Below are 211,680 nucleotides of genomic sequence, written 5' to 3'. Positions count from 1 at the left end.
GCTGCAATCCGTTAATCAACTTATTTTAATAAACTTTCATTTTAACCAATCTGTACAATATAACTAGTACATCTGTATGGCAGAGTATGTTAATACAATATTACTAGTACATCTGTATGGCAGAGTACGTTAATACAGTATAACTAGTAAGCCTACATCTGTATGGTAGAGCATGTTAATACAATATAACTAGTGTAACTAGTACATTTGCATGGTAGATTAAATTAATGCAATATAACTAGTACATCTGTATGGTAGAGTATGTTAATACAACATAACTAGTAGTCAACATCTGTATAACTACCACATCTGTATGGAAAAGTAGGCCCATGTTAATACATAACATGTAACATAATATAATATAATGAAGTACATAATAATCTGCAGTGGTTGGAGGTGGTCTCCCAGCTCTTCTACTGAGACATTAAGACCCTTGTGTTGGGTAGGACACCACCTACTGGTTGACAGTACTGCCTGAAGCTCATAAGCACATATATCTCCTTTGGACGAGATCCCTTGATTGTGGGGTAAAAACATGGTCTCTCATTATGGAGGAGACCCGGGTACCTGGATATGGTAGGATATAATTAGCCTTGGTCCTGGATCATCAAGACTATCATAGATGTATTTTATAGGTAACAGGATAGGTGGGCACCAAAACATTCTGGGCACTAGGGACAACAGGCACCTTGGACGAGTGGGCACTAGGGACATATGGGCACCTGGAAGAGTGGGCACTTAGGGGTGGAGACGACTGGGCACTAGGAAGAGTGCATGCGGGCACCAGGATAACTGGGCAGGAGAGAGTGGGCATTTGATCGAGTCTGACTTTTACTTTCGAATCAGTATGCAAAGAATCAAATCAGTCAGAAGAATCGATCAAATATATCTTTGATAGTAGCCTAGTTTTGATCCAAGGCTATAGGATAGAATCAAGTTACGAATTGCAGCTTTAGCCGGGGTTTACAGTGCATCACTGTGGGGGCCAGGGGTGTGTGCATCCATCAACCATAGGCATCAACACGCATCACCAATCACCATCATCCATCCGTCACTGCTGGCGTTGGCTGGGTGCAAACGGGAAGCGCACTGGTATCGGAGGATGCTGCCAGCGTTGCCATGTCCGCTTATTATAAGCGACTTTGGGCTTGTTTTTCTGGTAAGTTGCTTGTAAATATTGGTTTGTTTCTAAAGTGTAGTTGCGTATTTTGGGCTTGTTCTCTAATGTTGTTTAAACCAGTGGTTCTCAAGGACCCCCAAATTAGTAGCCTATGTATTTGTTCGCGGACCCCCATCTGAAAATATTTTATGACAGGACCCCCCCCCCCCCCCTACAAGATTTGTCTTGTTAAAATGTTTAAATGATAAATAAAAAATACATAAAATGGGGTAGGGGGGGGGGGGGGGGGCGGAATAGCAGATCTACAAGTCGCATCGCGACCCATTGTGAGCTTGTAGATTGGCTATTTTCAAATAGCCAACGTATTATGTTTAAAAGGGCGAAGGCCGGGGCCGGGCTCGCTTGGATCTTTTTGGGTTTGTTTTCATAGACCCGGTTGCTTGGTTCTCTCGCGAAACCTGGCAACGCTGGATGCTGCTGCTGATGCTGCTGCTGCTGTGCCGCTGTCACTGTAAACAAAAACACCCTGCGTGTAACCTGGGTGCAGGTGTTCGACTGACTGACAGCACCCTAGGGTGATCTGATCTACCGATGGGTTGCGGAGGGAGCCGGGCTGACACGATCATCGAGCCTCGGTACCACCATGAGAGCTGGACCAGGGAGACCGAGTCGACGTGGCTCACCAACACCGACGTAGAGAGCACTCTGCCCGGTATCATAAACAGTAAGAGATGGAGCTCACGTATTAGGCTAACAGCCGGGGTCTTTAACGTTTTCCAGGCCAAGGCAAGGACCCCCATAGCTGAGAGAGAGATGAACCCCCTCTTCTGCATTGTATAAAATTGTGTTTCAATTTTTTTTTTTCTGCTCTTTTCCCCCTCTACACCTACCTGTATACCTCTTTGCCAAAAATAGCCAATCTACAAGCTCACAACATTGTAGATCTGCTATTTTTGGTTCTTTAAGTTCTTGTCAGAAAAGGGCTGCTATAGGGTTCAAGTGGTTGATGTAAAAATCATATCACACAAAGATTTAGTGGCCCCCCTGTGGTAACTCTAAGGACCCCCTAGGGGTCCCTGACCCCCTGTTGAAGACCCCTGAACTACAGCGGTTGAATGAAACACGATATAATAATAAAACACATGCAATCATCAGCCGGATAAAGGACAGTCATGTCATGTCATGTGTCTATATATATCGAGGCTGACACACATACGTAGGCTGTGAAATGCCATATTTGTCATAGTCAGGCTCTCAGGTGACATATGCATCATCCAAGGTATCTAGGCTAATAACTGGTGTCACCGCTCAGTCACGCAATTAACCACTTTTACTGGTGTCCCTATTTTGGGCATGTCATAATGTCAATATAGACCTTTTTTTTTCTTTATTAAATTACAAATTTAAATTACAAATGTCCATGCAGTGCAAAAGCAAAATAGCAGATCTTCAAGCTCACAACAATGTGTGGCATGGTGACTTGTTGTGAGTGTGCAGATTTTATTATTCTTATTTGTTTTTCTTTTCTTTTTTTAAATAGAGTCACTGTCCCAGCAGTGTAGTAGGCCTACAAGAGATGCCTAAATCTATTAGGTCTCTAACCAGACCATATTGGTTTTGACTTGATGTTTCACAAATCAGGCTGTTACTGTAACAGCTCTCTATCTACTATTCAACACTAAAAGGTAAAGGTCTGGAGAGCTGTCTGAAAGAGAAGAGGATGGTGAACACAGGCACCCAGTGTGGGAAGCAGAGCCTCACCCTCACCACCACCATCACCACCGCCACCGGATGTAACCACCAGAGAAGACCCAGGCGTTCCTGTAATGATGTATGTAACCAGTGGTGGAAGAAATACTCTGAATTCTTTACAGTTTTTAGGATGATTTCACCCATTTTCAACCTTCATATAATTGGTCTTCACTAATGCTCATGATAATATGGTACTGTTTTTTTCTACACGGTCTGTGTCTCACAGTTCAGAAACCTGCCTACCAGTGACATCATCGTTAGGCAGATTTTTTTTTTAAAACAAGATTACAAAAAATATTTTTTATTTTTTATTAACGCAAGAACAATGGCTTCTATCATAGCATGCTAACTTTCCAGGAATAGAACTCTGCAGTTTCTATTAGCTTCCCCATCGATGATGTCACAGGCGGGTTTCTGAACTGTCAACTGACAGCTCTCCTTTGAGACACAGACCAAGTAGACAAAAATGTTAAAAAAAGTAAAAGTACAAAAGTATTGGGATAAAAATATACGTAAAGCAAAGTAAAAGTATTCACATTTTTCAAAATCTTTCAGAAATAGCAGATCTACAAGCAAGCTCACAATGCAATGCGACGTGTTGTGAGCTTGTAGATTGGCTATTTCCGAATAGCTGAAGTGTTGACAGTTTAGAAACCTGCCTACCAGTGATCATCGGTTGTAACTTGGTGGATTTGGTCACTTCAAATAAGAAAGAAATGTACTGTATATTTGTATTAATGCAGGAACAGCATGCTAACTGTCCAGGAAGAGAAAGGCTGTAGTTTTAATAGCCCTGGGGGTTATTAGCTGTTTCTCAAGCTTTACTTTGGCTGGCTCGATTCAAACCGTCACTTCCATAACAAGCAAACAAACAATCATTTCAGTGACTCAGAAATAAGCAAATATTTTCTTTATTTAACCTCCTACAGTACTTCTCTAGAGTATTTCAGTGACACACTTATTATTAGGAAGAAAATAAATATTGTATCATGGCCAAAATATGCCATATTTAATATCTGCTATGTGTTACAAAATAGTGGAAATAGACGATCTACAAGCTCACAACGCGTCGCCTCGTGACGTGTTGTGAGCTTGTAGATTTTTCCACTATTTTTGAAAATGTTTCAAAATGTATGAACCTTTCTCAACATGGAAACGATTATGACGATTATGTAAAATAATTGTGATTATCTCAAATGTTTGCGATTAGGCGATTATGTAGTAATTGTGAAAGGCCTACTTGTTATAGTCCATATTCACACGGTGGCCATTTTGGAATTTAACATTGCGTTGCTGTGGCAACTGGGGTGGCAACTGGGGTGGCATTTCATTGACTTAATGGCAATATGGCCGCCGTGTGAATATGGTCTATAGGACCCTGCAGGCTGTCTCTCTGCCTAGCTTGTCGGTGTTTCAATCACGTAGCGTTCATGAATCCTACTTGTTCTATTTTCACAGCAGAGCACCCGGGACTCCAGACGGAGAGCGTCGAAGGAGACCACTTCTAAGGACTCGCCACCAGTCGACGTCAACGCCGCCGGAGATGCCGAACCCGGAAAGGAATGCGACGAAAGATGAAGAAGAGATTCTGTGAGGAGGAGTAGGATGAGGAAGGATGAAGATGTGTGGGTGGGCTCAGCAGGCGGTTCAGGCGGAATGTGAGATAATGGCTCACACAGAAGTGACTCTGGCGACCTTGGGTAGCATATGCACCTGCATCATCAGCCTCACCTTCACCCAAAGACCTTTGGGATGATGCTTGCATCTCATGTTTGTGCAAAATGCATGTGTGTAGAACAGGGAATGGTTCACAGACAGTGGAGGCAGGGGGCGTATCTGTGTTTACAGGGTCCCATGTTTCCCAGTTCAATATTCTGTTAAAGCACCAATTCACCCATTTTCAACCTATCTTCGTATGATTAATGCTCACTAATGCTCATTATAAGATGCCACCATTTATGTCTACTCTGTCTGTGTCTCAGAGGAGCGCTGTGGACAGTTCAGAAACGTGCCATTGACATCAGCGGTAGTAGGCAGGTTTGGTCATTTCAAACAAGATTTCAAAACTTTTTTCTTTCTTTTTTTAATGCAAGAACAATGGCTTCATTTTCAGCATGCGGGTGCCCGCTCTCCTTGTGGCTCACTTTGGGTGCACCTTACAAAACATAGGACCCTGGGAAAATAGTATCCTGGACACATAGGACCCCAGGAACATAGGACCTTGAGAACATAGGACCTTGAGAACATAGGACCGTGGGAACATAGGACCCCGGGAACATAGGACCCCGAGAACATAGGACCCTGGAAACATAGGACCCTGGAAACATAGGTCCTTGGGAACATAAGACCCTGAAACATAGCACCCTGGGAACATATAGGGATAACCCTGTGGAGGCACTGTGCTGACATGGTGCAGGTGGGGAATGCATCCATTCAGTGAACCATGAGAACCTCTACACACAACAATTTCAAATCAGCACATCACATTGTGTTCTCTGTGTGTGTGGGACCTTCCTCAAGCATTTGCTTCGATCCTGTGCACGAGAGTATATGCCATGGTTTCCTTTGACTGGAACGGAGAGGGTTGGGAGAGAAAAAAAAAGCTGACCTTCTCAGATCTTAGTAAACGCCGTTTGTAATTCCAGATAAACCTGAAGTGCTGTCCTGAAAGCAAAGTGCAGGGAAAATTGTAACTTGAAGGCAGAGGGCTATTTTTACATGGGCCTTTGCAAGGTATCAAAACAAGCCCGCCCGCATGTGCCTACGCACCATTTAGTTTGTAACCACTTTAAAAAATATTCAAACGTTTTCACTTTTTTTGCAAAAATAGCAGATCTACCAGCTCAGCTTGTAGATCAGCTATTCAAGCTATTTCTGCGCGACACTGTCGTGCGTCAAAGTATAAAATAACGCTTCAGCGGTTAAACTGTTTTCACTTCGTTGGCAAGCCTAACTTCGTAAAGCTGCAATCCGTAACTTTCATGTCCTACTAGGGATTCAAACCTGTATGTCCAGCGCCAGCGCCAACATTTCTACTGTTGAGCTAATACAGAAAGTCTGTTTGGGCAAAGGATGAATTGCATTTTGTGCTTTAGTTTATGCAGTACCATTGTGTTAAGTTAACCAGTAGATGTCAGACAGACAGACAGACAGACCCGGGGGGGAAATTCATTTGTATTATTCTACCATACAGGGTTAAGATAAGATTGTATTCACACAAAGAAAGTGATGGATTGCAGCTTTAATTGTGTGCTCTTGCTTGTCTTTATTGTTGTACATTTTAGACCATTTGCGTTTGTGTTGTAAGGTGTGGTACACGTGTAGCCTTATAGTCTATAATGTTTTGCTTGTGAAAATGAGTCTCAAATCAAGACCAGGCCAGAATCAGTATGTTATTTTCAAAATGTAATATGTGACTTTACTTTCAATTAAAAGTTATGTTATGCAACAATGTTACTTTCTGTGCCAAGTAGCCTAAAGCTTTACTTTCATAAAATACTCATATGATGCACAAAGTAGTGGGCATTATATTACATGGAGTAGAGAAGAATGGCACCATCATGTTTGCCTAATTGTCAATGTCATCATGATGAAACCTGGAGGACACACAAACAATATAATAATTATAATGATTGTAAAACTTAAATTAAAATCTTAATTGGGTATATGGCTTTAAAGCACTTCTAGGGTTTAACATCAGGCTTTTGTGTGCACCCGGCACACAGACTGTTTTTAAATTGCTTGATTCAATATTTAGATATTTGATATTAATTTGATCAGACACGCTCCTCCTATAAAAGCTCATTGAACTTCAGACTCCATTTGAACTATAGCTTAGACTAATTTAAAACACACATCCCTGGTTCTGGTGACTGATAGTATCCTAATGCGTGTGGGCGCTGTTTTTTTCTATTCCTTTTTTTTTATTATTGCGAAAAAATGAAATAAATGAAAAAAGTACACGTAATTGAAAGAAACATGGCCTCCTCACACATTAGATGGACAACATCAGCCACAGGAACCAGGGACGTGTGTTTTCAGAGAATAACATGGTTAGAGTTTGAAGTTCAATGGGGTGGGGATGTCTGACCAAATGAATATAAAATATCTAATTATTGAATCAATCAACTTATAAACTGTCTATGGTGCATACAAAATGCAGAGTACGTAGATGTTAAAATGACCCCAGCTGTGTTTTAAAGTGGACCCCCCCCCCCCCGTGAATGGCAGACAAACGACATTGTCAGTCTGCATGAATTTGTTTGGAGCTTAAAGAATTTAACAGAGTTTCTGAAAGTAATGCATTACTTGACATATAACTGTAACAATATTACCCAATTTGTAATCAACATGAGTTTTGCTAACTGTTACTCATATCATGATGTTATGGATTATTTACAGTAGCCTATAATGCTTTATCTCCAACACTGCGCAGGATGACAATTGATCCCATAGTCAACCACTGTCTTGATTTGATTTGATTTGATTTATTTTGAAAAGCAAAACCACATGGTTACAGCAGTTCGAGGATTACACAAAAAAGTCCTGAGATGTCAATAAGTTTAAAATACATTACAATACAAAGCACATGACAATAACATACAGTACATACACACAAACAAAGTGCTCCCCTATCTTTCCCCCAGAGTATGTGAGTTCAGTAAAATGACATAATGTGGAAAAGGTATTTTCTGGAAATCATATAGCTAAATTTAGGGGGCGGCCATAGCTGAGTGGTTAGTGAGCCCGCCTAGGGAACCAGCTGGCCCTGGTTGCCCCAGGTTCGATTCCAGGCTATCCCAGCATATGTGCCGATGATATGAAATTTGTCCCTGAGCAAGACTCTTAACCCCAATTGCTCACAGGTTCTCATTGGAAACAAGACCGCAAGGACTTTCATGAACGACCTGTTAAAAGGAATTATCCTTATCCTTATATCCAGAATGGGTAACCCACAAGGAGTTCCCTTATTTGTCCAGCAGGTGGCACTGGAAGCTAACCCAGGTCTCTTCATGCAGGGAGCCTGTATTGCAGTGTTGTTATTGATTACCTCCACTAAAACAAGACAGCCATTCATCAAATGGAGGATGCTCAGCTTTCTCCTAGAGAGACTAATGGAAAGACCATTTGGTAGTCATGTCTTTTAAGTAAATGGAAATGTCTGAGTGACAGACAGCACAAAACTCAGAAACAGCCAGTGGTGAAAAAAGTACTCAAATGTGTTATTTAAGCAAAAGTATCAATATGGCAATGTAGAAATGTAGACATACTCTGTTACAAGTTAAAGTCTTCAAATGTATAAACATCTTTTGAAAATAGCAGATCTACATCGCAACAATTGCCTTTTGAAATGGTAAGGTGTGCACAATGTTCTTTCATTAGTTTTAGTCCATACAAGATGCCAATAAATGCATTGACAAATACTTCTACTAGGGCCTACAGTTGAAGTGAAGAGAAAATGCAGGGCCCCTCACATTATGTATTTTAAGTGGCTCCCTTAGCAACAGTTAATTGCATTCACCTTTTGTGTTCAGTGAACACAAAAGGACAGTTCTTGCAGCTTTCTTATTTTTTGAGTCATAAATGGTTTTAATCTACAGCCTAACTTCAATGTCAAATACAATGAAAGAGGGTTTGGAATGACTACATTTGGTTTTTGAAATTTAGCTAGAATGAATAACCTGAATTATCCTCGTGATGAATGGATGTGTTTTGGAAACACGGCAGGCACTCAGACCAGGCGGAACACTTTGGTTGGTTGTTGTGGCATGAGGTAATTATTTTCCCTATAAGTTGCATTCGACATGTTTTGAAATCTACAGTGGCTGTTGCAGCCTGCAGGCATATCTCTCTTTGCATAATCAACAAAACAATAGTAACCTAATAATGAAGGTGACGATAATAAGAATAAGAAGAATAAAATACATATTATTATTATTATTATTATTATGATTCTTATTATACGTATGGTAATTAATATTCAACCCCGCTGAGGTTCACATACCCCGATCTAAACTAATTTCAAACAATATTAAGCTATAATAAACCCATATCACTGTATATAATGCTCAATATGATAAAACCAAGTTTAATTTATGGGAGGAGGAAACGCTGCCTTGTAAATACGGTTGTGGCAAAAAAAACGTACCCTACGCATGCGGGTTCATAATGAACAGCTGGTGGTGTGCAGCAATTAGTGAGCTGATGACATCCAGGCTAGACAGTAGACAACACGCGAGAGAAACAACCTTCATCCTCTCACTACCGCTGGAGCTTTAATCACGATTGAATATATTTTTTCTTTGAATCCCCCACCCTCGTACAGCTTCATACAGTTTAATTTATTTTCTTTCCTGGCGCGGTTTGGGATGGCCAAGCGACCAGGGACCGTTTCTCCAACAACCGCCATCCAGGACTTCGGCGTGGATTTGAATTCGTCCGCGGACATCGCGATGGATCATCGTCACTGTACGGACGGAGGAACCGCGACCGGAGCCGATCCTCCGGACCTGTGCCTGGAGGAGATCCTGTCGTTGTACAGTCAGCCCATCAACGAGGAGCAGGCGTGGGCCGTGTGTTACCAGTGCTGCCGGAGTCTGCAGCACAGACACCGGAGGACCACCACCAGCAGCAACAAGACCCCCGCTGCGCACAGTGCGCAGGGCTCTGTTATTGTTGACCATCAACACGAGGCGATACGGAAAATCGAAGGACCCGAGGACGTGAGGATCCGCAGAGACGGGACCTTGATGGTACACCACCAGGACGACACAGGTAAACGCCTGAATCAACCGAACCGAACCGAACCGGGTCGGTTTATGTTTATTGGTGCGTTTGGTGGTTCCGATCGGTGTCTGCGTAGCCGCTGCGTAATTTGCGTAATGTGCGCAGTTGGCAGTGTTGCTATGTCGGTTTATTATAAGCGACTTAAGGCTTCTTTTTATGTAAAGTTCATTGTAAAAATTTAAACCAGTACGTGGTTCTCAAATATTTTCATGTGGACCTCCAAATTAATTGATGTATTTGTCCTTTAACCCATCTGAAAATGTTTTGTGCCAGGGACTCTCATATACCAAATTTGTGTTAGAATGTTTCAAATGTTTCACTTTTTCTACAAGATTTATTTTGAAAATAGCTGAATATAGATTTAAATTGCTCATGTGGCTTCTTTTGGGCTTGTTTTCATAGACCTGGTTGCTTATTTCTCTCACACAATCTGGCAACACTGGCAGTTGGACGCTGAGCGCCGCAGTCAGTCAATGAATGAGATGCGTGTTATGAAGGTGTCCCTTGTTGTAGAAAGTCGTTCTAGAAGCTGGCAAATGCGTTGACAGCTTGTAGATGTATATGCTCTTTTCGGCAGGCGACACCGTTGTGCGATGGGGTATAGGCCTATAGCTTTATTCACAGACCAATGGATGGATCAGCCATCATTCCCGATTCCCCATCAATACAGTGGCCATATTGTGTTTGTCTACCCCTCTAAGCCATGTGGTGGATGTGTTTACTACTATTAATTTTTCACATAAAGCCTACTACAGTACTACTGCTACACAGCGTAAAATGGTTGGGACTTGGGGCGACAAATCAGATATTTTTTTGTATAGCTACAGGGAATTAATTAGGGATATCGCATTGGCTATATTTGTGTTTGAACGGCTGAAGGTACAGTGGTCAGTTGGCCATTGTAAACGGTAAACCATGTGAGTAATTCAAACTGTAGGGAGTTGGCTATTGTAAACAGTAAACCATGTTAGTGATTCAAACTGTATAGGATCAGTTGGCCATTGTAAACATGACTGCAGGGCACCTTGCTATCGAAACAAAAGGATACTCCTCCCAACATCCAGGTTGCAGGCATCCAATGAGTAGACTTGCAATCATATGCTAGCTGCTAACGTGACAGGACAGGTGGTATTTGATTGTTATCATGTATTGAAAATTTGATGTAAATCTAATACACTGGAAATTGGCTAATGCTTATGCCTAAGGTTCAAAACACACTGGGGAACAACATGATTATTCCACCCTTCCTCCTCCTATGGGAAACACAGACTCCATACAATGGTGGAGGATTCTGTTTTGCAACAATAAAATAGGCCTATATAAAACGTGGGATGTGAGTTTTCCCTGCTTGCTCGGAGCCCTGTGGCTGTGAGCTCTCCTACGCCTATTATCACTTAAAATATACCTAATCTTGATTTTTAAAGTTGCCACTTTAAGACTAGAACCAGTAGGTCTATTGCTTTGGGTGCGAGAGGTGTAAAGAACACGTGTTTAACTCTGTATTGTACGCCCTACCTCTCAAACAGCTTTGGAATTGCATCAATGCGTAAGTGATAAAGGTGTGTCTGTGTGGACGTAAAGTGGTGACATTATCCTCAGGCACTGGGGTTGACATTGTCTCTGGTCCTGCTCCTGCAGAGAACGTATTCGCTACCTAACTCTCCCTCATTCTAATTCCCCCTTCACTGAGATTTTCTTGTCCTTAGTCAGCTGTTGAACCCAATAAGAGGAGCAGTTAGGTTTGTCTTGTTTGTAAACAAACCTAAACCCAAGAATATTCTCTCCTGTGTTCCAGTGCAGCACTGAAGTTATGTATCTACTATCTAGCTTACTTTTCCATATAACTGTTACAAACCCTTGACATTAAATTCCCATTTCTGACCATGCCAGAAACTGAACAAATTCCACCAGTACATGGCATCCACAACTTTGAGCGGTTTGACTCCAGCACTTGGAAATTAAAAGTCTGTGCCGCTACCGCTACCCTGGCCAGTTTCCGAGGTATTTTGAGACTGCTCTGTCCCTGTCCTGATTCTCATTAGGGCCGGCGATGAGAAAGACGTGAGGCCCATTAGGCGGATGCCTGCAAACTAGCTGTCCGTCTACAACTCTCAGTAGCTAGGAGGCTCGTTCAGGATGTTGGCAGGACTAAATCGGTGCTTATGTAACCGAGAGGAGCTCTATAGGCAACAGGCCAGGAGCTGCCAGCCATGGACTGGACAGTGCCCAGACAGCCACTATACTTAAGCAGTGCTGACTGAATACTGCACAGTAGCTGCACCAACGTCTGCCTAATTTAGCCTATATGATTATTACAAGCCCTTTTGCACTACACTGTTGTGGGTTAGCTGTCGAAGAGTGTAAATTGATCTTTACTCTTTGATTTTGATGCCCTCTTTGCGATGCCCTCTTTGCGATACTGCTGTGGGATGACATTTATATTGGGCGGCCATAACTGAATAGGAGGGTCCGTCTGGGAAACGGAAGGTCCCTGGTTTGCCCCTGGTCTGTGTTGGAAGTGTCCCTGAGCAAAGCGCTTGACCTCTAACTGCTCCCTGATTGCTGTATTAATGGCACTTGCCCATAATGCCCACTGCTCCCCTTATAGTTAGGAGGGGACGGGTTAAATGCAGAGGACAAATTTCACCTCGTGCCAAAAAATACGGTTAACCTATGGCCGCTGGTGCTGAAAAAAGTACGGACCTTCAACTGACAGGCCCTCAGAGATACGGCAGAGATCTTAAATTTAGGATGTTCTGTTGAAGTGAGGTCACAGGTCACTTTCTAATGTGGTTTACTGGGACCATGGTCAGTTCAGCCAATCACAGCCGTATGCTGTTTAACAGAGGGAACTGGGGCATAAAACCTCAGTGACAGATGCAAATTATGCCCACCGCCCCATGCTGTAGTCAAATAATTGTTTGGGGGGGATTTTATTTATATATACACACACACACACACCAATCGCTCCCGCTGTCCCTCAGTGGGTGGCATAGCATGAACACATGATGTTGATGTGTACTTACTTAGTAATGACACCCAGGATGTTATGGGATTCATACTCAGTTGATTTCTTCTGCTCAATTAATGAGCCATTCAGTCAGTGCTTCTGTAGACATAATGTAGTACATCTAAACAGATTCATGCACATTTGGTTACATAAAATCTAAAAAGATTCAATCTTAAATGGTAGAAACCCCCGCCAAAAAAAAGTTACTTGCAAATAAATAACATTATGCACATTTAGCTATTCGAAAGACCTTGCATAAGCTATTCAGAGTTGATGCTGTGCACGGCTCTGAATATGCTGTGATTTTTATGTAGCCTGGCTGACTGGCTGTAGGAGAGACGGCGTCATGGTGTAAGCACCTCTCCCCGTCTGGGGCTAACAGTAGACTTAGTGTTTCCAAGATGAGCAGTGGTGCGTTGCTGTTTGTGGGTTTTTTTCCCCTTTCAGCAAGTCATTCAAGACAGCCGAGATACAGAACTGAGCTACACTGGGGCAGGAGTACTGAACTTTTTCCCTTTTCAACATTGCCTTTACACAGTAAAATCCTCAGTGATCATTTAATTCAGAGACGGACTGTACAAATGGAACCACATGGACCCTTAGTGTTCATTTGATTTAATGAGAGTTTGATTAAACGTTTGTCGATTTATTGATCGTAAGAATGTCCTGTTGTGAAATGAACTCTATTCAGAGCACCTGTGGCCAAAGTCCTCTGTTCTATATTGCTGACTGTGTCTGTACCTTCACCTCTGACGTGTCATGTTCAGCAGCAAATGGAAAGATGTAGTCATGAGGCTGACATTTGTTACATTTCATATTATAGAATTATGTGCATCTGTTTTGTTGCATCCGTTTTGCTGAACTCACAATATGCCTTTTCTGAATATTGTGAGTAGAGTAGATTTTTAACCACATTAACACTGACCTTATTTTTGGGCATAATTATAGGGGAAAATTGTCAACATAAAAAAATCTAAATGTTTGAAAATAGCAAATCACCCCATTCCATTTTGCACTTTTTCTTCTTTTCTCATCAATGGGGACCACATTTACCCCGGCATTGCTATTTTGGGACATTTTCAAAAATTTGGAAAAATCGGCAAGAATAGCAGATCTTGAAGCTCTTGCATGACAAAATAATATAGGACTCCAGTAAAGTCCAGAATGGTAACACTGTAGTCAGTAGTCACCACAATAAATCGATGCAGGACATTCAATGTTGTTTACATTGATTTACTGCATGATTCAAGGTTCAGGTAGGCTCCTCTGATTTGACCTTTGCATTTAATGAGGCGTTACCATGGAAACTGAAAGCAGAGATGGTTTGATGGAGATTTGATTGGTCCCTATAACCATGGCCATCTAGCCTCCCCAACCCCAGGGGCCCTGCACTCAATTTATGCACAGGGCTTTGTTCACAGAACAATGCATTGTCTTCAGAGGTAGGAACTCAAAAGTAATTGTAATGGTATGTATGTGTATTTTGATTTGATCCATCACAGACTGTGCTTAATGGAATTAAAAACGTACTGTAATTGGACAATGGATTAAACAGTTATTGAAATTCTTTATCAGGAATTACCCATTGAGATGTCTCATCCTGTTTTCAAGGCTGTCTTCAAAGACGATCATACAATATAAAGACAACTAGGCTAAGCATTTAACAAAAAACAAAACATTAACCAGACAATAGAGGAAAAAAACGAAACGACTAATGTCAAGAAAAAATAAACCGAAAAAAAAAACAGGAAATTGGGAGTCCAAGCAAAGTGCACAAATATCAATGTCTGTGGACATTGTTAAACAGTACATATAATTAAGTATATTGTTTATAGTTATCCAATGGATATAGAATTATATTCATTTTGTCACCTGCTGTCTGGCCACCTCCATTCCTGGCTAGCCCTTCAGATCTGGTGTTCAATATTTCATGCTTGTCAACACTGTGAGGTTAGCCCTGAGGCAGTGGTGTGTGTATGTATGGGGGGCTTGTGCACAGTTTGCACACAATCAGTTCTCTTCATGAATGTATACATGTCTACAAATGATTCACAGTCTGTTTGCTTTATTTATGGTTGAATGTATTGCTGCATGCATGCATGTTAACAAACCTGCTTGAATAATGAATATCCATTTAATCCTACAATTTATAATGAGTGCTCCGTCTTGTCATTGCAGATAAATACCGAGCAGCTCACACATCGTTACAGGTGAGTTCTACATCCTAAAAGTGTTTGTCTCCTTAGTCCACATTCACAATTTCAAATGGAAATACTTTTTTTGAAGTCTATTTTAAATGGAAATACTCAATACTCATAAGGGCATACTTTTCATAAAACACTTTAAAAAAATTACGCTTCTGATTGATACTAGCCAATTTTAATCTCAAGTGTAGTTGTTTGCTGGTTTCAAACCGGCTAAATGTCAGGCATTTACTTTTGTTTGGAAAGTTGTAGTAAATAACTTTTTCATTGGCTTAGATTTGTCTACTTTGAAGATCTGTTTGAAGTAGTGCTCTTTACTAATTTTAGTATGGGTTAGCAGCAGTAGCAAAGTTGGCTGATGTTTTTCTATGCTGGCCACTAAGCTTCATACTCTAATTTAGGATTTTTGTGTGCAACTATATTCAGCTATTAAGAACTTTGGTTTCCCTTGTGAAGGGGAAAATATCCTTGATTGACACTGATGGAATGCATTCTGAGCTTTTTTTTCCACCTGCTGATGCCATAGATGTTTACTGTATCTAAAAGCCTGCAATTATGCCCTATGGTTTGTTAAATCCAGAAAAGGCCATTTCACATTCTATTTCTAGCGCTAGGCCCACGTTCTTAAACCATTAGTCTGAACCAGCAGTGTTCATACCACAAAGAGGTGGGCGTACCAAATGACTGCAATGGTGATTCAACTTTGGTATGACTTACTTCTTAAGCCCGGCCTATATACTTCGTTGTATGATTAGCGAAAATAGCCAATCTACAAGCTCACAACGTGTTGTGGTGGTGGCTTGTAGATCTGCTATTTAGGATTTTTTTAAAATCTACAATTACATGGTTATTCTGGAGGGTGGAACAATGCACGTCAAGGCAAAATAAAAACATTGTATTGAGCTATGGTGTGTGTATATATAATGTCTAATAACAGACATTAGTGCACAATGTCATAAAGGCCTTGGTGGTTTTCCAATAAATGCCTCTGCCTCTCCCTGAACCTAATAACAGGTTCAGGTATCAGGTGACAGGTGTCATTATTATGAAATGCTGTTTTCAGCCCAGTGTCTGTATGGACAGAAATATACCCAATAACGCCACATAACGTCAGAGTTGTAAATAAGATGGCACAGATGGGACGAGGCAGACTGCAGAAGTCTAGCTGCCTCTAGAGCATAGCAGTGGCAGCCATTTTGTGGTTCCACAGATGGAAAGCCCATTAATTTCTTTTCCTGAAAATATTTATATTTATTTTAAGCCTGGAATCCTTTTCTTTTGCAGTTTTCAAATATTTTTGAGACAGAATCCTATGTTTTATGCTCATGATTCACCAGGAGCCTGGATGACTTGGTTCCAGGATTAAAGTAATTAATATAAATATTTTAAATGTATTTCCTCGAATTGATTGTCATAGACGACGATGCCACGTGAAGTCTGAGATCCACATTGGAGCCACGCTGTGGATCCTGAGATCCATAATGATTCGATTTTTCTTGTTTACTTGAAAATAAAACGTGTCTAGTTCTACAGCTAATTCAGATGTACTGTAAACGTGCCACTGTCTCAGCTGACTCGTCAGAGCGATGAGCCACAGCTATCCCCTGAGCCTGTATACAAGTGAGTGGGTTTGTGACGCGTCCTTCTGTTCTGGTGACGGCAACATTGTGTTGCCGTTTCGCGGTCGTTTAACTTTAACTCCCTAGTACTCCATGCTGAAAAGTACTTAAAAATGTTAATGCATCATCTTAATACCTCCACTCGTCTGTTTTTAGCTGCCATCTCTCTGTCACGAGCTCGACACGGTTGAGAGAGCAGAATAAACGTGGAGGTGTGACCGCTACAGTTGCTCAGCCGGTTAAGGGACAACTTTGTTTTTTTACAACAAGGGTTATTTTATTAGTTTGTAATGATAATAATTAAAAGATGATTGTTAAAAAAAATTATGTATTGCTTTCTATCGTTATAGTGATTTTTAACTGGGGGGGCGGGGGCATTCGGTCCATTGGTAAATAGTCATGAACGCAGCCTCCGATTACTGTGAAACTTTGTACGCACAACCCTACTAGGCCAAGGAAGAAATGCCACCCTACATTTTTTAAATCGGCCTCATGGTGGCGCTATGACAGGCAGATTCATGTTTTGGCCTATACAGTTCAAACGTTATACTCACTGAGCTTATAGCTTGTAATCTGACTTGACAATGCTGTTTTTGACATTGTTTGAAAATCTTTGAGATGTTTTGCCTATTAAGACATGCACAAAATAGTGGCTTTGTAATCTCTCAATATAAGGACTACAGCAGAAAGTGTCTATAGGGCAGGATTTCAGTTGTACGTGTGGTACATCCCCCTGCAAGTCTTTTTTTTTGTCCAATCACAACACGGTCTTCATGCCCTGAGAATGTAAACGGTTTTGCACAGCAACGTAACTTTCTTGGGTGGTACATCCTATACGTCCCTTTAGCATTTTCAGTAACGGTTCTTGCCTAGCGTAGGGTGAAAGTGGTTAATGCTCTGACCTCCACAATGTCGAATCTGGCTTAGTATCTGTGAGATGGGTCATTGCCCCCGCCCCTGTTTTTCTGTATACCATGTACATAAGCTACACAGTAAGCGTAATCTCGTAGAAAGTTCCCCATCCACTCCCTCAACAGTAGCCGTGTTTACATCCGTTGATTTCGTTCATAGCCCCACCCTCTGTCGGAGATTGTGTGTGTCTGAATTGGTTCGGAATTCCTCCCGGCTCAGCTGACATGCGAATGCGATCACAGCCAACACATCCGAGACCAGAGACTATCCCACACTGTCCCATGATCAGGCCGAGGCTGGTCAGCAAGACACCAGCACACAAACACCCCTCCCTCTCCCAGCCCCCATCAATGAACACACAGACCGTCCCCACCCACCTCTTATGGTAGACTCATCCCGTGGTCACTGATTCTGATCTCTTTGACAGTATACACTATACAGTTATGGAGAAAATGAGGTGAATTGACATTTAACGCACTGACTGACATGAATGGCAGGCTATGTGTTAACACATTCCATCACTAGTGGCGCCCGTTTGGTTGTGAACAGCACAATCGTCTGCTAGTTTAACTCAGGTTTTGTAGGATTTGTCAATATTGTCTTATTTGACCAAAAGAAAAAAAGCTATATTCATCAGCCTCCCCCTGTTTTTTGTAACTGAGTGTTTTTGGAATGTCTAGTTTCTCATTTAATTTATCTAATGAATATGTTGGAGTGCTTTCAATTAATCCCTTAATTGTTGTATAAAATGAGTTGGCAAGAATGATTATAATTGATTGACTACCGGTAGTCTCATTGCCCCTGAAAGATTTCTATCCTTGTGCCTTCAATTTGTGTGGTATAGTCATTACATGGTTGAATTATTACCATGTTTCACTATTTCGAAACTGAAACATAAAATCACGCGTTTACATTATTTTTGATTAAGTTTGCACTCTGCAGCCTTATAGTCAGATCTTGCCGAATCGCCAGCCAGCCCATTTCTCTTGTAGCCTCTTTGATTTCATGCATGAGCCAATGATTGGATCAGGAAGAGCTGACCCACCTTTCTTTTGAGTGTCTGTCTTCCATTTTTCTGACACAGCACCATGACACTGGCATTGATTAGCAATGGCAATAATATCAGTGATTGCAAAGTGGTCGGTGACCTATATATATTTGATTGGTTCAGTCATGGCTCCAGTTACCTCTTCGTTGTTTGTCTGGCACCATGGAGACATGCCTCTCCCACTGTAGGCAGTGAACAGATGGGTTTAGCCTAGTTGGTCTCAAGTTGAGGATTAAGGTAAGCTTAATTGGAGCATCCTATTAGATGTTTCTTAGTTTGCCACCCATGAACAAACTGTCATGTTCCCTGTTAATCAACTTTCTTCTGGTTAAGCAATGAGCTTACGCACAAGTTACTTAACTACTTGAACTTGAGCATCCCTATTTTGGGTGTATCATAATAGGCGAACATTAGACGATAATTCAAAAATTATAGCTGATCTACAAGCTCACAATGTGTCCCATTTTGAGCTTGACCAAATACCTGTATCTATAATTGTGATCATATAGTATTGTGATGATAATATCTACAAGCTCACAATGTGTCACATTGACATTGTGAGCTTGTAGATCAAGCTATTTTTGAAGGATAAGATAATACTTTTAAGTGTTTAAAACCAGGAAAAGACGACACTTTTGCCATTTCACAATATGCAAAATCCCAGATAATATCTAGTCTCAAATCACTTTCGATATAATCAATATATTGCCCTGTATGGAAAAAACTATGCACACTATACTTTGACATAAAGACTTGGAACCTTTTGATCTGCTGCCCCTTTATAATCATAGAACTGATAACATCTGACGTTGAACGTGTACTCCGCATCTTGTTTTCCGTGGCTCACATGGTGCAGTGTGTTCAGCCTGTGTACAGTAGTTAGCAGCTGGCTGAACAGAGGCTGCATGTGTCTGCATGTGAGGCTCCTGTGTGTTGTGTATGTGGAGCGGGCTGGGCGTCTCTGTCCCCTGCGGGCTCTGAACTCTGTCTGTTCTCTCCCTCTTGAGTTTTGCTCTGTCTTGACTGTGCGCTTGATGCAGCTGCAATGTGACTAACAGTTATTGTAACTACCCACTGACTGCTGCATTGAGTGAGTAACTGGTAATAGTAACTGCTGATGCACTCAGTGTGACTGAGTAACAGGTAATGGTAACTGCTGCTACACTGAGTGAGTACCAGGAAATGGCTGCAGTGTGTGTGTGAGAGTGACGGGTAATAGTCCTGATTTCACACTTTGCCACCAAGCAGCAAGTAGACTTTCTTGTACCCAAGGAGTTACTAATAATTATATACAGTGACGGCTATACATATTCAGGCCTGTTCAGACAGCGAGGCCTATTTCAGCTATGGCAGCGTGTGTCAGCCTTTTCCCAAAGCGTTATCAGGCTTTTCCCAAGGCGAGCCCTTCTGCACGGTTTTGTACCAGTGCCTGGAGGGCATTAAGGTGGTGATCAAGTGGATGTGTGTGTTCTCTAGGCCCCAGGGCAGTAGGGTAAGGAGATTGAGTGGGTGTGTGATGTTATCAATGCACCTAACCCTATTGTTTATTTCTGTGAGGTTGGGAGACCAATTATACTGGCAGCAGTGTTGTTGGTAACCGATAACGTTAAAGTAGCAGGTGGTGGTCTGTGGAGGCACAGAGGGGGCTCACCTGGTAAGAGATGCCACATAAAGGCTATAGTCTTCCTGTGGCTGGCTTGGGTTTGAATCTGACCCCATGCTCATAACTGCATGTCATACTCTCTCTCTCTCTCCTGCCTTTACAGTCTCTCTCTCAAACAATCAACATTTAAACGCACATGACAAAAATCTTAAAGTTGTAATCCAGAACTTATTTTAACCACTTAAACCCTGTATACTTCGGTGACTGGTGTCTCGCAGGGGTCTATACGTGGACCCCTCCTTCATTCCTTCTAGTGACTAGAGGGAAACACATTGCGTTGGGACAAGTTGTGAGCTGTATATTCCTTATTATAACATGCCCAGAATAGGGACGCTAGGATTTAAAAAAATCGTTTTGATTTATTGATGGTACACAGTAGAGATAGACGGGCAACTGGGAGAGGGGGACGGAAAGTGACACGCAGCAAAGGTCGTTGGGCTCGGGACTCGAATCCACGACTCGCGGTCAGGCTGCATTAGAGCCTATATGTGGTATGCGTCCTAAGCGGCACCCCTAGACTTCAAATGGTTAATGAATAAACTGTATTAACCAATCTATACGGTATGTTAATACAATATAACTATTACATGTGCAGTGGCTGGAGGTGATCTCCCTACTCTTTAGTACATTTTAGCGTCACATTGTGAGCTTGTAGATCTGTTATTGTCTGCACGACAGCGAGCAACCAACCACAAGGGTACAGTCTAGGGCTGTTAACCTGCCTCAGAAATGAATCGAATATTGGTCTTAAAAATTGGATTATATTCTTGGATGGATGGATCCAATAAAACATATATTCTGTTTGTTTTATAACTTGATACATAGTTTTTTGTATTGTCCTTGTCAAATAAACAAAAACATTTTTTAATCGAATATATAATTTTTTTCCCCCCCCGTATTCGAATATTAATTTACCAGCCCTAGTACAGTCACACATCTGCGTCAGAAGCGTTGCAGAGGCCTCCGATGCGTCAATTTCCAATGTTGGTGTGTGGTCACTGCCAGTTTTCTGGTGTGTTGGTAATTTTTACTTGGGTTGGAGTGGTTTGCTCACTGAAAGAAAGCTATAAGCCAAATGCCTGCCAAGTGGGGTCAACCACGGCACTTCGTTCCTATTGGTTGACACCCGGTCAAAGTTCACCAGTGTTGAACTTCAGACTCATTGAAAGCATTGTTTAAAGTGCCGAAACTAGACACTCCAACCACTTGCTCTCATAGAAGTGAACGGGCGACACAATAGCCTAATGGTTAGGGTGCAACCACATGGGCGCAATGGCTCGATTGCGAGTCCCCGGTTTGTTTTCCCAGCCTGCTCTCAGCATTTCCTGTCTCTCCACTGTCACTATCAATCGAGGCTGAGAAGTGCCCCAACATATATACAAGAGTGGGTTTTGCATGTGTGACCATGACCTACATCAGGCATTATATCTTGCCTTTACTGTACTCTAATCATCGAATGATTTCTTGTCATGGACGACCCCACTTTACCATGCTTGTCTGCTAACTCACTCGACTCAAATTTCTACCCCCAACTGACACCTCTGTGTATGCCGGGAGCACAGGAAACCCGAAGCCACAACCACTGATATTTAGGACTCGGATCAATGTGTTCTATTTCTAACTGTCGCTGCAGTTGGAGAAATCTATTATTTTTTAGTTTTTCAAAGACATTGAGTGCTCCACCCTTCCTCAGATCTTACGCCAGAGATACAATCAGGATCCTAATAGTTTTGGAGTCATATAAATGGGTCTTGTGTGCAGGGCGCCAGTATTTGTTCTCGGCTGTCGGACCAGATTTGTGCTGCATGTGGAGTCATCGTGGGGGGTTTGACAATATTTTCTACTCTGCTCAGCAGGAATCAGGCTACTGTTAGATTAACTGTGGCTAACTGTTTCTGTCTCCTATGTGGACACCAGTCTGCTTATGTCACTTTTTGGAGAGTTTTTCATTTCACTGTGTATTAGCCACTTAACCACCAAGCCCTTAATACTTTTGACATGCCCAAAATAAGGGTGCCAGGTTGCAAGTGGTTAATTCACAAATTAACTCCTACAGGGTACATGATTACCAAGTAAAGATGGAACTGGAACACTGTCAAATTAAAGCTGATAAATCACATTTGATAAATGCTCTTAGTGGGGTTCTTTTGCCTTATTGGATAAATTGGTATAAGCAATTGTTTGGGTTCAGATAATGAAAGTTATTTCAGAGTTAATATACCCCCCCCCCCCCTGCCACAAAAAAAGGCAATAAACAGGGAAATTGTTTATATAAATAATAATTTGTTGCAGTCCTAGGTTTTATCTGATCTGATTTTGATATTTGCTCTTACTAATGCATGCACTGCCCAATTTAATACATGTTGAAGTGAAGAGCTCTGGTCTAAATGCATTCTTTTACCTGTCAGTCAGCCTCTAGCTTTGTGTGACAAAAACAAGGGCACAGAACGACGGTGCCGGTGGTTTTGTGATTCAGATTGACATCTGTCTCGCCCCCTCAGCCAGACTCCACTGCTGAGATGGATTGAGTGGAACACGCAGGCCAGTGCAGCCTCTTAATTGGTAACATTTCTGACCAATGGCTAAAATTAGTAGTAAATGTCTTGGTATTTACAGGCAAATAACCGTGGGAGACTGGGAGTGTTATTGGAGGCTGCACCCACTGCTTCAGTAATGGGCCTCTGCGCGCAGTATTGGTTGCATAACTCGTCTGTGTGTGTGTCTGATGGATGGCTTTGCCCTCCTGCATCCCAAAACGCTGAGAGCTGCTTATCTGTCTGTGGTCTGTGAAGTGAAAAAGCCCTGTTGTTGGGTTGAACCCAGAGGGTGACCACAGCTACTGCAGTCTGCTCCAAGTATGACGTCAACCCCGCCTGCAGTCTGTGTGTGAATACACAATACATTAGTAACAGTAGTAATGCTCTGAGCCACTCTGGTCTGTGATTCAATTGCATGGAGAGCCCAACATATTTAAATATTTTTAGAGAAGTGGTTCTAAAACAAGGATGCCCATAACTCCAATTAATAACAATAACTTGCAAATTTTGGTTCAATTTGTAAACTCAGCGTTACAGACTTGTAAAGGTCTAGTTGGAACTTCCTCAAGGAACCTTGAGGGTCCCTGGACCCCACTTTCAGTTTTAGAGATTTAATACAGATTATCACCCAGTCCTGTTTATGCACACACGCACATGTTGGTATCTACTGTAGAAGGACCTGTTAGACAACCTGTGTGCTAGTAATGAAGACAGAATTCTGCTTTGGCATGTTTCATAAGATAATGACTTTGTTCATTTTACTTGTGATCCATCTGATATACAGTAAATATAGATTATCATTCATGCTGTAGTCGCCTGAGCTTTCAAACCAAGGGCCACCTACCCAGACACGGGTACAGTCATTTCAAATAACAATGAGAATACTGCATTTGATAACACTTTCATCTCTGTAAACAAGGAACTACCCAAGTAAACAATATGGTCTAGGGCTGCTAGAGATTTTCTTAGCGATTATTCTTTTGATTATTACGGTTTTGATTATCAAAAAACTAAAAAGGTGTGTTTACATGTATATATCAACAAATCTACGCAAAATTATATATTTTTGTAATCTATTAAATCAATTAATCTGATTAACCACATAATTATGCCCTGGCCTATTTTACACTTAGCTGTACAATGTTTTCGTGCAAAAATAGCTATTTTGCTATCTTTGAAAAGTTCTTGAAGTTCTTGATTGATCGATAATTCTATTACACTCTATTATTTTATTATAATCAATTTGTTTGATTTACTGTTGCACCCCTAATATATGACATTTAGTTTTTTGCCTTTATTTGTCAGCAATAGTGGAGTGAGACGGGAAACTTGGAGAGTAGGGAAATGACGTAACAGCAAATCGTCCGGCTGGGGACTCGATAATGGTCATTTGTTGGTATGCAACTCTTCTGTCAAAGGTCACTGTTTTAGTTCCTTTGCAACCGGATAAACACTGATTACCGTGCCAGAGTTATACTTTTATCTATAGGTACATTTCTTTATCACAGACACAATCGCAGGCAAATAATGCAGAACTACTACGTACTATTGACTTTTTCCATACCAAGCCTTTATTTGCCCTGTGCCAGTGGACTGATAAAGGATAGAGAGATGATGACTCATATCGGCCATATGGCCGGCGCTAGGCCATGCTAGTTGTAGATGGCTCAGCTGTGACTCAAGCTTGCTGCAACACTTTGTGAGCTTGTAGATCTGCTATTTTTGGTAACTACTGTAAGTATAAGTCGGGCGTCATCCAGCCCTAGCTGGACTGCTTTCCTTTCTGTGCCGTTTGCGAAGAGATGAGTGCAAGGAATGATGCTCCTAATTACGCATGTATTAATTTGCCTCATGTCCTCAAAAGTCTAATTCTGCAGCTTATTGGCCCACCTGGATTCAAATGAACAGGTGTTTTTAATTTAATTTTGTAGGACAAGCAGAGGCTCTTATTTCTTGGGCAGGGTTTTGTTTTGTAAGTTGGATTTAGAACCTGAAACTTACCGTGGTTCACAAATGTGATTCGACCTCGAGTTGTGTATTTGCAAACCCCTAATGGGTAGCTTTGGCTCTAACATTCAGGCTTGAAAACGCAAGCAGACCACATTTGGGAGACGAAAGGCCGTCATATTCATCACTGCTTAACCAAGCTTGTCCTTCTGACTCCGGCTAACATGAAAAAGGTCAAACAAGATTCTCTGCAGATTCTGTAAAAAATAAAACTTGTTGTTTGTTTTTGAGTAGCCGGGGTAGGAAGTCTGGACTCTCGTGGCAAACGTAAGCCCTGCAGCTCTGCTGGCTCCGGCCGAATGATGTCATGAGTATTGAGCATAATGCTGCTTGCACAACAACTGCTGAGTATCATCATTGTATGGTGTGGCGTGAGAGAATTGCTTGGCGCCCGAGTGAATGTTACTCGATTGAAAGTCTCGCAGTAGCCAGAGCATTGGATAGATATCCAAAGTCTGGGGCACAACTATTGAAAAGTGATCAATGCATGGCAGGGGCTCTCCGGTGTCTCGCAGAGTAAAAGGCCTGGGCATACCCCATAAATAAGGCTATGGTCCTTCCCGCAGCTTGCCTGGGTTTGAATCAGATCTGAGGCCCTTGACTGCACGTCATCCCCCTCTTCTCTCCTTACTTTCTTGTGTCTGTTCACTTTCTTTATCTATCTATACATTCCACAAATCTGTCTGTCACATATCTGGAGAACGTCCAACAAATTGCCTTCACACCATTAAGTATGTGTATTGCTGATGGCCCAACGGAGTGTATGTGTAGTGTGAAGTTGGAACCAGCGTGCACCACAATTTCAGGCAAAGTAAATGCAAAGAAAAATGCGTACACCGAAAATTGGGGGGGGGGGGGATTACATAAAATGTGTGACGGACATTAATTGACCAAGCACAGACTTCTGGTACAGCTCATCCAATCAGAGGCTTCCTTGGACCTTTTTCTCCGGTAAAACCCACACGGTGGGTTGACCATGTGAGACACATAAGGGGCTGCTCTGGTTCTGAACATTCTATATTATTGCATAGAAAGAAAGGTGAATCTCCACTTCCAGTGCAAACATTACAAATGCGGGATGTCCCAAGTTTCGGCTCATGAAGAGGATTTCTCTGACATGTTTTTCCAAGAGCAAATCCTCAGCATGTGTAGATTCATTCATTTTTCCCATGACACCGAAATGACTCAGCTGGTGGCGCTTCTTTTGAAGCGTGTGGAAATGTGGGTGCCGTGTCCTCCTGTGCAAGGCAAGCTGAGGTTGGCTGAAACTGAAGTGATGGGAACACGCACGTTCATTAAAGTCGTTTATCCATTCACGCCTTGACACACACCCATCCTCTTGACACACACACGGAAACACCCAGAGACGTTGTCAGTAGAGCAGAAGGCCCATCACAGGTGCAGGTGTATCTATGCATAGCATTTCTGTCTGATCTCCCCACAGCATTTCCTGACAGCTTCACATGGATTATATTATGTGGCAATGTAATCGGCAGCAAACGCGTAAGGTGGTCTTAAAAAAGGATCCAAGGATACAAACACTAAACATTGTCATTAGTTGCTATAAAGTATTTCAGGCTGTTTGTTAAAGGATGAAACGGCAGTGGATTTTCGAGTTGTCTTGAGTCTTTGTTTACTGACTTGTGACTGGAGAGGAATGAGGCAGGAGGAGGAAGCTACGGCAAATGAGATTGTGATGCATAATTAGAAAGCCAAGTTCTGAGGTTTTCTCCATGGACTCTTATCTGTGGCACACTTGAATGTACAATATCTAGATTAAGTGTTTATGATTCTTCACAGAATAATGTTAAATAGTAAAGAATACTAAATGGAATTGCCTGTGCAGCTTATTTAGGCTAATTGTGTATGATTCTGCACAGACTATTATTAAATAAAGAATAGGAAATGTAAGTTACATTAGCTAGTTGGATTTAAAGTTCATTTCAGTAGTCATAACATTGTTGGTCTGTAAAGAATGCATAAGGATAGACAAATACTATATTAAAAGTAGCAGGCCTAATTGAAGGTAGGGTAAGTGATATTTCTTAGTTAAAATAAGTGTTAAATATCTCTATTCTGATATTAAATGCTATAGTGTTTGTTCAGTAACAGGGGTATCCCTGTTTCTCCAGCTCTTTAGTAAACAGAAAATGCATTTTCAGGTTGGAATACCATTACCAATTCTATCCAATCAGGAGAGTACGATACAGGATAAACAAGTGAAATATGGATGTAATGACACCCAGTTCTAAATTTGTCTGCTAATTTCTTGAACACTATAACATTTAAGCTGATAAATGGGTACTCTCTCCCGATGGCTGAAATTGGCAACCTATCTGAAAATGTACTTTGTTTAATAAAGAGCTATTTAACCTTTTAACAAAAACCTTTTTGTTTTAACCAAAGAAATATAACTTACCCTGCCTTTTTTTATGGTGAACAACACCATGCTATTTAGCAAGCCTAATTAATGTTGAACATCATGAAATCAATCCTGCTTGGCCATAATTATGTTCACATACAGGATTACATTCTATCATCATTTAATTAAGATGAGCAGAAGTCTGAGTGGTTCAAAATTGAAAGGGGGGAAGTTGGCACACTGCATATTATCTTGATGTATAGTATTTCGACAGAGTGGATAGTGTTTTTTTTTGTGGTGTGAGAAGCACTATGGGAGTGTGACAGAGTTGTATGAGGACACAGCGATCCTGAAAGTGCAGCGTGAGAGTGAGGGACAGAACCTTGTGCTAAACGTGAGTTTACAACCATTTTATAATGTACAGTAAGAATAAAAGTTCTCGGTCCTGGTTAATTGAACAGTTATTTATGCTTGTTACCCCCGCCTCACCATGACAAAGTGTGTCAGACACAAGGTATTTTTCTTTCTTTCTGTGAAGCTCTCAAATAACTGGCCTGGTATGAGTGACCCACTGTTGACTGACCCATTTCTTTCTAGCAGCCAGTTGAGTCAGGTTGACTTCTCTCTGACTCCATTGAGTTAAATGTCTCTTGTGAGTGCATCTCTTGTCTCTTTGGCACATGGTGTCCGAACTAGACTTGTTTGTGCCACAGCAGTCTTCCTCGTTGGCAAATTAGATTATAGTGCAAACTGCTTTAATGATAATTGTGCAGGGTGTTGTGCTGTACAGACTGCTGTTGAGGTAGTGTAGCTGGTTGTTCCCCAGGCAAAATGGCTAGTGAAGAGACATCTTGAGTAGGGCCTGACCGATGATTTTGGGGCTGATTAGGCCTGTCACATTCATTACATAATCACTTTATTTTTTTTGCAAAATACATTCCGCGTGAGAAAATTTCATTTAGAAAAATAGTGGAAATGGACGATCTACAAGCTCAAAATTGTGACGCGTTTTGAGCTTGCAGATCTACAAGCTTGGCCGATCTACAAGCTCAAAATGTGACGCGTTTTGAGCTTGCAGATCGCCTATATCCACTATTGTTTTTAAGTATAAAGTTATTAAATTATGTAAGTTATTTGTCATATCTGCCCTGTGCACCTTTTGTTTACGAAGCCTAAAAGCCAAACAGAAATTCGTTTTTTATTCATAATATTCCAATGACGACAATTAAATCGTTGATCGCTATTATTCGAGCGACGATTAATCGTCAAACATTTCGTAATTGTGACGGCCTTAGGGCTAATGCAGATATATTGTCCCATGTTCTATCCTGTATATGTGACGTGTGTAAAAGAAGTGGAACATCGGCTGATAACGAAGAATAGACCATTGGCCGATAAATCAGTATTGAGAAAAAAAACTAAATCCATACGATATTGGTTGGGCCCTACTCAGGTCTCCTTAACTACCCATTTGACAGAGGGATAATTTCATTCAGCTGTTTTTTTTACAGATGAATGCAAACTGATTATGCAAAATAATTGCGATTAGCTGAAATAATTGATCGGGTGATTATGTAATAATTGTCACAGGCCTAGTCAACATACAGTAGCAGGAGGTATCACATCATCAGGTGCAAGTCTTATGCATAGCATTTCTGTCACATTACCCCACAGCATTTCATGACGCATTTCACAGTACGGTGTGTAGCGGTGAAAGCGGCAGCAAGCACTACATTGTAATTGGTTGTTATAAAGTATTTAGTAAGTTTGTTGAAGGGTGAAACGGCAGTGGATTTTCCGGTTGTCTTGAGTGTTTCTCGGCATGTTTGTAGCAGCTTCCTTCTGCCTCATTCCTCCCGAGTCACAAGTCTTGGTTCAAATGAGATTGTGATGCATTATTACAAAGCCAAGTTCTGAGATTTTCTCAGAACGGAAGAGAGATGCTGTTTTTCCAAGTGCTCATGGGGGAAAACTTTGGGCCACTGCTCTAGTGTATATGCAAAGTGTTGAGACAACTTGTTGCACTATAATAAAACATATAAAAAAAAGAATTTACAAAAGAAATGTGTGTGTGTGGTGGGGGGGTTTGACAGATATGATCTATCTGTGATAGGCCAATATCGGTCAGGCCCTAATTTAAGTAAATCTGAGTAATTGAGTTTTTGACATTTGTAGAATTTTGACAGCATTGCGGCTCCCTGCTGGGCCTGGCCCTGATGCAGTTTTCCAGTATACAACTTTTTCCAGTATAAATTTTTTTTAGGCTCTTGACACATTCTGTACTATTGTGTGCAGTCATTCTAAGCCTGACATATACTTAGTTTTGCACCGGTGTGTCTCATCCGAAAATAGCTGATATACAAGCTCACAGCGGGTCCCAGCTCAACGCGTTGTGATATGTAGATGGGCTATTTTTGGTGCATGACACCACGCTCAATGATGTACAAATCAAGCGTCAGTCTCCGGCCGTATTGCTCTCCAGAGCCCACGTTGGATTATAGGGTTATGCAATAAGACAAACAGGATGGGGATATTAATGTTAGCCCTAGTGGTGCAGGATTATCAGTCGACAAACCGAGACGGCTGAAGGATGATTATAGTGACTCCAGAAAAAGCTATTCCTTCTGTGGGAAGAACTGGGTTAGTGTATTGTGTTCTATAAACCCAGAATTTAGACTTTAGTGGTACAGTAGTTGTTAAGTATGGAGCCAAATGTAGGCTATTGTTTATGGTTCATGGAAGGCAAGACAAATGTTCATCTACAGTATATAATGACATGCCCAAAATAAGGGACGACTTGCAGGGTTAATGTGGTGTTTGCCTTTGCTTAAAAAGGTAGACCTTTGTTAGTCCCACGGGGGAAATTCAGTTTAATCTTCAGCAGCAGCTGATGGCTGCTCAGATGGTCATAATGAGTGCCCGGGGGTGACGATTGTCTTGCTCAGGGACACTTCTTTGTGCATACTAGGTAGTGGTGTCAAAAATAATCGAATAATCGATTAATCGCAATGTGGACATGGACAATTATGAATCGATTCACAAATGTCAATAATCGATTAATCGAATAATCGATTTTGAAAAAGAAAATATTTTTTTTTTATTGAATTCTTTTAATATATATATTTTTTAGTTTTTTAATCATGTTGCTAATTGCACAGAGAAGCAGGCAGATTTATATGTCGTTCAGTATATCTGACTGCTTGTATTGACTGATGAAAAAGTTTCCATGTTGTACAATAATATAGAAAAGTGTGATGCATTGCGATGCATCGTCGAATCGAATTATTAAAAGGTTAATTGTAATCGAATCGAATCGTGAGGGCAGTGCCAATGCACACCTCTAATACTAGGTGGACCGCGGAGAGAACCAGTGATCTTCTGACCTTCTGATTACCACCAGTCACCAGACGGCCTCGCTACTCACTAAGCCTTGCCCCCGTAATGGGAGCTTCTGTATAAACAAAATGTCGAACAGTACATTTGTCATTGACCATAATGATTTGTTTTGATCTGCTATTAAGCCAATGAGCCCTGACATGCTCGTTCAACACCCCTCCCTCAAGCGCTCTAACCACAAAGACGACAGACCCAGCTGGCATTCCTTGGCACACTGTAGCTTAATTATAGCCAGCCTCGCCCATCTCCATCCGCAAGCCTCACCCTCTCCTCACCTCTTGTGTTTGGGTACCTCCCTTTATAAACAACTCCCACTTCCATCCCTAGAAGCTAATGATGAACTGTTGAACGTACATATTGGAACAGCCTGTTTAGCAGATGTACCTTAACCTCGGGCAGGCTGACACAATGGCTCTCACTCTCGGCGAGTACGCTTTAACCACAATAAACCTGTGCTAATATTTTAGACCAATGGGTCTTAAACGTGACGTGTATGAGGCCGTGGACCCCCATTGAAAAGATTTGTTGCCATAGACCCCCCCCCCCCCCATAAGAGAAGGTCTTAGTAGAAATGGATCTAGTACAGAACTGTTTGGAGAGAGAAGAAAGGGACAATTGTCTTTCTTATACTTGATGGGAACCCCATCAAGGACCTCTGCGGGTCCCCGTACCCCACTTTGAGAACCTCTGCTTTACGCTGCATTGTATAGATTCTAAATATAAGGTGCACCACTTAGGGGTGTGTCCACAAACGTTGATCTTAAGCGCTTGCTCCCGGTTATGGACTTCACTAATGTTGGCAGATGGTCCTTAGACAAACACTTCAAAGTCTGCTACCTTTTCATGTAAAATGAGATTTAGTCTTAGAATAGCTTTTATTTATTGACCCGCTGGCTTGAAATCACTTGCTCCGTCCTAGAATTGTATTATCCCTAATGCGAACCTCATCGTCCTGAAGTTTGCATGGGTTGTTGTTTTGGGCACCTTGGGTCAACTTGGCGTGTTAAACTCTGGTTTGTTCGGAGCACCCAAAACTGTCCGCCCAGACGGCCATCTCATTTGTGGGTGCAACAAGTGGCCACTTTGTCAACCTGATTGGAACGATGTGATTGAGCCTTTCGGAAAGCATATGGCACAGAGCGGAGCTCGTATCGCCACGGTGAAAGAAGTGCTTTGTACATTCTGAGAGATGAAGATCTTTTAAGATGTGTACTTGTATCCTGTGTGTGTGTGTGTGTGTCTTGTATGAGGGACTTTGATTGGGAATGTGTGGAAGCGGTGAGGAAATCATGCAGAGTTGGTCTAATTACAGTGATGCTGGGAGCAGCCTGCAGGACTGTGCCTTGCTTGGCCTCTAGCTTGAGGACATGTAATATAATTAGTCTACCCTATTAGTCTAACTATTGTGGACTGGGTCCCACATCTGTATGTAAAATTGCACAGTTTCATAAACCCCTAGACCGCAGGGATCTATACTAGGCACCCTACTGTTTCCCTCTACACCAATGTCTTACTGAAAATGGATGATCTACACGCTAGGGTTGGGCGATATGACTTCAAATCAATATCGGGATTATTTGAAACTTTTTGCCTCTATTAACTCTGTTAACGCCATTCCAGTTGTTAGTCAAATCAAGCACAGAAGAATGCTCTATGGTAGCCAACACTAAATGGCTGACTAGTTTACCTAGTCCACAAGCACAAGACCAGCATGTCACTCTTGAACATACCACAGTTTTAGTCACTTATAACCCTATATGTACAGAATACTTTGTTGACCGGAAGGCTCTAGCCTTGTTACCTGACTTTTCTCAGAATTATTTCTTCTTTTTAATTGACTAAATCAATTAGTCTGATTAGCCACTTAAACCCTGTTTTATACTTTGTCATACAACAGTGTTGCCCAAAAATTGCAAAAATAGCCAATGTACAAGTTATTTTCGCTACATTTGAAAATTGATGATTTCATTGAAATGAATACTGTTTTATAATTAGTTTGATTAAACGTTGCAACCCTACTTTTCTCTCTACCGCAGGTGATCGAGTCTCTAGGCATCATGATTTACAAGGCCCTGGACTACGGCCTGAAGGAGAACGAGGAGCGGGAGCTGAGCCCGCCCCTGGAGCGCCTCATAGACCTGATGACCAACACCACCGAGACCGAATGCAACGATTCCTGTCCCGACGAGGGCTACGAGGCCACCGAGGAGGAGGAGGACGAGGAGGAGGGAGACGAGGGGCCCGCCGCCATCGTCCCCGGCAACGCCGTTGACAGTGTCCGCACGTATCGAGACATCATGACGGTATGTTGAGTGTCCAGGCTGAAACTGGTTGTGTCTTGGAGTTGCGTTTGGGGCGATATCCAAAATGTTGTTATAGTCATGCCACAATATCGAGATATACAATATTTTATTACGTTTAAAAAATATGAAAAATGCAATCGTGTTTTTTGTAAACCAAATATAAATTTTCAGGTTGGGATACCAATTTTGTCCAATCAGGAGAGGGAACTCAGACTTGTGTTTTTTTTTTGCTTCATCACCAATTTCACTTTGTGTGTCCTGTATGTGTCGAAGACTCCCTGAGCAATTCAATTAGCCCCCAACAGCTCCCCGGACCCTGTATTAATAGCGCCCACTGCTCCTTATAGTTAGGATGGGTAAATGCAGAGGACAAATTTCACTTAAATGTAGTTACAAAAAAGAATCAAAGGAGTGGAGACTAAATTATTTGTGATATTGGGGAAATATCCCCTTTAAATATATAAAGAGTGGGAAAATATCGCAAAACCTTTTATTATTCAATATTAGCCCAAGGCTACTTAGAATCTAATCTAAAAGCTGAGCACATTGCTCAACTTTAAATTAATCATAATTAAAATTCTGATTAGCCTGCGGCCCTGGAAGGAAATGAGAGCTCAGCATGTCAGTCTCCCTCGGTTAGCCCTCACGCCTGTTTTATGCTTCCTTGTACAACTGTGTCACACGGCGATAATGGCTGATCTACAAGCTCACGACGTTGCGATGCAATGTGTGGTAGGCCTGTAGATCGGCTTTTTTTTAAAGAAATTGGAAAAACATCCACCTATAATTAGGGATGGGAATCTGAATGGAATCAATTCCGAAGTTATTGAGAATCGCAAATCAATACGTTTTTGGCTTACCGGTATACATTTTCTTATCAATTCTAGCAGGGCATAACGTGACGTCATGTCTCGACTCTCGAGAGATCAGTCATGTCATTGAAATCAAATAACTGGCACAAACATAGGTAATTCTAATAAAGCTTCTGTTGAATTTCTTGCGCAACAGTGAAGCAAAATGCACATGCAAGCCCTTAAATTCATGTTCCTTGTTTTACCAGCTACCGATGGCTACCAACAGCTACCAATAATAGAAACGGCTACCAATAATAGAAAAGGATTGATAAAGGGATCAACAAGGAAACTGATCGATAAGGGGATCCAAATCGATAACTATTCACAATCCCCATCCCTACTGATATGCCCAAAATAAGGGCCCACAAGGGTGTTCTACACTCCAAACTGAATTCATCTCTTCTGAATCATGGGACTTTAGTTCTAGCTCTGTAAACGCACAGGTATTTGGGGAATGGGCTTAGAAACTCTTATGCTCTGATCCTCTCATCATAATGATGATGAACCCCAGCGTATAGCCTGGTATGTAACGCAAGCACTAAAGCCTGTTTGCGTCTCTAGCCTGGTTTCGTTCAGCTCCTTAAAGAACCACAACAAGCACTGGATTTAGTGTGTATTACATGTGGTTACTTACAACACGGCCGTATTGGATAACTGTACATTCTGGTCTTGTTTATTTCCGACTACTCTGCTATTCTGTCAGGTTGACATAAATTTGGAGGAGGGGGGGGGGTGGGGGGGGATCCACTGAAGCTTGAGGCTGAAAGAACATGCAAACACAAATGTTCTGCAGAGACCGGAATAGTGAGATGATTTTAAAATGTAGAGAGATATGCTTGTTGTCGCTGTCATGCCCATGTTGATCAGTCTGTCCCGTTGAGTTATGTCGCTCCTCAACGATTAATTGTCATCATAGAGACGTAGATTAAATGGTGTCAGCATAATAGAATGCATTTTTTCCATGTTTGGTGGTATCATTATATAAGCACCAGTTATTTACCTGGTCAAATGTTACAATAAACCAGTTTTACTCTCAGTATCAGTCTGAATAACCCCTGTTTTAACCGCTTTAGCCCCACATGCCCAAAATTGGTACTACAGGTTGAAAGTGGTTAATGTTATCTTCTGGTCCCCAATTCACTCGATGATGAAGATCTGCATACTTAGCAGGAGGAATGGAAACCGCCACTATTTAGCAATTTAAACCTGACTACTACCTGGTTTCATGTTACCTGTGAATTTCCCCTGAACGTCTGAGAAGGAAGACGACAGTTTTGCTGTGTCAAAACATTCCTGTGGCGGGCCCAACCCTGGAGGTTGGAAAAGAAATGTCATTGGCCCGGTTTCGCCCCATTGTTGCTGAAGATAATGATGGGTGCCGTCTTGTTTGTTTTCGTTGTCACAAAATACCGTGAAGGTCAGGGATTAATACGGAGGTCAGCTCGCTATCCAAAGATGCTGCAACTGGCTGATCCGGTTCTCCTCACCGCTGAGGAGACTTAGTTATGTTTGATGTGAAATCAACTCGGAAGGGAAAGGAGTATTTTTATGGTTCCCAGGGGAGGGGAAATTGTTTTTAAATCCTCATCCAGTTGATGGCTGCTCGGATGGTTATGATGAGCCAGGGCTGTCAACTTTCCTCAAATTATATTTGAATATTGGTCTTAAAAATTGGCAGATATTCAAATATATTCGATTATTATTATAAAAAAATATTTTTTTTTTGACAGAAACAATACAAAAAACAATGTATCGAGTGCTCTGATCCAATAAAACATATCTTGTTTGTTTTTATAACTTGATACATTGTTTTTTTGTATTGTCCCTGTCAAATATATAAAACATTTTAATATTTGAATATTAATTTTCATATTCGAATATACATATTTTCCCCATATTCGAGGAATATTCGAAATTCGAATATTAATTCACCAGCCCTATGATGAGCACATTGGGGGGTGGGGGGGATAAGTGTCTTGCTCATGGACTTTTCAACACTGTCTTGTACTAGGCGACCACGTGGTTGAACTGACTCTAGGCGAGCAGGTGGTCTAACTGACTACCTGATTCCTAGAGTTGATCTTTGCACAATAATCTACATCATGCCCCCCCTCCCAAACAGATATGCTCGTCCCACCTACCCAGTCCGTCAGACGCCCCCAACCACTACCAGGCGGTGTGCCGTGCACTGTATGCCGAGACGAGGGAGCTCCGCACTTTCCTGGAGAAGATCAGGAGCGCCAAGGAGGTGAGAGATGCACACACTATCAAAGACTACGGCACAGCAGTAGATATGCACAGCAGTCTAAAAATGGACCTAAGCCAGATGTATACTCCCATGCACGCTGAAAGTAGCCGATCTACATGCTCACATGTCGTCACATCGCAAGCTGGTAATACCAGTATTTTATGCACGCAGCACCATCGTCTGGTGATTTAAGAAAATGCCCAAATTTGGATAATACAGATTTGTCTTAGATGAATGACGTCACATGAAGGCCGAGATCCACATTGGAGCCACGCCGTTCAAGATCTACATGACTTTTTTTTCCATTTAATTTAGTTCTGTGTTCACATTCAGTTACTATATTTGCTTCTCATTCTTACATGATCAAATCCAGATAACCATGACAATGAATTATACCTTGAACATTAGACCCAGTCGCAGTGCTAGACCTTATCACCCAACGTCACCATCACAATAGCTGTCGAGTGAGATAGCAGAGCTCGGTATGGAACAAACTGAAAGTGACAAGGGAAGGTAGACCTGTGTCTTGGAAAAGCACACAGTAATTACCCCATTCCAATTTTTTTCACTTAGAGAGTGAAATGAATGCTGAGGATTTGTTTCTTGGACACTGCTGAGAAAATAATTATAATAATGAAATGTTATTTGTTATGTTGTGCCCATTATCCGAAAATAAAAAAAACTGAACTGAACTGAATGTTGAGGATTTTGCCGTGTACATAGCAGCAAGCACAGAGTTCCTTCCCTCAGGGCTCCAGGGAATGTAGATTTAATGGCAGCATAGCAGCAGTAAACTGGTTGAACTGGGTTTGTGAGACCAGCAGGCTTCCTAAATCTGGGAAATCTAATACCTAAACCTTGTGAATCTAATACGTCCCCAATAACACAAAACCACACTCTTCACGGAGAATAGTCTTCCCACAGGGTCGAGTAGCATGGCTGATTTCCACCAACACATGCCCTGTGGCAGTGGTTCCCAAACAATTGAAATTGGGCTGAAGTGGTTAATTAATAATGTATTTTTGTAATGTAAGTTTGGGTCCGGGGTAGATGGCCAAATGCATATAATTTTGGGGTCCTTGACATAGAAAAGTTTGAGCACCACTGATATAGCAACATACGTTTTTTCAGAAAACCTTTTTAAAATCGGCCTCAGGTCTTAATGGGTTAAATAAACAGACTGCAGATTGCTGTATAGTCTCCCAACATATTTTGGATTATTTCACTGAACTAGCCTGGTCTGCTCTATCTTAACCCAAGCATTCATTCACTGAACTAGCCTGGTCTGCTCTACCTTACCCCAAGCAAAACAAAAAAGACAGTCATTCTGACAGTCACTCTCCTTGTGGTGAATTAGTGAGGTGTCGTTTAAAGCTGTGGTGAGATCCATCTAGGATATCAGATACAGGATATAAATTCAGGCCAGGCCATGTCCCTTATATCACTTAAGACGGGACATGAGAAGTCCTGACATTATGCCTCAAATAACCTTATTGTAGGATTTCTGCTTATTGTCCATGGTCCCAGCAGGGTGTTGGCATGCCAACATTCAGACTCTGTTGAATGCTATGCTACATGCCTGCCTTGTTTTCACCTGTATCGGGCCGCCAGCTTGCGTCACATATTCCCATAATGACTTTTAAAGAAGGGCGTGGAATTTTGTGATTTCATAACCCATTAGGGTTGTACATTTTTTGAGAGCACAAATCCCATGACAGGAAGGCCATCACATAAAAAACAATGATTATACAGACTGAGTATAGGCATGCATTTGAGTATATTGAGACATGATCTCTGACGCAGTTGGGTTATTCTAGTATGTCTTTTATTGGGGAGATATGCGTGGGTGTATTGTTATGTTCATCATTATATGTTTTGCTTTGTGGGGTGATCAAGCCATCTTTTGTTTTGTTGTGATGTGTATTATGTGGTATAATGTTTGTTTATTTATTATTCTCTTTCTATCTACACATTTGTCCGTGTGTTGTCTTTGTTTATTTGTTTTGAAAACTTGATTCAGGGTATATCCTTCTTGCTGGAGTAAGATTGTACAATTTATTTATTTTTATATATTTTTACTTTTGATATTGACTCTGCATATTATTGTATATTTCTCTGAATCTTGAAATAAACAAAACGGTGAAAAAACAAAAAACAATGATTATAAGTCCAAAAAAATTACTTTAATTTATAACATTTATAAAACCTGGCATAACTATCAGTAAAATAAATAAACAAGCTGGCTATTTCACAACAAAATATATATTATTTTGTGAAATAATTAATTTATATCATACACTCGCCCCTGGATCTGTCAGTCACTGGATTCATTTGAAGACGGGATGTTGAGGGAATGAGTTAAGAATTCACGATCTCAACAAAAGAAACAGGACATATACTTTTTTGAAGGGTCACAAGGCCAAAGTGAGGGGCCACGGCGGCCATGGCCTCCATGCCCTGGGAGTGAAACTGCTTTGTCAAAGTTATGTCACCCACAGGCATTTTTTTCTTTACTATTAGAGGTTATACCTGTCTGACAAGTTAACCTAAAGGTGTGAGTAGTTGAGCGGAGCCATTTTTATGTTTGTTTGTGTGCATTCTCATAATTACATTATTTCGTGCAGCTCAACTAATGAAATGAAGAATATATCTTTTTATGACTACCTTTCTTAATGCGTAAAATACATGGGGACATGTAGGATATAAAACATTTTCCTAATCTTTTTTTTTTTATGGCCAGTTATGAATTGAAATACTCAAACTCTTCCCCACCCACCAGTATTCTTTTGTTCCTCAGAATGTATTTACATTTCAGTTAGTATGCAGGCTGCATTGTGATAGTAGTACATGCTTAGACCATGTGTACAGTAGGTGCTGGGTACATGGCAAAATCTAGTAAATGGTACTTTTTACAACTCTCAGATAAATTAACAGTGAGGATTTCATTATGTACTGTATGACTGCTGCAGTGTGGAGTCACCCTTATACACTTATGTAACGTATGGTTGCAAAAGTCAGTGGAACCTATTTAGGTCACCATAAGGAGATTAAAATACAGGGCAGAGGCCAACTGTACTGAATGGTCCCGTATACTCGTTAATACATAATCATATAATAACTAGCGTAGGATTCAGGAAATCCTGTTTAGGCCACATTCCAATGTGTCTGTTTTACTTCATCGCTTGTTGCGTAGTCATGGTGTCATAGATTTTTCTCCTTGATTGAAAACTTTATTAGGCAGAAATGTAAACGGCATGAGGTACAGTCAGACATTAAGGCTAAAAGTATAACACAAAAAGTCCTGGGGACTTGTTTCCATTGTGGTCCTATGTATTCAAATCATCAACCTAGCATAAAGAAATAACGCAGTCATTCATGTCATCAACAAATACAAAACACTATGTACAAAGGAGAAAAGGGAAAAACTTCAGCAGTGAATGACACCTCCTTTTCTTTTAAATAGCTCTTCTCTTCGCACCAATATTTTTCAGCTCTATAAATAAATAGAATCCCTCCGTTGAGAAGTGTGTGGGCGTCTTGGTGAGAACAAAATGTGCGTTTGCCAAGGCTGTATGACGGTGTGAATGAATGGAGATAAGATGGGTGACTGGAGGCAGAGCGTCATATGGGAACTGCAGTGTTGAGCTGTCAGTGAGCTGGTGAATCCAAACATAACGGTGGTTTCATAGCAGAGTTGAGCTTGCATGGCTGTGTTCAGCCTGCGTGACCGTGACAGAGTTACATACATGAGCCTGATTCATTCTTAGTCATACGATGTTTGTTGTCCCGCAAGCTCACAACGCGCAATATTTTCATATAAATTTGGCAATAAATGCAACTAATTATGGGACTTAGAGGAGCTCAATGGGAGCAGTTACTGTAGGGAAGCAAGCTTGTGTGACTGGATCCGTGGGATTGGTGAGAACAGTCGGGGTGGGATAAGTGACTCATTGCTCTCCCTCACCTCAGAAACTGACACTGTTGTCTTTGAGCACACCTCTTAATCCCAATTGTAATTTAGTGGATCTTCTGACTAGATGACAGTGGTGGATCTGGGTGGTACTGGACAGCTCCCAGTGGCCAACAGAAGTGTGTGGTTGTACTGGGCAGCTCCCATTGGCCCACAACAGTAGAAGAGTGTGGTTGTACTGGGCAGCTCCCCCTGGTTCAAATCCTGGGTAGGACATGCCATGGAAGAGATGCCCTGACTTGTAGCTAAGTAGTAAGTACACTAAAAGTAATGTACTTGAGTACAATTTTGTGGTACATTTACTCAACTTGAGTATTTCCATTTTTTGATACTTTAAATGTCTACTGTATAACATCTCAGAAGCAGATATGGTACTTTTTCCTACACTAAAATTATTTGACAGCTTTAGTTACTAGTTACTTTGTAGATTCAGACTTTGTATTTCAAAACATACATTAACCATTTTAGCCCTATTTGATACTTCGAAAATAGCCTAAGCTCACAACATGTCACAGACCTTGTAAATCTGTTATTTTCAAAAGGTTTGTACTGTACTTTCGTACTTTGACATTGCTACTTAGTAAAAAAATCGAAGTACTTTCATCACTGAAGTAAACACGGTAAACTCCGGAGTGATAATTTAACTCGGTGCACAAATGGACCCAGAGGGTTTCAGAGTTAGAAATGAATAGATTAACACCCGAGTATTTTACTGCGTAGCTGAAGAAAGTGGCAGCAGCGAATCCTCAGGGCTTCCTTCTTTTTGATCTGAGGGTCTGGCGTGGATCATGTTTGATTCATCTGGCCTAAAATAACTGTTTGATTAGCTAGGCCTCTAGACAACATGCGTGGAATAGCTTCTGTAGCAGAAAGTGAAACCTCTGCAGTATTTCCGTGGTGGCGGGGCTTCTGACGCGGTCTCTGACGGATGTGCAGCCGTCTTCGTCTGTCTCCTGGACACTGATCTATAAAACATACGGTATGATGACAGTACTGCTAAACCTGCTGAAAGGTGGATGGGGCTGGCTGAATGTCTTCACGTCCATGCCCCAGTGCCTACAGTATGTTTGATCATCGAGTGACGTATTACTCTAAAGGTCTGTACACACTGGGAGCGTTTATCCTGTGGCATTAATTTGCATTGATTTAAGCTGCCGTTTGTGTTGGGGTACATGAACACTGAGACGGAATTATTTTTCGAAACGAGATAGATTTCTCAGCGCAAATAAAATCCACCGTATGAATGGAGGATTCACCAAAATAAAAGTCTGTGTAATAATGGGGTCACATTTTCATATCATTTATTTGCGTTGCTCCTGGCGTGTAATGATCTTTTTAGGTTACATTTAGTATGTAACATTTTTATCAGGAGACAAGTGCAGCTACAGAGCAGGACAGGTCTTGTAGAGATGTGATTTTCAACTTCTGTTCATTTCAAGGACCCACAGTTTTGTATATGTATTGGGCCACAGACGTGTGATGTGATTTTTATCTCTGAAGATTTTTACACTGTAGGTTGGGGTCCCAATGTTAATTTAACTTGAGCTTACAGGTTCATTTGATTCCACTTGTACAGTCTCGGTGTTACTGATCCAAAAGGGTCCATTTGTGTCCCAACTATGAATTATTTAGCTGGGGACCCCCTGGAAACCCCTCAAGGACCCTGCCCTGGGGGTCACCGAACCCCACAACAGTACAGCTAGCTGGTACTGTTGACGCGCTACAGAGAGGACTTGGCAGAAAGACAGACACTAAAAGCAGTCATTAGTCGGCCATTGATTTCTGCCCCCAGCCCTAGCTCAGTGTTGTCCCCATCAGATGGGTCCAGGCGGATATCAGAAACTAAAAGCCATATCGATTGACAACCATGCCAGATGTCACGGTCAGATGAGGCGAAACTCTGGTCACTAATGTTTTGCCCTTTCCAGCACCGTGTCAATGTCATGATGATATTGAAACCACTTAAAGGTCCTCACGCACAGGGGGTGTTTATTTTTTGCAATTAAATAATACAATTAAAATATATGTTTCAAAATGTTTGTCATGAGTACATCTACACGCAGCACTAATATTATGTGGTGATAAAGCGACGCAATTTTGATTCGGAATGAGGTTGATTTTTCACTGAATAAAGGAATCAAGCCTGTATGAAATGAGGAATCGACTATATGAATAGTTTTGATGTGAAATACTCTGGTGATTTCAGTATCATTTGTTTGTCAATGACCCTGCAGTGTAAAGACCTTAAGTTATATTTCAAAATGAGCAAATAGCTGATCTACAAACTCATCACACATTGTGAGCTTGTAATTTGGCTATTTTATTATATTCGTCTATAATGACACGCAAAAACTGTCGGATGTCAGGTTGAAAGGGTTTGATTTGATGGTTTCTGTTTGTTTGTCCTTCCTCTGCCCGTGCAGTAGGGCAGTTCACCTTTTCTAACCTTCCTCTCTTTCTCTGGGATGGCTGGGTAGAACCTGAGGAAGATGGAAGTTCACACGCGGGGTGAGCCTGTTCAAGACCTCGACGAGCTCCAGAATGCTGATTGGGTAAGGGAGACCTCATCGTTATGCTAAACGTACGACTCTCCTCGATACTTGTTTCAGTGTGAAATGCATAATTTCTGCCGGCCAACATAATCGTTTGAGCTATGAACTAGCCGCAAAGGGCCACTATCATGATTGTCAAAGTTGTCTCTTTGTTGTATGGTAAATGATGCATTTATATAGCACCTTTATCCAAAGTGCTTTACAATGTGCATTACAGTTCACCCATTTTCACACAGGAACCTTCCAATTCTCAAGCGGCCGCTCTACCTCCTGAGCCACTGCCTCCCCACTGCCGCTAATGTTCCGTTAGCAGTCATAACACTGAGAAAACCATTTTTCCCTAGTGATGTCACTGATGAATGTTAAAACCTGGGAACGAGGTTGATTATACTGTGATAACCATCAACAGCGAACTTAAATGCACATAAAAAAGCTTGACAGTGTCCCTTTTAAGGTCGACACAAACCACCATTCTTTGGCAGCTATTTTAATGTTTCTCATCGTCTTTCAGGCGCGCTTCTGGGTGCAGGTGATGCGTGACCTGCGGGACGGCGTCAAGCTGAAGAAGGTCCACGAGCGCCAGTACAACCCGCTGCCCATCGAGTACCAGCTGACGCCCTACGAGATGCTGATGGACGACATCCGCTCTCAGCGATACAAGCTCCGCAAAGTCATGGTGAGGCTTAAGGTCTCGTTTAGGTTGCGCTGAATTTATACTCAGTCTTGCGACGGTGTCCTGCCCGGCTTCCCTCCCCACACACGGCCAATTGTGTGTTTGTAAATGCGCTCGGCCAAACTGGAAGCACCGCGGTGGATTCGAACCTCTAGTGGTGATCATTTCTAACAAATTTCCAAAGTATTTGTGCCAACCACTTCAATGAACATTAGGTTAGTAAATTACTAAGACCACTGAAGAAAAATCTCTTCCAAATAAATCCATTTAAAATCTAATTGAAAGGGATTTATTTGCTCCAAATGAGATCTTTTGCCAGCTTATTTTCTGATCTGCTTGGCAAACACAGTACTATTTGCCAAGCACATTGTGAAACTCATTTCAAAGTCGGTAACTGCAGTTGACGCATTTTGACATTTCAGCGGTTGTTTCTAAACGCAGACGTACAGTATGACCTGTTGGGCTGTATGGTTTACTGCTGCTCACAATACAGTGTTTACTACTCTGATCATGATGACAAGCAGATATCTTGCAAGTTTTCTATTCATTCATTCATTCATTCATTCATTCATTCTAACAAGTGGCTTGAGGCTAAAATGATGGAACTTTGGTCCATCAGCAGCCCAGGTCAGTTGTGTATGAGACAACAGCAAACTTGTGTTCCATGGGCTTGTTTGGTGGACTATGTGGCCAGGTTTATACTCAACAGAGTCTTCCCTCAGACCTTTGAAACCTACTGTATATCATCACTGTCGGGTGTAAACCTTGTATGTCCAAAACGGTTACTTTTCAGAGAATGTAATTTTTTTTTCTCCAATTGATCCTGGATGGTTATCATTTAGTCACAAGCTCTTAATACTTTTCCTTGGTTCAATATTTATAAAACTCAGACATTAAGTATATTTATAAAACTCTTATCACTTTGACTTTCTCTTTAAACTTTTAGAAAAATAGCAGATCTACAAGCCCACAACGCACGCTGTGAGCTTGTAGATGCGTAACTGGCTATCTTGCAACTTTTGCGTGACACACTTGTACAAAGTAGATAATTCATTTATGTAAAAAATTAAAACTAAATGAAATGTGGAGATATAATGTTCCTGCCTGACAGCTAAGATTTCCAGTAGTAGATATGATTACAAACTATGCCACATTGATAGACAAGGGTGTGGGTTGAGCTCTATGACTACGGTAGAATTTCATTGATAGTTTTATGGTAGTTGTTGTTTAAGTACACTAGAATCTAGTGGAATAGTTTGAAAAGCTCTGCTCTAGACACTAGATCAGAGCTTTTCAAACTATTCCATGCCAAGGACCCCCAAATAGTCATAGCCTCTGGCTCTGGCCCCCTATTGCAAAATGGCTTAAAAAATAAGCTGATACAAACAAGCACAGTGCGTTGGGAGTTTGTGGATCTGCTATTTTAGTTAATTCTGAACATTTGTGAATGACATGCCTAAAATAGAGACGCCAGGTTGAATGTTGTTAAACTGGCACAATAATCTGAAATTAAATTTATTTATTTTATTTACATATCTATTGTTTTTTTCCCCCCATTTTCCTCTCCAATCGGCCCCACTTTAGAGGTTTGCTTTTCAGATGCCGACATGAAAATGAAAATATATATACTGTACTTCTCTTTGTATATTTGTCTAGCAGGTAAACGGAGGCATCCCTCCTAGGTTAAAGAAGAGTGCCCACGAGGTAATTCTGGACTTCATCAGATCACGGCCCCCTCTCAACCCTGTGAGTTACACAGTACACACGCACACACTCTGATCATTTGCTGCTTTAAAGGTGCTTTAGTCTTTTTGAAACTACCCGAGCATTAATCAATTTCCACCAGAAAGGAGAAACAATAGGATTTTGTACCTAAAAATTCATATTTATTACGGGGTCCAACTGTAGTTAATCACTTATTCATTCAAATGTAACATTAAAGGAGTAGTTCACCCCAAAAATTACTTATTGTCTATCAATTACACACCCCATGAAGCCTTGAATTCATGGAGGTTCTTTGGTTTTTGTCGCATTCCTAAGCCAATAATTTGATGACTGGCGGAGGCTCAATTGAGTCTCCACTCAATTGAGTCTCCATTGAGTCTCAAACTACTCCTTTTAAAGATGTTTTTATTGTGGAAGCTACAGTAGCATCACGGTGTCCTTGGTGACAGAGCTGTCACTGACGCACAGTTGTCCCGTCCCGGCAGGCGTCTTCCCGTAAGCTGAAGCCCCGCGTCCAGCGTCCCGCCAGCCTCCACGAGCGTTTGCTGGAGGGCATCCATGCTGAGAGGAAGCTCAGAACCGTCTCCCCTGACACCATCCGCAGACACCGCCTGGGTAAGACAAACACACACGTATTACATTACAATATTTGTCTTCATCAGGCAAATATTATACTGTCAGTCAAAGGAACGTATACAAAAATCATTGGCTAATGATAATATAAAGCACCTGGGAGTCGGAAGGAGCACACCAGCTCCTTTGTGTAATACAAACATTGACATTCAGTGTCTTGATATTGTCACGTTTTCTCTAAACGTCCTTAATGATATTATTCAACATACAGTACTTTGTGTTTTAAGTATTTACTGAACTCAGACTTCTGAATAACACAGTAGTACAGCATTCCTTTCACACATGAAAGGAAGCACTTTTTTGATGCATCAGTTTAGAATTTGTCATGCCATTAGTTAAAATATAATTGGCAATTCAATATTTAGCTCCCTTTAGTGCGCTGTATCGGTATAAAAGACACAATTTGACCTGCACACATATCACTGGTCAAAATGGTGTTAATTTAAGAGTAAATGAACTCCTGGGAGTTAAATCGGCACTCTGGATATTGCTGTGCGTTCTGCATGACGGCTCCTAACATAACCTGTCACCTGGGGACATAACCATTAACATTTAATCATACTAAACCATCGCAGTTCTGACCCCCTTCTTCCCTCCATAGCTCTGAGTCAGTCAGTCAGGGCCTTTCATAAAGTTTAAAGGGCAACTTCTCCCAAGTTTTAACCTGAATCCTATCGTTCTGTATGAGCACATGTCAGGACATGTCGTAAAATGTGAATATATCTTTTGTAGGCTGTTGGAGATATTGCAGTGCCTAGACAACGAACGCATTTTGAAGTGATTTTCACTTGTCCACCAGTGGTGGAAGTACATTTACTCAAGTACTGTATATTTAAGTACAAATTATAGGTACGTTTAATGTACTTGGGTATATCCATGCTTATACTAAATTAGTACTCTACTACATCCCAGAGGAAAATGTTGTACTTTTTACTCCACTACAATTAATGGTAGGGTAAGTGATTTTCTTTGGTTAAAATAAGTGTTAAATAGCTCTATATTCTGATAGTACTCATTGCTATCCACCTGTTTCCGCGGGAATTTACTGGAGCAAAAATCCTGTGTGGGAAACATCCTGCGGGGGGACCGGAAGTAGGAAATAGCGGCTCAGTGTGTTTACATTTGCCAGCAGAACGTAGGGGCGGGGGGCGGGGGGGGAGAGAGTCAGCGCACTGAAGTCAAGGCACAGACTCTCTCCCCATGCACCGCCCCCCCGCCCCCTTGCGCTTCAACTACATGCAAAAGGCCCGTTCGCAGTACAGCTACGTTCTGCTGGCAAATGTAAACACACTGAGCCGCTATTTCCTACTTCCGGTCCCCCCGCAGGATGTTTCCCACACAGGATTTTTGCTCCAGTAAATTCCCGCGGAAACAGGTGGATAGAGTGTTTGTTCAGTAAAAGGAGTCTCCTTGTCTCTCCAGCTCTTTATAAAACAGAAAATGCATTTTCGTTTCAGTTTCATTTCCAATTTTATCCAATCAGGATAGAGAACTCAATCAGGATATAGATTAAACAAGTGAAATTGGAAGTGATGAGAAATGAGCAGGAAAAATTGGAACTGGAACACTATAAAAATGAAGCTTAAAAATGGGTACTTTCTCCTGATTGGCTGAGATTTTGACACCTACCGGAAAATGTATTTTCTGTTTATTAAAGAGCTGGAGAGACGGGGAGACATCTGTTACTGAACAAACACACTATAGCAATGATTACTTTCAGAATATAGTGCTTTAACCTTTTAACAAAATATTTTTTGTTTTAACCAAAAAATATCACTTACCCTACCTTTTAATTCACATCTTTAGATACTAGTTAATTAGTAGTAATTCGTTTTAGGTTATTACAAAACATGCATTAACCACATAAACCCTATTTTATAATTCAGCCATTTGAAAAGGTTTGAACATTTTTGAGTAATTTTACTTACAGTATGTACTGTAAACCTAAAATTTTGAACACAGGCCTTTTTCTTGTCACAGTATTCTTATATTGTGGTATTGCTACTTTTACTCAAGTAAAAAAAAATCTGAGTACTTCTTCCACCCTCCACTGGCCTAGACAACGAGCTCTCGAGAGACGGAACACATTTAGAAGTGATTTTCACTTGTCCTACTCACAAGAGAACAGGGTAAAACAAAATTGACCTGTAAATAAGGTCCGTTTTTCCACTGGTGGTGTATAAGCGATTTATAGTCTGAAAGCACTTATAAGATTGCTGAAAAAAGCTCCCGTACGGGCTAATGTCTTTTATTGGCGTAAACTGAATTAAGGAAAGAAATCAAAATATCGATCCCCTGTTTCCGCAGTGATACGGTCTGTTGGCACGTTGTTGCAGTTGTTGGAACGGGTCAGGTTTAGATCTGTATACTGCATGGATATAGGATTAGATCTGTATACTGCATGAAGATCAGAATTGGATCTGTATACTATATGGATATCAGAATTGGATCTGTATACTACATGGAGATAAGAATTAGATCTGTATACTACATGGAGATCATAATTGGATCTGTATACTGCATGAAGATCAGAATTGCATCTGTATACTACATGGAGATCAGAATTGGATCTGTGTACTACATGGAGATCAGTATTAGATCTGTATACTACATGAAGATCAGAATTAGATCTGTATACTACATGGAGATCAGGCTTGGCTAATATTCTCAACTATGTAACCATGTAAGCCCTATATACTTTGTAGTACGACAAATAGCGAGATTTGCTATTTGCAAAGATTTTTGGGGGAAGGGAAGTCTGGGATTCTCTGCTAGAACTGTTGCCTCTGTGCTTTGATTCCAGACAAGCGATAGAGAAGATGGATGGATTTTTGGCTGTATTTGTTTTTGACAATATCCCCCAAAATCAGGACGCCAGGGTTAATGTGATTAAATGTTAAGGAATTCATACTTCATGGTCGGCCTATTCCCCAACAATGCAACCATACAGAATTCACAGGGTGTCTTTTGTTCAGGGAGTTAGGAGGGTAATATAGGTTGTTTGTTACATAAGACTTAACGGCAGAGTATTAGACTTCCCTGAAGAAATGCACACGGTTCTGCATTATGTTCTTCAGCGCATAGTTTTGCGTTTGTGCCGGACGTTTTAAAGCTGCAATCTGAAACGTAGTTTATTGAATAAAATAAAATTAATACAGTACATTAATGCTAGCCTGGTATCCAGCCTGCTTCGCTACGTTCGGCGGACTTTTTTTTCTCTCTTCGCTTCTCAGTCTGGAAAGCACCCTATTGACTCGTTTTGCAGAACTACACTGGAACTACATACAGACATGCAAAAGTGTCACTTTTCAGCTACAGTCACCTTTTTGAACCCAAATAGGGCAATTGTGTGACACCTGACCCGAAAGAAAACAACATGTTGTCACCTTTTTCACCTTGGGGCTGTTTGCATTACGTTAGGCAACGTCGTTGCTGATTGGATGTTGTTCAAACGAATGACGAATCACCACGATCACACTGTTTTTTTGTCCCGCCCCGCACCACAGACCAATCAGAAGCCACGGTTCGATTCCAGCCGTATGCCATGTCCCGCCTCCCTTGGAGATGGGGTGCTTTCCAGACTGAGAAGCGAAGAGAGAAAAAAAAAGCTCACCACTTTTTTTTTATATATATCTAGGGACACCCCCAGAATTATGTGCGGATCCCCCTGGGGGTTCCGACGCACAGGTTGAGAACCACTGAGTTAATGTAAAGTAGGGAGACTACCTCCAACCACCACAGATGTAGATCAAGTAATATTGCTTTGAGACATTTCGACTCTGGTGTAGACTCTGGCTACGCCTGGAATCCATCTGATTGAGCGTCAGAAAATCTAATTCGTAGACCCAAAAAAAAGCTTTGCAAAAAAGGATTGCAGCTTTAACCCATTAAGACTGGGAAAGCATCTGTCATTTTAGATTTTAACCACTTTAACCATTCTTTTATACTTTGGCTATTCAAAAATAGCAGATATACAAGCTCATTGCACTGCACAGAGTGCCGCGCTATGAGCTTGTAGATCTGCTATTTTTGAAAAATCATGAAAAATGTGTGCAAATCTTTGAATATATATTTTTTTAAAGCGAACATTTGTAACTCAAATCTTTGCTTCTGGGGGTCCCTGGAACAAAATATTTTGAGAGGGGGGTCCGCGACCAAATGCATATAATTTGGGGGGTCCTTGACATGAAAAAGTTTGAGAACCACTGATATAATAGCAACGTACGGTTTTCAGAAATCTGTTAAGATTTAGAAGACATTTTCAGATGCGTTCCCGGATTGAAAAATTGGTTAATAGAGGTTCTAGACATCGGCATCCATTGTTCTCTCCTTTTCTTTCCATTGCTTCTCTCCTCTTTTTGTTCTACCACGGGCCTCTTGTTCAGTTATCAGGCCTCTAAACATGCCTTACAGTTTTGACTCGTCAGGTAAAATTATTCCTGCTTTTCTTACAAATGCGTGTACTGTGTGTTTGTTTCTCTGCTGGCTGTTATTCATTTTATTTCATTCAGTCCCTACCTGAACTGCACACACACCCCTCATCTTAACATTTCACTCTCTTGTTTTGGAATGTGTGTTTGACACGAGCCACTGCAGTAACACTGCCACACGCTGGCTGCTGTGAGACATGACACCCTTCCACCCGGTTAACAGTACTTTAAAAAAATGTATTCAGTGATAATGAATAAGATAAGTGTGGTTTAGCAGAGTCTATTGCTATTCTGAGCTCTTGGAATGGCAGCTGAAATATCCTGGGACACAAGTCAAATCCTCGTTAATGTATCCATTTGTAACTCCCGAGAGTGTAATAATGGAACCAAATGGGTCCATTTGGTTCCATTTCTACACTTCTTGGTGTTAAATGAACAATCAGGATTTTACGAATGTAGTATAAGAGCTTCTCTGCCAGTGAGTCATGACTTGGAGCCAGTAGGGATGCATTGTCTGTCACTACTGCCTCTGCAGTCGACCCGCTTGTCATTCTTAATCTGCCGTCACTGTCATATGACGGGTTACGTAACGCTCCAGCTTCCCTCCTCGTGTTAACAGTCAGAACGCCACAGAAGCAATACTGCACCACTGAACATACAGTAGACACCCAGAGTCACATGACCGCAGCCAATACGTTCGGAATGATGTTTTTTGCACTTTCTGTGACCCCACAATTCCTCCTGTCTCTGCTTCCACTGTGTCTGACAAACTCCCAGAGTGTTTACCAGGCTTTCCCTGCACAAAATATGTGTGTGTGCATGCACGTGTGTGCGTGTTTCTGTGTAAAATCCAGAATCAACCGAAGCTGCTGATTCTTGTCATGACCCCACTGTAGGCTTGGGCATTCTTCGATAATATTGAATATTCTCATCATGTCATGAGTGTCAGGGTCCTACTGAAGGCTGTGTTCCTGTCCACAGGCGCAGGGAAGAGCATCAGCACACCCCAGGACCTGTTCCGTGGCTCAGGTAAATGCGTACACGTACACAGCATGCATGATGCCTCATCACACCCTGGTGCACATTTCAATTCACGCATTGATTGGACGTGTTTTGTCCTCTTCAATTTGTGTCACTGTACGTACGTGACGCATTTGTGGTGTTGAACTGAAGATATCAGTCTGATTGGCAGTATAATGGGTCCTCTTCGGGCACTGAAACATGGGCATTTCCAACAGAATCTTAGTAATTAGATTTTTAAGCTTTTGTATACAGACCTGTAATGATGTTACGTACAGGCATTATGGATAACTTGATGCTGTTGACTTTTTAAAAGGCAAATCGACGTTGTGTCCATTTACAACTCAGAATGTCCAGTAACACTTTGTGTCTATAATGTATTATAAATGTACTTTATTATAATCTACTTATAACACTATAACTATAGTTATAAGCACTCATAGATATTCAAAATGCTTTATAACAATCATAATGCATGATGGAGCGTTTTATAACTAATTATAAGGTAAGGTAAGACTATAGTATGCTAGGTAGGTATCATAGTACTTCATAATTTTCTTTTGGCCATGATCATAGTGTATTATAATTATCATAGTTGTGATACATTACAATCATTTTAAGGGTCGTTATAAGTGGTCATTGACTGCTTTAAGTGGATGCTTGTAAATCTGCTATTTTTGGTGAAGAGATTTGGTGTAGATGGAAAAAGAAGTACAGTGCAACTCGGGTCCGTACAGTGCATTTTACTTGGTATAGAGGGTCTAAGTGGTTAGATCTATGCAACAACACAAAAAACACAACACAACCAGATGCCTGCCTTGCACCTCCAGGAATTTCATTACTTTAACTGTTACAGCTCTACTGTATTTCTGACGGTATCCCTCCCCCCCTCTCCACCACCTACAGACACACCAGACGCCCCCAGGAAGCTGGCTGGCAGCACACAATCCCTGGGCAACGCAGCCTTGGCTCCCGGGCCAGGCGGAGCGCAGCCGCTGATCCAGCGGAAGAGACTGCTCAAAGCGCCCACGCTGGCCGAGCTGGACAGCTCCGACTCAGACGTAAGCTCCTAACTCAACATCACAACTAAATGAGGAATTGTAGCGGAGATTATTATTGATTGTGTTTGTTACTAGGATGTCCCCGATGTGTCGGCCAGATCTCCACTTAAAGCCAAAGTTTCCAGACTATGAATAATAAAGGACAATTGTTTATTTGTTTTGTTTTATTTTACTTTTATTTGTATTTTTTGTTGTACATTTGTATTTGCTTTGTTCAGGACCCCAGGAAGAATAGAGGCTCATTCATGCGTAAAATAAATAAACTGAGAGATGCTTGACGCTGATAATTTTCTTTTATTTCTTTTAATTTACTTCTCCCTTTTGCAGTAAAGTCCAATCGATGTGTGCTGGTGTCACGTGTCGGAAATAGCCGATCGTCAAGCTCACAGTGCGTTGCATCACGCTGCGTTGTGAGACTGTTGATCTGCTATTTTCAGTGCGCAACACATCTCGCAACAACTGATATGCTTTTAATTTTAAATATTAATCAAATGTTTTTTATTCAAATTTGATTGATATCTTTATTGATCATAAAATAAAAACATGTCACATGTAACATATTGTACATCTGACCCATCATAATCAAAAGGATAACGCTAAAAAGCTTACAGCTCGTTTCCATTGCGGTGCTTACTGAAATGACATGCATACTTATTTTCTAAACGTATACATGGTACGAACCAGTCGGATTGAAAAATGAGTGCTAGTTTTCTTCGAGTTCACCTCCCACGCTCCCCCACGGCGGGGTTCTGACTGGTTCTGACTGGTTCTCCAATCGTACTGTGACATACTGTACATATACATGTTTTACATATACTGTACATTGAAATCTTCTAGTGGTCCACAGCTCAAAAGGCTGATAATCACTGATGTAGTCTGCAACATTGTAACTAGGATGGCTACCTTACAAGAATACATTTAGGGTAAAAAGTACCATACATAGCCAATATGGATGGATAACAGCTGCCCTGAGCTTATGAGTTACAGAGGGTAAACAAACCAATAATTCCGGTGATGTCCCAACAAATTATTGTAATGATCATTTAACAATCATATTTTGGGGGGAGGGGAAGCAATACTTTTATTCCCCACTTTTTTAAAAGCTCTGGGTGTGGTTGGTGTATAATGTCTTTTTCTTTAAAATGTTGTACAGGTGCAATAACAGAATGGATTTCATCCCATTTCCATCCCTCATCGCATGGATGATGGATGGGAGAGAAAATAACAAATACATTAATCTGCAGTGTTACCAAACCTAATATGAACAATAATACGAGTGACACAAATAAGTGATTAAATGGCTACAGCTACATTTCTTTCCCTTTGACGCTATCAAAGCATTACAAACACATCTTTATTCTGTCAAGTTACTGCTAATGTTGGCATAACATTTCCTGTTATGATTCAGATTAAATCCTCACGCCAGCAATGACCGGATGGATGCCTTTATGTTTCTATTGTGAAAACCTACACGCATGTATCCTGTCAATGAGTTGGCCATGACTAGCAGTACAGCTAGCAACATATGACAATAGCTATGTATTAACTTGGGTAAAACACTCAACCGTTTACACCCTGTACTTTGATGTGCAACAAATAGCAAAATGTGCAGATCTAAAAGCTCACAATGCAACGCGGTGTGATGCGTTGTGAGCTTGCCAATCTTGAAACATAAAAAAAAAGAACTTTTTTTTTTTTTTTTTTTTACCCAAAATGGGGAAGCCAGGGTTAATGTGGTGAACAGTTAAAAGTAATAAATGTATGAACCTGTTGAACTCGACATGACATGTTTCAATCTGTCGTGCTGAGTCAGGTGAGCCGAGGGCCCCAAGCTAACGTACGTGAGACGCGCTCTAAATGGCATAATGATCACGTGGTGACCTAAAATTGTGACTCGCATTAACAGAACGTATCTATAGCTGCATCAACGCAAGGTAACACAATATTACAAGCAGTGCAACGGATACTTGCTCTTGATTCATATACAAATCACTCCTATGTAAACTTAATGTCTTGACACTCTGTTTATTTGACCATTTACCCTGTTTGTTGACTAGGGCAGTGGTCCTCAACCTTTTCTGGATCAGGGCCTGCACTTGAAAATCTTTTTTTCGGGGGGGGGGGGGGGGGGGGGAAGAGAGATATGGAGAGGCACGCAGCAAAGGCCTCCGGGATTGGGACTCAACCCCACGATGCACTGCCAGGCCGCCCAAGTGCCCGGACCGCCAGGCCAGCGGTCCGGGCCACATTTACATTATTTTATATGTTGTATCATTAAAATCCTAGTGTTTTGCCAATTAGTCAGGGGGCCCACTTGAAATATCCTCATGACCCACAGGTTGAGAATCACTGGACTAGGATTCATGCCGTTTACGCCGATCCTGCACTTTTGTACTGCGAGTAGATGTAGAAGATGAGAGTGTCTGCAAAGTGCCTCAATTGTAAAAACTGGGTCATGTCTTCCACATGTTAGGAAGATGCCACTCAGAGCAGCTCCAGTGCATCCACATCCATGGTAGAGGACACATCACCTGAGTCGGTCAAGGTCAGGAAAGGTAAGAGCTGAACACTACCATGAGGACCAGTAAGGTCTATGTTAACACTGTACCCCAGGGGCGCTGGAATGGAAAATGACATGGGGGGGGGGGGGGGAACACATCGGCGGCCGCATGCCAGCGCGCGTAAATGCGGCCTGTGCACGTTTTTTCCGGGTGGGTTTGTACATTTTTGGGGGGCTTTGTAACTTTATTTGGGTTAATTCGGTACAATAAGTCGCGAGGTGTGGGGGACTGGACTGAATTAAGCAAGTGGAATAACCATGACGCCCACGAACTGAACTGATTTTATTTAACCCATTAAGACGAGGCCGATTCTCTTAATGCCTTCCCAATCAGTAGATCTCGCACCACTTGTGAGCTTGTACTTGTACATCTGCTATTTTTGAATAACCAATCTAAAATGACACGGATGCTTTCCTGGTTTTAATGGGTTATTCAACATTTTACAAAGATGGCACATCTACAAGCTGAGACACATCTGGATCTGCTCCTCCTTTTTCGGGACATATCGGTTGCATAATTGCTGATATCTATGCCATCAAAAGGTCAAATTAAGGACTGAAGCATCAGCTGGACTCTAGTCTTGACGTAAAACTTGAGGCCTCTAATCTGCTCATCGTCCACTACCTTGATAGTCGTTCCACATCTTTCTCTCGTTTTGTCCTGATCTCCAGGTCGACCAAACTTCCTGCCCATTTCCTCCACCCCGGAGCCAGTTGAGCGCCATGCCCATCATAGGAGGCACACCCTTGAGAAGGAGGCTCCCACCAGCGTGCGTCCCTTTGTGGCTCCTTCCAGACAGAGCTCCAAGTCTCTGGTAAGTCAGCCACAAGCGGTCTAAAAGTCTGATTTATACATCGCTGTCCTGCAGCCAATAGCCATTATTTAATCACTAGGTTGCACCATCGAGTGATATTGATCTGGCGGCCTGCGGACCACATCCAGCCCCTGAGGAACTTTATTGTGGTCCATGTTCCAATGTAAACAATTTATTTTAGTGTTGGTTGTACAATAACAATGGGATGGGAATGTGTTTGTTTTTCATAACTATTAACAAAAGGTAATTAACCATTTAGCCGCTAAGTATAAAATAGGCTACTATTTAGAATGTGACTCACTCTGGTCCGAAATTAACACCCACCAGGACTGTATTTGCAGTCGTGAAATTGCAGGAACAGTAAAAATCTATATCCTAATCTGTCAAAGAACAGGCGAGCCGAGTGCTACTTAAGAGTTTTAATGGGTGAAGACTCCAGTTCAGGTGGTAATGAGGTGCTCACGAAGTCGATACAGGATCAAAGATGAAGAGGGGTCCCATCAAATGGGCACACTTGAGCGAGGACTTAGTTAAAAAGCCTTTAATTTGACGACGGGGCTACATATTAAAAACAATAAAATGCCAAAGACTCTGTCCGGTTTTGACAACATGTCTTCCTCAGGGCGTGGCTATAGAGCCTCTATAATCTACTGTATTGCTGTGCTGCATGTGGTCATGCGTAGTATGTAATTGCCTCAGTCATAAAACAGTGATTTTTGATCGATATAGAGCTAAAATATTGATTCAGATCACAATTCTATTGCAAAATATGGATATTCTGGGAAAAGACCTGCTTCGAAATGAAGAACCAATGGCAATGCTATTGGCAATAGCATAGAAATCCTTTTATATTTGGATTTTTTCTGATTTTGTGCCAACATAAAGGCGCTAGCTGTGCGACTTGACGACAGTTTATCATTATGATGAATTATATAAACTGACATCATGGTATACTGTACAAGGGGTCTATAATGACATGGCCAAATTAGCGGTGCCAGGTACAGAGTGATTAATGGGATTTTTACCCTTTCAAATATGTACATGTTTTTTCCTCACCATAATGGTAGTTTATCCCCTGTGACGGCATGTGCAGGCAGCAGTGTTAAACAATGAGGCCTTTGTCCCCAAGCCTGTCTCAATTTCCCCGTTACAATGTTTTCAATGGCTGGCTATCTGGCTCCTCCAAATACTTAAGTCCAGTTGTTTCCTCTGTTTGTTTGTTTGTTTTTTACACAAAGCAGCAACAGGCGGAACCCACCAACAAGGTAACCTGGCCAGTGTGTATCATCTGTTGATCATCATCATCACTCGCTCTCATTGTGCAATAGAAAACCTGAAACACACACATTTCTAGAGTCTAACCGATGCCAGTGGATTATCCAGCTGTCGGGGGATTGTCCAGACACAAACTGCAGTGTCAGTTGTTGCATTTAGATAACATAGATACACATTCTATGTTAGAAACAGACATTAGTAACGTTGCTCAATTATCAATTATCATTTCCACAACTGAGTTGAAATGAGAAACTGAGTTTGTTGAATGCAGAAGTCACACATTACGCAGGTTAAAGGGAAACGTTGCCAATTTTGAACTGACTGGACCTTTAACCATCAGATTGTTGCAACAGGAGGTTTTATTCCTGTTTGACTGTATTGTAATTCTCCTATTGGTCAGGTGAAAGTGGTCGGCAGTGATCAAGGCAGGGTATGTCACTTTGATTATGTCACCAAGTTGCAACTAACACCCCTACCCAACCACACCCCCATCCCCATCCTTCACGAAGGCACCTTTGAACTTCTCATACTAATATGGTGTGGGGAACCAGGTTCTTTTCTTTAATTTTGTTTAATTATGTTGTCTAAAAAACATCCAGAGGAACAATCCCAGATTTGTACTGATTTGCACTTGGGTGTCACGCACCGAAAATAGCCGATCTACACGCATTCGGCTATTTTTGGTGCGTGACACCCACGTGCAACTAAATATAAATAGTTTTGGTTATTTCACACCGCTTCCGCTATCAGTCACTAATGTTTCTCCAAATGTATCAAGCCACCAATGAAAAGGTGACCGAGGTAGACATTTCCCCCTGCTACAGTAGCATTCCTCTGTCCTCATGGGAGTGGAGCGGAGATAATATACTGTAGTAAAGAAATATGAGTGTTTTACTACATTTTACGAGTGCATACCATAAGTAGTTTTTAGTCGTTTGTTGGTTTTACTTTAGATTTTAAGTTTACGTTAACATTAAAAACAAAATCCGTTTTAGTAGACTATAATAATCCTGGAGTGGAGCTCTGCGTTTCATAGCACTGTCATCTCTGTCACATGACTTGGTCTCCTGGCTAGATTGAGCTGTTTGGGGGTGTGTGGTGGTATTTGGTTAAAGGGTAGTCTCGCATAGCCAGGCGGTCAGATCTTTCCCACTGATACGTCTGACGACCGCTACTCCCCACTGCTTTGAAAACAAATATCACTGTCCCAATATGAAGGACCTTGAAGTCTTTGAATTGGCTCTGGGAAGCTGGTATTGTTTACATTTCTGAATTCAGTTTTAGCCCATTCACTGAATTTAGATGTCACCAGACGTACAGCATCAGTAGGCAGAGATCTCTGGCTACAGGAGACTAGTTGAATGGTTGCTTTCTCAGCATGACGGTGTCATTTTAATTTTCGCCTTCATTCACATGGTGTCACCATCATCTCTTCAACATGATCATCTCACGCTGTGTCTTAACACCTTGGGATACGGGGAGCCATCCCTTCCCACATAGGGTAGTGTTGTTGACCTGCCATGCGTCCTGTCCTTCACTCTAGGAGGAGTTCTGCTACCCGGTGGAGTGCCTGGCATTGACGGTGGACGAGGTCATGCACATCAGGCAGGTGCTGGTCAAAGCGGAGCTGGAGAAGTTCCAGCAGTACAAGGACATCTACACTGCCCTCAAGAAAGGAAAGGTACAGTGTTCGTACATTTTAAAACCCTATACAGCTGGCCCTACAGCAGAATGGGTGTTAATCAATCTCTGAAGGGGTCCAGTGCTAAAATGAACACTCACTATTTAGCTGTGTTGCATCGCATAGTGTCAGTTTGAGTATTAGCTACTGTATGTCACGAAAAGAGGTTAATTTTGTATCTCTGGCGAGAAGGCATCCAACTCCCACATACAGTACTTGGAATATGATGTGTAATTCAAGCTCCGTTGTCCGCGGGTTGTTGCACGCCGAAAATAGCTGCTCACAATGCGCTCACAGTGCGTCTCAACCGAAGCGCTGTGAACTTGTAGATGGCCTATTTTAGGCGTGTGCCACTGTCGTACGACAAAGTATAAAATTGTCTTAACATGTCATGTTTTCCCTTTCGTCTCCACTCTCTAGCTTTGCTTTTCATGCCGGGCCAAGAAGTTCTCCTTATTCACGTGGTCCTACATCTGCCAGTTCTGCAAACGGTAAATCAGATCGAACTGTTAACATCACTGTCTTTATGCTGTACTAAAAATCCCAAAACGGGATAACGAACAACCTGCTTTTGTCTCTTCTCCAGGCCTGTGTGCTCGCAGTGCTGTAAAAAGGTAAGCCGCTCCTACAACCCAAACGAACCCCTTGAAGTGTTGCTAACACTGCTTCTGTTAGGCCTTAGACACTTATAGACATATACAGTACATGGTGGTCGGGGGGGTGAACCAGCGACCTAAATTAAGCTTTAATCATTTCTACCTCAGATGCGGCTCCCGTCGAAGCCCTATTCCAACTTGCCCATCTACTCCCTGGGTCCCAGCGCCATGTCAAAGGAGGAAGATGCTACGTCCTCGGCCAGCGCCCAGGCAGACAAGACGCCCTTTGGGTCCGGACACAACAGACACAGCCTGCGTAAAACAGTGTCCAAGTACGGGCCTGTAGAATTGATCTTTTTTTGTAACTACATATTTTACAGATGAGAGCCACAATAACAAGGCTGATGTCCTGTCTTTAACCCTTTTTTCCCTGCAACCCCCCAGGCTGTCGAAGCACAGCGGATCGACCGAGTGCCGGTCCCGGGACGAGCCGGAGCTGCCCAAGGAGCTGACGGAGGACTGGGCCACCATGGAGGTGTGCGTGGACTGCAAGAAGTTCATCACCGAGATCATCTCGTCCAGCAAGCGGAGCCTGTCAGTGGCCAGCAAGCGTGCGCGCCTCAACCGCAAAACGCAGTCATTCTACTTGGCGTCGTCCTCGTCCTCCAACTCCATCAACTTCAGGCCGTCGGAGCGCACCATCAACGAGGTGTAGAAAGGACAATTCCCTCAATTCGTCATTTCCCCACACTGACCTCCTCAAAGGACAAGGCGCGGGGTGGACTCTGAAAGAAACTCAAAAAGAATGTGTTTTTTTTTTGTTTAGTTTTTTTTAGATGGACAGTTTTGTCAACAAGTTCACTGCATTGTCTCGGACTGGTGACTTATTTAACAAGAAAATAAGTCACGTGTGACCATTAACCCAAAACCCCTTTTACACCAATGTAGTATTAACCCCCCCTTCTCAGGAAAAGTAGACCTGCTCTGTTCGTGATGGTCATAAAGACGAGCCACGTTTCACATGTCACAAACTCATCTTGCTGGAAACTCTTTGGCGGCCGATTGAAAAATGTAACGGCCCCATTTTTCTGCGGGTGGCTGCACAGTAAAAATGTGTAATAACACACAGGATCCGCTATTCTGGAGGGCGGAAGTATCGCGGACGAGATTTAAAACGTGATTTCAGTATATCAGATCTGTAAACAGAAATGGCGGCACCCATGTAGCAATAGCATAGCAGAGACGGAACACACTACAGATGTATACAATAAAAAACTATTTCCGAGCGACAGAAATAAGCAGATTTAGCCAAACTCTAAAGACGGCCGTTCTGAGCTGCGGTTTGGGGGGTCCCCAAACTTCGCTCGTTATGAACTGGGGGTCCAGGACCACTCGACATCAAATCAAGGTAGGAAAACGCTTAGGGCAAAATTCTCCTTTAAATTAACATGCAGGATTTTACTGTGTAATAATTCAGGGCGATGTTGTTAGTGGGATGATGAACCCAAGCATGCGAATGTATATTTGACACGTTTTCTTTAGCCAATAACATTGCGCGGTGACTTTGTAAATACTGGAGGCGGAAGTTCCCCATCCAGATCCCTACGCTGTAAACACAGTTTTCCCGTTCCTGTTTACTACTGCTAGCACTCAGGAAGAACGAACCGATTGTCTGTTTGACAGAAATGCACTGTAGATCCACTTAGTCAGGTCTGCTGGGATGGATCCATCTCTGCCTCATATCGCTGCCCTTTCTAATATAACATATTGCCAAAATATCACTCATCTTTTTTGACATTTAGAGATGAATGTTGAAGTGAGGAGCCAGAGTGGTGTCAGTGTTTTTGTCGGGTGGGTTTTAGCCACTTGGCCATTGATGTACAGTACATAACATTCTGTGCCTGGTGCCAAAATAGTTCCCTCCTCCCCAAGATACACGGCCAAGTCCTTAGTGTTAACACTGAAAGTGTAGAAATGTGCCGACGGGTCCATTTTTAGACTTTCACAATGAAAGTAACTCTCAGGGTCTTGTGCTGTGCGTGTGTAATTATGGATGTATTTTACATTGTAAATAGTTAGTGTGAAGATTGAGCTGGGACATTAACGGGGTGGCTCAGTGACTCATTGTGGCCCACAATGCTTTGTTCTAAGCTGAGCAACAAAAGCACAGAATTGTGGGGGTTTGAGTGTGTACATGCTGTATATCTAAAATCCTTCCAAATCTAATATTCCAAAACTTAAGTGACATACAAATAATGAAAAGTTACACTTTTAGTATGTATGAAAATCCATGCATTTGGATTTTTGACTGTATACAGAAGTATAATTTATCCATGTTTATTTTATTTCCAAAGGTTTGAGCACAAGGAGTGTCATGTCCTAACACACTCCTAGTTCTCTTAATCTCTTATTAGTATTATATTCTAATGTTGTTATGGTTTGTGTCAATCTAATATAAAAGGTTTTTATTTGACTTTTGTATGTACAATGGTCTTTTGATTCATAGATCTCAAATAGCACTTTTATTGGACCATTGTTTTGTTTCTGTCTTAATTATTTTTGTCTTTTTAAATTTGTCTGTCTGTTCACCTTTTGGGGTTCCACAGTGCCATTTCCCAGGGTTCTTCCAATGGTGAACATTTGAGTGAATGAGTTTGTTGGTGTCTGGCCAGAGAAAAGTAAAATCCACCCCACTCAACTGAATGTATAGGCTATTTAGTTTAGTTCTGACATTGGAATGCGTATAGTTTTATATTTGTGTTCAAATGATCTTACATACACATGATCTTTCTCACCTGCCTGTACTGTCATAGAATTTGTTTTGTGACCTTGTTACCTGCGAGGCAGAAAGACAAAACCAGCTTGTTAAAGTGATGTCATGCTACTGTCAAATGGTACCTACAGTATGACCACATTTTAAACCCTCGGTAAGGAATGAATGGTGCGCATGCTGTAATGTGATGTCCTTTTTTTTTAATGAAAGATTATAATAAAACATGATAGACTGATATTCGACTCCAGTATCATTTGCTCTGTGGTTTTAGGCTACATTTTGATCTAACATAATTCTATACAGGTGATTGGGAGAGCAACAGACTTTTGGTGATATGGGGACCTCCGGTGGTTCCAGTTAGGCATTGAATGTAATTTTCTTGAATTATTTGGCTAAATACTGGAATGGCATTTCTAGTTGTGTTGATATAGAATTAATAGAACACTCAATTAACGACTGTCTTTGAATTGCGTTGTAGGTATAGAGTTTTTTATGTTGTAGTAATCACGTTGAATCTAAACACCTTGCGTACACTAGCCATAAAGAGCTTGCACACTGGTAAAATGCAGAGCTGCACACTGGTAAAACTGGGCAAATTCAGGCTCTGTGCAAACTCCTTTACTGTCCTTTAAAATACATTAGTGTAACGGTAAAATTGCATTAGGCTTATTGTCAACAAAAGCTGTAACACTTGAATACTCTATATTGTATTTGATTTCTGTCAACACTAGCGTCACGTGACTAGTCAAGTGAAGTCACTAGCGTTACAACCTAACGTCTTCAATCATCCTGTATTTGAACAACCTGATGATCCAGGTATGGATGACAATACGTCTGTACCCTATAGCTGTATAGGTTAAATCCTACATCATATACTGTCCTCAAACACATTACTAACCAACAGTTCCTTTTGCTTTAAGTACGCATTTAACATTTACACCTTTTTACTGTGATACCTTAAGCACATAGTTTTCATGAATGAGCAGTGAAAATACTTACTGTATATAAACTTTACTTCAAATAGCCTTATTTTATCTATGTTTAGCCTTATTTTAACTATGTTTTGAATGGAAAAGTAATGTAAGTAACCAATAATACTGGTGGAGAGTTTGGTACAGTAGTGGTACCGTACAACGATCACCTCCATGCTCAGCAAGGAGCTGGTGGTGGACTACTGTACCAGCGGTGCATAAAGAGGCTCCCATCACCATTCAAGGGGAGGAGATGGAGATGTGACACCAACAAGTTCCTGGGAGTAGCCTACACATGAACAACAAACTGGACTGGTCTATCGCTACATCTGAGCAGCCTAGAGTAGAGCAGAACAAGAATGAAAGCTCTCTCTGCTATGAATGCCTGCTGTCAAATCAATATGTGAAAATAACCAGCCAGTGAAACACAGGGCTTTCATTTGAATGTGATGTGTATAGAGTGTGTATAGAACATAAGGCCTATATGCATGTCAGGATAAATGGTTTATTTGGTGAAGTTCCCAAATGACCACTAGATGACACTATTGTACAGATAATGGACAATTCTAATTCCACATAGATGCATGTGATTCTGTGATTATAATGCAAACTTAAAGGTAGGGTAAGTGATATATTTTGGTAAAAAAATAAAGTTAAAGCACTGTATTTGATAATAAAAATTGCTACAGAGTGTTCAGTAACAGGGGTCTCTCCAGCTCTTTAATAAACAGAAAATACATTTTCAGGAAGGTGACAAAATGTCAGCCAATCAGGAGAGAGTATCCATTTATCAGCTTCATTTTTATGTTCCATTTCCAATTTTGTCTGCTCATTTCTTAGTGTCATCACTTCCAATTGCGCTTGGTTAATTTGTATCCCGACTGAGTTCTCTATCCTGATTGGATAAAATTGGTATACTGACCTGAAAATGCATTTTCTGTTTAATAAAGAGCTGGTGAGACATGGAGACGCCTGTAACTGAACAAACGCCCTGTAGCAATGAGTACTATCAGAATATAGAGCTACTTAATTCTTATTTTAACCAAAGAGAATCACTTACCCTATACCTTTAAATGTATTAGAGAAATGTTATTATTCAATCATGTACAAAATGATCAGGAATTCATCAGAGGATTCAAACTTGGGGTGTTGGTCTTGGATTGGTCTGAAAAGGACGGAATGATGGAAAATGTATGTGGGTGAATGGAACACCACTGTAATTCTATAAAAAAGCATACATTGATAGCATTGAATAGGAATATTTGTTAGAAAATGTGTTTACATTGCTGTGATCCCTGCTAATATTGTCTTATCATTGTAGTTTAAAAGCTACAGAAAAGTGTTTATGTACAAGTAAATGGAAGCATGTATTAGCCTATATCTGTTTCCTACTCTAACCCTATAAAAAAGGGGGGGAAAAGAAAGAAAATGCATTCACACACAGGCTATGTTTTAAAAAAAACCAAATTAAACAGACTTAATGTCTTAGTTAATAACAGACTACTATACAGGTAATAGGAAAAGCAACAGACTGGGTGAAGGAAGGGTCTCCTCTGTTTTTAGACAAGAGGTGGCTTCTCAACCAGTGGTTATGGTGACCTCTAGTGGTTCCAGTAAAAAAGTCAGAATTTCTAGTTGTCCTGATATAGAATGCATCGAAGAGGGAGACCACTGTACAATGCTAAATAATAGTTTGAATGCAGGCATGTGTATAAGAATGTATTTATTTACTGTATGCGTGATATGTATGTGTGTGCATCTGGATGTATGTAGGCTATAGGCTATAACCAGTGGCTGGCTTAATAGTAATAAGCCCTCACAATAAAACTGTGACTTATCGACTGTTTTTGCATGCATAGTAGCAGCAATAGGTATAGATAGTATTTTTATGTTTCAATAATTATGTTAAATCCAAACACCTTGCATGCATTATTCTTTTTAGATATGTCTCGTGGAAAACTGAGAATATGTTTCAGTTAGAACTGATTCAAATTCATTTTGACTGATTAATTCCAAATATTGTCAAATTACTCTGCGGCACCGCTGGACTGGCATCTCGGCAGCTATAGCACTGAAAGGCTACCCCCCCCCCCCTCCCTGCATGGGTTGGCAACAAGTACTGGAAATAGCCGCCCAGGAAACGGAATTCTGAAGCCTGACTTCACCGTAGGGCAGTGTCGCATGGCAGAAATGTCTGATCTACAAGCTCACAACGCCTCACAATGCGACACGTTGTGAGCTTGTAGATCGGCTATTTCCACAGTCCGACACCGTTGTATGATGACGGGGTATAAATTAAGCAAGGGTGACCCTCACACACTGGTCTCTTTGGTTACCCCGCGCGCAAACACACACCAGTAAACAGACTATAGGCTGGATAGATACACTTACATGAATTTAGCAGCAGGCCAATAAAAAATTTTTAATGGTGTGTTCTTGTCAAATTGCTGCACTGGCTAAATGAACAGAACATGAGAGCAGTGTTGAACATTTTGTAAATTACTTTGGGCCTTAGGGCCACACATACATGTGCAAATGCACGCACGCACGCACGCACGCACGCACGCGCGAGCGCGCACACACACACACACACACACACACACACACACACACACACACACACCAGTGTAACCAGGCTAACAAGGAGGTATTTAAGTCAACGACAGCCTCAGCTTACTAATAGAGAGTGTGGTAAAATCCCCTCGCGATCGCTGCGCTTGGCGCAGTTTCAAGGTTCCCCCTCTAATGGGCAGGGATTTGGTACATGAAAAGGGACAGCTGATCCCAGGTCTCTACCCCCCGCCTATAGGGTCAGCTTCACCCCGGGGCTGCATACAAATAGGCCAGTGCCACTTTGGTGAGACTGAGCGTCTCAAGGGGAATTCGGTAACTGGAGCTGCGTCGCATGCAGGCCTCCCCGTGCCAAACACGCTTCATGGTCAGAGCGTGCCGGGTTGGGGGTCTAACATGCACAACACTCATGCTGTCCACATGAGTTATGTGTCCATTTCAAAAGCACACAAAGTGGAGTCTGCCCGTGTAATGGCCTTTTTTTTATATTTAACTCCCTAAGTAAACCTCATAATTTTTACCTACCCAGGATTCAAACCTGTGTCTCCTGCATGAGAGACCCAAATTTCTACCACTCTTCCGAGAGGGAATCCCCACTTGACCTGGGGAGATAGATATATGAGCTTCGGGCAGATGTACTTGTCAACAAGTCTTCAGGCATTACTACTTGTACGTTGCTACTTGTCCCACCTGACACCAGGGTCTAAATGTTTCAATGGAGGAGCAGGGAGCATGCACCTCCAACCACTGCAGATGTGCTAGTTATATTGTATTGTAACATACCCTGCCATACAGTTTAAATCCAACCACAGGTTTTCTATTTGTGTGCAAATGAATATCTCCCTTTATAAAATACAAGTTTCATAAATAAGTAATGAAAATCCAACATTTAACAGTATGGAGAAAATGTGCTTGCGCTAGTAACAGAAACACCCACAGTACATTATGCATTACGCAGTGGAGCAGCAGCATGATTTGAAATACAGTAGACACACTGTAGGGACGCGCCGTGACACGGTCCCCTCCAGTCATGTGATGTGACTCGGTTGCCATAGTGACTGTTGCCTAGCGCAGGGACCTGTCGGACTGACTCGGACACCACAAGCGGTGGATGTCACTCCCACAGGGGTCAAACGTGTTAGATGGTGAGAAGACAGCAAAATCTTCTGCATTCATTTAACTCTGAGAGTTACAAGTAGATAAATCAACTTTAGTGCAGCCTTCATCATGTGAGAAACAATGCATTATTTTCATGATGTCAGTGACCGCTGTCCAACACCTGACACAGTTTAGGCACTTATTACGGACACTAAAGGGGCTGTTGATGCATTTTGGAACGTGTCAGTCAGTGCTTTCAATTGTTCAAAAGTTCAAAAGTATTTTCTCATATTTTCTGCAGTCTCTCATCTCGCTTGAGGACGTCATGCGACATGTCTTCAGAAGCTCGTCAGAAGTAGCAGACAGCACATGACCACACACCCACAGACCTTCCCACAGAATCAGTGAGTCACCACGGTTCAATATGCTAACATCTCTTGAAGCTGTTTTCATTTGCCAAAAACAACACAGGGTGAAATTAAAGGCTAACACAGGCTAACATAAAACAATGTGAAGTAAGAACAATTGATTGACTTGAAAACAATCATTGACGGTAAAACATTAAAGCTGCATAACTTGCTGACACTGTAGGTTTTATCATTGCAAACAAGACAGGTATCTTGAGTCAGTCACCCGATGAAGGTCAGTTGACTTTCAAATGTTTGACAAATGTTTCTGCAATAAAGATTTCTGTAAGTGAAGACAGTGAGCGGACTCTCCTGAGCTATGTTGCCTGATTTTCCCTACACACCTGTCCTAGTGGGTGTTTTTTTTACTATCATTGCAAACAAAGAAAGCACTCAGTAGCATGTGGACCCGTGCCAGGACCTAAAGCACTCCCCAAGTTGCTCGTTGTGGCACTAGACTAGAGGAAAGTTCATGGGGTCACCAAAATCATCCTCTTCGGAGCAAGAATGTGCATTCGTGTCTGTACAACAAAGGGAGATACAATTAGATTTTAGTTTAGCCAGTTAGTGGTGCTAGAGCAAAGGTCATCATGACTTGCTGAATGTGAATGTGCACAGCAAATTCCAAGGCAATTCAGCCATCCCCTTTTAAGATATGCTCATTTGAAATCTTTAATTTGACCTGATGGGGCACTAGAAGAAAGGTCATGGGGTAACCAAAATCTATATGTTTCTTCCTCTTGGGAACGTGAATAATGAACCCAGCAAATGTCATGGCAAACCGGCCATGGTTTTCAAGATATCAGTCGGTCACAGACCAAGATGAACAAACAGAGAGAAGTCATTGCATAACCTCCTTGGCAGAGGTAATCACCACCCAAGGCAGAACTCTGCAAAATATTTTTTTGTCTACACCATTTTGGACCAAACTGTAAACCTTACTGTAGTCTTCAGCAGCCGATGTTGTAAGTCAAACGCCACAGAATATAAAATGGGAAATGCAAACGTTGAATGCACATGTGCATTCGTATGCATGCAAAGCCATTGGTGGTGGTTAAAGCAGTAACTCCCTGACATCCGTCATAGATCAAAGCAAAATGATTATAGTTTTTAATTAGGCTATAGTGGCTTTTCACCAGATTGTTTAATTTAAGCAAAATGAGTCTCTCCAACAACATTTCTGCGAATGTGGTTGAAGTCTGCTTCACCAACCTCTCTGCTAGCTCTGCAGCATATGGGCCTTTTGTCTCGATGTCTCTAAGAGAACTGTGACAGAAGACGTTGGCTAGGCAGGAATGTGATTTCTCTTGTGATTGATTTCAAGTGCCTTGTAACATTCATGAAGATGTCTACACAGCTACTGTACATCACGACAAAAGTCAGAGCACAGTAAACCTGCACACAAACTTTCAACGTGTACTGTGTATCCAATTTTTATGCAGATATACAGGCAAATACCTTGTAAGAAATAAATAAACTGTTAGTGACTATTAATAGTAAGCATAAAGAGACTGCAGACATCAGATTTCCCCTGTGTCTGAACAGCTGCTTGTTGTGTACAGTAAAGTCTGCCTCTCATTACTTCAGGGATCCTCAGTTCTACTTCCTCTCAAATGCCACAGTTATGACACCCACTGCTTGCCAGCCGAGGTCTCCTTTGATTTTGAATACCACAGATGCTACTCAGCATAGCATACCGCTACGTTGTGGGAGGTATTGGCCGACCTAGATGGGGGTCCCATCCTTAGCTACAGAGACAGGCCAATGATGTCTCGTGGCAAAGGCTATAGCATGTAGCAAGGCCACCCAAAGTGGGTGGCCGGGCGGTGGTGCTGGGGTCAGGGTGGATTGGGCCTGTTTGAAACACAAACTAGTGGCAGGGAGCCGTGGTCAAATAACTTGTAGGGCAGAGAGCCCTTGGAAGTCCACGTGTCTGTCTTGGGGTCGTAACACTCGAAGCAGTCTGAGTCCTCGATGACATCGTGTCCGTTGAGGATGCGTCCTCCAGTCACATAGAGCTTGTTGTTGATCACCGTGGCGCTGTGATGCATCCTGCGCTCTCTCAGGTTCTCACACTTCACAAACTTGTTGGCCTTGGTGTCGTAAGCGATCATTCGCCGGGTGTACCCTGGAGATAAACATGCATCGAGAACATCTTTTTTTTTTTTAAGCCTATATCCACGTAAAGCCTTTCATGCGCATTTTATTATGTGACAGCTGTGGCGAAATAACTGTATTACTTAATGACTTTTCATACATGAATGAGCAGACTGTACACAGTTGCCTGCACTCACCTCCCACGATGTAGATCTTGTCTTCGATGACGGCAGCTGGAGCACAGACATTCTTCACCGTCCTGGTCTCCAGTCTGGACCACAGGTTACGAGAGATGTGATACACCTGTTGGCACAGCACACATTATTATGGTCAGTGAAGCTTAATTCATACTCCATGTGTGTGGCTTGCTAAAAAACACAGACAGACAGACAGACAGACAGACAGATAGACACAACGGGTACTCTGATAACGGGTACAATGGAGAGAATGCATGGGACACCCGGTTATGCAATACCCTTGCATTGTTCCCGACTTGCATCGTTCCCGAGTAGGCCTGAGCGCACCGGTCTAGTTGAAATAATGCTAATTTGTTACATATAATGTTGTAATACAAGGTAATAAGATAATACATTATTTCAACATTGAGGTTCAACAACATACACTGTACACAATTAAGCAAAAGTTTGTAAACAAAACTATAGGTTAATTAAAATAACCCCAAGGGGCACACTCTCTAGCGATCCAACCACAGAAGCTATGTCCAAGACAGACCAATCACTGCAGTGGACCTGGCACCTCCCTATTTTTTGGGGCCGGCCATAGCTTAGTGAGTAGCACACTCAAGCACCTGCCAACACTCCTGATTTAAGCAGGAGACTCCTGAATTTTTACCCTGTAGCCTTTTTGCCTCCTGAATTGAAATGTATACCCATTCATTTTCCTCTTCTACCACGGATTTGTGAAGTGCTGACTTTTTTATTTATTTTTTTACCATTGAGTTAATAGAGCCTGCCTGCTTGCTCAGGAGATAAATTGAATCTTGACCATCAGGTCAAAATTCGTCAGATCCTGTGTCTAGGTGAGACATGACCTTTGACACGATCTAAATGTCTCGATAGAAGAGCGGGGAGACAAAATACAACCACCCCAATTGTATAAGTTATATTGTATATTAACAAACTCTACTATACAGACTGGACAAAATAAAAATTTATTCATAAAAAAAGTGACTTAGTGCCGCTTTAAAATTCACCAGAATACAGGAAATTACATAATCTGTGTTAAAACGTTTTTTTGGGGGAGGACCCCCAACCCCCCCACCAAACTTGTCCCACCCACATTTGTTTACTTTAACCATACAATGTTCATGTCTGTGCATCGGAACTTTGTCTTTAATTTAAATCCCCATTTCACCTTTTCATTTGAACTATTTTGGGGCATCTTTGGGTATATAGAAAAGCTCTATAGAAATTGCATATACATGCTTGTATTCTTATTCATAATCATAAAGAAGAAAAGCACCCCCCCCACCACCACTTGTTGCCCACTTGAGGCATCCTGTCAAACATTGCAGGCCTGTGTCCTTGGAGGTCAGGAAACAGGTCCAGTCATGCTGCAGAGAGCAAGCTATGTGGTCGTCATGGGGACGGGAGTGACGGGACGGGAATGCTGTAACTGTATCACGCTGTGCGTTATGTAGAATCCTAGATTTTGCGATTAAATATGCGTTTTTTTAATATGATGCGATGCTTAGTGATGCGATGCAAATATTATGCGATGCTATGCGATGCGATGCACATATTATGCGATGCTATGCGATGCACATATTATGCGATGCTATGCGATGCACATGTTATGCGATGCTATGCGATGCACATATTATGCGATGCGCATATTATGCGATGCGATGCGCATATTATGTGATGTGATGTGATGCGATGCGCCCTTTTTGAAAAAAAAACACCCCCACATAATTATGTGCCATTTGCGCGTTTTTCTGGAGGGTCTGGTTATGTAGGGTTCCCAGGTTGAAATGGTACATTAATCCATTAGGACCTGAGACCGATTCTAAAAATGTCTTGTGATTCTCAAACTTTTTCATGTCAAGGACCCCCAAAATTATGTATTTGGTCGCAGACCTCCATCTCAAAATATTTTGTTCCAGAGACCCCCAGAAGCAAAGATTTGAGATTAAAAAAAAAGTTTTGCACATATTTCCAAAATGTTCAATAATTTTCAAAAATAGCAGATCTACAAGCTCGTAGCGTGGCACGAAGTGACGCGCTATGAGCTTGTAGATCTGCTATTTTTGAATAGCTAAAGTCTAAAATGACACAGATGCTTTCCAGGTCTAGGTACATTAGCATCTCTATCCAAAGGGCTTTTACAATGTGCATCACATTCACCTTTTCACACACATTCACACACTGACGGCGGAGGGAACCGTGCAAGGCACCAACCTGCTCATCGCGGAGCGGTTAGTTATGGGTTAAGTGCCTTGCTCAAGGAGGAGGCGGGGATCGAACCGGTCCACGATTGCCAGACGGCCCACTCTATCTCCTGAGCCAGACTGGCACTCCACTGTTGTGATTGGTCTGTCTTGGTGTTGATGTTATTGATGTTATGATCACCCACTGCCAACTGTTCTATTTTTAACCCCTTTCCCTAAATTATCTCCATGCATCCACTTCTCTCTGATTCTGCCGCTTCATCGGTTCTGTCATAAGGCAGCCGTTTCTCTAGTCACTCTCTAGTGACTAGAGAGAGCTTGCCTATTAAGTTGGGATACCGAAAAAGAACAATTATTGCTTATTTGTAAAGTTCCAAATTCATCTTTCATTAATAAAGCCTTCTCTACCTGAATCAGCCTCACAGGATTCTGCATGGCGTCCTCTCCGCCGAAAACATAGATCCTCTGATCACTGGCCGCAACCGCCGGATGCAGCACCGGCGTGGGCAAGGGCGCCATGGCCTCCCATTGATTGAACATACTGTTATACCTCTCCACCGAGCTGGAGATCTGCTTGTCCACTCCAATGCCTCCTAGGACAAAAATAAAGTGCTGGTAGGACACACTCTGGTGGGCATATCGTGGATCCAACATTGGCTCAGCTGTTCGCCACTGGTTGGTCTTAAGGGAGAGTGTGTAAACTGTAGCGCTCACGGAGCTGTCGCCTGATACCATACAGAGACGGAGCCCACCCACCACATAGAGGATGCTATGAATGCACACATACGCAGCTTTGTAGAGGCGCAGCGGTAGCTTGGCCAACCACTGCCAGCGATGGGTCCTCTCGTCGTAGAGCAAGGCCTCGCGTGAGGTCTGCTCGTTGTTTTTGCGCCCTCCGACCACCACCAGTGTTTCTCTGCAGGTGTAGCGGCGCGGTGTGGTCCAAAGTGGCTTGAGCTCGCGGCTGCACTTGGTGCTGACGGAGAGCATGAGGCGTCGCACCGACTCGATAATTTCGGTGCAAAGAGTGGAAGACTGCACCAGTGGGTCGTTGGCAATGAATTGGAATAGGTATGTTGGGTGGATGTAACGAAGGCGGACTTTTTTGAAGAGGTCGTGTATTGCGCCGCGTCGCGAGAAAGGGTCGTGGTGGATCCACGCCAATAGGGTCTCAAACACCTGCTCTTCCTCCGCACAAAGACGGTCATCCTCCAAGTAACACATGAGCTCAGGAAGAGACAGCTCACAGAAGTCCTCTGTGGCGGCCACGTCAGAGAAACACCTCACAGCCATCTCTTTGGCCCTCTCCTTCAAACTTTCACAGTGAAGGATCTCCGAAAGTCTTATCATGCTTAGACAGTTATCTGGACTGAGCTGCTCCTGGAGAAATGCTGAGCACGCCTCAAAGAGACGCCCGTAGTGGAGCATAGACGCCGCCTGCATGAGTGGAAGCACAATCTCCATGGAGATGGTGATGGCGCCGGTGTAGATGTAGTCCACGATGCCGCTGAGAACATCGGGCGCGATTCCCTTCAGGTCCACGCGTGCCTGGCTGCTTTCCAGGAAGTTGCTACAGAACATGGCACGGAAGTAAGGGCTGCTGGACACCAGGACGTTGCGGTGGCAGGGTATCTCCCGGTGCTCGGTGCAGAGCAGCACATCCGTCATGACACGCTCCTGACGGAGGATGTTGAGCTGGGTGAGCAGGTGGGAGGGAAGCTCCAGGTCTTTGAATGGTAACACTTTATGAAGTATCAAGGCCATTCTGGAGGAGAGACAGAGAGACAGATTCACTAAGGAGGCCACTTGGACTGGTCCTAATGACAATGTTACACTGGGTTCACAATAATGCCCTATACCCTATAAGCCATGACATCTTTGAGAGGCTCCTGTAAACTCTATACCAATATACCATACTACTACCATGGGTCACTGAAAAGAATTGAATCCAAAATATTCCTTGGAAATTAACAAGTAACTATGGTATGCTTTCAAAAATGGTCAGCAGCAATGTCAAATATACCACGAGTCATAGTCAATGGGCTACACATGCCAGACCACAGGTAGGGTCCTTTAAAATAAATTATTATTAATGTATGATCTCTGATGAACAAGACCACCTAGAGGCCACTTGTGGCCGCTGGTGGACACATTGGCTGACAGACAGGGGGACATACTGTACTTATTCATACACAGACTCACTATAACAGTAGTTTTGCATCACTTCATGGCTCAGCTAATGACCCGATCATCTCAGCAGGAAGAACCATGATGTTCTACAGAGGATGAGTCTGACTTTTACCATGGCATTAAGAATGCAGATCCTTCCTGTCAGTATGGATACCAGAGTAAACCTTTTAGCCCGCTCTCTTTAACTCTGACACATCCTGCCGGACAGCTGCAATTGATGTTATGATCACCCACTGCCAGCTGTTCTATTTTTAACCCCTTTCCCTAAATTATCTCCATGCATCCACTTCTCTCTGATCTGCCGCTTCATCGGTTATGTCACAAGACAGCCGTTTCTCAAGAATCAAGAGTCTCTCTCTTTCACTCTCACTCTCTCTCTCCCCTTCCCTCTCACCCACGCTCTCTCATTATATTTTTCTTTCTCTTTCTCCCTCGTCTCATTTACTCTCTCTCTCTCTCCCCCAAATGAAGGGTGTCGCCATTGACAATCCTGGCGTTTGGTAGAGGGGTAATTTCCAGGGGCTATTATCATCACTAAGTCTTCTAATCACCATCGAGACAGCTACTGATTTGCGCGCACGCACACATGCTCGCGCACACACACACACACACACACACACACACACACACACACACACACACACACACACACACACACACACACACACACACACACACACACACACACACACACACACACACACACAGGGGGCCCACTCTGCCTGGTGTATATTTGGATGGATAATCATTTTGTGATGCCCTGATGGGTGTGAGTGAGTGACACCATACAGCTGACAGTATTCCCCCACACCGTTTAACTGGGGCTGAAATAGACCCCGGCATTGTGTTGATCACAGGGGCCAAACACGGTCACTTCAGTTGCCAGGGAGAAGGCGAGACGTAGAGCACTGGTTCTCTACCTGTGGGCCCACAGGTTGGGCCGCGAGAGTATCGCAAGTGGGTCTCCGAATGATTGACAAAACAATAAGATTTTAATAAAATATAACATTAATATCGAAAAGTGATACAGATAAATACAAGCGTAAAGTATACTACGTTAGTTCCATTGGTCCGAGGTGGAAAACAATCAATTGATTGATCGTTAAAATAAACTAATATTTGGTGTAGAGGGAAAATAGGAGAAGGCCTAGTAAATAATATATCACTGGAGGACTCCGGTCAACTTAACTAGGATGGTTAAGTGGTTAATTAACGTCACATCAAATATCACCAGTAGGAAACAGGATCAGTTTCATCTAAAAGAGTCTACCAAGTGGTAGACTACTTTTATATATTTTTCTTTTACGTTTAATTTTTTGTGTATTGTTGTAATATATTGTGTCTTAACCACATGAGATCTGGTGTAGAGGGGGAAAAAGGAGTGGATTTTTTATGTATTATTGTAATTATATTGTGTCTTAACCACATGAGATCTGGTGTAGAGGGGAAAAAGGAGTGATTTTTTCAATGTATTATTGTAATTATAGTGTGTCTTAGCCACATGAGATCTGGTGTAGAGGGGAAAAAAGGAGTGGACCTAGTATAGAGCCCTGCTGCCCTGGGTCAAGTATACAGTCGGGTTTACAGTAAGTGTTTTGAACCTGTCACTGACCATAATGTTGTCTATTTGATGATATCATCCTGTGTTCAAATCAAGGCTCGTATACACTGACATGTTTGATATCTAAGAGATGTCTCACCTGCAGAAGAGACTATGATTGTTTTCTGCTGCCATTTTCCCCACCTTGTAGTAGAAGCCTTTCTGCCTCATTTTATTCATAGAACCACGCACCATTAGACATTGCTAATATTATATTAGAATATTTGACATAGGCCTATCTAACTAGTTTTCCTTGTTTCTCCCTTTCGCTATTCTTAACCCCTTTCTTGAAACTGCAAATGTTGGGAGCTTGTAGGCTACAACCCACTCTTTTACACCTGTAAACCTGTGATGTGAATCTGAAGGCTCATCTAGGACTCTTCTATAAATTCCATGTATATCATTCCAAAGATAAAGTTGCAACATACAGCTGGGTTATGAGTTGTAGCCTAACCTAAATTTTGTGTTTTAAGGAGTATTCTGCGTCTCAATAAATCAACGAACAATTCTGACAAACCATCTGAATTCCAAAAATCTGGTAGCGTGGTTCGTTCACCAAAGTATAAAAACAAATCCTTACCTCCTGTACGTGTAAATCAATACATCCGTGATACGTCTTGAGTCTGGGCAGGAACAATGTCAGCCACAGTAGAGAAAAGAACTCCAAAAAATGTTCTCCAGAGTAAATATGATGTGGTAAAGTAGGCTAGAGCAGTGTGATCAGTCACACAGTGAGAAACAGAGGAGGACTCTCCTGCTAGGAGCTGTGGGAGTTTGCCATGAGGGCCACTGTGTACATTCCTGCCGCTAATAGTAGCCTATCGCAGGCCACCGTGTCTCCGGCCAGGCGCTCTCATGTGACACAGCAGGGCCGCTTGGCACCGTGCCACCGGCTTAGTGGCTCATCAGCCCCGGTTACACTGGAGACTACAGTGCGTGTGTTTACAATAGCCTGGGGAGGGCACAGTCATCATGGGGGGTCCCTCCCCAGCACCGCTGGTGCCCCACATGGAGAAAAGGGTGTCTAATGAAAAGTCCCCCCGTGGGGGGGCAGCGACCCCCTTATCCCCCCCCACGTGCAAATGCCCGGCCCCCACCATCGCTCCCATCATTATCCCTCTCTTCTCTCCTCTTCTGACTGTGTGTGTCGCACACCCAAAATAGCCGATCTACAAGCTCACAGAGCGTCGCTCGGCGACATGCAGTGAGCTTGTAGATCGGCTATTTCTGGTGCGCTGCACGGTGCGCGATAAGTATAAATCAGGTGTAAGCGAGGAAGCAGGTAAATATAGTGCGGTGCTGATGGGTGAACCTGAGCAAGAGCAACAGCTGTGGATACGGACGGTTTGTCTCGAGGTGGTGAGTGTGTGTGTGTGTGTGTGTGTGTGTGTGTGTGTGTGTGTGTGTGTGTGTGTGTGTGTGTGTGTGTGTGTGTGTGTGTGTGTGTGTGTGTGTGTGTGTGTGTGTGTGTGTGTGAGTGTGTGTGTGAGGTGTCATTTGTCCATGCCAGGGTGCATGGCTTTGTTTTTGTTTCACTTGACCTCAGGACGACAATGGAAACAAGCACGTTTTGTGTTATCCTTTTAGCACCATTTGTATAATCGTACCACTGTACTTTTTTTTCAAACTGTTAATAAAGTATTCAATCAATCAAATCAATCAACCTCTGCCATACTTTCAACCTGGTGTCCCTATTTTTGCCATCATACAGTTGGTGAACAAAAATGTCATGTCAAAAACAAATTTAAAATGTATAAAAATGTCTTGTCTCACGCCACGGCACATGGTGTTTGGGAACCACTGTCACTGTCTTTATTAAAAGATATCAACAGATAGTACAGGATCTGTACCATGATCTGTTCCCCTGAAGTTAGGGAAGGCAAAGATAACAATGAAATGACTCGGTCGTACAACGGAAAATAGCTGATCTACAGAAGGCATGATGTCTTCATCTTCTGACGGTAAAAGGGCCTTATCTCCAGCCAGTGGTGGAAAGTAACCATGTAGCCTACATTTAATCAAGTACTGTACTTAGTACAGTACAATTTTGAGGTACTTTTACTAATTTTACTCCACTACAATTATTTGAAAACTTTAGGTATTATTTACATTGTAGATTTTGATTATTATTACAAAACATACATTAACCACTTCAGCTCTATTAAAATTTTGGCTATTTGAAAATAGCCGATCTACAAGCACACAACACGTCGCGGAGCGACGTGTTGTGTGCTTGTAGATTAGCTATTTTCTAAAGATTTTTTATACATTTTGGACATGTGATAACTTGTGAAACAGGACGTTCTGAATAATGAGTAGGCTACTTTTACTTTTGGTACTTATTTTATGCCAATACTTTTGCACTTTTTACTCAAGTAAATTTCGATTACCGGACTTTTACTTGTAACAGAGTGTTGCTACATTGCGGTATTGTAGTACTTTTTCCACCACTGTCTCCAGCAAGCCACCGCGCAGCTCCAGGCGCGATGAGATGAGTTATTGTCATGTTTGTTTAGGGGCATATGGCGAGGAATCTGAGACAGACACACATGGACAGATTGAATAACACACAGCAGCTACATGGGAGTGAGCTGTCACTAAGCGTTGGTGCACTCTGACACACTGAAATCCTACACTTTTTTTTTACTGGTGGTTACCAAGTGACAGCTAAATACATGTTGGTGGTGGTGTGTGTACTAACTGGGGCGTGAGAAGGGACGTCGTCGCAGAGCAGGGTGAATATTTTGGAGGTCCCTAATTTGAGCTCAAAGGTCATCTAACGATTTACAACCTATTTCGTCCCATGACGTGCGAAAATAGCTGGACGGGCTATTATTTTCTTCTGAAAACAACATACGCATTTGAAAGATTTTTAAGGATTATGGAAAATGTATGAATGTTTCTAATATAATATGAACTTTATTTATATAGCACTTTTCAAAAACAGGTTTACAAAGTGCTTCACATGCAGTGCATACACAGGAAATATAAAGGCAATTCAATGATGATAATTAAAAACAAAGGAGCAATACAAAAATAATATGAAAAAATAATAAGAGTGGCGTGGGCCGTAGCGTGACGGTCCAGGCACCCTAGGCTACAATGCCAGCCTGACAGCGTGTCGCGGGTTCGACTCCCGTTCCTGATGACCTTTGCTGCGTGTCATCCCCCCATCTCTCTCCCCATTTCCTGTCAGCCTATACTTTCCCTATCCTTCTCTAAAATAATGGTATAAAAAGCCCCCAAAAAGAATCTTTAGAAAAAATAAGAGTGAAAGCAGAAACTCTGTCCTTTCCTTCTAGCTAAAAGCCATTATATAATAATGAGTTTTTAAAAGACTTTTAAAAGTGGACACTGAAGTGGCCTGTCTAATTTCCAGCGGTAGTTGGTTCCACAGAAATGGAGCCCTTGCAGCGAATGCCCTGTCGCCTTCTGTCACAAGCCTTGTCTTGGGGGGGGGTCAAGTAAAAGTTTGTCTGCTGATCTAAGATTACTGGTGGGTATGTGAGGAGACAGGAGGTAAAAAAAAAATAGGAGTAAGTCAGTTCAGTAATTAAAAATTCTGAACGCCACTGGTAGCCAGTGCAGTGAGGCAAGAACAGGAGAAATGTGGTCCCTCCTGGTTCTTGTAAGAACTCTAGCTGCTGTGTTTTGAACAATTTACTTTTTGGGGAGTCCAGAAAAAAAGAGAATTAGGCCAAGTGGTTTGTGACAAGGCATGGATAAGGGTTTGTACATCGCTGAATGAAATAAATGATCAGATTTTTGCAATATTCCTAATTTGGAAGATGGCTGTTTTTGTGCTATTAGAAAAGTGCTCTAGAAAAGTTTAGGTCTGAATCAAATAGAACTCCCAGAATTCTTGCCTCATGGGTGCACTGTAACCCCTGTGAGTGTAACAACTGGCTTACACTATTTCTATGGGATTTTGGTCCAAACACAATCATTTCTGTTTTTTCATTATTTACCATAAGGAAGTTATTTGACATCCAGAGGTGTCATCAACAGAGGTTGTACTACAGCTGACTTGAACATTGTGGGAATAACAACGGAGGATAGTGACTTATTAAATATTGCTAAAATATCTGGATAAAAAGGGGGAAACCTCTTTTAAAAATATGGTGGGTAGAGCGTCTGAGGGGGTAGAAGAGGTGCTGTTGATTATATTGAAAAGGTCAGGCTGGGAAACTGAAAAAAAGGTATTTAAGTTTTGACATACCTCCCTGTGTGGTAAAGTGCACAAAGAAGGTAATATTTGGGCTCTAATGCTGGAGACCTTGTCTAAGAAGAAGGCTTGAAAGGCATCACATCTCTCAGTGGAGATTATTTCACTGTCGGAAGGACGATGTATAAGAGTTGATGGTGCTAAAGAGAAGTTTTGGATAATGGGGATTAGAAGAAATTAAATGGGAGAAATATTTCGATCGTTCTTCTTTCACTGTGTTGTTTAATTCTTTTAAAAGTGTCTTCAGGGTATCAGTTTGAATGTTTAAAAAAATATATATGAACATTTGCGGTTAAGAAAATGTATACTGCATACTTTTTGTCTTTGGTCTATTGAGAGACACATTCATTTACCTGGGCCCTGGGGGATCCATCACCCACATGTCTCTACTAGCACCCCTGACTGATAACAAGCCACAAATACAACTTGGATTTTCAAAACATTTCAAAAGTTTTATCACAGCAAAAATAGCAGACTGCTATGTAGGTTAAAATGCTTAGGAAACTCTGTTATTTTAATTAATTTGATCCTTATTATTTTCAAACATTCAAACATTGCCCTGGGAATAAATAAAAACAATCCTTGATTCAAAATTAAACTAAAGGATAGCCTATATAGCCCACAGAAAACTGCAGCATCTGTTCAACATCATATAGCTCCGTTTACATGCACTGACAGCAACACACACAACAAAATATCATTAAAGCCTTCATCATCATTCAATCATTAAAGATACTTGTTTTGTGTGACAATCAAACAATCAAATACCTGAGAACATACCTGTTTTTGCTCAGCCTTGAATGGACCTCTTATGGGCAGCAGGGAGAGACACCTGGGACAAGAGAGATTTATTATTCATCATAATGTTCATATAAGTACAGTAACCTAAAAAGTCATCAAAACAAAGTCTATAGCCTATATGAATAGCAACGTAACACATGGGCCTATGTAAGCTATATGCCTTAAAAGGCTAAATCAATGTTTATGAGCAGCAGGTCTGATACATAATTTAAGTTTCTTGATATTTTATTGAACTTTGCATTCTGTGTATAAGACTTTCCCTCATGAAAATAATAATGGTTCATAATAATTTATCCTTATCTCCATTCACATCCATTAATAAAATAAAAATACATACCGGTAAGTAAAAAGTAAACCTACTATTACTAAAATAAGTAAGTGGGTCCAGTAAATACAGTGGTTCTCAAAGTGGGGTCTGGGGACCCCCAGGGTCCTTGAGGGGGTCCCCAGCTAAATTAGTTAATCAGAATGAGTGGAATCAATCACTTAAGCCCTATTTCAAATATAGTGAAAATAGCCGATCTACAAGTTCACAACGTGTCACACTACGACCTATGACTGCGACGCCTTGTGAGCTTGTAGATCTGCTAATTTAATAAATAAAAAAATCCCCTGAACATGGGTGTTCTAAATTTCAAATTTTCAATACAGCAATGCATTGATATCAAATAGAAAATGTACTTCGTAATTTGTACTTTGGAATAATGGAGTATTTACATGACTATGGACTTTGTCCACCACTGCAGTAATAAGCAAGTAATAAGAAAGATAGATACAGTAAACCAAGGGTTCTCAAAGTGGGGTCCGGGGACCCCCAGGGGTCCTTGAGGGGGTTCCAGGGGGTCCCCAGATAAAAAATTATGGATAGTTAGGAACCAAATGGACCCCATATGTGTCTGTAACTCTGACATATACATTTGTACACTTTCAGAGTTATGGTGGTCCGTGGTCGAAATCGAATATGCAGGGGTTCTCAAAGTGGGGTACGGGGACCCCCAGGACCCCTATCAGCTTTTAAAAAAAAATCTTGACATTCTTTGAAAATGTTTGATGTTTGATTTTGACATTTTTTATCACCAAATCTTGTATGGGGGTCCTTGGCACAACATATTTTCAGATGGGGGTCCGCAGCCAAATGCACATGAAAAGGTTTGGGACCCCCATGCAGTAAATACTCCATTCATTCATGTCCATGGTGGTCACGCCTGGCCCGGACGTGACGTCGGCGGCCGAAAGCGTGACGTGAACGGCTCGCTCGAAAATACAACAAGGAAGTGGTAACGTTTTTTTATTTTATTGGAAAGCAGAATAACCTTTAGCGGCAACATATCCGATCATTCTAACATTGATCGGTGTGTGTATGTGCGTGTGCGCGCGTGCTAGTCACAGTGTGTGTGTGCGTGATCGGGGCTGTGTTTTAAAGCCGTCGTGTTTTACTCTGCACTGCAAATATGAACACGGACGTGGAATTCCACATCAGACAGAATTATCCGTGGAACAAACTGCCAGCTAATGTCAAACAGGTAATGTGTCATTGATGTCATTATTATGTTATTATGATGATGCATGTACTGTAAATGTATCGATCTGTCCCCCGAGGAGGGAGGAGGGGGGGTGCATGTGTCATTGACACTAATCGGTCGGTCACACGCATGATCTGCAACAACGGAGCCATGACACTAAACCATCTTTGTTATTATTATCATCACCTCGATCACGTGACTGATCGATTTGACAGGTGATGCCAGGACAGGACAGGACAGGTTATGGTTCATAATATTTATGATAGTAGCCTAACACCGCGACACATCAGATGTGATGTGATGTGAACCCCCCCCCATGATGACGCTTTGATTATGGCTCCATAAATCCCACCTACCAGCAGCAAACCACCGAGCTGTTATGTCATGAATGACCTCTCTCTCTCTCTCTCTCTCCCTCTGTCTGTATCTCTCTCTCTCTCTCTCTCTCTCTCTCTCTCCGTCTTGCCCCTTACCATGCTACCTCTTCCTCTCTCAATTCAATTCAAAGGAGCTTTATTGGCACGAAAAAACATATGTTAGTAAAAACAATTACAAACTAAGAAATGTATATGGTACACAAATTAAAGGGAATACACTTAAATGTATAAACAGAGCTATGTCTCAGGGAGAGAGAGAGAGAGAGAGAGAGCTGACTCTCTGTCTCTCCCTCTCTGTTTCTCTTTCTGCTTAGATGTGTTCACATTTCCTCATGATTTCTTTTTCTTTTCTTTTTTTTCCCCAGGGTCTGGGAAACTCTCAGAGGGAGTATGAGAAACATGTACTGCTCTACAGTATCCGCAACCAGCTGCGTTTCCGCAATAACCTAGGTGAGCAGTAAGCACGTGTAGAAACAATTTTATTACCATTCAAGGGCAAAAATTACCCCCTGAGGCCAGAAGGGAGGAATATGCAGAATTTGCCAAAGGGCAACATTTTCTGGTGGTATTGCTTTACAGTTAAGGTTTGTACTGTAAACCAGTGGTTCTCAAACGTTTTCATGTCAAGGACCCCCAGAATGATATGAATTTGGCTGCGGACCCCCATCTGAAAATATGTTGTGCCAGGGACCCCAAGAAGAAAATATTTGTGTAAAAAATGTTCGCCTTAAAAAAAAAATGATTTAAAGATTTGCACACATTTTCAAAAACTATGAGCTTGTAGATCTGCTATTTTTGAATAGCCAAAGTATAAAATATGGATAAAGTGGTTAAAATGATTGTGACGCTATATTAACTTATTTAGCTGGGGACCCCCTGGAACCACCCCAAGGACCCCTGGGGGTCCCCAGACCCCACTTTGAGAACCAATGCTGTAAACCACACAAACAAACCATGAATTTATTTGGTCATGGAACCATAAAGCTGCAATCCGGGAACTTAATGTAATGAATAACATGGCGTGGATGACTGTTAATACAACTAGTAGATCTGCAGTGGTTGGAGGTGGTCTCCCTGCTCTTCCATTGAGACATTAACTCATTAAGACCTGAAGCCGATTCTACATGTCTCCTAAATCTCTACTATTTAGGAGACAATACAAAATAATTATTCTGAAAAACGTATGTTTCTATATCAGTGGTGCTCAATCTTTTTCATGTTAAGGACCCCCAAAATTATATGTATTTGGCCGCGGACCCCCATCACAATATTTTGTTCCAGGGACCCCCAGAAGCAAAGATTTTAGTTAAACATTTTCGCTTTAAAAATATATATATTCAAAGATTTGCACACATTTTTAAGATTTTTCAAAAATAGCAGATCTACAAGTTCATAGCGCGGCACCGAGTGCCGCGCTATGAGCTTGTATATCTGCTATTTTTGAATAGCCAAAGTGTAAAATAATGCTTTTTAGCTCAAATCTAAAAATGACACAGTTCCAGGTCTTAATGGGTTAAGACCTGGGTCTTAATGGGTCCAGGTATGACATCTACTGTACTGGTTCAGGTATGACATCTACTGGTTGAGATTGAAGTAGTACTGGCTGAAGCTCACAAGCCCCAATATCTCCCGGGGAGATATTTCGGGAATCCCTCTCTTGGAAGAAGAGTGGTATAAACTTGGGTCTCCCACGCCAAGGGGAGTCGTGGCACAGGAGGTATAGAGCAGGCATCTTGGAACTGGAAGGTTCCTGGTTCCAATCCATGGTACCTTCTTGTGTCATGTAGGGCTGTCACGATTACGCATTTAAGTTGACGATTAATTGTCACTCAACTAATTGAGATTAACATTTAATTGTGGTTGAAATTGAACATTGGAACATATGAAGCCTTTTAGGCTTCGTAATCAAAAATTGCACAGGGCCGATATGACAAATAACTGAAATATACAAATAAATTATAGATATAAAAAAGCTTAAAACACGTTACTTTGTGACGCGTTGTAAGCTTGTCGATCTGCTATTTCTGCTTTTTTTATATTTGAAAATCCGTGAAAATTTTTCATAATGGGAAAGATTATGACGATTATGCAAAAATAATTGCGATTATCTCAAATAGTTGCGATTTAGACGATTATGTCATAATTGTGACAGGTCTAGTGTCATGTTGAAGGGCCATTGAGCAAGACACTGAAGGCCTGTTCTGCTCCCACTGAGCAGGCAGGAAATATGCTGTATACGTGCAGGCCAGCTACCAGTTATACAAAGAAATGGTATAATTTGTATACTTCTTGACTTTAGACAGATGACAATTGGAGGCAATTATCTGAGCTGCTATTTGAGGAGACCCTTCTGACTTTGGGAGAACCCATTCTTGAACGCACACTGTGACCCCATGCTGTTTTTGAGCAGTGGGAGATTCAGAAAAGAGTCCTTTGCACTTTATGATAAAGGATAAGCTGTATCGATTTCAGTGTTACACTTGTTCTGGACAGACTGCCAGGATAGTGTGTACAGAACATTAAAAAAAGAATCAAAATCCAGTACTGTATATTATTGAATAAAATGTAATTACAACTGTAATAACTGGATGGTAGAGTATATTAAATCTATGTAAGGAAGTATTCGCACAATCCACGTCATTCGGATGCAGGTGTGTTGGACAACGAAAACCGAAGCAAACTTGAAAAATATATTTTCATGAACAAAAACTCCCGCACACTGCTCTTGCTCAGCAGCCTCTGCTTTTATTTAAATTGACAGACGTTTCTGTCCCACTGGGCCTTCCTCAAGAGTAAGACACTCTTGATGAAGGTCCAGAGAGACCGAAACGTCTGTTCAAGTTTGCTTCAGAGTATATTAAATACAATATACTGTAACTAGTACATCTGTATGGTAGATTATGTTAATACAACATGTTGCGCCGTGACGCGTGAGCTTGTAGATCTGATATTTCCAAATATTCTGGAAAACGTATGATATTTTTTTACGTGGACGATTTTTGATGGTTCCCAGCCTTACTCATCTGCAAAGAGAAAAGCCTGGTCACAACCAATTGCAGAGAGTATCTATAGGGGCGGGACTTCCGTCGTGCGTATTTCTCCCGGAAACAATATTTTTCGTCCAATCACAACACTCGTTTCATTCACAGAGAATGTAAACAGATTTGTAAAGCGTCAACGTAATTTCCTTGGGCGGTACTTCCGCCAAATTCCGGTACTTCCGTTTAGACACTCAACCGGCTAGGTCTTGCCCAGCGTGAGCTATGTGTAAGTTCAATCGTTTAATGGTGGAACCCCCTCAAGGACCCCTGGGGTCACTGTACCCCACTTTGAGAACCACTGACTTAGACAAGTTTGGGTGTAAAGTCATTTTAACGAGTGGCCAATCAGATCTGATCGAAGATAGAGTTCCATTGCCATGGTTACCGTACACAGTAGCTTCTTGGCTGGCATGAGCCTCTTGGCATCGTAGCACGTCGCTGTAAACTAGATCGATATTTAAATATCATATCAATAAATCTGGACTCTACTAGATTACTGTGATGCAAAATGGCCTGTAATTAATGAAAACATGATGTGTAATTACAGTTGTTGAGTGTAATTATGTGACTGTGACTTACACCTACCCTAGGGCATGTGTAACCATATGTAGGCTAGTTGTTGCTTAGAATTACATTGTAAATAACAACTGCTGTTATTTTATTAATGCTTAAATCACATCTTAGTAGTAAGAATTGAAATCGATTAGTTCTAACTAGGGATGGCCGTAACTGGTTAATTAACCGATAAGATTAAAGTATACTTTTTTGAATGGACGAATGTCTGTGAATCACTCACTCACCCGGCGCTAGGACAGCATTTGCGGTTGTGAAACTGTTGAGCCCATTATAGGCTCTGAGCTGTATAGCCAAATGTGGGTAAACATAGTCTTCGGTGAGTAAATTAAGAAGACTATCCACCACTATTAACGGTTACCGGTTAAATGGTTAACCGTGAACATCCCTAGTTCTAGCTAGGCTAAATTTGAACTTAACACATAGCTGGTGCAACCGGCTGCAGATGCCCAATATGTCCTTGGCCAGGGGCTGATTCCCCTTTTGGGCAAGCGGTGGATCTTTGGTTAAGCGGTGGGTCTTTGGTTTTCCATGCAGGAGAGCCGAGTTCGAATCCAGGTGGTAACACTGGGGTGTGTGTCTGTGCGTGCGTGCCTGCGTGTGTGTGTGTGTGTTTGCATGAGTGTATATACAGTATGTGTGTCTGCACGGCACTAGGATGGCCCACGTTCTAATAAATCTGTGTGTACTGTTTGTGTGTGTGTGTTTGCGTGCGCAGTGCGCCACGTGCGGAAGGACGAGCGCAAGTACTACGAGGAGCTACTGAAGTACAGCCGTGAGCATCTGATGCTGTACCCGTACCACCTGTCTGACATCATGGTCAAAGGACTGCGCGTCACGCCCTTCTCCTATTACATAGGAATCATGGAGGTAAGCACTCTGTAAAAACATTTGTGTTCATTTAACTCTGAGAGTGTACAAATGGAGCCTTACAGGTCCATTTGGTTCCTAACTATCATATAGGAATCGTGGAGGTAAGCAGGGTGCTACAGGGGATTTAGGCACCAGCGAGACTAAACGTCAGAAAAACATGCCACAAAGGCATAATGTAGTTGTGTATTCCCTCATGTACATGACACCAACCCGTCACACGGGTTGGTGTCATGTACATGCAAGATATTGCAAGATATTAACATGCAATATATTAATATCGCAAAAGGGAATGATATGAACGCTCACCCTGTATGTACAGCCAAAGCCAGCCAATGACAAACAGCCCTTCACACTCCGAGTGTTTTAATAGCTCGTTTCAAGTTCAGCCCTTCCAACCCCTCTTTACCTGCACATCACGTAGAAAAAAGCTCCAGACAAAACCTCTGGCACAGGCGGGCATGTGCATGAGGCGAGCACAACCGCCAAACAGCGTCAAACAACCAAACAACGTCAAACAACCAAACACTGTGTGAAAAGACTTGCCGTAAGCATCTTACCAAATGATTCTGTATGAGTTTTGAGCATTTTTTTGAAAAATGCCTTGTTTTTACTGTTCCTACACTTAAAATATGTAACAAGTGTAGTAGTCGCCGTGTTACTATTGAGATATTTGGCATAAAATAATGAGGTTTTGTCAGGATGTTTGTCTATATCGTGCACTATATGGACAAGTGAAACAAGTGTACTACATTAGTGATTCTCCACCTGTTTAATTTCACCCCCAGTTTGAAATGCATTAGGCCTTGAACCCCCAAATTATATGATTTGATGTCTCTGGGAACCCAAGCTACACTGTAAAAGCCTCAGTGTTAATTTAACTCTGAGAGTGTGCAAATTTAATTTGTAAACACTCAGAGTTGAACTTAAAGAGCAGGGCGGAGGTGCTATGTCTTCCCGGTGGGGGCTCCTCACTGGCAAGTGAGCCAGTAGGGTACACAGAAATGTGTGAGGAGGATTTATTGGCATAATGACTAAGTTGGGAGGAAAAAGAGGGTAAAATTTTTTATTGGCTCCTCTAAAAAAAAAGAAGAAAAAAATATATATGTCAAATTGTCTTAACTGTATGAGAAATAGATTCATACTATATTAGAGTTGTTTAGATATCGATTTCAGTATGGGAAATGCCGCCGATACCGCTTAAAATTGATTGGCTATGGGCGAGTATGTGAGTCTATGCAATGATCTGATATCATGTAATTTATCATAATGATGATTGTGACAGGCAAACGACAACGACACGTGCAGTGATAGATAGCAGAGAGTGTAGCGTTAGTCAGAGCTTGTAAAATGTCCGTCAAAATGGCATTCATTCTCTGGATTCTTCTTTTGTCTTTTTTTTCTCCTCCCAAACTGGTATCGGATATGTACTCTTATCAACCCGATTTGCACGTTCATGTGTCGTTAATGGGGGGAAAATGGTATTGGAACATTTCTACACAGTGCTGATATTGAAACATATCGCTATTGTAATGTCAAGTGAATTGAATTATAGCTGAAATCAAACCACACATCATTTGACTGGGGGTCCGGTCCCCCTGAACCCCCTCAATACAAAGCTTCATATTTTGTTGAGCATATACAGAATCACTGTTGGATGAAATTGGAGCCATGACCTGTGTTTTGGCATCCGACCATTAGAGTGATGGCAGTTCAAGGCTGACAGAGGGAGATGAATGCTAATTTGTGTAGTTTCAGGCCAAAACTAAAGGCCATCCCATAATATATGCAGTAGAACGTATATTATGTGTATTATCTGTCTTACGTATGTCAGTTCAGCCTAAAGGTGGAAGGGTGACAAGGGTCTCTATGCAAAGGTTAAAATGTAATTTATATAGCATGTTATTTAGACAGATGCTGCTAGGTTCATTGTTTATGGTATCCTATGGTTTCAGATTATTATTATTTTGATAGTACATTGTTTAGACTGATGCTAGGTTCTTGGCTTACCTGTGATCCTTGTTTACTGAGGCACTACACTATCTCTCTGAATTTTATGTATGTGCTTACCTTGCTTATTGTAAGTCGCTCTGGATAAGAGTGTCTGCTAAATGCCTAAATTGTAATTGCCTCTCTCGGCTTAGTGAGAGGCAATTACATACAGTTATCTTTCCCAGTTTTCATTTTTTCGTAACACTGTATTGTGATGGATAGGCAGTCTCAGTTGTGTGTAGCCTTGCATACTATACTCAGAATTAACTTTATTGTCACATCACAGGTTTATAGGTGTAGGTGTTTTTGTGCAATTTCCATTGTTTTTGTTATTTCCATAAAAAGAGAACGAGAAGAAGAAGAGGGGGGCAGAGGCAGCATACTCAGATACTCAATTACAATGCAATTAGCAATACCACAATGTAGCCAATTAAACAACTAACTCTGGAGCATGATCCAGTGTGTGGACTTTATTGTTTTAAAACATTTGAATACAGGACTTAAAAGTAAAAAGTTTACAAGGTATTGGTTTCCACCAAAGGAAGTGATGTTTCGAGCCTCACCGGCTCTTCATCAGACGGTGAGGCTCGAAACATCACGTCCTTGGTGGAAACCAATACATTTGACAAATGTCTTCTAAATTATAACAGTTTTCTGAAAAACCTATGTTGCTATATCACAATATCAGTGGTGTTCAAACCTTTTCATGTCAAGGACCCCCAAAACTTTATGTAGGCTATTTGGCCGCGGACCCCATCTCAAAATATTTTGTTCCAGGGACCCCCAGAAGCGAAGATTTGAGTTAAAAATGTTCACTTTAAAAATATATTTATAGGCCTATTCAAAGATTTGCACACATTTTCAAGATGTTTGAATAGACAACTAAAATCTAAAATGACACAGATGCTTTCCCGGTTTTAACGGATTCAACTTTGGAGCATGATCCAGTGTGCAGACTTTATTGTTTTGGGATTCTGACCTCTGCCCGGCACCTGGTATTTTAGTGAGTTTACAGTATGTGTGTGCTTTAGTGTTTGTTTCTGTATATATATTATAGTACAAAAGTAATGGCATCAAAATATACTTAAATAAAAGTACTCGTTAATTATGCAAAATGGTCCTTTTTATGATCATATTATTGGAATGTACCGTAATTAGAAATGCATTAATGTGTTTATCATGTCTTTAATCTTTAATGTTGCAGCTGGTAAAGGTTGGGCTGATTTGAATTACTTTATGTGCTGCTCGGTAGCTTAAAGTGGCACTATGCAACTTTTCTTTAAATTAATAAAATGTAATTTTGTCCAATGTGTATGGTAGAGTATGTTAATACAATATTACTTATACAATTGGGGTGGTTGTATTTGGTCTCCAAAACAAAATACAATCAAAATGTACTCTGTCAAGTACATTATTGAAAAACAAAAGCATGCCACTGTGTTGTGGCTATATTTTCTCCCCCGGGCGTTCCTCCATTCTTCTTAGTCTGGATAGAATCCATACTCTGTCAGAAATGGAGCATTCAGGTTAAATACAAGGCATGGATGATGTGTGACACAGTAACAACAGCACAGAACATCGCCCCACCGGTGTGTCTCAGGACATGGTTTCGTTCGGCCACTAGGTGTCACTAAATGCTCACTGAACCCTCATGTGTTGACTCAGCCTGGAGTCAGTGTTTCAGGAATCAGGATTAACTATCCCTTTTTTTTTTAGATTCTTCCAAAAAAAAATCTAAATAATACAAGAAATTCTATAAAATAAAATAAAAAAACTTTCAGAAGTAGTGAAAATAGTACCGGGACCTGCTATTTTCACTACTTCTTAAAGGTTTTTTAAATGTATAGAATGTATTTTATTTTTACATCAAATTTCTCTTTTGTGTCTTGAGCTAAAAAGTTTGGGAACCAATGCTCCAAAGAGTGTACAAATGGAACCAAATAGACTCCTACAGGCCCATTTGGTTCCATATGTGCACTCTTTGGAGTTAGCATGTGCCTGTGTGACTGTCTATCTGTGTGTATGTGTGTGTGTGTGTGTGTGTGTGTGCGTGCGCGTGTGTGCGCACGCGACGTGCGTAAATGTTGTAGGCATAGTCATTTTAATAAAGCTTCCTTTTTTAGTCTCCTTTTGTCTATTTCATTGATTGATTTATTGATTATACTTTATTGTAGCTTTGCATCACCAGTAGCACCATTTGTAACACCAAAGACAAAAGAACAAACAAAATGCATACATTTAATAGAACATTACAATCAATGAGGCCCTTCAATGTACTATTTGGTCTGGGATTGATTACTATTATTTCTTTAAAGCTGCACTTTACCTGTTTTCCTGCACTGACATTTTTACCATTGAGCTAATAGAGTCTGCCTGCTTGCTCAGGGGATAAAATGAACTTGACCTTCAGGTCAAAATTCACGTCAGTTCCTGTGTCTAGGTGAGACATGACCTTTGACACAATCTAATGTCTCAATAGAAGAGCAGTTAGACAAAATACAACCACCCCAATTGTCTAAATGATATTGTAACATACTCTACCATACAGATTGGCCAAAATTACATTTTATTCATAAGAAAAAAGTTACATAGTGCCGCTTTAACTTCAGGGTCGACTGGTGCACAAAAGAGTGTCTCTGTACAACCTTCTTAAATCGTGGAACCTGTGTTTGCTGATAACATATTCACTGTTCAGAACATGGTTGTAGATCCTGGCTGATGTCATATTTATGGGTCCGATGCTGAGAGTCCTAGACCATTGAGTACTGATGTTTTGACTGATATTTTGTATCATGAATATCCAATCATCCCCAAATTGGAATCGCATGTTGAGGGGCCACTATAGAGCACACCTCCAAAAGCACTTTCTTCTGCCTATAGGATGTGCCACAAATGCGAAAACCTGAACCGTATGTCGTTGCTTCTTGTCCGCAGCTTCTTGTCCTGTCCGTAGGCCTGTCACAATTATTACATAACGGCCTAATCGTGATTATTTTAGATAATCGCAATTATTTTGTAGAATTGTCGTAATTGTTTCCATGTTATTTATTTTTTTACATTTTCAAAGATGCTCACAATGCGACGCGTTGTGAGCTTGTAGATCAGCTATTTCCACTTTTCTGAAAGTATACAATTATGAAATAATTTAATTTGTGTTCATTATTAAATTATAACATTTTTATTCATATGTTCAATGTCAAAACCTAAATTAAATCATGAATCATAAATTATTTGTATGACAATTAATCGTCAAATAAACGTGACAGCCCTACTGGGTAGACCACCCAGCCTGGCGAAGACCTGGCGCACCTTTCTAGTTATTCCATAGTTGTCATTCTTGGTGCGGACGGCCCTTTGAATGTGGTTAATCAAAGGCGGAGGAATGTACTGTAGCACCGGCAGGGCCCCAGAGAAGAAATTGTTTTCATTCTCCCTCTCTCTCTCTTTCTCTCTCTCTCCTCCTGCAGGACATTATGAACAGTGAGAAGAGTTATGACTCCCTGCCCAACTTCACCGCTGCTGATTGTGAGTTCCCTCGCAGTTCCCTGCCTTTTCCACAGTCATTATTTTGTAAAGGCCTGTCAGAATGCAAATACGACGGAGCAATCACTGTGAAGTGCTGCAGAGCTGTAACTCCCCCCGCAGGACGCTTTGACCTTAGCACACTTTCATCTACAAGCTTAAAGCAATCTTTGGCTTTTTGCAGAACCTTTGCAAAGTCTGGCATGCATTATCCACGCACGCATTCCGGACACGCACGGCCCAGCATTGGCCTTCCAATAATGTAATGACTGATTTAGCAGTTATTTAGCGGCTGCTAGTCAGTTATTGGCCTACCCCCCACATAGGTGGCCTACCCCCCACATAGGTAGACCAATCACGGCTCATACTGCTAGGTACATGACATCACGGAACAGAAACTTTTTTAATCCGCCCGTTGTACCTCACTGCGGCAGAGAACGAACAGACGTTCCACGAAACCGCACTCAATCTAAAGACTCGTTCAAGTGTACACCTAGCAACGAGCTATCGATAGCTAGAGGTTGGACAGGGTGGCCACGCCTTTATAAGACTCTTTGTCTTGTTTAAAGGGGGTGTAGGCTAAGTGATATGTTTTGTTAAAAGGTTAAAACTCTACGTTCTGATAGTAATCATTGCTATGGAATGTTTGTTCACTAACAGGGGTCTCCCCATCTGTCCAGCTCTTTATTAACGGAAAATACATTTTCAGGTCGGGATTTTATCGAATCAGGCAAAGATCATTTACCAACTTACATTTTGTAGTGTTCCAGATCAAAATGTGCCTGCAATTGTTTGGTTTTGTTTCATCAATTCCAATTTCACTTGTTTATCCTGTACCCTGTATGAGCTATCTCTCCTGATTGAATAAATTGGTATCCCGACCTGAAAACGTATTTTTTCCCTATTTCTGAATGAGCACCATCGCAATGATCAGAGATATAGCAATGATTGCTATCAGAGATAGATACATCTAACACTTATTTATTAAATAAAACAACAACAACAATATGACTTGCTACCCCTTTAATTATCCTTTCACTATTTTGGAAACTGTATTTTAAACACGCAGCTTCTGCAAGCTAAGTTGGATGATTATATAATGTTTGTTCATGTCCTTTGCCACTCTTTTCCAGGATGCGTGCTTCATTGCCAGTTGGTATTTTAGATGAAAAGCCAGAATGCTAGTGTTGAACACTCATCCCAGAGGCAGCTCATGTCACAGTGAGCGTGCTGCAAATATAAAATGTGTCGCCGTTGGTATAATGTCTAGCATATGGCTTCGTGATTTAAAGGTATAGTCTTTGTACTGCAGCCAAAATGCCCCAGCACATTGGTTTTAGAGATATTGAATGCAGAAATCTTCTAGTGTTTATTGGCAATATTGGCGCAAGGCACTGAGCCTAAAAACATTTCTCTTGCAAATTACACACAGCATCTCCAAAACCATTTCCCAAGATGCTTTTACAATGAAGTTTACCACATAGGAGGACAGTAATCTGTCACCGAAATGGTTTTCAGCCCCAGTGGCTTACACTAGCAGTCCTAATATGTCCTGCTTATCTCACTAGCAAAAACAAGGTTGCAAACGCTCCGACTATCAAAGCGGCTTAAAAAATAAAAATGAAAGTTAGGCTACTTTTTTAAGGTAAGTAGCTGATGCGCTCCCATCATCTTTAAAAAGGGAACTGATTTCCTCTAGAAAAGTGTCGTTCTCAACCTTTTCTGGATCAGGGCCCACTTGAAAATCTCAATATGACCACTTAACACGGCTGCCATGTTTAGTGGTGAAATGGGTGGGCTGCGTGCATTTTCAGAGCATGTTTATTTTAATGATCAATCAATCGATTGTGTTCCGGCTTGGATCAATGAAACCATTAAAGTATTCTTTTTTTATTTTTTTACTCGTGATAACTCGAGAGTTAAAAGTCCTTAAGTTGTCACTTCACTGTCATCTGGGGACCCCCCCAAAATCATGTGGGGACCCCCCTGGGAGTCCCAACCCACAGGTTGGGAACGGCTGCTCTAGAGACTGTTGCAGTAGTATTGCGTCAGAGCTGAAAGGCAGGCCCTGCCGCGGGGTTCCGTGACTTTTGTGCTTGTCAGGTGAGACGGGCCTTGGCAGGGGCTGGGGACTGAGTGAGGCCTGGCAGATTAAGGCTGCCAGCGAGCTGTCACTGCCTGTCCTGCAGGGAGCGCTGTCTCCTCTAATCCTCCTGGAGGGCATGGAAGTTTGTCATGCAGAAGTGGGCGAGAGGGAGGAAGTGTGAGAGAGAGAGAGAGAGAGAGAGGGAGAGAGACCCATTTTTAGGCCCTGGAACCATTTATATGGGTCGTGAGAAAATATCCCCTTTTTTATGTTTCGTATATACAGTATTTATATATTTGTATTTTTATATCAAAAGGTTTTCTAAAATAAATACACATATCACATTTTTCTAAATAATTTCAAACATAAAACAATTTAATAAATGAACAAAGAATGAATTTAGCAAATCTACAAGCTACAAGGATCTCATTTTGGTCCCGGAGAGACTGAAAAGGTTGATTAACGTGTTGTTAGATGGATGGCGTTTGTGTTTGTGTGTCTTGGCAGAGTGCCCAGCTTGTTTTTGTTATGTCCCCTATGCTGTGTCCCCACTGCTGTGTCCCCTCTGCTGTCCCTGACCCCAGAGAGCCTCTAGTGAACCTCCTCCACAGCACAGTGACACTATTTTGTGTGTAGTCATTTTGTCATGCAAAGCTTAACTCAAAACGTAAATGGAGAGAGTATGTTTGCATGTGTCTGCATAGACGCACGCACGCACGCACAAATAAACACACACACACATAGCTGTTTACAGACACACATTTAAATCCCCATAAGGCCTCTTGGTGCACTTTAGCAGAAGTGTGTGTGTGTGTGTGTGTGTGTGTGTGTGTGTGTGTGTGTGTGTGTGTGTGTGTGTGTGTGTGTGTGTGTGTGTGTGTGTGTGTGTGTGTGTGTGTGTGTGTGTGTGTGTGTGTGTGTGTGTGTGTGTGTGTGTGTGTGTGTGCAGAGACACATACAAACATACTCTCTCCATTTAAGTGCGTGCGTGTGTGCGTGCACGTAAGTACTGCCACTGCAGAGTGGCAATGAGTCACTCACAGCGCTCAAAAGGCTCCTTCCTGGGTGGAAATAGCTCTCCAGTACGAGGCTGGAAATATTCTGGGAACCAATTTGCACAACTTCTCCCCTCTCACTCTGACTCTCTCTCCCAATTTCTTGAAGAGCTCTTCAGACCAGTAATTGAAAAAAAACAAAAAAAAAAAAACGCTTGAGACATTTACTTGAGTCATTTCTCTCCCATCATGCCTTAGGTCTGAGGCTGCTGGGTATCGGGAGGAACCAGTACATCGACCTGATGAACCAGTGCAGGTCCTCCAAAGTGAGACATCTTCTTTTCGTCTTAAGGAGCAGTGCTTCTCAAACATTTTCATGTCAATAACCTCCAAATTGATATGTATTAGGTCATGGACTCCCATCTGAAATGTTAAAAATCTCTTTTTGTTAAAGGAGTAGTTCACACAAAAAATTACTTATTTTCTATCAATTATACACCCCATGAAGCCTTGAATTCATGGAGATTTTTGTTGTTTTTGTCGCATTCCTGAGCCAATAATTTGATGACCCAGTGATGGGTCATGGGGTGTGTAATTGATAGAAAATAAGTAATAATTTGATGACCCAGTAATGGGTCATGGGGTGTGTAATTGATAGAAAATAAGATTTTTTTTGTGTGTGAACTTCTCCTTTAAGCTCTCCATGATAACATTTTTTAACATATTGGTGCCTTTTCTCCTGACTCATGCTTCGTTGTATGATTGTGGCACATATTAGAAATAACCGATCTACAAGCTCACAACGCCTCATGAGCGTTTTCAGGTCGTGACAGCGTCGTACTACTTACAGTAGTATGAATTAACACATTAAGACCCGATTCTACAAATGCCTTCTAAATCAGTCGTTCTCACACTTTCGAGATTTTTCAGCAAGGTTCAAGAATAGCAGATGAGCAAGCTCGCAGCACGGCACGAAGTGACGTGCTGCGAGCTATATCTGCCATCTTTGACTAGCCAACGCTAAAATCTAAAATGACACCAGATGCTTTCCCGGTTTTAATGCGTTAAGCGCAACATGGGGGTTCTAATGTCTGTCTGTGTGTGTGTGTGTGTGTGTGTCCCACCCTTCCTCCTGGCAGAAATTCTTCCGCAGGAAATCGGCGCGGGACCTTCTGCCCTCCAAGCCGGTGGAGATCTCGGTTGAACCCTGGTGGGTCGCTCAATCAGGCTACATCACAGAGGACGACATCAGGGTGAGAGAGACCGCCATCATTTTCTCTGTCCTATGATTTTTTTTTTCTTTTTCCTATGATAAATGTGTCTGGAAAAACTGCAGAATGGGCAGAATGTTTTGGGGTAATAATATTGCCCCAAAACATTCTGCCCATTCTGCAGTTTTTCCATATTATGTTGCCAGCCCAAAATATTACAAACACAATTATTAGTGTCAATGATATTGGGAGCAAAGAACACAGACCAGATCATAATATTTTATTGTGGGAACTAATGTTGCGATAAATGATACAACCTTATTGCTCTGGAAAAGCAAAAAAGAGGCTAGTGAAAGGTTACGGCACATGACTCATGAGTCATTATGCCGTATTTCAACTCTGGGCGTTGCAGTTCTGCTGTCGAGAGATCTTTCATCATTTCTCATTTCTTTTGAGCATTTTTCACCGTTGTTCCTTAACTGACTTTGACTGTCACAAATGAATTGTACAAAGTGCTACCATTCATCTTTATTTAACCACTTAAGTTAAACCCCAGTATCCGTGTTGTGGGGAAAGCTTTCGCAGGAAAATAGCAGATCGACAAGCTCACAACGCCTCGCCCTGCGACGCCTTGTGAGCTTGTCAATCAGCTATTTTCAGCGAAAGCTTTCCCCACAATAACAGAAAATACACTAGTATAGAGCCCTGAGGGACTCAACCATATAAGGTTTAAGTGACGTACCCGAACCCTAATGAGGCCATGAAATTCGTTCTATGATCCGATTGGCTCTTTTTTTATGACGTATACCTTTATTCAGAAATATGGCACACATGCCACCCCCCCATCTTTTAAAGACAAACAAACACCAAACAAAATCACAGAACACAATCAACACATCGATATTACAGAACCGACCCGCACATTTCAACCGACCCGAACTATTCCTTTAATTTTTGTCTGGCAAGGAAGTCTGTTTATGATTCTCCAGCAGTGATATCTTTGTGCAGCGAACGAACGCTGCATACAGACAAGGAAGAGACGAAAGAGAGTGAAAGTCATTGACGGATGACACACTTCAAAGGTCACATGAATATGTGTATGTTTGTCATTTTGTAGTTCGGAGGAGTTCTGAACGAAGTGTCATTGAAATTGCGAGGACCGACGTGCAGCAATACAGCAGTTTAATTAGTTCTGCCACGGTTGAATACATACAGTATGGCAGAGACGCCTTAAGGCGGTGAACAGTTTAACAGCATATTACCGGGAAAATCATATCACCTTTTACACGAGAACATGAATAAATCTTGTCGCCTCCCCTTACTTTTGTGCATTACTGATGTACAAATCAAGTGACTGAAGGGCATATAGGCTGGCAAGATTTCTGATGTTTTTTTTTTTCTAATGTGTTTTGGCTTCACTAGATGGAGAGTAAAAGGAGAAGGGCTATGGGGTGGGGTGATGTGCAATATGAATTTGAGACATTCTCCCCCGGTGCATCGGGTCTGCGCGGCACTCACAGTTAACGAATGATGTTTTTCGACCTACAGAATTTCTACCCAATGCATTTTGTCTAGTAGTACATGCCCCTGCCCCGTCCTCCTCTGTTCAAGGTGCTTGATATACAAACATAGATGTTCACACGCACGCACGCACATGCACGCACATGCACGCACATGCACACATACACTACGACAGCATTGAAAATATCTGGAAAATTGGAGATCTCAATGCGTGATCTGAACCTGAATCTTTTCCTAATTATAATCGTACATCTGAAATTCATATTTAACCTTAAAACAACCATTTATCTTATGAGGAGCAGGAAAATGTTCCTCACACAATGTCTATTTCTCAAATTCCACTATGTGTGGACATTTGGCCCTCACAAGTATAGTAGCAAGCGCGCGCGCGCACGCACACACACACACACACACACACACACACACACACACACACACACACACACACACACACACACACACACACACACACACACACACACACACACACACACACACACAATCTTATTGTGTGCTATATGATTGCAGATCTGTTCCCCGGCAGAGAAGAAGACCATTGATAAGATGATAGACTCGGGTCCCCAGCTGGCTGGTTCAATGGAGTACAACGTAGTCCTCAGTGAGTGTTCAGCACTTCCTGTTTCCTGTTGGTAGCAAAAATCGTATATGGTTCAGTCTGAGCGTTGACGCTGGTGCCTTTAACCCAAGTGCTTTAACAAAACACTTCTTCAATGGACCAAGAAGTGAACCGACAGAAAAGGGACTGTTTTCTTTTAGGGTTCACAATGTCAGTTTATTTGAAAGAGGATTCTGCTCTTTCTGGTCAACTTTAGATCTTATTGGGCCTCTTTCTGTTCACACTATAGTACATTTTTGGGGTTGGCACAGCAGGCGATCTATGTACAGCAACCATAGAGGGCTAACATACAATGGCAAAGGGCAAAATTAACCTGGAGTGTTCACAATGCACAGGTTAAGCGAGCCACTACACAGACTAGAAGCAAGCTGTATAGTGTGAAACTGCAATGCTGATGCAACTCCAACAGGGACGTAGAGCTCAGCATTGACGCTGATGGCATTGTAGTGATTTGAGATCTTTTCATTTGCTCAAGCAAGCAAATATCCAGGCCCTAGAAAGGACCCCTAGAGCCTTATCCAGTCAGTGAGTTTTGTGTTGATTGTACTTTTGCTCTGATCTGATCAGTTTGTATTGTGCACTATGGCGTTCTGTAGCAATAATATTAACAAACATTTTCAGTCTATTGCTGGATGGGTTGGATGGGGAAACTCTATTTTTGTTAGGGAGTGGTGAAGGCCATGATGGATTGCACATCTGTCCTTTTAACAGTTTTTTTGGTTTATCATGGTCATGTTGTTGTTTGATCTAATGTGCTGTTTCATCTTCCAGGTTTATACAACCGTGGATACATCTACTTAGATGTGCCCATATCTGATGACAGCTGCATCTCAGGTGAGAGTGCTTGTGTACACTGGTACATTGCATGAGCTTGTACATTGGCCTTTTAGTTGAATAGTTGAAGTATAACAAAGGCCTTAAGTGTTTTATTTTGTAATCTGCCCACAGTGCCCCCACTGGAAGGATTCGTCATGAACCGGGTGCAGGGGGATTATTTTGAAACGCTCCTCTACAAGATCTTTGTGTCCATCGATGAGCAGACCAACGTATCGGAGGTAGACTTCAGAAGCGTTTATGTCAACAGCATGACGTGAATGTCTTTGAACATCACGTTTTTTTTTGTGTCTGACTACATTTGTCTTCATAGAACATTTTAGCAGCTGTTGACCATCTCTCCTCTTTCTGTCTCTCAGCTGGCCAACGTCCTGGAGATTGACTTGGGTTTGGTGAAGGTGTGTATCAACCCAGAACATTAATTTATACGTGGACCAACAACCTCCAGCTCCAGTACATACTAGCGTCATGCGGGAGTGTACTTGTACATGATAGCGGGGGGGTTTGTTCCTGAACATCAAGCCGCTTCACGCTACAGAAACAGGAGATAGGCTCCTCACCTATGGGTGACATGGCTCGGGAGCCGTTGGTTCCCAAGACTATACATACGGAAGATACATACTCGTGAAATGCTGTTTCATCTGGACTTTAAAGGGAAATTTAGCCTGTTCTGATGTCAGGAGATTATTTATAATGTGGAAAAAAAGACCCTATGTCTTGTTTGTATTTTCACCATGAAAAAAATTACGCCCGTCACATAATGCAAAACGATGTACTAAAGTTTCCCTTTAAGTCTGACCTAGTTTGTTCCCCAGCTCCTATTTAGACACATAGCCAGACCTGGCCTTTGACTGTGAAAATTTGTCTGAATTCTCTCATCCGCTGCTGAAAGGCAGCGCTGAGCGCTGACTCGTGGAGAGAGAGAGAGAACACCCAGACCACTTGAGACTGATTGAGATGTCTGAGAAGCTCCTCTCTGTGCAGAACTTTCCCCCCGCTGCTGTGAACCGAATCAAACTTTCTCCATTATAGTGGGCTGACCTTGGGTTGGGTTCCACCTCGTCGCTTTTTCGAAACTCCTTTATTTCTTTTTTTTTTTTACACAGAAGAGGCTTTTTTAAGCGTCGAACTTGAGCATGCATTTATTAGAGTACCAAAGGGCAGAAAGCAATCAAGTCTGCTACGCTTCTTCAGACCACCCCCACCTTCCCCACCAAAGATTGGATGAAAGGGGCGAGTTAATGCATGAATAAATTAGCGTAACTAAAAGATTAAGAACAAAGTAGCCGGTCAGACAAAAAAAATCTGTTATCAATCATGTTCTATAGCTGCTGTGGCGCTTTCAAGAAAGCATTAGTCTTATTTATCCGCTTTATTAATCCTGTTCTGCGGAACCACTCGAGTACATACAGTACAGTTGCTTCTTAAGCATTTTCTATCAAGGACCCCCAAATTGAAGTTTTAATTTAGCTGTTTGCAACTCAGAGAGTGTGCACATGGAACCAAATGGACCCTTACTGGGTCCATTTGGTTCCATATGCACACTCTCTGGGTTAAATCAACACTGAGGATTTGACTGTGCAGGGGCAAAAGCCAAAGTGGGGGTGGATGACTGTGTTTCCCTGCTCTGTCCAATCAGAATGCAGTGTCTATGTACTGTCGTCTGGGCTTTGCCGTGAAGAAGGGCCAGGCGTTCAGCTCTGACCAGCTCCATCCCACCTGGAAGAGCGCCCCCTCTGTCAACAGACTCAGGTATGTGATATGTCTAGCCATCCTCTAAAATCACTGCGTCCATATCCATCCATCCATCCATCCATCTCGAGCCAGACTGTTGACTCACACAATTTTCAAATGCTTCCGTAACCGTAATACAGTCTGTGCAAAGGAAGCACTGAAAATGATCTGGGAGTAAAGCGGATGCTCCGCCTCCCCCTTGTTTCCGTTTCATCTTTGCAGTCACGTCAGTTTGATCTACTGTAAATCAAATTAGTCAAAGCATATATAGCTTGCTGCTTAGCAGAAATGAAAATGCTAAAATATTTGTTTAAATATTTTTTGGGGAACGGAAATTGCGAACATATGACAGTTTCGGGGGGTGTAAGACTCTATATAGCATTCAGAGATTGTGTTATAGTTGTCCGGCTACACGATACTACCCACCCACTGAAAGCACCAAGTTGTAATTGCTAAATAGTGCCACCTACAAGGGCTGATATCTGCTGTAATTTATGCCTTTATTATGATTGAATCTACAAGCTTATTGATCATATATGTTTTATTATCCTTTAAGAAAGCATTTACTGGAGTTTTCATTTTTCATTTATTTCATGTTCACATTTTCCTAGCTGTTCCCATCATGCTGATCGGAAATTTCACGTCTTTAAAAGCTGCAATTCTTAACTATTCGAACCCGGGTCTCCGTTCATGAAAGACGGAAACCCCGCTTGACCTGGGGGAGATACCGTGCTTATGAGCTTCAGGCAGTACTAACTTGTCAACCTGTAGGTGTCCTACCCACTGCAGATGTAACTGCTAGTTATATTGTACATACTCTCATACTCTCACATACAGATGCACTAGTTATATTGTATTAACATACTCTACCATACAGATGTACTAGTTATATTGTATTAACATACTCTACCATACAAATGCACTAGTTATATTGTTAACATCTACCATACAAATTGGTTAAAATAACATTTTATTCATTAAAATAAGTTTTGGATTGCAGCTTTAAATGTTAAGTTTCACTGCACAGTTGTCAAATACAATGCGGCCCAAACCGGAGGAAGCCAGCGCAGTACATACCGGGGGCCCCCTGCACATACACAAACAAACACAACCTCCCGACCTCGCCTGGCCATTACTCAAGCATAAAACATGAGATAACATTTTCTTTCATTAAACTCGAGGGGGGGAAAGTCAAGTCATTACAGGAACCAAGTAACAGAATAAAGATAAGATACAAGTCGGGCAGCGGCGTCAGCACAAGTTTAACAAACAGGAAGAAAACTGCCTTGTACAATAAATACAGTGTGGAATTAATATATTCCATGTACTGTATACACATACACAAACAAGGAGTTAGGAGTTAAATGAACACTCAGGAGTTATACTGTGTAGATACATATACAATAGAAGGGAGAGAGATTCAGCTGCAGGAAATCGTCCCTGTCGGGTAGAAACCTTGTATGTCCAAAACAGTCTTTAAACCTTTTTTACTATTATTTAAAAAACCTTTTAAAATAGTGACAATATCCGATCTACAAGTTCACGCATTGCGGCACGTTGTGATCTTGTAGATCTGCTATTTTCAATACCTTTGTGCGACGCTATTGTACAGTGATGGTTAACAAGTACACATGACTTGACAAACTTTAAATGGAAAAGGTGAAATTTCAGAGCTGGGTACAGTATAAAAAGATATATTTGAGTGTGCAGTGCGTGCAATATTCTGCTTGCTTACGTATCACAATATGGCTGAGTGAGTGTACTGTACCATTTTATTTGGATATACTGTACTGTAGGTGAGGTGTGCATGTAAGAGTGTACGGTGCAAACAGTGTGGATTTGGCTATTAAACGTGTTCTATCTGGTTCTAACCATGGTTATTATAGTTTAGAAGTTTTCATTCCATTTAATTTGTATTTCACATTGAAGTGTTTTCAATTTCATTTTGCTTTAATTCATTTTAAAGTGGGTTTGCTAGTTTAGTTTTTATTTTCTGAAAAGGCTGGGTTTCAGTTAATTAATTTTAGTGTTAGTTTTAGTTTTTTGTTGTAATAGGGGGTAGTCAGGGGCAAGCTCAATATTGGATACTGACAAAGACTAAAACTAAGGCCATTTTCCCTATGATTTGTTGTAAATCTTTGTTAGTTTTGTAAACACAATACGGTTTCCTTCCTTCCTTCCTGGTTCTAATGGTTCTAGGGGCACCATGGACCCTCAGAAGATGCTGCTTTCATGGGAGCAGGGCAGCCCCGTCATGGAGGGAGGCTCCTCCGCCACGGACACTGACACTACAAGCCTGGAGGACCAAGGTCTCACACACACACACACACACACACACACACACACACACACACACACACACACACACACACACACACACACACACACACACACACACACACACACACACACACACACACACACACACACACACACACACACACACACACAGGCAATTTTATCTCTCTGACTTTAAGACAACAGTCCTAATGAATCCCAGAGAAAGTTCACTTCCCTGTATGAGAGCAGTTATAGATTTGAACATCATTTAAACAAGCATGACAATCTATCCATTCAGATTGGACTATCTGTTACATCTGTTAGCTCGCTAGCAGTGTTAATTTTGATAGATTTAGTTTTAGTCATAGTCTTTGGAATACATTTTAATTTACTTTTAGTCATCTGAAATGTTTTTGTCTAGTTTTAGTCGACTAAATATACAGTTGATTTAGTTGACTACAATGTATTTTGGCATGCCCTGATGCTCACAATGCGACACGTTGTGAGCTTGTAGATTGGCTATTTTCGGATTGCGAAACCCCCACACAACCAAGCATAAGATTACGTGTCTTAGTTCTACTGGATCTCTTCTCCACTAGACCCTCCGTAACCTTTTTGTCTAGGTTTTATTTATTTTCAATATAAATATATTTAGTCATAGTTTTAGTCATTATACAGTAGCTTAGTTATTATTTAGTTTTCATCAGTGAAAAAAGGTAGTCAACAGAAATAATTTCGTCATAGTTTTAGTCGACTAAATTAACACTGCTTGGTAGCTAACTTGGATTATTTATAGCATTAATCCTATTTATTTTCATTATTTTTTTTATTTGGGAGCGACAGGATGTATTAAGCAAGGGTTAATTGACGGGTAGCTGGTCATTATTGAAAATTAAAGTCCGACAGGGTGATTATGCACCGACGTGATAGCAGAGATGCATAATCACCCTGAAGGGCATTCATTTTCAATAATGACCATCTACCCGTCAATTATCCCGCTTATTACATGGCTACTTAATAAATACATTAATAAATTGACCCAAAAGTAACAACAAAACAAAGTATTTTCTTGCTTACGGCAATGAAAGTATTCCGTAAGTGTTGGGCTGGGTGGACACCTGTCGGCTCGGAAAACAATTGAAAGTATTCCATAAGGTAACCCGAAGACTTGCCCCAAAATAGGCTCGCCCCCATTCTATAATACTCCTGTATTTGCCTATAATCCAGCCGGATTTGCCCCGGGGCGACTGTGTTTTGGGGCGAGCATTTTGGTATTCTTGCCGTTGTTGCCGTTGTTGCGCTAAGGTTGCCTCGGTAAACAAGGAAGTGTAGCGAAAAACATTCTAATAGATTATTTTTAATCGACTAAATTGATTAGTCTGATTAACCACATAACCCTGTATTATACTTAATTAGTGTGGTTGCCCTAACAGGGCAACCAGACTATAGTAATCCTCACACTTTATTATTCACATTATAGATAAACAATATTTCAAAACACATCACAGCCCACAGTTTTCATTCCCCAATTTAGTGCCATATCTCAAAATGACCGTCTTGACCTGGAATCGTGCGCTTGTATTTTGCTAAGATTGGTTAAATAGTTTAATTGATATTGATTTATTAGTGCATTAAATTTCCCCATCCGCTTTAATGAAAAAGTGAAAAAACTCAAATTCAAGTATTTTTTTCTCAGAAACCGTAAGAGCTAGAGTTACCAGATTTGGAGGGGAGGTTCATAATTTAGTCCGAAATTATTGAAAAAAGAATTACACTAATCGGCCACATGGTGGCGCTATAACAGCCCCCTTTACGTTTTGGCCTATAACTCTTGAACCGTAGGTCGTAAAATCAAAATGTCTTTTTCCCTAGATTCCTTGGGTCATGATGCAACTCCCCATATAGGCCACGCCCATTTGCGTCAGGATAGATTTTCCGCCATTTTGAATTTTCTTCAAAACACACTTTTAGCTCCTCCTCCCATATATTTTGTCCAAATTTCACAAAAATCGGTACACATGATCTCTGGACCCATGCAATGGGTATTTATGCGACAGATTTTTGATAGTCCATACCGTTCGTCCGTAAATGGCTTCCAAAGTTAGCGGGAGGGGCCCGTTTTACAAAAAAGCCCACAAATCACGAACAAAACGTCCAGTCAATCCCAAATTTGAATCACATGTCAAGTGTGGATTACTCAACAAATCCCCAAAATAATTTCCACTTTGATCCATAGGGGGCGCCATAAATGCTCAGAATGTAACCGTTTGATGCAAAAACCTTATTTTGGGGGGATCAATCCTCTCAAAATGAAACGCAAGTGATCTAAGGCAGTGTTTATCAACCTTTTTTGTGCCAAGGCACACCTGGCATAGCCAAACGATCCCAGGGCACACCTAGATATACGGTATATATATATATATAATTATATATATATATACGGTATATATATATGTCACAGTACGTTTGGAGAACCAGTACGATTGAAGACAGAGCGCTCGTTTTTAGGCACGGGGCTTCGGGGCGATGCGGGGCTTTTCGAGACAGGGTTTATTAGCGAGGCTCGCGAGGAGGAGGAGCTCCTCCTCCTTCTCCTTCTCCTCCTCCGTGTGTGTGTGTGTGTGTGTGTGTGTGTGTGTGTGTGTGTGTGTGTGTGTGTGTGTGTGTGTGTGTCAGGGAGAAACTAAAACAAAAGCCAGCAGAACACAATAAAAGTATCTTAACAGTCCACCTGATTCGAATGCTATCTGCATTGAATGGGGAAATAGGCGAGTTTATTAGACCTTTGAATGGGCGAAATAGGCGACCTACTTACCTACCCACGTTTTATCAGACCATTCATTGGGTGTTATCAAGACATACTAACCTACCAACTGACATGACTTAATAGTTCAGTTTAGGTTTCGCTTTTGGTTTTGGACCCTGACGGAGGCGCGCAGTCACAGGCGAACTGGAACCCCGTGAAGGACCACAGAGGGAGCTAAGGCGACCGAGTTGCCGTCCTGAACGGTGTGACGTTCGCCTGTGCCTACTCAGCGCCGTTTGAGTTATGTACCGATAGGCACAGAATCGTAAATATTGTTGTGCGGACTGCTCCGCCTCCAAGTAGGTCAGTAGCTCCTGAATGAATGGTCTGATAAATCGCGGGTAGGTAGTAGCCTATTTCGCCCATTGAAAGGTCTAATAAACTCGCCTATTTCCCCATTCAATGCATTGATAGCACTCGAAGCCGGTCACACACGCGCGCACGTGTGTGTGTGGTCGCGGCAATATATGCTTGTGCACAAGCCTGGCTTGTGGCTCCCTCTAGTGTTGCTTCTACAGAATTGCTGGGTGGGTGGTAAAAACGAGCGAGCCTTCTTCAATCGTACTGGTTCTCCAATCATACTGTAACATATACACACACACTAGGGGTGTTTTTTCATTTCATGAAACGATACGATACGATATTGGGCACACAACTTCGATACGATTTCGATACGATACGATACACACTTTTTTATTATGAAAATATATGGGGGAGAAAAAAAGCAAATGCAAACAAATATTTCTGTTTTTGCATTATTCAGACATGCAAACTTGTAGCTTTTCAGCTTCCACTAGCCGTTTTGAATCCAAATAGGGCAATAGTGTGACACCTGACCCGAAAAAAACCAGCATGTTGTCACCCTTTTCACCTCTGGGCTGTTTCTATGCCTGATTATTATTATTGTAAAAAAAGAAGAAAAAAAAAAGAAAGAAAACCTTCTTCAAACGGCGCGGCACACCTCAGCAGTAGCCCCGGCCCAAAATTGGGACGTTTGCCAGGGTTGATAAACACTGATCTAAGGAGTTACGTGACAATGTAATTGGCACAGCCTCCGACGGTATTCCTCCCAGCGTATTCCTCGAGTCCCGGCGACAGCGACCCGCGACTAGCGTCGGTGCAACCACACTCTGCAATTGCCCTGAATTGCGACGCGTCTAGTTGTACAATGATGCCGTACAAAAGTAGTTAAAATATTTTCACTTAAAAAAAAAAAATCATTCATTAATTCTCAATGAAATAATCGTGATTTTGATTTGAAGTCATATGACCCAGTCCTATTAGAGGTTAATATGGCTGATAATGTACAACTGTCTGCTGGGAATGTTGATTTCTCAAAGCACCATTTTACTGTTTATTGTTTACTTTAAACAGCTCACATTCTTTAGGCTGAATACGCATGATCTGTCTACCATGTAGGCTAACATAAAGCACAGGGAGCATTAATACACACTACAAGAGGAGGCCTGAGGGCTCGCCCCAGGGCTTGTTGGGGATTCATTAGAATGCTAAGCACGTACACGCGCTGCCACAGATTTCACCCCAAAAAAACTAGAACAGGAGGTGAGAGGCTATTGTTAATACAGGAAGTAGAGCAACTAGCACTATGCCAGGGTTAAGACCTTCATTGCCTGTGTGTTCACTCCAGGAGCACTGTTTTGCAAATAATGTAATGGAAGCATAGACATGTTGTGTTTATTGTGTTTTTGTTGTATTTATTCAGAATCAGTCACATCACAGTTTACATGTGTAATGCAGTGGGTGCACGATCCATCGTTTTCTAGTATTCCGTTAGAAGAGAGAGGACAGAGTTAGAGCAGAGGCAAATGAATAGAAAGCAGGTTAAATAGAACAAATACAGATAGATAGATGGATAGATAGATACCTTTATTGATCCTGAGGGGGAATTTTAGGAGTTACAGAGTTACAGGTACAGAGTAAGTAAAGTACTGTCGTATACAGCAATACAAGGCAAGAAAAACAAGAAGCACCGTCAATACTGAACAACAGTATATAATAGTATATACCTACAGTATACAACTGTCCTGCACTTTGCAGAAAAAACAACAACACAAGGTTACAGTGTTTCACCGTATCCCGCCCCCCAAAAAATAAAGTGTCCATTACAATCAGTGCAATGACAGTCGAATAAAGTGTATACATATACAGATAGCGTGTGTGAAGCAGGTTTACACATGATATTTTGAACATTAGCATCATACGGTATGCAGGTGTGTACTGTACATGCTGTTTAGATTTTATTGTGTTTAGATTTAGGTAGGTAGGTACTGTATTCATCCCTAAGGGGAAATTAAGGTGTTACAGCAGCCCTCGTTAACAGACAAGAAAAATAAACGTCAATAAAAAACGTTAGAATAAAACCATCTAAAATAGGCATCTAAGAATAGTCAACCAACAATATTGAAAGACCAAACACTACTAAAGAGTCCAGTGGCTTGATTTAAACATTCCCCATCCTAATCAGCCTGATCAAGCCAACCAGAGGAGTTTTATGTACAGACTTATTGCAGCAGGCAGAAAAGATCTCCTATAGAGCTCCTTCTCGCATTATATTGTATCTTCTCTGTTTTTTAGATCTTCTCTGTTTTCTCTTTCTTTTCTTCTAAGTGCATGGTGAAACCAAAGTCAAGTTTCCACATGGGTAGACAAGAAGGTTTATGTTGTATTCTTTGGGTTGTTGTCCTCAGCAGACACAGCCAGCGTGAGCAGCTTCAGCATCCCATCTGTACCCACCAAACGGATCGCCTTCCTCTTCGATTCAACCCTCACTGCCTTCCTCATGATGGGAAACCTGTCTCCGGTGAGTGACCGAACATCGACACATGCACGCATGCAGTCACACATGCACACACATGGGCATATATGGGCATATCTGTCGAATCGGTGGTTCTGGACAACCAGATCTCCATATATGCCTGCCTATATATGGCCATATCGGTCGGATTGACGGTTCTGAACAAGCGCCTATCCGACCGACCTACAAAAGCTGGGCACGGCAGTCCCCTGGGTTGTTAGCGACGTGTGCGCCGAGTTTGAAGTCGGTCGGTCAGATGGTTCTCGAGATACGTGATAACTACTGACGCACACACACGGCACAGACGGACAGAGACTTCGCACATTCATAGTAGGATATTGTGGGGAGCATTTGGTTCCTAAAAGTAAATTTTTAGTACCCCCCCACACACTCACACAGTAGGAGAAGTGAGGACAGAGGGATCGATCAGGTTCGACTTGAGAGCACTCCTCACTTACTGAAGTGTCATTTTGAAGCGACATCAATTACTTACTTACACATCAAGATCACTAGTAATGGATCGTATAATTTGTTATTGCTGTAGATCTTATTGATTTCATGTTGTATTAAATACTGTATTTTCTCTCTAAAGTTATAGCTGCTCTAATTAATGAGTTTTATTCATTTATAGGTCCACCCATGCACAACAACAAACTGCAGGACTGTGTACTGTAAATAAAGATGAATCAAACCATTATTGAAGGTGTATTTCACGTGCTCAAATGTTTATAATGAGGGTGCAATTTGTGAAAAAGAACAGGAATACAGGGGGGGACAGGGTTATTCAGAAAAATAAAGTCATTATCTGTAGTAGTTTGTACGACTGAAACTTGCAGCAACTACAAATAACAACTGCTGAATGAATTAAATAATAAATTAATGAAAAGTATTAATTCATTTATAGTACGTTTTAGTAACTCTTCCAGATGGCTCGAGGCAGAAAAAAATCTGAATTTGGCTATATAATAGACGTTTGTGTGCATCTGCGCATGCATGTATGTCGGTCATGAGACATGACACAGTATCAGAATCACTTCAGTCGCCAAGTTCAATAACAAAACGGCCAAGCGTTGTTGTTTGGAGTTACTGACTTTGTTGTGTCTCTTTGCCTTTCAGAACCTGAAGAGCCACGCAGTCACCATGTTTGAGGTGGGCAAGCTGTCAGACGAGACGCTGGACAGCTTCCTGGCCGAGCTGGAGAAGGTGAGACCCTGAGCAGCAAACCCCACATTAATCTAATGGCTCCCTTTTTAATGACAATGACTGTCTGGCACAGGGCTGGACAATGTCATAGCATAGATACTGTTTGAATGACTATACTGTTAATATCGTCGCTGTCGGGGGGAAACCTTGTATGTTCAAATTAAGTTTTACTTTTCAGGAAATAGAAAAATAAAGAAGAAGTTGTGTTCCAGTGGATCCATTGTAGTTATCATTTAGTCACTATAGCTTTTGTTAATACTTTCCATTGGTTAAATATTTATAAAACACATACAGACTTAACTACTTACTAGCTTCCATCCCTATTTTGGGCTTGTCATTATAGATGGAAATGATCAGAAATAGCTAAAATAGCAGACATGTGGAAAAAAATAGTATTGAGCTATCATGTTAATATTATTTTACTCTCATGTTATCCATGTCTGATTTAACCACATTATACATACATACATTATAAAAACATTGCAGGTACATTATTTTATTGAGTCGTGTCTTTAAGGATACGCGTCCATCGAAATCGCCCGGAGAAAATGCGACAATACCGTAGACATATTTAATAATTGATGTCTGGTCCATTAATATTGTCATTATCACCTAGCTGCAGACTAATGCTTACAGGCATTATGAAATATCATGCCATGCCAGCTAAAGGTGGCAAAGCAATGTGTTTATTAGGATTATCTCCGTGCCGGAAGAAAATATGTGGCCATACACGATAAATACTCAAGCAGGCACCTGGGTATGTTCACACAAGCAGTTTTAATGTTAAATGTGATTTGAAAATATTGAAGTAAGAAATTCAATATTGCAACCCCGTTCTTATGGCCATTGTAGTGGAAAGGTGTCTTCATCGATTAAACCATTTTCAACCTGGTGTCCCTATTTTCGGCATGTCATAGGCGGACATTTGTCTGACATTTTTAAAGTAGTAGTAAGAAATATCAGATCTACAAGCTCACAATGCGTCACATATGCCATTTGCCAATGGAGGGAGAAGGCTTTCGTCCGTGTGGCTCCTACACAGTCAGTGGTACTATCAGATATGACAAACACTTCTGGATATATATATATACCTGTATTTGGATATCTTTATTTGTCTTATTTAACCTGTTTTCTATATCTTCCCTTCGCTCTCACTCTACCTCTATCCTCTCTCTTCTCATGCAATACTACAAAACGATGGAGTTGCACATGGAATACTACTAAACGATGTGATGTGACAAATAAAACTGATTCTGATTCTGATCGCTATTCGTCATACGAAGGAAGTGTATTGGGGTTTAAGTGGTTACGGTATACCTTTTATTAATCCCGCAGAGGAAATTTCAGCTTCACCCAGCTGATGGCTGCTCAGATGGTCATGATGAGCTCCAACAGCCCTAACAGCTGTTATGGGTTAAGTATCTTGCTCAGGGACACTTCGTGCGACACATACAGTATATTGGGCGGGCCGAAGGGGCCAACTGGTGACCTTCTGATTACCAGATGGCCTCCCATAGCACTAGGCTACGGCCGAAAACTAAAAAAGACATTTTAGCAGTAAATAATGATGAAAACACATTAACTGCAAGTATCGATTATGTTCTTAGCGATTGTTCTATCGATTACTTTTTCGATGAATCGAATGACCGAGAAGTACGTTTTTTTTTGTCAACTCAATTAGCAGATATACAAACTCACAGTGTGTCACTTCGTGCAGCTTGTACATCTGCTATTTTTGAACATTTTGGAAAAATCTTAATGGGTTAAACTTCGTCACACAACGGCATGCGAAATAGTGAAAATAGCAAATCTACAAGCTCGCAGCTCTTGATGTGTATTTAAGCTGAGGGATCGAGGGCCATTTGATGCCAATGTGCAAGTCTCTTCTTCTTTTGCTGCAGCAAAATACAAGTCTTTTATGATTTGAAATCCGATCTGTCTCTTTGCCTTGTGTCTCTATTGATTGAGTTTCATCTTAAAAGAGCACAAGACATTTTGAGAATTCTGTTTCAAGTCAACTCTTGAGACTGAAGTGTTGTGTATCTACAACACTTCAGTCTCAAGAGTTTACTTGAAAATCATGTTCAGCCAAACTCCAACCTCCCCCTTGTTCTCAACCTCACTCCTGGTTCTCTGTGGTTCTCAGGTGGAGAGCACGGCAGAGGGCGAAGCCCAGCGGTACTTTGACCACGCTCTGACCCTGAAAAACACCATCCTCTTCCTGCGCTACAACAAGGAGCTCACCCAGGACCAAGGACCAGACGTCCCCAATATAGGTACAGCTCCATGCAACACATACCGTACCACACTACAATACCCACAGTGGCAGCGGTAGCTTAAAGCAGTGGTTCTCAAAGTGGGGTCCGGGGACCGCCAGGGGTCCTTGTGGTGGTTCCAGGGTGTCCCCAGCAAAAGTAGTTAATGTAGAAGAATCAGAAGAATCAGAATCAGTTTTATTGTCACATCACAGGTTTACAAGGTAAAAAAGTGGGTGAAATTCTTTTTTGTACATCGTTCCCATCGCAACGTTAGTTTCCATAGAAAGAAGAGGGGGGGGGGAGAAGAAGAGGGTGGGGGGCAGGTGGGAAGGAGATCAAAACAAGAGAGCAACAGAAGGCCAGACAAGTTATCTACATATTTACAAATTACCTGAGATAATAAATCACAATCACAATAATTTTAACCACTTTATCCATTTACAACTTGGCTATTCAAAAATAGCAGATATACAAGCTCACACAGTGCGTCACTTCGTGCCGCGCTGCGAGCTTGTAGACATGCGAGCTTTTTTTGAACATTTAGCATTTTTTTACACAAACCTTCTTCCTGGCGCAAAACATTTTCAGATGGGGGTCAGCGGGCAAATATATATCAATTTTGGGGGCCTTGACATGAGAAAGTTTGAGAACCTCTGGCCTAAAGGTTGGAGGAGTGTGCTTGTTACCGGAAGGTTTCGGGTTTGATTTCCCGGGACCTGCAGGAATAATCTGCGTGGGAAAGTGAATGGCCAACACTCAACCCTCCCCCCCAACACCGCTGAAGGGCCCTTGAGCAAGGCACTGAGCTGTTCAGTGACCAACAGCATAAGATTGTGGTTGTACTGGTCAGCTCCCACCCAGGTTTTCATGTGTGTATGCGTCTGCGTCTGTCTGTGTGCAGGGCGTTGCTGAAAATGAGCATCTGTGCTCAGCAACTTTCCCTGGGTAAATAAAGGACAAAGAAACACCCACAGTGTTGGACTCTACTCCAATACTAGAGTCGCAGTAAAGATACTGCTGGTCAAATATTACTCGACTACAAGTTAAAGTTGCTCAGTCAAATTTGTATTTGTGTTAAAGTACTGGAGTACTTGCTTTGATAATAATCAAAAGTAATAGAGTGAAACAAACCCTTAAGTAAAGTACAGATGTTCCAAAAATGTACAGTACTCAAGTAAATGCACTTACTGGACTTACTGTCCACCAATGTACACCCAGCGAACGTACCGAGATCAGTTAGGACAGTGATTTGTTCGAGGGGAGCCTGCATGGAGGAATTACCGTTAGCCTTGGCTAGCCAGTTAGCATTTTGTGAACCTCGATCAAATCATTTTCTGTAGTTGTGGACTGTCAGTGACACATCCTATACCCTGTTAAACGCTGTATACTGTAGAAACACTAAATAAGTGATCACACGGTTAACGCTGGCAAAAGAAAATCAACACCATACTATATCAAATCAGAAGGTACTTTATTTCAGGGATGTTTTTGAAAAATATTATAGGTTCCTGCTCTACCATTACGTATACCTGTCTAACCCATTTAGACCTGGAAAGCCTATTTGTTGTTATACCTTTCAATCCGGGAAAGCGTCTGTGTCATTTTAGATGTTGCTACGTACTTTATAGGCCTATAGCAACATTACTTTTTTCATTTTCTTTTTTTTTTAAATAAAAAATAATAATTTATCAGAAAACGTATCCACAAGTTTCCTAGGGCGTTGTGGGCATCACATCCTGTCGATTTGATCCCTGATTCCAATATCAAATCGACAGGAAGTGATGCCCACAACGCCCTAGGAAACTTGTGTATAGGTCAGGATTTAGAAGGCGTTTTTTAAATTGGCCTCATGGGTTTAAATTGGCTCCAGCCTCTGTCCACTCTCTCAACTCCCTGACTCAAGACCCAGGTTTTCGTGTGTTCTCTCACTCTATCCTTTGTCTTTTTCTTAAAAAAAATTATTCTTTTCATCTGACCCGGCATCATGTACCAGCCTATGTTGCATCTTTTGAGCCAGTCATAACAGGGAATAAGGGAACTGAGTGCAGGCTTGTGTATACATAGACCTAGCTCACGTCATCTTCACGCAGGTGGCCTCGATGAGTCATCAATGGACGATGTAGAACACAAAGACGCACACGCGCACACACATACACATACACACACACACAAGCAAAACCGTAACTGCCGTTTTGCGTAATGACCCCCTCCATTAAAAGGACAGCCATTCGTGCACGTGCCACAACATTGCCACACTGTTTTTCTATCACGATTTCTACATAGATGGGTCCACAGCATCCATTGATTACTAATTATACATCCCAGTTATGCCAAATGTATGATCAGTCGTAAAAGAAAGTACAAAGGTCAGATTATGCTTTGCATAACGCGTGTCAAACGAAGCGTCGCATTACGTGTCTCACAACCTTCTAAGTTTTGAGCATTCATACATTCTGTGACTCGCCGACAGCGTCACCACAAAATGCATACAAGGAAGTGTATGTAGTCTCGTGAATCTCCGAGGTAACGGAGCTTAGTTTGTCCAATACCATACCAATCAGAGTATGCAACATTTTATGATGGTGCCCGCTTTGACACCACGTTCGCCGTGCTTCATTCGACACTTGTCGACACAAAGCATAAATTGACATTTAGGAACACATCAGGGGTTTGATCTGTAAAAAGCGAGAGCATGACAGTCAGCTATGACATAACCAGGCTTTTAGAAAAAACTAAAGTTTCCGTTTCTAGAACTTTTCAAGTGAAAACTGAAGAACCAGGACCGTTGTTGAAAACGAGGAGTGCTAGGAGAAGCATATAGCTCTTAGTCTCACAAGGTTTGTCACTAAAAACTACTTTATGAGCCTAGACAGCCTCATCAGCAAGCACAGCGTCACTCTCCACTCTCTCTGAGGTGGTTGCCAAACCACCTCAATTCCTGAACTCATCCGGAAGAATCAACTGTTCAAGTTGCACTTTGGGCTCAACTTTTTGAGATGTGCACCACCTGTTAAACAGGATTTCTTTCTCTGGGAAATTCCACAAAATGTCTGCTCCTCACATTTACAGCAACCACTGTAAAACAACACATTCTCACTCCCATGTCGTAATATGATGGGCAAAATACTGTCGCGTCAGATGTTTGAAGCGACAGGCTCCCCTGTCGTATCGCTTTTCAACCTTCCCCTGGTTGTCCCTGCCAACTCAGCGGCGTTCGAGTTGCATTCCAATGTAGTCATGCCACGCGTCAGGAAAGCCTGTTCATGTCAAACGTCTTGACTCTTGGTCAGGGTGTGAGAATACATTGTCTATAACACTGTCTGGATGCCTCTAGGACCAGCTCATAGGCACTCAAGACAGCAGCCTTAACAACCTAATAGTCAGAGCTTTTTGTGAGTGTTCGTGCGGAATAGACATCCTGAGCTTTATCAGTTAACACTGCAACAATAATGTCCAGCAATCAGTAGGCCTTTCAAAGTGATTGCTACACGCTACACAAAATGGAAGTAATATTTGAACTCTTCCACTGCCAGCGATTTTCTTACCTTTTCAAGTAGTGACATAATATTTATCTCCAGTATGATCGATCCCTTGATCTTGCTAATCACGGGGGGTTTCACTGTGGTTCCGCAAAGAAAAGAAATGTCATTGCGACCCCCCCGTTCGCTTGTTATTGGCCGTTGAAAATGTCTTGCCAGAAATACATCGTAAAACACAGGAGGCGAGATACAGGTGATTTCCCAAATACCTTAACCAGGAAGTGAATGGAGCAGTAAATCTTGGGATCATGTGATCTCCTGGTTCTGGATCTGGGGATGAAATGGTCACTCATGTGTTAGCGAAGAGCGCCATCTAGTGGAAACACCCAAAACTCAAAAAAGTCGTCAAAAAAGTCTGTGGCAGTGTGGGCCTTTGGAAAAAAAAGTCGTAAAAGTCGTCCTTGACAGTGAATGGGTTAATTAACCACTTTCATCCTGGACATCCCTATTTTGGCCATGTATTTTGGACATAGGCAAACATTTTCAGAAACGTTCAAAAATCATCAAAGACTTTCAAAAAATTTTGGCCCATAGGTCAGGAGCCTATCTCCTGTTTCCATAGTGTGAGGCAGCTTGATGTACAACTAAACCCCCTGGACATGATGCTAGTCTGCCACATATTGTACAAGTACACCCCCTGGATATGACGCAAGTATGTCACACGATTTACGACCCCTGGATGTGACACACTTGATGCTGAGTGCCAAGCAGGGACGCATTAGTCCCATTTTCTTTTTATAGTCTTTGGTATGACTCAGCCAGGAATTGATCCATGGACCTCCCAATCTCAGGGTGAATACTCTAACCTCAAGTCCACTGAGCTCAACCGAATTTCATACATTTTCATACATTTCCAAAAATAGCAAATCTAGAAGCTGTCGCAACGCATTGTAAGCTTGTAGATCAGCTACTTTTGCTATTCGTCATACGATGAACTATATAGGGCTTAAGTGTTACAGTAAATGTCTGTTCCTGTACGTAGAGAACTAGCAGTATGACAATTTGCCAAGAACTAGACACTTGGCAAACTGCAAACTTCTGCATATCGAGCTTCCCCACCTCTTATCTTTCTGGCCGATTTCGAGCTTCCCCACCTCTTATCTTTCTCGCCGTTTTATCTTGAACCGGAGTTCAAGTTCTCATAAGCATATTGACTGTTCATATTGACCTGCAACTTTACCTGCTTCGTCTTGCTGCCAAGCAACTAAACACTCATTTAAAGGGGCATGAAACCCTTGGCTGATTTTGTAGTTTTGTCTATTAAGGTTAAAAACTACAACAGAATACAAACATTGTTAGGCTAGTAAGCAACACAGCTGCAGGTAATCACATTAATAATGGGTATGTTAGATTTAGGTGTGCCCAGAGCAATGAATGTGCCAATATATGCAAGCATAGACAGTGTTTACACATCTAAATTTAACACACCCATTATTAAATTAATTAGCTGCAACTATGTTGCTGACATCACTGTGTACAATAAGTCCGTCTGATGCAGCCTGCCATTTATTTACCCTGCTGTAGTTTTTTTTTAAGCTTGAACTGGAAAACAAACAACTACAAAATCAGCCTACAGTAGGGTTTCACCCCCCTTTACAGTAAGTGTGTGTTTTAAATGGCTAGATGACAGTACTGGTAGTACTCCCTTTTCAACAGGTACAGTGGTGGGTACTATACTAGTTCTTCTAAGTTCATCTTTCTTACGAGAGGTCAGAGCAATTTCAATGCGTCGTTGCTCTCAATTAAATTCAAGTTAATGGTCATTTTGTACCATACATCTGTGTCTCTGGGTAGAATGCATAGCATTTCTCAAGAATCTATTTTGTTCCAGAAACAAAAAAATAACACTTTAAAACAAGCACAGTCCCTAAGCCCATATATCACCTAAAATATATATCCCCATATTTGATATTTTTTTATGTTTTGTCACATCGTTGTGAGCTTGTAGATCTGCTATATTTCTATAGAAACAGAATAAGCAGCACTGCCAGCCTTACATGAGACTCAAGCACTAAACACTACTATGTTACCCCACTGAGAAGAAAGTATGTTATCCAAAATGTAGTCCCACTCCCTACATGTAATGTAATCCTCACTTCCTGACTCACTAATTGGTAGAGGTGTAACGATACAGTAACTGTATCGATGCATCAATTTTAATATAAGCGATCCAACTATATCGATATGTAAACAGCAACATATTGTGTCGTGTGACTTGTATCAATCTAAAATCGCATCGCCTTGCAAAGAATTGATTGTATCGAGATTTGAGACTAAGAACTTTTGCCTTGTATTTAGCACTGTTAAAACAAAAAGCATTTATTTCCAGCTCACAGCGTCTCACTGTGTGTCGCATCACGACATGCTGTGAGCTTGTACTGTAGTTCTGTTATTTTCGCTGTGTGACACTGTCATATGAAAAATATAAAGCAGACATAGCAGAGATTCACACTAGGTTGTCATTGTCAAAAGTTCTTGTCCGTCGGGCAAGTATAAGTATAGATCATGTTGTACTGTGCCTGTACTACTTGCTCAAAGGTCATGTTCACTTGCTTGAAAAAACGCTTTTGTCGCTTTTAAACAATAATGGGGAAATTTTGTATTACTTTCATCTACCGTTCAACATACAGTCATGTTTTTTGTTACCTTATTTATATTACTTGCATGAGTGAGGGAGGGTGCCTTATTCAGGCAATTTCAGTGTGAAAAACATTGACGTTTGACTTCAAGTTACAGGAATTAATAATAAAGCTACTGTAGCTACACAGATGTAAATAGGTAATTAATACTTTAACCAACTATTGAAAAATGTTGCATTTACTCCACCCTCACTTGATTTAATTCATACATAATAGTTCATACTTGAGCTCTAATTTGGAGTCAATTTTAACTTTTAATTGCAATCCAGAAATCCTTACGTGTTCCTTAATCAGTGTGAAACTGTAAGACACGAACAGCTGGTCTGCCTTCTGTTTTACAGTAAGAATAGTAATGAAATGTAACAAAAAGGTGTTTTGTTCTCACTAATGTCTCGCCAGCCGCCTGGCCCAGAATGCATTGCATTTGAATACCTGGAGCGCTGCACAAGGTGAGAAGAGGCAGGCAATGGTCTAAATAGCCCACTCTCTGAGTTATGGGTTACAGACCTGTAAGGGTCCATTTGTAAGGGTTTCAGTTTTCCAACCCTGAGGGTCCCTGAACGCTCCTTTGAGACAATTCCTGTAACTCCATTTGAATTTCTCTTAAAGGACAAGACCACTTTGGTAGAGGTTTGGGTTGTGTAGTTACCTTGCCATGATGTAACTCCAAAGGTGGGCAAGAAATAAAAAATAATTGCTCCATTGATTAGAAATTGATAATTCAAAATATGCTCCTCATTGACTTACATTGTATGGTAAAACAGCTCTCAAAGTCACTCTTTTAGCACTTAAACGGACGCAAACAAAGTTGATTCAGACAATATAGAGCATCACCAAACCCAGTACTGTTTTTTTTTTAAATAAAATTGTCGACTTCCTGTTGATTTTGCCATTTTTAATAAGTAGAAAACCTGGACTGGATCCGCGGATCCGGATCCAGATCTTCAAATAGTAAAATCAACAGGAAGTTGACATTTTTATTAAAAAAACAAACAGTACTGGGTTTGGTGATGTTCTATATTGCCTGAATCAGCTATGTTTGGGTTCATTTATGTTCTAAAAGAGTGACTTTGAGAGCTGTTTTACCATACAATGTAAGTCAATGAGGAGCATATTTTGAATTATCAATTTCTAATCGATGGAGCAATTATTTTTGATTTCTTGCCCACCTTTGGGGTTACATCATGGCAAGGAAACTACACAACCCAAACCTCTACCAAAGTGGTCTTACCCTTTAACAGAAGTCAGCGATGTCCATACATTTATAACGAAGACATTTTTGATTTACCCAAACATGTCAGTCGTGGTCAGCAGATCATGGTGTTCTAGTGTCTAATTTTGCCTGTAAAGGAACAGGCCCTTTGTAAAAGAATTGTCAGAAACGGTGTTCATACTGACAGGCCAACTAAAAGTCAAACTTATTTTTAGCGGTGCCAGCCGCTCTACATTTGACCGTGTCTGTGTGTCCGTCCGTATGTTTGCGGACGGCAAAGATGCAACACATGCGCCACTTCAAGACATGCACACACACACACACACACACACACACACACACACACACACACACACACACACACACACACACACACACACACACACACACACACAAGCCAGCACTGCACACGTGCACACACACACACACACACACACACACACACACACACACACACAGAACATGCGGTCCTGCGAGGCGCACCTTTGCAACACATGCGCCACTTAAAGACATGCACACACCCACACACACACACACACAGACTGGCCCGCACGTGTGTGTGGACACACACACACACACACACACACACACACACACCCAACCACACACACACACTAAAACGACCGATCTACAATGCGAGTAAAAATTATTAAAAGTAAATAAAGTGAGTACAAATATTTAAAAGTAAATACCTTGAGTAAAAATACTTCAGAGTACTTAAATTGAGTAAAAATACTTAAAAGTACTCAAAATGAGTAAAAATACTTAAAAGTTGAAAAAAAGAGTAAAAATACTTAAAAGTTGATAAAAACAGTAAAAATACCTAAAAGTTGATAAAAATAGTAAAACTACTTAAAAGTTGTAAAAATGAGTAAAAAATACTTTAAAGTTAACACATTCCATGCCAGAGGTTAATATCATACTGTACTCACCAGTGCCAGCGTTTTATTGTTGTTTTTTTGTTTTTTTCATGTCGCCACAGACCTCGCTAAATAAGTTAAAAGTGCGCGTTCATTTGGTTCTAAACACACAGATCTGTGTGAAACGGCCAGCGAAAACAGTTTCCAAATCCGAGCCGCCATCTTGAAGATACAGCGGATCAACGCTAAACAGTGATCAGCGAGGAGAAAAACAACAACCGAGAAAATCGAGTTTTAAACAGGATCCCAGACAGGAAGCGGATACGATCGAAAAAAACGGAACCCGAATAATTCTGTTTCCGGTCTTCAAACCGGAACCGGAAATGGATAAAAAAAATTCCGAATGTGCACCTGGGGAAATTTCAATGCGAATCGGCGGTTCGCGTACTGTAGATCTACGCGATTGGCACGCTGCGGCTTTAAATAGGTTCGCGTAGATCTACGCGATTGGCATTCAATGTGTTAATAAAGTGATTAAAAATACTTTCAAGTAAATACATTGAGTAACAATACTTAAGAGTACTTAAATTGAGTAAAAATACTCAGTAGTACTTCAAATGAGTAAAAAATACTACTACAAATACTCTTTTAGTACCGCCTCAATACCAGTCTGAATGCCAGCGCCCACACATCAAATAGATTTGTACCAACTGAATGACAGCACACACTCATCAAACAGAGTAGGCACCGCTTACTCACACTGGGTGTGATTTTTTAAATATTAAACTAGTTTATTATAAGCACTGCATGGGTCAGTAACTGTGTTTTCAATGTCACTTGACTTCAGCTGTGACTAATGCTTGCTTCATAAATCCCACAAGGTCAAAAATCTTGTAGTGTGTGCGTGTAGATTATAGAGGAGATAATCTTATTAGAAAATCCTGTGCTGTGTGATGCAACCACATTTCCAAATCATTTAAGATTGTAGAACTCTTTTAGTGTGACGTGGCATTGTTTTCCTTTATGGAGCTGGTAGCAGCGAGATTTACGGACCGTGTGAGTCATGGGTGCTGCAAATAGTTTTCCAGCCTGAAAGTAATATATATTAAATTCTTTTGGGTTTTTTTTGTTTTGTTTTGTACATCTGCCAATTAATAACCTCCCCTGAATGTGCTGTCCACATGATGACCCAGATGGATACGGGCAAAGCGGCGTTCTTGGCCCTCGGCAGACATGTGAGAAAGAATGCATGACTGTATCCTTTGTGTTGGTTAGGTAGACTGGGCCAGTTTGCCACATCATGCCCCTCTCTACCAACTGTTAACCCCTTCACTCAACCCTGAGAACGTTAGAGAATCAGTGGTTGACAGTAACAAAGTACATTTACTTAAGCGCTGTAATGAAGTACTCCCAGTAGGCTACTGAAGACAGTAGTGAAGATTAATCAAAACAATGATGGCGCGGCAAAGCTGCCAAGTGTTGAGCAAGACCTCTCACTAAGGCAGAAATAAGGACCAGACAAGCACTACATCAAAATGGAAGGAAAAGGACTAAAAATAGAATAAAGGAAATAACCTAATGAAACAAAAACACAAAATAAAAATAAACAATAGATACATAAAAACAAATAATATTACTAGTCGTAATAAAACTGTTCGATCCTCCGCCCAATATGCCACTATTCAGTATCATACAAATAACTGGACAATCAGTCAGAGATATCAGGGAGGTTTAGCTCATGTAAATATCTGACAAAAGGGTCCCACATGTTACTGAATTTCTTCAGGGAGCCACTGGCCCAAACACCTGATTCTCTCCAATTTAACATAGTTAAGTATATCCTTTATCCACAAAGTATGTATGTTTTAGGAGATTTCCACTTAACCCATTAAGACCTGAGGCCGACTTCTACAAATGCCTTCTAAAGCAGTAGTTCTCACCCTTTTTTTGTAATTCAAAATTATTCAAACACTTTCAAGATTTTTCAAAAATAGCACATGTACTGTACAAGCTGTGAGCTTGTAGATCTGCTTTTTTTTATTAAACAACGCAAAAATCTAAAATGACACAGATGCAATATCAACTGTCTATTTAACACATTGACTGCCAGAATTATTTCAGATTTTTTGCAGTTTATTGCCAGAGATTTTTCATCATTTCATATCTCATATCTCCTTGGTCTTTGGGTCAAATAAAAAAAAATGTAAAAAAATAAATAATAATAATATATTTTTTTTCCTTTTTTCTAAAAACGAGAGGTTTCATGACGTTCAGTTTTACCACACATTAAAAGTCTTTGTCATGGTCCTTCAAACGTGTATAGAAAGTTTTAACAAAAAAATCCACTCTATTGATCCATGGCAGGTGTTTTTCTCTCACATTTCTAAAGCCTTTTCAACTGCAATGAAAAAATTAATCTTTGCCTGCGGGTGTCGCTGGTGAGGGATTTTGCCTGTCAATCATCGCCTCTGCTCCGCCCCCCCCAAAGGAAAGGATAGGGGAGGGGAGGGGCGAGGAGGAGAGTGGGCGGGATTAATCGACTGTGACCTCACTGTCGAAGGGCCAAGCTCAGATTACTTTTCAGCCTAATTATTCAGAAAACCCCAGACTACAGAAAATCCACTGAATGTTCAAAGTTCAGATTTTTTAGATGTATTTGAGGTCATAAAACCCCAAAAAAAACATTAAAAATAAAAAAAGTGAAAATGAATGTCATAGAACCTTTAACTCCATCTAGGCAATCAATGTGTTAATAAGGTAACAATGGCTTTTAAGGCTGCCTCCGAGGAAGAGAGTGACTTTGTAGGAGGAATTACCCCCAAACAATGCAATCATCGCATTAGGCTCAATCAATTTTCCAACTACTCTTGACAAGTGATTCGAAGATTTCCACCCAGTAAGACTGCAAAACAGAGACCAGAACTTATGTATAATGGCTCACTGGTGCTTGATGACAAGTACATATTTTGAGTGTATGTACTTTACTTATAGCCAATAGCCAATCTACAAGCTCACAACAACGCATCGCTGTATTGGTAAATCTCAATACAGCAATGTATTGATACTAGAAGTTCTGCCCGCTACGCGGGCAGAATTCTAGTACCCCCCCTAACCCCGCCAAAGAAAATGTCGTTTGGGGGTACAAAATCATGGGATAAAAAAACAAAAAACAAAAAACAAAAACCCAGAGGATCGCCCCTCCCCCCCCCTTAGGGGTCCCTGGAGACCCTGGGGTCTCCAGGCCGTGACCTACAGACACGGCGAAGGAAAACTGTGAACACAGCCACGCATGCAAGATGTTGCACATGAACTCAGCAGCCGCACTGAGGCGCTCAAACACAAACACTCTGACATTAAGCTTCACACAACAAACATCAGCAGCAAACATTCACCACAATGACAAACAAATTACGTCCGCGCAAAAATAAGCGAGGGCTCGCTTATTTTGTCTTTCCCTCCCTCCCTCTCTTCCTCTCTCTCCCTCTCTGTCTCTCTGTCTGTGTCTGTCCGTCAGCGAAAATTATCTCTCGCTGTTTGGCTGACTATTCTCTCTCTCCCACCCTCCCTCTCTCTCCCTGTGTGTGTGTGCGTGTGTGTGTGTGTGTGTGTGTGTGTGTGTGTGTGTGTGTGTGTGTGTGTGTGTGTGTGTGTGTGTGTGTGTGTGTGTGTGTGTGTGTGTGTGTGTGTGTGTGTGTGTGTGTGTGTGTGTGTGTGTGTGTGTGTGTGTGTGTGTGTGTGTGTGTGTGTGTGTGGTGGGGGTGGGGCGGGGGGGACAGCCATGACGCAGCGGGACTTTTGAGATGGCTATTGGCAAAATAGGTTGACTTATTCGGATACATGCGTGTGACTGTTCGACCCTGCCGGTTCTCTGATTTTTTATTTTTAAATAGGCTCTGTCATGATTAATTGACCACACATATGAAGTGAAACAACTGAATTCTATCCAAACGATATGTTATAAGTGAATTCCTTGCCTCAAAGAAGAAGTTTGAGAGCGTTTAATAAGCGAAAATAAGAAGTGAAGGCACTCGCACCCTGAGTCGCACAACCAACAATGGCTGCCGTTCGTGTTTTTTCAGGCTGCGAACTCGCCACCTGATTGGCCAACTTTTGCTGTCAATCACAGAACGATGAGCGACGTTGCCATGTCCAGGAGTTGTAAGCGTGAAGTGGGTGTAAATTGGTTAGAGAAAGTGCGTTTAATAATATATAACATGTATATGTAGAATATATTGAAAGGTCCATAGGCATAGGTATGTTATTTATATAGATCCAGCGTGTCTGTCCCCATCTGTGGTGTTTTTGGCATCAACCTGGTGGCTTGTTGCTGGCCTTTTGTCTTCCGGAGGAAAAATCACGGAGCGGATTGCGTATTACTGTCGCGCAACCTGGCAACGTCTTTGAGGCTCCTAAAAGGTCTCACCTTCCGGTGTGTCGGTAATGTGTGGGGAATTTTGTGTTGGACGGATTTAATTATGGTGTGAGGGGGCAAATGTGTGTTGAGCAATGAAAAGTGGACGAATAACTGCGTGAATGAATTGCGCACGTTGTGACTGGTGTTGTAGTGACATGTGAGATGTTATTGTGGTTATTTCGCCGAAACAAATGATTAAAAATGAAGTGCCTTCAGTCGCACCACCGGAAGAGAGACGATCTCTCAATTGTATATAGGATATAAAAAAAGAAAATGTACTTTGTCATTTGTAATTTTCATACTTTCACTTGTAGTTGAGTTATATTTGACCAGTATCTCATCTACAGTACTTTAACTGAAGTACTGGGGTTGAGTACTTTGTCCACCACTGCCGAGAACACACCAGAATGCTGGAGAGCTGCCGCTTGCATTCTCCTGTACGGTGGTTCTTCTGTTTGGCTGACAGATACCTTTTCACACCCTGTTACCACTCCAGCTCTTCAATCTTTGACACTTTTGAATGAGACATTCTGTCGCTAGACTGGGGTGTGTGTTCCACACAAAAGGGTGTTAGTTTTTTTTTTGGCGTGGGCAGTTGAGAACGCCTCCCCCAAGCGGCCCGCGACAAAAGCAAATTCACTTCATTATCCGGCCACTAGCGTCATAGCGCCAGATGCTGTTTGTTTTGTGGGACTTGGCTGCATGCCTCAGCTCCTGATAGACTGTCTCTCAGTTCATAATCATCTGCTCGCCGAGGCCCCACTTGGACGAACTGTGTTAGCCCGTCAGCCAAACGCACAACACCAACCACTGCAGGATATTAAGAGTCTGGCGTGGATGATTATTCTGTCAGGTATACAGGGAAAATGTGTCTCACCTCGATAGAGAGGCTTAATTAAAAAGACATTTTGGTTAATCGTTGACAGTCCGGCCACGCCTATTGCTGTCAGGTGGCGTGAGCACCGTGACCCTACTTAAATTCAAATTAAACCATAATTACTTTAACAACAACCAACGTCTTAGGCTGTCTTTGGCTCTCAGTTAGAATCAGAATCGGTTATTGATTACCTAAACTGCTTAATAAGCCTTATATACTTTGTTGTACCACAAATAGCAAAAATAACTGATTTACAAGCATCACATTGCGAAGCATTTTGCTTTTTTTTATGTCTATGACATCATGCCCAAAATGTCAGGTTGAAAGTAGTTAATTCCATAAATGATTGTCACTTGGAACTATGGATTATGTATACAGTACTCGGCTTTATAATGTTTTAGAATCAATTTGAAAACCTTTTTTTGTCTAAATCTTACCCTAATCCTAATCACTGTTTGCTCTTTAACTCTTTGACTGCGGACGACGCGATAACGCGTCAAGTGCTACTTTGTCCAGTTGGCCGTCGACGCGTTCGACGCGCTTGACGCGCGTTCATTGTTTAATCTCTGATTGCGCTATGCTGCTTAATATTCAATGTTATTCTCGAGTTCCACTTACTTCACGGACATCTGCATCCGGTTTCATGGCCTGGATTCCGTTTCCGGTTTTTGATTTTTTTCCCCAGTCATTTTCGTCCAAAATAGGTAAATAAACGGGTTTTCACACGGTATAACGGACAAACGGACAGGTTCTCTTCTATAATCTATGGTCTGGGTGACGATCAGTCATCGCCGTCGTGTATCACATCGTAATTTTCGCCGATCAAAACAATCTGGAACGACGTCACATCCGTTTTCATGTTTTTCCTTGTCTAATCTATCAAGAAGGGTGAGAGAGACCCAACGACATGATCAAGCTGTCATGTGCTGCTCTCTAGTGGCGGATTTGTGCTGGGTCTTTAAATTATGTGTCCTTAAATTATTTTCATGAGAAAAATTCAAAATATAAAAATAAAAAAACACGAAAATTGCTGGCACTGGGGGAGTACTTTATGAAAATACTCTGGCAGTCAAAGAGTTAAAGGTAGTGTAAGTGATGTTTTTGTTTTTGTTAAAAACTGGTAAAGCTCTATATTCAGGTTTGCTCTGTAATAAGGGCCTCCCTGTCTCTCCAGCTTTTAATAACAGAAAATTCATTTTCAGGTGCGTTATCAATTTCAGCCAATCAGGAGAGAGTTTCAGCAAAAAAAAAAAAATGTGTTCCAGTTTCAATTGTCTGCTCATTTCTTTGTGTCATCACTTCCAATTTCACTTGTTTATCCTGTATCCTGGATGAGCTCTCTCTCTCCTGATTGGATCAAATTGGTATACCTGACTGAAAATGCATTTTCTGTTATCTAAAGAGCAGGAGAGAGAGACTCCTGTTACTGAACAAACAACGATTGCTATCAGAATATAGAGCTAATTAACTGTATGTTAACAAAAGCACTTACTGCATCATAAATGATGCCATACTTTATACATCCGCTGAATTATGAAATCATTTTCATGTTTGAAAGGCCAATATCGAGCAGACACCCTGATGAACACAGTCTGTTTGTTTACCTTGCTCAAAGGATAAATTCATAAATATGTATTCGCCTGAAGAAGCCTTAAGTGTTTTTTTTTTCTCCCTTGGTTATCTGCACCGCTGGGGCACTGTAGATCAAGCAAGACTTGGACTGTGTTTTATAGTGTATATCTGCCTGTTCTGTTAAAGAGCACCTGTCGTGCGAACCATTAGAACTATGCAGCGCTCCCTTCTTCTTGTAGCAAGCAGATTACACTTAACATTACAATTTAGCAGACACTTTTATCCAGAGCGACTTACAAGTGCATAATCAGTATAAATGTCATGCACCCTAGTCCGCAAACAACAAGGTAAATAGTCACATAAATAGAGTACGAAGAGAGTAATGTAGTGCTTCCAAGAAACTGGGATACCAATTCCAAATAAATACAAAACCTAGCATCTGTCTAGACAATATGCTATCTACTGTAAATAATATTCAAGAAAAACAATCACACTCTAGACTTTTGCTATGCATAGTGTTTTATGTTTTATCTTATTTTTCAATCTTATTCACTTAAACCCTTGTATATTTAGCCGTATGATGAATAGAAAAAAATTGCAGATCTACAAGCTCAGAGTGGGCTGTTTTTGGAAACAAACAAACATGTGTTTATTTTTTTACAATTTTTAACATTTAGCCAAAAGAGGGTTAATATGGTTGACATAATTGTAGTTCATAAAAAGTGCGTTTGTGTCTCTGCTTAATGTGGCCTCTCATTCTCTCTGTCTTTGTCTCTCTGTCTGTCTCTCTCTCTCTGCAGGCTTTCCGTTGGACATGCTGCGTTGTGAGAGCCTTCTGGGTTTGGATCCCGCCACGTGCAGCCGCGTCCTCAACAAGAACTACAAGCTGCTGGTCTCCATGGCGCCCCTCAGCAACGAGATCCGACCCATCAGCAGCTGCACGCCGCAGGTAGCGAGGCCCGGAGGGAACCGGTGCACGATGGGTAGGGAGGGAGGGAGGGAGGGAACAGAGCAGAGAAACGCTTTGCGGCACACCGGGGACTTGGATGGAGTGGCGTGTTGTGCACAAAGGGAGATGATGTGTGTGTGTGTTTCATTAGGCTTGTTTCATTCAGGGGTGTGTGTGTGCGTGCGTGCGCCTGTGCCTGTGTGTGACTGTGTGTATGCGCGCCCGTGAGTGAGTGCTCGTTTTGTGCCTGAACAACAAGATGCGAAAGAGAGAGAGAGATCTCCAAAGCAATCCCACTACTTGGCCATGCACCAGCATGCATTAGAGAGAGAGAGAGAGAGAGACAGAGAGACATGAAACTACTGTTGTAGTTCTTACATTGTCCGTTACGGGTCCATATTTACCCTCTCTGAGTTAACTCTGCGTGACACCGTCATACGATGAAGTGTAAATCAGTGGTTAAACGAACACTGAGGGTTTTTCCAGTACAGAGGCCAGAGATTGTTGTTCTGTTTTTCTAACTAAGGTGTGCATAAATATGTGTGCAAGGTGGTACGTGGGTGTCTTTGAGATTCAGAAAACGAGAGGAAAAAGTGTCTGCATGCGAGTGTTTTCACATGCATTATTTATGCCTGTATGTTTCTGTATCTGCAACTCGAGTGTATCAGAAGATCTTGTGTGTGCGCGTGTGCGTGTGTGTGTTTGTGTGTGTGTGTGTCTGTGTGTGCAATTGCATTGCAGCACATTGGACCGGCTATCCCTGAGGTGAGCTCCATCTGGTTCAAGCTGTACCTGTACCATGTGACCGGCCAAGGCCCTCCCTCTCTGCTCCTCTCCAAGGGCTCCAGACTCCGCAAACTACCAGACATATTCCAGGTTAGTCTTTAAACTACCAGACAAACTACCAGACATATTCCAGGTTAGTCTTTAAACTACCAGACAAACTACCCAGACATATTCCAGGTTAGTCTATAAACTACCAGACATATTCCAGGTTAGAATCAATAATCAATAATTGAGATTGGAAACATATTACATGTTCCCAGAACTCAGGCTTAGTACCACATCATGAACAGGGCCCAAATTGGGTTCTGAGAACTTCATCAGAAACTGAGCTACTGTAGCATATGGAAACAAATCTGGAACCCGTGAAATATGTTTCACAGCACGGCACAGTTCTCTTATGTCTCCCACATACAGAATGTTTGGAATATGGTAGAGCAAAGCTATGTTCAGTGTGTTGACACAGCCTCAAACAAATGACATCTTGTGTGGGCTAAAGCCTATGTGCAAGGTCAGATAAGAATGTTTATTGTTTAGCGCTAGTGAAAGTCACACCATAGTACGTCGGTGGTCAAGGCCAAATACTTGAAATAGTTGAACAATTTGACCAGTATTGGAAGTACAAATGTGTAGTTTTTTGTTTTGTTTGTTTGTTCGTTAATTCATTCATTCATTTTATTCTTAACTTTAACAGGGGTCAAAACACTAGTGGCCATGGCTGCTTAGTGAATTATTTCATGGCCCCGCTAGAATAAAAACTAGGTACTGTATGTACTATGATACTGTGCCTTTGGTCATAAAAAGTTGTATTGGGTGTGTCCGTGTAGAATACAAACGAAGAGGTTGGCACTAGATATATCTGGTAGAAAGCCTACAAAAACAAACAGCCCACATGCTGAGATCAATGCAAAAATGTTGTCTTCAATGCAAGACATCTGTGTCAAGCAATGCTCAAGTGCAAAAAATAATAGGTGAATTTACGTAGCACAGTGCTAAATTCACTTATTTTTGTGCACTTGAGCGTTGTTTTACACAGATGTCTGGAAAAGATAGAAAAAAGATTTTTGCATCAGTCTCAGCAGGTGGTCGTGTTTTGTTTAGGCTTTCTAACACAGGGATATTAGTATGCAGGTACCGTGTCTTTGTTTACCGACTTGCTAGAATAAAAAGACTTCTGTTCCTGCATGCATATCAGTGGTTCTCAAACATTTTCATGTCAAGGACCCACAAATTAATATGTATTTGGCCATGGACCCCCATCTGAAAATATCTTTTTCAACCGGGAGCCCCATACAAGATTTGTTGTTGATAAAATGTTTCAGACGTATTCCAATTATTTATTTATTTTAATAACTGATGTTAAAGTGGTTAAACTGTTTTTAATGCTCTAGTAACTCATTTTGTTGGGGACCCCCTGGAACCCCTTCGAGGACTCCTTGGGGGTCCCTGGACCCCACTTTGAGAACCTCTGCTTGTACTGCCTACATCAGATATTTGTTGGTTGTGGGGGTGACGCGTTAACATGACGATGCAATGTTTCAGGTTTACGACAGGTTGCTCATCACCTCCTGGGGTCATGACCCCGGCGTGGTCCCCACGTCCAACGTGCTGACCATGCTCAACGACGCCCTCACACACTCTGCTGTACTGATCCAGGTGAACCACACACACACACACACACACACACACACACACACACACACACACACACACACACACACACACACACACACACACACACACACACACAGCTCACAAAGGAATACTCAAGCTCTTACTTAATTATGTCATCTTTGTGTGGAATACTCAAGCTCTTACTTACTTACGTGTGTGTGTGTGTGTGTGTGTGTGTGTGTGTGTGTGTGTGTGTGTCCTTCAGGGTCATGGTATGCTCGGCCATGGAGAAACGGTTCACATTCCATTCCCGTTTGACGAGGAGGAGCTAAAAGGGGGTGAGTGAAACTTTTCATAATCAACACATTATTACATCTGACTGTATGTTATATAGCATCTATAAGGCTGCGTGTTCATGAAAGGCCCCTGAGCGAAGGGGCGCTTTGGATATCATGTCCATAGTGCTTGTCGCATGCAGCGTTTATTAACACCTGCAATTAACATCTGCAACGTTCAAACCGATTAAACCACTGCTGTGCTCGAATGTCCTCATCTGTGTTATTAGCACAAATACTGTAGCTTAGCTGAAACAAAGTTAACATGGACTTCTCGTGTTTGTGGTAACGATTCAGCGTCGGGACGTAAATTACCGGGTTGTCAGACCCAGCCAGGAGGATCAAAAGAGCAGCGCTCCTCTCCATAAGTTGAACTGTTTCCAGCTTGAAGCGCCCTCAGGGCGCTGCACCATAAACGCTGGGCGTCGGGAGCACTGAAGTGCGATGCTCGGGCGCTGGGAAGAGGAGCGCACCAGCGTGTCTTTACCATAGAAATGCATGGCAGACTGGCGCTGCCGGCTCAAAAGCCGTTCTCTGCTAATTATTGGTATCACAATGAAAACTAATTTTAAAGGTTTTAAATAAAAAATACCATGACATTTAACATGATTTTTTTAATATTAATGTTATATTATCAGACATTATCCCTTGCAATATCCACACGGCCCACCAGTGGGACCCGGCCAACAGGTTGGGACTTTTTCTGGCCTATGATGATTGCTTTTGTTTTTGTATCTCTCGTGATGTGAACAAGGTTAACATCACCTCAAATCCAGCATCCCGCATGTTTCGGGTTTGTTTTTCTAGTGACTCAAATATTGACATTTTTTTCCGGTGGGGGGGAGGCTTTGCCTCGGCACTTCAAAGAATCTTTGATGGACTTTGAGCCGAAATCCTTTTTTTTATTTTGAGCCTTTCATTGCGAGTTTAGCAAACCAGTCACAGTTCACTCAGCACTAGAAATATGAAAGCCGCAGGGAGGAAAAACGTTCCACATATTAAACAGATTTTTCACCCCAAAAAACAAAACCCGGGTTATATTTCGGTCAGTTGTAATATTAACTGATGTTCATCAGTTTGAGGGCTTGTTTTTCTTTCTTTTTTTTCAGCACTCCTTTTTGGGGCAGATCCTATTGATCACATTTTATTAATGGATCAAAGGCTAGATCATCGTTATATCGTCGTTATATCGTCGTTATATCGTCGTTGTAGGGTGGAAACCTTGTATATCCAAATTGTTACTTTTCTGGAAATGGGGAAAAAAGAACCTGTGTTCCAATGGATCCAATGTAGTAATTATTTAGTCACAAGCTCTTGTTAATACTTTTCATTGGTTCAATATTTATCAAATCCATAGACAGATTTAACCACTTTCACCTTAAAAAGTGGCAAAAATAGCAGATCTACAAGCTCACAACACGTCGCGACACACACTGTTGTACGACAAAGGAGGGAATTAATTTACAGAGAAACACAAACAAACATAAAAACGTTTCTGCCCGATAGCAATGATGTATGATATTGTCGTTATCGGGTGGAAACCTGTCCAAAACTGAACGGAAATGGAGAAAAATGAACCTGTGTTCCAATTGATCCAATGTAGTTATTATTTAGTCACAAGCTCTTGTTAAAGGGGAAGACCGCTCATTTTCAACATTGAACTATGTCTTTAATACACCGCTGTTGTGTGGAAATAAGAAAAAAGTACCCCCCCCCCCCCCTTCTGTGTTGCCTAGAAAAGGATAATTGATTGAGGTCATGTGATCAGTGACATACGCAGGGTGTGCTTTTGGCTCCGCCCCCCTCAGCCAAAAGTACACCCTGCGTATGTCACTGATCACATGACCTCAATCAATAATCCAGTTTTGGCAACATAGAGGGGGAGGGGGGACTTTTTTCTTATTTCCACACAACAGCTCAAAGGTGTATTAAAGACATACAGTAGTTCAATGTTGAAAATGAGTGGTCTTTCCCTTTAATACTTTTCATTGGTTACATATTTATAAAATCCACCGCGAGTTGGAGTCCCCATTTTGGGCATGTCATTATAGGTGAAAAATGTTCAACATTTCTTCCAAAACTGCGGAAATAGCCCTGAAGGAAGTGAATGGCTTGTTGTTTTCGTCACGGTGCGTTTGGTGTGTGCATTATTATTATTCTCTGTGGATTACCCAAATGCTGCTGGATCAAACGTATGCATATTTCATAGGTTATGGAATAATAAATGAGGGCAAAGATAGAGCAAAGAAAAAGGTACTGGAAAGCACCTTTATTAGAGAAATATACTTGACATTACATTTATTGAATGAATTTTGAGAGCAAATTTTGATTTAGTTTTAGTAGTCTTTTGAGTAAAATTTCATTTAGTTCTAGTCATATTTTAGTCATCTGAAATGTTTTAGTTTTAGTCCAGTTGCCTAAATATGTGACTGAATACAACTTTGGGTCGTTAGGGGGCCTTTTTACAGATTATGAAAGTACAGAATGTAAGCTTTTAAATGATGTCATTTATTGAAATCGGAAAACATTTGAAGAAGATATGGTCATCTGTTTTTTGTCAACTGAATCTACAGTTAATACATTGTTTTAAAAGATTCTCAAATGCATTCTTCTTTTTTAGTGCATATTTGTTTCAATTTGAGGACAGTGAAACCTTAAGGTGACTCTCCACCAAACAGACTACTTCAGACTACAACAGTCTGCAACAGACTGGTAGTCTGTTGGCAAAAGTTGGCATTTAGTTCAGCACAAACCGTCGGCCACAGCGCACATTGTTGTGAAAATGCGTTCACTGGCAGCCTGTTAGTGTTGCCAGGTCTTTGGGCTTGTTTTCCTGTAAAGTCGATGGTAAATATTCATAGTTGCTGGTTGCTTTTGTTTGGGCTTGTTTCTGAAGTGATGTTGCTTATTTGGGCTTGCTTTCAAGACTATTTTTGAAAATAGCTGATATAACAGGGCTCAAGTGGTGAAACCGGTCGCTTCTTTTGGGCTTGTTTTCATAGACCTGGTCGCTTGTTTCACTCACAGAATCTGGCAACACCAAAGCCGACTCGGACCAAACCTTTGCCCCCCTCTCTCCCCCCTCTTCACTACCCCACGGATCTACCAGTCGGCCCAAAGACCGAACATGCTTGGTTTTTCTGAGTCGGGTCGATAGAGGTCCGAACCGACGGAACGACGCTATCCGACGCCGAGCTGGCCCAAAATCGGTGCGGTGGAGAGCTGCCTTACACTCATTCAGCGCCCTTACGGGTCCATTTGGTTCCAAATGGTTTGGTTCCTGGTTTGGTGTCTGTAACTCCGAAAGCGTACACATTTGTACACTCTCAGAGTTAAGGGGGTCCGTGGCCTAACGCATACCACACTGGGGGTCCTTGAAATAAAAAAAGTTTAAGAACTAGTGGTTTAAGTTTTTGTATTCAGTTTTCACTGTTTATTGCGTTAACATTCTGTGGTATCTGTTCTATTGTTGTATGTCAGAGACTGGGGATTCTTGCTAACTTGTGCTGTGTTTTGAATGCATTGTTCATTTATATGTATTGTCTCTCTTTAATCCATTCAATCCAGGAACTTATCTGTGTCATTTTAGATTTTAGTCATATTTTATACTTTGGATATTAAAAAATAGCAGATACTGTATACAAGCTCAAAGATTTTTCAAAAATGCATAGCCTGGCACTCGGTGCCGCGCTATGAGCTTGTACATCTGCTATTTTTGAATAGCTCAAAGAAATCTTAAAATGATACAGATGCGTTCCCGCCCCGGATTGAATTAGTTAAATAAACAAATTAAGTCCCCTGTGTGTATGTCTCCTTTCCCTCATGTAGATTTCTCCTACTCCAACATGTGTGTCCACAAAGCGCTGAAGACGCTGAAGCAACAGGTAGACCTGGAGAACCAATGTGGATACATCACCATGCTCAACCCCAACACCAGGCACCGCCGCAGGGCCAGCGAGTCCAACGACTACAGGGGTGGGAACGCACGCACGCACACACACACACACGCACACACACCCCCACACACACACACACACACACACACACACACAGGGCGGCAGTGGCTCAGGATGTAGAGCGGCCGCTTGTGAACCGGAAGGTTCCCAATTAGATCCCCAGAGTTAGTGTTGAAGTGTCCTTGAGCAAGATGCTGAACCCCTAATTGCTCCCGACGAGCAGGTTGGTGCCTTGCATGGTTTCCTCCGCCGTCGGTGTATGAATGAACACACACATACACAAAACATGACGTACAGTACACACATGTTACAAGCACACATAAACACATGCACTCAGGTAGACTGCACTCATCGTGTGTGTGTGTGTGTGTGTGTGTGTGTGTGTGTGTGTGTGTGTGTGTGTGTGTGTGTGTGTGTGTGTGTGTGTGTGTGTGTGTGTGTGTGTGTGTGTGTGTGTGTGTGTGTGTGTGTGTGTGTGTGTGTGTGTGTGTGTGTGTGTGTGTGTGTGTGTACTTATACTTGTGAGGGCCACATGTCCCCACAAGTATATAGTATTTTGAGGGCCATTTACCTCGTTCTCACAAGAGAAATGGCTGTTTTTTATGGTTGATACCATTTTTAGGTAGGCTTTCAATTATGTAGCTAAAGATTCAGGCCAGGAATACACATTTAGAGTGGCATTCATAAAATGGCTGTCCTAAAACGTCGATGTCCTCACAAGTAGTAATACAAACATGTGAGTGTGTGTGTTTTACCAACAGTCAGTGAGAATGTCCTTGCCAAAGCAGTTGACCCTGAAGGTGCAAATTTGATAAGGATTGCCACTAGTGCAGTTTAATTACGCCATTTGTCTGGCTAATTATGTGATTATGTGCGATAGCCTTTTCCTAATGGACGCCGATCGAAAGCCTTAGCCTTTACCTTCACATTCCCTCATTCAATTTAGCTTCATGCCATTGATCACAGGTTTCATTCTAGGGGTGCAACAGTTAGTAGAACTAATTGAGTTAATAGATTACAAAAAACTATGTATAATCGATACTTTAATCAAATAGTTGATTAATAATCAGTCCCTGTTTTGGGCATGGCATAATAGATTCGAAAAGTGTAATAAGAAATTCTAAAATAGTGAACATATCCAATCTACACGCTCACAACAGTCTGCCAATGCAGGTGTAAATTCACATTGGGGATGGATTGAATGTTAATGTAATCCAGGAAGGCATCTGTGTCATTTTTCTTTTTTCTTTGGCTATTCAAAAATAGCAGCATACCTTTGCTGCCTGTCAATCTCTACTATACTATCAATAAAGGCAGAAAAGCCCCAAAAAATAATCTTAAAATATATACATTTTATAATAATAATAATAACTCATTCAGTGCCAATTAAATAAAAAAATAATTGCGTACTGTGCCAACGATTTTTTTTTTCTTACCTTTTTCAAGTAGTCACAGAATATTTATCTCCAGTATGAGCGATCCCCTGATGTTTGCTAATCGAAGCGGGTTTCACTGTGCTTCCGCGAAAGAAAAAGAAATGTCATTGCGACCTCCCCATTCAATTTTATACGCCTTTGTCTGGGCCAAAAATACATAGTAAAAAAATAAGTGCACAGGAGCCGAGATACAGCCTTTTTAAGTAATACGTTAACCAAGTACCAAGAGATTTCTTCTTAGGACCCACTTATACAGTTTTCATGAAGATTCTGACATTCACAGATGTTTTCTTAGCTGTGATTTGTTCTTATAGGTAAGAACAGAATCTACGCACACTCAAGAGCACTCTTAAGCATGTTTGAGTGCTGATATGTTAGCACAAAATTATTGTTTCTTAATTGTAATTGTTTCTTTTGTTAACTTCAATTCTGCAATTATATATAGGATTTAAATTGCATTAATATTTTTATCATATCTTTAGAACAGCGGTTCTCAAAGTGCGGTGTGGGGATCCCCAGGGGTCCTTGGGGTGGTTCCAGGGGGTCCACAGCAAAAGGAGGAACCATTTGACCACTTTAACCCTATTTTATACTTTGTTTGAAAATAGCCATTCTACAAGCTCACAACGCGTCCAATTGCTGCCTGTTAAGAGCTTGTAGATAAGCTATTTTCAGCCAAATACAGTATACATGTCAATTTGGGGGTCCTTGACATGAAAATGTTAGAGAGTTTTCCAACGGACCTGAAAATTACAATCCAACCCGAACAGAACCCACCCCATAATCTATTCTACCACCCCATCGCCCTCACATACCCCAAGCCCCCTACACCCCCATACCCCCGACCCCCATATTCCCGACATCCGCCACGGAGACCCACTGATGTAGACAATAGACGTGATGTGTTGATGGCATATTGTGATCAAACTTTGGTGTTCCTCTGCCAGGAGGTGACACTCATCTGGGCGGAGGGTTCGACACCAACGGCAGCACCGAGTCCTTTGAGCTGGTGACAGAGGACAACAGTGGAGAGGGCAAAACGGGAAAAACGGATGGTAGGTCATTCCTCATTGAGATGCATTCACGTCCCAAAATCAATTTTTATTCAGAGGTAGCAGGACATGGCAGCATTATCGATTGTGCAACAAGTGGAGCCAACTGGAGCACATTCTCAGTTGCTAACACCGGTTCAATCCCCGGTTCCTCCCGGCTGCGTGTCGAAGTGTCCTTGAGCAAGACACTGAACACCTAATTGCTCCCGATGAAGCAGGTTGGTGCCTTGCATGGTTGCCTCTGGCTTCGGTGTGTGCTTGTGTGGATGTAATGCAAATTGAATGCTCTTTGTACGAATGCGCTATAGAAATGCAGACCATTTAACAGCCTTCCTAGATACTTAATAATACCCAACGTTAACCACAACAAATCCATGCCTTAACTTATCCATACTAACAGAGTCTAACTAAAATCAATTGAATCGCATAAAAACCATGACTAAACTTCACCATGTCTAAACTAATGCTAATGCTAGACTGAATTGCATCATGGGTCTTGTCCTGCAAACAAATACAGTTTTCAAAGTGCTTCCATGGAACTGTTGAACTGTTGTAAAAATGAGTGACTTGGCTCTCCCTTGGTTTTTGGTTTTGTCCTGGCTTCTTGTTTGACGTGAAGATTTCTTTCACCAGCCTCTCTTTCTCGGTTTCCAGTGCCGTCATCGGAGGACGAGTGGGTCCCACTGGAGCTTTGCTTCGGCATGCCCCTCTTCAGCTCCGAGCTCAACCGCAAAGTGTGTCGAAAGATCGCCTCGCACAAGCTCTGTTGCAAAGAGAGGTACGAAAAGTCAAACTTAAAACGCTCCGTGCTGCTGCTTTCATGTCCATTCCAATGCACTCCTCCGAGAATGAATTCACTATTTATTTACCACCCCCTAACCATTGAAAACGTGCCGAGTGTCGAAGCCGAGCTCAGCTTGAACCCTTGCTGTGCTTTCAGCCTCCAGGAGCTGCTTCTCTCCAGCCGGAAGCTGTCATTGAAGGTTCTGAGTTTTGTTCAATCATTCCAGGTAAGAACTCTCTCTCTCTCTCCCTCTGTCTCTCTCTCTCTCTCTCTCTCTCTCTCTGTTCCTCTTTCTTTCATTCTTTCTTTCTTGCTTTCTTTCTTGCTTTCTTTCTTGCTTTCTTTCTCTCTCTGACTTGCCACTCGCTGCTCACACTGGCGAATAATAAGCAAGACTCAGGTAACATTAGCCGATCATAGCTTAGCTTAATAATGCTATTCGGTTAACCTTCAACTTCAGATTCTTCATCTTTCTCTATTCTTCATTCTACATCAAGTTCACAAGTGTAAAAGAGTGGGTGAAATTATTTTTTGTACAAGCTCCCAGTGTTTTGCATAAAAATAGTTACGGTATAAGAATAGAGAAAGAAACAAAGGAAGCAAAGATAACAAACATACTGTACATAGATGTATGGTCAAAATAGAAAATAAAAATGAAGCAGAATATCACAGTCTCTTGTGCAGGTAGAGACAACACTTAGCAGCAGATATAGGCTACAGTATATACCAGCTTAGTGGAGGGACAGCGAGTGCATTTTCCGGCAGCGGCAGCTTCCGCGGCCAGCTTTGGGAGTGTGCTGCGTTTGTGTAACGCAGTCCCCACCAATATTATTTACGATTCTGTGCCTATCGGTACATAACTCGGACGGCGCTTAGTCGACTAGTAGACCATCGGCCGGTCGTCGCGGGCACTCACGCCTGGAGGCGCTCGGGCGCGACTCCTTGGCCTCAAGGTCTACTGAGTCGGCGCGCCTCCGTCATGGTCCAAAACTATACTTTATCGGCGGAAAAAATAAGTTGACTGCGGCTCCTCCACCGGCAGTTCCGCGACTGCCGCTCCTCCACCGGCTGCCGCTGACGGAGAATGCACTCGCTCCTTCTGGCTTAGTGGCCTTGTGTTTAGAGTGTCTTCCCTGAGACTGGGAGGTCAGAGTTCAATCCCCGGCCAGACTCAAACATTTTTACCCAATTGTGTGTGTGTGTGTGTGTGTGTGTGTGTGTGTGTGTGTGTGTGTGTGTGTGTGTGTGTGTGTGTGTGTGTGTGTGTGTGTGTGTGTGTGTGTGTGTGTGTGTGTGTGTGTGTGTGTGCGCGCGCGCGTACTTTGATCAAACGCAAACGACCTGTATTGTGTGGACCCGTTGATTGCTCATTTATAGTAGCAGATGACCTAGAACTGAGCATCCTTTGTCATTCCTGAAAAAATAACCCCCCCCCCGCCCCCCCTCCCCATTTGGTCCTCAAATTCTTCCATCCCGCCCAGTGCTCCAGCCGGTGACCCTTTGCCCTCTGTTTTGGCAGGACGGCAGCCAGTCGGCCGACCCCGACAGTGGCGTGTCGGGGCCCCTCAGCCAGCCCTCGCCGGAGTCCGGTGTGCCCCTGCCCGCCCTCAACCTGCTGTTCAAGGACGGGCAGCTGCGGGAGTGGAGCGGCCGGGCGCCGCCCATGCTGGACATCTCGGCGCTGCAGAAGGACCAAGCCACATAAAACGAACGATTTGAAAATTAACGAAAGAAAGAAACAAAAACAAACAAAAATAAATCCCAGCCCCCTCACGTTGTGACGTCAACCTCCCGGTGAAAGGAAGCGATTTCTCAACAAAGAGCGCCGCCATCTGCGAGCAGTGGTTCTCACAGTGGGGGTCCAGGGACCCCCACCAGGGGTCCTTGGGGGGTTTCCAGGGGGTCCCCAGCTAAATTATTGGATAGTTAGGAACCAAATTGACCCTTATAGGTCAGTAACTCCGAAAGTGCACTCTCAGAGTTATTGGGGGTCCATGGCCTAACGCATACCAATCTGGGGGTCCTTGAAATAAAAAAAAAAGTTTGAGAACCACTGATCTGCCGTGATCTCCCCCACGTCCAATTGCGAAGAAAAAACGCTGACCTTCACTAGCCCCCCCCACCCACCACCTGCCTCCGTAATACAGCCATAGGAAATGAAGCTTCACAAAATGCACCCCAGCCTCCTCCTCATCAACCAATGAGGAAGCCTCAAGAAAGACTAGCATAAACTGTTTCCCACCCATAAGTCATTCCCATGTGATTGCTCCTGTTTTGTCAACAAGGCAGTATTGTCTATTTAAGTGGTGCAGTTATTGCAATATATGTATAGTCGCTGTCGGGAAGCCTTGTATGTCCAAAACCCTTCCTTTTCAGGAAATGTACAAAAGAACCAGTGTTCCAACTTCCAATGGACCCAGTGTAGTTATTTGCCAATTTTTTTGGTTAATACTTTCCATTGGTTAAATATGTATAAAATCCAACAGACACACTGTTTTGCCCATGTTATTGTAGTTGAACAAAATATTTGAAAATAAAAAAAGCAAATATTTGCAAGCAATTTTCCCTAGATCTACAAGCTCACAGCACGTTGTGAGCTTGCAGAGCAGCTATTATCACTACTTTTGGGTGGCACTTTCATACGACGAGATGTAATATAGTGCATACATTTCTAATAAAAAGTTTAAATGTGGGTGATACAAGGTTTTTGCCCGACAGCAACGATATACAGTGTGTAGATGTAGATGGTTCCAGAACAGCATATATCCAGGATGGGGGTATATATGCACATTAACCTTGAAGACATTATGCATCATAGGACCAAGTCTTTTGGGCTGACCAATACTGTCTCACTTCTAATGACCCCGTGCATGAAACCGTAGCACAAACTGCACCACAAACGGGCACACTTCCTCACTACTTTATTATCGTGAATTTGGGGCGAGCGGGCGGGGCGGGGAGGGGGGGAGGGGGGTTGTTCTGATTTGCACTGTCCAGGTGACTTCCTTTTTGTCTGTTGGTTTGTTTTTACATATCTGCGCTGTAGGGTAGAAACCCAGTATGTCCAAAAAACGTAACTTTTCAGGAAATGGCAAAAAAGAACCTGCGTCCCAGTGGATCCAATGTCGTTATTATTTAATCACAAGCACTTGTTAATACTTTTCATTGGTTAAATATTCATGAAACGCACAGACCGACTTAACGACTTTCAAAATCTTTCAAAAATAGCAGATCTACAGATCTGCACATCTAGATAGGCTATTTACGATACTGTTGCGCAACGGACCAACGGTCTTGTACGACAAAGTAGGCTTTCATGAAAAGAACTTATATGGAGATACAAGGTTTCTGCCTGACAAAAGATATGGTCCCTTGTATTAATGGTTAATATTTCAGGACTGTACAGTACTTCATTCGCCACTTGCTAGCGTTTGACCTAGGAAATCAACAGGGGGCTGATTTCACGTTTACATGTCAAGAGGAACCTGCGGATATTTATCACATGGTTTTCATGAAACATTTCCCTTTCGTACGAAGGGACACCAAAGACCAAATATTTTTCTTTTTTTTCCTTTGTAGATTTTTTTCCCCTGTATCAGTGTCCTTATATTATTTCATTTAATTTTGCTGCCTTATTACGCTAGTCGGCCAGTAGAAGCGAGCAAATCTCGAATCGAGTGCATGTGTTTGATTTTTCTTCATAAAATTAAGTTTTCCTAAGCATATTTCTCGAGCGACTCGTGTGCATTTGAAGTAGGGTTTCTGAGTGATTAAATTGATAAAAAAATTGCATCGACTCAGAAACATGACCTTTTGAGAAGTAGGACCAGATTAGGCCGATGGTAGCAGAAAGGCAACAGACGAGGCTGCGTTTCTGACCCAGGCCTGTTGCCATCGCTGCTTGCCAGGTTTTGTCCCCCTCCCCCGATCGGCTCGGCTCCAGCTAGCTTGTGGTGCGGTGCGGCACACTGTTGGCCGGCCCGCCTCTACTCTCCAAGGGATTCTGTTTACAACCATGTTTATTTTTTGCCTTATCTTTCACAAATAGGTTTTGTAGTCTGCAGAGGGGTAGGCAACATTCTCGCATTCTCCAGGGGACACAAAATGCTGATGTCACACACCGTTTGAGAGACGTGATGGCCCAGAAAAGCGTCTGATGTCAAAGACGCATGTTTTTTTTCCGCGTGGCTCAGAGCACAAGGGGTTTAAGTTTACCCTGCATTTGGAGTGCCGACCCCATTTTTGTCGAATTATATTAGAGGCTTAGTTTTTTTTTAATGAATTTGCCCTCTACCGATTGTTTGACCCGCAGTTTTTGTCGTTGTTTTCAAATAACGTGACAGTGACTTATAGGAGAAGAAAAAAAAGTGACCAACAGGTCCTGTTGAAGCATGACGAACTGTGTAGAGACTGTTGTGTATCTTATGTTGGTGTGTGTGTGTGTGACTGTGTGTATTGTGCCCCATCTACGCCTCACCAAGTCCTCCCAGTAACTTTTTGTACCCCCCCCCCCCCTTTCACAATGGAAGCCCTACAAACGTGTCCGACCCCTCCCTTTCAGCTCCCATTTAGCCTGATTTATATGTCGCCGTACGACGGTGTCACTCCCCAAAAATAGCCGATCTGTAAGCCCATGATGAGTTGCATCTACGCCGCGTCATGGACTTCAGATATTCGGAGATCAGATATTTCCGGTGTGTAACACCATCATGCGACGGAACGTAAATTAGGCATTTACGAGACCTCCCTTTTCCCATGGTACGTCTGCCACCAGTATTTAAAGAAAAAAGAACAGAACAATTCCTGCTAGTTTTATATGTTGACCTACAATCTTAGGAAAGTATTTGTTGTAGTTTGTCTGATGGGACTCTGGGATATTATGGATGGGAATAATAACGACGATGCTCTTGTAAATGATACAGATTTAACAAAGAATTAAAACATGGAAAAGTGACATTCCTCAACGACATACCCCTACCACGACCACTACCCTCCCGCTCCTGAGATATGTGTTATTATTATTATTATTGTTATTATTCCTACAAATGAAAGTGTAAAAAAAGAAGAATATGAAAATATAAATAAATATGTAAAAAGAAAAAAGCTAGAACATGTCCTATACACCCCACCCCCACCTCCCTCTGAAACTGGTTTCATTGGTGTCATGGTTCTGTGGATTTTGGGGGAGGTGGGGGTCTGGGGGATTTGTCATTTGTAAAACTTGGACCGCGTCGCTGCTACATGACAAGTCTCTGCCCTCCTGTGCCCACCAAAGCCCCCCACCACCCCATACACACACCCTACCTCCCCTCGCCCGCTTTGAGTTGTCGCCAGTCACATTACGTTGACATTTAAGGCCGTACCTCTGTGGATTTTGTGTTGTTGTTGTTTTTCTCCAAGCAAGGTGGAACAGATGGTGCCCAAGACGCGGGCGCCCCGGATGCCCCCTCCATCTGCCTCAAGAATAGGGCTGCTCTTTGCTCACCTACCCGTTAAGCACAATTTATAATTGGTTGTGCGCCGGTGTCGTTCAGCCGAAAATAGACGATCTGTAAGTTCACGCTGCAAGTCGTTGTGTGAGTTTGTAGATCGGCTACCTTTGCCACCCAACACCCGTGCGCAACTAAGCGTAATGGGAAGGGAGAGAAGGGGATGGAAAAAAAGAGTAATCTATTTATTTTTATGTTATTTTGGTATTTTTTTCTGCCTGTATTGATAGTCCACAGTGAAGAGAGACAGGAAACAGGGAGAGAGAGTTGAGGAGTGACATGCAGCAATGGCCCGTCATCGGGCTTTGGAATCGAACCTGCGACCTGCTCATCAGGCATCAGCCTATGTGGTACGTGCCTAAACCACTCGGCTATCGGCGCCTCCAATGCAGCGATCTAAAAACAGCAGCAGGTCGCTGCCAGAACTAACACATATGCTTACAACGCTCTTGACATGTAAAAATCCAGGGATAAGCGCTGCCACTTTTGGGGCGAAGGTGAAGACGTCGTCGCCTCGTGGCTGCGTTTTGGCCCCCGGCGGTGCCCCCGCCAGACAGGTGCTGCCCTGCCTAATTGACTCTCGTCTCCCAGGTCTCCACGCTCCAGTAACTTCCAGGCACCGCAAATTACAGCGTGTCACCAGGGGGGGCACCAAGGGCATAAACTGGGTCACGCCACCCGGGGATGATCGGGCTCCAGTAAGCAGTGAAAGGAAGCCGCTTGGCGCTTTATACACGAGCCATGTGCTCCTGTAGCCTGTGCTGTCCGCTCGCTCCGTAGTAAAAACACATTGAGGAGTAGCCTGGTGTTTAATGCATGTGGTGCATTATTTCAGCCCGCAGATAGACAGACCTTTATTGATCCCAAGGGAAACGCAGTTGTCATAGCAGCCCTGCATTAAGGATGAAACAAAGGTACAGGTATGGGAAGAGAACATGCTCAGAATAAGTAATAACACTGGTACAAATAGGATAACGATATAAAAGACGGTATACCCTACAGTAACATCTGACCTGGCCCTCTGCGCCTGGGCTGGTCAGGTGTGCATAGTATAGTCCACCAGTAGGTAGAAATAGAGGTACAGGCTATTGAAAGTTATGGACTAGCAGAATTGAGGGGTTATATCTAGGATAACTAGTGTATATCTAGAGTTAACAAGAGATATGCATGATACATCATCCACATTCTTCAATGTGGATGGCCGATCTACTGTATGATGTATGACTCCAAATGTGGGCAAAGTTTCAGCCCGATCCAAGCCCCATTAGCTTAGATTGTTTATAGAATTAAAGTTAGATGTAAAAAAATAATAAAACATAATATTAAAGTAGCAATACTTCTGTGGCCGATATCGTCCCTCTTGTAGACGGCTAGTGTGCTGCAGATGGAAAAAGGTAGTACCTATATGCACATCCCCACAGTTCTTTGGAAACGATGCTGAGCCAAAATTATTAAAGTAAAAAGAAGGAAATGTCCACACATGATAAACTACTGCTCTCCCATGCTTTATTTAATGAACAAACCAGAATGTTTCGCCCATGTAAGGGCTTCATCAGGTTGTTAGAACTTGATGAAGCCCTTGCATGGGTAAAAGGTTATTGTCTGTTAATTAAATAAAGCAGTAGTTAATCGTGTGTGGACATTTCCTTCTTTTTAGCCTCCTGCAGAGCCACGCCATAAAAACGACTAGTCAACCAAAGTCTTGACTAAGACCAAACTGACCGATTAATCAATTAATCGACTATGAGACGACAGCCCTTATAAAAAAAAGACAAGTTGACAGGGAAAGTTAGTTACTTGAGACTTTGGCTGTTATAGACACTGACTCAACAGTGACGCAGAGCTGAGGAGGTGATGAGGCCACGGTAGCATCTTGCGTATTATAATTCCAGTGCTGTCTTATCTGTATTTGACATCTTTGCCTCGCCACAGGCCTGCAACCTGCATGAAGTATGAGTTTTCATCTCAGACGGGCAATGACTCATCTCACGTCTTCTTATCTGGCCGGTGCATGATTGGTTGCCGCTTATCTATCTGCGGTGTCATCGGCCACGCTCACGGTTCTGTTTTTTCAACTTCCTCCAGAGAAACGCCACTATCAGATGTACACTACGCCTATCAGCGCCACACTTGTAGCAATAGTACTTGTACTTGTCTTGAGTACTTTGCGAAATCAGTCATTCTGATCACTTAACCACTTTAAACCTAGGATTCCTTGTCATATCATTATAGATGAAGATCTATGTTGATGAATGTTCACATTTTCCACATTTTTACTATTTGTCTTACAATGAAGTAGTGGTTAAGTATATTTTTGATTAAGTATTGTACTCAACTAGATACTTTTGGGAAATGCAATGTTTTCAGAATAGCCTATGGTTTTGCTGTTCAGACACAATAGAAGGACATTCCATTTAAATTGGCTTTGAACCGCTTTTACAATCTTTCAATCTCTTTTCCAAGTCAGTCTTTCAGAAAGCGTTTGCATACAGAAAACATGCTCATCACTTTGGATCACATCACTGAACTGGATCGGATTGGATCGCACTCACATTGAAATTGTTATGGTCAGGATGTGACCATGCAGTGTAAATGTTATTCAGAGTAGTCTTCAAATTAGCTACTTTTGTACTTTTACCCTGAGTAGTTTCCAACACGATGTACTTGAGTAATATATACAGTGCGTCAAGTAGTCTAACTACTTCTACCCAAGTAGGATATTCTAATCTTTCCATTCTGCATGTTGGTGGTCATCTTTGGCACTCGTCTTGAATGAAAATCCAATTTGAGGCCTGGCCTTTGAGACCCAGATATCGGATGTTTTATTAAAAGACTAAACAAACTCAGAATATAATTTGTACTGGGTTTAGGGGGAAATGAAAAACATGTTCTTGTGTAAACCATACAGTATCTCCATCTCTCAGTTCATCTATAGCTTAATGTGGCCTCCTAATCTGTCCCATCCATTTCCCACACTGAAAGTCATACGGTAAACAGATATTCTTGATAATAGCCTATATATTGTTGCTGTCACACAGAAAACTTGCATATACATGTTTCATCTTTTTATGTTTAAAAAAAAAATGACCTAAAAAGGCCTACTTTATACTTTGCCGCTGAAATAGTCCATCTACAAGCTCACATCGTGTTGCATCACAATGCGTGAGTTTGTAGATCGGCTATTTTCTATTATCACAAATTTTCTCCTATGATGATATGGCCAAAATGGGGTCGCCAACTTGAATGTTATTAATCGTGTCTGTGAATTTTATAAATATTTAAGCAATGAAAAGTATTAACAAGAGCTACCAAATAATAACCAGATTGGATCCATTGGAACACAGGTTATTTGTTTTTCCACTTCCTGAAAAGTAACAGTTTTGGACATGCAAGGTTTCCACCTGACAGCGACAATATATATCTTTGACCCTGCAGGGTGTGCAAGCTCCTGTAGGCTCCACCGGTAGATCCCAGCTGAAGATTGAGGTCAGGAGGAAGCTGTGTTATGCATCCTGTCTGCCCTGGTGGTGCTAATGGTGTACAGACCCCCCTCTCTATCCCTCACCCCCTCCCTCTTCTCTTGCTGTCTTCTTGTCCACAGTTTAAAGCTACAATCTGCAAGTTTTGTGTCCTCTCCCGACAAAGAGAGGTGAGTTATTTATTTTAGCTCAAGAAAATGCACGCACATCCGCAAAACAATTTTGACAGGTGCAGGATTCAAAAAACAGCAAATGAAGAAGATCCACACTCTGTTTTGAAAGCTGCCCCAAATTCTGAATGTATTAGAATAGCATAACGTTTCAACTGAAAATGTTGAAACGTTCTATTCTATTCACGATTTTGGGGAGCTTTCAAAACAGAGGGTGCTTGGATGTTTTTCATCCTTCATCACATTATGTATTTTAACCGTTATTTATACAGGCAATCTCATAGATACCTGAGGTTTCATTCTCAAGAGACACCTGGTAGGCTAATTGCAACTGTTAACACCTGGGATTCGAACCTGGACCTCCCAGACCCATAGAGAGAGAGAGTTATGACACGCTTTGATATCGCCGCAAAGCGGGCCGCTATGGGCTATAGTTCCAAACATTGGAACTATACCATTGACGTAGAACGAGCATTTCCGCATTCCATTCTTGCGATGGTAGTCAACGCAAGTGTCGTCACTCTCATATTAGATCACGCTGTGATCTCCCCCATGGGAAACCAAACGTCTCTACCTCTCATCCTAAAGGGAATCCAGCTCTTTAGTCCATGAGCCAGAGCCCCAAAATTGAGCAAAAATTATCGAAAGAGTGGGCAAAACCAAACCTATATTAAATTGTTCATAGGGTCAATACGAGTAAATAAATATATGATAACCTTTCCACAGGAGCAGCTTTTTCATGGTTATCACACATTTTGTTATTTTCCCCATACGTACATGACAGGTGAAAAAATGACAAAATTTAAAAAAGAGTTATCATAATGAAACTTCCTGAGTTGATTACTTACATGAAGACAATGATTTATCGTATTACAAGTTTTCTGAAATTGTATATTTAAATATGCAAATTAGGCATAGGATAATATGCCAACATTTGCATAACTTTCCAGAATCAACATTGGACAAAGCCAGAGTCAACATACTTATTTCATTTTGTTAAGATGTTGGATTCAAAGGTTTTTAACGAGGGAATATTCAATATCTGCTCAATTTTGGGGCGCTGGCTCATGGACTAAATGCCTAATTTGCATATTTAAATATACAATTTCAGAAAACTTGTAATACGATAAATCATTGTCTTCATGTAAGTAATCAACTCAGGAAGTTTCATTATGATAACTCTTTTTTAAATTTTGTCATTTTTTTCACCTGTCATGTACGTATGGGGAAAATAACAAAATGTGTGATAACCATGAAAAAGCTGCTCCTGTGGAGAGGTTATCATATATTTATTTACTCGTATTGACCCTATGAACAATTTAATATAGGTTTGGTTTTGCCCACTCTTTCGATAATTTTTGCTCAATTTTGGGGCTCTGGCTCATGGACTACTTGGCCAAGGGAGATATTGGACTTATGAGCTTCAGGCGGTGCTAGCCTACTTGTCAACCAGTACTGTAGATGTACTACCCGAGGCTGACAATAACAGGGTCTAAATGGAAGAGTAGGGAGACCTCCTCCAACCACTGCAGATGTGCTTATATTGTATTGAAATACAGATTGGTTAAAATAACACTTTATTCATTGAAATAACCCCCGGATTGCTGCTTTAGCACATGTTTTCATCTCAAGCCTGTCGTGCACATACACACACACACACCCCATTACTCATTTCTCAGTACATCTCCCACTCACAGGCACACACACACACACACACACATGCACACACACATTCAAGACAGGTGTTTTCCACAAAGAAGCAGCTGCAAGGTGCCATTTTTCGGGGGCACGCTGTGCACATTCACCCTTGCCTGTGGGATACATGATGAGAAAATAGCCCCCGTGCCTCCGAGCCAGTGTGGCTCTGCTTTCGATTGCTTACGCAGATCAGATGCCACTACACATGTAATGGAGACAAATACGTAGTCCCACAAGGAGGGAGCAAAGGACAGCATTGGTTCCTGTGACAGACAGGTGCATGGGAACAGTAAACATGTCCCCATCATCATACAATTAGGGCTTGGCTGCGATGTGGACAAAATATAATATGATATAGTCACTACTGTTGTATCCTACTGGCTCACCTGCCAGTGAGGAGCCCCTACCGGGAGGATGTAGAGCCTTCTTTCTACTCCTCCCGCCCCGACCCTCCCCACTGACAGGTGCCGCCCCAGCCCATAGGAGTATGTGCAGTGACAATTATCACCCTCCCTGTCTGGCTTCCCTCCTCCGAACACGGGCCAATTGTGTTCGTATACAGACACATCACAAATGTACATCACTTTACTGTAATGCATATTTTATATATATATATATATATATATATATATATATATATATATATATATATATATATATATATATATATATATATATATATATATATATATATATATATATATATATATATGTGTGTGTGTGTGTGTATTGTGTTGCATATTTAATAAATGGGCAGGTGAAACTTTTTAATGTTTTTTTAATGTGATTTTTGGTTACACAGCATGCTTTGTGCTGCTGAGTGTATAGTCTGAAAATTGGAAGAGAAGAGACAGTCGGGAGGGGGAGGAGGGCGGGGAGGAGATGCTAGAGTCTGGTCCCATAGCCCAGGGGACCGTCGAGATGTGATTGGATAGCTGTCAGGCAACCGTTGACAGCATTATTAAACAAAGGTGTGTAACTTACCAGATATGATGAAACCATACATTAGAACATTAGATGTCTACGGACTAATTTGTTATAAATAGTCGGTCAACGTAATTGCAATGTTTAAACACAATAGTCTTTCCTCTGGGAAATCTAGGAAATGCTCCAGTTTGCATATGTTTATTCCTAGGACGGCAGACTTGTGAATAATTAATTTGCTTGGTAGCTAAAACCATTGGCTGCCTGACAATGAAGTAGCCAAACACACATGGTACTATTGGCCTGTGGACTGTGGCCTACACGTCTGTGTCTCCCCCCACCAAAATAATGCATAGCCTAATAGGTTGGGCAAATTTGGTATAGGCCAACCCATAAAAGAATGTGTTCAATACAATGCATATCAGCACAAATCAATTAGATAGATAGATAAATAGATAGCTGTATGATCATCAAAACATTTGTTTTTATAACCCAAGCAAATATCTTGAAACAATGAACTATGAACATGGTAAAAATCTGTTTTAAACCATGTTTTAAAACCGACCTTCCCTCGCTGATATTTGTATTGCAGGGGGATGAAGAGGGAACACATTCTGAATCAGAATCAAGACAATCGGAGGTTGTTGTCACATCCCAGGATTACAGGTGTAAAACAGAGGGTGTAATTCGTTTTCGTGCAAGCTCCATTGTTTTTTGTTATTTCCATATAAAGAGAAAGGGAAGCAGAAGAGGGGGGCAGGGGGAGCAAGGGGGGAAAACAATCAATCACATTCTGAGATCCAACATTTGGCAGACCTAACCTAACGGTAGCCTACTGACCCATGGATGCATTGCATTACACTGAGGGAACACATCCTGACGGGGGTAAGTACCTTGGCACAACACCATCCCTGCGGGCTATGGGTTAGTTGTAGGTTGTGGTTCCCAAACCTTTTAGCTCAAGACCCAAAAGAGAAATCAGACGTTTGAACTAGTGAAAATCGGAGATCTACAAGCTCACAACGCAGCGTGAAGCGTCGCTTCAGGCTTTTTTACTACTTCTTAAACTTGTTTTCTAATTTATGGGATTTCTTAAGATTTTTGATTTATTTATTCAAAAATCATTTAATTTGTTTCTAATTCATGATTTTTTTTTGCCTTTTTGGGGATTATTTTTATTTTTTTATCAAAATGTAGGAAACAAAACATAAAGGGATATTTTACTCGTGACCCATAAAAATGTGTCTGCGACCCACAAATGGGTCCCGCCCCACTGTTTGGGAAACTGTTGTAGACTGTAGGAGGTGACAGATAGATGCACTGCCGCTTTAAAAACAGAAGCCGCTGTGGAGGTGCGTGTGCGGTTGTGTGTGTGTAGTAGTGTATGCATAGCAGCCCTTCACTATGGGAGCTCTGCTCTGCTGGAACGATAGTGTGCGGAAGGAAGCGAGGAAGCCTGCTTTCTAACTGACGACTCTTTTACAGTATATCATCTACGGCGTGGAACGCATTTATCACCCTTTTTAATGTTTTGATTGGATTGATGACTCATTTGTCCACATGCGACAGCCTTATGAAACTACTTTACGCACGGGGGGTGAATTTAGGAGCAGGTGTGTTGTGAGGCTATAGGGCGACACCTGGTTGGATTTTCCATTCCTGTACGTTTTTTTGTTGTTGCTGGCGTTTTCCCTCAAGACACTTGTTGATCGGCCATTGTTTGCCCGGGGTCTACGTATCTACAAAATCAGAAGATCGCCGAGATCTGTGCGTAATTCCCTATTTGGGGACACTTGACGCGCGTTTTGATGAAGTTTTGTCCGCCAAGAGGGTGAGTTTTGACCGTCGGTAGGTAAGGTGGCTGGCTGGCTGACAGATGGTGGGGATGTTTTGCGACTGGTAGTTGCTACCGATAAGGCGGAGTTGCAGATCGCATTACTCGCCGTCGACCAGGTGGCATATATGGGCAACCAGGTGGACAAGCTGTCACATCTAAGTTACGCCGAAGTTCCCACCGTGGACCCCAACGGTCTGGACCCGGGTCCGGAGGAGGGCGGCGGCGGCGGCGGCGGGGGCGGCGGCGGGGGGGGGCCCGGACCTCGGATCGGGGTGTCATACATATTCTCCAGCGACGACGACGAGCTGGAGCAGGACGGCGGCACCGCGGCCGACGGCAGCGACATCAACAAGGACCAGCAGAACCGGGAGGAGAAGCCCTACGACCCGCGCGACGAGGTGGAGTGCGCCGTGTACTACCGCGACGAGTGCATCTACGAGAAGACCGCCGCCGAACTGGAGGCTGCCTCGCCGGAGAACCTGCTCAACAGGTTAGGGCTGCACGGCCGACGATTTTCCTTTATGGCGATTATTATTCTAACGATTTCCTTTTCGATCGATATAATATTTAATATTGTTTTAACTTTTCATATCTAAACAAATTGATTAAGCATCTAAGCATTCTTTGTAGCTCAATGGTGTCACGCAAAAATAGTGAAAATAGCCGATCTACAAGCTCACAACACATTTATAACACAGCTATTTTCGTTATTTGTGAATGTTTTTGAAATTTGTCAACTTTTTGGTTTTTGTCTATGATGACATTCCCAAAATAAGAATTGATTATATATATTTTTTGTTTTTTATAGTCGATTAAATCTATTAGTTTGATTCACATTCCTCCCAACAGGTGCAAGGCGGGGGACCTGGTGGAGTTCGTGGCCACCGGCCAGTACCCACACTGGGCCGTGTACGTGGGCGACTTCCAGGTGGTGCACCTGCACCGGTCCGAGGTGAAGAACAGCTTCCTGACGGACGCCAGCCAGGGCAGGAGGTGCCGGATCGTCAACGACCTCTACAGGTTCAAGCCCCTGGGCGCGGACGTGGTGGTCCAGAACGCCATGGAGCAGGTGGGACTGAAGGACCGCGAGCTGAGCTGGCGGAACTCGGAGTGCTTCGCCGCCTGGTGCCGCTTCGGCAAGCGGGAGTTCAAGATGGGCGGAGAGATACGGATTGGGAAGCAGCCGTACCGGCTGAAAATACTGCTTTCGGACAAACACGCGCACGTGCTGGAGTTTCAGAGTCTGGAGGACATGGTGATGGAGAAGAGACGGAACGACCACCTGGGCAGGACTGCTGTGTTACAGGAGCTGGCCAATCATTTCAACAGCGTGGAGGATTTAAAACGGGAATCGAGCGCACAGTGACGTCCCAATATGTTAACCACTTAACCCTATAGTGGCCCTATTCATTGAGACACACATCCGGATTTTTAACCAATCAGCACCTTTGTTTGACCCAGACTCCAGGCCAATCAAGGAATCACGTGACGTTGATTCCGTTCACCTATTCGCTCATACTAGAACATGACGTATGTGTAGGCAGAAGAATTCTGGGGGGCGAACATTCGCGGTTTGGACGGAAGTACTAGCACTCCTAGTATAGAGCCCTGGGAGACCCCAGTCAACTAAGCATATAGGGTTTAAGTCAGTGGTTCTCAAACTTTTGTCAAGGACCCCCAAATTTACACATAATAGCCCACGGATCCCCATTTGAAGAGATATGCCTGGGACCCCCATAAGAGAAGATTTTTACGGCTATAGCAGTGATGCTCAACCATTTCAATTTCAAGGACCCCCAGTTTGATATGCATTATGCCACGGACCCACATTTGATACCATTTTGATCAACGGGACCCCCAATCTACACTGTAGTATCATCATCAGTGTTCATTTAAGTCTGAGAGTGTACATTTGTACACTCTCTGAGTTACAGACACATAAGGGTCAATTTGGTTCCCAACTATTAATTTGGCTGGGAACCCCCTGGAACCCACTCAAGGACCCCACTTTGAGAACCACTGGTTTAAGTGACTGATGATGATGACCCGTTTAAGCGGAAGGCTGTCTCCCTAAAATCGCTTTGCCAGTAGGGTCTTTTACCAAATACTTTTTTATACCCAGCTTTGATCTATAGCAAACATTCCTTTTGTTATTCCTGTTTTGTTGTGGTTCAAAGATATGACTTCTGAACTGATAACATAAATGCACAAGTTTGATGGTGTGTCATAATTTGCATTTGCAATGTTGAGGTAATTTATTTCAGTATATGCCTTTTTTGGTCGACATAACTTTCATATAGGCCTGTACACACATGTAGCCTTAAAGACGCAATCCTTAATATTCCCCGATGAATATTGGGCGCTTCCAATTATGGATTTAATTGGCTGAAAGTAATTGAATCGATTCAATTAAATGATATGTCCATGACCCCGCTGAGAACCCATGACTTATAATTGCCTTACAAGTGTAGCACTGCTGTCTTACTTTGTTACAAGACCAAACACGGAGTCTCAACCTCTTTTAACCACTTGAACCCTACTGTCCCCATTCTGGGGGCCAACATTCGGCGAAAATAGCAGATCCACAAGCCCTGTGAGCTTGTAGATAAGCTATTTTCTGTGAAGATATTTAGTGTAGAGCGAAAACGAGAGCAGGCTTAGTATAGAGCCCTGGGGGACGCCGTTCAATGTATAGTGTTTAAGTGGTTAATTTCAAGGACCCCAATTTAATAAGATTGTTATCTCTGGGACACCGAGTCCAAGTCAAGAACATTTTTATTGTTGGACATGATTTGGTCGGATATGGTTTGTCATTTGGCTTTACTGTGTACTGTAGTGATAACGGTGAACATTCTTGTATGTTCTCTTAGCTGTATTTACTTGTACGTGTAGTAATGGTGAGCATTAACTATCAATCGAGCTGGGGACCCCCTGGAACGCCCCCCCCCCCCCCCCACCCCCCAGGACCCCACGTTGAGAACCACTGGACTTTTCATGTACTGTACATCACCATTGCTCCATATTTGTGTGGCTAACCAGTGTAACCACTCATCTCAAACAAAAGAGAGAGAGGGGAAAAAAGTGGGATTGTGCCTTTAAGGTTGTTCTTACACCAGCATCTTTTGAAGACATTTTGTGGAGTTGACATGTAGCTTATTAAGGCTGATCAGATGTACCAATGGTATCAGTAAATCGTCAATCCCCTCTCAGAGCTGACTTTTATTGTCTATAACTCTAATCAAGGGGTCTTCAACAGGGGTTCCGGGAATCTATGAAACCAATGGAAAAAGTTTAATATGAATATATGTAATATACTGTAGGGGGTCCATGCTTCACCTGTCTCTCCACTAAGGGGTCCTTGGCCTGAAAAACATTTAAGACCCCAGCCAATCTATAGGCCTTTAAGTGTATTGAAGTGTTTGGCTCATCAAGTTCACAAATAATGAATGTTGAGTCTATTACAGAGGCATAGCCTAAAGCCCTCCTGTTATTTTATTTAGTGTGACATTCAGGTGATGCTAAAGTCTGAATCCACTGAGCTGAAATAAATCCCCTTACACCACAAAGTTGGCGGGTTGGATAAGGCTATAAGTCTGATTTATACTTAGTCGTACAACAAAAGTAGTGATCTGTAAAGCTTGTAGATCTGCTATTTTTGGTGTGTGACACCATCATACGACGGAGCATAAATTCGTTACCCTGATTGCATAATTGCCTAAGTCATATTTTGAAGGTTTTCAGGAAAGAAGAAATGAAAAATCACTATCTGCCTAAGTCATCTAGTTGACTTAAGCAATCATGAGGAAAAAAACTAATTTTGTCTAAGTCATGTTTATCTGCCTGTATTTATATCTGCCTAACTCTACTCCCAAAGGCCAGGCCGCACCAGTGCAACTAGTTGCAACTCCTTGCAACAACATGGTTTTAAGGCCAGTCCACACCAATGCAACTCCTTGCATAATGCAATTATCCTGCCATTGGGGATATATGGTTGCAAGTAGTTGCAAGTGGATACATGTTGCAAGCAGTTGCAAGGAGTTGCATTGGTGTGGACTGGCCTTATTACACTGCTGATTCATCCTGCCTTATTGCCTATGTTCTGATCGGAATGCTTGTTGCATCCAAAAATCATTTCTGCCTAAGTCAAAAAGTTGACTTAAAATCCCTTTAGGAGTGTAACAAGCATTCTGATAGGCTGAGAACATAGGCAATACCACACAATGAAGCAGCAGTGTTAGGAGAGTAGAGTTAGGCAGAAATGTCAATTTGGCCAAAAAATGACTTAATTATGCTATGAGGCTAGCTAAACTGTAATCACCATTTAGCGCTGATGAGTACACGTCTGCAGTTTGAGCCAAGATGAGTGCAAAGTACTAGAACCAGTTATGAGACAATTATCTTCTCTTTTGTTTTTTACTAAATAGGCTATGACATATTTGGTTTTCACATTGCTGTCTAAACAGAAAAAAACAAATCAGATTCAATGTAATTATTGTTTGGACATCCCAGTAATAGAATTACGAGTTATTCCACAAACAGTAGACGTGATACTGTGTTCTTCTGAAAAGCCAGTGTGAGTCAGTTGAAACTGGAATGGGCCGCACGGTTCTGGTACCAGGCAAACTAAACGGCAGCTAATGCACCATGCATGGGAGTCATTGAGACACGTGATGTGGGACTTGTTCCATAGCTTTTAGTTGGAACACTTTATACCTACTGTACTCCTAAATCACTAAAATGACAGTGATTTGTACCCCACAATTTGAAACCCTGGTTGCATATTTTGACATTCATTTTGCACATTATGCTTTTGGAGTATGATTCTTAACAGACAGCCAAATCATTCACTCCTGTTTTCAGGCCATCTGAACTGTGCACGGTTCTCAGTTACCCTGAAAGTGGAGTTTAAAATGTGTAAATTAGGAATATATTAACATTAACATGATTAATTGAACCAATATGGCATTTACTGTGGAAGAAAATGAGCTTTTTGAACCTCCCCTTACCCTATCAGAAATCATAAAAATGCAATATTGGTTCCATTATTCAGCCGCATTAAATGACATTTTAAGAATAAATGTTCTTCCATGCGGCTCAGCCATTTCAGTTGTGGACTGGGACTGTGAATTTTAAGCAGCCATGGTTTAAAACTGACCGCCGGTCAGATTCAGACACGTGTATGTATGGTTGAGAATTTATATGGAGCACTGAAGTGATCTTTTTTTTTCAGTTTTATCCACTTGTACGATTTGTGATTCCAGGGGTGTGTCATAATGCATCATCCCAAGTGTCAGGGGAAAGGGTAATGGATGATGCAAACCATCAGCTCTCTGTCTCCGTCTGTCTGTCTCTCTCTCTCTCTCTCTCTCTCTCTCGCTCTCTCTCTCCCCAACCCTCCTCCTCTGACTTGGATTATCTTGCATGTGAGATTTGGCCTAGATCATTGCTGCGGGTGAGACAGGGTGGACTGTGTGTGTGTGTGTGTGTGTGTGTGTGTGTGTGTGTGTGTGTGTGTGTGTGTGTGTGTGTGTGTGTGTGTGTGTGTGTGTGTGTGTGTGTGTGTGTGTGTGTGTGTGTGTGTGTGTGTGTGTGTGTGTGTGTGTGTGCACACGTGTACACAGGCATGTCTATACACGTGCACATGCCTACTGTACCACCCTCTAATTAGGAAGCATATGGTGTTTAGTAATGGCTGGACATGATGCTCACTAGACTCACGTCTCCCAAAATAATATTGAGGTCTGTGTGTGTTATCTTTTTTTTTTTTTTTTCACACACAGACACAGACAGCACTTTCCTTAACGCCTGGGTGGGTGTGCCACAGCATCCATCCATCTTTAACAACCTCTCTGGCTGTTGCTCCTGATGGGACACAGTACCATGTTTGATATTTATGTGTCATTGCACGACACATCCGCAACGTGTTGTGAATTTGCAGTGGTGGAAAGTAAGTACATGTACTCGAGTACTCTACTCAAAACAGGTTTTCTGTACCTTTACTTTACTTGAGAATTTAAAAAATGTATATACTCCACTGCATCTCAGAGACAAATATTGTACTTTTTACTCCACTACAATTATTTGACTTTGCAGATATAGATTATTAATAGAAAACATGCAGTACATTAACCACTTTGGCTATTCGGAAATAGCTGATGTACAAGCTCACAACAGGTTGCATCGTGAGCTTGTAGATCAAGTATTTTCAAAAATGTTTGACAAATCTTGAAGAAATTGAGTACTTTTACTTTGGTACTGTAAGTATACTTTTATGCCAACACCGCTGTACTTTACTCAAGTACAATTTTGAATACAGGCCTTGAAAAATATTTTTTTATATTGTGAGTATTGCTTCTTTTACTTAAGTATATAATCGGAGCACTTCTTCCACCACTTTGAGCTTGTCGATCTGCTATTTTTGGCCGCACGACACCATCGTACATAGTCATAGATTAAATTAGGCAGCGGGGGCTACAAAACGCTCGTCCCAATTACGCTCGACTGTCAGTGCTCCGCTCCGCTCTGCCTACAGGTTTCCTGTGCTGTTCTTCTTTCCATAGAATGCTGATGAATTGATGAGATTAGCGGGCTGCACACACACACCGTGGCCGATTGGAATTCTCTGTGCACGGTCGCACTGTGAATGAAATGAAATTATATATGATACGCTTCACTGGGGCTGCTTATTTGGTTCACCTTGCGTGTGAGTGGAATGTGCAGGAGGGGGGGAAAAAAACACATTCAAATGAAGCTTTATTACGTCATGAGTAGGGTTGGGATCCTTATAGGATTTTAACGATTGCGGTTCATTAACGATTCCCTCTTAACGTTCCGATTCCTTAACGGTTCCTTTTAACGATTCCTATAGGGAGTTCCAAATGGACCCTTACTAGCCTGGTTCCATACCATAGACCCCGCCCACTCTCTGAGTGGACTGCCTCTTGGTCTGGTGTCGTAAATGTGAACCTAGGGCTTTTCCGGTACAAAATGTCTTGTCCAATGAGAGTCGGAGGTGGGCATGGGGATCCCTTAGGATTGGTTTAAGGAATTTCGAATCCCCTCCCCCTTGTAATCGCCGACACATGGAGCATAGCTGCTTCTCATACCGTTACTGTACTTGCACGATGTACAGTTGATATGAAACTAATTATTACCCAATACTTTTGCAGTTCACTTCCGCATGTGCTCCAACGTCAAAATCGTCCCAAAACAGATCCAGCTTCTCCCCTTTTCACTGGCACACACACACACACACACACACACAAGCGGTGGATCCCTGTGGCGGACCACCGCGACCGACCCCCGTGGCGGACCACCACGGCGGACCCCCCATTAAATTTTGGACCGCAATGGTGATGTAACATTACCGAGAGGGTTCCGGTGTGTGAAAGAGAGAGAGAGAGAGAGACACGTGTGTGTGAGACACGTGTGTTATATTATATTATTCATTCATGTCATTGATAAGATAGGCCTACAAATCATCCCTATATATCATAACTCTTTATAACTTTTCCTCTGCTATGTGTGTGTGCGTGCGTGTGCGTGGCTCTGCTATGCGCGCCTCGGCTTTGTCTTTGTCGACACAAGGCATACCAAAACGCTTGCCCCAAAACGCAGTCGCCCGGGGTAAATCTGGCGGTATCACCTGGTGTTCCTAAACGTAACCTCAGTAAACTATGCCTAAACCTAACCTTATTCCTAAACGTAACCTCAGTGAAACTATGGCTAACCCTAAACGTATTTCTAACCTTATCCTCAGTAAAACAACTACAAGAATACAAGAACCGCTGGTCCGCGCAAAAAATGGGGGTGAGCGTGTTTTCGGGCGAGTATTCCGATTACCAATACAACCCTGTCACATGTTCCTTTACAAATGAGGGCCTACATTTTTTGGGGCTCACAACACGTGACGCGTTGAGGGCTTGTAGGTCGGCTATTTTCGATGAAGAGATTTGGTGTAGAAGCGAAAAAAGGAGGGAGACAAGTATAGACCCCTAGGGGACTTGTTCTCAAACTGTGTATGAATCAAGAAGAATAATCAAGAATCGAGAAGGTTTTATTAGTCACTACTCATACAGGTACAAGAAGCTAAATGCAATTTTGCTTCTTACAAAGTACTGCGCTATAACAACAATGACAAAAGTAATAATAAAAAGATGCAGATAGCCACTAGGCTGCTGTCTCTCTCTCTCTCTCTCCCTCCTTCTCTCCCCCTCTATCTCTCCCTCACACTCACTCAGGCACACACACACGCACGCGCGCACACACACACACACACACACACACACACACACACACACACACCACACACACACACACACACACACACACACACACACACACACACACACACCCCCACACACACACACACACACACACACACACACACACACACACACACACACACACACACACACACACACACACACACACACACACAAAACGCATACAGCAGGAGGTTAATTTAAAAAGCAGCAGACTATTAAATGTCCTGTTGGCAGGCTCGGTTTATGAGATGGACCTGTGGTACACAGCAGCAAAAAGCTACTTTCTCAACCCGCTGGCAGAAAGTTAAGTGTGAATTAGATTTGGGGGAAAAAGACACACTACTGTAGGTTCAATCTGCGAGTCCTTTATACTTTAAGAAATGAACAGGATCAGATATTTATATAGCTTAAGACATGTCATATCAGAGCAAAGCAGCCCTAATGAGTTTTACACTGCATATTCCAGAGTGTTAATCTGAACCCAGAGAGTGTGCAAAGGAAACCAAATTAACCCGAATGTTCAAACTGTTAATGAGACACAGTTAAAATCCAGAGTGTTCAATGAGTAGCATCGAGATGCTTATAAAAAATCGATTAAAAAAGGCTATTAGTGGGGAAATGTCTTCAACCCATAGCGTTACATAATATGATGTGATAGCTGATACTACACATTAAAATACTCTGTATCCATTTTTAACACTGAGAGTGCACAAATGTAACCAAATGGACCCATAAGGGCCCATTTGGTTACATTTTGTGCACACTCAGAGTTAGATTAACACAGAAGATTTAGCTGTGCGTACTGCTGTGCAGTGTTCATTTGGTGTGATGAATCAGTAATCATCTTCTTAGCCATGGTAGTAGAAAGCTGAATATTTTTTCCCCTGGGTGAAAAAAAAAGGCCCTCGACTCTATGAGGATATAAGTTCAATTAGACTGCCGTAAAAAAAATCCTCTCACAATATAACAAAATGTAGCAGAAACAAACCCTCAAAATGACAGACATTTTGTTTGAGCCAGCAACGTTCAGAGCTATGCACTCTCATGCAAGTAAACAACTGTGGGGTTATTTTTAGAGCCTCAATTTAGAACCTGAAGTCCATGTTGAGCCAAAAAAAAAAACCCCTCTCTTCCTCTATCTACTCATAGGCAGTCATGTTTTATTGGCTTTTTAAGAAGAAATACACACTACACCAGTGGTGGACAAAGTATGTACTCAAGTAAATACTTAAGTATTCAAAAGTACAAATTAATAAGTACATTTTCAGAAATTGTACAAAAATAGTGAACATCGCAGATCTACTTGTAGATCGTATATTTCCACTATATTTGAAATGGGGCATATACGTGGTTAATTCATAATAGATTTGTGTAAGTTTCGGTCCATAGAGTCCCTTCCTAGAAATGTAGTGGAGTCAAAGTATATTTCTCTTTGAAATATAGCCGAGTGTAAGTATTCAGCTTGCAAAAAATAAAAATAAATACTCAAAAAAAGTAAATGCACTTAGCTACTGTCCACCACTGAACCGCACGCACACACACACACACACACACACACACACACACACACACACACACACACACACACACACACACACACACACACACACACACACACACACACACACACACACACACACACACACACACACACACACACACACACACACAAACAACACGAGCTGTGTGTGTGCCCTAGTTACTAATGTTTTGTGATTCAGGGACCTATCTCCCGGGGCAGGGTGACTCTGTGTAAACAGAAGGTTCTGGAACAGGGGGCTAGTGATTACACCTGAGTGAGTAATGGCCGGCAAGCTTTGTGTGTCACTCGAACAGAGGTGGCCAAAGGGTGGCAATTAGAATGGTTTGATGTAATCGTTTCCGTGGAAACGTGACATGGTGGCAGCGGATGACGTTTAGGTGCCAGCGTCAGCTGTCAGGACGCACTGAAGCGAATGGCACTTCTTAACCACTTAAAACCCCAGCATCTGTATTCATGGGGAAAACCTTTGCAGAAAATAGCATATCGATCAGCTTGTCGATTAGCTTTTTTTTCAGTGAAGATATTTAATGTCGAGCGAAAACAGAAAGGTCACTTAGTATAGTAATCTCGCATATAGCAAGCCTCTCCACAAGCTCCACCTACTACTACCACTCTGCCTGAGGGCAAGCGCAGTGGGCGGAGCTGTGAAAGGTCTGGCTAGGCGAGACTACTAGTATATCCACAAGTTTCCTAGGGCGTTGTGGGCATCACTTCCTGTCGATTTGATTAGGTATCAAGGGATCAAATCGACAGGAAGTGATGCCCACAACGCCCTAGGAAACTTGTGGATAGAGCCCTGAGGGACTCCGCTCAACAAGGTATAGGGGTTTAAGTGGTTAAAGACGGACGTGTCCGGTGAATCAGCACGCGAAGGACACTTCAGGAGGAATTTGTCAGTGATAGCCAGCCCAGACTCAAAGGCCCATACCAATGTTTTTGATGTGGGGTCTTTTGTCACTCTCACTTTGATAAGTGTGACAAAAGATCTACAAGCTCACAATGCGTCACGTTGCGACACATTGCTGTTTTTGCCAGATTGTCCCTTCAGAATATGGATGCTAGGATGTGGTTAAACACCAAGAAACACAGAAAACGTACCTCTTTTCATCAAAATGCTATTCTGCCCCCCTGGCAGTTCCATGATTATGGTACAATTTACAATTTTTTTAAAGAAGTATTTTGGGGAATGAAATCCTATCAAAGTAAGAGAAAGAGGGACAAAGGACCCACATGTTAAAAAGGCTGGTATGCTCCATTTAAAGGCTTACTGAGAAGACTAGAAGTTTGTTAGTATTTCTAATAGAAAGGAATGAGGTCAGCTGGCCATTACTGGCTAGCTGAACGCAAAGATTAAAAAAATGCAGAACATATCCATGCACAACGTTTGTGGTTAGCATGAGTAATAAGCTGCCCTAATCCACCATTTTTGTTAGTATGCTAATAACACACTTGTCATCTCTACTCACGACGAGTTATTTGTGATGTAAACATTCCGTGCTTGTCATGCACTTTGTTCGTATGGCCGGTTCCTGCAAGAACCGAAAATAGCAGAGCAGGGCGAGGCGAAAACAGCTAATATTCAAGCTCACATCGCATTGCAACGTGTCGTGAGCTTGTACAGTAGGTCGGCTATTTTTGGCCTGTGACACCTTCGTATGATAAAGTAAAAATCAGGCTCACGGCAAGTCTTTGCCTGGTAATATTGATCGAAGCGGTCACCTAAGTAGTTTTGTGCCGATAATAACACAACAACACTCTCTTGCTTCCTAGATAAATTGGATTGAATGTGTTATACCTGTGCCCTCTGTCTTGCTCTGAATGTCACCCAAATGCATTGCCCTGGGTGTTGCCAACGGCCATATCTCTCTCTCTATAGAATGTGAGCTGACAACATAACACTGGTTGTGGAGGAGAGGTGGCAGGTGGCTCTATTGTCTGCAGTTCTTTATGTTTCTCTGGCTGTTGTTTGCAGTGCTTTCCACTGCTGGCAGCGCCATTCATTTGGCCATTTGGAGAAGTCAAGGGGTTCTGTTATGGCTAAGATATTCAGCCATATACTGTGTGTGTGTGTGTGTGTGTGTGTGTGTGTGTGTGTGTGTGTGTGTGTGTGTGTGTGTGTGTGTGTGTGTGTGTGTGTGTGTGTGTGTGTGTGTGTGTGTGTGTGTGTGTGTGTGTGTGTGTGTGTGTGTGTGTGTGTGTGTGTGTGTGTGTGTGTGTGTGTATATATAAATTAATACCCTACTTATCATAGTTACAAGAGTGTTGCACAAAAGTAGTGAAAATAGCCAATCTACAAGCTCAGATCTTGTAGAGCTTGGAGATCGGCTATTTTCACTATTATATAAAAAAACATTTTGAAATAGTAAGACAAAAGGAACGGTTTTCGACATACACGGTTTTCACCTGACAGTGACGATATGGAACGTTTATGTTCTATCCGGGATTCAAACCCTGGTGTCCCGCGTGAACGCCAAAAGTTTACATGAAAGAAAGCTTGTTAGGGCAGAGGATGAATTGCGTTTTCACCTTCATGCAAGGTCAACCAGTATAGGTGTCCTACCCTACATAAGCTCAAAATATAGAGCAGATAGAAGAGCAGATAGACAGACCAACTACAACCACCGCAGTTGTTTTAACATACTCTACTGCCGTACAGATTGATCAAAATAATGTTCTATTCAATAAAAAGGTTATGGATTGCAGCTTTAAAAGCTAGCGATCCTGACACATAGGGACACCTGCAACTAAAAAGAACACTATAGTGTTACTTTTTCTTTTTCATAATTATTAGCGTCTTCAGCACGTGTCGTGTTTCACAGGAACACGCTGTATATTCCTGTTTACAGACACACCGCAGCAATGTTTAATCACCACTTTGGATCTTGAGGATAACGTAGTGCCTCATGATATGTGGCTGGGAAAAGCCAAAGGCAAATTTGCATGCGGCCCGCCGAACAATCAAAGTTTTTCGCCTCCGGCTATATTCAGCATTAATGCATCATTAAGCTGCTAAATTGGAAGACACAAGGACACCAGGCCCCTATAATTTCTTGCTATCTCTCCCTTATCTGTTTGCACAGCTGCATTCTCTGGCAGGGTACAACGCTCAGACCGGCTCTGTGAGGGGCTAAACCAGTTATTCTCAACCTTTTTAATTTCAAGGACCCGCAGTTTAATATGCACTAGGCCACGGACCCCCTTTTGATATGTTTTTTGGGGATTTTAAATGAACTTTGAGAGTGTACAAATGGAGTGTACAAACAGACCATAAGGGTCTGTTTGGTTACAGACCCGTAAAGTTTCCTCATGGACCCCTGGGGGTCCCCAGACTCCACGTTGAGAACCACTGGGCCAAACGACCGCAACAGCGCTGACAAGCTGCTCTCAAAGTGAACTTGATTGACTTTTCTTTGTTGTTGTTGTCATTTGCATAATTTGTGAGTACGCCCATCTTTTTGTGTGATCAGTTCAATTAGGAGCGCTAATAAGAAACATCTGGTTGGTTAAATTGTGTACTTTGGCATTAATGCTTCTCTGAGGCGATCAAAGCCCTTGCCACTCTTTCATGGCGTTGAACGCCGATAACTTGTGTCTACCTGAGAGTGCGGCACCACCGCAGTGAAATTAGTATTAGGTCGGTTGGAACGTTCTCGTGGTGGTTTGTTTAACCCCTTGAGGCTTGTCAAGCAACAAAGTGTTTTTAATGCTGTTAAAGCCGTGTGTAAAGTGTGTGAAAATATTGCCAGAAAAACATAAGTCAGCAATTTGTGGTTGTTTTCTTTTTGTACGCCTTTTTCTCCCCAATTTTTTGTCGTTATGCCAATTGAGTCCTGCCATGCACACACATTTCTGTGTGTAGTCACTGCTGTTGTATGTAATCCTACCTCCTCACCTGCCAGTGAGGAGCCCCCACCAGGAGGATGTCGTAGAGCCTCCGTCCTACTTCTCCCGCCCCAACACTCCCTGCCGCCCCAGCCCGTAGGAGTTTGTGCAGTGACAAACATCACCCTCCCCGGCCGGCTTTCCCAACCCCGAACACGGGCCAATTGTGTTCGTATATAGACGCTCGACAAAGCCCGATGCACCACGATGGATTCCAACCCCCAGCCTCCGCGGTGGTGGGCAGGTACTTTCTACCTAATTGTCTGTTCTTATCTTGTATAAGTACAACTGCGGGTCTCTGAACCGAGAAGATTGACCTGCTTGCTGTGTAGCACCTAGCATGAATGAAAGCACATTGTTCCTGTTATTATCAGAGGTTTTGTTTGCATTCTGTCGCTGTGACACGTGTACATCTTGTCTAACTTGTACCCATCACCTGTCTGCACACTTAGTGACACGTGTACATCTTGTCTAACTTGTACCCATCACCTGTCTGCACACTTAAAGGACAACTTAGTTTTTTTTTACAACAAGGGTTATTTTATTAGTTTGTAATGATAATAATTAAAAGATGAGTGTTGAAAAAAAAGCCTCCGATTTCCGTGAAACTTTGTACGCACATCCCCACTAAGCCAAGGAAGAAATGCCACCCTACATTTTCCAAATCAGCCTCATGGTGGCGCTGTAACTGGCAGATTCACGTTTTGGCTTATAGGCCTATAGTTCAACAGTTATAGGCCAAAACGTGAATCTGCCTGTTACAGTGCCACCATGAGGCTGATTTGAAAAATGTAGGGTGGCATTTCTTCCTTGGCCTAGTGGGGATGTTTCACGGAAATCGGAGGCTGCGTTCATGACTATTTACCAATGGACCGAATGCCTCTGTCCCCAGTTAAAAATCACTAAAATCACTAAAAGGATAGAAAACAATACATGATTTTTTTTAACACTCATCTTTTAATTATTATCATTACAAACTAATAAAATAACCCTTGCTGTAAAAAACCAAAGTTGTCCTTTAAGAATCATTAAATGACCCTTAAGTGTGCACAGGTGATAGGTACAAGTGAAACGTTCAACGGAGTATACATGTTATACTCCGCTGACCGTTTCCAAAACGTTTACTGTTGATTATATGTCACTTTTGCTTTGTCGTTCTACTTAGCCTATAGACACTTGTATAAGATCACAATTCAAGATTCATGATTCAACTTTATTGTCACATCACAGGTGTGAAGAAGTGGGTGGAATTCATTAGTAGCTTTCAAGAAAGCAGTAAAGAATAGAGAAGGATTCGAAACAAGGAAAACACATCATACTGTACATGTCAAATATCCTAATATAATACGAGCAATGTCAAATATACTGTATTCCTCAGGTGCATGGTTAAAAATACAGTAAAAAAAGACTGCAAAGATAGAAACAGCCCCTTGTGCGTATAGTCTATTGTGCGGGTGAGTCATAATAACTTAGCAGCAGATATCAAACATGTCAGTTTAACACACCTATACACAAAAAAGGGGGAATAGTATTGGTTTGGACTAGCCAATGTGCTGTATGGGTGGAGGTCAGTGCTGCCAGATTTTGCGAGAGAAACAATCTGCCAGGTCTACAAAAACAAGCCCAAAAGAAGTGACTAGGCTGCATGATCACAGTACTGTACATCGGCTATTTGAAAATAGCCGATCTACAAACGCGTCACAAGCTTGTAAATCCGCTTTAAAAATATATATATTTTAACCACACAAATCTTGTATGGCGTCCCTGACACACAATATTTTCAGATGGGGGTCCGCGGACAAATGAATATTCATTTTGGGGGCCCTTGACATGAAAATATTTGAGAGCCACTGTTTTAAACAACATTAGGGAGCAAGCCCAAATAAGCAACTACACTTAGGAAACAAGCCCCAGATACCGCAACCCACAACCAATATATGTATAAGCAACTTTACAGAAAAACAAGCCCAAAGTCGCTTATAATAAGTGGACTTGGCAACACTGGTGTAAATACAGCAAGACATACTTCTGAGTGTCTCCTAAATTTCCTGGGGGAATAACCTATATCTATACTGTTCCAGCCTCAGCCTCCATGTAAGGCCAGTGTGAGGACGCTATAGGATTCACATCACTCATCATGACCTACACAGTGACCAGACTTCCCGGTTTGACCGGGTTTGTCCTGGTTTCAAGTTGGGTGTTCCCGAGTCCCCGATAGATAATTATCTCTAAAACACTAAAACTATCCCGGTTTTCAACATTCACTGTTCTGGTTTTGCACCATACAGCCATAATGATATCATAACCCTTCAGTGCCCTGAAACCCTCAGCGCAGAGCTAATGAATGAGAGACAGACTCCCAAAGCATTGGCTTCAAAACAAATAATATTCAAACAATATTCAATATTCAATCATTTATTGCCAAAGTCAACTTTCTGTAACAGTTGATTTGGGATTTATTTGGATGTGCTCAGAGATAACAACAACAACAACAAGAACGTGCAAGTAACGCTTGCCATCGGGCAACCAATAGTTCCAAACATTACTGTAAACTTCCAACTTCTTATAATGGGTGTTGAATGACACACGTGCGACATATGAACCATCTGGTCACGTCGTGGTGAGATTGTCCTAACTCTCTTTCAACTGGACTGCATCAGCCTTAATTCATACGTCGTCCGAATGAAGCTCACAGACACATTTGTGAGCTTATACATTAGCAGGGAGAGCTGTTATCAGATCTCCATGCTACGCAGTGTTGATTTTGACAGCAAATTTTTATTTAGTTTTAGTCATAGTCTTTTGAATAAAATTCTGTTTAGTTTTAGTCAGATTTTAGTCACCTGAAATGTTTTACCTTTAGTATAGTTTTAGTTGACTAAATATCATAAGATTTTAGTCGACTACAGTTGATTTAGTTGATTTATTTATATATTTATTTTCACTTAGCTGCATGCCGAAAATAGCCGATCTACATGCTCACAACGCCTCGCGCTGCGACCCGTTGTGAACTTGAAGATCAACTATTTTCGGTCTGTGACACCCGCGTGCACCCATGATGACTTGTCTTAGTTCTACTGGATCTCTTCTCCACTAGTCCCTCTCAAACATTTTTGTCTAGTTTTTACCTAGTTTTTATTTTGTTTTTATTTTGTTTTCGTAAGTGAAATAGTCGACAGACATTTTTCGTCATAGTTTTAATCGACTAAATCAACACTGCGCTACGTTCGGCTTGCTTGATATATTCATCTCATACAGTGCAGGAGCAGGCCATACAAAGAAAGCTTTCTTGATCGGCTGTTTTTGGCGAGCGACACGTCGTTCGACGGGCCTTCAGCCATTCAGGGCTGTTTAAGGACAGTTCAACTGGCGGTGAAACTTCAAAGAGCGCATGGGTGGTTGTAATGAGCAGGAAGGAAGGAAGCACTCGGGAGCCATTTGCATCCTGCTCCTCCCGACGCTTTGCTCGCATTTCCGCTTTGCTGAACACGAACACTGTCTGGATAATGACTTGTTTAAAGTGAGATGTTCCTGGAATACACAGAAACTCATACCGCACCACACTGCTAGTTTTTTTTATTAGTCATGAAATTCAAGTAAACACTGTAAAACTATTTTATGTCTTATATCAGTGGTTTTCAACCCTTTTCATATCAAGGCCCATTATTTATTCGGCATTTGAGCCACGGACCACCGTTTGATGAGATTTAGCCTCAGACCCAAAACTTAGAATATTTTGTTAACGTTGGATGAGATTTTGTCCACAAGGAGAGATAACAGGCAAACGTTGATCAAAATAACAATTATTTAATTAAGTAATGCAGATGTTTAACACCCTGACGGTGTCCATTTGGTTTCATTTTACGCTCTCAAGAGTTAAAGATCTATAAGGGTCCATTTGGTCACCAACTCTCCATCATTTAGCTGGGGACCACCTGGAACCCACTCAAGGACCACTGGTGGTACCTGGACCACTGGTTGAGAACCTCTGCCTTATATGGTAATTTATTATGTTCAATTATCTTATTATATTTTCATCTTTATTTAAACAGGGAGATCACTCTGAGGTCTATTTTAACAGACAAGCCCTGTATTTACAGTTTGAGGAAGTAGATAGATAGATAGATAGTCTAGAAGACCCACAAATTCATATATTTGAGGTAAAATAATAATAATAATATAAAAAAATACATCCAATTTATATGCCGCTTTTCTTGGTACTCAAAGTCGTTTTACAAAAAAATTGCTCGGTTCCAATGGTGCAAAGGAGAGAGTTACGGAATCTTCTGTATGTGCCTGCTATTGTTCGGCTTCCTTCAGACAATGTAGCAGCATAGGTAATTATAAAAAATAAGTAAAGAAAGAGAGCTGCCACAGTACCTTACATAAACAACTTCATAGTACCTTCTACTGTATATACAACAGTTTAGGTTTAGGAACAGACAGTCAAGCGTATTACGGTGCAAAAGAAAGACAGGAGAGGGAGGAGGTGTGAGGGATGGGTGTTTCAACGATATTACCTCAATGTTACACTGCTCCATTTGTAACGCTGAGAGTGTACAAATGGATCCAAATGGACCAGTTCCATCAGTACGCTCTCAGAGTTAAATTAACATCCAAAAACTCCACATTTTTATTGTGTGCTGCAGGGCCGGGCCTAAACAGCCTGTGATGCAAATAGGTCATAATGGCATATTCCCCATTGAGTTACCTCACTGAACTACAGCATATTGGCCCATGTAATTCTGACAGAGAGGGAGCTAAGCAGGCAGGTAGATCGCCTGGTGAACAGCGCTTCCCTGCCGGGCTGCCTCAGATGGCTGAGGGCGCTCTCTAACTGGCACATGCCATCTGTGTGCCGCTCCAGAGACCAAGGCACTGCCGCGAATGTCATTGTCACTGTCATCTTTGCTGTGAAATTGTGAAGTAGCGCACGCACTTACACATACACGCACGCACGCACGCACGCACGCACGCACGCACGCACGCACGCACGCACGCACGCACGCACGCACGCATGCATGCATTCATGCACACATTGCATTGACATACTGTACATTCATTCCGTATCCTCTTCTCCTAACCCCAACCCCCAACCTAACATTATGACACTAATTGGGGACACCAATTTCTGTCCCCAATTAATTTGACATGCCAAACCCAATCAACTGGTTTCATGTCCACATTATCATGAGCGCACGCACGCACACACAAATGTTAGGGACATTGCATTGACTTACATTAATTCCATATATCCTCCAACCCCAACCTCAACACCCACCCTAACCTTATTAAATGTCAGTAAACCCTGTAATCTACGTACACCAATTCCGTCCCCAATTTGACACACTGTCACCAATCATCTGATTTCATGTCCAGTTTGTCGTCCCCAAATGAGGCCTATGTTGGGAATGCACGCACGCACGCACGCACGCATGCACGCACGCACACACACAAAGAGAGAGAGAAAGAAACAAGAAAGAAAGAAAGAAAGAAAGAAAGAAAGAGACATACATTACATTTTTCACTTCAACAGCCAAGGTCAGGGTTCGGGAAGTAATCAGGGCATAAAGCCACGCTCCGTGGACAGACTGTGAGACTGTGGCTACTGAAGGTAACTTTACCTCTACTACCTGAGACTGTTGGACAGATAATAGACTGGGGACTGTCTGGGATGCCCCTAGTGACTTAATCAGCGTGGTTGTTCTCTGCCTCTCCGGTGTAAAGCGGGGGGTTTGCTTTACCTGTCTCTTTTCAGAGGCCATTTGTCGAGATCCAGTGTCAGCGCCGTGAACCCGCTTTTCTGCTAATGATCCCTGTGTCAGCCTGTGTGCTCTTAATGCCCGATTTGTACTCGGCCGTGCGCCGGTGTCGCTCGGCCGGAAATAGCCGATCTACAAGCTCACAAACCAGCGCGTCGAGACGAGTTGTGAGCTTGTAGATTGGACACTTCTGGCGAGCGACACCGCCGCGCCACTAAGTATAAATTCAGGCTTTGCTGGGATCTGACTCCTGTGGAATGCTACATATCCTGGGGAGATTTGAATGCTGGAAGGTCAGCCAAAGTGTTAGGTTGCAAATCAGTATTCATGGTAATTTTCTTTTTTTTCCCCCCTTCGCTCCCACTGTTGAACGCCCATGGCACCCTCTCGCTCTCTCTCCCCACCGTGATCTCTGGTAGTGTCTAGGGGGGGGAGGGAGCAGCCCGTTAGTGTAAATGAGAAGCCTAGTACTAATTGCCGTTCATTTGCATGTAGACCTCCAGATGCTGAGGAACTTGGGAAGTTGGGGCGGCAGCTGGCTGGGGTCAGGGGTCGACGTGTCGGAGTGAACTCTGACCTGTACCGAGGGTGTCGGTTTAGCCTGATGTTGCAAAGGTTTTGATGTGGCCCAGTTCTGAACTTCTAGCTCTGGTGCTAAACATGCCAACAGGCAGACATTAAACAATTTTCAAATTCAAACTTTGATGCTGAAGGCTAAATTTGTATTGCAGCGAGTCTCAACCTGTGGGCTGGGGCTCACTGGTGAGCCGTGAGGATACGACAAGTGGGCCCCTACATTATTGGGAAAGTACTAAGATTTTAATTAAAAAAAGATAAATAAATAAATATAAATATTTTGTATTTATTACATTTTCTATTAGTTTTCACTATGTTAGTATCAATGATCAATCGATTGATTGATCATTAAAATAAACGTGGCCCACCCATCTGACCACTTAACACGGCAGCCAGTGGTCTGATGGGTGGGCCCTGATCCAGACAAGGAAATAAGGGAAGATAATAAATAAGGGTTAACCCGACTTGGCGTCCCTTATTTCTAAGAAAAATAAGAGATGCCCAGTGAGCTTGTAAATCGTCTATTTTTGGCAAAGAGATTTGGTGTAGACAGAAAAAAACGGTCCAAGTACAGTACAGAGACAACTCAGGTTCAGTTTACTAAGTCTAGGGTTTAAGTATCAACCTGTATTATAGTATATGAATATGAACTGTTTGAACATGCAAAATGTGTGTCATTGATTGATTCCCAAAAAATAAGGAACAAAGGGTGTCCCTTATCAGTTCAATAACAGACACATATTTTGTGTTTCCAAATAAGGGACGATTTCGTATTTCAAGGGACGGTTGGCAACCCTACCTCTCATTATCACACATTCATCATCTACCTACAGCTGAGCAGTCCATTGTGGTTTTGTTTATACAGTACAGGTAGCGTGTAAAAGTCATCAATATCCACTGCACACATGTGAAAAAACAAAGCTAAGGCTACAAACAAATGCTCCCAGGTTCCCATTTGTTCACCTAGCAAAGTATTTATTAATACATTCATGAAGCATGACAGGAGCGGGTGCTTTGTAGAAAGGCCTTGTATCCTGGCAACCTGTGCAATGGAATCCAGCTACAATGTCAGGTTATCCCAGAGGACTAATCATTATTTTGTCCAAACCCCTCCTGTGGTGATTTCTAAGACATGGCCGTGCTACATTTTAATACTGGACACCTTCAACGCCCCACAGTAGACACCGCAGTGGCATTGCACATCAAAAATAGCCAATCTACACGCGATGCGTTTCCGTATAGCTAGTAGATCGCTATTTTCGCATAGATTTCATTGCAGCTGCTGGCTTCTGTGGGCTTGAGTGTCTGACTGAGTGAGGATCAACACAGCGTTGGACGACAGGTCAATGATTTATACTGCTCTTTGAATCTGCCTGCTTTTGTTATGCTCAATATGAAATGTAGTTATCTAGTTTTATATAACCGCTATTAAAAAGAAATAATATCTGCAAGAGAGGCCACTGGGCTGCTAATATTAAGGGTCCAATGTGGAATATTTGTGTCGGGCCAACAGGCCCACAATCCCACGGCTCTCTCACTGTCAACGAGGCCCTTATTGCGGCAAGGCTTTGCAGGAGTCCAGCTGTGTATAAGAGTGTCTGTCTGTCTGTCTGTCTGTCTGTGTGTCTGTGTATCCTGCTGGACTACTCAGCGCCAAATGTCTTGTGCACACAGCCACTAAGCCACAGAAGTACCTCCACTAATATCATTATTAAGTATATGTTTTATACTTTACTTTTACTATGGAAGTCAATGGGGCTCTGATCAGGGCTGAAACCTTGCCCAAAATTGGTCTGCAGGAGCATATTACGTCCACAACATAGCAAAACATATGACATGTTTATTCCACTATCAAATCGACAGTCTCCCCAGGGAGGGAATTGCCTGTTTTACTATTCACGCTCATCTCAATTCCATTTTTGTCCATGACTGAACCCTAGTTTCAAAGGACTCTATGTTGTGTGAGAATGTTGGATGCCAATATGTATTATCCACCGGCTACATCTATGAATAATAATATAATGCCGCCTCTCGAAGATAATCATAGTGGAGCGAGCTCTTGGCCCTGCGTGTGATTGTTGTCGGGCCTAATCGCTGTTGTGTGTCGCTTTGAGGCGCCTTCTGTCCGGCATAACACCATCCAACTCTTATTTTATTTATTTTGGTGCCATTTTATGCTTAACTTCAGATAAAGGTCAGCGCAGAGAGACAGGAAACCAAAGGCAGAGAGAGAGAGAGAGAGGGGAGAGACGAGACACGAGACAAGGAGCATAATTTTGGCGATATCTGGAGAAACCTTGTATCCCCATATTTAATCTTTTTCTGTTTATTTTTTTCCCTTCTTTTTTCTATGAGCTCACAACACGTTGCGATGCACTGTGAACTATCTTAGAATTTTGTTTGCCTATAATGGCAAGTCCAAAACAGGGATGCCAGGTTGAAAGTGGTACAGTCTGTCTGTGGATTTTAGAAATATTGAACCAATGAAAATTTAACAAGTATTAACAAGAGCTTGTGACTAAATAATAACTACATTGGATCCAATGTAACACACACTGAAAAATAATTCTTGTTGTACGTACAAGGTTTCTGCCCGACAGCAACAAGATGGTCTGTGCCCTAACTGGCTGAGCCAGCAGGCACCCCCCACACCATCTAACTCGACTTAACGCACCGTCCGGGATCCTATTGTCAACCGTCAGGCCAAACTAGAGCCCGCGTTTTTCCCACAAAAACCGGTCTGGATTTTTCTCGCGCTTCCCGTAGAAAGCAGTCACGCTTCCCAATTACCTCCATGGAGCGCCAGTCAGCTGTCTCCAAGGTTTGACAGATGACTTTGACCTCGGCGAGTGCCAGGAGCCCCTCGCTGCCTGGCAGACATGTAGGGACTGCTGGGGGGGGGAAGGTGGGGAGGGAGATGGTGATTGGGGGAGGAGGGATGGGGGTTGTGGTTGACGAGGGGACGAGGGGCTGAATCCCATACCTCCACGGGGTGCCTTTCTAGTCAAACCACAGACGGGAAAGGACGAGTAACTGGCCTTAATGACTTTGTAAGTGTATCGTGCCTGTAAATGCATCCCTGTGCGCTCGTATCACACTCGCACACACCGACATGGCCGTAGATACTCACTCATGTGCATTGTGCACGCGCAGGCACACACACGGCTGTGCGTGACACTTTTATCCCTCCCCAAATGATAAAGATCATAGCCTACTCCCCACTGGGACTGAGTGCTTGGTCTTTTTTCCATGAGTTGTTACGCAGTCTGTCAGAGGGAGAGGGCTGGGGCTGACTGCAGCACACTGCGGTCCACACCGCTGATAACAGCCATCGAAGCTGATGGGTGACGTGAAATGGCTGACATGCTGGTCTATGTGGGGATAATGAAAAGTCATTTCCCTCCACTTTGTGACACTGCCCATTGACCAGTGACGGGAACAGTCCCTCTGTGGAAGTCTCCATGATGAAAAACGTGCGACTCATGCTAAAAAGTGTCATTAACCAATTTCAACCTGGCGCCCCTGTTTTGGGAAGGTCATTGTTGATGAAAAGTTACTTAACACTTTCCAAAAATGTCTGCATTTTCAAAAATCTAAAATAATTGGCTTTTTGAAGTACTAGAGTTTTGGGTCCACCTACAGCCCACCACCGATCCGACCAATATGTCCATATATGGAGATCTCTGTATCTGTCAGTCCTTGTCCCTTTTATGCCCAAATATGGGGATCGCCGATGTCATCAGTATAGTGTGCCCAAACTGCCCATATATGGAGCTAACTGATTTGTTTGGGCTTGATGCCATGACGACACACTCCATATTTGGGCGTAGTTGCATTGGGAACTCCTTATATGGTTATGGCTAGTGACATGAGCGAGACGACGTGGTTCGCCGGCCAGTCCTCCCTTAAGCCAATTTTTATATCCTATATTAAAATTGGCTTAAGGGAGGACTACTGTGTACTGTCTATGCTACTGTCTAGACTATTGTTAGTCAGGGGATATTTCAAACATCTGGGAATAAATTCCTTGCCAATAAATGTCTTCACCAATGTGTTTGTAAAGGTGTCTAGTAACACATCTCACAAAGACTGAAATGCAGTTTCCCTAGGGGAATTTTTGACAGCTGCTGAAAGTTGGGGTACCCACCATAACCCTATGTGGGGGGAAAAATATATAAATTTAATTCTGTTCTAAGTAGCATGTGAGGGGTCAAACTAGGGTGTTTTTAGGATTCTGAATCCATTGCAAGCATTTGTTTTGCACCAAAACCACTCTTTGAGCTAAAAACGGCCCAATCTCAATGGGCTTTTTACACAAAAAAATTACCTGGCTATGGCCGTTTTTAGCCCAAGGAGTGGTTTTGGTGCAAAACAAATGCTTGCAATGGATTCAGAATCCTAAAAACACCCTAGTTTGACCCCTCACATGCTACTTAAAACAGAATTAAATTTTGATTCCCCCCCCCATAGGGTTATGGTGGGTACCCCAACTTTCAGCAGCTGTCAAAAATTCCCCTAGGGAAACTGCATTTCAGTCTTTGTGAGATGTGTTACTAGACACCTTTACAAACACATTGGTGAAGAAATTTCTTGGTAAGGAATTTATTCCCATGATATGACATTATTCTGATAATACTACCTGACTATGTCTATGCTTGCACATTGTTACACACTGGGCACATCTAAATCTCACATACCCATTATTGATTAGCCACAGCTGAGTTGCTTACTATCCTGCCATGTTTCTAACCTGCTGTATAGTATTTATCCTGAACTGGCAGACAAACTACAAAGTCAGCCCAGGGATTCATGCCCCTTTAAGTGGTTTTTAATCACCTTTGTAATTATGGACTATACAGGCTGTATAAAGTTTTCAGATGAAAGTACCTCAGCGTAGTTGTTACATTCCTAAAGACACAAACACCTCTGTATATTGATAACATAGTCGTTGCTGTCGGGCAGAAAACTCTTATCTTTTAACTTTTTATGTTTTTTTTCATAAATGAATGCCACACTTCGTCATGCTACAATGTCACACAATTCATCATCTGCATTTTTTTTTTTTTGAATTCTGAAAAGTAACAGTTTTGGACATACTGCACAAGGTTTCCACCTGACAGCAACGATATCACGGTGCGCTAATTGAAAAGTGTCAAACACTGTGGCATGTTGTGTATCTCCGCTTCAGAATCAGCCCACTGCCTAACTACACGATAGATACGGGCAATGTAATTGCAACTGTGACAACTCTGGCAGAGAGCCTTTGCTAGGTGTTTTTTTTCCCCTCTCTTTTTTAACAAAGCACGGCGCTGGGAGAATTTGTCACGCTGTTATTAACATTCCCTCTAATATTACACGTCGCGACAAAAAACAAAACCTGTGCTGTGTTTAATCAAGAATAAGGCTCTCAGCCGATTCCCCTCCCCCCACGCAATAGCTGAAGTCTTTGTTTCCTGCAGAACATCCCTGGCGCCATAATCAGGCGTCCTGGAGAAGTGGAATTTTTAAGGGCTTTGATTGACCCAGCGGGCCATCCAGCTCGGAGTCGTCAAAACATGCCTCTTGTGCATGTGTACAGCTCATACGTTCCATGTCGTTGTTGGCGGGTGGAAACCTTGTAGCCTATGTCCAATTTTTTTTACTTTCCACGAGTCAAATTCAAAAATAGCTAAAATAGCAGAACTGTAAGCTCAAAACGCATTGCGTCGCTCGCTTTTTGATGCTTGAAAGCAAAGCTCGCGAAAGGTTTCAAACCACAACTGTGAAAGCAACTGTGCTGTTTTGTCCAAAATCATTTGTCCTTCTTCAATCTTTTAGGCATGTCAAAAAAGCGATACAAATTGCCGATCTACAAGCTCACAATGCATCTCGCCGCGTTGTGAGCTTGTACTAGTAGATCGGCTATTTTACCCATGTGACACGGTGGCATGAACTACAGCATAAAATAGAAAAATAAAATAAAGTGGTTAAGATGGTTGAGCTTGAAGTGTGCCAATTTTGGTCTGATAGCCGAGTGACTAACCACATTGGTTCTAATGCCTGACAGCGAGTCCCCGGTTCGATTCCTAGCCATCCCCTCCCTGTTTCCTTTCTCTCTACACTTAAACTATCAATAATGGCTCAAAAAAGGCCCCCAAATAACGTATTCTATAGACATAGCTTTCATCCTCTGATCAAATGGCTTGTTGCTTTCGGAGAACAGATGAATGATGTCTTTATTCTGCTTTTCAAACGCTTCCCTGATTGTTCAAAAGAGACCGTATAGGATTGTGTAAAGGAGGATGTCACTGTCGAAAAATACGTTGTGTTTGTTTGTTTATCTTTTATGTTGCACAGAGGAATTCATGGAATAAAGGATTATGTGATACAAAGCCCTGCCAAAGCATATTCATTGGTTTGTCCGTTGTTGATTTCCTTGTAGCAAAACCGTTTTATTTCTGTTATTGAGATATACCGGCCTACACATGATTGTTATTGAAGTCTGATGCCTCTCAGAACATTATCTCAGACACCTTGCAATCACACAAACCTTACCTCCCTTCATCTAAATGCTATTCTGGTGTTGGTGACTCCCATAAATCTGCCAAACGTGCACATGTACACTCTCCGAGGTACAGACCTTTTATGGGCCCATATGGGACCCCCTCAAGGACCCCTGAGACCCACTTTGAGAACCACTGCCTTATTTGAATTTCAGGTAGTTGCCAACCCTTACGGTACTGTATAAGAAAAATAAAAAAAATAATGGACTGCTCAACTGTAGGTACAGTAGATGATAATGTGTGATAATGAGAGGTTTGGTGATACTACGGATACTGTGCGTAATACCCATACTTAACATAAAGGACTTACTGGGGCAGGGCTATTTTTGCCATATTACTGCATGGCATGGCACCCTACACGTGGTATATGATCCAATCATCCACACCACTTACCACACGCTTACTGTAGATCAGCTAATACAGGATTTCTCCCTCTCATCCATATGACACTCTGGCTCCTAAGCTGTGGACTGACCCCCTCCCCAAGATTATATTATATTATTATATTAGGTGAGATTAGATGAGATCATAGTTTAGATTATCAGTTTGGATAAGAGCATCTGCTAAATGCCTAAATTGTATGGTATTAACCACTTAAGCCCTATTTCATACGTTGTACTACAGAATCCTACAGTGAAAATAGCCGATCTACAAGCTCAGATTCCGTGCATTTACAGATTGATTTTAAATTTGTTTTGAAAAATGCCTATACTGACATGCTCAGAATGGGGATGCTGTTTGTGAAAACCAGTGAAGTACTTCCAATAACGGTCATGCAACACTATACAGTGCTGCATTTGAAAAATGAAGCATAGCGTTAGTTCATGCAGGACACGGAAGGAAGTCTTGCACGCCTCAGCTGTAATCGGCTGTGTGAACATCAGCCTAGCCTCCTATTCCCCATTGACAGCAGCTCTGCTGGTCATTAAGTCACACATTCATACTCCAATCACAGCTCACGCCTTAACAAGGAGGTCCCTTTAAATACGGCTTTGCATTCACTAGGTCTCTGCTTGTCTTGCTGCCTGCTTCACTGCTGCTTAGCTGCCTCCTCCTCCACCCCAGCCTCCACCTTTTGATCAGAGTCTGGCATGGGCTCAAATACTTGTGATACTAAAGTGTCCTTGGGTAAGACACTGAACGCTACGTTGCCTCCAATGCTGCGATCGGTGCTTGCCACCATTGGTGTGGGAAAAGTGGGGACGCTGGCGTCGACTGTTTGCCGCTCCACCTCCCAATGTCCCCCCCCTGTATGAATGAACCATTGTAAAGCGCGTTGAGCACTTGGAAAAGCGCTATAAAAATGCAATTCATTATAACAGGGGAATATATTGGTTAAAATATGGTTGAATCTTTAACACCTAAATGTAAAATATTTTGTTTTGTGTAAGGTGATTATGGCCATTATGATTCATTTTCTGTTTACATGGTTCACTCATAGGGGGAGCTGTGGGGTAAAAGCAGCACATGTAGCAAAAGTTCCACAGGAAGTGAGGTATCAGAAACAGCTATAAAAGGACAGGAAGTGAGGCGGCCGGGGTTCCATTTTAGGTATTAAAAAAGAGTTTTTGGTGGTGTTTGAGAAAGATACTCTTGTTAGCCTAAACTAAACCAAAATCAGGAATTAATAAACCACTGAGTAGTGGGGCCGCAGAACTTTGGGAGCTGGAAGGAGAGAAGTTTGGTCGAGGAACGTTTCTGAGGGTTTAGCTCTGAAGACAGTCAGAGCGTTTGGACAAAGGAACCCATGTGGCCTCCTGACTTGAAGGTTGGGTGAGGAATATACTTTTTTTATGCAATGCATTGCCTTTTCATTTGATGACTTTGGGATTTACTTGATTTTCGGAAAGTAGCAGATCGACAATATCTGTTGGATTACTTTTGGATTACTTTTGGATTACTTTTGGATTACAATACTCATTGGAGACATTTAAAAGAACTTTGTGTTTGCGGGACTGAAGAACTGAGTTTGATGTACTGATCGTTTACTTGAATTGAATTATTTTGTTTGATTAGTGGGTCAGATAAAGTACTACATTTAATTCCAAAAGCAACCAGCTTGGTGTTTTCCTTTTGGTCTGAAATACAGTTTGTTTACAGTATAAAGAATTACTGCCGCAGGTACAGGACCTTTATTTCTTTAATATAACTCAGACCTACAACTTTGTGGTTCTGATTGTTATATGTCAATGTATTGCTTATTGTTTGATATTGTATCCCTATGGGGGTTTTGCTTAACATTAACTTAGCATGCTGCTTGGACAAAATTCATGGAATATCTCCAAGAACGGAGCCTTTAACGCCAAGCTTAACTGTATTCCATTTGTTGCAATAAATGGTTAAATCTACTTTGACGTGAGTGTTCCTGACTGAACCACACCGCTGCAAAAACAAAGCGGTGCTTGATTCGTCACTGAGGTTATGGAAAAATAAGTATTAGTAATCTCTAGTTCTGCACAAAGTACTGTTCTATAGAAGAAGAAAAAAACACTTTCCACAATAACAGACTGTGTCACGTCTCCCATCATCCAGCCACTTGTCACATGGTGAAACCAAGAGAAGGTATCTAAACGCTTATGTTGTGCAGTCCACTGTAAATGTGACTAATGATTAAGTGCAGTGTCTTTGGAAGGCCCGTGAGAAATCGCAGTGAGTTAAAAGCCACTTACAGAGACATGGACCTGTGGGATGCTTCTGTTTCCAACTGTCACACTCCGGGGGTGTTTATGTAACTAATAAGCTAACATACCTGCACTCACTTTGCCGGCTAGACCAGACCGGCTTCATGCAGGATAGATTTGTGTTTACACACAGATTCTACAGATGTACCTGTTCATATGCTAAGTTAAGCACTTTCAACCTGATGTTTCTATTTTTACCATGTTTTCCCTCCCCCCCCTTGAAACCCTTCAAAAATAGCAAAAGAACCAGATCTACAAGCGTTAAGACCACGATGTAAATAAGCTCTCAAGCTTTGTAGTGTTTTATCCTTTTGACAGATACTGTATGTGCAAGTAGATTGTGGTAGCCTCCTGGGCGTACACCTGAACAACAAGCTGAACTGGACTGTTAACACACAGAATCAGAATCAGCTTTATTGTCACATCACAGGTTTACAGAAGTAAAAAAAAGTGGGGGAAATTTGTTTTGTGCAAGTTCTGTTTTGTTATTTCCATAGAAAGAATGAAAGGGAAGAAGAAGAAAGGGGGGGGGGCAAGGAGGAAGAGAGATCAATCAAAGAAAACAAACAAATTACTGTATCTACATATTTGCATAGTACCTGAGATAAGATATAAAGGTGTGTGAGCATAGCAGCAGATGTATACTGTACATGATATATGGACGTTATTTAAGGTGCGCGTTAAGGTGGCCAGCGTTCTCTTCTCTGCAATTGCTTGTTGGGGGGGTTACATCAACAAAAGGGACAGTAACAGACTGAACAGGCTGGTGAAAAAGGCCTAGGTCGATGTCTGTCTGTCTGTCTTTCTGCAAGTATTTTTCTTATGTTTTTTCCTTTAAAAAAAAAAAGACGTCAATCAATCAAAGATGCAAGTTTGGTCTAAAGTTCAGCATCACTTTAAGATGAAACAGTTTCTCTCTTTCACCTTTTTATGGACTTTCTGCTTCACTGGACAGCACAGAGATGACAGACGGGGAAGACGGGAGAATTGGGCGACACGGAACACGGGTCAAGACGCCAGGCGTGAACCGAAGACGTTCTGAATAGGTGGGTGTCTAATGTGGCAGACATTTCAAATGGCCTCTCACCGTCAGGATGACCTGCTTTTAGTTTAAGACAGTGGTTCTCAAAGTGTGGTCCGGGGACCGTCAGGGGTCGTTGAGGGGGTTCCAGGGGGTCCCAACCTAAATGAAAAATAGCTACAGTAGGAACCAAATGGACCCTTGGCAAATTGCTCCGTTACTAACTCTGGGACCCTTGCACTCTTGTAGTCAAATTAACATTAGAGTAACTGTGCATGCTCCGTGAAGTGACACAGCATGCTGCCACAGATCACAGATCACCTCCTGAATATTAAAGCAGCCTATATCTCCATTAATTAAAATCCAACTCAATCTTTTGCCCATCGCAGCAGGGGGGCTGTCGAAAGTCTGGCTCGCCACGGCCAGTGACATGAGAAGAGAGGGCGGAGAGGGTGGAAAAAAACTTGTTGTGGCGTCAATCGACGTCAATCATCAGCTCTTATTTTCTCCCCTCTGGACATGGCGAGTGAGTCATCCGCAGCCAGCCTTCCTGTTAGAATAACGATCGAGTCAGCTGAACCGGCGGGGCTGAGTCTAAATGTGCCTGTCCTCCATCATGTTTGTTTGAACCTTAGCTCAGCTAAGTACTATATACTGTACTTAGCTGAGCGGAGTCCCCCAGGGCTCTCTAATAGGTCCCCTCCTGTTTTTCACACGAAAGTGGCCGTGTTGCTGGCTATTTTTGCTACATTTGTTACATACCTACCAGTACCACAATGTTGGAAATACTCTATTCCAAGTAAAAGTCCGGAATTCAAAATCAAAATCTAAATATACTATAGTACCAAATGTAAAATTACTCCTAATGCAGAAGGTCCCATTTCACAAGTTTCAGATGTAAACACATCTTTAGAAAAAAGCATATCTACAAGCTAATAACGCGTTGTTGAGTAAATGTGCTTAGTTACTTTCCACCTCTGTATAGCTGAGTGGAGTCCCCCAGGGCTCTATGGTAGGCCCCCTCCTGTTTTTCACTCGATAATAGGTGTGTTGCGGGCTTGTTGATCGGCATGTTTTTTTGCCAAATGTTCGGCCCCAGAATAGGGATGCTATAGGGTTCATGTAGTTAAGAGGCGGAACAGGGAATTATCCTCTTAGTCACTAGCTCGCTCACAAGTCACAACCTTCATCGCCTGCCAGGGACCGACGCTTAACGATTACAGCACACTTGTTTACAGTGACTGTGCTCTGTTATTTGCTAAAAAAGTAGTTTAGCTGTAAGCCCAGCCCTTTCCAATCTCTCCTCACCACATGTATAATCATTCTCAACAGTCAACACAGTCCCCAAGAACACAAACAAAATCATATATATAGCCTAGGTCTAGCTTTTGCTAAGGCTGCAATGCGTAAATTTGATGTCCTAACATGGGTTTTTTAATGTCCTAAACCTGGTCTCCTGTGTAAGTAAAGTAAGCCTTGCCGAGCCATGTGGCCCATAAGGCAGGAGCCACTGGGCCCTATTCCGGGCCGAAATTGCTAAAGCCACTAATATAGGATATAGGACTAAGCAAGGGGCCTTCCCCCACAAAAGTTGCTATTCTGGGACACCTGCCTTACCCGCAAAATACCTGCACTACCCGTTACATTATGCATAGGTGTGGTTTGGTCGTTACAATGATAAAACCATCACCGTGCCAGATGCCATTACCTTTGAGAGAAGACTGCGCTAGCCATTATCCCCAATCCAATCTTACGCACCCCTTTCTCCCTGTCTGCAGCGTTGCCTGGTCAGATTTTTATAAGCCACATTGGGCTTGTTTTTCTGAAGTTGCTTGTAAATAATGGTAGAACGGTTGTGAGCTTGTAGATCGTCTATTTTCAAATAGCCAACATATATAAATAAATATGCACATTGTTTAATGGACGACACATATATGTTTGAAGTGCTCATGTGGCCTATTATAGTCACTTCTTTTGGGCTTGTTTTCATAGACCTGGTTGCTTATTTCTCTCGCAAATGCTGGCAACACCTCTTCAGCTCTGCAGCCGCACCGTGGGGATTTTACGTGGAAAACATACACCCGACGTTTGGTTTCTAAGCTCTGGCCTTTGATTGCCTTTCAATAAAACCACATTTGATAGACATACGTATCACCTACATGTTACTGATTAGAGAGAATTTTATATTTTTGTAATCAGTTCATTATTGACGTGTGTAATTTGGAGAGCATTGCATTGTGCGAAGCACAAATTGTCGTCTTTGAATGGACTATCATCTTATATAAACACAATTGACAGAAGGAATTGACACCCTCCCTTCTGCTGATTATAGGAAAATTAGAATCACAGAGATTTGTTGACAATAATAGCCTAGTAGAGAGAGGTGCCACGCTGTGCGTCCTGGCCGTCTCCAGGAATCCATTGCAGCCTGTGCGCTCTACAAACCAAGTTGGCATTGTGGGTGGTTTTAGAGTCCGCTGTATGCTTTCCCAAAGGTGTGTGGGCAGAATATCAATTTGGGGGATATAGCAACACGACCACACCTCCATCCGCAAATAACGGAGGCGCCGTAATGCAGAGCAGGTATAGCAGGTGCAGAATAGCGTTTAGGGACAGTGCCAGCTCCCTTATGCGTATTTCACGGGTAATGGGTAGAAAATCACGGGTAATTAAAGGGTGGGGCTTTAGATTGGCACAGAATAGAGCAGATACTATCTCCTGTTTCTGTTGCGTTAGGCAGCTTGATATACAAGTACACCCCCTGGACATGACGCGAGTATATCGCAGGGAACCCATTCAATCCGGGAACGCATCTACAAATGTCTTCTAAATCCTAACGGGTTTCTGAAAAACGTATGTCGCTATATCTGTGGTTCACAAACGTTTTAGTGCCAGGGACCCTCCCAGAAGCAAAGATTTGAGTTTACAAATGTTAGCTTTAAAATATATACATTCAAAGATTCACACAAAATATATATATTCAAAGATTTGCACAAAATGTTCACGAATGTTCTAAAATAGCAGATCTACAAGCTCATAGCGTGGCATTCGGTGCCACACTACGAACTTGTATATCTGCTATTTTTGAATAGCCAAAGTATAAAATAATGGTTATAGCTAACAATCTAAAATGACACAGATGCGTTGCCGGATTGAATGGGTTAGCCCAAACAATCCAACCCTTGATGCTGAGTGACAAGCAGGGAGACATTGGGTCCCATTTTTATGTCTTCGGTTAGGACCCGGTCGGGGAATCAAACCCCCCAATCTCAGGACAGACACTGATAAGACCAAAAATCGATCGCCGCTCATCCAAGATGTGCTGAAGCTTATGAGCTTCAGGCAGTACTGCTTGTCAACCAGTAGGTGTCTCAATGGAAGAGCAGGGAGACCACCTCCAACCACTGCACGTGTACACTAGTTGTTCTAGGGTAATATTTGTACTATACCATACAGATTGGTTGACATAACATTAAAACTCTGGATTGCAGCTTTTAAACAGTTGCTGTTTAATTTTCTAATCCTCAGTGGAGAACAGCTTGTTACAGATATACTTCTGCAGTCATCCTTACCTGGATTTCTGATAACTGCCTGAATCCTTAAACAGGTTATTAGCAAGTACAGCAGGAGGGCTCATGCAGCGAACAGTTGAACCTTGATCAGTTTTCTAAGTTCCTCTCACTTGATGAAAGGAACGAGGTCAGAAAAGGAAAAGCGAGGTGGATGAAGAAGGCGATGATGATGATGATGACTAAGCGTGTCCTCATGAAGCTAGTGAACGGACTGTCTTTAAACTTGTATTTCTCAATACAAGTGAATTTCAATACTGCCTGAATCCTTAAACAGGTTATTAGCAACTTCAGCAGGAGGGCTCATGCAGCGAACAGTTGAACCTTGATAATTTTTCTAAGTTCCTCTCACTTGATGAAAGGAACGAGGTCAGAAAAGGAAAAGCAAGGTGGATGAAGAAGGCGATGATGATGATGATGACTAAGCGTGTCCTCATGAAGCTAGTGAACGGACTGTCTTTAAACTTGTATTTCTCAATACAAGTGAATTTCAATACTGAATTTCATATTGCAGTGTAGTGCTTCTTGTTACTGGGCAGTCAGGTAGACTCAGGGACTCATGTCACATCCATGTGTTTGCACACAGGGTGCAACTGCAAACATGGCAGGCTTCATTTCATAGGCCTAGTGTCTATGCTTGCACATGGCTCTGGACTCACCTAAATCTAACACCCCCCCCATTGTTAATTTGATTATCTGCAGCTGCGTTGCTTACTAGCCTGCCATATTTCTTATCTGCCGTAGTTTTGAACCAGAAACGCAAGACAAACTACAGATTCAAAAGTATGCCTTATTGTCTCCGCCAGGCAGAAAGGCATGGCGAGAGAGTATGTTTTGCACCCTGTCCGTCCGTTCGTGTGCGTCCGTCCGTCCGTCCGTCCATCCGTGTGTGTGTGTGTCCGTCTGTGAACAGGTAATCTCCGGCACCGTTGGCTTAATCGCAGCGAAACTTTGCACACACTCCCTGGATGCCAATTCAGAACCTTTGCCCCAAATCTTTCACATGGGCCTGTTATAGCGCCACCAGGAGGCCTCTTTTTGCAAAACTTTTTTTTTGACAATCTTACAGATTTTGCCCAAACGTCACGCCAATCGGTACACAGTATCTCTATAGTCATTACACAAAATTTTTCGTTCAGATTTTTCATATTCCATCCTGATTGGCTAAAAATGTTTTCCAAAGTTTGCAGGAGTGCTCCGTTTTGAACAAAATGCCTCAAATCATGAACACAGCTTGCAATTTCCGTGAAATTTTGCACGCACATTCCCAGTATGCCGAGGAAGAAATGCCACTTGCACATTTTCAAATCAGCCTCATGGTGGCGCTATAACATGCCGATTACTGTTTTTACCCATAACTGCACCGATCTGTGTAAAACATTTTATATGCACTCCCTAGAGGTCAGGGAAAAACCTTTGCCCTGCATTTTTCACATCTGCCTTTTATAGCGCCACCGGGAGGCTGACTTATATAAAACAATTTTTTTGATATTACTCCTTCACATTTTATCCAAATGTCACGCAAATCGGTAGACATGATCTCTATAGATCATGTGATCAAGACGGATCTGTTAGATTTTTCATATTCCATCCTGATTGGCTAAGATTGACATCTAAAGTTTGCAGGAGTGGCCCGTTTTGAACCAAATGTTGCAAATCATGAACGCAGCGTCCGATTGCGGTGAAACTTCGCACACACATTTGCACAACGTTGACGAACAAATGCCACCCTTTCAACATTGCCCTATTATAGCGCCACCAGGAGGCCAACTTATATAAAACTACATTTTTTATATAACCTTCAGATTTTATCCAAACATCACGCAAATCGGTACACATGATCTCTATAGTCAACTGATCAAGACGGATCCGTCCGATCCGCCTGATTTTTCACATTCCAGGCTGATAGGCGAATTCCGAACATTGCTGCCCCACACTATCCTACCTGACCTGGCGGAGACCTGTGCTCCGAGGAGCACTTTTTCTAGTTCATTCTTTGTCGTCCCACGGCGTCATTACTGAAAATAGCTTGTAGATTGGCTATTTTCGGATTGCTCTGCTATTTAAGGCTCACACAGGAGCAGGCCATACAATCAAAGTGCATGACAAGCACGCAATGTTTACATCACAAAGAACTCTGACGTGAGTCGAGATGATTTTTCTTTGACATGTTTCTTTTTCTGTTTTGTCTCCTTGCTCTCTCTCTCCGTCCACTTGCCTCTTTCTTTCTTTACTGAAAACAACAAAAACACATTTCACCCACTGATTTACACCTGTAAACCTGTAATGATCATGTGACAATAAATACTAAGACTGAAGTGTAACAAACATGGTGGATTTAGAGCAGTTGATATTGATTGTCACATGTAAATTTCTAATTGGCTACTGCTGCATATCACTGCGGCTGCCATATTTGCCTCCCAATGCATGTATGCTCCATGTCTATTGAAACAGGAGATCATTCCATAATTAAAATCATCATGAATTCTCAACCAATTTTCAAGCGGTTGGATTTGATACAAATGCCATATAGGCCTAGTTATGATATATACTTGGTTAAATGAATAAATGTGGGTTTTCATGACAAAATGCCCTTTCTTACATAGAATAGTAACAGTAATGGTTACAAAAGAGAAAAGAAGTTGTAGACGCAGGAACAGTATGACTTAAGGCATATTTCTTGCAGTGGCCAGCCAATATGGCAGCGACGTTGACATACGTTCAATGCAGCGTCTATGTCTTCATTTTCATGTTGCTTGTTGCTATTTTCAGCATGTGACACCGTACAAATGCGCATTTGCCTCTCCAGGCCATGAAGTGGCACACATACCGATTCGGATTCTCCGCTTCTTTGAAAGGCACACGTAGAGAAAGCCGGTGACACTTCGTGGTCCAAGGGCGACTTTCATTTGCCCAGCGGGTGGCTGTCGGGGCCAGGGGAGAGGAGAATGGGCCTGACGCACCCCAAGGTCACTTTGAAATGGGTGGGCTACTGGGCTTCACACAAGGGGGTAGGGGTTCCGCCTGGATGACACGTAACTTCAATAGACACCACCTGCAGTTTCCTCTTCATCCCCGTCTCCCCCCCCCCTTTTTTTGGTTTTTGGTTCAGTGGAGAGTGATGGCAGGAGGGAGAGAGAGAGAGAAAGAGAGACGGCGGTGAAGATCAGAAACAGGAGGATGTATGAAGCAGGTGGAGTAGACCAGGACAGGAGATAGAGAGAGGGGAGAAACACTATGAGGCATATGGAGCAATAAAAGAAAAGATAATTGTCTTTTATTTCTGAGTGCAACATTTATGAGACAATTTATAACACACCAGAGTGTCCCCTTGTTTCTGTGGCAACAGAAACAAGGGGAGAAACACTCAAAATTAAAGGTGCTGTAAATATAGTCTATTATTGCTATGGAATGCTCTTTAGTAAAATGAAAATACTTTTTCATGTGGGATACCATTTTCATCCATTCAGGATACAGGAGTATTTAACATTATTTTTTTAACAAAAACTTCATTTACAGCAACCTTTAAGACAATAAAGTAAGAGGGGTGGTTTGAGGAGGTCATGAGTGGGGGAAAAGCGTGGGGGGGAGAGATTTCAGTTCTGCACCTTCAAGGCTGTCCCTTACATCACCGCTGCCTTGCTCACAGGGCGCCTGCGGGTGAATCAGCAGGGTCGAGAGTAATGAGGAGAGACGCAGTTACATGGAAAGCACAAAACAATTATCTGAGTTTTGTTGTCTTTTTTTAGGGAGGTCATTCAATCAAACCCTCGAGGCCAAAACACAAAGTATCTATTTTGTAGAACAAAATGATGCTCAAACATTTTCATATCAAGGACCACCAAATGGATTTGGCCACATGGACCCCGTCTGAAAGGATTTTGTGCCAGGGGCCCCCCAGAAGAGAAGATTTGTGTTCAAATGTTTCATGTTTCATTTGTCGTTTCTCACGTGCGCACTGGTAAAGTAGGTGTCCTACCTGACAGCAGGGTCTAAATGTTTCAATGGAAGAGTATGGAGACCACCTAGAACTACAGTAGTTGTAATAATTATATAGTATTAACATAGGTCTACTCTACCATACAGATTGGCTAAAATAATGTTTTATTAATTAAAACAGCTTCAAATAACTGCCCCGCAATTAACCTCCAGCGAACGAACATGAACACAAATCACACACATTTGCGTGCGATTACTCTTATGTACCTGTAGTGTACACAAGATGTAACAATAAAGTACAACCTTGAACCTTGAATATGTGAATAGGCTGAACCGATAACGCATGTAACTTGTGGCTAACTTGACATCCTGTGAGCCGGGGTGGGACGCGATGGTGGTGGGAGGGAGGTGGCACAATCTCTTGCGGTGTCAGCTCGCTGACGCGCTAGAAGCCCCCTTCGCCGCCGGGGGCTGTAATTATGACCTGACAGCGTGTGCGTGGAGGGTCCCCTTCTCACCGAGGCCTAATCAAAGGCTTGTGAGCCCTTTGAAAACTCCCGGCTCATGGCGGAGAGAGGCAGTGGCGCCGAAAAAAGTAATTAAAATCACCCCCGGCTCCTACCGCGCGTTGCACCCCTGCGCCGCATGCCCCCAGCTTGCGGTGTCGCTCTCCTGTGCTTTTTCCATTGTCCCCATTGTGTTGTCCTCTCTCTCTCTCTCTCTCTCTCTCTCTCTCTCTCTCTCTCTCTCTCCTTAATCGTCTCCTCCCTTTCTATTTTCCAGTCCAGTTCTGGTTCATTTCTTTGTGATCACTTTGTCCTCTTCTCACCTATCAATTCTCTCACTATTCTCTGGTCGTGCACCAACAACCCGCACAAAGTGTCGCGCTGCGCCCCTTTTTTCCGGTGACACTGAAAATAACACCCTTTAGCCCACTCTTGGGAAGCCCCGAACCCGGACAAGTCCCCAGTGTGACCACCTGGATTCGAACCCGGGAAACTAGACATCTACTGTACCGCTCAGGCAAAGTGAAATACCCCACCTGGGCCCAGGGAGATATTAAGCAGGACTATTCTGCACATACTCTCATGTACTGCATGTACAGCATGTAATGCAATGTTAAGTGACCATGTCTTTGAGACTCAAGGTAAACATCTATCAGACACTCTCTCGTCCCGCGCACATGTGCACGCGTGTCTCTGTGTTTGTGTGTACGCATGTGTGGGTAATTTCTAAATAAATCGTTCTGCATAAATTCTCCATACTCTTCCGTTGAGACATTTAGACCTTGGTGTCGGTTAGTACACCTACTGGTTGACAAGTAGTACTGCCTGAAGCTCATACGGGCAGACAAGTTGGGGAATTGCGTCTTTGGAGAGCGGTAGAATTTTTTTCTCCATCTTTAAGGAGCGGGGCATCTAGCTCAGTGGCTGCAAGGACCCCCAAATTGATATGTATATTTGGCAGAAGACGCCCATCTGAAACATACTTTGAGCCAGGGACCCCCATAAGAGAATATTTGTGTTAAAAATGTCTTATTATTTAAAAATCTTCACATTCTTTCAAGATTTTTCTAGAAATCGCATATCTCCAATGTCACGGTGTGAGCTTATAAATGAACTATTTTTGAATAAAATAGGATTAGACTGACTATTGCTAAGTGATTTCGATGCTATATTAACTGATTTTGACGGGGACCTCCCGGGAACCCCTTCAAGGACCCCTGGGTGTCCCCGGAACCTCACTTTGAGAAGCAGTGATCTAGCTAACATTACAATGTCGTGTGTGTGCCTTGGGGCCGCTGCAGCGTGGCTTATCTGCGGCTAAGCCTCAGTGCTATGCGAAACAAGGAAAGAACAGCCCCCTTTCACAGTCGCCCTGTTCACAACCCCTTGTCTCCACCACGGGGAGATCCGGGTTGGGGGGGCTGACGGGGGGGGCTTGCATTGTGTAAGAGTGTGGGTTGGAGATCTAATCCCTTCCTGCCTCTCTATGCGTTTGTTTTCTTGTACTGTGACTAATGACCGGGTGCTGCAAAAAGGAAATGTGCCGTCAAGTGCTCGTGACGTCTACACAGTAAAATCACTCACTGTTCATTTGATTGGATAAAAGCCTTTTATTACACACTTCTAATTTATTTTGAAAACTGAAAAAAACTGATAAAAAGAAAACTATGAAATTGAATGCTAAAAATAAATAAAGAACCCTCAAATGAAATATTACATTTTCAAAAAGGAGTAGGAAGAAGTATAAACATATCAACTACTAATCTAATATATTCATACATGTATAACCCATGTATCATTTTCATACCATTATACTCACATGTACTGTATATCTCATACATATTTAACTCTGAGAGTGTACAAATGTACTTTTATACTCTACCAGAGTTACAGATGCATAAATGAACACTGAGGATTTACGGTGTACTGCCTGGGGACAACAGCCACGCAACCAATGGGAGCAGAGCTGAAATGGAGATGAGCCAATGAAACGTCTAGCTCTGTGACAGATTAAGATACAGTATAGACAGGTGTGTGTGTGTGTGTGTGTGTGTGTGTGTGTGTGTGTGATGGAGGAGATAGGCAAATTATTGTAAGTCACTGAATCGAATTCAGCTGAAATGCTGTGGTCCTTGGGGGCCGGATTACACACACACACCAGAACATGTACAGTACACATATTGTAGCTCTTGTTTTTCTTGTGAGGTTCAGCATCTTGGACCTCACTTAAGGCAAAATACCTCACTAGAAGGCTGTTTGGACCTCAAAAGTATAGTAATACCTCTGTGTACACACACACACACAATCTCCTCAGAAGCATGAGGGACATATGAGCTGCTGCTGCTGTGTGCATGCGTGCGTGTGTTGAGTACGTCTGTGTGTGTGAGGTGAACAACGGTTGAGGCAGCTGCCAAGTACAGCGGATCTGAGGATTTTCTCCAGTGTACAATGGCCACTATGTGCTAGCATCTAATCCCAGGGCTTTAGGCGAGCAGCGCTCTCGCTAATGGGCCATTTTGGAGAGAATACGAGCACTAAATGATCGCACAGCTCAATGCCGGTCGAACGCCGTGAAGAACCTCGCAAACCCTCCGGGCCAAAGTTGCTGTGTCCTCGTGTTCTGCACCCCGGCCCTGTGTGCTGCTAGAGCAAATCCTCTTACATTGTGCCCGGATTTGTTTAATTCTGAACTAATCTCATTGGCCAATAAAGTACTTTTTTCATACACGCAGATATGGGGAAATTGCTGATCTATGTTTTGTTTTTTTGTTTTTTTTAGAGGGAGATCGGAGTTAAGCAGCTTAATCACGCCCCCTGATTGGCTATGCCAGTGCTCGGGGCGCTGCTGGGCCGGGCTCTGAGCCCAGGTTCTGGCCAACTAGATGTACAGTACAGTAGCTAGCAGCCTCATTTAGATTCCCATCACAGGCCTGGGCTTGTTGCAGAGAGAGAGAGAGAGAGTTGCGAGTGGGAGAGGGGTTAGTGTGGGTATATATACCGTATAAAAGGCATCTATTATGCTTAATTTATACCGCCGTGCCCCATTGTAAGTACGACAAAGTATAAAACAGGCTTTAGGTTGCCAATGTGTTAAACAGTGGAGGCTTGGATATGTAGTTAGAGTATAGCCTACATGCACACGCCTGTAAAAAAAAAAAAAAGAAGCAACAAACATTGACATCTGTCATGCCGGCCTTCGCCCTGGCGGAGATAACAATCGCAACGATAGCTGATCGACAAGCTCACAACACGTTGTGAGCTTATCTGTCGGCTATTTTCAGCGAAGATATTTAATGTAGAGCGAAAACCGAAAAGACCCTAGGGCTTAAATTAATGGCAATATAGCATAGAGCGGACTGAGGGACTCCGCTCAACCATATTTAGATTATTGTTACAAAATCCTATTTTATACTTAGGGTATTTGAAAATAGCTGATCTACATGTTGCCGGACTCGCATTGCGACGTATTGTGAGCTTGTAGATCTGCTATTTTCAAAAAAGTTAGATTTTTTTTGTGGTACTTTTACTTTGGTAAGTATATGTTGATGCCAATACTTTTGTACTGTTACTCAATTACAAAATATATTTATAAAGAATATTGAATACAGGCCTTTTACTTGTAGCAGAGTATTACAGTAAGAAATATGTTGTTGTATTGCTACTTTTAGCCAACTGAAGTAAAATATCGGAATACTTCCAACACAAGCTTTCACTAGTAGATATTTCTTCTCCACAGCCATAAAGTCTCTTGATTTGCCATTTTCCATTTCGTTTTCAAATCAGTCAGCAGAGGAGGCATTGGCGCTTTATTTTCTTTACATTTTTCTTTTCTATTTCTAAAGCTGCAATCCGGAACTTATTCTAATGAATACAAATGTATTTTAACCAATCTGTATGGTAGAGTATGTACAATATAACTAGTACATCTGCAGTGGTTGGAGGTGGTCTCCCTATACTCTTCTATTCAAACAATTAGACCCTGGTGTCGGGTAGGACACCTATGTGGTTGACACGTAGTACCACCTGAAGCTCATGAGCTCAATATCTGCCTTGGTGAACTTGTGGATTGTATCTTTCAAAGCCAACACCTCTAGACCTCTAGAGGAATGGTGAAATTAACTCACTATACCGCTGTGCACTGTGTCCACTTTAGGCTACAACGCAATTACAGCGCGTCATGCCGGTAAAATCCAGGCCGCCTCACGCTGCGTTTGTGTCACTGCGGTTTTCATAAATTGAGCAAACATTTCGTGGAAAGCTCTGGTGCCTGCGACAGCATCCATTAACGTAGGCCATGTGAGTCTGTGATCTAAGCATTGCATGCTGCAGCAGAGCAGACAGCAGAGCCACTGCCAGACATTACCAGTGACAAGGAGCTTTACAATGGATAGTGAAGTTAACCATGTAGCCCCTATTCTATACATATAAAATAGGCCTACTGTGCATATTTTTTATACCAATGTTGCACAATAATAGCAGAGTGTCTGTCTGTCTGTCTGTCTGTCTGTCTGTCTGTCTGTCTGTCTGTCTGTCTCCTGGGCATAACTTGGCCTTGGCTTTTTTTTTGCTATTTAAGCCCACTAGATGAGGGTCTGTCTTTCAATTTTTTTTTTAAATAGCAGATCTACAAGCTCACAATACATCGCAACGCGTTGTGAACATGTAGATCAGCTTTTTTCAAATAACCAAAGTATAAAATAGGGTTTCGTAACAATTATCTTAATATGGTCTTTAGGGCTCTATGCTAGGTTATTTTCCGTTTTCGCTCTACATTAAATATATCTTCGGTGAAAATAGCCGATCGATAAGTTCACAGCGCGTTGTGAGCTTATCGATCTGCTATTTTCTGAAAGAGTTTTATGGATCCTGGGGTATAAGTGGATTCTATAGATGGATAGATGCTGTGTCACACCCACCCAGGCATTAAGGAAAGTTCTGTCTGTGTGGTAAAGACAAAAACTGTGTTGGTTCTATGCTGTTGTTTTAAATGTGCTCTACAGATATAGTGGATTGGATTGCATTGTCTTGTCTTTCTGTGTGTCTGTGTGTCTGCAGCCAATCTCACAAACCGTTTGACCGATCTGTGCCACATTTCTCTGCAAACTGCCAGTAGGCCCATATTCCTGCTCACTGTCATCAGTAAAGTGATGGAATCCTCTGTCCACAAACAGCTACAGAGATATCTCCTCCGCCATGACCGTATCTCCAATAAACACTACGGATTCAGACCAAACCACAGCACAGACGATCTCCTTACAGTTTTGTCCCAGACGTGGAACAACATCCTTGAAAAAGTGTATACTGTCGGACTGGACATTAAGGGTGCATTCGACCAGGTCTGGCACAATGGCCTTCGTGCAAAGCTCTCTTCAATGGGCATAACTGGAAGATTACATGTCTGGCTACAGAACTACTTTCAAGGAAGATCCATCAAAGTTGTGCTTTCTGGTCAGTCTTCATTACCACGTCCCATCAACGCATCTGTACCTCAGGGATCGATTCTTGGCCAATTATTATTCGGAACAGTGTGAGAACAAATTTCTGTATGCGGACGATTCCACCATTTTTGCACTTATCACATCATCAAATGGGCCTGAGGTGGCTGCGTCCCTAAACAAAGACCTGGAAAACACCCGAAAGTGGGTTGATGCCTGGAAGGTCACTTTCGAGCCCAGCAAGTGCAACTGCAAGGCTATAATTCTGTCCAGAAAGAGGAATCCATCTCGCCCAGATCTCTTCTTTGGCCAACAAGCTTGATGCTTAAGGCAGAGCAAGCATCCACAAAACAAAGGTCATGAGTATTATGGAGACTCCTGCCTAGCCTGGATGAAAGCCTCACAGACCGCTCTTAGGCAGCTAGACATTATCCAAAAAAAGGCTTTAAAAATCATTGGGGTGGATGAGGACTTTGCCCTACAGCAGTATGCCATCAGTAAGCTGAGTCATTGTAGAACAGTTGCAGCAACAACTGTTCTTTATAAGATGCACACTCCCAGTGGATCTCCTTGATAGGAGCTTTCTTCACTCTGCTATAACAACATGGAACAGCCTTCCCCCTGCGGTTGATTGAGACATTACATCAAGTAGTGTTCATGCCTTTAAGAAGAGGCTGAACAAACACCTCCTCAGTATGTGACTGTAATCCCATAAAGCTCAAGGACAATTGTGTTGTCAGATGTTTTAAAAGTTTTTAAATATTTAACTTTAACTTTTATAATGGAAGTCACTGGGGCTCTGATTGGGCTTAAACCTTTGTCAAATTTGGAGTCAAATAAATAAATGTGTTTTTTTTAAATAATAATTTAAAACAATGAATTGTTGTCTCGTAGTGACATGCCAACAATAAGGACGGCAGGTTGAAATGAGTTAAAACTGCAATGTGAACGTTGTGAGATATGATTTGGAGTTTGTAACAACTTCACGCTGCACTGCAGCGTTTGTGATTGTCACAAGGCCTGGAAATAATCTGTGTGAATGTTTTGCTAAATACAAAGTGCTTTACATGAAAGTAAAGATAAAATAAAATCAGCCACAGAATTATATATTTTCTTAATATATTTGTCCCCACGTAACAGGGACTATTACCCGACTCTCGCTAGATGGCATTGTTCAGTAGAGCAGAAAAAGTCTCAATAATTAAAGAAATAATGTAGAAATGCTAGACTATTCTACATAAATGTCAGAGCTTAAATCGACATGTAAATATGAAATAAATGCATAAAAGAAAAACGATTAGACCTTGGGGATGCAGTAGCAACAACAAATAGCAACACGCTAACCTTTACACAAAACATTTAGGCAGGTGCTTCCAGAGTGAAGGAGCCCCTGACTGCAAAGACGACAGTTACCCTTAGGGTGACCATATTTCCAAAAACCCACAACCTTAAAGCTAGGGTAAGTGATATGTTTTGGTTAAAATAAGTGTTAAGTAGCTCTAGGCTATATTCTGATAGTAATCATTGCTACAGGGTGTTACTCTCCCATGTCTTTCCAACTCTTTAGTAAACAGAAAAATGCATTTTCAGGTCAGGATATTGGATTAGAACACTATAAACTTGAAGCTGATAAATGAGTACTCTCTCCTGATTGGATGAAATTGGCAACCCACCTGAAAATGTATTTTCTGTTTATTAAAGAGCTGGAGAGATGAGGAGAACAATTACTGTCAGAATATAGACTTATTTTTTCCCTTTTTTTTTTTTTTTTTACCAAAAACATGTTTTAAACAAACAATATCACTTACCCTACCTATAATCACTTAAATGGTCTTAATGGTCTAATTTTCTACTTTTGACAATTTCTTCGACACTTTTTGGTGTTTTCATTGGGTTGGGGGACAGTTATTTTGGCATTTAGCACACCTAAAAGTGATTGCACCTTTCAGCAGAACAGAACATGATAAACATCTATTCCATTAACCATTATGTGGTGAAAACCGAGCCAATTTGGTAGTGAATGTTGAAAACCAGGACAACGTAATAGTGTTTTCGAGATATTTGTCGTGACTGTCTCTAAGTCGAATCACCCGGAGGGTCCCAGCTTAAAACCAGGAAAATACCAGACAAACCGAGACGTCTAGTCACCATAGTCAACCTTTGTCTTCAGCCATGACTGCATGAACCTCCAGAAGGGTTCTAAGAGGTTAATAGGTCAAGGTGTGAGCAGAAATATGAGCTCAACTCATGGCGTCTCTCTAATAATAGTGCGGTACTGTAATTAAACAAGGTGAACAGTGGGAGCAGTTAATTATTTACCAATGAAAGCCAACGCAACAACGCAGGAAAATCTTTATCAAACTGATTCCAATCAGAGTACAGTATTTCACCTGTCAGGGAGTTATCTTAAATTCCCAGCATGCATATAGGGGACTATACATTGATTAAACCATAATAAAACCCCAGCTGGTTTGATTTGGAAAGAAAGAAAGATTAGTGTGTGTGTGTGTGTGTGTGTGTGTGTGTGTGTGTGTGTGTGTGTGTGTGTGTGTGTGTGTGTGTGTGTGTGTGTGTGTGTGTGTGGTCATTCATACACTATTCTAGTGTATGATATCTCTGTTTTGAATTAGATTTGTTATGATCTTTATCAAATAAATGTTCCTTTGGAAGTTGGACTGTTCTTTTTGTATAAAATTACATTGGTCAGTTTGGACCTGAAATACAATAGTCTTGTGGAACCATTAAAAAAAATGTGATATGATATGGCTGAAGAAGGTCCTTGACTATGCCTTGCCTATTAAATTGTACCTTTATTGAGCGAGTGCAGAGAGTGTGCAGGTGTCCTTGATTCTCTATACCTTTGAAATTTTAAATTGTTTCCGAACAGTAGCTACCCTTGCTTATCTTTGAAAATACTGTATAACTAGCCTGTGAAACTCCCTCAACAGGTCTTCCTCTGGTCTTCACTAAAATTATAAAAAGAAAATACCGTAGAATACATTTTTTATGTAATGGCCATGCCAATCTGGGAACCCATCGCCAAATAAAAGGGAAAAACAGCGCCCTCTGCTGTTTTTTTTTACTTATTCAGAATCTGTTCTTGACCTGTGTGTATTCTTCAGTGGTGGAAGAAGTACTCAGATTTTTAACTAAGCAGCAACACCACAATGTAGAAATATTACACGTAAAAGTCCTGTATAAAAAAAAGTACTTGAGTAAAAGTACAAAAGTATTGGCATTTTGGAGCTGCAACAGTTTCCTGCAGGCATTATCGAGACACAGAGAGAGAGTCAGACAGCAATGGATTGAATTGTAGTGATGGCTGTCCTGATTGCAATGGAAATATCATAGAAGCAAGCATTCAGAAAAGAGGGAACTGTTCATTATATGGGTGGCAGCCCAGGAGGAGCTGAGTTCAGTGTCAACAGAGTGAATATTACCATTTTCACAGATATACTGCATTCTACTGGTCATTGATTGCTACGACATGACAAGGCACAGAGCCATGCAGCAGTAATGAAATAGATAGATAGATAGATAGATAGATAGATAGATAGATTGATATAGATAGATAGAGCTGGAGACACAGGGAGACCGTTCTGTTACTGAACAAACATAATATGTTTGTTTGGTGTTGGGCAGAAACCAACGAACTCAAATTTTCAGCTTTTTTTTCTTTCTTCATAAATCAGTGCTATTGAACACCCTTTATGTCTGTGTGTTGGTTAAGAAAATATTGAACCAATGAAAAGTATTAAAAAGTGCTTCTGGCAAAACCAATTCCATTGGATCCTCAAACGTTCTGCTAAACCCCCCTTTGGTGGAGTTAGCTGGTTTTGCTGACTCCAGGCTCCACACCCTTTTGATCTCCAACCTCATTGTGAGCTTGGAGGTCCATTCAGCTGTTCTTTCTTATCAATGATGAACAAAACCTCCTAACTCCACTTTTTGTTTTGTTTTCATTTCCTGAAAAATTAACAATTTGGAGTTAGCTGGTTTCTGTCCGACAGCAGAAATATACTTTATAAGACTGTAGAATATAGAGATTTAACTTTTTAACTAATAAAGTTTTGTTTTAACCCAAAAATATCACTTACCCTACCCTACCTTTAATCACTTAAATTAGATTTCAAAAATAGCAGATCCACAAGCTCACAAGCATGCATATTTTGGTACATTAAAACATTTAGCTGGTAAAAAAAATTATAACTTCAACTGGGTCTAGGGCCCTTGAAGTCTCAGTCATTTGGCAACCTTTGAGCAAGAGTTTTGCTAGATTTTACGTTGGTGTTCTCTGTTTTAACACATTGATTGCCTAGAACGAGTTAACTCGTTTTTCAAATCCATCACTTGATTGCCAAGATCGAGTTGACTCTTTTTTTCTTTTCTTTTTTTACCCAAAGACCAAGGAGATAATGATTTTTCGAAGATCTAGACTCCTATCCACTTCCTTGTTAACTTAAAAGTTAAAAATTCTGTATCTCGGCTCCTGAGTACTTTTTTTTTCTCAATGAAAAATCTCTGGCAATAAACTGCAAAAAATCAGAAATAATTCTGGCAGGTTATGTGAAGCATAGTTTACAATCTTTGTCATCATTAAAGCAAAAGAAATAGGCTACCACTACCAGTGGTGGAAAAATGACTCAAATGTTTTACTTAAGTAAAAGTATCAATACTGCAATGTAGAAATACTCTGTTACAGTAAAAGTCTGTTACTTTAGTAAAAGTACAAAAGTATTGGTATCAAAATATACTTAAAGTACCCATTATGCAGAATGTATAAAACGTTTTCAAATGAAAAAAAAATGAAAATAGCAGATCTATAGCTCACAATGCGTTGCATTGCGACGCATTGTGAGTTTGTAGATCGGCTATTTTCAAATGGCTGAAATGTAGTGTAGTGGGCTGAAGTAGTTTGTATGTTTTGTTATAATAATCCAAATCTACAAAGTAACTAGTAGCTAAAGTTTTCAAATAATTGTAGTGGAGTAAAAGTACAATATTTGCCTTTGAGATGTAATGGAGTAGCAGTAAAAGTATAGAAAATTGGAAATACTCCAGTAAAGTAAATAAAATCACACCCTGTGTGAAGTGGGCGGTGTCTTGCTAGCTAATCACAATACTGAATGGAGTCGATCAATCATGTACAAAGGATAAATACATTTATTGAAACACTCTTTATGATGGACAAAACCATAACTTGAAAAAAACAAATAGTTTTTTTCAAGTTATGGTTGCTTATATAGGGCTATGCACATGTGTCATGTGACACTGGCCAATCACAGTCCTGAATAGGCTGTGATTGGCCAATCACAGCGCAGGATAATTCTACTAATTTCCTGGGCCCAGATCACAGCGCAGGAGTTAGTACATTTTTCCAAATCTCACTTATAGGGGCGGTTTCACCGCCCAAAAATACCTCAAAATTGTACTTAAGTACAGTATTGAGTAAATGTACTTAGTTACTTTACACCATTGAGAAATAACAACATTTACCAAACCTCAACAGCCAATGCTGTAGTAGCCTAATACTCAGTCAACCGCAGTTTATCACAACACCCACTAGGCGGCAGCAGAGATCACACTTTGCTCAGGAGCCTGCGTTTTAAGCCTAATAACTACAAACTCCTTGGTCAGTGGTGGAAAAAGTACTACATTTTTTTGTATACTACAATGTAGAAATACTATGTTACAGGTAAAAGTCCGGAATTAACTGTTCCACCACTACCTCCACTTTTGAGTAAAAGTACAAAAGTAGGCTATTGGTATCAAAATGTACTTAAAGTACCAAAAGTAGAAATTAGGCTACTCCTTATGCAGAATTTCCTGTTTCCCAAGTTGTATAAAAATGTATAATGTATAAAATAGCAGATCTACAAGTTCACAATGGTAGCAGTGCAATGTATTGTGAGCTTGTAGATTGCTATTTGCAAAGGGCTGAAATGTGTATAGGGCTTAAGGTTGGAGATTTAGGTTATTGTTTAAAACCAAACTCTTTCATTGAGAGCAAAACGGAGAGATGTTTTGTTTTAGCCTTAATAATGGCATACATGTCATACCTGTTTTGTCATTTGTTAGTCATTTCTTCATTTTAGATGATCAAAACTCGAGAGCAGTAGGCAGCTTCCATCTAAATTCTAAAAGGTAAAAGGGATATTTCACTTAATTTTATTTTTTATTTTAAAATGTATCACTTTTGGGAGCACCCCGGACAGTTTTGAAGTTGCTTGATTCAGTATTTAGAAATGTAATATTAATTTTATCAGACAAACTCACACCATGTTAGATTAATCGGAAACACTCATCCTTGGTTCTGAGCTTCAATTGGAATTGACTTCTAAACAGTCTATTTTACTGATTTTCGTTTCAGAACCTAAATACATTTATTTTTTAATTTTCTTGTCTCCCAAAAAATCTGGAAAATGCTCCATTTGTTCTGATTAGTATTTTGGCATCTTTCATCCCAGAACAAAAATCAAAGAATGGGTTATTTTTTCCAATTTTCTAGCCCACAATCTTTTTTGGAAAATGCTGAATTTTTCTGATTAGTATTTTGGCATTTTTTGACTTGGGACTGACACTGCTAAAAAACTCTTAAAAAAGGTTTTTGCTATTTTTTCATCCCAAAACAAAAATCAAAGAATGGGTTAATTTTTCCAATTCTTTTTCCCACAAATGTTTTTCCCCCTGATTTTCTGATTAGTATTTTGGCTTTTTTTTTGGGGGGGGGGGGGGGACTGACAAAGGAAAAAGCTATTTATTTGTCTTTGTTTTTCTTAATTCATCTGGAATCTAAAAGCCTGAAATGGTTATTATTTGAAATGTCAGTCATCTTTTAATCTACCTTTTTCATAAAAACAAAGAAGTCACGTGACCACATGTCAAATCACATGGTCTTTGTCCTTTGAAGTAAAAGCTGTAACATGCAACAGACAGTCATTAACACCTCATGTAATGACTGTATGATGTGGTTTTTAATGCCTTTTCTGTCATTTTTTTTAAATCAATGCTACGGCTCACAAAAGTATGTTGCAAGACTACCAAACCTTTATGGGACATAAAACCGTAAACCCCTTTCATTGAATATCTGAATGTGATGAGGTACTGTTAAAATTATGTGTCCTGCAGACACAATTGGGCCATATCGCAAATATCTATAAAACATATGTAATAGCCTACTTTCTGAACATTATTACAACTATATACTTGTCATGTGGAAGCTCCACCAGCAGGGGTCATTCACTTTCCCCTTGTGCCTCCCAACTTCACAGCACAGCACCTCAGTAGTTTTACTGAGGTGCTGTGAAGTTATGCCTCAACCTAACCTTCCCATGTTTTCATTTTCTTGTCAGTGTGCCATATCAACATTAAGTTTAATTATGACACACTAGTTCTCCACTAGTTCTCCAGGCATCCACAACAGAATTGTTGAAGTACCGATTTCAGTGGAAATGGACTCAGAACCATATAAAGTATTTGGGGGTAAAGATTATAGATAACTTGGAAGAATTGTTCAAAATAAATTATGTCCCAATACTTGAATCCATAGAGGCAGACCTGAAACGATGGCAGACGCTTCCAATATCTATTTTAGGCCGTGTAAATGTTCTAAAAATGAACGTCTTACCTAGACTATTATACTTATTTCAAATGCTTCCTATAATGGTCCCAGAATATGTGTTTAAGAAAATCCAATCTTTATTTTCGTCTTTTATTTGGAGTGGTAAAGTTTCTAGAGTTCGTTTAAATGTATTGTACCTCCCTTTGGAGTTGGGTGGGCTCGGGGTTCCAAATATGAAATTGTATTATTGGGCAGCACAACTAAAGCCATTAAAACAATGGTTTAGTGAACCATGTGCATGGGTCAGAATAGAAAATCATGATATGTTACCGCTGGATTTAAATTATGCTTTGTACTGTGGAATGAAAAATCTATAGAAAATAACACATAACCCGTGTATACTCCACAATATATGGGATTCTGTCCATAAGTTTTTGAACTGGAGAAGACCTATCACCCTATGCTCCCATTTGGAAAAACCCCACATTACCTTTTATCTTCAATGGCAGTAAATTTAAGCAACTGGTGGACAAAGGTATTTCAACTTTTATAAATTTATACAAAAACGGAATTTTGCTTTCTTTTAGAGAAATCCAAGAAAAATTTGGTATACCTAATTCACATTTTTTTTGTTTTTTACAAATAAGAAGTTTTATTCAGTCCACACAACATACACTTGACGAACCAGAACCCTCTACAATGGAGAGGATCCTGAGACAAACAGAAAAACCAGTAAAATTATTGTCTAAATTATACCATGGGCTGATAGAGGCTTTTCCAGCTAATACTTTGGCTACAAAAACAAAATGGGAGACGGATGTGAGAGAGGGCATCAGTGAGGAAGAGTGGGTACAGATATGGTCAAGCATACATTCCGAATCATATAATTGGAGACATAAACTTTTGCAATTTAAGATCGCACATAGAACATATTATACTCCAGTGAAATTGAACGCTATGCATCCAGAAATGTCCTTTCTATGCTGGAGATGTAAGAAAAAAAAAGGTTATTTTCTACATATGTTATGGTCCTGCCACAAACTTGTCCCGTTTTGGGAAGATATATGTGCCTTTATGTCCTCTTGTCTTGACCTTAGGCTGATGCCCTCCCCTCGTCTCTGCTTGTTAGGTAATTTCAAACATGGTGACAGTTACCAAAGAAAATTGAGCAACCTGGCATTCATCGCTGCCAAAAAATGTATTGCTGTAAATTGGAAAGCCCCTTCCCCCCCAACACTAGCCCAATGGAAGACAGAAATATCAAGTTATATACCTCTAGATTACTTACACTACAAAATTAAAGGAAAGTTGGACATCTATGATAAAATATGGACTCCATTCATACTCTCAGATGGGCTGATGTAAGAACTAGACCCTGGAGGGTGTTTGGAAAGATAGCTGCATCAGCAAACCTAGCAATGTGTTTTTGTTTGTCTTTTTTCGGTTATTGTAATATTTTATTTTGTTATTTTTCGTGGTGTTTTTTGTTTTGTCTAACACTGTATTGTCTTTAAAAATGAAATAAAAAAAGTTATAAAAAAAAAAAAAGAATTGTTGAAGTAGATGTTTATCTGCTTCACTGGATTGAATTCCACCCCTTTTCACCACAGAGTTCAAAGTGAGTTGTAGTCGCTGTAGATAGGCAGAGAATTTTTCATCTCGATCTTGGAAAGTAGTTAAGAACTGAGCAACTGCAAAAAGCTCCTCTCCATCCTGAACAGTGGCAAAGGCTGCATCAAGGACCTTCGAGTAGGTGACAAGTTGAGCGTCAGGTCCTAGACCTTTCATCACATCAGCTACAGGAGACGGCATTACTGGGTTTTAGACATTTTCCAAAGAAAGCACGGACTCTGAGTGTGGACAATGAGTAGCGGTCAGATCTGTGGCTCTGGACAACCGGACCTCCATATATGCCTATGTATGGGCATATCGGTTTTGTATATGGTTATGTCTGAGTCATAGTGACATGGCTATATGGGCTTATCGGGTTATGGTGATTGTCATTATTTTGTTCTCTGTTCAAAGCCTGTTCATGGCTGTGTTCTCTGTACATGGTCTGCCTTCTCAATCAGGGCTCTAGGCGTGGTGAGCAGTGATTAATTAGGTATAAATAGAGCTCAGGTGTGAGATAGACTCCAGGTGTTGGTTTGGTTCAGTTCAGATGGAACTCCAGCTCTCCACACTTGCAAGCAGGTAACTAAACATTATTATTAACCACCAATATTTAACATGGCAGTTCATTAATTATCACTGCAAATCAGTCACATTTCAAATCCTCTGCTTTGCAAGCTCTCTCTCGCTCGCTTGCTCCTTCTTTCTCTCTCAACAGCATGTGCGTGTTTCTGGGAGAGAGAGGGAGAGAGAGAGAGAGAGTGTGTGTCACATGCTGTTAAGTTACACCTATTTCCTGTTAATAATAACCAGTGTAAAATGTGCTGCATTGGGAGGTAAATGGGAGACACTTTATTGTGAAGGTACAACCGGAAGAAGAGAGTTATTGCTGCTGCGTAGTTGTCGCAATATGTTATAACTCCATGGTCTGCACTGCAGTCAGACAGAGACCGAGGTCCGGTTATATTATATAAAGTTGTGTGTTTAATAGTCACACAAGTTGTATCATTTAATACGAGTTAGAATATGTCACAGACACTAGGTTACTACAAGAACACTTGTGAGTAAAGTTGGCAAGTTGCAAGTAATTAGAAGTGTGGGTGGGGCTGAAAAGGCTACATCCATAAGGGCGCATACACGTTTTCCTAAATGTGACCATGGCCATTTGGCCTACACAACTAGACAGTAGAGCTCGTCGGGTTAGGCATGTAACCCGAAATACCCGGGTTCCGACCCGTACCCGGCTCGGTCACGGGTCCATTCACAAGAAGTGACTCCGGGTCCGGGTCGGAGCCGGTACAGTCCGTCTCGGGTCTCGGTTCTCCGACTGTGAAATGGACGGTTCCACTAATACCCGAGTTGACCCGGCGAGCGGGTTTCTCGGGGCTCAGACTGTGAAATGCACGGTTCCACTAATACCCGAGTGGACCCGGCGAGCGGGGGGTCTCGGGGCTTAGACTGTGAAATGGACGGTTCCATTAATACCCGGGTGGAGGGAGGGAGGTCGGTCGCTCAGAAGACAGACTGGCAGTGACGCAGTCAATGACTGGCTGCTATTTATATTATCGTGTCACTACATAATGTTATATCATTGACCTAAATGGCGATATATTAACAAGGATAGGATGATTAAAACATATTTATGTCTGTATTAGCCTTGATGATCGTCTTTCTTGACCGAAGGCTCTGTCTGTATTAGGAACAATTTGGACAGGTGGAAAACTTTAGTTAAACTTGCAGAGTGGCGCATTACTTTACCTGAGTTACATCTTCTGATACTTGTACTTGAATGTTGACATGAAATAATAATCCTGTTTACCTGTTTTTACCACGAGCAAAGACTACAGCGCATATTAACGGCACTGATCAACACACACGTTGAAAGGCTAGGACAAAGATACCAAGGATTCGACAGTGATGTCACTATGCAACAAGGAAGTAGCGACGGACGCTACGTCATGTTCGAAGTTGTTTTAAACATAGACATATAGACCGCCGAAGTCTGACGTCATTTACACATCCTTTGTTTGTCTACCTGGTTCGCAGTTTTCCACCCCCGTTCTGAATCCCATAGACGTATTTAATATCGCGTCAAATAAGAACTGTGTTCCAAAAATAAACAAATGACCCCGGCGTGTTGACTCTTATGGATATGAAGCATCAACTGACGGTGAGAAAACGCTAATGTTACTTCCGCCGAATTAGTTACATTTTCGCCAGAAACAGACTGTATCAAATATAAGTGACTGACTATCATAAACGATACAGAACCCCCTCCCTGACAATAACGCCGACACGCGGTGTTTATTTTTGGACCACAATTCTTATATGAGACGATTCTAAGATGACCCAATGTTATTCTCCATAGAGAAATTACTTCCGCAAACCTGGGGATGAACGAGTCACGTCAGGACTTCGGTGCTCTATAAAGGTAGACGCCTCTGGCTCTGAAGCGTCGGCATCTCGGACGCACTTCCGCTTCCTCTATGCTTGTGGGGGGCAAGCTGGAAACTTCCGTGTGCGTCACAGAAGGGGGCGTTCGGTAGGCCAATCAGAGGCAGGTGGGGTGGGTCTCTTCTTAAGAGGCAGCCGCGCAGCAACTAGTCAGTTAGACGCGCTGTGATTGGCCAGTAGTTAACGTGATGTGATTGGTCAGTAGTCAAACAGCCCGCGGAAGAGCCTTGTATAGAGCATCGCAGTTCCCGCCCACTTCCTGGTTTTTCGTGGTGCCGGAAGGAACAACTCAATGCATTTTTCCCATTGACATTTCCAAAAATATTTGTATCTATTAATTTAAGCCTCGAATCAAGCCATCATGACATGACATGAATCATGACCATAAAACGTTTGATTCTGTGATTATTATTTTTTTGAAAACGGCAAAACAAAGGGTATTCATTAAATATAGTATATCATATAATTAAATATAAAATAAAAAAAATCACAGAAAAAAACGTTCCATGATTCATGTCATGTCATGATGGCTTGATTCGAGGCTTAAATTAATAGATATAAATATTTTTGGAAATGTCAATGGGAAAAATGCATTGAGTTGTTCCTTCCAGCACCACGAAAAACCAGGAAGTGGGCGGGAACTGCGATGCTCTATTGAGAGACCAGTCGTTACAATGAACTGCAGAGGCCAATGAGGTATCTAGGTTTCTATATCTATGGTTTTAAAGATAGCAAGGATTCGTCGGCGATGACATCACCGACGAATCCTTGGACATATTTTACCCACTCATTTATATACACCAGTTATATCAAATATTGTCGATTAACGTAACGCTTTGGTTAATGGTTAAAAATGGTAAAATAATCGAGTTAATATCAACATGTTGTTACCGGTATACTCAAAGCACAATGGAAACTCCAAAGCCAATTATAATGTTAAACAACAATAAAAGTGGTTTAACATTAGAAATTAACGTGGATTATAGTTGGCAATGAAGAAGGATTACAAACATCTAGAACGTGGATTTATTTTTGTATAGCTGTCCAATGAGCATTGACTGGGATTATACATCATAATCATGGAGGCTATACATTTAGGTAAGAAAGTATGAAACAAGTCTTATTTAACGCTGGACAACTTGTACTAATGACGTTGGCAAACAATTTTGCGGGTTATGTACAGTACGTGTTCGGTTCTTGTATGTCACGGTTCCATATCGGTCGGTTTCCGACAGATCTCGGTGCTGTTCGGGTCCGGATCTCAATTTCTAATAATGGCCCGGGTCCATTCGGTTACGGGTATTTTTTTTGCGGGTCCATTCGGGTATCGGTCCTTCATATTGGACCATAGGCCGGGTCCATTCGGTTCCGGGTAAAAAAATCACGGGTCCATTTGGGTTCGGGTATTTATATTTGACCGTGAAGTCCTCTACTAGACAGTGGTGTAAAGTAACTAAGTACCTTTACTCAAGTACTGTACTTAAAGGTAGGGTAAGTGATATTTGCCGGACCCAGGGGGTCTGGCTTTCATGAGGCTTTGTACCCGTTTCGTCCATACATGGGCATGGTCACTTTGTCCTTAGGCCCCAGCCATAAAAGTCTGTCCCCCTTTCGTCCATACATGGCCATGTTTTGTACCTGTTTTCTCCATACATGGGCAAAAAACTGGTTTTGGTCACTTTGTCCTTAGGCCCCAGCCATAAAAGTCTGTCCCCCTTTCGTCCATGCATGGGCATAGACACAGGCTGAAACGTCAAGTCTGGGTCTGGCAGAACCAGGTCTCCTGGTCTTGTATTTGGTATATTTGTTTTGTTAAAAAGGTTAACTCATTCAGTGCCATTCTTATTTATGCCAGTTTGGTTCTGAGTGCCACAGCCACATTTTATTTTTTATTTTTTTAATGATGTCTTAGACGTCACGTGGCGCTCAGGGCGCTTCAGGCCATGACGTCATGTGGCACTGAAGTACTATAGTCTGATAGTAATCATTGCTTCAGAGCATTTGTTCGGTCACAGGGGTCTCTCCAGCTCTTTGGTAAACAGAAAATAGTACATTTTCAGGTAGGTGACACAATTTAAGCCAATCAGAGAGCACTGAAAATGCATTTTCTGTTAAATAAAGAGCTGGAGAGACATGGGAGACTCCTTTTACTGAACAAACACTCTATAGCAATGAGTACTATCAGAATATAGTGCTATTTAACACTTATTTTAACCAAAGACCCTACCTTAAGTACAACTTTGAGGTATTTCTTTCTTTACTTCAGTATTTCCAATTGTCAGTAGCCTATTTTAACTTCTACTCCACTACATCTCAGATGATGTACTTTTGCTCCACTACAAATCTTTGAAAACTTTAGTTACTTTGTAGATTTGTATTATTATTACAACACACACTAACCACTTCAGCCCTATATACATTTCGTCCATTTGAAAATAACCGATCTACAAGCGTACATTTTGCTACCAATACTTTTGTACTTTTGCTCAAGTACATTTTGAATTCTGGACTTTTACTTGTATTTTTACATTGCAGTATTGAAACATTTTACTTTTTCCACCACTGCCGGTAAGGGTCCATTTGGTTACATTTGGGAGGTAATTAGAAATGTGGGTGGGGCTGACAAAGCGACATTCAAAAGGGCCCATAAATGTTTTCGTATGTGTGACCATGAATAACTGAACACTTTTTCCTTTGTGTCTTTTCAGGATATGAAGTCACGTGAAGAAGACGTAAGGTAGGAACTCAATGCTGCTTGTTCAGTGAAGAGCTGCTTCTCTGCAGTGAAGATTGGTGTTCAAAGTAGGAACCATGTTTTTATTCATTTTGTTGCTGCTAGGGGTTTTGCGACAACTAAAAAAACACAAAACAAAGGCACAGGCATGGAGCTCCTGGTTTACTGGGACGGGGTTCAATTCCCTGCTGTGCCCTGCTCATTGTATTGGCATTTATATTTGAACTGTCACATTGAATTGTTAAATGTATTACACAGGCATCAGCCTTTAGTATGGATCACAATGTAGAGCTTTAACTTTTTAACGTATCTTAAAAATATCATATCTTACTTACGTAGATTACTTCAATCTGAATATGAATGTATATGAACTGTATCCACTGTATCCAGATGTGTAATGGGTTATTTGAAAGGTGTAAAGTGATTTTTGGTTAAATCATTGCCCCTCTCTTAAAGGTTAAAAACTCCTAAAGAACTTTTTCACTCTCCATCTAAATTCTAAAAGGTGGGTTAAGTATCACATTCTTAGTTAAGTATTACATTCTCAATTCCATCTTCCATGCTAGCATGGCATGTGAGTCAGGAGTACAAACCATGGCTCAAATGATAAAACAGGGGTTCATAATCTGAATATTCTGGGTTCAAAACTCCCAAAGAATGTTTTTCACTGTCTATCTAAATTGTGAAAGGTGAGTTAACTATTACATTCCCAATTACAGCTCCTATGTCTGCGTGGCTCAATAGGTGAATCATGGGTTTATATTCCAAAGGTTCTGGGTTCAAAGCTCCCAAAGAGCATTTTTCACTTTCCATCTAAATTGTGAAAGGTGAGTTAACTATGATATTCCCGATTGCTTCTTCCATGCTAGCATGGCTCAAATGATAAATCAGGGGTTTATAATCCAAAGGTTCTGGGTTTAAAGCTCCCAAAGAGCATTTTTCACTTTCCATCTAAATTGTAAAAGGTGAGTTAAGTATTACATTCCCGATTACATCTCCTATGCCAGCGTGGCTCAATAGATGAATCAGGGGTTTATAAACCAAAGGTTCAGGGTTCAAACCTCAACTAATACAAAAGACAACTCCAACAACTAATACAAAATATCTCAAACAACCAAAACAACAATCAATACAAAACTTCAAAGTGCTTCAATAAAAAAACATGAAACAGTGGTAAAAAAAACAACAAATAAGTCAGCTATAATACTAATAATGTCAATGACATACAACAAATATTGCTTTGCTTAAGGGTGTGTACATTTATTAAGCTCCTCCCACTGGAGGTGGGCTTTACCCATGCTCCTCCCCCTCCTACCGGAGCTAAAAGAGGGCGGGAGGCGGGAGGAGGGAGGCGGGCTGATTCCATGCTCCTCGCCTTAAAAAGAGCAAAGATAGAGATTTACCAGGACCAAGATTCAAACCCCCAACCTTCCACCTGCGAGGCCTCTCCTTTTCTCTTGCGCCACCAGGCTTTTCACACTAATTAGAAACTCGAGGTCATATTTGAAGTTTAAGGGAGAGGTGCCAGGTCAAAAGTTGAAAGTCTACAGCAAACACCTCTCCCCCTGACAGAATGACTGAATTTACTAGATTCACTGATGATCAGGGTTCATTATGACACAACTTTTTTTGAGTTTTAGGTTATTGTTAAAAAAACATCTGTTGAAAAAAAAATGCAACGGATGGTTGGAGAGCAAACAGAGGGATGTTTAATGTTATCAAAACACATATTCATTATTGTCAT

The 211,680-nt window shown here is 41.8% G+C and overlaps 5 protein-coding genes across 9 annotated transcripts; 4 read left to right on the top strand and 1 right to left on the bottom strand.

Annotated features, from left to right (window-relative positions):
* Window positions 1–1,711: 1,711 nt before the first annotated feature.
* Window positions 1,712–4,450, top strand: LOC308095537 (uncharacterized protein; the record flags this gene model as incomplete). The annotated part of the gene is made up of 3 exons (XM_080442592.1): window positions 1,712–1,844; window positions 2,806–2,951; window positions 4,331–4,450. The coding sequence occupies 3 exons, from the start codon at window positions 1,712–1,714 to the stop codon at window positions 4,448–4,450; spliced, it is 399 nt and encodes a 132-aa protein (XP_080298718.1).
* A 4,610-nt stretch (window positions 4,451–9,060) lies between these two features.
* Window positions 9,061–61,822, top strand: spire1a (spire-type actin nucleation factor 1a). 3 transcript variants are annotated; one of them, XM_080441994.1, is made up of 18 exons: window positions 9,061–9,646; window positions 14,847–14,878; window positions 32,453–32,719; window positions 35,696–35,821; window positions 42,269–42,343; window positions 42,855–43,019; window positions 44,676–44,762; window positions 45,227–45,356; window positions 50,786–50,833; window positions 51,731–51,885; window positions 54,359–54,440; window positions 55,118–55,260; window positions 56,936–56,965; window positions 58,079–58,216; window positions 58,637–58,707; window positions 58,803–58,830; window positions 58,981–59,144; window positions 59,257–61,822. In XM_080441994.1, the coding sequence occupies exons 1-18, from the start codon at window positions 9,241–9,243 to the stop codon at window positions 59,525–59,527; spliced, it is 2,418 nt and encodes an 805-aa protein (XP_080298120.1). In that variant the 5' UTR covers window positions 9,061–9,240; the 3' UTR covers window positions 59,528–61,822. The 3 variants fall into 3 exon arrangements, with proteins under 3 accessions (XP_080298120.1, XP_080298119.1, XP_080298121.1); XM_080441993.1 differs by having other exon boundaries at window positions 44,673–44,762; XM_080441995.1 differs by lacking the exon at window positions 56,936–56,965.
* A 4,225-nt stretch (window positions 61,823–66,047) lies between these two features.
* klhl38a (kelch-like family member 38a) lies at window positions 66,048–75,619 on the bottom strand. Its single transcript, XM_080442326.1, has 4 exons — window positions 75,510–75,619; window positions 71,548–72,904; window positions 68,927–69,032; window positions 66,048–68,760 (listed from the first exon to the last, which is right to left on the bottom strand). The coding sequence occupies exons 2-4, from the start codon at window positions 72,901–72,903 to the stop codon at window positions 68,471–68,473; spliced, it is 1,752 nt and encodes a 583-aa protein (XP_080298452.1). The 5' UTR covers window position 72,904; window positions 75,510–75,619; the 3' UTR covers window positions 66,048–68,470.
* A 5,577-nt stretch (window positions 75,620–81,196) lies between these two features.
* fam91a1 (family with sequence similarity 91 member A1) lies at window positions 81,197–141,196 on the top strand. 3 transcript variants are annotated; one of them, XM_080442211.1, is made up of 24 exons: window positions 81,197–81,478; window positions 82,221–82,305; window positions 86,188–86,339; window positions 91,799–91,856; window positions 95,193–95,260; window positions 96,074–96,187; window positions 98,195–98,285; window positions 99,075–99,137; window positions 99,252–99,358; window positions 99,497–99,535; window positions 100,777–100,889; window positions 103,071–103,180; window positions 108,669–108,778; window positions 109,889–109,975; window positions 112,122–112,251; window positions 128,148–128,296; window positions 129,038–129,172; window positions 130,622–130,735; window positions 130,959–131,031; window positions 134,857–135,003; window positions 137,368–137,475; window positions 138,127–138,250; window positions 138,413–138,482; window positions 139,776–141,196. In XM_080442211.1, the coding sequence occupies exons 1-24, from the start codon at window positions 81,407–81,409 to the stop codon at window positions 139,959–139,961; spliced, it is 2,505 nt and encodes an 834-aa protein (XP_080298337.1). In that variant the 5' UTR covers window positions 81,197–81,406; the 3' UTR covers window positions 139,962–141,196. The 3 variants fall into 3 exon arrangements, with proteins under 3 accessions (XP_080298337.1, XP_080298336.1, XP_080298335.1); XM_080442210.1 differs by having other exon boundaries at window positions 108,666–108,778; XM_080442209.1 differs by having other exon boundaries at window positions 108,666–108,778; window positions 138,106–138,250.
* Window positions 141,197–151,369: 10,173 nt separating this feature from the next.
* lratd2a (LRAT domain containing 2a) lies at window positions 151,370–154,070 on the top strand. Its single transcript, XM_080442996.1, has 2 exons — window positions 151,370–152,343; window positions 152,703–154,070. Exons 1-2 carry the CDS (start codon window positions 151,979–151,981, stop codon window positions 153,217–153,219), a joined length of 882 nt encoding a protein of 293 aa, XP_080299122.1. The 5' UTR covers window positions 151,370–151,978; the 3' UTR covers window positions 153,220–154,070.
* Window positions 154,071–211,680: the final 57,610 nt, after the last annotated feature.

This window comes from Gymnoscopelus braueri (assembly GCF_963280865.1).
Source record: "Gymnoscopelus braueri genome assembly, chromosome: 11".
Classification (NCBI taxonomy): Eukaryota; Metazoa; Chordata; class Actinopteri; order Myctophiformes; family Myctophidae; genus Gymnoscopelus; species Gymnoscopelus braueri.
This window is presented reverse-complemented; position numbering and strand designations above follow the sequence as displayed.

Excerpts from the sequence above, each read along its gene's own strand:
- lratd2a (XM_080442996.1), top strand. The coding sequence starts at position 151,979 with ATGGGCAACCAGGTGGACAAGCTGTCACATCTAAGTTACGCCGAAGTT. Across the intron at positions 152,344-152,702 it reads CCGGAGAACCTGCTCAACAG|GTGCAAGGCGGGGGACCTGG; the intron begins GTTAGGGCTGCA and ends TCCTCCCAACAG.
- klhl38a (XM_080442326.1), bottom strand. The coding sequence starts at position 72,903 with ATGGCCTTGATACTTCATAAAGTGTTACCATTCAAAGACCTGGAGCTT. Across the intron at positions 69,033-71,547 it reads ATCCTGTGAGGCTGATTCAG|GTGTATCACATCTCTCGTAA; the intron begins GTAGAGAAGGCT and ends CTGTGCCAACAG. Across the intron at positions 68,761-68,926 it reads CAAGATCTACATCGTGGGAG|GGTACACCCGGCGAATGATC; the intron begins GTGAGTGCAGGC and ends GTTTATCTCCAG.
- spire1a (XM_080441993.1), top strand. The coding sequence starts at position 9,241 with ATGGCCAAGCGACCAGGGACCGTTTCTCCAACAACCGCCATCCAGGAC. Across the intron at positions 56,966-58,078 it reads TCGGCAGTGATCAAGGCAGG|GAGGAGTTCTGCTACCCGGT; the intron begins GTATGTCACTTT and ends CCTTCACTCTAG. Across the intron at positions 58,217-58,636 it reads CTGCCCTCAAGAAAGGAAAG|CTTTGCTTTTCATGCCGGGC; the intron begins GTACAGTGTTCG and ends TCCACTCTCTAG.
- fam91a1 (XM_080442209.1), top strand. The coding sequence starts at position 81,407 with ATGAACACGGACGTGGAATTCCACATCAGACAGAATTATCCGTGGAAC. Across the intron at positions 100,890-103,070 it reads CCCTCTGTCAACAGACTCAG|GGGCACCATGGACCCTCAGA; the intron begins GTATGTGATATG and ends TAATGGTTCTAG. Across the intron at positions 138,483-139,775 it reads GTTTTGTTCAATCATTCCAG|GACGGCAGCCAGTCGGCCGA; the intron begins GTAAGAACTCTC and ends CTGTTTTGGCAG.